The 286044-nt window shown below is 49.2% G+C and overlaps 4 protein-coding genes across 6 annotated transcripts; 2 read left to right on the plus strand and 2 right to left on the minus strand.

Moving 5' to 3' along the window:
• Positions 1 to 471: 471 nt before the first annotated feature.
• On the minus strand, positions 472 to 22239 carry EXOSC10 (exosome component 10). 3 transcript variants are annotated; one of them, XM_066375060.1, is made up of 25 exons: positions 22107 to 22239; positions 19793 to 19929; positions 18817 to 18940; positions 16497 to 16601; positions 16038 to 16203; positions 15787 to 15901; positions 14349 to 14424; positions 14033 to 14143; positions 13663 to 13806; positions 12964 to 13154; positions 11820 to 11976; positions 11530 to 11678; positions 11291 to 11341; positions 10558 to 10669; positions 9044 to 9094; positions 8814 to 8892; positions 8608 to 8720; positions 6178 to 6273; positions 5797 to 5871; positions 4583 to 4670; positions 3515 to 3588; positions 2821 to 3001; positions 2025 to 2083; positions 1406 to 1482; positions 472 to 801 (listed from the first exon to the last, which is right to left on the minus strand). In XM_066375060.1, the coding sequence occupies exons 1-25, from the start codon at positions 22215 to 22217 to the stop codon at positions 771 to 773; spliced, it is 2673 nt and encodes an 890-aa protein (XP_066231157.1). In that variant the 5' UTR covers positions 22218 to 22239; the 3' UTR covers positions 472 to 770. The 3 variants fall into 3 exon arrangements, with proteins under 3 accessions (XP_066231157.1, XP_066231158.1, XP_066231159.1); XM_066375061.1 differs by having other exon boundaries at positions 476 to 801; positions 2830 to 3001; XM_066375062.1 differs by lacking the exons at positions 472 to 801; positions 1406 to 1482; positions 2025 to 2083; ... (1 more) ...; positions 3515 to 3588; positions 4583 to 4670 and adding an exon at positions 4821 to 5407.
• A 2488-nt stretch (positions 22240 to 24727) lies between these two features.
• On the minus strand, positions 24728 to 143041 carry MTOR (mechanistic target of rapamycin kinase). Its single transcript, XM_066375064.1, has 58 exons — positions 142925 to 143041; positions 140354 to 140529; positions 139175 to 139283; positions 138248 to 138480; positions 136781 to 136981; positions 135921 to 136055; positions 132175 to 132450; positions 131991 to 132099; positions 129129 to 129315; positions 127674 to 127802; positions 126700 to 126944; positions 125100 to 125315; positions 124573 to 124778; positions 121709 to 121831; positions 120968 to 121057; positions 120752 to 120844; positions 119936 to 120070; positions 119569 to 119698; positions 117974 to 118224; positions 113487 to 113573; positions 110306 to 110473; positions 109752 to 109864; positions 109285 to 109447; positions 108283 to 108375; positions 107474 to 107620; positions 102833 to 102975; positions 99565 to 99727; positions 99283 to 99428; positions 66904 to 66979; positions 63813 to 63952; positions 58245 to 58345; positions 56322 to 56437; positions 55049 to 55126; positions 54740 to 54847; positions 51736 to 51861; positions 51509 to 51640; positions 46473 to 46588; positions 45425 to 45542; positions 42743 to 42991; positions 41975 to 42075; positions 41220 to 41316; positions 40839 to 40937; positions 40422 to 40544; positions 40059 to 40241; positions 39561 to 39695; positions 39165 to 39339; positions 37480 to 37615; positions 36698 to 36845; positions 35989 to 36111; positions 34501 to 34583; positions 33262 to 33334; positions 32669 to 32743; positions 32132 to 32267; positions 31415 to 31480; positions 29624 to 29704; positions 29242 to 29322; positions 26303 to 26408; positions 24728 to 25641 (listed from the first exon to the last, which is right to left on the minus strand). Exons 2-58 carry the CDS (start codon positions 140513 to 140515, stop codon positions 25626 to 25628), a joined length of 7650 nt encoding a protein of 2549 aa, XP_066231161.1. The 5' UTR covers positions 140516 to 140529; positions 142925 to 143041; the 3' UTR covers positions 24728 to 25625.
• ANGPTL7 (angiopoietin like 7) lies at positions 86840 to 94535 on the plus strand. Its single transcript, XM_066375063.1, has 5 exons — positions 86840 to 87479; positions 89707 to 89807; positions 90357 to 90551; positions 91164 to 91362; positions 91589 to 94535. Exons 1-5 carry the CDS (start codon positions 87110 to 87112, stop codon positions 91756 to 91758), a joined length of 1035 nt encoding a protein of 344 aa, XP_066231160.1. The 5' UTR covers positions 86840 to 87109; the 3' UTR covers positions 91759 to 94535.
• A 6663-nt stretch (positions 143042 to 149704) lies between the features above and the next one.
• On the plus strand, positions 149705 to 159647 carry UBIAD1 (UbiA prenyltransferase domain containing 1). Its single transcript, XM_066375067.1, has 2 exons — positions 149705 to 150538; positions 157202 to 159647. The coding sequence occupies exons 1-2, from the start codon at positions 150016 to 150018 to the stop codon at positions 157687 to 157689; spliced, it is 1011 nt and encodes a 336-aa protein (XP_066231164.1). The 5' UTR covers positions 149705 to 150015; the 3' UTR covers positions 157690 to 159647.
• The last annotated feature ends 126397 nt before the right edge of the window (positions 159648 to 286044 follow it).

Consider the following 286044-nt stretch of genomic DNA (forward strand, 5'->3'; position numbering starts at 1 on the left):
ATTATTTCAAAAAGTACAGAAATGAAAACCTATATATTTAATAATGGGAGTTAGCTAAAATCCATTTTAGAATGAGAATCTTTAAAGGTAAAAAACAGTAGAAAGAGAAATCCAAGTTTGTAAATTCAATACAAATACACAGTAAGAAGCCATTATACCAAAATGTTGTTAAAGGTTATCTCCATGTGGTAGGATTATAGGTGATTTAATTTTCTTTGCATTTTTCTGTTTTCCTCTTTTCCTATAATGAACACATTATTTTATAATTGGGGGGGGGGGATAAACCAAAATGAAATAAAAACAAACGAAGGCCCAGGCCCTGCAGGGGCCGAGCTGGCTCTAATGAGCCCTACGGCTGCTCCTCCGATGGCAACCTCACCATCTGGCATCCTCTGCCTTAGTCAGAGGCATGAGCAGGAAGTAAGCGGTCCTGGAAGCCCCCAGACATGGAGCCAGGTGAGCACCGTGCCTTCTGCCTGTGGATGCCGCCCGATTCCGAGTCTGAGATTCTCCTGCGCTCCTCCCTGGGGGTGGGCCTGGATTTTTCTGGAAATCACAGTAGCCTCTGAGGGCATACTTACCCAGCCAGCCGCAGGTGCTGATCTGAACAGGATGGGATCTGCCCTCTCCTGCCAGCGCTGTGGTGGCAGCAAAAGAAAAGCCAAGAACCAACTTTCTTCCAGGAAGAATTATGTTTAATGGTTTGAAAATGAGTCTGTACAAAACCAGCACCACGGTTGGGTGCTTCCAGTCTGCTGGGGGATCCAGCACTATCTGTTGGGCCAATTGTGCCTGAAGCCCCTGTGGAGACAGTACGAAAACAAGTCACTTCTTGCAGCCTGGCTGGTGTATGCTCTCAGCTGGATTATAAAACGTTGCTACCAAATGATGCAGCAGCCCGGGGAGAATAGTTTGTTTGGGGTCCTGGAGAACCGAGCAGGGCAGTAGCGCGCCCCCACCTGCCCCTGGAGAGAGAGTGTGGGCTGGAACACTGCTCTGAGGCCCACAGGGCTGGCTGAGCGGACCAAGTTCTAAAGGCAGGTTGATCCTCCATCATGCCGCACCCTACGGGCAGGCCCTCTGACCCCAGGGTCTGCTCAGAGGAGTAGGATTTCATGCTTTTAACCAAAATATTCTACAGAGATAACCCACATTTGCGCAATGATTTTTTTCTCATTCCTCACAAACAGGCTCATTGAGGGAAACCTCCATCCTACTGCTCCAAGGTGGCCCTGGGACACTGTCAGTAGGTGGAGAGAGTTAAGCACGGAATGTGGGTCCTGGGATGCAGCAGCTGAGAATGACATACATGCAGCATCCGTAGTCACCAACCCTCTGCCTAGCTCCGTTTTCCTGTCACAAAAGGGGACTGGGCCGAGTGGCTCTCTGAGCCCCCTCCACGTACCTGTCTGACTTTCCGGTTGGGAAGGACATGCTTTTGTTTCCCATTGACTGTTTAAGTTTTTTGGCTGGAAGACATTTCTGAAAAGGTAAGAGGTACAGAAGATAAGAAGAGACACACAGGAAAACACACAGAGCTCAGATGGCTGCTCCAAGATTCCAGCATGCTGGCGTGACTGGTGGTCTTGCAACTGGGCCTGTGTGGGTGTTTGCAGAGGCAAGGCCACTAGGACGAGTGGCTGAAGGAGCTGCAGGGCTCCACACGGGCTCATGGTCCACACGCCCAACATTCAGCCGCACTTGGCTCCGGCCGGCACCCACACCCACGCAGGGCGAATGCGGGCTTGTGCCGGCACCAGGAGGAGCGTTGTTGGCCCACAGCTCTAATTCCCATGGTAGCAAACAAAAAACACCCTTTAAAACCACACATCAGCCTTTTATAGTCTCTTAAAAATGTTTTTTTAATTGCAGGAATAGTTGGTGGGTGTTGTCGGTGCTTAGGAAGAAATGAGGTGAGGGAAAAGATATGCAAAGGGACTCCTAGATGAACCTGTTTCCCCAGCAATGGAAGGGGTCAAAAACTAAGCGCCATGCGCACACCAGAACTCTCGGCCGTCTCTTACCTTGCCAGGTGGGTTCTGCTTATTTGGGTCAAACTGGGAAGGTTTGGATTTGCTGTTTCCTGAAAGGTAAGAGTGATCATGCAAATGAGTTAACCCAACAGGCTTGTTACTGGGCTATGTGCATGACAGCCTGGAAGTGTGGGCTGTCAGCCTGTCACCCTTTAGGAGGGACTTACAGCTGACATGAAGTCATGTATCCTGTTAGCTAAGGGCAGCTGGATGACCAGGCTCATTTCCCACACACCTATTCTTGGGAGTCAGGTGCTTAAGCACTGGTCACTGCTCCATCAGGGAGATCAGCGGGGTCCCTGCCCAGCTTTCCCTCTCTTGAAAGGGACATGCTGGCAAGGAGGCTGACAGGGATGCCACACGCAGCCCCTCAAAGCTGACAGGCACTCACTGGCTAAGGAGCTAACCAGAGCTCTATCTCATGGGCACCAGGTTTTTTCGTGATCATGGTATCTCCCCTGTCAGGTAAGTATGGCACCAGGTTTTTTCAACAAGCAAAGATCTTTACTGTATGCGTGTGCAAGTCTGTGAGAAAATGTGTTTGGACACAAGCTATTATGAGGAAGGCTAAAGCCACTTAAGAATGGATGGCTTCTTGCTAAACCACTCTAGTAAACGGGCTCCAGCAGCAGGAGGTCGGGGCAGGTCTGTCGCCCCTGCCGTTTCCCAGGACACTCTGGGCTGGTGCGTGTCTTGGGCAGGGCTCAGTCTGTGCCCAGGCCGGGCTGTGGACTCTGCAGCCGCCCTCCACCCCACATAGAGAGTCACTCTTAACAGGGCTCCAGACCTGCCTCACCAGCAAAAGCCTTGAAATCCGACTTGCTGTAGTCATAAGGGGTAAACTCTTTCTCCGCTGGGTCTGGGTCTTTCAGCTTCTTGGAAACTCGGAGGCGTTTCTTCTCCTGCTTTTGTTCTGTGGACCTGGGGTCACTGGCTGTGTGCTCCCTCTTCTTGGCCGCATTTTCTAGCTGTAGGCCGCGCACACCCACAGGAAGGAAGAATGGAGCACATGAGAGGTGGCCCGCAGGCCCGGTGTGAGCACCCTGCTAGGGACTCAGGTGCCTACCTCGCTGTAAAGATCGATTCAGTGGCTGGGAGAGTGATGCAGGGGGAGGGGGAGTGGAGACTGACACCAGGCATGTAAGAAATGCAGGCTCAGGCCTTCCATAGTACTCTGGGGTGGGGTGGGGGAATTATTTACTTGGGTAGAGAAACCTGCCCGCCACAATGCCTGTCTATGGCTAGTCAGGCGGGATGATCTATTTACATCAATAATGGGAAAAACCATCTAAGAGGAATTACAATATAAACTTTTTTGAGGGCAAACGAGGCAGGCACTAACTGGCAAGCCAAGATGAACCGGAAAGAAAAAAGCATTTGGTTTGAGGCACAGGGTCAGCCTGTGACAGCTGAGGAAGATCCTGCCAATGGCCAGGGGCAACTCGTCTCTCATAGGAGAAAAGCAGAAAGCCAGCACGTACAGCAGCCTGCTGTCGGACGGGCATGGCCTGCTCTGCCGTGGCTCTGTACTCCTCAGTGGCCTGGTCCCGGGCAGCTGCAAGAGAGAGAACTGGCTGTGGAGCTGCTGGCCCAGCAGGGAGGGCTCCCCGCTCACCTGCCCAGCCTGGCTGCTGCGGCTGCTGGTGCAGGGCGCCCTCCCCGCTGCTCAGCCTCATGGGTCAGTCTCACCTCCCTCCTTCCCCAGGCTCTGAAGGATGGCCACTTCATTCTCAATCTGACAATGACAACGACCACTCTACACCTGCTCCTCTCCCAAGAACCCAAACCCACACACCAAGGGCCCATGTGACATCTCTCTGAGGACTTTTAATAGGAATCTCGGCCACAACATGTCAAGGATCAGAACCAAAACCTGTCTGGCATCCCACAGGCTCTGTGGTCTCATCCTCTGGATGGCGACCCCATCTTTCTAGCTGCTCAGGACAAGATGTTCTTACACCTTCAGTGTCTTCCTGTCCCTCACATGCCACGTCCGATGCGTCACCAATGCTGTCGGCTCTACTGCAGGAACACCCAGTTCTGACAACTTCTGCCACCTTCTCTGCTGCCACACTGTCCAGCTGGCAGCCCCCTCACCTCACTGACTGCCATGTCCTACCCGGGCTCCCACCCTGCCCTCTGCTCTGCTCTCCACATGGCAGCCAGAGCGGCTCTCCAGCGTGGAAGGCAGTACCTGGCACGCCTCAGCTCACAGCCCCGAGTCCGTGCGCTCACTCACAGTGACCGCTGAAGTCCTCCACGTGGGCCCCGCGGCTCTCCCTGCTTACCCCACCTCTCCCACGTCCCCTGGGCTCCGCCACCCGGCACTGCCTGCCTCTCCTGCGTGATGCCTACTGCTGCCAGAAGATACACCTCGGGTCTCCTGTCTGCTGTCCCTCAGCAGAAGGCAAGCCCCACGGGGCTGGGGCTTGCTTGTCTATCCTGCCCATGGCGGTACCTGCACTCAGTCGGAGGACTGAGAGCACAGAGTGAGGGCTACTCTAGCACACACACTTGACTGGCTGAGTTGACAAAGAAGTGAATGCTACCTGTTTGCTCAGCTGCCTTCTTCTTGGCAGTTTCTTTAGATTCTTTGTGTACCTGTACCTGGCTTGCCAGCTTCCAACGGTTGCTGATCTACAATGAAAACAAACAAAACAAAAAACTCCAAAACTCAGCCACCTAAGGAATACTTTATTATTTTTTTTAATGAGGCGATGCAGGGCATGCCAGCCTAATAACTACACAGTCTAAATCACAAATTCCAAATCTGATGACACAAAAAAGAAAATCTCATGCTGGCTTTATTGTGATAATACTTAATAAGGACGACAAAGTACAACTGTTCCGGACACTGGGCCAGGCGCTTTCACATAGTCCGTTCAATCCCTTCTATGGTCCTGGGAACCACAGGATCAGGGAAGCTAAGTAATCTGTCTGCAGGGACACGCACAGTTCTAAACGGCGGGGCCGGGCCTCAGGGCAGGACTTGTGCAAGCCTGATGTGCCTCTCTGGGACAGCACACCCCCCTGCGGCATCAGAACACATCTGGCTGGTAGGAGATGTAAGCACGTAAGGGACGTATGGTCGTTGACTGTGCCACACCCAATGGGGGCAGGGGAGAGAAGGCAAAACCTCCACCTGACTCCCCAGTTCTAAAAACAAGCTAACCACCAGCAACAGGGCTGAAGCCCATCAGGGTTTTGGCCTGATTCTCGGGCGGTGCTGGTGACAGAGGGAGCCAGGCCACCCATCTGATCAGAGCAGGCACTTCCTGCAGAGAGGAAGAAGGCTTTTAACAATTAACACGCTGGCTCCCAGGAACATCTCATGGGGATCCAGGGAAGGTGTTTTCTTATTCTTATTCATAATGCTGTTAAAAACAAACCAAACAATATAAAACAAGAGTGTTTTAAAATTTAAGCTGTCACCTTTAAGAGCCTTAAAGCAATATTCATATCTAAAAATGCATCAAGCTGTACATTTAACATCTGTGCACTTTACTGCATGGAAATTAAACCTCTATAAAGAACAAAAAAACCCACCCGCCCCCCTCAAGACCTGTTTCTTAAAAGGTTCCCAAGTGCTTCTGAGAGCCAGATTAAAGTTCTGGGTATACTTGTATATAAAGGGCTTTTTGCACTCATTTGTATGCAGGGGGTTCACAGATGGGCTTGTTTACAACAGAAACCTGGTTCCAATAATTAAGAAGACCCCCTTTTTTAGAAAGCCAGTCTTAGAAAGAATGACAAATCCACTTACTTCATAGATTTTTGACGACGAATCAAACTTTGCTGCCTGAGAAATGTGAGCGTGGCGTTCCAGCGATGGCAGGAACTGGAGAAAGGAAACAGCCCTGGTTAAGTGCTGCTGAACATGTGATCTGGGCCCAGGCTTCACAGATCTGAGCCCAGAGTGGGTTTCTGGTTGCTTTCGGCTCAGGAGGCCTCAACTTGAAGCACCCACCCAGCCACAGTTCACTGGCACTCAGATGAGACCTTCCTGTTGGTTTCGTCTGAGACCTCGACTCCCCACCGGGACACCAGGGGCAACAGACACACCCTGTGCTCTCTGTGAAGACCTGGGGCTTCCTTTCTGGGCCAGCACATTCTGCCAGTCCTGACACACACAGCTACTACTTACCATCCTAAATGGATTTTCAAAGGACTCCATTATGGTCTGAGCTTTTTTCTGGGCAACTGTTAATGGACCCTTTCCATTTTCATCAGCGCTAGGTTCCTGCAGAAACAGACAGAAAATGATCACTTACAATCATAATTGTGTTGGGATGTGTGTAAGGCACTAAAACAGCCTGTAGCACATTATAGTGCTTAATTCATATTTAGTAAACCAACGAATCTCTCTGTGCCCTGACAACTTATGAGATAGATACGTGGTATTACTCTTACCATCTTACAGATGAGAAAACCGAGGCTTATGAGTAATTAAAAAAAGTCTCCCAGAGCCTTAGAGCTAATAGGGGCAGAATAAGGATTTAAAGCCAGGTCTGTCTCCTCTAGAACTTCAAATCGTAACCTGACACTTATCTGAAATTTATAATAAACCTTTAAAAAAATGATAAATCTTCCTTAGAACTCTATGAAATTATGTAATAATGTTGGTTCCGAGCAGGTTCATAGAACTGCTCTTCTTCGGCTTCCTCTGTGGTTGCAGAGGCTGCCACACAGTGCAGCCGCCAGAGCACAGGGAGAGCACCACTGTGTGGGGAGAGCACCACTGTGTGGGGAGAGCACTACTGTGTGGGGAGAGCACAGCACGGGGAGAGCACCACCGCGCAGGGAGAGCACAGCACAGGGCGAGCACCACCGTGCGGGGAGAGCACCACCGCGCAGGGAGAGCACAGCGCGGGGAGAGCACCGCGGGGGGAGAGCAGCACCGCGCGGGGAGAGCAGCACCGCGCAGGGAGAGCACAGCGCGGGGAGAGCACAGCACGGGGAGAGCACCACTGCGCCAGGAGAGCACCGTGCGGGGAGAGCACAGAGTGGGGAGAGCACCGCGCCGGGAGAGCACAGAGCGGGGAGAGCATAGAGCGGGGAGAGCACAGAGCGGGGAGAGCACCGCGCCGGGAGAGCACAGAGCAGGGAGAGCACCGCGCGGGGAGAGCACAGAGCGGGGAGAGCACCGCGCCGGGAGAGCACAGAGCGGGGAGAGCATAGAGCGGGGAGAGCACAGAGCGGGGAGAGCACCGCGCCGGGGAGCACCGAGCAGGGAGAGCACCGCGCCGGGGAGCACCGAGCAGGGAGAGCACCGCGCCGGGGAGCACCGAGCAGGGAGAGCACCGCGCAGGGAGAGCACAGAGTGGGGAGAGCACCGCGCTGGAAGAGCACCACCGCGCGGGGAGAGCACAGCACGGGGAGAGCACCACCGCGCGGGGAGAGCACAGCACGGGGAGAGCACAGAGCGCAGTGCAGGGAGAGCACCGCCTCCGTCCGCCAGAGCTGGCACCTCCACATCCCCACAGCCTGGGTGCACGCTCACATTTGTGGCTGTCTCACCACTTTGATGGCTCATTATTCTGCGGTCAACTAACGCTTCCAGACTTCTTTCCTCATGAATTACTGAAGATCTGAGCTAAATGTATTTAACTAAGTGAAAAAGAAAGCCCCTGGGGGCACATGCTGCAGGCAGCACTTCTCTTCCTGGCTGCGGCCCCACTCCCACGGTGACAGCCTGGACGTGAGCTGCAGTCCCGGGGCCTCCCACACCATCCAGGTCTTTGTCATGGGAGCACCTGCTGGGCTTTATCCCTGACTCTATCCATACTCTCTCTTCTCTCTCTGGGAAGGAAATGATGTTTCCTTCCTACCACATCTGCTGTCTGCAGCGACCACAATGTTACCCTTCCATCCCTGGTCACTCCAGCGAGCACCCATCCTGACCGACAAACACACCTCGGTCTTCCCTTTGCAAAGAACCTGCAGCTCAAGGCACTGGCAGAAATGAGAAGCCTATTCCCATGCACCTTCCAGAAACACAGCCTAGCTCAGGTTGGGCACCTGTCTCCTGACTGAGTGGAGTCACTGCCTACCGTGACTCAGCCTCTCTACAGAGTGGGCAACGGGCTTCCTCCCACCGCATGCCTGCTCGTCACTTTGTCTAGGGAGCCACAGTGTAGAGAAAGACTTGTCAGTTTTCTCTTCTGCAGCCAACGCACACGTGGGCTGGCACTGGTCAGAGACATGTACGCAGGACATGCTCCACCGTTCACAGAGCTCACTCCGTCCGTGCTGGGGATCGGGTGACTGTGTGGGAACTGTGCTGCTGTGTGACAGTCACCCACACCCTCCTGCCTGCCAGGTGCTAGTGAGGATCAAGATGCCAACCTTTCCTTGAGGATTCCTTCACATGCAGCTCAGAGATCCTCCACCCGCTTCTCAAGGACCCCCACATCTAGACAAGCAGACCACCCTGTGATCTGTCTCCATGCCTGTTCCCACTGCTGCTGGGTCTTACTTTTGGCACGATTCTCCATGGTGCAAGCAGCCCCTCGGACATAAGAACCCAATAAATCCCTGTAGTCTGCATCACCTGACCGCCGTGTCTATTACTCACATTAAACAACGTGATGACAGCGGTGGCGATGAGGCATTTGGGATCCAGCAGGGCCTCGTCCTCTTCTCTCCCATTGGGGAAGAGGTCCGCCTGCTTCTGCACCGGTACAAGCCCTAGGGGGACAGTCAGCATGCTCAAAGCCTCCTACGGGCTGGTGCACCAGGCCACTCCCCGCCTTGCTGGGGCTCCCGGGGCCTCCGCGTTACCATTGGTTGGGATGACAGGACAGCCGTTTGAAGGGGCGTGGGAGCAGTCATGGGGTCCAAAGAGAACATTCTCCAATCTCTGCATCAAAAAGAAAGCAACAGGCCGCAATGACACACTTGTGAGCACGCAGGAGCCACCACTGTGTGGGGCGCTGGGCTGACGGGCAGCTTAGTGCGCACTGGCTGGGACTGGGACCTCTCAGAGGAAGGGAGCTGGCCCATCACCCTACCTCAGGATTGGGCAGCGGGCCACTCTTCTTCGCTCCAGCTGCTACTTCAGACTACAGAAGAAAAACAGACAATCTGAGGAAAGTTGCCTAAAGCTGATGGCACACACACTTCCCCTCAGCACAGACTGTCCCTTCGCTACACTGTGTTTTTCAAGGGCCTGGAGATTTTCCCTCACCCTTTACCCCCTCCCCCCAGTGCCTGGCACTGCGATTACCAAGTGCTCAATAATTACTAGAGAATGAAAGAATAAAACCCTTCATCGTGACCAGGCATAATATGGAAGGACCGCAAAGGGCCTGAACGTAAGCACGGTCCTCTCTACTCGGACACATTGTGGAGCCAAGAAATTCCACACGAAGACTGTGAGTGCATTTATCCTCAGTCTCTTCCTTCTCACTTTGTGGGGGCTGAGTATATGTCTTCACGAATCAATAATCTTCCAAAAAATTACTCACATAATGTAGCATATATTGAAAATGCTGCTAAGGCAACATATGAAAAACTGTCCCAACACCACACGAATCATACATGCAAATCTGCCTGAACATGAATCACCGACACAGGGGCACGCCATGTACACACGCACATGCATGCACATGCCGGTGCACTATACCTGTGCAGCACGCACGCAGCTATAGTTTTGGTTGAGTTTCCTGCTTCTATTGACATTTGTCTAAACTTCAGGATTTCCTCCACAACAGCAGCTCTTTCTGAATCCCCCATTTCTACCCAAGGCTCTCCTATCTCCCCAGCCGCTTTATATTTGGAGTGAGCTGTCTCTGACCCGCTGCTATCACCTCAAAGTCGTCTGCCACTCAGAGAACTTCTATGGTCTGCAGTGTGGCACTCAAAGATAAATGACAGCCAGTTTCAAGCTTTTCTCCTGGTGGTGCTTCTGATACCTGCCCTTTCCTTTCCATTTCTGTGACCACCACACTCATCATGGCATGACCACACCCATCTGGACCCCTGCCAGGCTTCTGAAATGAGCTCTCTGACCCAAAATCCTCACTCCATTGTATTCCATAGGTTACCTGCCTCCAAACAGGTAACCAGCCCAGTCACCAGACATTACTTGCTGTTGGATGATAAAAATGTCTTAAGAAGGGTGAGCTTCAGCTATGACTGCCATAAAAAAGAAACATCCACGGGAGTGTTCCTAAACCCTAGGATTTCTGTAGGCTTTTTAAACAATTATTTTTTAACTGACTTTACACAAAAAGGATGAAAGAGAGAAAGAAAGAGAGAGAGAGAGAGAGAGAGGAACATTGATCTGTTGTCCCACTTATTTATGCATTCAATTGTTGATTCTTGTATGTGTCCTGACCTGGGATCAAACCCATAACCTTGGTGTATCAGGACGAAGTTCTAACCACCTGAGAACCCAGCCTGGGCATCCTAGGGCTTTTTAGGATGAAGACAGATCATGTATGTAGGAGACCACAAAGTGTAGGATGCTAATAGACAGAAGAGGCCTGCTGAGTTGGAAACCTTCAGCAGCAAGGCTTCTTACCTTGAGCAGGGGCATGTCCCGAGCCTGCTGGATTAAAAGATGCATTTCGTTGATCTGCTGCCGAACGAGCGGTGGTACAGGGTTGCAGCAAGCTATGATGCCCTGCGGTTCCCTGAGGACAAGAACAGATGTAACTCATCACTTAGGAACACAGCCCTCAAAAGCTTCCAGACAAGAGCAATGGTCAGGTAGGGCTGGAGCGTTCCGGCAAAGGGCAAGGCTAAGGACACACATCCCCGTAGCAGCTGGGCCACCACGGCCACACGCTCTGCCGCGTGGGCTCTGAGCAGGCTCCTCACTGTCTGCCCCCTCCTAATGGGGGAAGGGGACAGAAGTACCACAGCTCTGCTGCTATGCAGTTCTGCAACGGGGTGGACAAAAGATTATAAATTTAGATTCTGTGCTTATACTTTAATTAACATCACAAGACATTTAAAATCGATGAGATGCCTTAGTTTGGAAGAAAGCACAAATGAGAGAATCCCTTGACAGTGGATGCCAACGCCACAGACTCAACCGAAGGCACAGCAATCGAAACATTCCAGATTAGAAGTTTCGGTTCCTAAATGGCAGCCCGAGGGCAGAAAACCTACATTCCTTGGATTTGCAAATTCCTTTCGAGTTCTATCTTCTTTGAGTCAACCCTGAGGTAATAACAATTAAATACACTTGATTGTGAAAGATGAAATTTCTCGGAGGCAGCTAGAACACAGTAATCAGCTCTCAGACTCACTTGGGCAGCTCTTCGGCGATCTTCAGCATCATGTGGTTTGGCAGCACATATCTGGAACCAAACACACAATACACGAATCACATTAGGTTCAGCCAACAAGTTCCATGGCATGCTATAACCCAGGGGAAAATGTAACCAACTTTCATGGCAAAAAAAGAGAGGAAAAGGTCATTCTTTCCCTATTTCCAGACCTGCTCGGACTAAGAGGAACAGTATCAGAATCCCCACGAATCCCCTACCCGTAACTTTCATCCTCTCTCCGAGCGGTCTTGTCCCTCCAGGCGAACAGCAGCTGAAAGGCTGCCAGCTGCTGGGTGTTGAGATGCTTCTTCTGCTTCCTGTATAGTTCAAGGTAGGACTCGTCCGTGAAGATAGGTTTGATGAACTTCTGCAAGTTTACAGGACATTCACGATCAGTGTGAATCAAAACTGTGCTCTTTTCAGAAAAGGTTAAGAGCAACAGGAAGGAACCAGGCCCTCGTTGTAAAGGCGGAGTGTGTCTGGGTCTGTGTGGCTGGTGAGGTCTTACCTTGAGGCAGATGTCCCTGCTCCGCTGCCACACCACCTGCAGCTGGACGGGCTGGCCGTTGCCTCGCTCCCACAGTTCCAGCCTCATTTTATCATAGATGTAAAGCAAATAATGAGTGTCATCACGGGCGTAGCTGAGCATTTCCTCAGGCAGAGGTCTAGAATTGCAACAGAGGAAACTTTCACTAATTTCCCTTAGGAGCAGCAATTTAATTTGTCTACTCTGTGGGTGCTAAGACTCACTCGGCTCCTTCTGCTATCAAAGTTTCTTTCATAGCCGATATGCATCTTAATGTGACAAGCTATTGTTTCACAGCTGGATAGGAAGGGCAGCAGGATAATGATGTGGTTGAAAATAAGGGCTCTGTCATCCTGAGTTTGACTTTTAGCTACAGATAGCTGACCTTGGACAAGTCACCTAAGCTTGAGCTCACTGTCCTTAACTGTAAAACTGTAGCTGTTGTGAGGGTGACACAGGACAACATCCCTAAAGCTCGTAGCTCGATATGTGGCACATGGCAAGGATTAACTAACCAGGTTGTGCCTTTTAGATTCTGTCAGTTCTCATCTTCTGTTCAGACTTGAGATTCTCTTGAGAAATTCTGGCATGCAGAATTAGAGAAAAGTTTAGTGGCTTCTTCCTATTGTAGCTCTGGAACCTTAAGGAGAAAGCCAGACACCTGGAACTGAGCAAGCCGAGCAAGAACCCCAGAAGGTATGGCGGGACGCCATTACAACCCTCTACTACCACAAACACTTACTGTCAGGCTAAATCAGCCGTGTGCCTTAGCTTTCTCTCACACCTATGGGACAGCATCTCTTTCTCTCTCTCTCTCTCTCTCTCTCTCTCTCTCTCACACACACACACACACACACACACACACACACACACACAACTATCCCTACTAGGGAGATTGGAGTTTCAAATGGGACTGGCATGGACGAAGACTGACACGGTGTGTTCTTCCAACATAGCTGTACACAATTCTATACTGGCATAATACTACAACTTCCAGTTTATCTGATGGAATGAAAACAGCTCCACTCAAATAGCGTTACATGCTGAACACAAGTCTGCATGAATGAGGTGAATGAACACCCACACTTCCTTCTGCACCCGCATTTCCTGTTGAGAGCAAACTGACCGTATTCTCCAATCAGCCAGCTGGTACTGCTTGTTTGACTCCACGTTGCAGTAGAGTTTCAGCAGATGGTCGAGCGAGTGCCTGCCCAGGTTAAGAAGGCGCGCTGCCTGGTGGGTATCAAACATGTTCACTACATACAGCCCGAAGTCTTTCTGCAGCCATTCTATGTCTGAATCCGCGCCGTGAAAGACCTGAGAACAGAACCAGAGTCATGCAGGTCTGTGTGAGAGGCCACTGCGCTCAGCAGTGCACTCTGCCTCGAGGTGATCAGAACACTGGAACTGGGGCCAGAAGGAAGACTAAGATGGGCTGAGCTCTACATGCTTCTTTTCATTTGGGCCCCAGCTTTCTACACTCCTAATTGCACACTCTTCAAGTCTGCTAACGGCCAATGATTCTAAGAAAGCAGCTCTACTTGCTTCAAGGGTAGTCATTAAGTTCAAACAATCTTGATGGCGTAGGCTTGTTGCAGGAGTCATTAAAATGATTTAATGTTTTTCTGGGTGGTAATGAGCACAGTCTTAGCTGTTCTAACAGGGGTTTAGAAACAAAAGCAGTTTAGCGTGTGGTGCCCTAATGTAGGAAATTATAATGATTTCTCTCAATTTTATTGGGTCCATATTGAAATAAGGGAATCGTAAACCGAAAGGCACTTAAATCCTGCACTCCCAGGCGAGAGCTGAAGAAGGGCTGGCTGACCTTGACAATAGCTGGGTCCGTGAGGCTCTCGTTGAGGATGTACATGTCACTTCGAAGCTCCAGGGTGTCCACGATGAAGTCTTCCGTCCGGGTGGAGACTTGCATGAGGCAGGTCAGCCCGAGGAAGCTCCTGTAGGAGTGGTGCTGGGCACGCGGGAAGAAGGAAGGACAGGGGAAACTGATCTCACTAGGCGTTCCTCTACTGATTGAAAGTCAGTTACAAAACAAAGATACAAGATTACATTTTACCAAAAAAAAAAAAAAAAGGGAATATATATATATATATGTTTAAATTATTATTTTTATATTTCTCAAGTAGGTAAACTCATAGAAAATGTAAAAATTTCACTCCAATTCATCTGCAAGTTACCTCCAAGTCTACAGCAAATTCTTGACAATTCAGGAGCTTTTCATTGAGCTCCACTAGTTGGTCCAGGGAGGAGACAAAGTGGCAGGGTGTTTCTCCTATCGGTCTGTACAACTGGATCACAGAAGTCCGGCGGGGGGGAAGGAGAGGAAGGTTAGAGGTCACTACAGCACACGATGAATGCAGAGTTCCTGACTCAAAGTCATAAACTACTATTTTAAAGATATTTAGGAAAAACCAAAACTACATCAACTAATCTAGTTACCTAGTTCTGCCTGCACTACTGAGACACCACCCATAACCTCAGCTGTGTGCTAACCTGGGGCTGTGGCTTTTCAAGGACTGAATCCGGTGGAGTGAAGTGATCTAGTTCGTACTGATACGGATGTGCAAACCTGAGTAAGTAAAACGAAAAAAATACCTTTTTAATTCCATAGCTCAAGGAAAGATTGCCTTAATCCAATTTGTAAAAACATACAAGAAAAGACCATTGTGAAAATATATTTTCTCTCTACTAGCAATGTTCTTATCATTTTTTTCTTTGTTCTGGCAGCCAGTACTTTTGTCTGTTTTAAGCAAAGCTTTTCCAGATGCTTACACCTAAGCCAGTGGAGCACGCTTCCCCGTATGGAGTGAACGCTAGCTGACTGAGTCCCAATCTAACAAGAAAGGCAGAGTGGTACCAAGGAAGAATGGTCTTTTTTTTGTTTATTTGTTTGTTTTTTTGTATTTTTCTGAAGCTAGAAACCGGGAGAGACAGTCAGACAGACTCCCGCATGCACCCGACCAGGATCCACCTGGCACGCCCACCAGGGGGCCACGCTCTGCCCATCAGGGGGCGATGCTCTGCCCCTCAGGGGTGTTGCTCTGCCGCAACCAGAGCCACTCTAGCGCCTGGGGCAGAGGCCAAGGAGCCATCCCCAGTGCCCAGGCCATCTTTGCTCCAATGGAGCCTCGGCTGCGGGAGGGGAAGAGAGAGACAGAGAGGAAGGAGAGGGGGAAGGGTGGAGAAGCAGATGGGCGCTTCTCCTGTGTGCCCTGGCCGGGAATCGAACCCGGGACCTCTGCACGCCAGGCCGACGCTCTACCACTGAGCCAACCGGCCAGGGCGGAAGAATGGTTTTAAGAACACTTGGGCCTGACCAGGTGGTGGCGCAGTGGATAGAGCATCAGACTGGGATGTGGAGGACCCAGGTTCAAGACCCCGAGCTTGCCAGCTTGAGCGCGGGCTCATCTGGTTTGAGCAAAGCTCACCAGCTTGGACCCAAGGTCGCTGGCTCGAGCAAGGGGTCGCTCGGTCTGCTGTAGCCCCACGGTCAAGGCACATATGAGAAAGCAATCAATGAACAACTAAGGTGTCGCAACGAAAAACTGATGATTGATGTTTCTCATCTCTCTCCATTCCTGTCTGTCCCTATCTATCCCTCTCTCTGACTCTCTCTCTGTTTCTGTAAAAAAAAAAAAAATGAACACTTGGGTTAAAGTCCTGGCTCTGTGAGAAGTCAGCATCTCTAGTTCTGTTTCACACCTATGCAGTGGGGAGGGGAGCAATGACTCCGTCTCTGGAAGGCCCCGAGGGTTACAGAAGACGTGCTGTGCGGGTGGTCCTGCTGCAAACACACACCGGAGACCCGGGAAAAATCACCTCGAGTCTCTGTGTTTGTTTACACATTTTACAAAAGTAAAACAGAGTGAAAATGTGGCACAAAGGTAAACCACTGAAATATCTGTGGGCATTCAGACAGGCAAACACTCACATGTCCTGCTCCACCTGCTGGGTTCTCTGCTGATGGATGAAATCCGCCAGAGCAGGGGGGACATCCAAATCCTCAGGGCGATCCTGTGGGCGCTCCCGCCTTTCTTTGGAGAGTGCTAGAGATGCAAGCAGTGACAAGATGCATCACAACAGAGGCTGACACAGTCACCCCTTGTCTAGTTGTGGAGGGTGACCCGGCTCCCTTTAAGAAGCCTTTCTGTGTTTCCGGTAGGCGGCGCCTGCACTGCTTACCCTGAGGGAGGGGTCTCTGGGCATTGGGTTTGATGAAGATTTTCGGACGAAACGGAGTGTTGGAATTGTCAATCTTCTCTCGGAATTTAAGCTGAGGTCGGATAATGTTTTTTGCATGAAGCAGCCGGAAAGTTTCAGATTTTGTTTTTTTGCTATATTCTCCTGCCTGCGATCAATGGATACAGTACATTATAACATAGCAGCTTGATGAATTAGAAAAACAGATTCAATTCATGCCTTTGAAGAAGACAAGAGCATCCCAAGAGCCATTCATTTAAGAATGCGTGAGTTGGAGGCTGGGGGGAGCAAAGCTGAGAAGAGGGTATGACGAAGGAATGTCTGTTTATGAGAATGAGCTAGGCAGTGGCCAGTTCTGTGTCCAGCAAATTGGAACAGAAATATAAATGAGACAGGGCAACGCTGCCACCAGATGCTCCAGGGTATCCGAAAAGCCCTCACCTTGCGGTTCCAGCTGGACACTATTGTTTTGGGGACCTGCAGTCCCGTGGGGAGGACAGGCTGCTGATTCTTATTCACACCTGATGCTTCATCCAGTAAAATACCCTAAAATGAAAGAGAATTAGCTCAGTAGCATCTTTTCAGGGTTAACAGAGTTAATTACGTCAAATTTTTTTTTTTTTACAGAGACAGAGAGAGAGTCAGAAAGAGGGATGGACAGGGACAGACAGACAGGAACGAAGAGAGATGAGAAGCATCAATCATCAGTTTTTCGTTGCGACATCTTAGTTGTTCATTGATTGCTTTCTCATATGTGCCTTGACCGTGGGCCTTCAGCAGACCGAGTAACCCCTTGCTCTAGCCAGTGACCTTGGGTCCAAGCTGGTGAGCTTTGCTCAAACCAGATGAGCCCGCGCTCAAGCTGGCAAGCTCGGGGTCTCGAACCTGGGTCCTCTGCATCCAAGTCCAACGCTCTATCCACTGCGCCACCACCTGGTCAGGCACGTCATATTTTTAAGAAATATATTCAAAGAACTATATATGAGAACATACTCATATAAAAGTGGATAACACCCTGGCTGGTTCAGTGGTAGAGCATTGGCCTGGCGTGTGGAAGTCCCGGGTTCGATTCCAGGTCAGGCACACAAGAGAAGCACCCATCTGCTTCTCCACCCTTCCCCCTCTTCTTCTACTCTATCTCTCTCTTCCCCTCCTGTAGCCAAGGCTCCACTGGAGCAAAGTTGGCCCAGGTGCTGAGGATGGCTCCATGGCCTCCGCCTCAGGAGCTAAGATGTCTCTGATTGCAGTGGAGCAACAGCTCCGATGGGCCGAGCATCGCACCCTGGTGGGCATGCTGTCTGCCTCCCTGCTTCTCACTTCAGGAAAAAAAACACCCAAAAACAAAAAACGGATAATTAGCATGATCAGCTCAAAGACAGGGTAGAAACCCCTTGTTCAGCTCTCTTCTGAATAGAGCCAACATTTCACATCTGATTTAATAGTGTGATGTGGCCCACAAAGTAATTAAAAAGACCCTAGACTGCACATATTGAACACAGAACATTGGCATTTACAATGAGAATGAATGGGGCCCTGGTCTCCTTTGCACTGTAGAAGCAGACAGGGAGTATCAGTTGGGGCACCACTAACACAAGTGAGCCCAGGTGACAAATGGTAGCATGGCAGGACGTGAAATCATAAAATATGAGAAGCTACTGAACTATCTGTGGCCATTCAGGCTATGGAATAGAACACTTTACGGGACAGAGGAACATAATTTAAGTTTATTTTGGACAATCTCTATGTAGTTTTGCTATAGAATTAAGCATAAATAGACAGTAAGCTAGACTGAATGATCCACGAAGCCTTCTAATCATGTGAGTCAGGGTGTTTAGCAGATTGCACATAACAGTAAAAATAGACTAGATTTTGGTTGGGCTCTGCTTCCAGAGGCCTCTCCTTTTGCAATACAAACAGGATTCACAAATCTGGAAAGCAGATTTATAATACGGCACTTTAAAAATAGGCTTCCAAAAAAAAAAAAGAAGCATCCATTAAGTGGAGATATTTTGAAATCATCTACTTGAAGACTACCATGTTATTTTGGAGAACAAAAGCCAACTATTAGATATTAGAAGAGAAGAATATTATAGGCAAGAGATGATAAACTTCTTTTATTTCCTAAGGTGTTTGAGTTTCTTTTCATATTTTGATAATACAAAAGCTCTTCATTTATTAGTTATCTTTTTTTTTTTTGTATTTTTCTGAAGTTGAAAACAGGAAGGCAGTCAGACAGACTCCCGCATGCGTCCGACCAGGATCCACCTGGCACGCCCACCAGGGGGCGATGCTCTGCCCATCTGGGGCGTTGCTCTGTTGCAACCAGAGCCATTCTAGCGCCTGAGGCAGAGGCCATAGAGTCATCCTCAGCACCCAGGCCAACTGTGCTCCAATGGAGCCTTGGCTGTGGGAGGGGAAGAGAGAGACAGAGAGGAAGGAGAGGGGAGGGGTGGAGAAGCAGATGGGCGCCTCTCCTGTGTGCCCTGGCCGGGAATCAAACCCGGGACTCCTGCACACCAAGCCGACGCTCTACCACTGAGCCAACCGGCCAGGGCCTATTAGTTATCTTTTAAAATTTTTTTTATTTATTGATTTAGCAAGAGAGGTAGGGAGAGAGACAGGAACATCGATCAGCTCCTGTATGTGCCCAGACCAGGGATCGAACCAGCAACACCTGTGCCTCGGGACGATGCTCTAACCAACCGAGCTATCCAGGTAGGGCCATTGGTTAGTTATCTTAAGAGTAAGGTAAAATACTCACCACTCTTTCTAGAATAACATCATTGGTATCAACTAGCAAATCAAACTTGTCCTCCAGCTCAGTCACTTTACTTCGATCCTTAATGTTACTTCGACACCCATGGTACTGCATTACCTTGCTCATGCTAAGGACAAGAAAACCAAGATTAGTTTGTATACTTTTATTAATTTGTTTACAATCTGGGAGAAGCTGGAAAGGCCTGGCTCAGACTATTCCCAATACTTTATGGTTGAGCTAATAAAACTTGCACTCTTTGTGTATCCTTGGGCAATTCACTAAATCTTGCTAAGACTCATCTGTTAATTGAAGGGGTGTAAGAAATTACCTCAAAGCTGCATTTAAACTCTAAAAAACATATAATACTATAGCCTGACTTGTGGTGGTGCAGTGTGGATAGAGCAATGACCTAGAATGCTGAGTTTACCAGTTCAAAACCCTGAGCTTGTCTGATCAAGGCACATTTGAGAAGCAACTACTACGAGGTGATACTTCCTACTCTTCCCCCACCCCCTCGATTTCTCTAAAAAAATCAATAAATAAAATATTAAAAAAAGATATAATACCATGTAAATAATGTACTCTGTAGTCATTGTTTTCATGACTATGAAATCTAAAACATTCTTTAAATCGGTAATGCAACAGGTTACACAAGATCAGTGTTTGTGTATTATCTGTCCTAAAACACTTGTTAGACAGCTAAAACCTGTGACTCTGTGAGTTGTGTGAGAGAATTTTGGATCCAAGTCCTAGAATTAATTCAAGAGTCATTGTCTACAAGTACAAAAGTCTGTATTATTTTAAAAGTTAAAACTCAAAGTTTACCAAGTAATATTTCCCTAATCAAAATTCATTGTTTCATTTTTACATTTCATAGCCCATTATAGCATATAAAATTAAGGTGAGGAAAAAAAAAAATCCAGGAAATTACATTCATTTCTTTCAACATGAAAAAAAAAACCCAGAATTTAGTACTCACCACTGAAGCAACCTGTCTCCCTGTGTTTCACAAAATGCCTGAAAGCCAGGAAAACTTCGGTAAAAATCATACTCATCGCCAAACTGTGGCAGGCCCCCAGAAGCCTTGGTGACTGCCACTACTGATCCAAGAGCAAACTGTCAGAAACCAGAAAAACAAGCATGTTTTAAACATGGGTATCCCCATTCACTCAGCAACTCATTTTTTTTCAGCATCTACTATATAGGACACACTGTGCTAGGTGAAGATATGCAATCCCACAAATAATCATCTGGTGCCGATTTTACTCCAGTCCCTGAGGGGATGATGGTGAACATGAAATCAAGTTCTGGAGCTTACATTTACATTCTTGAGAGAGTGGGGGGGGGGGGGGGGGAGAAAGAACAAATACATATATAACACGGCTAATACTCAAAATGGCCAGGGTTTGAATCTTGACTCTGCTACCTGTTAACTGTGAGCTTGAGTAAGTTATTTTATCTATCTGAACCTTCGTTTCCTCCTCTGATAAAACAGGTATAATAAAATTGCCTAGCCTGACCAGGTGGTGGCGCAGTGGATAGAGCGTTGGACTGGGATGCAGAGGACCCAGGTTCGAATCCCACCAGCTTGAGCCCAAGGTTGCTGGCTCCAGCAGGGGGTTACTCGGTCTGCTGAAGGCCTGCGGTCAGGGCACATGTGGGAAAGCAATCAATGAACAACTAAGGTGTTGCAACACGCAATGAAAAGCTGATGATTGATGCTTCTCATCTCTCTCCGTTCCTGTCTATCCCTCTCTCTGACTCACTCTCTGTCTCTGTAAAAAAAAATAAAAATAAATAAAAATTTAAAAAATAAAAAAATAAAAAAATAAAAAGTGCCTACCCCATCAAGTTGTTTAGAGGATTCCATACACTGATCAAATCACTTAGGAAAGGCACATGAGTACTATTATAACTATTACTACTCAAATTCAGACCCATGCATTTTCTACAGGAATTTACTTTTGTGTTTTCACTTGGGCAAGCATCTAAAAACAATATTCTAGATCCTGTGGATGACCAGTTGATAACAGCTTTGAATGACCAGTTGATGATGGCTACTGCCCACAACTGGACTGATGCTGACCGTTCAGTTAGTATAAGTAGTACTCCATTCTAATTGTGTGGTAATGAGAAATGAAACTGAAGTGGCTGTCATAGATAAAAAATGTGAAGGCCAAATGATGTCGCTGGGAGTTGTGTAATAAAGGTTTTCCAAGAGAGAAAGAAAAGAAACAGGAGGCAGGAACTTGACTTAGGGTGAGGTAGGCACACAGTAGCTTGTAAGTACAACCGCTCCCATTCAGGACCATGGCTAGTGGCCCAGGAACTATTCAAAGCCAAATAAATGAATTCACAATAGCAGCGGCTATCAATCAATCAAATGTAATGTAAGTGGAGTTTTGGGGAATCTGTAGTGCTAACTTACAAATTAGTTTCATGGTTTTGCAAGAGCTATGCATGAGGCGTTAAAACCTAGTTGTATGTTTGTTTCTATTTAAGCAGGAACAAACATTTTAATGAACCTATTACACAAATACAGTAATTTAAATGGATCTTCTCTCTGTTCCTTCAGGAGGCATTGATAAATGCCCCATGGTACCTAGAGAGTAAGATTCGGCGGCGACTCTTAACAAGTGACATTACACCCAGGTTCTGGGCCCTGGCCAGAGAACTCAGTTGGTTATAGAGCGCTGTCCCATATGCCAAGGTTGTGGTTTGATCCTGGTCAGGGCACATACAAGAACCAACCAAGGAATGCATAAATAAGTGGAGAAACAAATCGATCTCTCTCTCAAAAAAAAACACGAACAAACAACCCCACAAAAAACCAACAAAAAAAGGCTTATAAACTCATGTAGGGCTGGAGCTCAGGGTGGAGGAAGGTGCCATCCCCGCGGCAGGAGAAGAATTCAGGCAGCTATGGGAAACATAAAGCAGTGAACAGGCTAGGTGGCTCTGGCCGCGGCGGGGGCGAGCTCGCGAGGCCTCGGACATCGTGGTGACAAGGAAGCCCTTACCCCTGTGGAGCGGGGTCTCTCCACACTCGGGGCGGCATGGGCTCACCTGGGAGAACGAGGACCCTGGGAAGCGGGGCGACCCTCAGTGTCTGCATAGGGCCCTATCTCCGGAGGGTGAGAGATTGTGCCTGGCGCCGGCGGCAGCCCCACCACCCAACCCGTGGCCCCGCTGAGTTGCGCGTGCGGCCGGGAGGGCGGCCGCCAAGAGAGCCAGCGCCTGCTTCCGAGAAGCCGTGAGAAGCTTCCGGTGCTCCCGAGACCACGGGAACTCACCTTTACGAAGCTGTCTGCGTCTGGAAAGCCTGGCAGCACCATCTCCTCGTCGGACTTGGCCGCGGTTGTAGCGGATGGGTCCTTAGACTCTCGGGGACTGGGAGGCGCCATTTTTTCGGCCGACACGGCTCTTCTCGCGAGAGTGCCTCTGGCCGACGCGACGTGCGCGCACCGCGCATGTGCAAAGGCTGTTTTCGTCGGGGCCAATTTTAGGGAGGTGTAAATTGGATTATCGTCCCTGAGCTCTTCATTCAGGGAACTTTGCATTTTTCTTTAATCTCATATTTTATCATCCCAACAACCCAACGATTTAGAGTCACACCGGGAGGATCCAATTATCTTGATTTTTTTTTTTTTTTTGTATCTTTCTGAAGCTGGAAACGGGGAGACAGTCAGACAGACTCCCGCATGCGCCCTACCAGGATGCACCCGGCATGCCCACCAGGGGGTGATGCTCTGCCCATCTGGGCGTCGCTCTGTTGCGACCAGAGCCACTCTAGCACCTGAGGCAGAGGCCATGGAGCCATCCCCAGCGCCTGGGCCATCTTTGCTTCAATGGAGCCTTGGCTGCGGGAGGGGAAGAGAGAGACAGAGAGGAAGGAGAGGGGGAGGGGTGAAGAAGCAGATGGGCGCTTCTCCTGTGTGCCCTGGCCGGAAATCGAACCCGGGACTTCTGCACGCCAGGCCGACGCTCTACCACTAAGCCAACCGGCCAGGGCCTCAATTATCTTGATATTTAATGTCAGTTTCTCCCTGGCTGGATAACTTTGTTGGTTGAAGTGTTCCAAAACTCAGAGGTTGCCGGTTTGATCTCGCTTCGGGGCACATACAATAATAGCAGATCAATGTTCCTCTCTGTCTGTCGCTCTCTCTCGCTAATATATATACATGTATATGTGTGGTTCATGCCCCCTTATCCTCTTGATCTTGGCTCCTGCAATTATCTTCTCTGTACCACCTATCTTTTTCCAGGCTCCTGGTTAATTCTTGACAGCCTACTTGTCTGTTGGCAGCTCTTCTAAAAAGACAAAACAAAAAACAACACTCTGCCTCACACCTCCTTCCAGCCACCATCACATTTCTCCTGCCCCTTCACTTGTAGGCAAACCACTGGAAAAGGCTGTCTTACCCTCAGTGCCCTGCCAACTCCTCCAGTCACATGTTCCTCCCCATCTACACCTGGGAGCCACTCTTTTAGGCACATAGTGGGAACTCAAAACCTTTGCTGAAAGTTTGGAGGCACTAGTAGGCAGGTCAGCAGATGGAGCTGGGAAGCTTTGAGTATATCCTCTCTCCTAGGTTCAGAGGAGACACACCCTTAATCTAATTCATTTGGCCTAATCAGTGTTGAATAAATATTAGCTGCAATTGTTAGACTATCCTATTAGCAAGGTAATTTTTTTTCAGTTTTTTCCCATTTGTGCCACCCCCTAAATCCCCTGCAGAACAAAGGGCTAGTCTGGTTCATTTTAACAACTTACTTCAGATGGTTCAACCTAATGCCATGTGTCAAGTTGTGCTGTGGGCTCTACATGGATTATTTTAGCCTCAAAACAACCTTATGGGGTAGATCACACTATTATCCACAATTTCAGGAGGAAACTGTAAAGTATTTTTTCTCCCGAGGAAGAAGGAAGGGTGTAGCCACGAAGTGTGGAACAGTAAAAGCTTTATTTAGTACAGTGCTTCCCGGACCATGTTCCCTGGTCCCGGGGACAGAGGCCAGGGAAGTCACATGGGTGATCTGCGTGGGGGAAATTTAAAGGGTTGTCTAGGGTGGTTGAGCTAATATGATGTGGTGAAATCTCACTGGCTGACGGACAGTCGTTCTTTTCTAAAGGACTCCTGGGAAGTTTCTTTTGGTGCGTATGGGTGTGGGCGGTTCTAGACAAGTTCCCTGGTCTGGTTTCTCATGTGACCTTCCCCCATTGCCCACCACCTTACAGAAACAACTCGGATGCTATCTGTTTAAAAATCTCACATGGTTCACTGTTGTCTACAACATCAACTCCTTATTGTTAAATTACGAGGTAGGCCAGCCTGGCCCCACTCTAACCTCCCTTAAGTTCCCGTTATTCCTTTCCCTAGTCATATTTTTATTCCCCATGGACCACTGAGGCAATCATGCTGAACTATGTGGTTCGTGTGAAACTGCCATTTAATAGATCAAAGTGGCTGAATATCTGCAATCTAGTACGGTTCAAGTTAATATTTGCCATTTCTGCACCATATTGTGCTTTTACACCTCTTTTCTGCAGAGAATGTCCTACCTTGCTTTATCTGATGGCTCGTGCTCATCCTTTATGACCCTTGGCAAAGGTCCCCATTGCCAAGAGTCTTTCCTGGCTCCCCACCCAGTGGAGTCAACCAATTCAGAGCACCACTCATGGCTCACACCCTCTAGGTGGCTCCTTATCACTTGGCATAGTGGAGTTATCACTGTATTTCTGCCTGATTTCTGGCCTGTAAACACCCTGGGGAAACAGACCAGGTCATGTCAATCCAGTGCCCTTCACAGTCCCTAGTACTAAGTGCTTAATGAGTGTTGAAGAAATAACTGCTTTCTTTATGAACTACTAATTAAGAATAAAAAGCCATTCATACACATTTATAAAATTCTGATGTCATTTATTGGCACAAAAATTATTCAGATACAACATGGTGTCTAGACATGGCTACACTTTATACTTTGTGCACTTAGTTTAATGTTTCTTTTGCTTATCACTCCCAACATGTTCGACACCTTCCCTTGTATTCAGCACCTCCATGACAGCACTTGTTTCCCAAGCCCCTGCTCTCAACACCGAGCACTCAGACCTCACTGAAAGCATCCAGATCACTCACTTCACTGTACGTGATCTCTGTGCATTTGCTCAGCCGAGGCCACCCAGCATCTTGAAGAAACTCCCCTCCTAGTAGTCTGGGTCTTGGATTGAAGTGTGTACGTCGCAGCATCATGGGCGAGGCAGGAGACAGACCTTTTCCCACCCATTGTGGCCCAACTTGCAAAAGTTGTTGCTGGACCAGTGAGGTAATGGGATGGGTGAAAGTGATGAGGTCGGCTTCTCCCGCTTCCCTACAGTCCAGAATCCTAAGACATGTCCTCCATGACCTGAGGCTCCTCGACTGCGCTGAGTTTGCTGCACTCATGTCGAGAGGAATGACTAGGTCATTCTGTTGCCAGCAAACTCGAAGGATGAGTTGTGAGTTAAGTCAAAACCCGTATTTCTGAAGTGATGAATCTTCTGTTCCCCCAAAATCAATGGCTTGATTCATGTAATATTACTGTGTTGACTGTCCTGGGAACTATATCAAGCCTTGTGTTTCTGACAATATATTCTTCAACAGCAGCTAGAAAGTTGGTTCAATCCAACTTTTAATATACAGTAGTTCTTTTCATTTACAATTTGAAATATTTAACAAAGTTGAACTTTCTGACGACTGTCTCACTTTAGTGGAAGCATATACCAAAGTACAAAAGGCTCAAGAGAAATGCTCTGGGCAGGACTGGACCTCCAGTTACCAGAAAGGACACCTAGGAAGGCAGAAAGAAAAGGAATATTTTAATAATTTGGGCTTCTTCAAAGCTTCATAAGACACATCAATAATGGAAGGAGCAAGGTCTGACAGCCCCTGGGACATTCCCTGGGCTCTCCCAGCACTGACTGTGCAGGGCGCACTCATCACGTCATCAGCGCCGCACCGCTGTGGTCCCAGGAGGACACCTCCCTATCGCCCCCTCTCTCAAGTCTCTACCTTCTAGTGTGCCTCGGGCAATTAATCAAAGCAGACCCAAGAGCAGCCCTTGATGTTACAATCCCAGATCATTAATTTGCCTTTTCATCTTCTCTCTGTCATGCTCTGGCTTCCTTTCTCTTTCCTCTTCCTGTATCTTGGAATAGATAGCAAAAATCCAAAAAGATTCCTCCCATGCCCTGAAAATAAGAAGGCCTCGCTCTCCTAAACCATTTTTAAACGTAATTTTAACTTATTCTAGTGTTTGCCTTCCAAATGTGCATCCATATTTTTCAATTTTCTCCTTTTTAGAGCAATGAGCACACACAGTGACTACAAACATTTAAAGAGCTGTGATACTGTGATTACACTTCATGGCTACCCCAAATCTTTTTCTGTGACTCGACAGAGGGTGGGTCCTGATGCCTTATTGTAACTCAGGTGCTCGTGACGCCGCTCACCAGCCAATGTAGCACTGGCAGAGGTTTTCATGGGATGTTGCTTGTTTGATGAGCAGCTCAACTTGTGTTGGGACATCCAGAGTTTCATCGTGAGAGAAGTCCCGACCTAAGACAAGAGAAACAAAAACATTTAATTTGCACCTGGTTTGCAATTCCCTCCTAGGCTCTGCTTGGCTTAACTCCTACACAGCCCAAATCAGTTTCTCCTCATACATGAGTCTGGAGGCTACAGGAGAGAGGGGTTTTTAAATGCACCTCTGCACGACTTGAGCCTTTCCTCCCTCAGGGCAGCCGCTTCCATGATAAATTCATAATCTTGAACCTCAAACACTCACGTGGCACTGCCTGGCCGGCTTATGCTGCTGGTTTAGCAACATGCCCTTCCATTTCTATGAGGAATATTCCAAGTCCTCTGTTCTCTCCAAATGTCCAAACCTCTCCTCTGGCTTCTCACCCTCTGCAGATGCCGTCACCTCCTACTTTGCAAGCTAATGAATTCACTGAACACACAGCTTTTGGTTCCCGAGGTGTCAGGCAGTGTTTGAGGTAAAGGACTGGTTTGACCTGAGGCTCCTCCCCTTTGCTCCCAACACTCTGGAAAGCTGTCCCTCCTGCCATCTCAGCTCAGTCCCCCTGCGCTTAGGACCCACCGCCTCCTGCTCTCTCCATCTCAGCTCAGTCCCCCTGCGCTTAGGACCCACCGCCTCCTGCTCTCTCCATCTCAGCTCAGTCCCCCTGCGCTTAGGACCCACCGCCTCCTGCTCTCTCCATCTCAGCTCAGTCCCCCTGCGCTTAGGATCCACCGCCTCCTGCTCTCTCCATCTCAGCTCAGTCCCCCTGCGCTTAGGACCCACCGCCTCCTGCTCTCTCCATCTCAGCTCAGTCCCCCTGCGCTTAGGATCCACCGCCTCCTGCACTCCTAGGAGCCCAACAGTCTCAACTACCCTTCCTCTCACTCATGCCCTCAAATTCTCCCTCTCAACGGCCCTTTTCTTGTTATTTAAAAAAATTTATTGATTTTAGAGAGAGAAAGGGAGGCAGGGAGAGGGAAAGGGAGAAAGGGAGAGAGAAACATGGATTTGTTGTTCCACTTTTTTTTTTTTTTGCAAGAGAGAGTCAGGGGCAGACAGAAAGGGAGAAAGATGAGAAGCATCAACACATAGTTGCGGCACCTTAGCTGTTCCTTGATTGCTTTCTCATATGTGCCGTGATGGGGTGGGGGGTGGGGGAACTACAGCTGAGCCAGTGACCCATTGCTCAAGCCAGCAACTTTAGGCTTCAAGTCAGCAACCATGGGGTCATATCTATGATCCCACGCTCAAGCCAGCAACCTCGGGGTTTTGAACCGGGGTCCTCAGCGTCCCAGGCTGATGCTCTATCCACTGTGCCACTGCCTGGTCAGGCTGTTGTTTCACTATTTATGCATTCCTTGGTTTATTCTTGAATGTGCCCTGACCGGGGATCAAACCACAACCTTTGTGTAATGGGACAATGCTCTAAGTGACTGAGCTACTCGGCCAGGGTTTACAGTTTTGTAAACATGATCCTCTTCCATTAAAGAAAAAAAGCCTCCCATCCAACTACTCCTTCTCCAGCTAGACCCTCTCCCGTCCCTGCACAGCCAGACTCCTCCAGAGACTTGAAACTTGCCTCCTTTCTTTGCTTCTCTCTCTCACTTCACATTCCCTCCAATTGCTTCAGTCTGGCTGCCAGGCTCACCCCAGCTCTTAGAAGGTCACCAATGACTTGGAGTCACCCTTGTTCCCTCCCCATCACCAACCCTTTTGATTTTACCTCCTAATGATCTCTGGAACCCATCTCCACTGCCAGCACCCTATCTAATCAGCTGGCTAGCCTGGATGCTGGCAGGTGCTCTCTGCACTCTAACTCATTCTCCACACACAGCCAGGGCAGGCACGGTATTCAACCACGCAGGCCCTCCTCTTTCTCCCCACCCACTTATAAACCTTCAGTGCTTCTGCACTGCCCTCAGGACACAAGGTAAAAACGTGAGGTCCTGTAAGCTTTGGTCCTGGGCTGTTCAGAGGCAGGATATTCTGCACTGAGCTCCTCCTACCTTCCCTTCTCTGGGGCAGTCAGACCAGCCTGCTTTCAGACCTTTCTCATCCCACCACAGGGCATGTGCATATGCTTGCTGGTTTGCTTGGGGAAGCCTTTCCTGACTTCCGGGACTTAGATTAAACGCCCCTGTTAGTGGCATCAGGGCCCCAGTCTGTTTCTTCTACTTACTACAGTGTTCCCATTTAGACTCTGAGCCCCATAGACGGGGAATATGTCTGTTCTTACCAGCACCGTTCCTTCAGCATTGAGCACTTATAGGTACTCAGTAAGTAAATATACCTTGACCACAACACTTATGAGCTAGACCCTAATGCTAAGCACTTGGCAGCCATGTCTCATGCGAGCCTCGCTGTCTTCTAAAGGCATTCTTATCATCTTCAGATGGAGACAGAGGCTCAGGGGTCACACAGGAAGTGGTGAACCTGTGGTCTTTAGCTGTGGTCACCCCATCTAGTCAATGTGACATGTCTCCTTTTCAAAAAGTATGCACTTTCCCCCTTCCAGAGTCTCCACTTCATAACAGCCACCAAAGTACAGAATAGGCAATGATCAGAGTGGTCAGACCTGCTCTACTATCAAGTCATCCCAATGTAAAAATGGTTCTTGAATTTGGCTGACTTTGAACCTAACAGAACTTTAACTTACCTCTCTTAAAATGAGATTAACATTACTTAAAATACATTTATTAGAAGAATCAAAGAGGATTCTTAATTGATAGCTTCAGAGACACCCTGGTTAGCAGCATAGTCAAAGTTTAGGCACTAACACCACTAGAAAAGGGGGGTGACCACTCCTTCAAAGAGAGAAAAGTCGCTCAGATTTCATGTCCTTGTAAGTGAATATGTCAGCATACTCACCAGTGAGCTTATCTCGAACTCTGTTAATAATCTGGATGGCTTTCTTATTTAGGGCCTCAGGTTTGACCAGACCATCTCCAACTGGAACACACACAAGGAAAAATAACAGTAAGATCACAACTGGTTCAATGGGTGCCCCTGCTTTTCTCAAATATTCACTTTCGTAAGTGTTGAGCTATTCTTCCTCTGTGTCCATCCTTGTCCTCAGGACATACTGAAAGATTCAGGGAACCTCTCTGCTCAAAGGTGGTCTTGTTGCTTCATCTCATTGACCCTCTTGTGGTAAAATACAGCTGCTGTTTTCTTTTCTTTCTTTTTTTTTTAAGCTGCTATTTTCTTAATGAGCTAGTTACTGGCACAGGTCCTCAGAGGTTGGACTTACTGAAAGAATGAATAGATTCCGGCACTGTGGTCCCCGTTTTCTTATGGGCTGGTTCCCCAAGTTCCACACCATCCAAAATTTCTAGGAGGAAAAAAAAATCAATTAGCAGAAAATTCACAAAGTCATCGTTCCCAGACATTAGCTCTAATTCTTCACACACTCCATTCCCTCTGACGCTTGCCTTGCCCACCTCATGGGGGAGAGAAGAAAGGAAGAATTATGTGACCCTTTCTGTATTTAAGTGTTTAACCTACAAAGTGTGACTCTTCAAGAAAACAGCAATAATAAAATGTCCTGACACAGAGCATAGGAACATGAGCCAAAGGCTGGGGCTAAAACTTCCAGGTCCGACAAAAAGCGGTAGTAACAGAAAGAAAATTAGTTTTCAGTGGTTTACATATAACTGAAGTGTTGTTCTTTGGAGGAATTTATACATTAATTCTGGGGGGAATAAAGTCCTTGGGCTTTAGGGTCATCCTCCACTGTGGCCTTCAGGATGGAAGAGTCTAGACTCAGAATTATGAAGTTATTTATTTATTCAATTTTTTATTTATTTATTTTAGTGAGAGAGGAAGGGAAGGAGAGAGAGACAGAAACATTGATCTGTTCCTGTGTGTGCCCTGCTGGGAATTGAACCTGCAACCTCTGTGCTTCAGGACAGTGCTGTAACCAACGTGCTATCTGGCCAGGGCCAGAAACACTTTTTTTTTTCTTTTTCATTTTTTCCGAAGCTGGAAACGGGGAGGCAGTCAGACTCCTGCATGCGCCCGACCGGGATCCACCCGGCATGCCCACTAGGGGGCAATGCTTTGCCCCTCAGAACTGCCCTCAGGACACAAGGTAAAAATGTGAGGGACGTCGCTCTGTTGCGTCCAGAGCCATTCTAGTGCCTGAGGCAGAGGCCACACAGCCATCCCCAGCACCCGGGCCATCTTTGCTCCAATGGAGCCTCGCTGCAGGAGGGGAAAAGAGAGACAGAGAGGAAGAAGAGGGGGAGGGGTGGAGAAGCAAATGGGCGCCTCTCCTGTGTGCCCTGGCTGGGAATCGAACCCGGGACTCCTGCACGCCAGGCCGATGCTCTACCGCTGAGCCAACCGGCCAGGGCCCAGACACACTTTTGATTGTATTTTTACAACTACATTAAGATTGGGCCTGACCAGGCAGCGGCGCAGTGGATAGAGCCTCGGACTGGGATGCAGAGAACCCAGGTTCGAGACCCCAAGGTCGCCAGCTTGAGCGTGGGCTCATCTGGTTTGAGCAAAAGCCCACCAGCTTGAACCCAAGGTCGCTGGCTCCAGCAAGGGGTTACTTGGTCTGCTGCAGGCCCGCGGTCAAGGCACATATGAGAAAGCAATCAATGAACAACGAAGGTGTTGCAACACGCAATGAAATACTAAAGATTGATGCTTCTCATCTCTCTCTGTTTCTGTCTGTCCCTGTCTATCCCTCTCTCTGACTCACTCTCTATCTCTGTAAAAAAAAAAAAAAAAAAAAAAGATTGGATAGTTTGATCAAAATTTATGAGCTTTAGGTACTCACTCCATCCTGAGAGGCATTACATAAAAAACATGGACTAGGGGCTTAGTGCTCAGTAACTATTTCTAGAACAAGTTTTTGAAGGTAAATAAATGCATATTATGTGATACTTTAGCAGTGCTGGAATCTTCCCTCCTTCGTTTATGTCCTTCACAGTCAGCGCTGTTACTCCAGTTAAGTCACGCCTCCTAACAGCAGTAACAGAGCTGCCCCCATCTAGAAACACTGGATAGAAGGGGCAGACTCTGCACCCACCTACTGACTGGCCAGCAGAGTAGGAATCTGTCCTTGTTCGGGATCGCTTGTTGCCTTTGGTATTTGCTAGGGAAAGAAAGAAAGGGACAGTTAAAAAGTGCTTCAGACTTTGACTTGAAAGAAACCTGGTTGATGTAATAATTTCCTACAATCATGAAAATATATTTCCAAAAGCTATATCCCTTAAGAGAACCCAAGATGTATATATAGGAGCACACGGGTGGATACTCTGTTAGCACGGTGTCCAATCCCGAGGGATACTCTGTACCATCAAGTTGGAGTTAGACACGTAAAACAGATCCCCTAAGGTAAACGCATGATGTAATCGCAGTGATCAGACTCCTTTTGCTAGTAAACTCCTAAGGAGGTGCCGAGGGTAGACTGAGATATTGCTGACTCAAATCACAACTGTTTGTAATTCCTATCAAACTTCCAGCTTGCTACTCTATATGAAACCCAAACCAACAAAAATCACAAGGGTATTTAACTTATACTGAAAAATATTTTAATCAGCATCCAAATTGATGACTGCAGTTTTCTGTGTTAGTAAAAATATTTGAAATTCACTTTTGACACCAGAGCTACTTTGTGAGATGTAATGCCACAGCTCAGTCATGGACCCCAGGCTCCAAGCTTGAGGGGCCGTGGGTTAGTGAAATGTGCTGTGTCAGATGTCCTAGTGTGGGAGCCAGCTCCCACGCATGTGCTGACACTCACTGTCCATCAGCCTCCAGTTCAGCAAGGGGTCGTAGACAAAGGCTTCCAGCACGGCCATGACGCTGTCCTTGTGCTCCCGAAGCACCTCCATGACAGTGTGGCACGTGATCCGGTAGTTGCCATCCAGACCAGTCACCTGTGGAAGGGCCAGAGCTACGCACCACGGGATCAGGGATACTGGCCCCTGAAGGCCTCGCGGTCAAAGGTCAGATAGTTGAGAGGTCCATCACCCACAATGAATAAGTAGACACAGGCCATTACCGGGGTTCCAGGCTGGGACTGTCTTCGAAGCAAGGGGGCAGTCAGGTCATGACTGATTCATATAAAACACTGTGATTTGTGTGACTTCATAAAGAATGGTGATACTTTCAAAGATTGATCATTTCTAACACAATGGAAAAATACCAGAAAAAGACTACAGAAATATTCTGGGTGTTTTGGGGAACTGATGAGCCCTAACAAGCAAGTCTGTCCTCAGAGAGGGCCGTAACTGTGCTGACCCTCATCCAAAGCAGCTTGTTACCAGCATCTCCTCACCTCCATAGCGTTGGTCAGCATTCTCGTCAGTCTAAACGGAATCTTCTCCGGGAACTTCTCTCTGGTCATAGCCACCTGCAGTGCAATAAGGGAAAAGACCAAGTCCAGGTTAGATGGCTTTCTTTGGCTAACGTCAGGTGAGGACAGGTGGCTTTCCTTTGCTTCACCAGCGCTGATTCCAATCAGAGCACAGAAATGATGTAGCCTGAGTTAGTGAGGTGACTATCACAGAGATTTAAAAGACAACTAAGAAGAAAAAGAGAACGTAAGAGAAAGAGAGATTGAAAAAACAATCAAGTGTGCATCATGCTCTGGCCTTTGACCAGCAGGCTGGGGGCGATGAGGGTTCCTCCACTCAAAGAGGGTGTGCAAACACTGTAAACAGTGTGAACAGTGAGTGCCCAAGGGCTGTTTGAGTCCAGGTATTAAAGAGCAGGACTGCATTTCTTAGGGTGAATTACTATCACTGTGAGAGGAAATGGGCGGGTGAGACAATGTAGTGTGGGCTTAAGTTTGCAAAACTGGGCAGAGGAGGGTGAAATTGATCATCTGGGAAGGTGAGCTTTATGTGGTATTCTGGAACATGTGCTCACCTCAAAGCAGTCCCCAAAGTCAATGTGCAGAATCTTCCCACTCAGCCGGTCCAGCATCAGGTTGGATGGGTGTCTTTGAGAAATAGGATCGATATCAGGGTGGGGTCAAGAGAGCAACACTGATAAGTAAAATCAACAAGTAGGTGATACTCTAGGCCACAGGTTGACAAAGTACAGCTCTCAGGCCAGAACCTGCCCCCATCTGCTTTTGTAAATAAAGTTTTATTGGAACACTGTCATGCTCTTTTGTTTAAGTATTGTTCCTGGATGCTTTTGTGCCAACAACGCAGACATGAGTAGCTGTGACAGAGATCGTATAGCCAACAAAGCCAAAAATACTTATTATCTGGCTCTTCATAGAAAAGTTTGCCAACCCCTGCTGCTCTGGGCCGGAAATGAGGATTTATCTGTGTGAATCACAAGTTGCCCCACGACAAGAAGACAACTGTTTCTGGCAGTGCAGGCATCTCAGGCACCAGGCTCCGTCACCACCACTCAGTACCTATCACGAGGTCTTGCCTCCTGGGGCCCTGGAGCCAATCCAGAATGGAGCATTAGAATTTTGTCAATAGGCATTCTGCTTTTTTTTTTTTTTTTTAAACAAGTATTATTTTTGTGGGATAAAATTATTTTATTCTCAAATTGTGTGAAACGTGATCCCAGGAGAAAAATAGTGTGTATCAGAAAACCTGTTCTTAAAAATGTCTATTGAGTCCATTTCTAAACATTGCTAAACTACTTTTCCAGCCAGTACATTGGGATGAAATTTATTACGAAGAAATATCAGAAGGATCTACTTTGGTTGGTTTCCATTATAAAAATAGAATTATTTATCTTAGTATAGTGGTGACTGATAAATGTTTATTTGAAGAAATATCAGAAGGATCTACTTTGGTTGGTTTCCATTACAAAAATAGAATTATTTATCTTAGTATAGTGGTGACTGATAAATGTTTATTTAATCAATAAAATGAATCAAATTTAATATGGTTCTCAATACAGTAAACCAACCTATGCAGAAAGCATAGGTTTGAACTATGATTTTCCTTCCCTTTAGTTTGCTGTGTTGTTCTGTTGGCACAGATAATAAATAGGGGTCTGAAGTTGATGCTGGAAAAAATGCATAAGGTAAATACAAATACCAAATCGTCAAAAATCTCAGTGGAAAACAAAACGAAACCGTTCTAGAACACTACAATGGAGAAAGAAAACTACAAGAATCAAATTAAATTCACTCACCTGTCTCCCAGGCCCAAAATATACCCGACCATGGACATGACAGCTAAGGAGCGGGTATAATTGGTTCTTCGGTCAAACCACACCTGGAACACAGGAGCACAAGTGAGCCCGAGCTCTGGGAACTTGAAAACAGTTTCGACAGAATTACAGCCCAACCAGCTGTTTGCTTATATCCCATCATAAATAGTTAGAACTTACAATGGAATAAAGATCCCATGCACAATTATAGAAATAATAAACTATGCTGGCATAAAGTAGAAATGTGCAGAACTTAAATGAATAAATAAACCTGGCTTAGAAATGTAAACACTGAGTAAATGAAAATATCCATTTAAGGACATCCACTTAAGGTTGTAAAGATATACTATCCTCCCAAATTATTCCATATGTTTAGTGTAATTCCAATAAAAATGCAGTGCACTTTTTTTTGGGACCTTGACAAAATGATACCAAAATTTACCTGGGAAAAAAATAAAATAAAATAGCCAATGAGAAAAGACTCATATTGATAATATGGTGTGTGAGGAGAACCAGGCAGAGAGATCAATGCAACAGAACAGGAGCTCTAGGAAGAAGTCCCCAGGCCTGTACAGATTTGGTGTATAATAGAAACGTGACCTTTTATACAGGGACAGGATAGGTTACTTGGTAAATACTGTGGTTGTTGTGGCTAGTCATCTTTTCTTTCCTTTTTTTTTTTTTTTAATTTACTTAATGATTTTAGAGAAATGGAGAGGGAGAGGGAGAAGAAGGGGGTGGAAGAGAGGGAGAGACAGAAGGAGGGAGGAGTGGAGAGGTAAGGGTGGGTGAGACAGAGAGAGAGAAACGTATTTGTTGTTCCACTTTTTTATGCTCTTGTTGGCTGATTCTTGTATGACCAGGGATTGACCAGTGACCTTGGTGTACTGCGATGCCAATCTGACCAACTGAGCTGCCCAGCCAGGGCTGGCTAGCCATCTTAAGAAAACAAAATTTATATCCTAATGCTAGATCCTAAGTTGGATTAAGGATTTCAATGTAAAAACAAATATAATTAGTACAATATATGTAAAAAGATACATAATCTTGATGTGAAGAGGGCCTTTCTAAATACATATAAAGCCAAAGGCACAAATTTTAAATAATTTAAAAACCTGTTAACTTATAATGTTAAAATTTCTCTATATCAAAAATGAAACAAAAATTCAAAACCAAAAAACATACCATTAACAAAATTAAAACACCAAATAAACAGGAAATTTACCATATAACATGAAAAAGATTTAATCACCTTAATATATAAAGAGCTCAAATACTATTGTTAGTAATGGGAGAAATATTAAGATACTAAATCTGCATCTGCTAAACTGCATGGCTCACCTATTTAATCTTTGTTAAAAAAGACTGCACATAATCTACACGTGATCACCACAAAGAGGAACCACAGGCATGCATGACCAGATGGGAAAGCCATCCTGAGAAGGGCAGGTGTGACAGAGGGTGCCATACCTCAGAGCTGGGGCTTTTGAGCCACAGCAGCTTGGCCAGGTCATCCCCGGCTGTGTTATTGACGGCGTGCTCAAACACCTCCACCTTCTGCATCAGAGTCAGGTGATCGTAGTCCGGAGCCATCTGCATCAGGACACAACCATTCTGAGAGCAGCCCGAGACAAGCAGCTCACACCCAGGAAGAAATAGGCTCAGGTCCGGACATAGCTGGGTTCTAATTTCACCACCACAGCCAAAAGGAGAAGCAAAATAAGAAATGTTGCAAAAGGAGAAACGGAGTGGCCACAGGGACCGCCTGGGCTAAGGGTAAACCTCAGGCCTCTCCGCAGTGTGTGAATGAGAGCCCTGAAGAGTCAAGGTTTTGGATAACAAACGATTCTTTCTTAATACTTACACATTTCCTAAACATTCTTTCTCCACAGAGCCAGCATTCTGTGCAGTAGGTACCAGATAAATAATACTGTCCAGTCTCACCCAGGATGATGAAATCTTAGATTTTGGGCTTTAGGGTCCTTCTGTCTCTTAGAGATGCTTCTCTTCTTTAGGACTCACTTCCCTAAACCATCTTCAATGGCTCACACCCTCAAACCGATTTGTCAGTGACAGATCACACATAAGGGAGGAGGAGAGCAGCTTTGTGGAGCTTCCCTGACTGGTGAGCTTTGCCTCCGAGACATGCAAGGGCTGGGCCGGCAGCCTCCTCACCTACCCGCAACATGATGCGATGCTCTATGTTGAGAAGGATCTTCTTTTTCTCCCTGTAGTCCCGGATGAGGGCATGCAGAGTGTCACAGTGGGGGACCCAGCCGATGAGGCCCGAGTTGGTGGATAAAGGAATGACTGCGTATCTCTGGATGCTGGTGCCCACAGGAAATGAGGGTTATTGCACAGTAACCAGAGTACACCTCTGATCCGTTCACCCCACATACAAACTCATTTTAACAAAGTTCTGCACAGGGCTGCTGTGAGGTGTGTGATGAGGCCCTTTTGCAAAGGATAAGGCATCACAGAAAGACAGTGCACCGACGGTCTGAAAAGCACTTGATCTCTCTACCTGCCCACCAAACTCGAGGCTCTAGGTGGGGTGGGGTGGGGGTGGGGGGGCACCAATGATTAGATTATTTCTAAGCCTCAAATAACCTCCCAACTCAATATTTATGTTTTTAATAGAAAGAGGGGTAAGAAAGTACTGAGGATAGAAAAGGTTTGGCTGGGCTGGAGTTCTATCGGGATAAAACCCACCAAATTTGCAGACTCTCCAGTCTAATGGTCACAAAGTGTACCATCCTGGAATCCTAGAGGTTGTTAAAGGCATTCATATGAGAACGTGCTAAAAATATGGAGGACTTTTGTTTGCATCTGACACCCTGGCTATTGACAACTTCCTGTCAGGTACATACTTTCAGCATCTATTTCATAGAAGTACATGACTACATGGGAGAGAACCAGAAGACTTCCCAAGTCATTGTCACTTCCAAGCATCCTAAATACCTGAGATTCTTCCGCAGAGACGTCGGGTCGTTGGCCAGAAGGGTATTAACCAGGCCAAAGAGCTGCATGACGCGCTCGTCCTGCCGCAGGTCTTCGTGGCCCTTCAGGAGGAAAACGAACTCGTGCCCATTGCTCCCTGTAAGGGATGGTGGGAGCAGTTAGTGGAGCTTGGAGGGTCTCAAGCCCATCAGGAGACCACCACTGTCTTCAGAAGACCCTGCAGATTGCACGCCCCTTACCTACAAGCAGAAAAGACTCTCCTAAGATTTGATGAAAGAGCGGTTTTTGATGGTCCCCCCAATGCAATGTTGTTCAAATTAAAAATAAATTTAAAAAGCTCTATGAGGACCAGGAGTGATTCTGCATAGAAATGGTCATTCTGAATGTTCTCCTCCACAACTCACTCTGCCTGCTCTGACCTGAGACGCCTGACCTCTCCAGACTGTATCACTGGGGTTCAAAGATGGGCTTGGCAATGGGGGCACTGGCAGGAGGTTAGAAGGCAGGAAGAGAGAGGTCAGGGCATCTGCCCCTGAAGGCCAGCCTGGCCACAGAGAAGCAACCATGTCCTTCCACCTGGGCTATAGCTTCTGGTGGTACAAACCCTTGATGGGCCCCTTGCCTTTTCAGGTCTGCAGGGTAGGGGTCATAACTTCTCCTGCTGGTTCTCTAAACTCTGCTTACACCTCTGAAAACAGTTCCTTCAGTGGGCCTCTTTAATGAAATACTGCTGGGAACCTGGCAGACACACATTTTAGTATGATATTAGAAGACGCCAGCCCATGGAGACACAGGAACTGGGACTGGTGAATAATCACTGCATTGAAAAACCTTAGCATTACTACTACAGGCAAAATACCTCAAAGGGCCACCAGTGTACTTCTGAAACTATCCCAGAGGTAAGAAACCTCATGAGAACTCACTCATACTTGTTTGGATCTTATGCAATCATTTCCCGTAAAGAAGGACTATGACGGTATAAAACGGGACGGCAACCTATGGCTCATGAGCCAGATGTGGCTCTTTTGATGGCTGCATCTGGCTCGCAGTCAAATCTTTAATAAAAATAATAATGTTAAAAATATAAAACATTCTCATGTGTTACAATCCATTCATTTCCTACCGCTCATGTTCATGGTTGCGGATGGCTGGAGCCAATCACAGCTGTCCTCCGGGACAACACCAAATTTTTATTGGATAATGCGTAAGGTACATGGGTCGTTGTAGGGCTCTCACGGAATTACATTTTAAAATATGTGGCGTTCATGGCTCTCTCAGCCAAAAAGGTTCCTGACCCCTGGTATAAAAGAATGCTCCAGAGCCCAGACGCCCTTTATCAGTGTAACCCGTTATGCCCATGCCTGCATCGGGTGCCTCACTGCTGGCCGCATCAGTCCCCACTGCTGCCCACCGCCACCTGCGCTCCAAGAGGCACGCCTCCCAGCTCCCCTCCACCTGGTCTTGTGCAGGGTTGCTCCGCCTCACTTAACCAAGCACCACTCTGAGAAGGAACCAGGAGTCTCGAGGAGGATGGACTAAGGAGAAAGCCACTTGTCCCCTAGCCCCCTCACAGTAAACACAGGAGAGACGAAGCAGGTGAAATATCAGTAGTGTGAACAGTGGGCGGTGGCTTCTGCCAGGGTGGGAGGGAGACGCAGGTGGGAGCCGTGCACTGGGATCCTTACCCATAAGTGTCAGCTTCCGGGGCCTCTGCTTGGACGTGATGACCTGCAAGGACGGCGCTATGGACTGAATGCGAATGATCGGCTGGTTGGGGTCGTATGTTCCCGGCACAGCCAATTCAAGGTCCCGGCACATCAGAAGTTTGGGGGAAACGTATTGTAGCTCTAAGGATGTGAGCTGTGAATAATTACCACAGGGTTTAGTTTTCTGCTTCCAGGGAAGAAATTAAACGCAATTTTTAAGTATTTGTCAATGAATTACTAATAGGCATGCCTTGTTCCAAAGTCAGCAGGTACAAGCAAAACCAGGTGCTTTGGGATTAGCATTAGAATACTCACAGGTAGTAAAACAGAAAGGACCACAATACAGTTCACCCAGCGAGAACATGAGCGCCTTACCTGAGGCAGCTGCTTTGAGATTCGTCTGAATACATGGTAATAGAGGTCCCAGGCTTGGGTGAGGTCCTTGACATTCCCTGACTTCATGTACTTCCTGCACCATTCTTGGGCCTCCATCAGATCTCGACCATATGCCTGAGGAGGAAGGCAGGGGAGATTTGCAGTGGCCACAGGTGTTGACTAGGCGGCCAGCTGAGCTGCAAGCAGTAGCAGAACGCCTTGGAGCATGGTGGCCGGGAGGCAGCGGCATGGATGGCTTAGCAAGGGCCTGGGCTTAGCTCCCACTCTCAGGGGGGCTTGCTGGGCAAAGTCAGGGCTTGTGAAAGACTGTGTGGCTTTCCAGGTAAAATTCTGGGTGGGTTTTGTAACTTAATGACAAATTTCTGGTGTTTTTATATCTTATGATCTTTGTCACCAGTACATTTTATTCAAGTCATTGATGGAAAGAGGTCTGACAAAGGCTTTGGGCCACTTCTCTGTGGCTTTGTTATCCTGTACCTGGTTAAAGGATGTTTCCTTCAGAGTCTGGGGTCCCCGCTCCATCATCGCATGCAGGGGCTCCAGCACCTCAAACATGCCTTTCACGTTCCTCTCCCCGAAGTACAAACGAGAAGCTTCTTCCAGGCCTTCATGCCACATCTCGTGCCAGAGGATGGCCACTCGGATCAGCTCCTCACTCACCTGGGCCGCAGGGGACGGGGAGAGAAAGCCACGAATAAGCTCAACTCAGAGAGCCTTGGAGAAAAGGAAGCTGCTCCTCCCGGCAGCGGAGGGAGTGGGCAGCCCTGGCGGCTGGAGGGAGTGGGCACCCCTGCCTTCCGGCCGGGACCAGTGGCAGAGAGCTGTGCCCCCCTGACTCACCATCATGGCCTGCTGCACCAGAGTGTTGCTGTGCTCACACATGTTCTTCAGAATCTTGTTGGCAGCATTGTGCCGGGCTGTGGTCGTGGACTTGGAAGCCACAGTCAGGGGGTAGATGAGGGCCTGAAGCAAACAGAGGAACATGTGCAAACGTGTGAAGGGAGCCTGACACTAACTCCAGGAGGACAAGAGAAATGGTGTGAGTGACAATGATGCTCATCTGAGTCTACCAGGTGGGGCTGTCACTCTTCCGTAACGGCCCTGGGACTGCCAGCCAGGCAGACCCTGCCAGGGGCAGGGTGGCAGGCTCGGCCCCCACTGCCTGCACCTATGACTCCGGAGGAGTGTCAGGGAAGGCTGAACACCAAAGCAAAAGGTCGGCTGGTAGGTGAGACATTGTCCAAGGTCTCTACAAACCTGGGGGTGGTACCGACCGATGTCTGTGAGAAGCTGGTGAATGAGACGTCCCACCAAGGGCCTGGGCGTGTCAATTCTTGCAATGAGCTGAGGTATGACCTGTTATTCAAACAGACACAGTTATGCAGCCTATGAGACATGGAAACAACTCTAGTCATTCTGGATTCTGGGCAATGACAGGTGGTTGTTTCGGTAGATTTTGGTTGGGCACTGACATGGTTCATTCTCTTCAGTTCTCCAAAAGACACTGAAGAACATGTGCAGTTCTGACCCTAGGACCAGGCCCTGCTTCCTTACTACGTGCACAGTACATGCTGCCTGCTGCTCCCACACCGCAAGCCTCCAAGAGGAGACGGGAGGCGGGGCGCTGGGCCATCTCACCTGCAACCAGGTGTCAATCTGGATGGCTTTCACCCCTTCCACTAAGGCTTCATTCACATCTGGCCAGTGGCCATAATCAAACCACAAGGTAAGGACCCTGAAAAAGAAAAATGAGCAAGTCACAGGAAATTGAGTTTCTCAGCTTTTGTCTGTCTTTCACCTTGGAGTGGCCCTCCAAGGTGTTTGGTCTCAGGACCAGCTGGGAGTGGGGGGGGAGGGGGGGGGCTACAGTGCTCGGCTGAACCTCAGAAAGATCATCCCAAGTGAAAAATCACTTTATTCCAGAAAGTGCAGAGGGGCCGCCATGGCATAAGCTCAGAAATCCAACAGATAAGCCCGTGGAAGACCCACGGACAATCTGTGCACACATAGAAAGAGTTGCCTATACAACAGTGGCAATTCAGAAACCTTGCGCTTATCTGGCTGGAAATCCCCAAATAGAAGTGGCCACCTTTGTCACCTGCAGCCTCTGAACTGGCTGCTCCACACCATTTATTTAGTGTGAGAGTCGGCTCCAAAAGCTGAGGGTATTTCAGCACTATTGCAACAAACAGGTGAGTTTCTTCTCTACATAACAAACCACACAGGACACTCTCCTCAATCTTTACAGGTCTTGCCCACATGGGTGGGGCCCAGCCAGCTGTTACTCTGGGATACACTGATCAGGGTGCAGACAGGAAAAAAGACTGTATGTGTAACTTCTGTGTCCTGCCATCCCACAGCCTACCAGGGCTTCCCCTTCCCATCCCTGATACCTGAGTGTGTCCTGGAGGTTGTTGCCTCGTGACAAGGAGATAGAACGAAAGAAGCCCTGGACGGCAGGGACGGTGTACATCAAGAGGGTTTTGGACAGATCCTGTGGGAACACAGGTGTGTTAGTGACACTGTTGCCTCAGCTTTCTCATCTGTAAAACGGGCACAACAGCATTCTAACAGTACCTGCCTCTAAGAGTGGTAATGAGGATTAAATCAGGCAATAAATGAAAAGCCTTTAGATTGGTACCTGACACATAGCAAGCTCTCAATAAATGGCAGTGGAGTCATAACTATTATTATCTTGGGTTAATGGTGGCTTCCTGAACAGGGTCGCAGAGAATTGGGGCTGAATCTCTGAACACACTGACCTCTGGGCCTGCCAGCTGCCCAGGTGCACACTGAACTGACAGCCCAAGAGCAGGAGGGAGGGGGGGAGGAGGCAGAGGACAGTCCTGCCAGGCTCTGTCCTCAGAGGGGGCTGCAGATGTGCACAGCCACCCACAGGCACAGGTGCAGAGCCTTTGGAGAATGAGCTCACTTGGGGAAGCATGACAAGGCGCATTCTTCAGCCTGGGGCTATGTCAGCTCCCCAGACGGAGCAAATACACAAAAGCACTGTCTGCCACGATGCTGCAATGCTACGAGGCAAACAGGCAATGTCTTCTACCGGGCACTCGGGGAAAGCCTCAGGCTTCCACAGCCGGACAACCAGGCCCAGCCCCCAAGCGCCCAGAGCCTAGTCAGCCCCTGGAGGAGGAGGGCGGTACCTCGGTGACCTTCTTCTGCAGAGGGGAAGGCGTCGGGCTGTTCTCGCTGCTCTCGGCCTCGCTCTCGCTGTTGCTGCCCTCAGTGCTGGTGGCAGTGGTAGTGGCAGCAGCCGTGCTGGCGGCCGTGGTTGCGTTGGTGACGTTGGCCCCGCTGGCGTGACGCAGCTTCTTCTTCTCATCGCGCGCCTGGTTCTGATGTTTGTAGTGCAGCACAGCTTCGAAGTTCATCACTGCCCACGCGTGCCAGGCCTGGGAGGGGCGGGGTGAGGACAGGCAGCGGTGCTGTGACCAGCAGCAGCAGAGGGCAGCTCGGAGCCCAAGGACAGCTGAGGAGGAGCACCGTGGTTGCCCTTTCCTCAGTGGTCACTAGGGCCAAACTTCACTCCCATGGAACACGGGGCGGGGGCCTGTTACTCAGGTTGTGGCTTACCTCCCGTCTCAGGGATGGTATGGGTGCTGTGGGGCAGGGCACTGAGAGGAGCAAGCTCTGGTCCCTGGTCAGGACCTGCTGATGTAGCAGGGGCTCCCCATAAACTGGCCAGGCAGAGTGCGCCCGGGGCAATACGAGATGAACCAGACGCTGAGAATGCCGGGATGGGCCCCGGAAAGCTTCCCAGAGAGCAAGGGTGGGGCAGGTCTTGAGCAGCCTTCAATGGGCAAGGAGGGAAACGCTAGGGCACATGTAGTAAAGGGGCAGGGCCAGACCATGGAGGAACTGGCATCTCGGGCCCAGGAGGGCCCATTTCATCTGGAAGAAACAGAGCTTTACTTCGGCTATATGATATAGACGACTTAAGAGAGCAGAGGTTCAGGGCAGTGATGGTGAAGGTCTCTACCAGATCTCAGGGGGGAAAGGTTCACAGTTAGGGCACAAGGGCACTGTGGACGGAGGGTGAACCTTGCTCGCCTTCAGCCCTCACACCGGGCCCATGACCTGTCGAATGGCCAGGGATCTGTGGCCATTTGCCGGCAGAGCCTCTGGTGTGTGTCTGGATAAAAGGGAACAGGTCACACCCCCCTGTGGGTTTGGGCTGCAGTGACATGGTGGCAGCACTGAGCGGTGCAGCACGGGGCAGAGTAGATTGGGGCCCGGTGAGTCTGCAGTGACAGGAGGACACTAAATAATCCCCTCCCAGTTGGATTTTCCGGATAACCAAGAAATTATTTTGTGTTCCTTGCTAAAAACCTCTCTTTAATAAAAAATGTGCCCATTTCTCCTACTAAGCAGAGTAGGTTGATCATAACTGACCTTTATTTGATAGGAATTCTACAATGACACAAGTTTAGTTTCCCCACACTCTCATTTACTCAACAGATACTTCTTACCTATCTACTGTGTGCCAGGCACCGAGCTGGGGGACATGGGGACAAGACAGAAACAGTCCCTGCACGCACGAAGCACTATACCACTGATGGCTGAAGATGGCATAAACCCAAAAGGACTCGACTAGGTAGAAAACAACTAAAATTCCTAGAAGCAGTGTTTTTTCTTTTGATTTTTCTCCTAGAACAGTGGTAGTCAACCTGGTCTCTACCGCCCACTAGTGGGCGCTCCAGCTTTCATGGTGGGCAGTAGCGGAGCAACCAAAGTATAATAAATAAAAAGATAGATTTAACTATAGTAAGTTGTTTTATAAAGATTGATTCTGCCAAACTTAGCGAAAATCCGACATAAAGTACTTGGTAAGTAATTATTATTATATGCTTTAACTTGCTGTAACTCTGCTTTATAAATTTTATAAAGTAAAGTTACTTCCCTACTTTATAAATCACCATTACTGTGGAACCGGTGGGCGGTTAGAAAATTTTACTACTAACAGAGATACAAAAGTGAGCAGTAGGTATAAAAAGGTTGACCACCCCTGTCCTAGAAGTTGAATAAAGAAAAGTAATCTGGTCAGGAGACAGTTCTGATTCAATTACTAAGGTTCCCACTTATCAAGGGTTTACGGGATTTATTTTCCCAGCCTTGGACTAAAGCTTCCTAGAGAGAGCAATTATTGCTGCTGTCACTAAAGGGATATTTTCCAGATTGGAACGAAGCATGCTTAATAAAGGAAAGATTTTGTTGCAGATTCTTCTGTGGTCTTGAGATACAAAGTATCAGCAGGTTAAGGAGATACTCAAAAGAAATAGATGACATCTACTATCTAAGCAGCTGTTACCAAAAGGCCTCTCAATGTATCCTTCCAAGAACCACTCCTCTACCAGTCAGTCACATTTCCTCATCCTTGATCTTTCTGAAAAGTTTCCTATGACATAACAGGATGTTACCCAGAGCTTTCCAATAAAAATAGAGAAAGTTAAGTGCTTAGATGAAGAGTAGGCAGCAATGGAAATTAGAAAGAAGTTGGGAAGGAAGCAAAGACCCAAGGGAAGATAAAATTCCGGAGATGAACCATGTGTCCAGATGCTCCCAGGAAAACAAGCAGCTAAGAGTCCAGAAGATGCAGCCACGTACATAATACACATGTAATAAATCCTTCCCAAGTGACAGAATCCATCTTTCTACACCAAGTAAACTTATAGGGCCTCTGACAGACTGGCTCCTGGCACTCAAAGAAGTGAACTGACAGGGTCAGACCCGCTGCCCAGCAGGGGCGCACAGGGGTGCACAGCCTGGCTGCCAGGCGCTGGGGGCCACCTGGGCCGGAGCAGCGGGAGCGCGTCCTCGCCGGTTACCTTGTACCAGCTGCGGTCGTGCTCCGTGGCGGCGCTGTAGTACTGCAGGACTTTGGGGATGGTGCTCTCATTGATGCCCTGGAGGTTCAGCTGCCACTCCCCAAGTTTCAGGAAACACCTAGAAACAGACACAAGCCCCCATATGTTGCTCCCTCCTCAAAACAGTGCTCCCAGGAAGACAAGCTGCGGTGGGGGGAGCGCCACAGCCTGTGGTTTATACTTGCTCTCAGGATGGACCCAACAGAATGGCAAACAGCACGGAAGGAAAAAGATGGGTGTTTGGTATCAATTTTTATGGTATTATTTCCCTCTTTTTTGTGTGTGTGTGCCCTGACTGGTTCAAACTCATAACGTTGGCATATTGGGACTATGCTCTAACCAACTGAGCTACCCGGCCAGACTGTCTCTTCCTCTTGACCTATGTCTTTCAATGGTAACATAGACCAGGGACCAGGTACAGGTGGGTCTGTTCAGACCTATCCTTCCCAAACCCAATTTTTGCAGGCGACAGCGGTTGAGTGACTGACCTTACTGCTGTATGGCTTCTCCCTCACTCTCCCTTCTCCTCCATCTTTTACAGAGATGACAGTAACAGCGAGCACTCACTGACGCTACTCTGTTCCAGGTTCTGCTCTACATGCTTGACAATGAATTCTGTCTGTCAGTCCTCTACCACCCTAGGAAACAGGACTCTCACTACCCCCTTTTATACATTTGAGGAACTGGAGGCATAGAGATTGATTAGCTTATCTAAAGTCACACGCCAAATTAGCAAATCTGACATTTGAAAACAGGAGTCTAACTTGGAAGCCAGACACCGGGAGGGGAACACCACATGGGTGCTCTTGGGCTGCTGAATCCTATGGAAATAGATAGCAGAGACTTGGTTACAGCACGATGTGACGGCTGCCTGGGACGCTCCCCCCACACAGGGAAAGGTAAGAGATGTAAGTGACTGGCTGCCCAAGCAGCCTTGAACATTCGCTTGTGACAGAGGCTGCAGGCACACAGGGTTGGAGTAGGACTGGCCCGGGCCAGGGGAGCTCACCGGGCCATGAGCTTGTGCAGCTCCTGCTTGTGCTGCTGGTCCTCGGTGGCGATGGCATGCTGGGCCTGCTGCTGCACAGTCTGGACAAAGTGCTGCATGTGCTGGAACGCATCGATCTGCGGCAGGACAAAGGCAGAGGGAGCCACTCGGCATGCGGCCCCACCACCCGGGAAACAAACTACTGTTCACGCAGCTGGCATGTGAGCCAACCCGTTTCTAAACAGAGCGCCCTAGAACACGGGCAGGAAGCCTGCAGGACGGAGGACCAGCGTGTGGTGCTGGGAGACAGCGGGGTTTTTAAGATGTCTGTTTTCTCAACTCTTCTTTTAAAAAAAAAATTGTTGGCATATAGTTGTTCATAGTATTTTCTTCTTTCTTATTTAGGAATTAAGTTTAATGAGGGTAATATTGATAGATATGAGTATATAGGTTTCAGGTTCAACTTGACTCTTAGCTCTTTGTTGCCAATTGTAATTACTAGTTTACTAAGCCTTAGAAAAGCTACTTGCTGGCTATCCCAGGTAACGGTTCATATGAAGTAATTTGAAACAACGGCTTACTTCACTATCAACATATTGCCCTGGGGAAATTAGGCTTATGGGGAATTATTTCAGGCTACTATTGAGGATTTGTTTAAAACACTGTGGTAGCTTGGATACTCCAACAGAGCAAAAACTAGAGTTAAAAAAACCTGATAGAACCCTCAATACCCAAATTAAGAACACAGAGGTGGGGTGAACCCTCCACATGTCCATGGGAATGAGGAAGAAGTCACTAGCTAAGCAGACATCCAGTTGAACTGGGTGGTTGAACAGCAAACTCTTCAGAGCATCCTCTAGCAGTCAAATCTTTTTACACTACGGGATTTCATACAAAGTGAGCAGAAAGTGTGGGTTAGGAACAGAAGTTCCTGGCAAACAGGAAAACAGATCAGGAACAGATAGCCAAACTAGGGAAGAGTAGAGAGAGATCTGGGCGTCAGTGGCAAGCCACGTGGGTAAGTCTGCCACATCCAGGCACAGGAACATCTTGAGAAATGGGGTCCACACATCTGTAAAGGTCCTCAAGGATGGAGGTACATACAGCCTACTGATATCAAAAGCTCAAACGGAAAACATGGCGAAATCTAAATTTGCCAACACAGGGAGAGGACAAGGTCTGTGAGAGAATGTGGAAGAGAGGCAATGTGTTTTTTGCTGAAGAGGAGGGAAAAAACCAACAAACCAATAAGGTCAGAATGATCTCACAGTAAATCAGTGGTCCCCAACCTTTTTTGGGCCACGGACTGATTTAATGTCAGAAAATATTTTCACAGACCGGCCTTTAGGGTGGGACGGATAAATGTATCACGTGACCGAGACAAGCGTCAAGAGTGAGTCTTAGACGGATGTAACAGAGGGAATCTGGTCATTTTTTAAAAATAAAATATCGTTCAGACTTAAATATAAATAAAACGGAAATAATGTAAATTATTTATTCTTTCTCTGTGGACTGGTACCAAATGACCCATGGACCGGTACCGGTCCGTGGCCCGGGGGTTGGGGACCACTGCAGTAAATCATGAGTTTTTTGTTTCTGAAATAGAAGCATGTCAGTGATGATGGCCTTGAAATCAAACAAAACTCCCTGGTTTGGGGGCCGGGACTAACCTCAGATACTTTTTAACATAAGGAACTAATTGGCATTAAGAGTTGGGAATCTCTCCCAAAATAATAAAGACAAAACAAAACAAACAAAAACACATCCCCCAAAAAACAACCTTCCCAAAACAAAATACCAAAACCCAACCCAAACCAAACAGAAGGAGCTAGGCTTGCGAGCTGACCCACGTCTGCTCGGACACGATCTTTTTGCTTCTTTCACAGCGGCAGTGTCCTTTCCTTTTTCCACCTGAACAGAACTTGCTTGTTCTCGCTCCAGTTAGTCCTGGAGATTTTTCCTGGGCCAATCAAGAACCTGGAGGTTGCCTGACATGTGAAAGGTCCCAGGGAAGGGCCAGAGTAGTCCCGTAACAAGATGAGCCACTTAATACTCCCGTGTGCTCTGGAACAATGGAACCAATCTTAACTCCTGACTAGGAATTCTTAGACTGGACCTCGACCTATGGTTCCAGTCTGTAGGAACCAGCACCATTTATCAAGAATGTGTGACGGGCCATGTGTCTTGTCAGGCACTTGACCCAAACTTGCATAACTCCTCAAGCAAGACGATTTGAGAGCTGACTCAAGAGATTAAAAGAATAATAATAAAAGAGCTGATGCTAACCCAGAGCCAGAGTGATGTGACAAACAATTTATCAGACAGCTAATCCAGGCAGGAGAACAGGCAGGGCAGACACACAGATGTCCCAGCAGTTAACAAGACACCTGTCTCCCTCAGACAGCTGCCTTCACAGAGTTCTGTTACTCACCACTGGCTTTGAAAAATGAACTACATTAGCATCCTACACCTGGGAAGTGATAAATGTCCCTTCAGTTTTTCTTCCATGAGAACTACACTGACCAAACTTAAAACTTTATTAAAAAGAATTGGGAGGCAGTTCTAAAAAGATCACTCTCTAAAACGGTGACAGGTCACTGCACATCAAGCAAGTGAGAACTAACCTGGGTGGGGACTTTGATACCAGATGCTTTCAGAGCTCATCGGCTGTGTCATTGTCATGACAGCCCAGACATAGAATTAAAACTGTTTGGGAGATTCAACAAGGTGCTGAACAAAAAATAAACTGCCCAAATTGGGGAAGCTGGGTGTTAGTTTAGATTTAAAGCCCAATATTAAGTTTAGTGAGTTTATCTAGCATGAGAGAATCAAGTACTTCTCTACTCTGTGGCAAGGTGGTAACTTATTTTCAAGGAATTAAAAATGATCTTTTAAAAACACTTTCAGCCCTGGCCAGTAGGCTCAGCAGTAGAGCATCAGCCTGGCATGTGGATGTCCTGGGTTTGATTCTTGGTCAGGGCACACAGGCGAAGCAACCATCTGCTTCTCTACCCCTCACCTTTCTCTCTCTCTCTCTTTTTTTCTCTCTCTCTCTCTCTTCCCCTCTCACAGCCATGGCTCGATTGGTTGAAGCAAGTTGGCCCCCAGGGGCTGAGGATGGTTCCATGTCCTCGCCTCAAGTGCTAAAATATCTCGGTTTCCTGGGAATGGAGCAACGGCCCCAGATGGGCAGAGTATTGACCCATAGGGGGCTTGCTGGGTGGATCCTGGTTGGGGCGCATGTGGAAGTCTGTCTCTTTGCCTCCCTACTTCTCACTTAAGAAAAAAAACAGAACTCTTTCCTCCATTCTCAGGAAGTGAGGAGGGGAAAAACAATTCTTTCTCCTTATAGATGCAGAACTGGTCACTCAGAGGAAGGGGCTTCTCTCAGGTCCAGACTTTAAGCTGGGCATAGTACTCCTGGTTCTTGATGGACGGTGGTTTAAGGGCAAGGCGATGCTCTAAGCTTAGTGAAATTTCATGAAAGGGCCAGGGTGTCGTTAATTCTGTGAAGCATTTTGTCTAAGAAAACACTTTTGCGCACACCTATTCCCTGATGTTTTCCTGAAGAACAGAGTCTGCTCTTCCTCAAACATTCCCACCTGTCTTAGGTGAGGCAGAGAGAAGCCTTATTTACAGTGGAGGAAAGCAAAGCTCAGAGAGGTAAAGTGACTTATACAATAGCACCATTATTATTAAGAAGTCAGTTTTCTTTGGGTAGCTCCCGAACTCTTATGAAGATATGATCTCTCGTTCTGGGCTTAAAGTTCAAGCACCTAACTTTAAATAGGTTTTGAAATTTTTATCCATGTGGTTTTACAGTCTCCCACCAGAATTTGGGAGACTCTTAGGAAAAGGCCTTCATCTGTGGAGAAGTTGAGTTGTGGTCAGAAGTTGAAAGAAGCCACTCCCTGGTTGAGATATTAGCCAAAGGCTCCTTCTGCCTGCCTTCGGCAAGACATTCAAAGACTTGGAGGCTCTAACGTAGGAAGGAAACCAGACTACATTCAGATCCAGTGCCTCCTGTTTTTCTCATTTGCCTGGAGGCAGGTCAGGCTTTGAATCAGAAATGCTGTGGCTCAGGAGGCTTACAGAGACTAAAAAACACAGACCAAAACAAAAACCCAAAGAACAAAACAAGGAGAGAAAACAAAATCCCCAAACCACACATTTGGAGAAGGAAGCATGGTCCATTACTATTGAAGTAATAAACCCCAAAGACTCAGGGGCCGGTGCAGGGCCGTCCGCCCCACCCTGGGTGGCTCTCAGTCATGGACCCATCCCCCCACAAAAGTCAGTTTCTAGACCTGGGCCACGGAGCTCCCCGTGTGCCTCCAGCAGAGACCCTACGAGGTGCTCTCTCTCCCAAATAATGGCTCTGCAGCTTTCCCATTCCTTCTCCCCTCTGGCCCCACTGTGGGGCCAACCCCTCTGTTGGGGTGTGTGTGTGCAGGAGCCAGAGCAGAGGCTCATTCTGCCTCCAGGGCCTACTTTCTGTTAATCATCATCATCATTCAGGGAGATTACTTAATAAAAACTCAAGAAAAAAACCCCACCTATTTCCCAGGAACCTGTCTGTAAATAAATAAGAGAAATTCTCCACTGGCTGTAGGCTGACTCTCCCCACTGGTCTCGGCGTTACCCACTGGGCGGGGCTGCTGTCTGAATCGCACACTGATGATAGGAAAGGAGACGAGAAGTCTGAAGCACCACACTGGTCTTGTGAAAGTTCCAGTTGGTGTTTTCACAAACACGCCGCCTTTCTGGGGACTGAACAGCCCATCTTCTCTGAGGGGGCAGAAACTGCTATTTCTATGTTCCAGCACATTCTGGCTGCGACTTTAACTGTGATTGCTCTTATTGGTTTGATCAATGGTATACATGCATCTCCCTGAATATGATTCACTTTTTAAAATCAGGCCAAACAACTTCCTACCAGGAGCAAACTCCCTGCCGACAGTTGGGCGGCCGCCCTGCGGACCCTGAGGCGGCTGCGCGGGGCTGACTCAGGGAGCACGGAGAGGCTGGCCTGCTGCTGAGCGGGTGCGGATACAGACCTTGCGAGCACTCTTCCACATGTTTTTCATGTAGGCGTAGGTCACCTGAGGGTGAACTGTTGGCAGAGGATGGTCAAGTTGCCGAGACGGATCAACTCCCAGGAGCAACACTAAGGTTTTATGAGCCAGAGCCTTAAAAACAAGAGAGGTCAGGGTATAAACAGAAGTAGTCCGAAGTGCCCTTCCCTCCTTGCCTCCCCGCCCTGCAGGGCGGTGGGGTTACTCACCAGTCTGCCACTCTTGCCACACAGACTCGCATACTTGAGCCAGGTCCTCATGTCCTCATGCGGGCTGACCACAAGGGACCGCACCATAAGGATCTTCTGCCAGTCCTCCACAATGCGCTGACAGCCCTGGAATGTTCACAGGTGACGATTAGCTATGTCCTCTGCTATATCTTAACAAACCCCGCCCACAAGCAACAGTGAGGCCCACTCCAAAACAAAAAAGATTCATTTTTATAATCCCAATTTTCTCAAGTGAAGGGTACTATGATCAAAACACCTCTTTGGGACCTTTCAAAATCCGAGAAGCAGTAAATATGGGCTCTGGAACATGGATCCTGATTCTGCGACTTAACTGTCTATGTGACTTTGACAGGTTACTTAACTTCTCTGTGGCTGATTTGTCAAATGGGATAAAAACAGTACCAACTTCATAGGGATACGGTGGGGTCTAAAGGAATTCATTCAAGTTTCTTTTCTGAATTATATACATAGTGCATTTTTAACTTTATTTTTTTGCATTCGTGGCTCTGGTTGAGGATGACTACCACTGACAAATTAAATTTAAAATGTATCATTCAAAGTTCAAAAAACTAAGTGTAAAAGACAAGGTTAAATAATTAAAATTTCAAATGATATTGTTTGTGAGTTGGTAGCATTTACATTTCTGAAGTTGTTAAAGCCTAAACCGCACTGAGACTTTTGTCCTTGCTTACGCTAAGAGTCTTTCCTCTTCATTTTTGTCCCAATTCAAACACTGCACAGAGAAGGGGAAGTGCCTCACACACACATATAAATTCTTTTTAATTAAAAAAGAGTGATGTAACCATTATCAAAGGGGCTAAGCTAATTTTATATCAGAAACTTCAGAGAGCAAAGAGGCTCTCCTTCCCACTTTCGCTGATAAGATGGGTTTCTGAGATCTATCGCTTCACCGGTGGATTCTATGAAACCAAACGAGCTATCTTCCATGGGAATAAATCTGAAAGTCTCAGATCAATGACAGTGGGCTTTTCAATGTGACAGGACACCGACTAAGCCTGAATAAAGAACCCCCAGCAAGAAGACACCCAATGCCAGTCAGGTTGACCTCTCACACCATCCCACAGGAGATACTGGCCGGGGATTTCAATGTAGATGACTCGTCCACAAAATGGCAGGCGTCCAGCCTAGGCAGTTGTTGAGTGTTCTGACAGCAAGCCATCCACCAGAGCCAAGTGTCTACTACAAACTTAATGTTTTATTTCCAGGCTGTATACCATATCTTTCCATCCCATTATGTGTGACAACAGTGATTTGGAAAGTTAGAAAAACAGAAAAGAGAAAAAAAAAGTATACTGAGTGATTGTTTTGGTGACTTCTCACCATCTTCTGCTTTTTCCCAGATGCTAAAATAATTTGGCCCCGTCAGCCAAAAAATATCTTGCAGTCTCAAAGAGAAAAACCATGAAGCCTTAAGATGATGATAGTATCTTGGACATAGTCAAGTCAGACATTAGTCTCCACTCCCTAAGACTCATTCAATCCACTCCCCTTCCAAGTCTCTCATTGGATTAACTTGTTAGAATGGCAGTGGCTTCGTTAGGTCTCTGATTTAGAAACTCCCCACCCCATTACAGGTACTCAAAAAAAACAACAACCAGGGTTTATACGAGCAAGTGGGCAATGTTTGTTCTGTGGAGCTCTTTTCTGGTGCCCAACAGACAATTTTCCATCAAAACATTCACTGGGCATTTCATAATTGCTAATAAAACATGTGAAGGAACTGCATGTGCTCACTTCAGAGCACAAACGAGGGCTGCACTCACAGATGGCCCTCTGCCCGCTGCTCGGCCCTTCCAGGGGAATGTGCCCGGAGCGGCGGAGCCAGGAATGAGGCTGGAGTCGGAAGGCTTTGTCACGGCCTACTGAAAAGCCTGGCAGCACGAGCCTTGATTGGTCCGAAGACAGAATTTGGAGTTAGGTGTGGACTGGGCCAAGAGGAAATCGTTTAAAATCAAAGAGGGTGATGATGACAAGCAGGGGGACAGTGGGTTCTGAAGTGGCAAGCTTTCTCCCTTTCTCCGATGAACCTCCCCTTCTACCTACTCAAGGGCTGGGAGAGCTGTCCTTTCCAAGAACACTTAAGACCGCCGACTCCCAGGTCTGGAATCGACAGCTCCTCATGCTGAAATGATCCGAATGCACAAAGAAAATACTGATGGAGGACTTGGAAAAGTTTCTCTAGAAAGGAAAACCTCAGTGGAAAAGTGAGTAAATAGAGATCATGGGATGACCACGATCTGATGAGCTACACACGGCCAGCATCGGTCAGTGAGTGCACCAGGCAACCCCAAGGGAAGAGCTCGATGCAGGTGGCCAGTGACTGGACTGAGAGCTGTGGTGCTCAGTGCTGGCTGCACACGGACTCATCTGGGGAGGACAAAATGATGCTGATTCTAGTCTATTCCCAGGGTCTTGACTTACTCGGTTTGGGAAGTGGCCTGGGTGTCTGAAGCCTTAAAAGCTCTCCAGGTCATCCTACTGTGCAGCTAAAATTCAGAGCCACTGATACTGAAGATAAGATTCTCAGCTGGCTGGCTCTAAGTGTCACTCATAAAAGATATTTTATTCTATTCGTACAGAAGGGTAAAAGGAGGCTGGAAAACTGGTCATCCTCACAGATAAAGACTCAGCAAGAAGCACGAGTGAAATCAGGAGGGAAGGTGGGCCGGCTACCTGGCTCTCCGCCCGCTCACCTGCGGTCTCTCCACCTGGCTCTCCGCCCGCTCACCTGCAGTCTCTCTGCCCGGCTCTCCGCCCGCTCACCTGCAGTCTCTCTGCCCGGCTCTCCGCCCGCTCACCTGCAGTCTCTCCTGCCCGGCTCTCCTGCGGTCTCTCTGCCCGGCTCTCCGCCCGGGTCTCCTGCGGTCTCTCACCTGGCTCTCCGCCCGGGTCTCCTGCGGTCTCTCTGCCTGGCTCCCCTGCACCCTCCAGTCCGTCCCCCCCACCCCCGCCCCTGGCTCACCTGTAGTCTCTCCCACCAGATCTGGCGGATGATCTCGCGTCGCTCAGGGACAAGTTTGTACTGGATGACCTCCTCCAGCTCAGACAGCATGTGGCAGGAGACCATAGCCTGATGAAGGCAGATCACATTGCAACTTAATACTGCACGAAGCACCCAAGGTAGGACTTGTTTCAGTCATTCCTTGGGGCGCAGAGCATGTGCTGAGGTCACACAGGCGTGTGCTCAGCAGCCTGAGTCCTCAGTAACCCACTCTGAAAAGAGCTGGAATGAGCCTTTAAAAGGACAACGTGTAGAGTACGTGGCACTCACCCCGTATGCCCGACTGTAGCTCTCTCCTGCCATAGCGGTCAGCTCGGCATCCAGCAGGTCCCTGGCTTTGTCGATGCACTAGGAGACAAACAGGGAAGCCCTGGAACTGGGCTTTGCATTGGGAGCTGAGGGTTGTGCTGTTATCTTCAAGCTTCTCAACGAGTTGCAGAAGTTACCTATCTCATTTAAGTTCCAATGATGAGGCGAAAACTTCACCAAGGAAGAAAAGAGACCTCTTCCCAGATCTGAATGGCTGCAGAAGAGTACTATCTGATTTCTTGAAAAAGACAGAAATGTATGGCAGCCAGAATCTAAGCATCTATGGGCACACCCATAGTCTGAGGTAACAAGGGAGAAAAATGTATGCTTAGATGACTGTTCTTGCATCTCAAGAGGATGATTTGGGGGTCTATCTGCATTCAACTCTCCCTTGCCGGACACCTCTGTGAAGGCAGAGTGTGCGGACACTCAGAAGGCCCAGGGCCTCCTCCTGGCTCAGAAGCACCACGTCCTCATGAGCGAGTGCTCTGACACTGGCAGAGGAGCGCCCAGTCCTCCCCATGTAAAAGCGGAGCTTTGGGCATGGATAGCCCAGCTCTCGGTCTGCCATGTCAATCAAAGGGCTTGGCCCCAGGGATGGCCACAGGCCTGCAGCTGCAGTGTTCTTCGTTTAATCAGTTAAAAGCCCAAGGTGTGGAGCTTTCCCCTGTTTCCATGTTTAAGGTTAATTACTGTGTCCCCATCCCATAAGTGTTTGGGTCATTTACCCAAGTGCCTCACTCAGGACCACCTGTGCCCGACAGGGTGGCTGCGATTACGTCATTGTTTCAGCCTGCAAGTCAGCACTGGCCTTCCTGGAAGGTCATCAATGTGTGGCACACCTGCAGAGTCACAGAAACCTGTGACTGGCTTTTGCTGCAGAGGGGACAGCTGAGGACATGGACTGGCTTTTGCTACAGAGGGGACAGCTGAGGACATGGGCAGTTTCTCTCTACTACAGAGCATGGTAAGGCAGGTGGTAAAAAGGATGCAGCGATGACCGAGGAAGCAGTACACATGGTCACATCCAGAACACGCGCGCCCCTCCTGGAGGAAGGCGGCCCGGGCTAAGTGCTGGCAGTCTCCTTACTGGGCACCAGGTGCGAGTACTGTGCCAGTGACCTCAATGACCCCAGCTCCAGGCTGAGTACACTGTGCGCCATGTGCCTCGGAGTGAACTGACCACGCATAATTATCCTTGCTTTGACAGAGGGTCTGGGTGCACAGGGTTTACCTGCTGTGCCAGGGAGAACAGGTCCTGGTGCAGCGCCAGCACAGCTCTGTAGAACGCCCCATCATGCGTGTCCCGAGGAATCATGCAGGTGTACTCTTCCATGCTGTCCCACTGGCCTGCACATGTGAGCGCGCACACACATGCAGAGAGAGTGAGAGAGTGAGAGAGAGAGAGAGAGAAGCATTAGGGTGGTCACCTTGCTGGGCTAAAGGCAGCGTCTCAAATAGGCCTTGTCATTGTTACTTGCACTTGGCTTCAGGTTCAAACAAGACAAACTTGGGCCTGAGGTATCAAAATCCTGCAGAGACCCTCTCTGCTCTTTGGGGTTGAGGAAGCCAATCTCACAAACAAAGCCACATCTGTCCTCCAAACGCAGGACCCCGCTGCTGCCTCAGGGGTTCCATGAGTCGGGAGAAACAGCACGAGTGCAGCCCGCATACCTCGAGGGCTCGGTGCAGGACCTCGGTCACCTAGAGAGAACTCTCAGGCTGCCCTCGGTGAGATGGGCTGGCTTTTTTCCTAACCAGCAAAGCATCTAAGCATCTCACAGTTCAATGGTACACTGGAAATCCTAGTTTCCCTGGAACAACTGGAAATGGCCATTATCCAGACAGGGGACAGGATTAGACAAACAGCATTCCGTCTCAGTCTGGCAGTACCTTTGCCTCAGAAGGGAGGAGATAAAGACTTTATGAGACTTGGTTCTAACAGGCTGGGTCATGGCACAGTGGCCTCTGTGTCATGGCCGACTGGGAGAATGGCTGCAGCGGGGCTGCGGCTGGCATGGCTCCCTGGTGGGGTGAGCAGGGACCGATGCCAGCAGTTCTAAGACCATCTGCAGAAAAGATACCAGCTTCATTAATTGCAACCTGCAGGGCTGCCTACTTCACTCAGCACTTCCTGCCCTTCACTCCAGCCCAGGGCTCATCCATTCTCTGCGCCTCTGGGCAAAAGCAAAGTGGCAAACAATGACTCCTCAGGAAGTCATTTATTTCTGAAAAATGTTTTGGCTCCAGCCCAGAGCTCATGAAAGGAAAGGATATAAGCTTTGTGACTCAAGAGGGATAGAATGTAGATAGAAGGTTACGTAACCTTCCTCTGGACTCCACCGGTGAAGCTTTTCTCCTGGGACGTCAATTGGACCCTTTCCCTCTTTTTAAGAACATCCCTGGGACAGATATTGGTCATCCTCTCAGCTGGGGCCTGGTGTCAGAAATCTACAGTCTATGGGGATTAAAAGGAAAGCTCTGCTTTAAAATACTCGGGGAGAGGGAGCAAGGTGGGCGAGTGTTGGGCAGCAAGGAGGAGAATAGAGAAAACAAACCTGTCGAAATGTTTGCATTGTTAGACAGTGAAAGGGAGGTGGGGTTCATGAGACGATTCTCTTGACTTTTATATATGGTGGGAAATTTAAAATAAAGGAGAGAAACAGCTATCTTCTCCCTTCCTTGCTGCCTGGGCTAAGGACATGGCGAGTGGGCCCTGGCAACCACACTGGAGCACAGGTAGACTTGAAAGCAGAGGTCCCACACAAAGCAGAAATACAGAAACAGGCCAATGACCACAGAGTCAGAATACGAGTGGTGATCACCAACCACCTCGGGATTTCTTGTGTAAGAGATAAAATAAGCCAGTAACTTGTTTAAGACAAACAAACAAACACACCCAAACATGGCTCACTAAGTATCTTCATTTTGATGCCTGCTCACTGCTTTCCTTGCCTTCCCCAGGAAGAGCCCTTTTCACCCGTGTCTAACGAGTCAGTCGAAATCGTCGGTCAGGGACCGATGGAAGGGATGGGAATGAACATAGGCTGATTTTGCTCCTTTAATCTGACCGCAGCCACAGCACCTTCCTTTCTGGCTGTGGGCACCCAGCCTCGCTCTCCACATGCCGACCGGGTGCCCACAAGGGAAGCCTTACCTAAACCCCAGGCTGCTGCTGCAGCCATCCGGGCCATCTTGGCTTGGGTCTCGTCATTCACCAGGGTCCACTTTTCACAGCATTGCTGGTGGAGCTGCCCCCTGAATGGAAAGAATGTTCGGTTGGGTGAACTGAAATCACCTCTACAGCCTGCTCCTGCTGCCCGCCCTTTCGCCTCCTGGGCTAGCTGGGGGCCGCAGAGGAAATGGATGCTAGGAGCCTGCCTTAGACCAGGAACCTTTAAATAAAAAGCACTCTGACCGGGTCGCGTGTAGAGAAGTGGTCAGCAGTCTGTGGTTCCTATGGCCTGGTACTCATGATCTGTTTGAGGATGATTTTAGCAAAGATGGGCCCATGCCTAACTCTATGTGATGTGAAATGTCATGAACATCTGGCCCCCTTCATAAATATTAAATAACTTCTCTTGCATGCCAATAAACTCCAGCTCTTCTCTTTGGCAGCCCTACAGAGAAAGCAATCTGAGAGACACATCTGGACATTCATTCTGTGCTCAAAGCTATAGAAAGAACTGGCTCTCAAATGTATTAAACAAATGGCTGCAGGCCTAAATGAAACTCAAATGAAATCAACCTGTACAGAAGAAGGCTCTTCAGCAGTCACATCTCCCAGAAATCTAGATGCTGCTTATTCTCAGACTTTTGCACAGTGACCATGAGTGTGGCTAAGGAGTATGAAATGTTGAGATGATGCACGATGCTCAACAGACTCCAGCGCTCAGGGAGAGCAGAACCCTCTTAAGAACAGAGATGTCCTGTTGAAAGTTCACACAGCTGCCTCCCACATCCAATTCTGAGAGAATGGAAATAAAACTCTGCTCCTGAGCAAACACAAGCCTTACTTCCACGGCAACTCCGACTCAGCTAGGAGACCCCTCGGCTAGGAGACTGCTTTCTGAAAGAGATGTGGCAGGATGTTTTAACTTGGTATTTGGAATGGAGACAAGAAAAAGGTACAAGTTCCAAGTAGCCCATCTCAGAAGCCTCATGGAACATGGGTTGCAATATAGTATAAGGTGACATGGGTGGGGGTAGAGACAAACACGCTGAAGACAATCAATGCTGAAGGTGCCTACACTGAGCTCCCTGAGAAGCTGAGTGTTGACTATGTTTAGAAGAAGCATTCAGGCCCATTATCCAGAATCATGGCATGGCAGTCACTAAGTTCACATCTCTCTGGCACATGATCAAGAGAGCCAGGGACACAAGCATTCTAACTCAATACACAGCCAACCTAAAAAAAAAAAAAAAAGTAACTGGGAAGCCACCCTGTCCTGCTTAATAACATGGTTATGCAACATATGTGGCTTTCTGACACCTCTTGCTACACAGCAGGTCAAAGACCCATCCCCAGGCCTTTGACTTTTCCACCTGGTGCAGCAGCAAAGCTTAGAATGTATTTGTTCATCTGAAACACCTAAGTGGTTCGCTGACTCCCGAATAATCTGTTCTCAAGGACCCAGAGGCCGTGTACCGAGTAGTATGGGGAGGGGGTTTACCTTGGCTCACTTTAGCTGCAGTGTGGCTGTGTGCATTATGGGGTCGGGGGCTGACTCTTGTAGTCAGCTTCCTAGAGGCAGACAGTATAGGGACAGGAGCAGGGTCTTAGATTTAGATCATTCCTGATGCCACCTCTGGGGAACACCTGCCCCAGGCATGTTCAGGATATATGTATACTCAAAGCAAAAGCAATTTAGAAATTACACTCTAAATAGAACTGACTGAATAACCCATGTAAGAAACCTACATATAATCAGGAAAGGAATTCTGCTTCTTTCATCTCTTTTTAAAACCTTTTAGTCTGCCACATTCTTAAATCCCTTGGTCAGCATCACTGGCCACTTACACTTTATAGGTAATTATAAAACTGGAATGAACCCAAGAGATCAGAGGTAAATGGGACCAAGTACTGCAGCGTCAGGAGACCTGGATCACTGCGCTCCTAGGAGACCTCAGGCTGGCTGTCAATTTCTATTAGTCTCCGTTTCCCAACTGTCACATCGGCGTATTAGACAAAACTGCATCTAAAGTCTCCTTGAATACAGCCAAGCTAAATATCCCTACTTAGCACATCTAAGGAAAGTAGTTGTCTTTAATTTAGAAGGGGTGGGGAGAGGAAGGGACCAGGAAAGGTTTTAAAAAAGGAAGAGACAGTTCAGGTAAACTTTGAAGGATGGGGAGGATTTCAAACACAAGACAAAGGAGAAGAAAAGGTGGGCAATTCAGGAAACTGAATGAGCGAATGCAGGGAAAAAAGTTCAGTGGGGTTTGCAGAAAGTCTGGCCAGAGTGCAGAGAAGTGGGCTGAAATCACAACATGAGACTCTGATGATACTAAATCACTTGAGGAACTGATCAGAGTTAAATTTTAAGAATGTTTATATTGTTTTTTAATCTTCTTCTTAATAACATATGGTTATGCAATAACATAGTGGTTATGATAACCAATTTGAAAAAGAAAATTGTTTTTGAAATAATGTGGCTAATTCTTGTTAACATACTTTTCTCTAGCTTTCGATCAGTATCACCCAAAAGCAGATTCTATGGTGATGGACACGTTCTGTATCTGCCCTGTTCACTGTGATAGCCACCAGCCACACTGGCCCCAGAGCATTGAAATGTGGCTACGGTGACCAGATTATCAATTTACTTAATTTAAAGAGAGCCACATCTGGCTAGTGGCCACCATACTGGACAGTGCAGTTTAAATATCTGTTGGACATAAAATAAGCAGTTTTAGTTGCACAAACTGATAGAGCAGATTTGATAGGATATGCTTCCTCAGTTTATTGAGGTAAGTGAATATGGAATGCTAATTATTAAAATAAATAATAACACTTGAATCTCTCTAATAATGGCTAAGTCAGACAAATCAATTTCAAATAACTTCAGACTATTACATGTCTATCTGTATACGTGATCCAATGCCTAAGGCTAAATTCATTGACATTAAACTTTCAGGCACTACATTACAAGATTTTTTATTTGGGAAATATAACTTTATATTAGGAAATGAAAATAGCAATCCTTTATCAAAATAATAAATGTAATTAGGTACAGAAAGAATATGTGTAGCGAGACATTCTTTTTAGAAGTCTTACTTGCAGCACTTGTAGGCACTGCTAGGAAACAGCAGTCTAGATTTGTTAAATGAAATAAACAATGGTGTGCCGAGTGCACCATGACCATGTAGATGTCTGTGCACACGCGGTCTTCCCTTGGCATCTAGACAAGGGCCTAGTCTCGGGGCTGGGCCAGAGTGGCTGGGGGACAAGTAGAAGACTTGGTTTTCACAGTTCTGTCACTGACCTTACTACTGAATTTTGTGCTATGTGCACATTACCGTTTCAAGAAATAATGCTTTAAAAAATGAATACAAAAATGGAGACTAAAAAATAAAAAGCCTTCAGGAACAGAGGTTCCATGTGCAAATCCAAATGCAAGGGCACAGGCCCGCTGAATTCTCTCTTCCCAAGACAGTTCCTCAGAGATCAGATTCAGGGGAACCCTGGCTTTGGGTTAGGCAGGCCTCTGAGGGGCTCTGGGTGTTCCAGCCTCACCATCATCATAGAAGCTCAAACTGTCTCGTCTTTCCCCCCTCACTTCCACATCTAGTAATTCTCCAAACGCCATCAACGCCACCTCCTCCACATCTCTGCCCTTCTCTATGCCCACTGCCCTCGGCCTTCCCTCTTCACCCCCATCCTCTCTCCCGGAGGATGGCCTCTGAACTGGTCTGGCCATCTCCTCTCTGGCATTTCTTCAATCCACTCCCCCATTTACTCCTAAAGGAATCTTGTTAAAAAAATAGGCCTGTCAATCATGGCCCACCAAATACTTGGATGGTTGCCCACAGTCCTTGGGTTACTAAAGTCCAATCCCTTAACTTGGTCTGTGAGCCCCATGTGCTCTGGTCCCCGTCTATTTCTCCTGACTCACCTTTCACCTCCTTCCACATCACCTCTGACCCTCCAGCCATGCTGGACTTGCAGAATCTTGTCTCTACTGTGCCTTCTCATCCTCACTGTACTGGTCCAAGTCAGGTATCACTCCCTACTGGAAGCCTTCCATTCCAAGTCAGAATTAGGGCCCTTATTTCTTACAGCTCCCTGGGCTTCCCTTTGTAACTGTACTCAGTCTGCATTACAACAGCCTGGTAGTCTGCTCTGTAAGCTCCAGGAAGGCAGGGCCTGTCTTGTCACAGCTGTGTCCTCAGGGCCTGGGACAGACACTGGCAATAAATACGCACTTGATAACCACGGTCTGAATAAAGAGTGGGGGCCCATCCCACATCCGACAGAAAATCACATAATCTGCTCATGGGAAGATTATATAGCACTTTAACTATTTAAAACTGTAGTTGAACTATTTAATGACTGTAGTATGGAATCTTGTTTTAACTACTTAAAAAAACTGCACTTGATGCTGGAAAACAGAATGGAAACCGTTTTCTTTTCACAACCCCCCCTCCTCAAACCAAGCCGTAGGCAAGTGTTCTCCACTAAGCATCACTGTTGCTGGTTGTTTTTTTTTCTGAAGTTGGAAACGGGGAGGCAGTCAGACAGACTCCCGCATGCGCCCGACCGGGATCCACCCGGCATGCCCACCAGGGGCGATGCTCTGCCCATCTAGGGCGTTGCTCTGTTGCAACCAGAGCCATTCTAGCGCCTGAGGCAGAGGCCACAGAGCCATCCTCAGCGCCCGGGCCAACTTTGCTCCAATGGAGCCTTGGCTGCGGGAGGGGAAGAGAGAGACAGAGAGGAAGGAGAGGGGGAGGGGTGGAGAAGCAGATGGGCGCTTCTCCTGTGTGCTCTGGCAGGGAATCAAACCCGGGACTCCTGCACACCAGGCTGACACTCTACCACTGAGCCAACCGGCCAGGGCCACCACTGCTGCTTCTACCCAGAATCCCCTCTCCCTCTCCCTACACCTCCTTCACCTGCCTCCTGACCATGGTCCTTCCTCAGGGAGAAGTACAGCATCAGCCTGCACTCTCCTCTGATCTTCTGAAGTCACGTGCTCACACCATGGTCGCTGCTTGCCCAGGCTTTAGTAACGGCCTGCTAGTGCCTGTCTCACCCACCTTGCCACAGAGGCCCTGTTTTCTGTCCTTTCTGCACCTGGAGCCCAGCACAGGCCTAAGCATGTAGTAAGCATTCAATAAAGCTGAAGCACCCGACAAGGCCAGCCTGCTGGTCTCTCCTAAACTCACTGCCGAGGGCAGAAAAAAATACCAGGAGGCCTTCATCAGTCAGTCAAGGTGGAGAGGCAGATGGGAGGAGCAGGTGCAGATCCCAGAGCAGAAGCCAAGCCTGTCCGGTCCCAGGGCATGACAACGTTTAAGTTAAAAAAAAAAAAAAAGCCTTTCTGTTTAGCACCGAGGCAGAACAGACAGAGAAAAACACCAAAGTTATAAAAGATGATTCCTGGGACAATACCAAGTGAAACAAAAACGAGAGTCTAGGAGAGAACTCTGGGGGAAGCCTTTCGAGCCCAAAGGTCACAAACGCGCCCTCTCTGCAGCCGCTGGGCCGGCACCCTGCTGCGCTCACCATTCCCCCAAGGCCTCGAGGCAGCGCATGCGGCCCAGCATCAGCTCGGGGTCATCCTTGTTGGTGTCCATTTTCTTATCATAGGCCACCAGGGCATCCTCCCACTCATGCAGTTTCTCATACCAGGTCGCCTGGATCTCCTGCCAAGTGGAAAAGAAGGACTGTAGTGAGGCACAGAGAACAGGAGGGTGCAGGCTCTAATCCACACACTTTCCCAGGGCACTGAGTTGGACGGATGCCACGGCATCTATCAGTTTGTCCTGGCTCTGCTGGAAAAGAACTGCAGAATGCCTGGTCTGGAGGTAACGTTTGGTGATGAGGGAAACGCTGGTGCCTCGGCACAGGGAGGGAAGGATCCTGGGGCAATCTGAGAACAGATGTCGGGTCATGCTCCTCTCCCCATCACTGCCCAGACGGAGGGGTCACCAGAACTCCAGCATGCAGGGATGTGAGGACGGGAGAAACCATTTGGGACAGCAGGAAGCCCCGAGCAGAGCTCCTGCAAGGATGCCCAGGCCTGGGTCTGCAGGAGTGCTGATGGCGTGCCACATGGCAGGGATGGCAGCTGCTTGCCTGATTGGGCTAGAAAGACAGGCCACATCTGCATATTTGTTGGAGGAAAACAACCCACTTTTTAAATACTTTTGATTCTCTGCATATCTTTATGCATTTTTAAACTTCCAGGAAATAATAATTTAAAATACAATAGAATACCAGTTAAAATTCTTTGGAAAACCTTTCCTCTCTTCTCTTCCAGTCCCCCATCCAATGTTCCTTCCTGCTCAGCGTTTGGCAGCTTTGCCAGCGCCAGGGCCAAGGGATGGATTCCATCACTGGACAGATGGCGTGCCACGCTGAAGTTAGCGTCAGCCCTGTGAGTGAGAGTACTGCAGGCTAGATAGAGGTTGTAGACTGGCTCCCTAAATGGCCGGGGGGCTGTTTTCTGCCTCCGCCCTCCACCTGCCCTGTCCTCCACCTCAGGCTGGCTCTGGGCTTCATCAGCAGCTTAGTAAATGACTGTCTCTCCCAGACCAGTGTAGTGGTTCTCCAGAATTTCACAACAGCATGATTTGCAGTGGAATCTGTGCAATATAATGCAAGGCCCCTATTAGTTCCCCCATTACCCTCCTCTCCTTTCTAAAGAAAATGGGTATTTGAGCACCACCGACACCAGCAGCAACTCTGCTAAGCTCGCTTGAACCTCTGTGAAGAGGTCGTCTGTATTCTACGTCGTTAACCTGACTTACTCCCTGTGTTATTTTCAGCGGAGGCGATCCTCTCTCCTACTCCTGCACTAATTCTGCTGCCACAACAGTCTTTTCTCCCATGTCAGTGGATGGTGGGGTTTCCCAAACGGACATCTCTGGCTCCGTGGACAGCAAAACGACCTAAGCTTCATTTTCCAAGCCTGTTTAGAATAATGCCTCAATATGAAAGAGAAAACTTGGAGAGAAAGAGTGCAAAGATGGTGTAAAATAAAAGACTCTTAAGTTAAAAAGTACACTGGACAATTTCCCATTTTGCATTTCCATACTGGATGGAAAGGAAAAGAGGGGCCGATGACTAATGCGTGGCGCACGCAGCACACACAGGCAGGAAGTGGAGGGAGCGGCATATGGAGCGGGTCAGGTAGGGGGCAGGATATTTTGAATTGCAATAGATTGCAGAAACTATAAGGTTTAAGCAATGAATCACACAAAATTCTAATGAGATTGCTGTTACATAAATTGTGCTGAGAAAGCGCAGGCTCTGCCAACAAAAAGCAAACCATTGTCAAGTTTAATATGATTCAGCCACCTAAATATAACAGAAAATCCACCACAGGGTTAGCAATAATCCTGAAGCTAATGGCCACCTTTAGAGCCTGGAGACAGAGGGACTTTCATTTAAGGTTGGCCCTCTGAGCTGCTGGGGTAAAAACTATTCGTTGGCTGGTCACCTGAATACCAGGTGATCGTGGATTCTGGTTTCGGTCAGCACTTCTTGTGGTCTAGAGCCCTAAGGCTATCAAAGGAGAGGGCGTTTTTGTCTGGGTGAACTGCTCTAAGTGCCCTCTCTGCCGACTTTCTTCCCCCTGGCAATAAGGACTGCAGCATGAATGGCTGAGACACAGTCCCGTTTTGTCAACTGGAAAGATGCTCTCTTAGTCTAGTTACAGATCTGTGCTCAAGATGGCAAAATATTCTCCTAATCTAATGCTTTCAGTCCGTGAGTGAGAAAAAGCCTAGGAAGTAGTCACAATCTGCTCTACTCTGAAGCACTGGGCTCTTGATTAAGGCAAACCAGAGTAAGTGACCTACACGATTAATGAAAGGTTCCTTATCAAATATATGGACCCAGAACTTCTTGACCTTCCAGGAAGTCAATGCTAAGTTGATTAAGTCGATGCTTTATATATGGTTAGGAAGTTACCAAAGCACCCTCCCAGGACCGCAGAGGCTAACAGAAACATTTTAATACTGGTAGGGCAAAGATGGCGAGAGAAGAAGCTATGTAAGCAATAATGAAATGGAACAATCACTCAATAACAGGTATAAATTATAGTATACTTTTTCTGGAGAACTGGCCATGGTTTCTTCTAAAGTATGTACTGAGTGTTAACTGTGGGCCAGTGGCAATGCCAGCTGCTACAGATGACACAAAGATAATTCAGGTCAGGACCAAACACCTGGACTTGGATGCCAGATTGCATGGGGTTAAGTCCTGGTTCTTCCATTTATTCCTCCTCTCAGCTCAGGCAAGGTTGTTATCCCGTTGGGACCATAGTCCCCACATCTGTAAAATGGGCTGTTGTGAGGACTGAATTAGATGGAGTATATAAAGCACTTAGCAAAGGGCTGGCACATGCTAAGAGTTTGATAAATACCAGCTAGCACTGTTTACGAACTCTGTCTTCAGGATCTGTGTTCACTTTGAATAAGGTCCATATAGCCACTGTCTCCTTCATCCTTAAGATATAGCTAAGTCACACCAGACTCTTACCAACCAGGAAAAACACGGGAAAGGAGAGTAACTTTCTCAAGGTCATAGCCGAGTGCCTCCCTAGCCAGGTTGCTACCTCTTGCTTGTCTGAAAGGAGCGAGGCACTTACCAGCTCTCCGAAGTGTTTCATGGCGTATTCTAAGACCCCAGCAGCTGCCTCGGGCTGCTGCAGCTTGTTATTAATGCTGGGAAAACAGAAGAAAAAGATGGTTATAATCACATCGAAGTGTGGGAGGCATGGGGTCATTTGTGGGCAGGTGGCTCACCAGCATGTGGGGGACAATGTCTAGCAGATCCAGAGGGAGACTCAATGATCCAGTCCCACTCAGAAGGCTCAGCCTGAACGATTTCACCTTGGACCCGTATTCCTAATCTGAGGGCACATCTGGCAGAGAGGAAGCCCCCCTGCTCCGGGCCCTTCCTCCAACCAGCAGGCACCTTCCTCTCCGGTATTGGGTCAGGCAGCACATGTCTGTCCTTGAAAAACTAGAAACCTCGATCTAAAATTGTCCCTGTTGTACAGCAGAACCACATGAGGTACCTTTGAGTTATTAACTCTTACTTCCTTTCCTCATTTGCCTTCAGGAGTAAGAATAACCAACATAAATAAAATCACTGGGCTCTGTGGGCAACACAGAAATGGCAGGGAGGCTGGGTCCCCACCTCCGTGACAGCGAAGCCCGGCTGGCCTGCTCCCCAGAGCTCGCTGCCTTCACGCACAGGTGCCCCCTCAGTCCCCCTTCACAGACCAGTGCCCCCCCTGCAGCAGGCCATGGGGGACCACGTGCAGCGTTACCTGTCTGGTCTATGGCAGAGAGCCGCCTTTCACTAACAACTCCCTACTTGCTGATGTCATCTGCGGGCAGCACATGGCCGATTGGGACTGGAGGACTATGACTATATTGGGCAACTACCAGTGCTTCTGGAAGGCCTGGTGCCTGCAGCCAGTTCATCAGAGAGGCTGCAAACGGTCCCGAAAGCAGGACAGCACAAGACTCAGACCTCTTCCGGTAGACACCTATGGAAAAGGGTGAACAGCAACAGACACGACACTAACCCTAAGCCTGAGTCATGGAAGGAGGCCAGGAGGGAGGGCACGGGCTGGAGGAAGTCAAAGGACAACACGATCAGATCTGTTCACAGGTAGAGAGCTAGACAGGACAGGCCACCTGGGGAATCTAGACTGGTTTATCAAGCAAGAATCCGGTTTATTGCCCTAAGAACTATTTGACTAGAATTAATTTCTAAGTGGTTTTGGGAAATTCCAGGTTTTTGGTTCAATGTGGTAATATGGCAAGAGATTGCTGTTATAAGTATTATTTAAAAAAATTCAAGCACCATTGCATTTCTTCCAAGAAAACCAAGAGGGAACTGCCCAGAAATCTGATGAATTAGAGCCGTTAACATTTGTGAAAGTAATAATCTAATGCCTTGTATTTACAAAGCACATTTCAAATAATCTTTCCAACCTATCATTCCCTGACCTCACACATCCCTCTGAGAACGGGAAGGGAAAGGTATTCCCAGCCCGGTGTGACCCCTGAGAAGACTACAGCCCATGGGAGCAGTGCTTTGCCCCAAGACCCAAAGTCTGGGGCCAGTGCCACCAAAACCCGAGCCATCTCGTGCCTCTTGTTAAGGCGAGGTAGGGGGAGAAACAGCCTTGAATTTGGAATCAGAAGACGTGGATTTACATTTCTGTTAATTATAAGCTGTGTGACCACATAATCAAGTCAACAATTTTGAGTTTCAAATTTCTCATCTATAACATGGGGCTAATATGACTTCCTTTACAGGGTTCAGAAAATTAAATAACGGTTCTGAAATAAGCAGGTCCTTATAAATGCTTCTTCCTTCATCTGCTTTTGTCCAAGTATAGAAGTTACTAGAAACAGTTATATGTTTGTGTACAGAAAAAACAGACATCTAAGGTTGAGACATGAGGCCGGCACTAGCAAATCATCAAGTTCCGAACTCATCCGGAACAGGACCACTCTAACCGGCTGTCCAAGCTCTCGGCACCAGGCTCTGCAACGAGAGGTGAAGTCACCATATAGACCTGCTCTCTTATTCACAGGAGCAGGTAGGCAGCCTCCTGTGGGATGACAGGGCAGGCCCCCTGGTGCTTCCGTGCATGTCCCAAGCAAAGCAGTGCGCCGGGCGTTCTCCCACAAGTTTTCTGCAGCAGGATTCAGCAATGTTTTAACATCCAAGCTTCCTTTAGGAAGCCCAATACAGGTTTTCTAAGCTGAGAATGAAAAGCCAAGTCCAAAGGGACTAAGCCCACCGCACGTTCATTGTGAAGTAGCTTCCCTTTGCTCCTGGCCCCGAAGTCCGGTTCTCAACTTCAGTGCTCAATCACACGGGCCTGGGTAAGCTGTATTGATAACCGATATTACTGGGCATAGATTTGTGATTATCTAGTTCCTTGAACCCAAATAAACATTTTAGGAGCATTAAGAAAGCAGGAAAAGCCTGACCAGGCAGTGGCGCAGTGGATAGAGCGTCGGACTGGGATGCGGAGGACCCAGGTTCGAGACCCCAAGGTCGCCAGCTTGAGCGCAGGTTCATCTGGTTTGAGCAAGGCTCACCAGCTTGAGCCCAAGGTCACTGGCTCGAGCAAGGGTTACTCGCTCTGCTGTAGCACCCCCGGTCAAGGCACAGTTGAGAAAGCAATTAATGAACAACTAAGGAGAGCAATGAAGAACTAATGTTTCTCATCTCTCTCCCTTCCTGTCTGTCTGTCCCTATCTGTCCCTCTCTCTGACTCTCTGTCTCTGCCACACAAAAAAAAGCAGCAGGAAAAAAGCTAGTTATCTATTATAGTATAATCAAATATGTAACATCATATATAAACATATATAATTATGTAGTCTATACCTTATTTATAGCCCCAGTGTGGACTACTGGGATGGCCCTGGTAGGAATATAAACTGTTTTGATGGGGAAGATAAGGTGTTCTTTGCCTGAACTAAAAGAAGTTAACTCTGAGAATCAGACATCAAAATCTACGCGTTCTAACAACTGTCTTCCTATTTTGTGTTCTGAAACATATTTTGTTTTAAAAAGAAATTATAAACATTACCAAAGCTTGTTTCCTAGGGATCAAGCAACACAAAATGAAGCAAAAGTCTCTTTCCGCTCCACTCTCCCCTGCATTACGCATAGAAGAGTTTTACAAAAACTGATCAAAATCAGGAAGTTGTGACTAAGAGGAGAAATGAAAATTTTACCTTAAAGTTGCTATAGCTTTGATGTACCTCCAACAAAGCTTTGAAAATTAAAAAAGAAAACATCATTTGGCCCCAACTTCTAAAAGAGAAAGCCCAAATAAGTCACCTGCATAACACTTCCCACCTGAATGTGCACGGATGCAGACAGAACCCAGTGGGAGGGGTAGGGAGGGGCTGGCCCCGCTGGAGGAGCTACTGATGAGGCCTTAGCAAATGACATGAAACTGGGGGTGTACCCTGAGATTCATGACAAGCTCTTGGCTAATAAGGACAATGACCAAAAAATTACAACGCTGACTCAACAGACTAAAACACACCCATGAAAAATGAGTGGGATCAGTCTGAGAGAGTCCCTTTCAAACATTAAGTTCTTGGTCCCCCATTCGAAGACCTGGAGGAAAGAAGGAGGTTGTACACCCCCACTTCCGGTTGTCCAAAGTAGAGATGTCACATTAACCAGCGGTTACTACCCATTTCATCTTTCCTCCTCCTTATTTTTACTTATTTTCCTATCGGACTTTCTCCACAAGCTACCCCTCTCTCTATTCTGCCCTTCTGTGGAGTCTCCAGTGCATGCCGACAGGTTGCTGGAGAATGCAAATGCAGATGTGGAGTTTCTGAAAGTAAGTGGACGAAACTCTTGGTGCTCAAGAGCCTGTAATCTTGTTTGGGACCTTAACTTTTTCCCCTTCCTCCATGACTTCGGCACTCCAGCTTGGGAGACAATATACTATAACTACAAAAAGATGCCTCAATTTATTGAGAGCTCATTGTGCTAAATGCTTACATGTGCTATCTCAACCCTATAGACACTATTATTTATAGTCCCATTTTAATATGAAGAAAATGTGGCCCAGCAGGAACAGGATATTGGACGTTATCCTTTCCCTTAAAAATTGTGCCATTTGAAAGCATCTGAAGTGATAACTAAAGGTACGTGGCAAGCTCTGCGACGGGAGGGTCAGGGTCTTGGTTTTCCACTCTCAGCATCAGTAGGTACCCAGTCAACAACTGTGAAGTCAGTGAGTAAAAGCACTGGCTGGGATTTTTTTTTAAATCAAAGTCTTTCTTTAAATGTTTATTTTATTAATTTTAGAGAGAGGAAGGGGGAGAGAGAGAGAGGAACAGGAACATCCATCTGTTCCTGTACGTGCCCTGATCGAGGACTGAACCAGCAACCTCTGCACTTTGGGATGACACTCCAGCCAGCGGAGCCAGGCGGCCAGGGCTGGGTGGGGGGTTTTGATTAACTAACTCTCTAACTGGCCTTTCAGGAGAAAGGAACCCTACTGGACCTCCTCTTAACTTCCTCACTGATACTGGTGGCTAATATTCTCCTCTGACCACTAAGCTCCCATCTCTACTTTTTAAAATTTCCTTTCAGAAGCTACTAATACGCCTTCAAGTCTCCCAGCACAAGTCAGCCGTGCAGCCACAGCGGGCTTTTCCGAGGCAGCTTGTTCAAGGCTGCCGGGTGACGGACAGAGCCCAGGCTGCAGTGTGGGATAAATTAGCCTCTATGGACACTCAGTAGTTCCTAGCTTCTACGTCCCCAGTCTCCTGCCTACTTTGGGACATAAGCCTGTCCTTTGAAATATGCCCCCTTTCAACCCAGCTGTGGTTTTATGACACCGGAGGGACTGTCTGATGTTGGGCTCATAGGAAAAAAATCACCTTTGCTCAAAAGCCCCCTTAATGAGGAACTCTCACTTTATGGAGCAGCTGGGAGTTTTCCACAGCCTGTTCTGTAAACGCTCCCTTGTGTGCCCATCAGTCTTTATTAATGCTGGAGGCTTATAAAGGGCACAGTGTCCAAAGCCCCAGCCTGCGCAGAGGAGTGCAAATGACACAAACCAGACCCCACTGATGCTGGTCCAGGTAAAGAGATCTGACAACAGATAAGTTTTGAGGCAGAGGCCTGGGCAGCATGGTGCCTACAATAACAGTGTACAGATATGACAGGCCGACCCATCTCCTCTCGATGTGCACTGAGGACAGAAGGGAAAGGGGGTTGTGTTGCAAGAACTTTTGAAGCTGGTGGGTACCAATTCCCACTGCTGTCTTAACAGGGACAAAGGGGTGTAAGTCCTGCCCCATATTCCAGTGAGAACAACCAGCTGAGACCTTACATAGCTGTGATTCTACAATGTCAATGGAAAGCGCCTATCCATGTTAAAACGCAGAGCCCGCCTGACCTGTGGTGGCGCAGTGGATAAAGCGTCGACCTGGAAATGCTGAGGTTGCCAGTTTGAAACCCTGGGCTTGCTTGGTCAAGGCACATATGGGAGTTGATGCTTCCAGCTCCTCCCTCCTGTCTCTCTCTCTCCTCTCTCTCTCTCTCTCTCTCTCTCCCTCCCTCCCTCTCTCTCTCCTCTCTAAAATGAATAAATAAAATAAAAATTAAAAAAAAAAAAGAAAATTAAAAAACAAAAACGCAGAGCCCACACAGGGACTGGGCATGGGAAAGACAATGCAGAGGGACAGACAGGACACGGTGAATCGGGATTGCGAGGGGAAGAGGCCACTATGCAGACAGCGGTGCTGTCATTCAGTCCCATCTCAAGAATTCGCTTTCACTAAAGGAAGCCAGTGGAGACCTTGATACAGAAAATTCTTGGCAATTGGGGAAACCCTTTCTAGAGCTGAGCAAAATTAATGAATACAGAAAAGAAACGGTCTCAACGCCTTCTACAGCAAACCGGTCCCAACGGGCATCTTTGTCCCCTCTTTCTAAACTCTGCTTCCAGAAGCTTCCAGAAGCAGGGTGTGTGTGAGCTGAGCCAGGGGCCTAATCTGAGCTTCGCGGTGCCATGGCGGGCTCCCTCTCAGGAAAGATGGCCAAGAAGTTAGTATTGGGAGCAGGGATCATTCCTTCTCTGTGACTTCCCCCTGAGCTTTCCCTCAGTGCTTCTGGGCAGGCAGTGACCATCTGCACTGAGGATGAGACTGACAGGAGGGGTCAGTCACTGACTGCTCAGGGTCTTCATGGTGACGCCCAGCAAAGCCGAGAGAGGGTCACTGGCTCGGCATCCACCTGAAGAACTCCTGTTTCCTGAAGGGTTCTCTAAGTCACTGCTCCACAGGCGCTGAACTGTGTCAAAGCCGAAGTAATCTGGCCTGGTGATTCCTTCTTGTGTGGCTCATTGGGTTATCGCCCTCATCTCTTGGCCTTGGCGCCTTGGTGACATGCACCTATAAAGAGCGAACTGATGCAGGGTTACTCAACACAAAGCCCGAGCCTGTCGGAAAGTCAGCAGTGGGAGCATCTGTAGTCCCATCTGGGGGACTACTTAGGTTTTCCTGGTGCTCCCGTCAGGAATTTATGAGAATGTTATGCACTTGCTGCCCAAATGGCTCTAGGCCTTCTCTCTCCTATTTCTAGTGCAGGCCAGAGCCTGCATTTCATTTGGTTCCCTGTCAAGTAAGAATTCTCTGAATTCCCTTGGTGCTCTGCCGGTGACACATGCCACACAGCTGACAGGGAACCTCGGCAGGCTAGACTGAGGAGCTCCTCACCAGCCAAGATGAGGCCAAGCTGGACACCACTTCGGGCCCTCAGCACTATATCCAATAGTCTTTCCTTCCCATCTAAAGTAGTGGCTGCTTTGGACCATCCCGTCACTTCTCTCACCACCAAAACAGCTCTGTGCCCAACACATGATGCAGGACTTAGCGGCTGGGCTCCCGCACAGAGTTAGGAAGACCTGTGGATGGCCGGGCCTGGGTCCTGACCAGGCAGCTACCCCGGGACTCTGGGGACAGCAGAATGCACTGGGAACTCCAACATGCAGTTGTCTCTTTCTGAATAGGGTCATTTAAGAGCAAAAGGAGAGCAATAAAGACAGAAGGCAACATGGGAACTTCTGAAACGTGACACGGAAAAAGGTTGTGGGGACAATTTAAGGGCAGGCAGCAGGGGAAGTGAAGGGAGCCTGGCAGGCCTCAGTTACCCACTGAAGCCAGTAAGGACGGAAATAGCACCCCAGAGTCTGGTACATCCAAGCTGTCCTTTTTTGCTGCAGAAACTAAGGAAAAGTAGCATTACTCCTTTTCTACCCAGCAAGAAAGAGAAGGCTGGCCTCGCTGGAAGGTTTCAAAGGTAGGACATCTGATGTCCTTGGAGCTCTCGTGGACCTAAGGCACAAATATAAAAAATGTTTGGTGCAAGACAGGGGGCCCACCTTGGACAACCAAAACAGGTTCCTGACATCTAAGCATAGTGGCCTAAGGGCAAAGAGCTCTCGTCTTCACCCCTTCCTTCGCCCAGTCACAGCTTAAATGGTGTGTCTGTCACAATACCTAGGGGACACGCTAGATCAGGGTATGAGAAAGTGGGGGATAAGAATAAAAAGGGTAGAGTGCTAACAGCTGTGTAGATTAAGAAAAGGGGAGAGAAAAATCTTATCTTTTCAAGACTGGTGGGGGATAAGTACAGTGTGTCTGTAAAGTCATGGTGCACTTTTGACCGGTCACAGGAAAGCAACAAAAGACGATAGAAATGTGAAATCTGCACCAAATAAAAGGAAAACCCTCCCAGTTTCTGTAGGATGATGTGGCAGCATGTGCACATGCGCAGATGATGACGTAACACCGTGTATACAGCGGAGCAGCCCACGGCCATGCCAGTCGAGATGTGGACGGTACAGAGGAAAGTTCAGTGTGTTCTGTGGCTCGCTAAATTCGAATCCGTGACCAAAGTGCAACGCAAATATTGGCACGTTTATAACAAAGCGCCACCACATAGGAATAACATTACTTGGTGGGATAAGCAGTTGAAGGAAACCGGCAGTTTGGTGGAGAAACCCAGTTCTGGTAGGCCATCAGTCAGTGACGAGTCTGTAGAGGCTATATGGGATAGCTACCTAAGGAGCCCTAAAAAAATCTGTGCGTGAGCCCACATCGAACTGCACTGAACAGGTATGAAACTGGGAGAGTTTTCCTTTTATTTGGTGCAGATTTCACATTTCTATCTTCTTTTGTTGCTTTCCTGTGACTGGTCAAAAGTGCACCATGACTTTACGAACACACTATATATCTGTTTTGTTTGTTTGAATTAAAAATAATTTGGCCCTGGCCAGTTAGCTCAGTCGGTTAGAACGTCATCCCAAAACACCAAGGTTTCAGGTTAGATCCCCGGTCAGGGCACGAATGAGAAACAATCAATGAGTGTACAACTAAGTGGAATGAGTTGATGCTTCTCTCTCTTTCTCTCAAATCAATGGGGGGAATAAAAAGGAAATGCCTATTTTATACATCATGGTAACCAGAGCATTCTTATAATTTTGTATTCTGCTTTTTTAAAGAACACAGGCGTTTTATGCTTTATCCAGAGCCTTCGTAATCACATTTAACACTGCATACTAATTTCATCCTGTTTAGCAATCTCTCACGGATGCACCCTCTTGGCTGGTTGGGAGCAGCACTTGTTAGATGACCAGGCACCAGGAGAGCTGCTTATTTGTATATATGTATGTATGTGTTTATTTATTTATTTATTTTGTATTTTTCTGAAGTGAGAAGTGGGGAGGCAGAGAGATAGACTCCCACATGCACCTGACAGAGATCCACCCAGCATGCCCACCAGGGGGCGATGCTCTGCCCATCTGGGGCGTTGCTTCATTGTGGCTGGAGCTATTCTAGCACCTGAGGTGGAGGTCATGGAGCCATCCTCAGTGCCCGAGTCAACTTTGCTCCAGTGGAGCCTGGCTGTGGGAGGGGTAGAGAGAGAGAGAGAAAGAAAAGAGAGGGGGAAGGGTCGAGAAACAGATGGGCACTTCTCCTGTGTGCCCTGGCCGGGAATTGAACCCAGGACTTCCACACGCTGGGCCAATACTCTGCCACTGAGCCAGCCAGCCAGGGTGAGAGCTGCTTATTTGGAGCTGATGTTCAGCACTCTCCACGCTCGTAAGTGATGTGTCCTGTAGAAGTCTGCAAGTCGGCTCTGGGAATCAGAGTGCCCATACCCTGTGGGTGAGCACAGGGTTCCGTGCTGAGCCAGCCAGGCTGTCCCCATGTTATACAGCATCTCCAGGCCCTTCCTGGCTGGACCCGGGGCCTGGGTGCCATAGCACAACGCAGCATAAAGCAGTGAGGCCTCACAGCTCCAAAGTGTCAAAGCATACCACGTGTGCTGGCTGGGTTTCCAACCCAGGGGCCTGTCGGAGGTGTGTTGTAAAAATGATGAATGGCTGTCACATCTCCTCGCTGGGCTGATTTAGGGAGCTATTGGCAGGCACATCACTCCCAGCTTGTCAGCCAGTTAATTACTTCCAACTTTATCTTTCTTGTCAACACTTCTTGACAAATTGGCCATTATCTTTTTATTCTACAACAATGAGCACTGCTCCTTTTCTGGAGCTGCCTGGAGGGTCTCCTCCTCCTCGCTGTTCCTTCACGAAATGAAGAGCTCAGAGGGAGATCAGAATGGAGCTGCCAGGAAAGGCAGGCGGAGAAATGCAGGGGAAGGGCTGACAAACCGAGCCCAAAGCTAATTTTCAGTTACTTTGACTCAAAGTAGATTTTGGGTAAAATCCTGATTTCTTGGCTTCTCCATGTCCAAGGGCTCTGACTCAGTCTATTATGTGGATGAAGTTGGGAAACAAAAGTTAAATGAACTGGCACCTAGTGGTCTGGCAGCCTCGAACTCTCCACACTTAACTGTATAAGCAGATGTGAGCTGCCGTTTTACTCCATTAGGGAGCGAGGCCGCACTGTAGAAGTACTGAAGCACGTCCTGGGATCAGGGAAAAGGAAAAAATGTGCCTACCTCCTTGGTAAGGAAAAGCTGACAGAAGAGGACCAGGACACACTATATAACTGGATTACCAACATTCCAAGCCAATGAGATGTCCAAAAGAATCTGGAGAGACTAATGTCACCACTGGGACAGACTGTCATAGTGGGCCACGGGGCAGAACCCTGCACCGACTACATTTCATCAGTTCTAAGACACACTTTTTTCACACTTTATTGTCTCTGAAGTCACAATACAGCTCATAATTCAAGGCTTCGGAGCGCTGACACAGCTTAACTTCCAGCAGCTTGCTCCCCCACCGCCACACAGTACAGAAAAATCAGAAGCAGCTTCTCTAACTCAACATGAGCAGTCTATTGGGCTTCAAGGCGTCCCCAAGGATGAGCTAGATGCAGAGGAAGACAGAGCTTTACTACTGACCTACTACAAGCCTCTCCCTTTACAATGGCCTGGGCTGCAATGAAAGACCCCTGTCCCTCCGGCCAATGCTAGGAGAATCCCTAGGACAATTCCTTCCGCAGCTCCTCATAGATGACCCGCATTCTGCACTGAAGAGCTGCTTTCCTTGGGGTCTGTGAGATGCTCTGTAAAGGCAACCTACTGTCCAGTGAACTAGTCAGAAGTCTTCAGAGTGGCCGAAAATGAACTCATGCTCCACTGGTGACGGGTGCGAGACTGACCTCTTGGGCATGGCCAGCCATAAAGGGGATCACAGAAAAAGATGGGGCAGGAAAGAAGGCTACAATCAGTGCCTGTGCTCTGGCTGCACTGTGGCTCCCTTCTTATGCCAACTCTTTGCTGCCTGGAGCTTTTTTACAGGGGTCCAGATTCCTCGAGGCACACTGGCACTTCTGAAGTCAGCAGGAGCTCAGAGGTCTGGAATGTGTTTTGACCAAGAAGTGAGGAGCTTTGAGCAAATCCTTACCCTTCTGGACAAAGTGTATTTTCTTCCAGCAGAGGTGCGGAGGAAAAACAAGCCTGTGTACCTTTTTCGGGAAGCCAGGAAACAACTGTAAAAGCAGGACTCATACTTCCAAGCAACACAATAGACACCTTGGGAACATGTGTTTAGAATTAAGACACAGAGTGGGTTTTGTTCTTCCATCTAGCCTCTCCTGTAGTCTGGAGAGCCCAGTCACCCTTGCCATTAATTGGTTGCTCAGGCACAACTGGCTCAGATTCTTCAAATTCTTACGGAATTACAGGCCCACTTTCCCGTTAGTGCTCTAAGTCAGGGCGGCAGAGGGGTAGCCCAGAGGGCAGCTCCGCGGTCCCCAGGTGGCTGGGCAGGACTTGTCACCTTGTCCTGCGGCCTCACCCCCCACCTCTGACAGGGTTCTTTAACAGTGTTTTTTCCTACAATTACAATGTAATGGGCATTATTTGTTAGGTTCCTGGATACATTATGGGGAACACAGCCACCCAGAGACATGGCTGTTTTTATGGGGACATGGTGTTTCTTTGTCCTGTCTTCAGCATTAGCAGCTGGAGCGGCCCTTTGGGCCATGATGTAGGGTAACTGACAGGCCCGTCAGGCTGAAGGAGTCGGAGATGCCATTTACACAGGCCTCCAGCATAAGCAGAGTGTGACAAAACCCCACCCACTGCGCTGCGGTCCCCTTGCCAGATTTCTTCACAAAGAAAGGTGAGACACAAATCAACGGTTTCCAGGTATACACAGGAATTACACGATAATGATGCTCCCTCAAGTTACTGATTAAATAAAGAATGTTGAACTAAATTATCGCAACTCTTTCAGCTCTTTCTTTGATTCTCTATGACCTGTGGAAGAAACGTGGACTTCCAGTAGGAGAGAAGGTCGTGCCCTACGATGAAGGCCTGACCACGACAGAATACTGGCAATGACCATGCAAACAGATGCTTCTGCTGGGATTTTAGACTTTCATTTGACAAGTTCCAATTAAGTCTCCCTTTCGTCTTCAGCTCTGTGCTGAAGCAGACACACCAAAACCAAACTGCAGCAGGTGCTATGGAGGTCAACACCATGGAGAAAAGAGAGTGCTTAGACAGAGGACAACATGGGGGGCTTACTTTAGATAAGGGAAGGGCAGGGAAGGCTTTGCCGATGAGATGATAAGCACATACTGGCTGGACACTGACTAGGTATCAGACACTATTTATTTTAAGTGTTTAATGTGCACTATTTTTAAAGAAAGTTCCTAAAGTACAGCTTGATAAGTTATCACAAAGTGAAGACACCCTTGTAACCACCCCGACCGAGAAACAGACAACACACTGCCAGTATCCCAGAAGCACCCCCAGCCTCCCCCAGTCACGGCGCCTGTCCTCATCCTCAGAGGTAACAACTCCCAGACTTCTGACACAGTGGGTGAGTTCTGCCAGGTTTGGAACTTTATATAAACATGCTACATTATGTTTGTGAGACAGAGCCTTGTTGCTGCATGCCATGGTAATCTTTTCTATCACGGTATATTCACTATATGAACGTACCATAATTTATGTATTTTATTGTTGATGGACATTTAGGTTGTTTTCAGTATTTGGCTATTATGTGTGGCAATACTACGAACATTCTCGCATATATCCTTGGTGCACGAGCATACACATTTCTGTTGGGAATACACCTAGAAGTAGAATTGCTGGGTTACAGTGTATACTCAGCTTTAGAAGATACTGACAAGTTGCTCTCCAAAGTAGTTCCAACAATTTACATTTCTACCCCAATATCAAAATCCCAATTGCTCCACATCTTTGTCAACACTTGGTATTTTCAATGTTTTCCATTTTAGCCATTTTAATTGGCAAGTACTGGCACTTTATAGTTGGTTTTGTTTTTTTGTTTTTAGATTTTATTTATTCATTTTAGAGAGAGGAGACAGACAGACAGAGAGGGGAGGGAGGAACAGAAAGCATCAACTCCCATATGTGCCTTGATCAGAGAAGCCTGGGGTTTCGAACCAGCGCCTCAGCGTTCCAGGTCAATGCTTTTACCCACTGCACCACCGCAGGTCAGGCCTGGCATTTTACAGTTTTAATTTGCAATTCTATAATGTTGAAGGAGCTTGACAGCTTTTCATGTGTTTGCTGGCCTTTTGGATATCCTCTTTGAGACACAAGTGCCTGCTCCCATCTCTTGCCAATCTTTTAATTGGCTACCTTTAAAAAAGTTGATGGGTTCTACAATCTCCATACAACATCAGGATGGTTAACTCTTTCGTGGACCAGCCTGAAATTCCTGGCGGACTAGCGGTTAAAAACCACTGGCCTATGTTACCTTCTAGAAGCTTTAGTTTTTGCCTGGCCTGTGGTGGCACAATGGATAGAGAGTGGGCCTAAAATGCTGACGTCACTGGTCCAAAACCCTGGGCTTGCCAGGTCAAGGCACAGACAACAAGCAAGCAACAAACAACTAAAGGGAAGCAACTATGAGTTGATACTTCTTGCTGCTCCTCCCCTCTCTCTCTGTAAAATCAATTTTAAAAAATCTCAGAAGCTTTAGTTTTACCATGCATATTTAGAATTGAAATCTCCCTTGAACGTTAAAAATATAAAACATTTTATATTCTCATGTATTACAATCCACTCATTTCCTACAGCTCATGTTCAACGTTGTGGTGTGAGGTAAGGGTCAAGAGCCTCCCCATGCCTCACATTATAGCTCTCTAGATGACCTAGCAGAACTTATTGGAAAGACTGTGCTTTCTTTACTGTTCTGTGGTGCTACACTGTCTTCAATCAAGTGTCTATATATGTGTGGATCTGTCTCTAGATGTTTAATTTTGTTCCATTTATCTACGTGTCTATCCTTGTGCTAATACTGCCTTAATTACTTGCTGTAGCTTTGTGATAAATCAGATTTCTAGTAACGAATTCCTCTAAATGTTTTTTCTCCTTTAAAACTGCCTTAGTTATTGGCACTGGCAAGTTGGCTCAGTGGTAGAGCATTGGCCCATGTGTGGATGTTGGATTTGGTTCCAGGCACACAGGAGAAGAACCCATCTGCTTCTCTACCCTTCCCCCTCTCCTTCCTCTCTATCTCTCTCTTCCCCTCCTGCAGCCAAGGCTCCATGGGAGCAAAGTTGGCCCGGGCGCTGAGGATGGCTCTGTGGCCTCTGCCTCAGGCACTAGAATGGTTGCAACAGAGCAACGCCCCAGATGGGCAGAGCATCGCCCCCTGGTGGGCATGCCGGATGGATCCTGGTTGGGCGCACACGGGAGTCTGACTGCCTCCCCACTTCTAACTTCGGAAAAATACAAAAAAAAACAAACCCAAAAACAAAAACTAAAGAAAAATACTGCCTAAGTTATTATTTATTTTATCACACCTTAAAAGTTTCTGTTTCCAGTCAGAAATAGCCTTAAAACAGAAATAACATCAGCTTTAGTGCCTATTCACAATACAATACAAAACAAAAACATAAAAAAGACTCCATTTGCCAATGAATTATTTGTTCCTAAAAATATCAAAAGTGCAAAATATTCACTTTCTTTTCAGGTCTGTCTTGAAAGTATAATTATTCTCCTTGACAGAATGAACAGTCAGCAGCTGCCACCCTGCGTTTGTCTTTGAGGGACGATGGCAGGTATTTGGACGTGAACATTTCATTTGTTAAAGTATTTTGCATCAGTTGTTAAAGAATTGTCCTTAAAAAAAAGAAGTGTGAGTGTTTCTAATCTGATTTCCCAAACAAAGTAAATCATTTAAAACACATCCGGCCTGGCCTGTGGTGGCCCAGTGGATAAAGCTTCAACCTGGAATGCTGAGGTCACCAGTTTGAAACCCTGGGCTTGCCTGGTCAAGGCACATACGAGAAGCAACTACTATGATGAGTTAATGCTTTCCACTCTTCCCTCCTTTTCTCTCTCACCTCTCTCTAAAAAAGCCAATTAATAAAATCTTAAAAAAACCACATACACATTTGGATACCATTTCTCTTTATATCAGGAAAACATTTATGTACTATTAGCTATCTTTAGTCTTCTATTTAACTTAATCCTTGCAAAAATCATGAGATGAAGTATTATGATTTTTATCTCTATTTCACAGATTGGTAGACTCAGAGAAATTATGAAATTTGCCCAGGATCATATAATTATCAAGTTATATCTGGGGTTAAATATAACTACCAAATTAAGTCTGGGATTAGAACCAGGTTTGATTCTAGACCCAAGTATTTCAGTCCTTCACCCACCACTTCTTCAGTCCTCAAGTCAGATAATTCCCTCAGGGCATTTAATATGAATGCATTACAATTTTACGGAATTCCAATGTTCTAAGCCACCCATTTCCAGTTAAAAATCTTGTCTGGCAGCTACAAATGCCAGTTTCCTGGTAAGACTCAGGACAACAAAGCAACAGAGGTAGAAGTTTCTCGGGTTTCTTCCCCAGCCCTGTGTCTTCATAATGATTATCATATGCTTCACACGGACTTGTGAGGTCCCTTAGGCCTGGCTGCCCTCTACCTCTCCAGCCTTAACAGCCTCAACTCTTCTGCCTTCTGGACACTCAAGCCATGCTCAAGTACTCAGATTCCCCTTGTAAGCGCCGTCTTTCACGTGGCTGCACCTTTGCCCAGAGTGCCCTCGCCTACTCCTGGCTACATCCTCCTTTCTCTTTAAAACCTGGGTATTCCTTCCCTTGGGAGGCCTTCTAGAACCTCAGGTGGGCTGGGCACCCCTCCTCTTCTGTGACCCCCAGGCCAGCATGTCATACATCCTAAGAATTCGGCTGGCTTGGCTGACCTTGTCCTATTTGCGTGCTGGCTCGTGGAACAGATGTTTGCTACAAAGTTCCGAGAGAGAGCTGAAACATTTTTGCTAGGTGTTATAATTAAATAGTCCATTCTGGGAGGAGGCCTGAAAGGAATGGTTTCTAATCTGCCCAGGGTGGACTCTCTGAGAGAAGTGGCCCTTCTCTCAGGTTGGGGAAGAGATGGAATAGCTTCTGTGATGGACTTGGGCGCTCAGCTGAGCTAGAAATAGGCCTGAGTGATAGAAGGGTCAGGTACTAAGTGGCTACATACAGTAGGGCAAGCTTGATTCATAAAAAGACTTCAGAAGATGCAAAATATCCCACGAAGTATACAAAGTAACAACTAGGTAGGTTCTTCTAAGATGTGCTTATCCATTCATAAACCAGGAGTCTGGTTCTGAGGGCAACTGTTTCTCTCCCTCGTCAATTTTGGAAAGGATGGTTGAAGAGTAGGCAGGGGCAGGAATGCGTTAGGAAAGGAGACGTCTTTCCAACGTGGACATTTTCAAGAAAAGGAGATATCACACTCCCACTCGGAGGAGGGGCCTCCTCTAGGCCTCCCCAGCACTGTTGTCCTCCGACTGCTTGAACGTGACCAGGCCTCAGTGCAGCCCGGGGCTGAGCAGCCCAGACTGTGGCCTTTGAGAGCTTCTAGGCCAGGGGTCGGGAACCTATGGCCTGCAAGCCAGATGTGGCTCTTTTGATGGCTGCATCTGGCTCGCAGACAAATCTTTAATAAAAATAATAACGTTAAAAATATAAAACATTCTCATGTATTACAATCCATTCATTTCCTACCGCTCATGTTCATGGTTGTGGGTGGCTGGAGCCAATCACAGCTGTCCTCTGGGACAACACCAAATTTTTATTGAATAATATGTAACATACACGGGTTGTTGTATGGCTCTCACAGAATTACATTAAAAAATATGTGGCGTTCATGGCTCTCTCAGCCAAAAAGGTTCCCAATCCCTGTTCTAGGCTAAGTAACAGCTCCCTGGCTTTTCTCATCCGCAATATAAGCTTGATTTTCAAAAACATCTTTCCCAGGAGCACCAAGCTGACCCTCCCCCCTTTCACCACCAGAAAAATGGAGAAAAGGAAAAACTCTAAGATACCCAAACCATGTTCTCCATCCTTTTTGTTATTTCTCATGTTCAGAGAAGGAAACGAAAGCCTGCCAGAGCAGGGAGAACCGCTGTATCCACGGGCTTCCTGGTTTTCCCCCCGGGCTGAGCTGCACTGAAATTCAGACTCTAGGACATGGAAGGGCCATGGATGCTCTCAAGCACAGATCATCTCCTGGGATGGGGAGTACTTTGAACTAGCTATTTTATTTAAGAAAATTGGGGGAGGGGTGAATTGACATTTTGGCAGATTATGCAATATAAGAAAATCTTCAAATAAGAAAAGCTTGCCTCCAATTTATGCCTTATGTTAAAATGTATTATTCTTATTCAAAAATGCCTTAGCTATTCATTTTTATTTTTTTATTTTTTGTATTTTTCCAAAGTGAGAAGTGTGGGTTAGCAGACAGACTCCCACATGCACCCTACCGGGATCCACCCGGCATGCCCACCAGGGAGTGATGCTCGGTCCATCTGGGACACTGCTCTGCTGCAACCAGAGCCATTCTAGTGCCTGAGGCAGAGGCCACAGAGCCATCCTTAGTGCCCGGACCAACTCTGCTCCCATGGAGCCTTGCTGCGGGAGGGGAAGAGAAAGATAGGGAGAAAGGAGAGGGGGAAGGGTGGAGAAGCAAATGGGCGCTTCTCCCGTGTGCCCTGACTGAGAATCGAACCTGGGACTTCCACATGCTGGGCTGACACTACCGCTGAGCCAACCGGCCAGGAACTATTTTTTTAATTTTTATTTATCTATTTTTTTTTTTCTTTTCATTTTTCTGAAGCTGGAAACAGGGAGAGACAGTCAGACAGACTCCCGCATGCGCCCGACCGGGATCCACCTGGCACACCCACCAGGGGCGACGCTCTGCCCACCAGGGGGCGATGCTCTGCCCATTCTGGGCGTTGCCATGTTGCGACCAGAGACACTCTAGCGCCTGAGGCAGAGGCCACAGAGCCATCCCCAGCGCCCGGGCCATCTTTGCTCCAATGGAGCCTCGGCTGCGGGAGGGGAAGAGAGAGACAGAGAGGAAAGTGCGGCGGAGGGGTGGAGAAGCAAATGGGCGCTTCTCCTGTGTGCCCTGGCTGGGAATCGAACCCGGGTCCTCTGCACGCTAGGCCGACGCTCTACCGCTGAGCCAACCGGCCAGGGCTTATTTATCTATTTTAAAATCACACATTAAAATAGTTTATTTCTGTTTCCAGTAGGTAGTATTCTTAAAACAAAAATACAGAAAAGAACCATCAGACAGTAGGCACTCATGCTAATAACTAGAGCTTGTGATCCAAACTCTCCTACCTTTCTTAGAAAGGATTGCTACATGGGTTGCAAATATGAATTGATTCATTTTCTGCCAGAATATGAAAATCTATTCATAACACTTCCTGTTTAGGCAGGGGACATGGCTCCGGGAAAACAAACATAAAGGTGACTGGAACTCACAGTATTCCACTGTTCCGTGATGGCTTCTCTACCATCCTGCTACACAGGCGCTCCGAGACAGCAGGGCCAGATGCGATGTTACAGGGCTGAGTGGCACACACACTTCTGTGGCACACGGCTTGAGCCAGTGTCATTTGATGGCTACGAGACCATTTTGAAGACCCTCATGGAGTTTAGCAGACCCTGTCAGATGCTGACAGTGGGGGCCAGGTTCATGTTAGTGAAATGAACTCCATGGAGCCAAAGACTGCAGAGCCCAGCAGGGCTAGATATCTGCAAAGCAAGAGCAGGGACCGGCTGACAGAGCCAACTGTAAACAGCAGCTATTGAGCAGAATGACAAGTTGCTATAGGGTGCCAGCAACATCCTGGCCCCTTAGTAGGCAAAGACGACGATGTGAGAAAATGAACCCCGATCCATGTGATTTAGGGAAGAAAAAAGCTGGTTTGGTAACTCCAGCTGCCCAGACAGAGATGGCTTCCTAAGCAGCTAGAAGCCCTCACCAGCAAGGACGCTGCGGGTCGTGGCAGGGAAGGAGTTGTCAAGGGTCAGCCTGGCTTGTGTGTGAAGGAGCCACATGAATAGCAGCAGTACAGGAGCTGCCCTGGTGGCTCCACGTCATGGAGAGCGCAGGGTACGTTCCAAAGACAGGATCACTGTTTAAGGACAAAGAGACCTTTGTGTACATTTCTCAGTGAAAAACTCATTTTAAGGATTTAAGGTTTGCTGAAATCCCAGGTTTTTTCCATTTATTTTCAAAGGAGGAAAACTCTTCAAATATAGTACATGAAAAACTATAATATACTTATTTTCAGGGATATATATATATATATATATGTCATAAATAGAGAATAATTTCAGATTTGCAAACCATACTACATGGGAAGAGGAAGATGAGATTCTAGATATGGGTTTATTTGATGATGGGGATTCTTTTCTCTATGATTTAATATATTTTCCAAGTTTTGAACCATGCACCAACGGTTCTCTGTTCTGCCTGAAGACCGCTGGAAATGTGAGTGACCAAACCCAGAACCACATCCATCACTCCTGAGCTTTCATCCCTGCCGTCGCCTCTGACACCTCCTTACGAAAGGTCAAGCATGAGAAGCCCACTGTTTGTTGAAGGAGAAAGTATGTAAAAAGAAAGATAAGCAAGCATGTCCTGTGACTACAAACTACTAAGTCTTTTTTTGCTTCCTAAGAAGTTTTATTCCATCCTCCTCTTTCTAGAGTTTTTCTAAGTTGTAAATGTTCAAATGTGAGACAGCATTCGATTCAGGTCGTATAGGGGTTTTCTAAAACACTGAGTGATGATCAGAGAAAAAAATGAGCAGCTTTGTTAAAAGCACATTCAGCAGGATGCCAAAATGTAGCAGATCCTGCCATAAACAGCACGGGCTACATTAACAGGTCTCCCTGGGTGTGTGGAGTCTTATTCCCCACTCTCTGTGCCTACCTTCTGCTCACCCATGGTTACATAACCCTTAGAATGGAATTTGGAAAGCCCTCTGACACTGCCCCGCTTGCTGATAGAGCTGAGCCAGTGGCTGGCAGGGGCATAATCTAATAGGCAAAACTGGAAACACAAATTCACAGTCCTCTTGTCTCGCCCAGAGACTGTGCAGGCAAGGAAAGGCTCACCCCTGCCCCCCTCCTCCCCGTCTCTGGCCTAAGTTTACGCTGACTTCACCCAACAGGCACCTGACCCTCCCAGATGAGCTGGGAGGGGCCACAGCGCCATGCACATGGGGTGGAGGTGGAGGCAGCAGACAATATTTAAGATGCTGAGTTTGTCAGGCATTTGGGGTTGGGGAGGAAAGCTATAAGGATACCCAACTAAGCTGCACTTTCAGAAACGCAAGCTTTGACAAAAGCTAAGAAAGAGCAAGAAAAGAGAAAACAACAGAGTGGTAGCCATCAAGAGCGAAAGTGTGAGGTTCTAATTGCTGCAGCTTTGTGAGCCTCAACCAGGCAGACCCAGATACCTCCAGAGAAAGAGCCTTCCTTACTCAGACCGAGCAAGATGCTGAAAAAGACTCCCTCAGCCGTGACCTGGCTCTGCATTTTCATCTTGGCCTTCGTCAGCCATCCAGTATGGCCACAAAAGCCCCCTAAGCGCAAGACGCCTGCGCAGCACAAAGCAGCCGCCTGCTGTGCGGAGGTGAAGGAGCTCCAAGCCCAGGTTGCCAACCTGAGCAGCCTGCTGAGTGAGCTGAGCAGGAAGCAGGAGAAGGACTGGGTCAGCGTGGTCATGCAGGTGATGGAGCTGGAGAGCAGCAGCAAGCGCACAGAGGCGCGGCTCACGGAGGCTGAGGGCAAGTACTCGGAGATGAACAACCAGATCGACATCATGCAGCTGCAGGCAGCACAGACGGTCACGCAGACGTCAGCAGGTAAGCAGCACGAGTCCTGACTTTCTCAGCAGCTTGCATTCAGATCGCCCAGGGTCTCCTGTCTATGGCGCTGCTCCTAGATAACCTGTAACCAGGACTATTACCGGGGGTCCTTTGGGGGTATACTTTCCTGAGTAAGGCTTACAGAAGATTCCTTTTGATTTCTAATGCACTGTGGATTTACCCAGTACCTTCACAGGTCTCTCACTCACAGTGCTTCAGCACACTGAAGGTGTGATTACCATCTTAGAGCACAGAGAGATCACACGGTTTGCCCCAAGTCACACACAGCAGGTCTTAGAAAGAGGGTTCCTGATTGGTTCCCTTCCTTACCCAGATCCCACAGGCCGTATGTACCCTCTGCCCAAGGAAGCAAGCGTGGACCCCAAAACCGTAACATCTGCTGCTCTGGAAGCCAAGTTTTCCCAAACAATTCTCTCATGTCTCTAAAGTGGAATGGGCATAAATGGAAAACCGAACTCTTCTCACTGGCTCAGAACGAGGGTAGACACTGCCAGGGCTGTCTGAGGAATTCCTTTGTGTTCAGGGAAGGACAGGCTCCTCGGGGTTCCTCAATTTTGATGCTGTACAGCAGCCCACGATCTCAAATAACATTCTTTCCAATAATACAGCAAATGAGAAAATGTAATGTTGAAATCTGGATTTTTAAAAAGCCAAAAATAAGACACATTTAATGTTTTCTCTTGCAAAATAACTTTTAGTTTTTGGTCAGCTTGGCTCAGATGGTTGGCCACAGTGAATTTGCTAGAGAGAAATTTGGTTTTCTGAAAGTATCAGGAAACGATCAGTTGTAAGGAGCATATCCTATAGATATGTCATTTTATGCTGATAGAAAAACTTTTTGCTCACACTGTAAACTAAGTCAAGAACAAAGAGCAGAGTAGGTCACTGGTTACCTTCAGTTCAAATGAAAAGGCGTTAATATAAAATTAAGCTTAAAAAACTGTTATCTAAATCAATACATGCACGTCCTGACCCTCAGTGCGGGACTAGACATTTTCACAGGCCATTTTCCAGCCAAGGGAGTCCTGACTGGGTCTGTGAGATGAAACCAGGCCACACAGATGCATCTGCTCCTCCAAACGGGGTTTCCTCGCCTCCCAGCAGGGAGTTCGTTGGAGTCAAATGCAGCTCTCCTGCTGGCCTCTTACTCTTCTTGCCCAGAATAACATTCCTTATTTTCTTCTGTATTACAAGGGGCTAGGTCACCTTTGTATTCTGTAAACAGGCTGCTCCTTGGGGAGAGCAGTATTTTGAGGCTTTTCTGAGTACAGGAAGTGAAGGACTCTGCTGGCAGAGGCAGCCTCTCCCCTCCCAGCATGCTCTGCTTTGACCATTCCCACGGCAGAAATGTCACCATCTGCTGGCTGTGTGCTCTTCTCGAAGGCCCAGCGTAATGGTCACCAAGAGAAGTTCCCAAGACACAGGGGGCAGAAGCATCTCTGGTCAGTGGGAGGTCCCACTCTCTAAATCCTATCAGGAGAGGCTGTCCCTTCCACTAGGTCTCCAATATTTAGAACAAGGAGACAGAGTCTGGCATAAAGCAGCAGCCCCAGGGCAGCCGGGGGATCATTTAAATCAACCCCAGAGTGAAAACCAGCCTGTGCAATGCTCTCATTTCCTTGTTCTAATAATCAAGGGTTATTAGAGTACATCTAAGGATTCCTCAAAGTATATCTGCATTGGCCTAGCAGTGTGAGATTAAGGGGGGAAAGGTAAGATTATAAATCTATCTCCTTTAATTAGGGCTCTAAGTAGCCATTACCTCTGAAAAACAATACCAGACCCCATGAGATACTGATGATTACCTAGAAATAGAGGCTGACTGTCCCAGTAGTTGGATCTATCAAAGCCTCTGTTATGGGCCCTCGTACACTGTAATAATTCCAGAATCTGTGGCCTAGAACGATTGCAGGATAATTTATTTCCGAGTAAACCCGAAATTACCTGTTTGATTGTCTCACTTATGCTCTCAAGGTGAAGGGCTTCCCCCACCCCACAGGCCTGACCAGTGAAGCCAAAACACACCCACCCATTTTTGGTTTCCCACATCCAGACAATGCCTAATAATGAATACCCATGTGTATTTCATGGTAGAACTGAAGTCTATGCTTAAACTTTCGTTCTCTATGCAGCAGGAAGGCCCGCCTGGCAGGGAGCCTGGGCTCACACACATGCTCACTGCTGCGGTCTGTCCCTGTTGTAGATGCCATCTATGACTGCTCGTCCCTCTACCAGAAGAATTACCGCATCTCTGGCGTGTATAAGCTTCCTCCCGATGACTTCCTGGGCAGCCCTGAGCTGGAGGTGAGGCCATCACCACCCACTGCCCATGTCCTGCCATCTGTCCTCCACACCTTCACAGGGACAACAGTGTTAAATCAGAATCTAACAAAAGGGAAACTCAAGACAAACAAACAAACAAACATACCAAATACTCAATTTGCATGGGGGGGGGGATTCCAGGCATCCATTTTGTCCTTTCAAACCATCATCAACCATACCCAACCTTCTAACTAACACAGGTTAGACAATTCTAGAATCACTGCCTACCTAGCTAAAATCTCTTGCCGTGCCCTAGAGCAGCTAGCCTTTGGGGAAGAAGAGAAGAGAGACCATGGAGGGGCCTATCAGAAGTACCTGGGGTTTTCCCTTCAGACCTGATATGCACTTAACTAGCCCCCATCCTCAGTGGGCATCCCAGCCCCAGCTCGCCCAGCTGGGGAGAATCCTGCCGCCATGACTGTGGAAGCGCACGTGTCCCCGACTCGCAGGAGGAGAAGGGAGGTGGAGCCTGCCCCACACTCCTGCCCCTGCCTCTGCGGGCCCCTGACCAGAGCATCCTTCCTGCTCCAGGTGTTCTGTGACATGGAGACGGCGGGCGGTGGCTGGACCGTGGTCCAGAGACGGAAGAGCGGCCTCGTCTCCTTCTACCGGGACTGGAAGCAGTACAAGCAGGGCTTTGGCAGCATCCGTGGGGACTTCTGGCTGGGGAACGAGCACATCCACCGGCTCTCCAGACGGCCCACCCGGCTGCGCGTGGAGATGGAGGTGAGCACAGGGCCTGGGTTCTGGGGCTGGACTGGCCGCCACACATGACTGTGCACACTCTGGGGCACCATTCCTAGTCTTACTCACGTTAGGTTTGTGTATTTAAATGATTGTTTTCCTGCAGGTTGCAGTACAGTTGAGGAAGAATAGGCTCCTTCCTATTTTTCAGGAAGATGAGGCTGGAGGTGCACAGGAAGAGGCCAAACTCGGCCAGAGCAGAATAATCCAACAGTCAGTGACCTGGGGCCCAAGGTCCTCTAGGTGCAAACCTTACTGATACTGGTTGGTGACCCCATCAAAGGCCTTGAAGCATTACTAATATTCTCAAATTACTCTGTGACATCTCTAAGGGGGACCTGTATAGTGCACACTTATACCCGTGGACATAGAGTGAGGGGATACAGCAAGAGACAAATCAAGGCCGGGTGTTCACCCGGGAGAGCAGGGCGGTCTAGGACCCTGGTTTTCTGGGTCCCAGGTCTAACAGCACACAAATAAAGCTGACTAGGTCCCCAGCAGTGGGAAGAGGCAGGGCTGCGGCTGGAGAGAGAAGTGCAGGGGGAAGAAGTGACTCCTGCCTCAGGTTTGCTCAGGCTCTGCCTCCACCCACAGGACTGGGAGGGCAGCACGCGCTATGCCCAGTACAGCCACTTCGTGGTGAGCAATGAGCTGAACAGCTACCGCCTCTACCTGGGGAACTACAGCGGCACGGCGGGGAACGACGCCCTCATCTACCACAACAACACGGCCTTCAGCACCAAGGACAAGGACAACGACAACTGCTTAGACAAGTGTGCACAGCTCCGCAAAGGTGAGATTTGGGGTGAGGGGGTAGTTCAGGTATAAGCCCATAGTCCCACTTAAAGAGAAAGTGTGAATTATAACTGCATGGCTGACTTCCTGGCTTTGCTATTTCCTTTATGTATTGGCTCTGTATTATTCAAAACATGCAAACAAATCCCTGAGGTTGGGTCTATCAGCCATTTCTGAGGGAGGGCACACTTAGCTCTCAGGCACTGGTCTGTTTCCTGCCCCAGGTGGATACTGGTACAACTGCTGCACAGACTCCAACCTCAACGGAGTCTTCTACCGGCTTGGGGAGCACAACAAGCACCTGGATGGCATCACTTGGTATGGCTGGCACGGCTCCACCTACTCCCTGAAACGGGTGGAAATGAAAATCCGCCCAGAGGACTTCCAGCCCTGAGCAGAGGCCTGCGGTGGAGCAGGGCTGGAGAGATGGAGACCAGTGGAGGTGGGACGGGGCGGAGGGAGAACTGAAGGGGGCAGAGACAGAAAATGGCCTACAGTCTCCAATGAGAGTATGTTTCCGAGGCGCACAATATAATTACACGTACCCAGGATGCTACAGTAAGCGGGGTGAAGTGTGTGAACACAGCGGGTCCTGGCACGCACTTTTCAGGGGGCTGCCCTGAGTGGGCCCTCCCTGCCGGGATCCCTGACCTAGCAGCAGCTTCTCATTCCACATAATTTTTCTATGAAAAAACTACTTGTCAGATGATTTGATCCATTTTCTTTAAGGCCTGATTAAGGTTGGTTGCATGAGCGCAGAAAAGAAGTCCCTTTGCTAAAAGGAACTATATACATTTTGAATCTCAAAGAGAGGCCCTGAGTATCAGAGAAAGGAGCAAGAGGGAGGGGGCAGTGGGCGAGAGGAGTTTCTAATTTTAAATCCAAATGAAAAAACCTTTAGTCTACACATTTCTTTTTAAAAAGACAAAAACTGCTCTGCTGCAGGTAAGCTGACCCCAGTAGGACTTGACAGCCAGAAACCACAGGGCCCCGGGCGTTGCCGCTGGTCTCTGAGCACTGCCCCTGCTTGGGACACAGCACTGAAGGCGGGCATGGGCCTGCCAGTGGCCAGGGTGCCCCCGCGGGCACCTCTCATGGGTGCTTGCACAAACTGCCTGTGACTACTCACAGTCCACAGAGCTATTTTTATTGACTTTTAAGAAAAGAGCTTGAAGAGCTTTCTCTTTTATCTTGTCTATAAAAAACAAGCTAACAAATGAAGGTAGATATGCTGTTTATAAGCATTTTCCTTTGTGAAAATAAAATATAGGTTGTTTTAAACGTTCAAAGTTTCTTTTTCCTTCTATAATAAACTTTGAACACCTGTTTGTTTTCAAATTATCACCATTACCACTTTGACCATAGCAAAAAGTTGAAGTGAAAAGTCAGAGGGTGAACTGTGAGACCGAGACTCTGGGTTTCTCACAGTCTTCAGGAAAGCCAAGGGAGGAGCCGGAGTCATAAATCAAAAGGTGAGGGACTTTTACAAAGGACCACAGTCACTAGAAGAGGTCAGATCTGGCCTACTCACCTCAACCCATGGAGGTCAATGTCGTCACCTAGCTTAAAAATACTTTGCAAACTACTTTTTACTTGAGTAAACTAACACATGCAGAGAGGAAAAATATCCTCAGCCATAATAGATGTCAAATGATTTTGACCTTTAGGAAGTCATTTCTCCTTGCCAAAAGGAACCATTACCAGTCAGTGTGAGGTAAGCCATAATTCTTCCTCAGTATTTTTAAATTGTATCTACAGTCTTTTGGCCGTTGGAAACTACTTAATTTTAAAAACAAGAACCTTGGGGATTTTTCAAAGGAATAAACTGGGTAGAAAAGTATACTGGAATAGGGCTTCCCATAGGACAGGCATTCAAACAGAAACTTCCTAAGGCAGGCAAGGGAACCTGAGAATCTGAGCAGCCAGCACAATACTTCTAGAAAAGAGAGGATAAAAAGATCAGGGGGTCGGAAGGAGATAAAGAGAAGAATGAGCCTAAGATGCCTATGGCAGAAGTATGTATTGGTTCTCTCTCATTTCCTAAACACCTGACAACTAAAACAAAACTGAGGTTCTAGGCAACAAAAGCTATAATAAACAAATAGGACTCCTCAAACTAAAAAGCTCCTTCTGCATAGCAAAGGAAATAATCAATATATTGAACTGAAAACCTATAGAATGGTTGAAAATATTTGCAAACTTTAACCCCTAGTAGGGATTAATATCCAAAATATATAAAGAACTCATACAATTCAATAGCAAAAAAACCAGATAATCCAATTAAAATGGGGCAAAGGAACTAAATAGGCATTTTTCCAAAGCAGACATTCAAACAGCCAATAAGGCCACCACTAATCATCAAAACCACAATCATGTCACACAGCACACCTGGCAGGATGGCTATTACAAAACAAGTGTGGGCAAGGATGCAGATCGAGGGACACCTGGTGTGCTATGGGTGGCAACATAAATTGGTGCAGCCACTATGGAAAATGGTATGGAGGTTCCTCTAAAAGTTAAAAATGGAACTCCCATGATTCAGGAATTCCACTTCTGGGTATATATCTGAAGGAAATGAAGTCACTAGGTCGAAGAGGCACCTGCATTTCCATATTCATTGCAGCATTATCTACAATAGCCAAGAAACAAACACAACCTAAATGTCCTTCACCAAATGACTGGGGAAAGAAAAGGTGAGGAACACACACACACACACACACACACACACACACACACACACACACGAATACTGTTTAGCCATAAAAAGAAGGAAATTCTGTCATTTGTGACAACATGGATGAATCTGGAGGGCATTATGCTAAGTAACATAAGACAGAGACAAAGACAAATACTATATGGTATCACTTATGTGAAACCAAAAAAAACCCCAAACAACTAAAAGTTGATTTCACTGAAACAGAATAGAATGATTGCCAGGACATGGGGGGTAGGGAAATGGGGAGGTATAGGTCAAAGGGTACAAACTTTCCATTATAAATAAGTAAGTTCTGAGGACCCAATGTTCAGCATGGTGACTACAGTACTGTATATTGTATATTTGAAATTTACTGAGAGCTTATTTTAAGCATTCTCATCACAAAAATATAGGTATTAGCTATGTGAGGAGATAGATGTATTATCTTGATCTAGGTAATTGTTCCATAGTGATCACATCATTATACTGTATACTTTAAATGTATGTAATTATATTTATCAATTATTCCTCAATAAAGTTGGAAAAAAGAATCTATATTGTGCTAACCTACAGTTGCTGACGCTCACTCGTATCATAATATAGACAAAGTTGAGTAACTAAATATGAACTTTTTGCAACAGGATTAATGTTGAATTAAAGAAAGTTACCATAAAAAAACCCTCACTGAAAAAGACGGTCTAAGCCAGCGTCTGTGGTTTACTCCCCCTCCTGGGACACTTTTGAGAGCGGACAGAGGGAGAAGGGAGAGCAGCTGCTGAAGAACGCACAGAACACCCTGGTCACTCACCCTACAGGATGCAGGCTCTGACCGTAAACACTTCTAAAGCCTTTCTGTGCAGGCTGATGGGCACCAAGGATCCTGAGATGAGCACAGCTTGGTTTCTGATCTGAGGACAGAATCCCCAGGAACCAAAACGAGAGAGCAATGTTTCTCCTGAAGGGAAAGACCATTTTGTTCTGAGCACAACCTCTAAGAAGTGAGACAAGAAGGTATGAATGGTAAGAAAAAGCACAGGCCTGACAGGCAGTCATTAGAGCTCCCGGGTCTGCTTTTAATCCTGCATATGTGTCAATCACAACTTCACAACTTTTTCTTAAACTAGATCATATGTAAGGGGCAATGCATTGAAAACACCCAGTGTTGATCAGACCCTCTCCTGCTAAGGGCAGAGAAAGAAAAGAAGGTGCTATGGACTGACCATGTGCCTCCCCCTCCCCCAATTCTATCTTGAAGCCTAATCCCAATATGATGGCAGCTGGAGGTGGGGCCTTGGGAGATGCTCAGGCCATGAGGGTAGAGCCCTCAAAAATGGGATTAGTACCCTTATGAAAGAGACCCCACAGAGCTTTCTATAAAGTGAACAAACATCTGCAACCCAGAAGAGGGTCTCACCAGAACCCAAGTAACCTGGCACCCTGATCTTGGACTTCCCAGTTTCTGGAATTGTGAGAAATAAATGCTTGTTGTTTAAGCCACCCAGTCTATGGTAATCACAGCAGCCTAAACGGAGTAGTCAGCAGGCCACCAGACCTTACCCTAATGCCATGGGCTAACCAAGTAAAAGCTGTGTGTGCATGTGCACATGTGTGTGTGTGCATGTACTCACTTGTGTTTCCAAATAACTGAATACCCAATTATCCCATTCTCCTAAAAAGCAATTATACTTACTGACATAGGTGAGCTTTGAGGAGGTAACTATAGTTTACACGGTCTAATGTTAGCCCTGGTTCAAGGATTACACACGGATTTACTTTGTTCTGGTGCAGGTAGGGGAAATATCAATAGGTAGGAAAACCAACAGATCGATCAAGCAGCAAGAGAACAATGTTGTTACCACCTTACAGCTTTTTAAGACAAACAAAACTAAAAATCAGCTGTGTGCAAAGCTGTTTTTGTGTACACTAAACCTGACTGTTTCAAAAATAATTTAAGGCGATTGACTCAAATATATACACTTGAATGAACTTTTTAAAAGTGGACAAATGGGCCCTGGCCAGTTGGCTCAGTGGTAGAGCGTCAGCCTGGCGTGCGGGAGTCCCGGTTCGATTCCCGGCCAGGGCACACAGGAGAGGCGCCCATCTGCTTCTCCACCTCTCCCCCTCTCCTTCCTCTCTGTCTCTCTCTTCCCCTCCTGCAGCCAAGGCTCCATTGGAGCAAAGTTGGCCCAGGCGCTGAGGATGGCTCTGTGGCCTCTGCCTCAGGCGCTAGAATGGCTCTGATTGTGGCAGAGCGATGCCTCGGATGGGCAGAGCATCGCCCCCTGGTGGGCGTGCCGGGTGGATCCCGGTCGGGCGCATGCGGGAGTCTGTCTGACTGCCTCCCCGTTTCCAACCTCAGAAAAATACACAAAAATAAATAAATAAATAAAAAATAAAAGTGGACAAATGGCGCCCTGGCCAGTTGGCCCAGCAGTAGAGCGTCAGTCAGCCTGACGTGTGGAAGTCCCGGGTTCAATTCCCGGCCAGGGTACACAGAAGCGCCCATCTGCTTCTCCACCCTTCCCTCTCTCCTTCCTCTCTATGTCTCTCTTCTTTTCCTGCAGCCAAGGCTCCACTGGAGCAAAGTTGGCCCCAGTGCTGGGGATGGCTCCATGGCCTCCATCTCAGGCGCTAGAATGGCTCTGGTTGCAACGCAACAATGGCCCAGATGGGCAGAGCATTGCCCCCTGGTAGGCATGCCGAGTGGATCCCTTTAGGGCACATGTGGGAATTTTTCTCTCTGTCTCCTGGCTGCTCACTTCAGAAAAATAAAAATAAAACAAACAAACAAATTAAAAAGTAGACAAAAGGTGAAAAGAAAATAAGAGTAGGAAAAATAAAGCTGGAGGCGGGGAGGGCAGTAGACAAAACAGATTGAGACGTTTATCATTTGTCAGAGGTGGGCAGTAACCGCACTGTGAGCTCTCCAGTAGCCACTGTGGGGAAGGGAATTATATCTATTACTGCAGACATGCAAACACCACTGGCCCAACACCAGGAGGACTTTCCATGAGGCTCACTGGAGGACTGGGGGAGTGCTGAGAGCAACTTCCTTAACAGTAGCTTTTCTTATGGCTGTTTCTTTCTTTCTTTTTTTTTTTTTTTACAAAGACAGAGAGAGAGAGTCAGAAAGAGGGATAGATAGGGACAGACAGAGAAAGATGAGAAGCATCAATTATTAGTTTTTCGTTGCGCATTGCGACACCTTAGTTGTTCATTGACTGCTTTCTCATATGTGCCTTGACTGCGGGCCTTCGGCAGACCGAGTAACCCCTTGCTCGAGCCATCAACCTTGGCTCCAAGCTGGTGAGCTTTTTGCTCAAACCAGATGAGCCCACGCTCAAGCTGGCAACCTTGGGGTCTCGAACCTGGGTCCTTCGCATCCCAGTCCGATGCTCTATCCACTGCGCCACTGCCTGGTCAGGCTTATGGCTGTTTCTTAAAACTGTCTTCAGTAAAAATGGCAGAAGAACATTGCAGTGGTGTTCAGGAAAAGCAGTTTTAGAAAATCAGTAGGAAAAGCGACTCATGGAAACAAGAAAGGAGTCGGTCTTCTTGTCTGTAGACCAACGGAAGGGAGGTAAACTAGCTAATTCAGACCAGAAACAAACCACAGATCTTCTAGTACTGGCTTTACTTGGGAACAGAGATGTTTGTTTAGCCAACATTAAGAATTCTGCAGGGCATTCTGAGGACTTATTTTCAATTACCTTGGCTTAATAAGTTAAACAACTTCTTGAACACTTTTTGGGCCCCTACACTTTTTGGGCCCCTGACTATATCTTTCTACTACAAATCTGCATAAACATTAATGCTTCCATGATTTCTCAAATATGGGGGAAATCTGGGGTAGAATGGAGGTTTTAAAGAGGTATCAAATGGAACAAGGCTAGCAGGGAAGTTAATGTGCAAAACTAGCTATTTGATGTTCAAGTTTTTATATTCAGTTACTGGGTTTTCTGTTATCAAACAAAATTGCATTACCTAAGCCAGAGATGAGAGGAAGAAATGCATGTTTTTCACATTTGCTGTGCCTAATTTGAAACTGAAGCCTACCCCATAGGATGGCATATTTCTAAACTACCAACATTCTTGCCTGATTCGGGGTGGCGCAGTGGATCAAACATTGACCTGGAATGCTGAAGTTGCCGATTCAAAACCCCGGCCCTGCCCAGTCAAGGCACATACAAGAAGCAACTACTAGGAGCTGATGCTCCCACTCCTTCCTCCTCCTCCTCTCTCTCTCTCCTTTCTCTAAAATCAATAAATTAAAAAAAAAATCAACATTTTCTCCAAGTTCCATTTAGTTGGCCAAAAACATGATTCTATTTCTATTTTTTGGTCACTTTTTGAAGTGCCTACAAGAACAGTTTTTAGTATCTGCTCAAAAGCAGAGCTGGCAGAGAACACAGCGACCTGACTGCGCTCTCAAAGGGAAGGAGCCGCGCACACAGCAGCCTGCTCCAGCTGCAGTGGCGGTCCTGGCCAGCCACAGAGCTGTCCTAAACTTTCCACAGTGAAATAATCACCTGTGTTGGCATTTCCATGAAGGTAATTAGACTCGAGTTAATGCTCTCTGATGATCATTAGGGGAAGGGAACAGTTCTCCAGCAGCTGGAGCTAGCATGCCAGGCTGCTTGCAATTTCATAACCACACAAAATTTATTAAACAACCTATTTTCCCCCTACCCAGAAGACTCAAAACCAGCTTACGAAAGAACAGAACATAACCAAACCAGGGGAAAGGACCACGGAATCTCAGACTTCGCCCTGCCTTTTATAAGCACGGCACTCCAGAGGACAACGCAGGCACCAACAGATGCAGCCAACACAAGCCCAGCCTGCCTGCGGGCGGCCCTGGAGGCACATGAACCAGCACTTCCCACTATGCCCGGAGAGCACCACCTAACCCAGGTTTAAGATCTATTTTTCCTAGGCTGCTAAGGAAACAGTTATTCTCGACTGCCTTCATTGGGACAAGCAAGCACAGGTTAGAAACTAACTGGAGCCCCTGTGCTAAGGATCAGCAGAAATGACAATTGTGGCTGGAACACTAGGGAGAGCCATCTGCAGCCACACCGCATTTCAGCGCGTTGACTGGATGTGATGGTAGGTTTCACAGAGCAGAAGTCCCCAGGAGACTTCCGGGTAGAGGCAGCAAACAATGGGAGAGGAGAGGCCATTTGGGATGAAGGCATACATTTAAAATGGCCACTGGCTTACCTGATGAGGGACTCGAGAATGGCGGGGGTGGGACCCTTCTGGAACTCCAGCTCTTTGTAGTGGAGCGCTTTGGCGTAGGCGCGGCACTTGGCAGCCCTCTCACCCAGGAGAACAATGCCATTGTCATCTCTCAACGGCAGGGGGCCCTGGAGGAAAGCAGAACCCCACAGGATAGGAAAATGGCAGGCAGGCGTAAACACGAGTGGGCTGCACGGGTGCTTCTCCCCTCCTACCAGCTGGTTCCCTGTTGGGCTCTGTCTGGACACCTGGGAAAAGTCTCACCTTGTCACTGTGTTCCATGAATTCAGCCAGGTTTAAGAGGGTTTGTGTGACTTCAGCAATATCCTGCGAGGTGAGGGCCAACTCAATGCTCCTGATGAGCTCATCCTGCTGGTCTTCATTCAGTTCCGACCAGCAGGACACGAAGGCAGCATTGAAGAGATCCCTGAAGGCAAACAGGTAGGGAAAGAGGTTGGAAATGCCTCTCACGCCTCTCTGCCTGCTGCAGTCACACCGGCCAGTCTACTCCTGGCATCACTGATACTGGTTCTCCAGACCAGTGCTGTCCAGCAGAACTTGCTGGAAATGGTCTATATCATTCCTGTCCCTTACAGTAGCCATTGGTCATTGAGGACATGAACTGTGGTGTGACTGAGGAACTGAATTTTAAGTTTTATTTCATTTTAATTAACTTAAAATAACCCCGTGTGGCTAGTGACCACTGTACTTCCCAGCACAAGCGCAGACTCCATGATGCACGGGCCTTGCGGGGGGCAGGGGCAGAGAAAATTAACAGGCACATTTCTTAGCAGTGGTGGCATCGCAGCTTCTCATTTGGATGCGATGAACAGAAAGGGGATTTCTATCAGAAGCCGGCATTAACAAGTTCTGAAAATAATCTTCAAATGGTTCTTGGGATGTTTCTCAGGCAATGCCCAAACTCCTAAAATCAAAAATGACAAAGGCAGCATCTGCTACCGGTTATATTTCAAAATATAACCAGAACCCTTTTCTTGGATGGCCATAAACAAAATGACAACAGGACTTAAAAAACTAGAAGCATTAGGGAATAGAACCCAAGTCTGTATGTCTTAGAAGATCCTCTAAGCCAGTCTCTTACAGCTGGGGCCTTACTATGACCTGGAACCAGAGGCCATTTCTAACAACTAAAACTACGTCACTACCCCATCATACGGGTGGGTATACCTGCTACCCCATCATATGGGTGGGTATACCTGCTATCCTTGACATCTTCCCACTCTTTTCTGGTGAATGTGGGGTGGAGGAATTGGAAACTACAAAATATGCCTATAATGTAGTTTTAGCATTTGAGAACTCTGCATACACTTTTTTTAATATTAAAAGATTAAATCAGACTAATGTATATAATTTTGGAATCTGACGTAAAAAAAACCCAGTATTTGAAATTCAAAGGAAAACATAAAGACAGAAAGACCCATGCAAATTAAGAAATAAGTTTTCTGACTTAGGTCCAAGGCCACATTGCATCCCAAATGAAAATATGTGGCACTAAGAGAACAAATACATATGTGTATATTTATTACAAGTCGGAGCTCAAAAGTGACTTGGAGCAGAAGAGAGGTACGCCACGCCAGCTAGACATATGAAATCTGCTCACTACAGAAACATAGAAGTTCTAGGAACTATTTTTAAAGCATTATAAAAAGACTTGAAAGAAATGAGATGGACCAAATCATGCCATCAAAGCAACAGCGCCAGGGACCATCACTAAACACACCGCGACACTGCCACCACCTGCTAACTCCACTCCAACAGCAAACCAGCTGTGCGCCCAGAAACGAAATGCCTTGTTTCTTCCTTCTTGCTAATGAGAAGAACTATGTTAGTTAAATCCCCATTTTATGCCTCATTGTAAATAATAATTGTCCACTGTAGAAAAATTTGGATAATAGGGGGGAAAAATGATGAGAAAATAATCTCTCCTTAAACCAGGGGCCCCCAAACTTTTTACACAGGGGGCCAGTTCACTGTCCCTCAAATCATTGGAGGGCCGGACTATAAAAAAAAAACTATGAAAAAATCCCTACGCACACTGCACATATCTTATTTTAAAGTAAAAAAACAAAACGGGAACAAATACAATATTTAAAATAAAGAACAAGTAAATTTAAATCAACAAACTGACCAGTATTTCAATGGGAACTATGGGCCTGCTTTTGGCTAATGAGATGGTCAATGTCCAGTTCCATATTTGTCGCTGCTAGCCGTAACAATGCACTTCCGGAGCCGTGGCCGCGTCACCGGAAGTAGTACTGTACGTGAGCGACGCAGCGCTTTGTGGCACAGCCACATACAGTACTCCAGGAGCACAGGATGAGGATGCATCCTGTGCTTCTCTCACTGACCACCAATGAAAGAGGTGCCCCTTCCGGAAGTGTGGCAGGGGCCGGATAAATGGCCTCAGGGGGTCGCATGCGGCCTGCAGGCCGTAGTTTGGGGACCCCTGCCTTAAACCTTCCAACTTAGAGATAATCATTGTTGTATTTCTTTCTGATCTTTTCCCTACGCACAGATATTTTTAACAGTTGAAATCTATTTATACCATTTTGTGTTCTATTTACTTACATTATGTATAAATCTTTTAGGTACATTATAACTTTTTATAAACCAAATTTTTAATGGCTTTGAAGATTTAAAACACTATTTTTTTTTCCGGCAAATTCTATTTTCCAGAGATGGCCGCACCGCTCTTCTGTTGCATATACTCTTCTAGAATTGTGCTATTCCCCTATCAAGAGGTGGCATCCATGTCTCCTCCCCTAAAACGTGAGTGGGCCTTTGTGACCACCTTGAACAACAGAGTATGGCTAAGGTGACACAATATGACATCCGAAGCTAGCTCATACTGATACCACGCACTTCCTGGGTACACTCACTCTTGAACCCAGCCAGTCTTCTCTGAGGAAGCTCAATCACTTCCTCAAGTGATTCACGCGGAAAGGAACCAAGGCCCTCAGCCAGGGCAGACTTTCCAGTGAGTACTCAGCCTCATTTTGCCAGACAGATGAACAAGCTATCTTGAAAGTTAATCTTCCGGTCCCAAACATCCCCACTGACTCTGTGCAGAGCAGAAAAAAGCTGTCCCCACAAATCCTGCCCAAACTGCAGATTCATGAGCAAAATTAAATGGCTATTGTTGTTTTAGACCACTAAATTTTAAAGCATTTGTAATGCAGCAACAAATAATAAGAATATGTTATTATGGGAAACAAGTTATAGTTGTTTTCAGAGTTGTAAATGACTTTGTAATGTTGTAATTAAAGTTCTGGACCTAAAACTACTAAGGAGAGGTCTACTAACAAGGTTAAGATGGATGCTTTTCCTATAATGTGAGCCTTTTCAATTTGCCTTTTTCTTTACTTTTTCCTCCAGAAGTTAGCAAACTTAAAAAGTATTAGCCCTTTTACTACTGCCAATTACTATTACTCATCCTCATATATCATTTTCCACGAGCCGACCCTCCTGAGCCTGACCTGCAGCTGGGGGAAGGAGCCCTGACCCCGCACACCTGGCCATTGGGTTGTAGGCCTGGGCCAGGGCCCAACACGAGCGCAGGGAGGGCGACGAGGAGTCCTTCAGCAGCTCCAGGCTCAGCCTCCGCAGCCATTCCAGCCAGTCGTCTTTGGAGACCCTTCTGGCTGCTCCCCAGGCCTGTAACCAAACAGGTGACAGTGGAAACCCATCAACGAGGGACAATCTATTGAGTAAAGAGCCCTCATCTATTTAATGATTATTCTACTTCTTTGGTTTATAATATTAAACCCCTCATGATAAAATTCACCCAGAGCACAAATACAAGAGTAATATTTAATTAAAAGCCATAAAGCAAAAACAGCAACCTCTAGAATATAGTACAGTATAGAAAAGGCCTGTTTTATAGCTCATTTGTGCTGGATTCTATCTACAAAGCAGAGCTCTACAGGACTCCCCGGCAGTGAGTGAAGGGCCTTGGGCACTGTGTTAGGACCTGGGGCGTCTGACAGCAGAGGTGCACAGGGAGCGGGGGCGGGGGGGTGTTGCTCAGGGTCACAGCATCAGGAGTCACGTAAGTCAGGTGAGCAGTGTGCCCAAGGCCAATAGCACCATGGTGGGACAGCACCATGGTGGAACGAGACCAAAGGGGCAGAGCAAGTTTAACTTTTACTTTCTAGTACATGCTCTCTAACTTTCCTCAACACTCTGAGCCCTCCAGGTACCATGAGTTCCAACAGGGGCAGCTTAGGGAGGTGGGCAGTACAGTGCAGTGGCCAACAGCCACACTCTGGAGCTCGGTGGCTTGAGAGCAAATCTGGCTGTCTCACCTTGGGTACATTACTTAACTCCTCTCTGCCTTGGTTTCCTTCTCTGTAAAACAAGGATACTAGTTCCCACCTCGTAGGGGGTTCTGAGAATCAACTAAGTCTACATGTGTAACGGGTTTAAAAGGGCTTGGCATAGTTGGTGCTGTGCATGTGAGTGCCTGCCACCCAGGAGTCCCTTGGCAGTGTGGGACTCAGCAAACAGTCTTCCTCATCTGGGGATAATGTTATCTTAAGGGCCTAGCTGGAAAAGATGAGCAAAAAATGGCTGCAGTTATTATCAAAATGACATCTCTTAATTGGCCTGACCCTAACTACTAAATCCCAAACTTTTAAAACTTAAAATTGGGAAGGGGGTGAACACACAATACAGTGTACAGAAGATATGTTATAGAATTATGTAACTGAATCCTGTATAATTTTGTCACCCCAATAAATTTAATTAAATAAAAAATAGAATATCGATCCTTCTAAACCAGTGAAATCACGTAAGTCAGAGATGTTCTCAGGGAGGGGATCCAGGGAGTGCGAGACCCCCACGTGCTGCAGCACCACCCTGGGGAAAATTGGAGCGCGGCTGCTGCTGCTTTGGGTTACCAGGGAGTGACATCACACACACTATTGTTTTATGTCAAAGACTGAAGGAGTGAATAAGATAGAGACAAACTAAAAAAATCACATGAAGGATTCTCACAGAGCACTCAGTGAAGCATACTAGAAGGAAGAGTAAAACTAGACACCAAAGCTTTGCCTCTTAGACCCTGTTCTGCTGAACGAAAGGGGAAAATCAGTCCTTTTCTAGCTGCGGATTTCTGGCTTCCTTGCTGCACCACAGGTCTCTGGACAGCTGCACTATAGTACATGGCACTTTAAAAGCTGGAAACATGTAAGAAAGCATTACTAACGTCTTTGTCCTCTTGATGACACGAGGTTGAGCCTGGGTAAGGCAGAGGCAACTCAGCACAGTGATAAACACAGTGGGCTCTGGAGTCACACTATCTAGGTCAAATCCTGGCTCCATCACTCACCAGCTGACATTGGGCAAATTACTTAACCTTTCAGTGCCTCAATGTCCACAACTGTAAATGGGGACAGTAATAGCGCCTAATTCACAGTGTTATTGTGAAAATTAAATGACCCAATATATGTGAAGTGCCGGATACAAGGAAAGCACTCAACAATGGTGGTAGCTGTTATTGCATTGTCATCGTTACCATCTGATAAATGGTAGCAAATAGGTCTTTAAAAAATCTCAGCTTAAGGAACCACTGCACAATCTATCAATTCAGGCTAAGCTCCCGACATGCGCATTTCCTCGCTGTTCTTGAATTTAAACCATAATCAACTCTCAATTCACTAGGTTCTGTGGTAACTGTTTAAACACCAGTTTTAAGCCAGTTCCTCTGCCAGCCGCCCGCTGCTCACCGGCCGCCTACCTGGCAATGCTGGTACAGGCTAGTTAAATGTCAGCTCACTCATTTGGAAGGTAAGCCCAATAGATGATCATACGACAGTAAAAGCTGACAATCCTGGGAGGCACTCAACAAGTATATAAAAGACGTTTTTATGTTTTCTATACCACGTAAATCCTCTCTTAGCACAGCCAATAAAAAGGTGACTGAGATGGCAAATTGTTATTCTAAAATCTGGTTAAAACTGGTGAATATACTAATCCTTAATTATCACACATAAATATGCAGAAGCACAATTTATTTTTTGATGAAATAAAGCTGAGACGCAGCTCTGGAGGATTTTACTTAGAGTTTTTGAACTTGATCTCTCAAGTGACATCAACTAGAGATTTCATTCTTTTTTCTGTTTGGCAATGGTTATGCTTATTTTTCCAAGTCCTGGGTAGAAAGCAAAACTTCCTGGAAGCAAGCTAGACTACTGGGGAATTTCCTAAAATAGAGACCAAAGCTTTAGAGCAGGGTGGATAGCTGCCTGGTTGGAAGAACATTCTGAACCTAGGCAAGCTGAAAACATCTGGGTGGAAATGGCCTCCTCGGCCGGCCCTGCCCTCCAGCAAGAGGTGTCAGCAGGGCAGCCGCACAGCTGCCCAGGGAGGCTAGGTAACTAATGGCCTTTCCTTCCTCCTGCAGTCTGGGACTAAGTCACCAAACCCACAGCGGAAAAGCTCCACCACTCCTGACCCAGGGATCTCTTACCATGCCATCTGAGACCATCACACGTCTCAGCAGTAGTCACTTTAGAGCTGTCTGGGCGGGAAAGAGTGACACCACAGTCAGTAATAAACCCTGAGGGTTCTGAACTGTGAACACATGCACATGAGTCTGTGTCCACCTCTTTATGGGATTGGCTAATACAAGAAGAGAACGGGTCAGCTGGACCCACTGCGGCCCAGTTCTTCACCTCAATCTGCGGCTACACATGAAGTGTAGCTGCCTTGGGTCAGCTGTTAATAAAGGACAAGGAATACCATGTTCAATTCCAAAGTGTGAGCTGCTTATACTCCCCAGGAGCACCAAAGACTAATGCAAAATGGGGAAAATAGGCAACCTGGTATATCTATTTTTTTTTTTTTTTTTTTTGTGACAGAGATAGAGAGAGGGACAGATAGGGACAGACAGGAAGGGAGAGAGATGAGAAGCATCAATTCTTCATTGTGGTACCTTAGTTGTTCATTGATTGCTTTCTCATATGTGCCTTGACCAGGGGGCTACAGCAGACCGAGTGACCCCTTGCTCGAGCCAGCGACCTTGGGCTCAAGCTGGTGACGTTGGGGTTTCAAACCTGGGTCCTCCACGTCCCAGTCCAATGCTCTATCTACTGCACCACCACCTGGTCAGGCTGGTATATCTATTTTAAAAGTTAGCGATGTAACTATGATTATTCTGCTCAGATCCATTACAGAGGTTTTGATACTACCTATTTTTAAGTGGATGGCTGATGGCATACATGGTGAGAAGCTGGTTATATCCCAGGCTTTGGTCAGCATGGAGAATTCAGTACTTATCTGCAAAGATCAAAAACCTCGCTACTCAAAGTGTGACTCATGAACCAGTAGCATGGGCATCACCTGGGAGTTTGTTAGAAATGCCAAGCATCACGCCTGACCTGGACCCGCCTGAATCAGAATGAGTATTTTAACAAGCTCCCAGAAGCGGCATGCCCCATGAGCCTGAGAAGTTTGAGAAGCACCGCTGTAAAGAGCCCGCGTCAGTCCCGGCGCTAACTACGAGGCTTGTGTAAAGAGCCCTCACAAGTCCCCGCGCTAACCACGGGGCTCATGTAAAGACCCCGCATCAGTCCCTGCGCTAACCACGGGGCTCGTGTAAAGACCCCGCGTCAGTCCCCGCGCTAACCACAGGGCTCGTGTAAAGAGCCCTCACAAGTCCCCACGCTAACCACGGGGCTCATGTAAAGACCCCGCGTCAGTCCCCGCGCTAACTACGAGGCTTGTGTAAAGAGCCCTCACAAGTCCCCGCGCACACCCATGGGGCTCGTATAAAGACCCTGCGTCAGTCCCCACGCTAACCACGGGGCTCAGTGTAAAGGGCCCCCGTCAGTCTCCGCGCTAACCACGGGGCTCAGGGCTCGCTGGCTATGCTCCATTCATGTAAAAAATGTTTTTTGCAACAAAGTGTTCTATTATCAAAGATCCAAGGGAGCACAAAAGGACACTTTGTCCTTTATTTTCCCTCTAATAAGAAAAAAATTTATAATTCAGAGACCCTGAGAAAGACAAAATGACCTGAGTTCATGGTATCTAGACTTTCAGAAAAATTCTTGGGCTGGATTTTGGTTGTTTTAAACAAAGAGCAGCAAGGTCTGGAAGAGAAGAGAGCCCAGCTCTCCATTCCAAATTTCCCAGGAAACAGGGCACCTGCCTTTTGGAGGTTGATGGTGCTGACATGCAATTTCTTCATGGGCCCCGTTTCGACTGGTCCACTAGCCAGCGCGTCCCCTTGGCCGCTCCTCAGCATGCGGTGCTGGTAAATCAGAGGGTCCTCCTCTTCCTCGGCCAGGGTGTAGCCCTGCAAGCAGAGACTTACAGACAAACCTGCGACTCCACAAGTACTACCAGCTTAGAAACTTCCTCAAGCCTTGGGAGGTGCACACCTCCTGCAGAGCCAGGACTTAGGTAGGTCTGGTTCTGGTATGGACAAAATGAGCTGTTCCCCACTGTAGGCCAGTCTTTGTTGGCCACTCTGGGTCCCAGACAAGCACTGCAGAGGGCATGAGCATGCAGCTGACAGGGGAAGCAGCTGTGAGCCAGGAGAACGTGATGAGGAGCAGGGCAGCCCAGAGCTGCGGCCTGTGCTGTGCGTCCCAAGAGCCAAGAATGGTTTCTACATTCTTAAGTGGTTGAAAAAAAATTGAAAGAAGGTTAATATTTTGTAACACCTGAATATTAGAAAATCCTAGTTTAGTGTCCACAAATAAAGCACTGCTGGCGTGCAAAAAGGCTCATTGGTTGATGTGTGCATATGGCTGCTTTCGGGCTGCAGGGACAGAGCTGGGTGGTTGCAACAGAGACCACATGGCCTGCAGAGCTGAAAACGTTAACCGTTTTTATAGAAAAAGTTGGCCAATCCCTAGTTGAGCACTAAAAAGAGACATAATCCCATGGCTGAGGTTCAAGAACACCACTAGGAAAGATGGCGAGGGACTTAGAAACAAACGGAGTGCAGCTCACCTTGACAATCCTGCAGATGAGGATGTCGTAGCGCTGATGGTTAATGCGGTGTCGCACCAGAACCTTATTCACCATTGGAATGAAAATCTGGTACTGTCATTAACGGGAGAGGAAGGAGATCAGAAACCGTTACTTTGGAGGATGGATAGAAAAGGACATTCCTACTACATTATAGCTATTTCTTCTGGGCTTGGGAATCGCTCTGTGGTCTTCAGAAGAAGCCAAAGTACTTAGAATGGCTGCAATAGTGATGAGCAAATGGCATCAGGATCACTGGGGGACTCATGAAACCAGAGTGCTGGCTCCACAGCCAGAGTTTCTGGTTCAGTGGGTCTGGGCAGAGACCAAGAATCTGCATTTCTAACAGGTCCCTAGTTGTGGCAAGTAGGACACTGCTCATCGGGGCCACACTCGAGAATCGCTGGCCTATGATACCTGGTTTCCACACCGCAGCCCAGCCCTGCCTTATCTCTGCCCTTCCCCAGGCACCTTCCCCATTCCCTCCTGACACCACCCTGCTCTCTTGTTGCTCCTTGAACCTGTCACGCACGCTGCCATCTCCCAGCCTTGCATTTACTGTTCCTTCCGCTTGCGTCCAACCCTTTGGGACTGGGCCTTTATTTAGCTCTCTGCTCATATGGCAACTTATCGGTGGTCTCCCCTCTCAGGTACCCTCCCCTGCCTACCCTGAATAAACAGCATCTCTCCCACTCCCACTACCACGCTACAAGACAAACAGTGTTTATTAGCTTTGTTCCATTGGAACCATAAGCTCTGCGAAAACAAGGACATCATCCTGTTTACCACACTATCTCCAGGGCTGCACTCGACCCACACAAGTGGCTCAATAAATATTTGCTAAATAAATGAAGGGAAATAAAAGCACACCAACAGGTCCTAGTTTTCCAACAGAGGTCTGAGGCCTACAGACTAACAAATGGAGTTCACAAAGTCTTCCTCCCAAAGGGAGGCAGGTGGGCACGACTGTTCAGGCTGCCGTACCTTCTTCCCCAGTTGAAAGACGAGGGAAGACAATGTGTCCATGGCTGTGGGACGCAGTTCTGGGCTCTGGTCCAGTGTTCGGACGATCGGGTGGATGATCCGGGAGGCGTAGTCAGTGAAATCCAGGGACTCCGTCAGGCGGTCCACCGTCTCCAGAGCTGCCCTGCAACAGCCGCTAATTATAGTAACTGCCGACACACGGGCCCAGAGTAAAAGCCATGGCTGCGGGCTACCTTAACAACCAGCACCTAATGGGTAGGGGTGGCTTCTGAGCTCTTATGGGTGACATGGATCCAACATATATTCTAGTGAGATGGGGACAGTTAAGATTTCCATAAACTGGAATATTTCTGGACTAAAATAATGAGACTGAAAATAACAACAAAAAAGGTGGCTTGGGAACATTAAAAAGGGACATTTTCAACACATTAAAAGCTTGACGACTGTCCCAAAGGGCGGGTGCTTACTTTCGAGATGGCAGTGGGACTTCAGGGGCATCAAACAGCTTCACAATGGGGGGCAACAGCAGATGGAGATAGTCGTCCAGGTTGGCACCAAACAGCTGGATGGCAGCCAGCAACTGTGAACAGAGCAGAAGCACAGCAACGGGCGGTGGTCAGGGGCCACGTGCCCAAGCACATGCAGGGCAGTGCTGTGGACAACTCACACTTCCGTGCGCACTCCGAAAGCCTTTATTAAGTGGCCTTGAACTACATTCTTTTGGTAGCATTTTCTCCCCTCGTTTTATTCTGCTTATATATTTCTTTGCTTTCTCTGAGCTTATTTCAATTGGTAAGGAATCCTCAGCTAGATAGTAAACTGGTCTGGGATAAAACATTTGCCGAGAATACTCCATTAAAGGATACAAAACACATGGATAATGAAGGAGGACTGCAAACGGTAAGCTGTGGGCAGCAGCTCTCAGTATTCTCGGGAGGCAGTCTTGTCCCTCAGAACAGAGTGTTGTCACTTAGCTGCCCTTGACGGCTGCTGGACACCTCTGGATGCCCTGGCTACTCACCTTGATGGAGACGATGCGGCCTTGGCTGTTGTCATGCATGAAGACCCGTAGCATGTGTGGGATCAGCTGGGGCAGGTAGAGCTTAAATTCACCCCCAAGAGCCACCACAATTTGCTCAATGAGAAGAATGATCGTGCTCTGGATTGAGGTGTTCATGACCCAGAATTCCTATAAAGAGGGAAGAGACAGGAGCAAAACCAGGTTTCTCTCTGCTGAAATATGAACCAAGGAACAGAGATGGCCAAAAGGGGCAAAAACATAGTGAGCACAGTCTGTCTCAAGATGAACTCCTTCCCATCCTCCTTTGCCCAAGCCTCCCTGTATCCCATCACAGCGACAGTGACAAGTTCAGCTACCTTTCTCCGAATGCACAGGGCTACTTTGCTTCTTTGTGCTTTGCTCATGCTGCTCTTTGCCTCGACGCCCACCTCCTGCTGAGCTGAGCCCTCTCTTTCTAAACCGGGCTCAAGCCTCACTTCTGCGAGGGCTTTCCTGTTCTCCTTCCAGCATCCACGTTAGGGCCCTTGGCCCTCTTCTTTTCTAGAACCTGTAATATCTCATTTCCTTTGCAACCCTTCCTCTACTAGACTGTAGGGAGTTAAGGGCAAGAACCCCTTCGATCCATCTGTCTCCCCAGAATCTAGCAGAGCACCTGGCATATTCCAGCCACCCAAACGCACCTTTACAGAATGAGAAAATGACTAAGTCTACGTCATTTGGCACTTGCAAGTTGTTGGAGACCAAAAAGTACACAGGGTATTTTGAAGTCTGAATATCTAGGGGACAGAGGTGTTGGGCCCAAAGCCCCACCTCACCTGCCTAATTAAGTTAATAACAAAAGACTGTGCTTCTCTGCTGGTTCTGCCCACCCATGTTCCCTGGAAAGACTGGAAGCTAGATTCTTCTTAGTGTAACTGTTAGATTGACTAGTATGGTGGGGGTTATCTTTGAGTTGCCTTGGAAACTTAATTGAATTGCTAATGGCCTACTTTACTGAGGAACAAAGACAGATGTTTTCTGGGGGCAGCCATGTTCTTGCGCCTCAAACAGTAGTGACTGCTGACAGCCATGGCATCCTCCCGAACCCATCCTGTATATATACATCTTTAAGTTTCTATCTTTCATTCAATTTCGTACCATTTCCCGCTTGAGACTCTGGAATAGACTTGTGGCACTGGATGCAGCAGCAAGTCATCTGGGGGACTCTTTCCTTTGGGTATCTCTCCCAGGGAGTCCATTCTTAACAAGGTTTCCTGCCCTCTCTGAATTTAGACTTCGCCAGTTATTATCTGACAACTGTCCCGTATCATTTTCAGGCCTGGATAATGCCGCAGAAGGAGCACTTCTCTGTACTCGTACAACTACATTCTACATAACTTATGAAAATAAAAACTTGGCCACTTGGCCATAGGTCCTGCATCAGCACTGCAAGGCAACTTGCAGTGCTGGTCTCTGACTCCGGGAAAAGCTGTCATTTCAAGTCAACCAAACAAACAAACAAAAAAAGACAGTTTCTCCTGCCTTCTTTCTCCTGCCTACCTGTAGGGTAGCAGACTTGCTGAGAATAGAAACTCTAATGATGGCAACACATATCTATTAACACTCTTGGGTCCCTAAATAATTTAGAGTAGAAATCAATGAAAACAAAGGGTAACTCCTCAGGAGAAAGGCTTTATAGAAGCATAAGGTAATTTTATTTAAAAAAATTTTTTTAAACATAATAGTAGTTCAGAGAGTAAAAACCATACTAAAAGATGCTGGTAAAACGTTCTTTCTCTCTGCTTAGAGAGAGAAGTCACTCCAAAAAAGCTATTTCTCCTAGATAAGAATGCTTTGTCAAAGAAACACCACAGACATTCTGGTCTCCACAGTTTTCTGATGTTCCCTTACTTGGACTCCACTCCGCCCTCTTCAGAGAAAGCTGGCCTCCCTCCCCACTGAATTCCTCTCCACTCCTCACAGGGCTGCTCTGCCTCAGAAGCCAGGCCGCCTGCCCAGGGATGTGGGCTGGACCGCTGTTCACAAAGACTGTTCTCCTCCAGGGCTCAGGGGAGCTCATTAAAACGCCCAGGATCAACAGCCAAATGAGGAGCCCTGTTGCATGTTCTCCGTCTTGGCAGAAATGAAAGCTGTACTCTGCAGGTGTGAGGCTCCCCGCCTCCAATGCTGATGTCTTGGTCATTAGTCTTTTTGGGAATAAGTCACAGATTACTTCAGCCTCAAACCCTAAGTATAGTGCTTGTCCCTTGTCCCACCCCCTGGTATATCCTGCTGGCTCTTTAGCATTCTGCCTAGCTCCTCCTGTTCAGAGCCTCTGGCAGCAGGCCTGAACGAGCAGCTTTAATTATTCATGCATGGAGTTTTGTGGTTCTGAGACCCAGTTTCGGGGAAGTTCCACTTTTGAAGCCAGCCACTTTGATTTTAGTCCTGCTGCCTCTTCCAAGCTAACTACAAAGGTCTGGTGTAGAAGGACAGAAGTCACTGGAAAAATTGTCTTCTAAATCTTTGAGGACACAGCCATCTCAGCAAAGCAACCTTCCCAACAGAGTCATCTAAATTATACAGACCAGAAGGGAGCAGGTCTCCCTCCCCCCCCAAACAAAAACTGCTTGTCAATGAGGAGTCCTCTGCACCTGCTTAACGTGTGCTATGAAACGTGGGACACGAGCCTTTCCTCACACATCGCTGCTCTCAGACACGACATTTAGTCTTCTGACGGTGGCAACAGAAGAAGGGTGAAGTGTCACTTCTTTCTCAGTGCCTGCCAGAAGCCACTGTATTCAACAGTTCCAGGAAAGCCCAAATCCCCAGTGCTCTCCAGGCCACGGCTTTATGGGCAGTTAGAAAGAGGGTTTTCGTGGGAATAGCAAAGAACTATTGTGCTATTCAAGTGAAATTGCTTTGTTGTGCATGAGGCAAAGGGCTCAAGAACCTATCTCTGGCAGAACAACTACGTCAGGACTCCTCCTGTCCCCAGACCTGCTCTCTCATACCTGGGAGCCTCAGCAACTGCCCGCCACCCTCTTTCACGACCAGTGGGACGCCTTCCTCCACTGTGCAATAGGGTTGTAAAGAGTTCCACTGCGACCCGTGAAAAAATGTCTATGTTATCCAAACCTGCTTCTGAATAGTCCCTGACCCAAACACTGATGAACAGACCCAAGCATTTGTTTCTACTCACTCTCATGAGGGTGACTATTTCATCCATGTAGGGTCTGATGTGGCTCTTCACAAAGGACACCAACATCCCCAGCTGCTGGAACAGAAACTGAAACGAAGGAGAGGTCAGAAAGCTGGCACTAGGAAGGACGCAGAACTCCGAGGTTCACCCTAAGTCCGCGCGAATGAATAAAGACCACGGTGGAATCAGTTTCCACCTGGCAGGGGCTCTGGGGCCGGGCTATTTGGGAGCCATTCTGGTATGTTAGCTCTGTGAACTGCATTTCTCCTCCCTGCACCCGACCTCTTCAGTGGAAAAATGGAGATAACAGTATCTGTCTCATAGGCTTGTTGCAAGGGTTCAATGGGATAATACCTGGAAAGCACTAGAACAGGGACATGAACACTGCTAAGTGCTCAACCAACGTCAGCTATCATTCTGAGTCACTAAATTTAAAAATGAACATAAAACTTCAATCAACTGTAAATGTACATTTTGTTTATTCAGTTCTAATTTGCTACCGCTTACTTCCTATATCAAAGACAACAATTATGGGCACTTTAGTTCATTGAGAGTAATAACCTCAATTAATTAGGTCTTAATTAATTAGTTAACTGTCTCTAAGAAATTATGACCCCAAACAGCAAGCAGATTGGGAAAGGAGTGGGATAAGGAGTCTATTTAGGTTGCTCCTGGTACCTGCAGGAAAAGATGCCATCCACCAAACAGCTGGGAGTACGGAGGGCCTCGGGGAAAGACGCCCCAAGGACTTTCCAGGCTAAAGAGGTCTTCAGGGTGCAGTTTTTATATTGTTATGATATTCACATGTCAATAGTAAGTAGCAAATCACATTCTAAATGGCCCTCTATGCCTTTGCTGTCCTCCATTAACAAGTATAATTTAGAGATGAACATAAACATATTCACTTCTTTTTTTCCAAACTATAAGAAAAAGTTTATTTAGAAAGTCACAGAGATAGAAGTGAGCAGCAAAAGACACTAGCTCAGGAAACAAGTTACAGAGGCAAAAGAAGGGCCCTTGGAGCTCAGGGGAGAGAGAGAGGCGGGGAAAGCACGCCTGGGGGCGGGGTGGGGGCGGGGCGGGGGCAGGCGTCCTCCAGAGAGCTGCCGCTTGCTAGTATTTCCACTCTTACGCACCTGAAACCTGCTTAAAATAGTAACAAACTTACAGAACTCATTACCTGAAGTGGTGACATGGACAGCCCATACAGCACTGTGCTCAAAGCAAGTGTGGACTAATTCTCTAATGACAGGGACGCCATTGGAGTCTAAGGTGGTTAGAACCTGGTCACCGCATGACACAGGTTCGACTGGTAAAGCCATTCCTACCTATGCCCTGGACCCGTCCTCGCAGAATCCCTGCTGACAGTTTTTGTGAAACGGTCCCTATGACAGTACACTACAGGGATCAATGAGACTCTAAGTCTCAGGTTCTTCAGGTGCTTTTTTGTTATGCAAAACCTGCAAGAAGGTACATCTACCCAGGAGGATCAACAGGGCAGTGGGGATGGCGGGGAGGTCAGGGAAAGCCATGAGACAGAAAGGATCAAGTCTCCTGATCCTCCTGTAACTTCCTACGAGGTGTCAATGGGAAAGGCTCTCTGGCGGCTGATAGAAGGGGGCCACAGGCAACACGCAAGTGCCTCATTCACAGGTAAGGAGCCCAGGTAGGCGACCACCTCCTTCTTCTCCCTTAGTTTCTTTCACAAGTTTTTTTCTCTTTATCCCTCTGAACACTAGTATTCTTTTTTTTCCTGAACATTAGTGTTTTAAAAGAACATAGTTTTGTTCCTGATGGATTAGATCTCCTCCCACATCCCCCTACAATGAAGAGCCTAAAAGTAATTCATAAAAGATAAAAAACATTGTTATTGGATTGGGATGGAAACTTTTCACATAAAACTGGACCTTCAAAGGCTACTTAATAAGAGCAATGGTGAATCCCTGCCTGTAGGTGCTCCCAATTGGTCCAATGGCAAAAGGAGACAAAGGAATGTGTCAGCCTTGCTGTGAGGTCCAGGTAGAAAAATGTCTTCCCCACAAGTTTGTCAATTCAGGCCACTCTCATATGGGCTTAGGGCGTTAACTATCTCTGTGGCCTGAGAAACTCTAAGCCAAGAAATTAAAGTTCTCCTGGACCACCTGCAGAAGAAAGTGTAAAACCCAGAGCAGACTTCCTAATATTGTTCCAAGGAAAGCCCAGCCAAATATAATACATGATCCAACATTATAATACACACAGGGTGGACCAATGCACACGTGACTCAGTAGAAATAATAAACACCAGAATTAGGTCTATCAAGGATTTTCTATACATTAGAACTACTGGATAAAACATACACTTGTTTAAATGCTTAAAGAAATAAGTGAAAATAAAAGTGGTAAGAAACAGGATACCACAAACAGATTATAGGCATATTTGAAAAAACCTAGGATAACTTTAGAAATAACTATATATATATAGTTATCCCTGGCTGGCTGGCTCAGTGGATAAGAGCATCAGCCTGGCGTGCAGATATCCCAGGTTCAATCCCTAGTCAGGGCACACGTTGAGAAGCGGCCATCTGCTTCTCTTCCCCTCCCACATCTCTCTCTCTCTCTTTCCCTCCCACAGCCAGTGGCTCGACTGGTTCAAGTGTCAGCCCCAGGCACTGAGGATAGCTTGGCTGATTCAAGCATCGGCCCCTGACTGGGGTTGCCAGTTGGATTCCAGTAAGGGTACATGTGGGAGTCTGCCTCTCTATCTCCCCTCCTCACTTAAAAAAATAATAATAAAGATACCAAAAAATAAGTTAAAAATCCTATAAGTTTAACAAATCAATATATCCACTTCTTTCAATGGTGAAAGAAATAATCACAACAAAAGTTAGAAAATACTTATTTCTGAACAAGAGTAAAAATATATTTTTAGTCAGCAATGAAAAGAGAATGAACTACTGATTCATATTACAAAATGGAGAAACCTCAAAAGTATTACTCTAAGTGAAAGAAACTAGACATGCAAAAAAAACACATATGATTCTAATTCTATGAAATGCCCAAAAAAGGCAAATCTATAGAGACAGAAAGTGGGTAAAAGGTTGGGGTAGGAATGGAAATTGACTGCAGATGAGCAGGAGGTTTCTTTCTGGGGTGATGGAAATTTTCTAAAATTTGATTGTAGTGATAGCTGCACAATTCTGTGAATACACTACAAATCAATGAATTTACATATAAGAAAGGTGAATTTTATGGTGTGTAAATTTCATTTCACTAAACTTTTAAATGCAGCTAAGTAACTCTTGGGAATTAAATTTATAGCCTTTATAGACTATATTAGACCAAAAGAAAGACTGACAACTAATGAGCTAATATTCAAATGTAAAAAAATTTTTTTATAAAGCACAAAAAAATAGGAGGAAAGTAAAAATTCAAAGAGAATGTCAACAAAGGCGAAAGTTGGCTCTTTGAAATAGAAAAATACTTTAATAAATCTCTAGCAGGAAATTAAAATATAAAGGAATAGTATTAATAAATTCATGCCAATAGATTTTTATTGTTTAGATAAAATAAATGATGAAGTAAAAATAAACTGTACTTCTATAACCCAGGCACAAAGTTAGAAAATATACTCTAAAAAGATACTACCCTCCTCTAAACGTACATCAAATTAAATATATTCACAGAAGGAAAAATTCAAGTGTCTTTTAAAACACAGTGCTCTAACGATTGACCATTGTGGAATATGTTCTAACAAAGCAGGCACTAAAGCCACCTTGTGTCGGTAGTGGTATAGCTACAGTAACCACACAACCACTAGGCATGTTCTGTGGCTTAGAAAAAAGAAAAGCAAAAGAGAGAAAGAGGGAAAGAAAGGGGAAAATTCCTCTATATAGAAAAATGCCAGCTATTAAAAGTAGAAAGAATGATAGAACTAGAAAGTCCAACCAGTGTGGTAAGTGACAAAGGCAAGAATCATCAACAGATGCTAAATTCATTGGGTAACAGGTAGCTAGGGAATAGGATAGTCACATAATCTTAAAGAATCACCCCACACATTACAATGACTAAGGAAAAATGGTATTTGTACAGTGGGAAGATCTGACAGATACCAACTAATCATGTGCTCAAACTCAGGGCCAACAATAATTGGACAAACTGACATTAGATCCAGTAAGAAGCATGCAACATCATCTGTAGTATTCTTACTAAAAATGTTTGACTTAAATCTAATAACAAAGAAGCAGCCTGAAATCCACACTGTTGGACATCCCACCAGCCAACTGTTCATGCTATGTGAACTCTAGATTATTGGGAGTGACAACGCTGTCCTTCCCTGCAGGCATTTGTCCCCCTGATGAAACCTGCCCGCTCAGGTTCAAAAGGGAAGGGAGAGGCGAGGCCTCAGGCCCAGCAGCCAGCAGAGGGTAGTATGAGCAGAGGCCCAGATGGACCTCCCCACAGGAGCAGCTAACAGCAGGAAGGAGCAAGGGTGGAGGCTTTACTTACTTCCCGGATGGCTCCATCACAGACCCGAATGACATTCAGGAAGGTGGGCATGACCTGGGGCAGGAACTGCACGCACTTGAGCCCCAGAGACTTGAAGATGAAGGTTATGGCCTGCACCACCATGGTGTGATGGTGAGACAGAGACTGGTCTCGGAAGATCCGCATCAGGGCCACCATGGACACGGCGGGGTAGAACTCGTCCAATGGAAGGTTCCCCATGTTGACCAGCATTTCACTGGTGCTGTAGTCAGCTAAGACGGAACAACAGTGAGAATCCTGAGCTGTAGGTAACAGGACTCTGACTTCAGGCAGAGCACAGTTTGGTTAACAACAAATAAAAAAACCTCCAAACCACCATTAGCATGCAGGTCTTTCTCCCGCTATGTTCCAACAATGCTGGAAATACAGGCTATATTAGGAACCAATGAGCAGGCTCTCAGCATCAAGGACTAAACAGTTTTTGGCTTTCCTATTACTTAAACCACTAAGCCTGAAACAGTACATGATGGATTTTCTTTAAATTGCTATGTTTAACTCAGCTTCTTACCATTACAATTCACAACTTGGTAGCTGAAACCATCTATAAAAATAATTATTCTCCCAAACAAAAGTAAAGGGAATTAAATTAGGCCAACATCTGTTCAGCAGCTGCTTGGTCCCTGCAGGCAACTGAGACAAGTGAGTGGCAAAGCTACCTGACCTGAACATAAAGGGTCTCAAGGGCTGGGCGGGGCGGTCAACAGTGCGGAGAGCAGGGTCAGACTGGGTGACTGCACCACCGAGCAGGAGGACATTTGGAGGGGCGTGGCTCGGGCTCTGCTTGACAATCACGTGACAGGCCCTCTGCTCCTGACAATCATGTCACAGGTGCACTTTTCTATACACAGAAGAACAAGTCAGAAGCAATGTGATCCCATCCACAGAATTTAGGAACAAATTATTTTATTATGGGAAAATAACATTTTACTAAAATAGTCGGGAGAGCCACTGTTGAACTTTCACACTTTTGGAAAGAAGCCTGCCCTGACGGACAATGGGTTATGTTTAGAAAATTCTCCTGCATGCCCACATCCTACCCAGTCTCTCAGGCAATATGTCCAAAGGCAAAGGGGACCCAAGGCCAGACCAATGCTGGGTAAAGGAGCCCAGAATCTGACTGCTCCTATTGTTTACAGGCCCCTGAGCCCTGCCTCAGAGTTCTCCGTCAGTTCAACAGGAAGAGTAGATTCTACCCCTTCCTCCTTGAGTGCTGCGGGAATAGAAAACACCAGAAAAGCACTAACAAAGAATGAGCGGTGAACAGAAGTGACGGGGTAATAATTCGTATCTCTCTCATCAGTCCCAAAAAGTGAGGCCGGCCTTAGCCTGCTGAGCCTTGACAAAGAACCTGGATAGACGTGAGGACTCGGGACACACTGGAAGCAGCCTCCCTGCTACCATTCAAGAGGAAACTTCGGACTTTGCACTCAGTTGCAAAGTGAGCCGATATGCTATAATTTCCTAGTTATCCAGCCCAAGACTCTTCCTACACACGGCTGGTGAAGGCTCTGTGCGGTAGACACTTGGCAAGTCTCTCATGGGTCCCCTTAACTTACAGGAATCCTGGCTTGACTTGGACTCTGACAGACTGACGGCAGAAGCATCCCGGGACTGGTCAATCATGCCGATGTTCACTTTGTGCTTGTAGGGGTCCAAGGCCCCCAGCAACCCTAACACCCGAATGGCCTGGTGGGGAAGGGGAAGGAAAAGGAAACATTCATCACATATGAAGACAGCAGCTTTCTGGGATGTCCTCATGTTCCATAATACCCAGTTCATACCCATGACCAACTACATGAACGAAATGGAGAGTGACAGGAAGTCTAATAAATACTGTTAGGGCATGTCAGTGCCACAAACCCTGTGTCTTCTCTCGATCATCCCTGCAAAATCTTTAAAGACCCGGGGTGCCACGTTCCCCACCTCTCTCCGTGTGCCCTGGTTCTGCTCCGTCTTCAGGAAGTTCAGCAGCACCTCCAGCAAAGTGGGGTACTTTCTGTAGGGCTCCACCACATAGCCAGTGCTGGCCACCAACTGCCCCAGGGTCCACAGGGCCACCTAGAGAGACAAAATACCACATCGTGAGTTGAGCCAGTAAGAGAGAAAAGTTTGTACTCTTGGTTGTAATGAGGTGTTAGAGGTTATTACCACAAAAGAATTTCCGGTACAGACACTAAGCATGAACAGAAATCCTGAGAGTTGGGACATAAAAACAAGGCTATAAACCACTACAACAATCACTGAATCAAAAAATAAAGAACAGTCCCACCTTTCTCAAAAGAAATACAGAATCTTCCATATCCTGACCAATTAACAGGAGAAATCTAACTCAAAAGGAAATTAAAACTGCCCTTAATTTTAGCCTAGTCACCTAATGACCTTAATGAGTAATATGAAGTCAGAGCCAGGGGAGGGTGTGGGCTGTAGCTCTGCCGGCCTCTGCAGCCCAAGGCCAACGCTTTCTCTCTCCCTTTAGGGGCCGGGGCCCTGACAGATGACCTGTATTTTCTTTTGTCTAGAGGAAATGGCACTGGTCATGACACTTACTGAAAGTGACTCCTGGTCAGGATGACAGCTAATTCTGGTTCCAAGTCTTTCTTCATTTTACCCATTCAGCAAATATTCTGCAGTACCTACTATGTACAAGGCACTGGCTAAGGACATGGAGGTGACTGAGACAGACCAGGCCCCTGGCCTCCTGGAGTCTCTCCTGCTCGGGCAGGAGGCAGTGGTACTCACCTGCCTTTTGGCCAGCAGAGAGGAGTCCTGGAGCATGTCCATGATGATAATAAAAAGCTCATCAACCCATTTCCTCATTTCTAGGCCACTAACCTACAAAATAAAAAAGAGGGTGGTAGGGCAGATTAGAAATTATTGCATTAAGAAGTATTTTGCCATCCTCAGAGGTTAAATAGTATTCTTTCCATCCTATGAAAAAAGCTGTTGCCTCCTCACCTGAGCCAACTCTCCAATCGTAGCTAAGACATTATTAATCACACCTGGGTTTGGATCCGGGTCTGGGTCTTTCAGTTTCAAAATTAAGGCCTATGAAAAGAAGGTATGAGGAAACAGATGCAGGTTAGAGTCTATGAGAAACCTTTCTTCTACAAAAGCAAAATTTACCCAAGAGACCAAGTAATTTATCAGTCATCGATAAATTACTTCTAGCTTTTATGAATCCAAGAATACTCTGAAATGTGGATTCTCAAACTTTTCTCCATATTGCACACAAGTCTGACACATGACAGAGCTGGGAACTGCCATGATTTAAAAACATTTCCCATGCCTCCTCTAAATATATCGGCGTCATCATTTGCCCAGATTCGTTCATATAAGGTATAAAATACCTCACAACTCTACCACATTCAAATTTGAAGCTTATTTCAGATTTTAAAGCTCAGTTTTTCTTCATATGGGGGGAGTTGTTTTATGCTGCAAGCCATCTCTTTCCAAGCACACGTCTAATGATGTACTTGAAGCATATCTTCTCTCTTATAAGGAGAGCCCTTTGCTGCAACTGGTGAGATTCTTGGTATTCTTTAACTGAGGTGCTTGATGTGGCCTTTGTCCTTGGAACCAAAGAAACCGTTCGCTTTGCTCAGCATACCAGTGAGCACTGAAACACTACCACCGCCCCGAACCAGCTGATATAAGACGACCCCGAGCAAGTGCCAGTCTCTGCCTGCTGTGAGGTACCTTGAGAATAGGCTCCATGTAGGGGCGGATGAGCCGGGGCGCATTGGAGACCAGGTGGCCCAGCATGCGGGCGCTCTGCTCTTTGATCCTTCCGACCCCACTGTGCTCCAGCTCGGTCAGAATCTGCAGGAGGAAGGGCTCAGTATGGCAGAGGAAATTCTAGAGAGGACCTGTATGTCAAAGTGAGAGCGTGGACAGGAACCAGAAGGGGCCAGAACTCCACTGCAGATCAGGTGGCTGTCTGATGCTCTATAAGCAAAGGACTTATCTGCAGTTCATTCAGAGTCTTGCGTACAGCAGAGACTGGGAGAAAACATATTTGAAACCAGCCCCTTCTCCCTGTCACAGCTCCCCAAGGTCCTTCAGTCCTTTCTGAAGCATAGCTTTTAATAGCACCACAGTCACAGACTGAGAAAGCCAACAGGGGCAGCTGTGTGCCGCATTCTGCAGAAACCAGGAATGAAAGAAGGGCCCTCTGCCGGAAAAATCTTTGTCCCAATAGCAAATCACTAAAAGCGCCTATAAATAATGACAATGGAAGCCAAGAACAGTCAGAACAGCTGTGATGTTGAAAGAATTACTGATACTCAATGCAGGTTTCAGGTACACATAAGTAAACCCAAACAGGTGGGGGTCATATCAATAGCACCCCCTGGACCTTAATGAACAGAGATAAACATGTTTGTTCTGACATCCTACAACACTAGCAAAATTCCACATTATCCTCCTGGTGAGACAGACATTAAGAACATATTACAAACTTCTGAAGGGTTGAAGTTGCCAGAGGAAACCTCTGATCAGTGAAAAAAGTGAGAAACAAAGCTTACTTTAACTCTACTACCCAGAGGAGGAGCCTATAGTTTAATATTATATTTTGTCTTAGGCCACTGACTTAAGAACCCTGACTTTCTGGATCCCCTTAGCGGGCTGTTGTTCCCGTCACAGCAGACAGCAGTGAGAGACGAGGGAGAACAGACCCTAACAGCACGGAGAGATGGAGGGCGGGGAGGAGCTGGGTACCAGAGCGGAGGGCAGGCTCTCTGGGGCAGCACAGGGCCAAATCAGGGTACCCCAAATTCACTTCCAGAGCCAGACAGTGCCGTTACTGCACCCTAATGACAATACCCAACACCCACCTCGATGATCAAGACAGCAAGAAAAGGCCAAAGGACACTTAGGTAATGTCCTTTATCGAGGCATGAAACTGTACCATTCAGCTTGGGAAAATTCTCATCAAAGTTTAAAAACAAGAAAAATTATTTTAAGCTTTGGAGTTTCAGAGGCTCAGTTCAGTCCACAGTATGTTCATTCACTCAGTGGTGCCCCCAGTTCTCCAGTGTAAGCCAAGTGAGCCAGCCTGGTGGCTCACGGAAAGTTCAGAGGACACGGCCGCCTGGCTTGTTCCTGACTTTATGCTCCTGGCACCCGGCACGCCCAGAAAGTAGGAGGTGCTCAGAAGATCTGTTAACAGAATTAACACACTGACATTCTCTCTAGGACTAGGAGGTGTTTCTGCATCAAGCTTACTTAGCGTGATTTGAACTGGCAGGCTCAACACTGATTTCTTTTCCTTCCCCAGACATCAGGTATTTTAAAGACAAAACAATAGGCATTCCTAACACAGGCCAGCAGTTAAAGAGATAAACAAACTAGTAGGCTCAAAATAGAAGCACCGCATGATGAGGATAGAGTAGCAGTGGATAGAGTGTCGGACTGGGATGCGGAGGACCCAGGTTCGAGACCCCGAGGTCGCCAGCTTGAGCGCGGGCTCATCTGGTTTGAGCAAAGCTCACCAGCTTGGACCCAAGGTCGCTGGCTCGAGCAAGGGGTTACTCAGTCTGCTGAAGGCCCACGGTCAGGGCACATATGAGAAAGCAATCAATGAACAACTAAGGTGTCGCAACGAAAAACTGATGATTGATGCTTCTCATCTCTTTCCGTTCCTGTCTGTCCCTGTCTGTCCCTCTCTCTGACTCTCTCTCTGTTTCTGTAAAAAAAAACAAACAAAAAAAAGTCACTATAAGTACAATCTTCTAACTTGTTGAGTGATGATATAATTTATAGTTACTTTAATTATGGCAGATGGTGAATAAGTGACATTTTTCTAGGGTAAAAATTACATACATATATTAATGACTTCCTATATTTAAGTTCATATGAAAAGTGTTTAATTCCTAAGAAACCATGGGGGAGAGTCAGAAAGCAACGGGTGAGGGGACAGAGTAGGAGTGGGGGGGGGGGGGCAGGAAACAACGGCGAGCCACACCGAGACCCAGAAAAGGTGATGGAAATAACCTGAGGCAGGAAGGACTAGACCACGTGTCACTCACAAGGAGTCCAGAGGACTTACTTGGGTAGGTAAAGACAGGTTTCAGCAGGAACTGAAAATCCTAATGGCTCGACCAGCAATGTCAATCTGAACATACCCTAGTCCAAGCAGCTTAGTTACATTACTGAAGAAGAAAAACCCGGGACCACAGAGCAGGGGCAGTAACTATGAGAAACAATGCTGGAATGTGTACTTGGCTCTGTGCTCGACCTGGCATCAGCAAAAAAAGCAGGAGCCTGGAAGGTTAGAGGCACTGGGAAGACCACCCACAGTGAAAAGCAAGGAGAAGAACAAAGAGCTGCACAAGAAGTTAGAGCAGCACTGAGAGGCACCCTGGGGTCACACTGATAAGAGGCTTATGAGGTGACAAACACTAGAATCTCAATGACAAAGCTGGGTAAACATGTGGACTCTCAGAGCCAAATGGGGCCTTTACCAGGTGTCTCAATCTTTCTTCCCCTCCCTCATCTTCCACCCTTCCCCATACAGCTGTCCTCAGGAAGGTCCGCCCCAGGTGTGACTGCCGCATCCTGACCTGGATGAGCATCTTGCGCAGGAAAGGCATGACGAAGGCTGGGTTCATGCTGCTGAGTCGGCCCACGGTGCAGATGGCCAGCTCCCGGATCTCAAACACCTGGTCATTCAGGGCCACAAACAGGGCCTGCAAATTCTCGGCCTGGGCCAGGTGTGCGTCAAAGCGCTCGTCCAGGGATGCCAGGACGCAGTAGCGAATGTCCGGGTCTGCAAGAACAGTTGAGCGTTTGCACAGTGCTTCAGGGCTCTCCTGCCAGCCCTGTCCCTCCACTGCATCGGCCCAGTGAGAGGGTTCCCGACACCTTTCTCTCATTTACCGTCGGTCTGTGTTCTGCTCGCAGGAACAGATACTACAGAATCAAAGACACATTATTTTACAAACAATAGGCTGAAACAGCCGAGTCTAACACCTTGGCAGAGAGGGAGCTGAACGTCAACTTGTTGAGGCTGAAGGTATCTAGAGGCCATGCAGTGAACCTGCCCCAAACCTGACACATCCCTAGATGGCTTCCGTCTAATGAACTTTACCGGGATCGGTTATCCCAACCACGAGCAGCTTGCTGAGCACGTCCGCCACCACCTGCACCGCAGTCTGGCTAACCACGTGAGCATGGCCGCTGATGAGGTGGACAGAGGGCGTGAGCAGGCGGGAGCAGGTGCGGGCGGCTTCCATGCGGATCTCCTTGTGCTCACTGTTCAGGAAATGGTCCGCACAGTGGCGCACAAACTGGGTCAGAGAGTGTCCTGGGTACAAAGCAGAGAGAAAACAGAGCCGTCACTGCTGCTTCAGAAAGTAGGCCTGCAACTTGCTAACTGCCTTTTCCATTTTATGGCTACTAACTCCATTTTCAACAAGATACTGATCACCAAGATACTGACCCAGAACTCTTCCTAACACATGAGCTTCCAGTCATTAGAAAGGCAAGAGGAAGGCGGAAGAGCTGGGAGACAGAAAGGCACCTCGCCCGTCCCAATCCTCCCTTTATTCTCTTCAAAGAATAAACAATTTTGTTTCAGTCTGATCCAAGTCCTAGAGAATAGAACCCCCCCCCCTTTTTTTGTGACAGAGACAGAGTCAGAGAGAGGGACAGATAGGGACAGACAGACAGGAAGGGAGATGAGAAGCATCAGTTCTTCATTGCGACACCTTAGTTGTTCATTGATTGCTTTCCCATATGTGCCTTGATGGGGGGGGGGACTACAGCAGAGTGAGTGACCCCTTGCTTAAGCCGGCGACCTTGGGTCCAAGCTGGTGAGCCTTGCTCAAACCAGATGAGCCCGTGCTCAAGGTGGCGACCTCGGGGTCTCAAACCTGGGTCTCCCGTGTCCCAGTCCGATGCTCTATCTATTGCACCACCGCCTGGTCAGGCTAGAACAATTCTTGATCAAATTTATCTTGTCTATTTTAGTTCCGGATTTAAATAACTGAGAGTCTGATGTAGGCTGGGTTTAAATATAGCTACTTTCTATTTATCACAAATAAATTGTCCTGGATGTCAACCAACCTAAGTGAAGGAACTGCAACAGGGAAAACACAGACGGCCGCCTGTATCCAGACGGCGTGTTCGGGCTTTCCGTGCTTGATGGTTTCCCTCTAGACTTGACTAACACCACCTACAGGATCTTAAATTTCACAAAAGTATTGATTTTTCTCTTCTGAACTAGATCTCTCTAGGGAATTAACGGGGGTTTATTTTGCAGTTTGGAATTCCAAACTGAACTACATAGTACAGCACTCTTAGAAATCACACAGCCATGGGAATACAAACAGCCAAAAGCCCCTGCTCACACATGTTAAAGCATTAAATACCATCTCAGCCACACAGAGGTGGGAAAACTGAAGGGCTCCATCTCTGACTTTAGTTCCTTGGACTAAAGCATTAGTTCCTTTGATTAATGCATAGTTTTCCTGAACACCATCTACCCTAAAACTCAATAAGGGACAAAGAAAGAAGCAGTAGGAATTAGCAACATTCTGAAAGAATCTAGGAAGGGTGAGCTGCTGCAGAGCCAGCTACCCTGTCTCCAGGGCCCTTAGCAAGATCCGGGAACTCGAAGCACCCTCATTCCTTTCTCGAGGTTCTCAGCATCACTCACTGTCTTTGCAAGAGTCACTGCAATTTCTTACCTTCGAATTCAAAGCTGCCAAGAGTTCGGAGGGCAAGAGTAATGCTGCCCACATCACTGGCCTCAGGGAGTGTTGTGAGGCCAGGTGAGGCCAGCTGATGGGCCAGGCCCTTGGGCATGCCTGGGTGCCGGAGGGGCTTGTGCATAAGGACCAAGGACAGCATCTTCAGTAGCCCATCCTGGATGTCCTTCTTCAGCTGTGGAATCTGACGGCTCAGGTCGTAGAGCACAGCTGTGAGGGCGGGGCTGAGTGAGGGGAGGACACCAGTCATACATAGGGCTGAGTACATGACATTCAGCCTGTCCCCAAGAAGACACAATCCTCCTTATCCAGCAAGGGGATCAGGCCCGATCACTGCTTGGTCTTTAAAGTAGAAAGGATACTATAAAACAGAATAATGTCTTCCACTCTCTTGGCCTCACCAAGATTTCAAAACAATGAGCTTCCGGTTTTCACCATGGGAGAACCTGCTTAATATAACTTAGTCAATGTAGAAGACCAAGTCTCAGCAAACAACTGAGAGGCAGATTGAGACCATCATCCTTACTTTATAGATGAAGAGAACTAAAGTGTGGAGAGCTTCAGCAACTTTCCCAGTAAACATATAAACAATAGCTGCAAACATTAATAGAATACTTGTTATATGCAAGGCTAAGAGTGTTATATGCAAAAAGTGGCTATTTCATGAATTCTTTCACTTAATCCCCACAACCACCCTCGACAATAGGAATTATATTGTACCCACTTTTCAGGCAAGAACACCGAGGCTCAGAGAAGTAAAGTAACTTAGTCAAGATCACACAGCTAGCCAGTAATGAAACCAGGATTCGAAACAAGCCTATGTTTAGTGAGAGCTACCCCATCTCTCCAATTTAATATCCAAACTACCATGCCTCGCCCTTTCAACCCAGTCCCAACACTATGGCTCACGCCGCATACGACCGGGCCCGGAAGCTGAGCTTTCCGACACCCACCTCAGTCCCACTGCCAGCATAGGCTCCAGCAGCTCCTTGATATCCTGCTGGATGCCTGGTCCCATTGCTCGAGCCAGCATGCTGATGCAGGTGAACACTGTGGCATCCACCTGCATTGCCTTCTGTCTCCTGCAGAGAACCAAAGAGGGGCTAGTTTAGATATAACAACATTCTGTGATGCCCTACCTCAAAATTGCCTTGGGACAAGGAGGGCTGGTTGCCCAGGTAGGGCCACCACCTGTGCATGTGCAGGTTATCTACGACACAATTCTAGGGGGCCCATCACACCAATCACTGTAGATCTGTATATAGCAGTTAAAACAACAATCCAGCAGATGGCAGTAAAGTGTCTTGAGGAAGGGGCCCCTTTCTCCAAGTCACACAAAAGGCACTATATGAGCAGTGCTGCAATGGCCAAAGTACCTATTTAGGAAGCAAACTGAACAATGTGTACATTAGGGACCAGAGTGCAGGGCACAGCCACCATATGGAAAGAAATTCTCCCTATGACGAGAATGCTGGGCTTCAGAATGGGTAAGGCTTATTAATTCACCAGAAAAATTCTTGCTACTAAAACAGGAAAATATAAAGAAATAATTCAAGCCTGACCAGGCTGTGGCGCAGTGGATAGAGTGTCAGACTGGGATGCAGAGGACCCAGGTTCGAGACCCCAAGGTCACCAGTTTGAGCGCCGGCTCATCTGGTTTGAGCAAAAAGCCCACCAGCTTGAACTCAAGGTCGCTGGCTCCAGCAAAGGGTTACTAGGTCTGCTGAAGGCCTGCAGTCAAGGCACATATGAGAAAGCAATCAATGAACAACTAAGGTGTTACAACGCGCAATGAAAAAAAACTAATGATTGATGCTTCTCATCTCTCTCCGTTCCTGCCTATCTATCCCTCTTTCTGACTTTCTCTATCTCTGTAAAAAAAAAAAAAAAGAAATAATTCAAATGAACACTGACCCCCCAGACCTAGAGAAGACACCCTGCCTCTCCATCTTGCAGGTGCTTACGGTTGTTTTCATGCTTTATTCATTGAGAAGTTTCAAGAGGTGAAAAAATGAATCCAACTTCAGTGATAAGCAAAAAGTTGACCATTAGGTCCCCTAAGTTCCAGTCCAAGAGTCCTCTCTTTAGGTCTTACATCAAATTCAGACCTTTGAAAGCCAGAGAAGAGAATAAAAGTAGGTGCTTCCCAGTATATAATAATATTAAAAACATTGCTGGCATCTAATAGGCTCACAGGGTATTCAACCAACCCAAACTATTTACACCAATGTCATTTCATTTGGAAAAGCTTGGAGCTCAACTGAAGAAAGGCTGTCTTTTATATGATTTGCTATAATAACATGGAGGCTAATGAGGCAGAGAATGCGCTTAAGCTCCATGGACATGGATGGAGCATCCTTCCTCTCCAACCAAATGGGGCAGGAGACGACACCATAAGAGATGCTTACTTATGGGCGAAGTCCTTTGGGGGCAGGGCCGCTCGGATGATGTCCAGCACACGAGGCAAGTAGACCTTAAACTCAGATCTCACAGCCACGGAAAGCAACCCAAGAGCTTGGAAGGCTGCTGTGCGTTCCTTCTCCTTCTTGACACAGCTGAGGACATGGTTCATGGTATCCTGGAGGTACTGGGTATCTGAGCACACAAAAGACAAAGTGGATGGCTCAGGGTCAAGGCTGGTCTAGAGATCTAAGGCCAGAGTTTCTATAGAACGCTTATGATTTAAGAAGAAACTAAAAAAATCTGTTGGAAAGATGTTAAGGGGAATTTAGAGGATGTACAAATGAAAGATTTATGCTTAATAATCACTCTTAAGATACAATTTTTGGAAATACTAAAATATAAATTTGTTTTTCTAATTAGGAAAAAAGAAACTTAAGGGGTCTAATAAAACAATACCACATAACTGTCTCCATTAGTGTTATATTTTGAGGAAAAGATTACATTCTCCTGTTTAACAAATATATACTAAGTCTTGTTTAAAAACAAAGAGAGGATTACCATCCTAAACTATTTCATATTACACTGAAATTTAAAGAAATATTAAGTACTGCCTGCAATAAACAGGCCACTGCATTCAACTTAGGCCTAGAACTCACTGCTATTACCTAGAGAGGCCTGTTATCGTTATAGTTAATGGAACAAGATTCAGGCTGTAATTTGGAAAGCCACACGTGTATTTTCATTAAGTTTACATAAGCCAATGTGCATGGGTAGGCAATTCCTGGGCAATTTAAGCTAAAGTGTTATTACTCCTCCGAACTCTGGAATTTCTTGATTCTTGGCCCTTCTTATATTTCTTCTCTTCCATCTTCCTGGCCCCTAGTCTGTGCACCAGAAGCACATAACAACAGCAGAGAGGAAAAGACCACACGTCAATTAGATGTCAGGGGTGTCAAGGGCTGCCGCACCAGTGAGGAGACAGTGAGCCAGACTCCCAAGCGGCACATACACGTCACTGCACTCATTCTAACAAGAAACGTCTCCTCCATAGCTCTTGCGGTTAAGTGTTATTAAAGCATGCAGGACTTGAAAACAAGACCAAGGTGACACAAACTCTAAATCCAGAGTGCCTCAATAGGAAAACTCAGCCTTTGCAAAGGCAGCAGCATTTCAGCAGGAAAAGGGCTTAAGTCAAAAGAATTTCCTTTTCTGGATTTAGCATCCTAAGAGATTAGGGATCTTTGTTAAAAGATTCCAGACCAATCTTATAGTATTTTTGATGTTCCTAAAGCTGACATCATCAGGAAATTCAAGCAACGATTTCCAAACTGCAAGTTTTAAACAAGAGGCACTATCCCCATGAGGGACACACTGTGGAGGCTGCCCAGGCAGAATTTCAACGGCATACTTCAGTATATTATTTAATAAAACAACAAAACCCACATCAAAAGGATAAACCTAGGGGCCCTCTGAGCCTTTGTATCCTGCTGCTAGGCAGCCTTTTGAACTTGCTGGGGTAACTGCTTCCACAATGTGCCAGACTTTGATCACATTTGGCCTAGTTATTAGTTTCTTTTGAACCACAGACTTTCAACTCGAGATCATTTACAGCTTTATTGAACAGGGGCATGTTTGGTCATTAAAAAAGAAAAAAGCCTCTGGGTATCAGGTGGGAAGAATGCAAGGCTGAAAAAATAGGGGTGATTTTCATAATACCACTCCTGTCGGGGTCAGTGATTTTATGTGGCTAATTGTCTCATCCTCCCTTGACACGTTCCACCCTTGCAAACGGCACGCTGAACAGCTCAGCAGCTGTGTCCCCCCGCTGCTCATCTGGGCTGGGTGGCGGGAAAGGAGCGGGTGCTAGGCAACAGCAGCAGCTGAGGCTCGGGCTGGCCTCCCACTCACGCCCTGGCTCTTCTCTGGTCCAGAACGCGCACTAAGCGCAGCAATGCGCAGTGAGGTCCAAAACAAGTCCGGGACGGGGCCTCCACACTCAGCAAACACGGAGGGGAAACAGAACATAAACAAGCAACTGGAGTACTATTATAATCTTTACCTTTCCCTGATTTCTAATCTGGATCTGAAGTAGCTAGAGGAGGCAATAATAATAATGGTTTGCATTTCTGAGGGCTCACTCTGTGCCAGGCACTTAGAGCAGGTGTTCTTCTTGGGACACACGGATTGTTATTCTAATACTACAAGACAGGGACAGTCAAGTAACCTGTTCCAAACCTCATAGTTAGGGCCAGAGGCAGGACCCACCCTGGGTCTGCTGCCCAACCTTGGCACAGCTGGGGCTGGAATGGAAAAGAAAATTTCCAGCTGGAATAATCCAGGAAGGTCTCAGTCGGGCCACCTTCAGGAGCAGAGAATTCACTGTCTGCTGCCCACAGGGCAGGAATATGGGAGCCCACAGGCTACCATCCATGAAACCTGACTCTGGAATACCCAGACCTTCCTTCCTGTGAGCGGCGAGGCACCTCAGTGACCAGCTCAGTGGCAGAAGCAAGACAGTCAGCAAATTCCCCCTGCCCCGGGAGGCTGTTGCAGTATCTAAAACGAAACTGCCCTTCCTTTGGTCTCTTTTCAGTCCATGTGTGAACTTGTCGGCTTCCATGCACAGGAACTTGCTTGGCCCTGGAAGTGCCTCTCTGCCTACACGTTCTGATGGTCTCTATGTCCGCTTCCTCAGACGTGCAGAAAACCTGAACTGGTACCACTGCAGCTGGGCATGAGGCAAAGAAAGCAGACAAGCCCTGCTTGGCACTGCTTCAAATGAGAAGCAGGCATATCTTTTTGGAATGACTTCTTCTCTGTTTAATTACCCGTAAGTGGGTAATGATGTCTTCCACAGACATCCTCACCTGTGAAGGCAGAAGGTCGGAATGCAGCCAAGCGGGGTAACAAATTAAGGATTGTCATTTGGATCAGCGAGTTCTTGCTGTTCCTGCATTTCAGCACCCACTGGCACACCTGGGAGAGGAAGGGTACAGGGTTGGCGAGGGAAAGTGACGTGTGGAGCCTCGGGAGCGGCCTCTTGCCACCTACCTGATCAAATTTCTCCTCCATCAAGTCTCTGCAGCACCGACTCTCCACCAGCGTGGACTTGGCTGGGCTGGGGGCAGCCCCGAACCCCAGGAGGCCTTGGTGGGAGCTGTACCCCAGCAGTCCCACCAAGGCGTTCGACTGCTGGGGCTGTATGGCCTGGAGGCTGGTGAAGGGGGTGATGTGACGAGGTTTCGTCCCGAAGCCCATGAGATCTTTGCAGTACTTGTCATGTACCAGCTGCTGCTGTGTGATCTCCTCCATTTCTTCTCTCAGGCGCTATACACGAGGGGATAAAACCTTTACCTCCAAGTGCTCTATGCCCGGGCACTGAGAGTTTACAGAGCCACACGTCTGCCTGACCCTGAAAGGAAACATCGCCAACGTGGAGGGTGGCTGCTTTTCCACTTCACGATTATAGTGTCCCCAGAACCTTGCAGGAGGCCTGACTTGGTTCTAATTTAGGCAGAAGAGCACCACCTACTGAACAATAAAGAAGCAGTCGGGGCCGGCTGCCAGGGACTCTTACCACCTCCCCCCAGACTGGTTTCCGGAAAGCTGACTTGCAAACTGCTGTGTGTGCCTACAGACCCGAGATCACAGCAAGGAAGCCCCCTGCCAGGTGAGGGCAGCCCTTCGCCCACATCCTATTCAGGACAGTCTGCTGTCCTTCTTGCCAGAAACCCAGGTAGAGACAACTTAGGCAAGTCATTTTCTCCGAACCCTAGGAACTCCATAGGAGATGTGTGACAAGCTGGCTGGCACACAGCTCGCATCTATGCCCTATTCAGAGGGCTGCTTAGCAATTCACCCTCCGACAGTCCAAAACGAGAAGGCTCTAAAACAATCTTCGAAACCTCCAAACTTTTCTTGACACAGATGTTTTTTTTCTCGAAAAATCTTGTCTACTATTCTTCTCAAGGTCACCAGTAACGCTTATGCTGCTAAATCTGACGGTCAGTTCTCAGCCCTCATCTTATTTGACTTATATCCAGCATTTGATCCAACTTACTATTTCCTCCCTCCTACAACTCCTTCTTCACTTGGCTTCTCGGACCCAGAGCTCTCCCGCCCACCCCCCTTGGTCTACTTTGGTTGCTCCTCATCTTCTGACCCCAGGTTCTCCAACGCCATCTCTTCTCCAACTACTAGTTTTCTGCGGTTCTCATCCAGTCTCCTGACTTGAAATGACATCTGTCGATAACTCCCAAATCTATATCTTTCGCTCACAGCTCTTCCCAGAACTATTCACTATCTCTACTCAGATCTGAACAGGCAGCTTAACCTTCACCCGCTCAAGAGCAGAGTCCTGCCCCTCCACCTGTAGCTGGTCTAAGCCTGCTCCTGCCATCTCAATCTTCCCACCTCGGTAAGTGGCAGCTCCCTCCTTCCGGTTGCTCAGGCCAAAAACCTTGACTCCTTCTCTCCCACTGACCTCTAAATCCCACATTCAAACTCCAGCCCCCCCCCGGGACCTCTCTACCTCCCACTATGGTCCGGGCCACAAAGGTCCCCTGCGAAGACGGCTGCAGTTCCCTCTGAATTAGACTCCCGGCTTCAGTCCTTGCCCCTCCAACAACCCATTTTCAACACAGTGGCTAGAGCAATTCTTTTGAAACATGAGTCAAATGTCACTCCACTGCTTAAAACCCATTAACAGCTTTCCACTTCACATACGGAGTCTACAGAGTGATTTCTGAGACCCTGTGTGATGCCCACTCCCCGCCCCAGTGTTCCTGACTTCTCTCCCACCACCTCCTCCCTCCCACTCTGCTCAGCCACAGTGGTGAGCCTGCTGTTCCCCAAACAAAGCAGGGTGCTCCTGCCTCGGGGCCTCCGTGTCTGCAGAACCAGCTGTCCGGAATGCTCTTCCCCAGGTACTGGTGTGGCTTTTTTCTCACCTCCTTCATGACTGCTCAGAGTCAACATACTTTAAAATGTAATCTTTAATCCATGCCAGCATCCCCTATTCCTTTTCCCACCCTGCTTTTCTTCATGTCATGGTATTCACGCTGTATGATATACTATGTAGTTTTACTTATTTGTGTGTTGTCTGTCTCCCCTGCTACAATGTAGCGTTTCATTCACGCTGCATCACTCTAGCTCAGCCGTTCTCAACCTGTGGGTCCGATGGCTTTAGGCGACCCCTGTGTTTTGGTCGTTCGACCCCCGCCAGGGTCGCGACCCACAGGTTGAGAACTGCTGCTCTAGCTCTTAACATGTGATGTAGCTTGCCTATAGCATGAGAAAATTATAGTACCTTACATTTGTATAGTTATTAATAACTTACAAAGTACTGTCATCTCTGAGTTAGGTGACACCAACCTGTTTTACTGGAAGGAAACCAAGATCCCAGAGCTGCCTGGGTGACACCGGAAAGCACCACTTTATACTTCAGTGGGCAAACTTCCGAGGGCCACCACGTAAGGACTTCCCACTACACATCAGGTGTTGTGCTGGGCAGTGTACATATATCTAGACACCTCCCAGGAACTCAGTGAGGTGGATAAGATTCCTGTCAAAGGTGAGTAAAATGAGGCCGAAGCAGGTGTAGTAATTTCTCCGAGATGCCAAGTATGGAGAGGAGCTGGAATTCAAAGCCAGATCCTGTCCTATTGCTACAATAGGGCAGCACGTGCTGCCCCACATCTAGGGCACAGCCACTACTAAGTGATCACTGAATCTATTAAAGCAGGAGGCCCGGGGGTAAATTTCACATCAACCTGCTCCCACAGGAAGATTCTCAGATGGAGCTCCACCTCCCAGACATATCTGGAATCCAGCTCCTGTGTCTGCACAGCCAGTGCTCGTTGAAGCCACCATGGAGGCCTGCCCAGACGACTGTAACGCCTCCTGTAACAGCCGTGGCAATGCGACCTCCACCCATCAGGGCCCCAGCTGCTACTCTGAAATCGATCGCCAATTTGTGCCAAGGCCACACTTTCCGTGGGCTGCTCCTGGCCAGTGACCACACACAGCAGGAATGTTAAGGCAGGCCCCCCACGACAGCTCTGCGACACAGATGAGGACGCCCCCACCCCCCGTCTCCCCCTCCTTGCTCAGTCAGGGTCAACTGTGCACTGAAGTCTCACGGCTCTCCCACCTCCCTCCCCACCTCTCACAGGCTATTTCATTAATAAAATCCTTGTACTTTAAAACCCATCCGTGCAGTTGCTTTTCAAGCTACTCACCTTCTAATTGGTCTCCCTGCTTCTATTCTTGCCTCTCCACAAGTCTTTTCCCACAAGAAGCCAACCCATCATTAACAAAGTATGACATCGCACCGCCCCCGCATACACACTTCCAATGTTTGCCCCTGCAGTGAGAATAAACACTAGTGTTCACAAGAACTACGAGGTCTATTAATCTGGCCCTGTCCTCCCGCTCCCCTGCTCAGGTACACCAGTCACACTTCCCTTCTTTCTGTTCCTTGAACTTGTCCAACTCTCTGCCACCTCAAAGCCTCTGCCTGGAACATCATCTCCCTGCAAGACTGGCTCCTCATCATATGGGTCTCAGCTCAAACGTCACCACCTCAAGGACCTTCCCTGACTCACCAGTCACACACCTCCACCCACTACCCTTCATCCCGTTTCTTCATAGAACTTGTTACTATCTAAAATCATCTTGTTTATTTATTGCCTGTTTTCCCTGTAAAGTGTCAGCTCCGTTGAGGACAGGACTCTCGCCTTGCCTTGCTCACAGCATGGCGTGGGGAGCCCGGACTCCCCTCTGAAACAGCTCCTCACCTCTCCCTCCATGCTGCTGATCCGGACAAGCTCGTTGAGGATCAGCAGAGCTCCGTGGATCCGATCGTCCCGATTCATGCCTTTCTCCTTGGCCAAGGTCTCATCAAACCCCTTCTCTGCTTCTTCAAATGTGTGCTATGTAGAGATGAAGAATGCCTCAATTACCTAACATCCCAGTTAGATAGAACATTGGCAAACCCTACCCAGGGGGTTCTGAGGAGTTAGTGTGCCCGCTCAGTGCCTTGTACCAATATCAAAGACAATACTAACTTATCCAGCTCTTGCCTTTAATTCAGCTTCAACTCTCACAATACCATGAGGCGGATACCATTACTGTTTCTGTTTTTATAGATAACCAAGACTCAAAGAAATTATGTGACTTGTCCCAGGTCACAGAGCAAAGCCAGGCCAAGACTAGAACCCAGGTCTCCAATCCTGTGTTCAGGGCTCTTTTCATTCTCTTGTCAAGAGCAATCAACACTGAACTCAAGATTCCAGAGGAGAGAATAGCATGTTCTATTCTGAGACATCCATGTTTCCATACTTTAACATCTCTGAAAAGGGACATCTTATAATTGTTGACAAGAAGGCACTGAGTTATAGTTTAATTGGCATCATATTTTAGTAGGACATAAAACAGTGGTAAGGTATCGATGGATCTTTGCTGTGTTGAAAAAAAATATTTTGAATTATACTGAGCTTACAGTATAATTATACTGAGCAAACAAGTATAATGACTTGTTTGAGACCAAAGCAAACATGACACTTGCTGCGTGGCAAGGGGCCTGGAGCAACCCGAGGCCCCACAATACTCGATGTAAACATGCTTTGCGGTGGCCGGAATGGAACCCTCTCCTCACCCTATACCACTGAGGTTTCTGCATCTCCTTCGGTTCCCGCTGGGTGGTGAGAATCAGACAGGCCCGAAGGGCGGCTACAGCTCCCTCACGGATGGCCTGCTTGGGGTCCCACACGGCCACAAAAATGTTGTCAAAGAAGGGTTGCACTTGCTGGAAGAAGAAGGTGGGGACGCTGATGGCCAGCTCACGGAGAACCAGAACCTAGGAGAGACAGGCACGCTCAGAACGCTCATCCGCACCACAGTTTCGCTCTCTCAGGAATATAGGCCCTGGCTTCCCAGAACCTATACACATTAGGAAAAGAGCGGACTTGCCCACTCTGCCAGCTTGGAAATTCTGGGGCTCTAGGAGGGAAAGGAGAACTGCTCAGACATCTGTGTCCATCATCCCAGGGTGTCTACACAGAATGCGTGTAGTGTTAGAACCTAAGCTCTGGAAGGCAGACATGTTTGTTTTCTATACTGCTCTACCGATAGCCTAGAATACAACAAGTAGTCAGTAAACAATTATTGAATAAATGGAAAACCCTTTTTAATGCCTAACCTTGCTATTATTTTCATTTGACAGTGGAAGAAACTAAAGGTCAGAAGTTGTCCCAAATTACAGAGTTAGAAGTGGCAAAGCCAAGACTTGAATCAGGGTCCAAATGTGTGTTGTCGTCCCCTGCACCCCCCCCCCCGGCACACACACACACACACACACACACACACACACACACCCCATGCTCGCCTCATGGTGCTGCCTCCTAAGGAGGAAGCTGACTGGAAAGGATCTAACTGAGCCTGAGATTCCCAGCATATTTGTGCCCAAATCCTCTCTTAAAGTGAGCCTCTCCCCCATCTCCCAGCCTGGAGTCCTAGCCCATCGAAACAGCCTTTTTCAGGGACAAGGTTCGGAAAGCAGGGAAGATGTGCCCCCAGAAGAAATAGGATAAGAAGCCATCACTCCCCCAATGCAGAACAGTCAATGGGAATAGGGAGTCTGGACTAAATACTAATGAACAAATGTCCAAAAAATAAACAGGAAAGGCTGACGAACGCTCCCACAGAGGCTAGTGAAGGTACCTACTTCCCCTGTCCCTCTCTTACATATGCAGAGACCTTGGCCAAGACACTGAAGGTACCAGGCAGACAGCACAGGTGTCTGGGGCTTTGTAAACCCTTTGGCTGTGGCTTCTTCTCTTTCTACGGCTAAGGGGTGCCTTCTGCCTAGGAGGCAATTTGATTCTAGAAAATCAGAGGTCAGAATAAACACTGCACTTAGGGCTACCTCTCAAGCAACAAAAAAGGACTTTTAAGATTCCCCTTCAGGTAGAAAGCTCAGGGTGAAGACAGAAAGGAACTCAGGACAGAACCTGGAGTGTCCCCTGGCCTTCTCCACCCGCCAGGACCTAAGCACACAGCGTGAAGGACGCCGATATGGCGCCATGCTCCCCGGCCTGGCTGTGCTCCCCCCGCGGGCACTCACAGCTGCATGTCTCCGGCCCTCGTTGCGGTCAGCACCCAGCCATTCCAGGGCTCGCTTCACCTCAAACTCCACGTACTCAGCAGTAAAAGTGTCCCCAGCCATGGCGAGGCGACCAATGGCCTTGGACGCCATTTCCATGACAACTGGGTCATTGGAGGGGAGGAGGTTCCGAAGATAATTAGCGAACCGGCCAATTCGGGTGGCATTCCCACCTTCCACTCCTATGAGGCTGGCTGGAAAAGAGAAAGGCAAGCAGTGAGGCTGGCCATGTGCTGGCCAGGAAACACGCTGCCTCCAAAGGCCAGCCGGCCAGTGACCCCTTCCCCTCACTCTGAGTACAGACCGCAACTGCCAGATGGGAAGGAACGCAGGTAACTTTCATTTTAACCAACAGATCTGATATTTGTATAAGGACTATTTGCATAAAGCCAAATGCCCTCATCTTTGTACCTAAAATTTGTGTTCCCAAAAAGAAAAGGAAAAGATACCGGGACTGAATAATAAATCACAGGCTGGGTGACCGCCTCTGGGGGCTGAAGACTACCGGCCTTTTGTTCACTGTCCCTCAGCATTACGTTCCCATTCATGAGCTCCACTACGCCAAACCCCATTCCAGAGAAACCAGACGTGCAAAACGCCACGTGGGGTGGTGCCAAGAAAGCAGGTGTCTAGTCTCAGCCCGGCACACAGTCTGGCCCTAGAAAAGTTACATAAAGGTTCTGAGGCCCCATACCTGAAAACAGCTGTTTTACCTGCATCCCAGGACTGCTGCTGGAATTAATACCTGAGTAAGTACCCCGAAAGCCACGAGGCTCCTTACACGTCAGTAAACAAATATGAACTAAGCAGCTAGTAAGCAGCAACCATAAAGTGCAGTGGACACAAAGGTGAACAGTCCTTTGTTCCCAGCTGAGACTCTGTCCTTACCTATGGCCAAGATGCCACCTTTCCTCTCATTGGCATCTGAGCTGGAAACCAGTTCAAAAATGTGATGGTTCAGCTGATCATAGAAGCGAGTGGACTCTTCTTGACTCATCTGCAAAGAAAGAGGTACTCAGAATAATGTCTAATGTCTTCCTGATGGTGACGGCGGCGATGGTGGTGTTTGGTGGAGTGGTTTCCAAAGATTAGGACCTGAGAGATAGCCAGCAGGTACTGTTCAAACTGAACACAACAAAAGTACTGCCAATTTCTAAACTGTAGAGCAACTGAACTCTCAATTCATGTTTATTCAACAAATAACATGAGTATACTCCATGGCCGACCATGTCCTATCCTAGGTTCTACCTAATACCAGCAGTATAAGAATGAACAAGACGCCCTGGCCGGTTGGCTCAGTGGTAGAGCGTCGGCCTGGCGTGCAGAAGTCCCGGGTTTGATTCCCGGCCAGGGCACATAGGAGAAGCGCCCATCTGCTTCTCCACCCCTCCCCCTCTCCTTCCTCTCTGTCTCTCTCTTCCCCTCCCGCAGCGAGGCTCCATTGGAGCAAAGATGGCCTGGGCGCTGGGGATGGCTCCTCGGCCTCTGCCCCAGGTGCTAGAGTGGCTCTGGTCGCAACAGAGCGACGCCCCGGGTGGGCAGAGCGTCGCCCCCTGGTGAGCGTGCCGGGTGGATCCCGGTCGGGCGCATGTGGGAGTCTGTCTGACTGTCTCTCCCCGTTTCCAGCTTCAGAAAAATACAAAAAAAAAAAAAAAAAAAGAATGAACAAGACATCATCCCTGACCTGCAGTCTGGTCTCTGTTTTTTAAAAAAAAACCAAGCTCTTCAAACCCACCCCAATCAACGTTATCAGGCAGAAAGAATCAAAGGTTTGGAATGAATTGATGTTATCAGGCAGAAAGAATGAAAGCTCTGGAACGCGATGGGAAAAAGAAACAATAGTTTAAAAAGAGCTGACTCTCTGACTCTTTCAAGTGTCACAATACAGGAAATGCCACAGAAATGTGTTACTGCTGCAAAGGAACCTGCACGTTCTAGGGACATGAGAAACTGGGTACCTTTCTAAAACAGAATGTTACTTAGCCGTCAAAAGAAATCTAAACCAGTGATGGTGCACGTAGCCCAAGCACTCCATGATGAATGGCCCCAAATCACAGAAGCCCCAACCTCTCGCAGCTCCATGGTGACATAGTGCTGGAGCTCCTTGGCAGCTTTGGCCCTGGTCTCCTCATTGCGGCTCTTCAGGCCACTGGCAAACTGCTGCAGGACGCTCACATTGCTAGATGTCGTGGTAGCTGTGGTGGCGGCGGCAGGTCCGGTTCCAAGCATCTCGGCCTGAGGTTCTTTGGAGAGAAGTTTCCTTTAATATTCTGGATAACAAACTATGGCGGTGAATTTACTGACGGCCCCAGCTCCCCAACACAGACCTCTACCCTGTCCACATCAGGTAGGGGACCCTTACATGGCTGGGAGACCTGACTGAGGAACACATAGGGAGCCTTCGTTTATTCAATAATTACTCATGTTTAAAAGACGCAGCATAGTAAGAGGGTCACATTGTGGGCTGTGGAGCCAGACTACCCGAATTTGAATCCAGTCCCAAATTTTATACCTTGAGAAGATACTTAAAATGTCTATTTCTTCAACTGCAATACGGGAATAATAGTACCTAACTCATAGGATTGATGTGAGGATTAAATGAATTAATACAAGTTACTAAAAGTACTTAACAACCGCACTGGGCACAGTGAGTTCTTAATAATTGTTAGCTATATACATGGCACATTGCCAGCTGCTAGAAGTGGGGAGGTAAAGAGAATAAAACATGCCTACAACTGCCTCTTTCCTCGAGTTCAATTTAAAGAGGGTAAATATTCTACAGCAGCATTGTCCAACAGAAATAAAATACAAACCATAAATGTAATTTTAAATTTCCTACTAGCCATATCATAAAAGGTAAAAGAACAAGGTGAAATTAATACTTTAGTACAATATATCCAAAATATCATTTCAATGTTCTTAATTTAAAATATTGATATATTTTCTATTCTTTTTTTTTTTGTACTGAGGCTGTAAAATTGAGTGTGCATTCTACACTTAGGACAACCTCAGTCTAGACTAGTCACATTTTGAGTGCTCTAAGCCACACGTGGCTGGTACTGACTGCCTTGGACAGTGCAGTTCTGTAGAATTCCAAGGATTTGTAATTCTGTAGAATACTAGTACTTGGAATGCGAGCTAAAATAGATGGATTAGTTCCTGAGGTCATTCATTCATTCCTGAATTATGTACTGTCCCTTCCCTCAATGAGCTTACAAATAATCAGACAACCACAATAAAGTGGCCAGGCGAGGGCTCAGCCCAGACTGCTAGGTAGTCACATACAGTGTGTCCATAAAGTCATGGTGCACTTTTGACTGGTCACAAGAAAGCAACAAAAGACGATAGAAATGTGAAATCTGCACCAAATAAAAGGAAAACCCTCCCAGTTTCTGTAGGATGATGTGGCAGCATGTGCAGATGATGTAACACCGTGTATACAGCGGAGCAGCCCATGGCCATGCCAGTCAAGATGTGGACGGTACAGAGGAAAGTTCACTGTGTTCTGTGGCTCGCTAAATTCGAATCCATGACCAAAGTGCACCGTGAACATCAGCACGTTTTATAACAAAGCGCCACCACATAGGAATAACATTACTCGGTGGGATAAGCAGTTGAAGGAAACCAGCAGTTTGGTGGAGAAACCCCGTTCTGGGAGGCCATCAGTGACAAGTCTGTAGAGGCTATACGGGATAGATACCTAAGGAGCCCTAAAAAAATCTGTGCGTGAGCCCACATCGAACTGCACTGAACAGGTATGAAACTGGGAGAGTTTTCCTTTTATTTGGTGCAGATTTCACATTTCTATCATCTTTTGTTGCTTTCCTGTGACTGGTCAAAAGTGCACCATGACTTTATGGACACACTGTATATACCTATCCCAGGTATGCCCAGATTGGTTTTGAAAAACTTTTGAATACTCCAGTGCCAAGAAAATGACTGCAAAAGTTAGTGTCATCCTTCAGGGGTGAGGAGACCCAAGGATCCCGAACGAGAAAACTACTACAGAGTGCGAGACTATCGTCTGTAATGAGGGGGAGGGAGGCTCGCATGAAATTTCCATCCTCAGGAAAGAACCAGCCTATCTTTAAAAGTCTAACACAGCGCAAGGGCTCCAGGTAGAGTTCAATAAAATACTGGAAGCCAAATATCCGCAAGGTCTTGGCTATGGGCTTATGGAAGTTCAAGTTGGGAAGGTGGGGAAGCAGAGAGGATGAAACCCAAAGATGGAACCGAGCTCGGAGTCGGGGAATGGATCCTCCAGAAGTCTCCAGGTTGGAGTGCCAGGGGCTGACACTGACGCTGGTCCTCCGTGAGGACAATGTGCAGGTGGGGACGGACAGGCACAGAGACACATAGGCGCCCCGGCAGTACCGGGGTTGATGGGCGGGCCCTCGAGGCTCCAGAGACGCAGGTCAGGCTCAAGGGTCGGGGGTCTCTTGGAGGCCCAGAAGGAGGTGGGCGTTGCCTCGCAGGATGAGGGCCAAGGGCTCAGGTGGTGCCCAAGTCCGTGGGGCCACCTCTTAGGGGCCCCACGTCCCAGACGGGCGGCTTCCCCGGGCCTCCCCACGGACCAGGCTGGCTGTGGGTCTGGACGTTCCGCCGCCTTGGGAGGGGTCGGTGCCAGACTCAACTCACCGCGCGGCTTCGGCCAAGGCCTCAGCTGCCGCCACCAGCGCAGATACCGCCGCTTCAGGGCCCCAGCCCTACCACCTGCCTTCCCTGCTGTCCTCTAAGCCGGGCAGGAGGGAGGGCAGCTTCCCAGCCTTAAGGACCAATCGACAGGCGTAAGGAGACGATGGACTGAAACACCGACCAATAGTAATGAAGGAGAAGTGAGGCTCCGGGACCCGGCTTCCCCAGGGGGCGGGGACTGTTTGAATAGACAAACCACACGGCCAGTGGCAGGCAAAACGAGGTTTAGGTGCACTCGGGAGAACCAATCGGTCGTGAGTTGACTTCATTCACTTCCACGCACACATCCGGTGCATCACTACTATAATTCCCCTCTGCGTCTGGGGGTGCGGCTGTGCCCTGGGATGGGACTAAGCGATGGTAGGCGGAGATTCGCGACCCCGCCCTGCTTAATTATGAAAGAAGAGTGTGAGCCAGGAGGGTCGCTATAATTCCTGGAGTAAAAGACGTGAGATTTTCGGATTTATGGAACCGTGGTTTCTTTTTGATTAAATGTAATGTGTATTTGAAAAGTTTTTTACTTAGACTTCCCACTTTTCCAAAATTATCTAGCAAACAAGATCATTTGCGAGAAACCACGGCCAAATTTTAACTAAATGATTTAAACTCTTAAATCAATAATTTCAAAGCAACATCATTTTAAAAACATCTCTTCAAAAAAGAATAGGGCCCTGGCCGGTTGGCTCAGCGGTAGAGCGTCCTCCTAGCGTGCGGAGGACCCGGGTTCGATTCCCGGCCAGGGCACACAGGAGAAGCGCCCATTTGCTTCTCCACCCCTCTGCCGTGCCTTCCTCTCTGTCTCTCTCTTCCCCTACCGTAGCCAAGGCTCCATTGGAGCAAAGATGGCCTGGGCGCTGGGGATGGCTCTGTGGCCTCTGCCTCAGGCGCTAGAGTGGCTCTGGTCGCAACATGGCCACGCCCAGGATGGGCAGAGCATCGCCCCCTGGTGGGCAGAGCGTTGCCCCCTGGTGGGCGTGCAGGGTGGATCCCGGTCGGGCGCATGTGGGAGTCTGTCTGACTGTCTCTCCCTGTTTCCAGCTTCAGAAAAATGCAAAAAAAATAATAATAATAATAGCAAAAAAATAGAACTTGACTACATCTCAATTTTTAAAAAATCATGGTCTATTATAATAAATATTGGAAATTCCTAAATATTTCACAATAGGAGACTGATTAGAATATGATGCATTTATTGAATATTTTAAGGGAAACATGTAGATAAATATTTGCTACAAAGGAAAAGGGTTCACAATTTGTTTTGAAAGTATATAAATTATACAACAATATAAGTATAAAATAACCGTTAAAAGCAATTTATATATTTCTTATGTGTCTGTTACCATGGGGGAAATATACAACTACACTGTAATGGAATTTGGGGAAGATATACATTTTTTCTTTATATAGTATCATCAGTTGTGTAATAAAAAGATGTTGGGGCCTGAACAGGCGGTGGCGCAGTGGATAGAGCATTGGACTGGGATTCAGAGGACCCAGGTTTGAGACCCCGAGGTCGCCAGCTTGAGTGCGGGCTCATCTGGTTTGAGGAAAAGCCCACCAGCTTGAACCCAAGGTCGCTGGCTCCAGCAAGGGGTTACTCAGTCTGCTGAAGGCCCATGGTCAAGGCACATATGAGAAAGCAATCAATGAACAATTAAGGTATTGCAACGCGCAATGAAAAACTAATGATTGATGCTTCTCATCTCTCTCCGTTCCTGTCTGTCTGTCCCTGTCTATCCCTCTCTCTGACTCACTCTCTGTCTCTGTAAAAAATAAATAAGTAAATAAATATTTTAAAAGAAAGTTAAAAAAAAAAGGTGTTGGGGTTTTTTTTGTTGTTGTTTTGGTTGTTGTTCTTATTTTTTAAAGAAATGGAAGTTTCCAGAAGTGTTAAATTGCCAAATTAAAGAGGTTTGGTAATATTCTGTGGCTAATCAAATGCTTTGGCAAGTTGAAAAAAAATTATAGTTACTGTTTTAGGTTTAGAATCTCTTCGTTGCATTAATTCTTCTGTGAAATAATTGTTCCTCTGAATTTCACATTTTTACACTTGTGTTCAACATCTCTGTTTAATCGTTAAACATTTTTGAATATGTACTACATTCACTGTTCAAATCTCAAAATAAATAAAATTGTATTTATCACAGTCTTGCTCCACCTCATCCCCTCACCTGCTTTCTTAGTTCTTATGTAGCCCTAGAATTTCTTTATGTAAATACAAGCAAATATATATATTATTTTCCCATTTTGCTACACTTTATCACTCTTCTAAAAAAATTTCTACACTCTATCACTATTCTTTTAAAAAATTTAGTATAACTTAGAGATTATTTTAATATATAGAAAGCTTCCTTGTTATTTTGTTGTTGTTATAGCTTCATGGTATCCCATCACATGCATGTATCACCATTTATTTTTCTAGTCCTCTGTTGATGGACCTTTGTGTTGTTTCCAAATTCTTGGTACTACTAATGATGCTACAATGGATTCCTTTGTACATATATACCATGTTCCCTATGTATAAGACACACCCTTTTCCGGAAAATTTGGGGTCTAAAAACTGGGTGCATCATACACAGTTGTTGTGGCATTTCAAATACCATAGATGGAACTGAGGACAAGGCAATATATGAAGACAGTGATTCATCATCAGACACAGATGAGGACATGCTAATGGATGGGCTTTTGATAATGATGAAGACTTGCATGAATTTTATGATGAATAAAACTTGAGTTCAGCCTGACTAGGTGGTGGCGCAGTGCATGGAACATCGGACTGGACGCGGAGGATCCAGGTACGAAACCCCAAGGTCGCCAGCTTGAGTGCAGGCTCATCTGGTTAGAGCAAAGCTCACCAGCTTAAACCCAAGGTCGCTGGCTTGAGCAAGGGGTCACTCGGTCTGCTGTAGCCCCCCCAGTCAAGGCACATATGAGAAAGCAATCACTGAGAAACTAAGGTGCCGCAACAAAGAATTGATGCTTCTAATCTCTCTCCCTTTCAGTCTGTCTGTTCCTCTCTGTCTCTCTCTGTCTCTGTCACAAAACAAACAAACAAACTTGAGTTCAATAACTTTAATACTTTTTTTTTTCAAATTTCAGGCCCCAAAATTAAGGTCTTAAACATGGGAGTGTCTTACACAAGGGGAAATATGGTAATTTTACTCCCTGCAGCTATAGCAAAGTAAATACCCAGAAATGGCATTATAGGGTCAGAAAGTAAATGTATGTGTAGTTTGATGGATAGCGTCAAATTGAACTCTGAGGGAGGTACCAATTTTCATTTGCACCAGCAATATGAGATTTTTGCCACCCTAAAACATAATAAGGCTGTTTTTTAATTAACAATCAATCAAAGATGGTTTCACAGCAACAGTAACCAGTGCATTTGTAGGTCTCTTATAAATTTACAAAGAACTTTCTTATCCATTATATTAAAATAATAACTAACATTTATTAAGCACTTATGAAGAATCAGGCATTTTGGTGGACATTATAGAACAGTGCTTAAAAGCGGGGTGGAGTCAAACTAACTGAATCTGAAACTTAGCTCCAACACTTATTATTGACTATTGAGCACATACATAATATCAACATGCCAATTTTTTTATTTATAGAACTGGAAGGATTATAATGTACTTACTGTCAACTGATGATCAGATGGTTCTTGCCACCAATTCAACACCAACAGCAATCCCCAATTTGGGATGTGGTGAAGAAAATTTTTTTCAGAGCAAACAGCTCAATTATGATACAGCACAGCTGTGAAAACAGCTCAACAGTGTTACAGCTCAATTATGAAATATCTTCAGTGTTTCCAGAGGCAGAAACACAATCATCTGTTGAAAGTGTGCTCCCAGACTCAGAGGAGAGTTATCTTATATAGACAAAAATCACTTTTCCCTGGTCCCTGATTGGTCTGTCCTCATGCAAAATGAAGATTCCAAATCCTCACAGTTTGATTGGTCTGAAAGGTATTGTGCTGATTGGTCAGTGAAGATGTTGATGTGGGTGTAGGGGGGTAGATATAGCTGCATAGTTCTGACAGAACAGGGAAAACCTGAATCCTATTGGTTGAACTAGGCTACCAGGACCTCCTTTATACAGGTTGACTCAGGCAGAGGAGCATTTTGTAGGCAAACAGGTCAGGGCTAGAGGCAGGGAGCTCAGTGCAGGCTTCTTCCTGAAACATGGTTTACTTGAAAGGCCTTTTTAGAAATGACTGTTAGGCCCTGGCCAGTTGGTTCAGTGGTAGAGCGTCGGTCTGGTGTGCAGGAGTCCCGGGTTCGATTCCCGGCCAGGCACACAGGAGAAGCGCCCATCTGCTTCTCCACCCCTCCCCCTCTCCTTCCTCTCTGTCTCTCTCTTCCCCTCCCGCAGCCAAGGCTCCATTGGAGCAAAGTTGGCCCGGGTGCTGAGGATGGCTCTGTGGCCTCTGCCTCAGGCGCTAGAATGGCTCTGGTTGCAACAGAGCAACCCCCCAGATGGGCGGAGCATCCCCCCCTGGTGGGTGTGCTGGGTGGATCCCTGGTTGGACGCATGCAGGAGTCTGTCTGACTGCCTCCCCATTTCCAAATTCAGAAAAAATACAAAAAAAAAAAAAAAAAAAAAAAAGATTGTTAAATGCTTTTTTTTTTTTTTTTTTAATGAAAATGAGCTCAGTTAGCCACCAGTAGCCCTTCTTAGTATGTACTGTTTTTCTTAAGAGCCATACAACCATGGTAGGCACTGTTGTGGGGGTTAATATATGTAAAGTACCTAAAACACTACATGATATATGGGAACAGTTAATAAATGCTGCTACTGTTACTTCTGAACATTTCTACAAGGCAGGTTGTATTGTTCCCACTTTATAGTTGATCCAGGAGTAAACTGGCATACAGAGGGATTGGGTCATACAGTTGGTAAGTGAGAAATTAAAAATATCTGTTTCTTCCTCTTGTCCCATTTGACAGTATAGGTTATTTTGGTTTGACCAGCATTGCAAGTATGTGCTAGGTGCTAAAGTTGTACATTAATAACCAGCTAGCTGGTAAGGGAGGGGACCATGTATATGTCTATACAGGGCTGGCTTCCTGTCTTGAACTGCTTAATGATTTTTTAAATAAGGGGCCCCACATCTTTATTTTGCACTGGGTACCAAAATTATGTAGTCAATTCTATGTACTTATATGTTATATTTGTAGTATAACTTTAACTGATATAAAAGATGTGTAACATACAATTTATACACAGTAAAACACACAATACCTTTTATTGTAAATTCCACATAGCCAATTGATTCTGACAGTATGCTTCTTCTGATATTGCACATAGCTTCCGTATGGTTGCAATTGACCAATGAGTATATTTCCAACATTTTGGTTGATATCTCCTTTTATGTGAATGAATAAGAGCAAAGTGAAGCAAGAGATATCTTGACATTTCACTAGTTTGGCAATGATATGAAGCCTTCTTTGCTGAACTGGATAATAATTTTCCAAAACTGGAAGAATAGTTCCTCAATTTTTTTGCTGCTATTCATGACATAACAGCTGCAGAATTTACACAATTTTAAGTTTATTCTGCATGATAAACTTTGTTCAGTCACTTTCGTAAGTCTAGATTATCAACAATTATCATGCATTTGCTTTTTGCAGGACATAACCATTCCTACCACGGCCGATTTAAAGCTACCAGCGGATGTCGCTGAATGAGAAGCTGGGAAAAGATGAGCAGAAGCATATTGTTTTATGGTATTTCCACACTGCAGATACAAATGTGAATAACCTGTAGAGCATGAAGGGTAATAAAAATCCAGTAATCAGGAAGTAATGGGCTTTGAATCTTTGTTATTTTCATTTTTAAGATAACTTACATGATTGTACGTTTGTATAGTTTAATTTTTTTAACTTTTTAATTTTTATTTATTCTTTGTAGAGAAGAGAGAGAGAGAGAGAGCAGGAAGCATCAACTCCCACATGTGCCTTGACCAGTCAAGCCCAGGGTTTCAAACCAACGACCTCAGGGTTTCAGGTGAACCTGCCATGATAGGTCAGGTGCGTAGTTTAATTTTAATAATGGATGTGCTTAATGACTAACTCACAAAATTCCCCCCAATTTAACAACTGGCTCTCTCCAAACAGTGGGCAACGAAGGCTGGCAATGAAGACACAGAGCTGGCCACCTGGTAGGGTGGGAAGGCCAGTTACTTGTATGATACGAGTAAGTGAAACTAAATTATGGATGAATAGGCAGGAAGGGCAATTTCTGGCATTGGTAATTGCACGATAGAAAGTGGAAATTTTTGCTATTGTGATTATTAAGAGTTAATTTCTTGGACATCATTTTCCATTTCAGAGCTTCAAGTTTCCCATTTAAGGGGGGGGGGGATAATTATACCTTTCTTATCTCCCTCAATGTGCTCCCTGGTTTTTGTCCATTTTGTTAACTGCTGTGTACAATAGTGCTCAATAAATGCCTGTTGCATACTGACTGAAAAAAAAGAATGCGTCCTGTTTTCGGTGAATGAAAGCTCTCAGTCAATTGGAAAGCCACACGCATATGTAGTGGATGTTTTGACGCTAAGAGAGGTTGTAGCCTCCGAGTCGGGGAGCAAGAGGCGGCGGGCAGACCCCCAGCGAGAGCAAACCGAGACCGCGGGGTCACCGTCCAGCCCCGCCCAGCCCCGCCCGGCCCGGCCCGCGCGGTCGGCCCCTGTTTCCCGGCCGGCCTCCAGAGGCGGTCGCACAAGATGGCGTCCCCGGTAGCCCCAGGGAGGCGAGCGCCTCTTGGCCTCGAGCTCTAACGCCAGGCAGGGGTCCAGAGACACGATTCGCCCAGGGGACAGGAAGCCCGAGCGGTGCTACCGCGCCTCCTGTGGTGCTAAGCCCGCTCGCTGCTGCCCCGGGGCCCTGCTGCCTCCCCAGCTCTGTCCCCGGGCGGAACCGCAGGAAGGTCAGGGGCGGCTGCTCCGCCCGGTTCCCTCCTCGTCTCACGGCAGTCGCTGGTCTGTGCGTGGCTTACTGTGAACCCTGACTTCAGCCACGTGCATCTCCATGGCGGCCACGCAGGTCCCGGGGGAGAGGATTAACATCCAGGCGGGAGAAACGACCAAAGCCGGGGACCTGCTGGGGAACGACGGTCTGGAGTGGGACAGGCCCCTCCCGCGCTCCTGGAGGCAGAAGTGCGCCTCCTATGTGCTTGCCCTGCGGCCCTGGAGTTTCAGTGCCTCACTCACGCCGGTGGCCCTGGGCAGTGCCCTGGCCTATAGATCCCAGGGCGTCCTGGATCCCAGGCTCCTGGTGGGTTGTGCCGTGGCGGTCCTGGCTGTGCACGGCGCTGGCAATTTGGTCAACACTTACTATGATTTTTCTAAGGGCATTGACCACAAAAAGAGTGATGACAGGACCCTAGTGGACCGGATCTTGGAGCCCCACGATGTTGTCTGGTTTGGAGTCTTACTGTACACTTTGGGCTGTGTCTGTGCCGCTTGCCTCTACTACCTGTCCCCTCTGAAACTGGAGCACTTGGCTCTCATCTACTTTGGAGGCCTGTCTGGCTCCTTTCTCTACACAGGAGGTAAGAACTGGCCTGATTCCTGTGCTGGAAGTGTTAGTTGCATGTACTAGAAACTGCTGCTTTGTGTAGGAATTAGGGCTAAAGCAGTGGTGTCAAAAGTTCCTTTCTCAGGCCACTTACGTGAAATCTATAGTGTGTGGGTCATGTGGATTATTTTTAAAACAGTAGTGGGTTGAAAAGATCCTGGCTGGGCTTATGGATATCAAAATATTTTGCATTTAGTTTCTTTTTGTTGGTCATATCACAGTTTCAGATTTTAGAGGAATTAACTATGAAGAGCTCAAAATTATACAGCTAATTACTTACAGCTGTTTTGCTAGGTGACTCAGTGTAGCAGGCTGATTAAGGTAGTGATGGCCAGGTGGCTAAACCTTCTTTATTGAGCACGTAAGTGCCAACACTGTTCTCTGTAAACAATAGCAGTCACAGATCCCTGCTCTTGTCAAAGTTATTTTATATGTGCTGAGGAGAGACAGAAAGTAAAAATCGTAAATTATAGTTAGGTTGACCAATGTCTTAGTTTGCTCAGGACTGGGAGGGTTCCCAGGACATGGGACTTTTGGGTGCTGATACCAGGAAAGTTACCTGTAAGTTAGGGTGAGTTGGTATCCTGACTATAGTATATGAAAAGACAGTTAGTTGTATAGTAAGTAGAGCAAGGAAGGAGGACACAGTGGACTATTTTAAGTAGTTTGATTAGGGAAGGCCTCATCAAAAGGTGGTGTGTGAGTAAAGATTGAGGGAGATGAGAGGGGAGGGAGTTGGCCAAGCACATACTTCATGGAAGAGTGTCCCAAATCTTGGAACAGCAATTGCCAAAGGCCTTAAGGCAGGAGTGTCCCTGAAAAGTTTGAGGAACAGCGTGAAGTCCAGGGTGTGAATGAGGGAGAAAGTGAAAGCAGGTAAATTTAGTGAAACATATTTGGGGAGGTCAGGGAGGCGCAAAGATTATTTATGTAGACCTTCATGTTTTAAAAGAATCACTCTGCCTGAGCTGTGGTGGTGCAATGGTTAGAGTGTCAACCTAGAATGCTGAGGACCTAGGTTTGCAAACCCCAAGGTGTCTGGCTTGAACACAGAATCATCAACATGATGCCAAGGTTGCTGGCTGGAGCAAGAGGTCACTGGCTCAGCTTTGATCCCCTGGTCAGGCACGAATGAGAAGCAATGAATGAACAACTAAAGTGACACAACTACGAGTTGATGCTTCTCATCTCTCTCCCTTCCTCTCTGTCTCTCCCTCTCAAAAACAATAAAGAAAGAAAGAATCACTCTGGCTAAGGTCTTGATAATGAATAATGGAGAAAGGAGAAGGGGGAAAGGGTAGAAGCAGGGAGTTGGAAGAGGAGGGAGCTTTTGATTACTAGGCAAGAAATGTTTGGGGGCATGGATCAGGGTAATAGTTGTGGAGAGGGAAGAAGTCAGGTTTTAAATATATTTTAAAGGTAGGCATGGTTTGCTGATACATGGGATGTAAGGCAGGATAGGAACAATAGAATTAAGCATAACTCAGAATTTTGGCCTGAGCAACTTGAATACTGGAGTTGATGTCAAGTGAGATAGAGAAGGTTAAAGATAGGTTTTTGGGGACATGATTGACTTTGAGCATCTTAATATATGAGATGTCCAAGTAGAAATGTCAAATGGATAGTTGGATATAAGAGTCTGAGTTCGGGGGAGAGGTCTGAGCTGGAGATGTAGATATTTGGGGACCATTGTCATGTAGATAAAGGTGTATGACTGGCTGAGAACACCAGAGAAGGGAGTGTTGATGGAGATGTGAGGAGGACCAGGACAACCCTGGGGCACTCTTGACGTTAAGAGAAAAGAAGGAACAGGTAAAAGGAACTGTGATGGAGCATCTGGAGGAGAGAAGACCAAGAGACTGGTGTCCTGGCAGCTAGTTATAGAAAGTTCAATAAAGGAAATCAGTGGATGCTGTAACAGAATGTATAAGGTGGTGGGAGAGGGAAGAGGCCCTCTCTGTGAAGGTGACACTTGAACTAAGACTTAGAGGATAAGGAGCTAGCCACGGGGGAGACTTTGGGTCTGATTCAGGTGCCGAATGCTTCAAGACTGAAGGAACAGCAAATGCAAATACACTGGAGTGGGAGAGAGCTTGGCATCTTCTAGGACAGGGGTCCCCAAACTTTTTACACAGGGAGCCAGTTCACTGTCCCTCAGACCGTTAGAGGGCCAGACTATAAAAAAAAACTATGAACAAATCCCTATGCACACTGCACATATCTTATTTTAAAGTAAAAAAAAAACAAAACAGGAACAAATACAATATTTAAAATAAAGAACAAGTAAATTTAAATCAACAAACTGACCAGTATTTCAATGAGAACTATGCTCCTCTCACTGACCACCAATGAAAGAGGTGCCCCTTCCAGAAGTGCATGGGGGGCTGGATAAACGGCCTCAGGGGGCCGCATGAGGCCCGCGGGGCCGTAGTTTGGGGACCCCTGTTCTAGGACCTACGGAAAGTCCCATCAGTTTGGGAGGGAGGGAGAATGGAGATGCAGTTGGAGAGATAGGCGGGACTAGATCATGCTGGTCCTCTAGGGCCTCGGTCTCCAGTGCTCCTTCCTCCTCATTCCTCATTCCTGACCTGCAGGCTTAATCCTTGGACCTCTTTCCTCTGTCTCCATTTCCTCCTTTCGTGAGTTTAGCCAGCCTCGTGGCTTCAGATGCTATCTGTTAAGCTGGTGACTCTCACACTTATGCCTCTGGCCCAGATCTCGGCACTAAACTTATTCCGCTCTTTTTCAGTAACTTCCCTTAGAGGTCTCCAGGTACCTCCAGCTAACCATGTCTGAGATCAAATTCCTGATCTTCTCCCCAGAGAAGCCTGCTGTCCCTCAGCTTCCCCCCATCTCACTCGATGGCAGCTTCATTCTTTTAGTTCTTCAGGCTAAAAATCACAGGTGTCATCCTGACTTTTCTTCCTCACATCTTGCATCCAGTTCATCACAAATCCTCTCGACTCTACTTTCGAAATGCATTTGGGACCCGACCATTGCTCACCGCCTTCCACCACTGCCACCCTTATCTCCCTCGAGCGTTGTGGCATGTTCGTTCCTGTTCTCTGTGCACCCATCCTTGTCCCTGCCTGGGTGCTCCCGAGTCTGCAGGCAGAATAATCCTGTTCAAACAGAAGGCAAGTGTGTTCGTCCTCTGCCCAAAATTCTCCAGCGGCTCCCATCTTGTTCAAAGTAAGGGCCAAGGTCTTTGCATGGACCCCAGAGCCATTATCTGCCCATGCACCCCAGTCCCCCCAACTCTGATCTGCCCTCTTTCCTCCTCATGTGCCCCAGCACACGGCCTTCTTGCATGAGATCTGGGCCAGAGGTATGAATTTCACCAGCTTAAGAGATAGCATCTGAAGCCACGAGACTGACTAAAATCACGGAAGGAGGAAATGGAGACAGGACAGAGGTCCGAGGGTTAAGCCCTCAGGGGTGCTCTTGCCTCACAGATCCTGTGAAGAGTCCGCTCTGGGTTTGGAGTCCTCTTCCCCCTTCTGTCTGTATGATTCCCTTTCTGACCTTCGCCATCCCGTTGTCAGCTGTGTAGTGAGGCCTTGCTTTCTAGCCTATTTAAAATGACAAAACAAAGCTTTTTGCAGCAGCTGAGAAAATAAAAATTACACACAAACACACACACACACACATGCTGTGCCCCATGCCCCCCCAAACCTTCCATGTTGCTTCTCTGCTTTTTCATCCTAGCACATACTACCCGTCAACATAAGTAAGAACACACTTTGTTAGTCATCTTCCCCCTTAGACTGTAAGCTCCCCGGGATTAGGGATCTTAGTCTCTTTGTTCTCTGCTGGGTCCCCGGTGCCCAGAACTGTGCCTGGCATGCAGTCAGTACTTAATATCCATTGAATGGACAAATGGGGAGATAATAAAATGTAATGAGCAGAGTAACGGCATAATCTGATTTTATAGTTTTTTTTAATATTGTCAATTATATAGCCATAAAAGTCATACTGTGAAATGCACAGCTCCTAAGTGTACCAGTGTAGTGAATTTTGACAGACACACACAGCTGTATAACCCATAGCCCATCGATACAGGACATTTCCGTCACCCTAAAAGCTTCCCGTGCTTCCCCCCCCGTCACCCCCCACTCTCCCACCCCTGTCTGGAGGCAGCCAGTGTTCTGACTTCTTTCATGGAGATTGGTTTTGCTGCCTGGTCTAGACTGTCACATAGGTGGATCCTTCAGTGTGAATTCCTGTGCCTGGCTGCTTTTGCTCAGCATGAGGGTTTTGAGACTCGACATGTTGCGGTGCTCATGAGCGGTTCCTTTGTATTGCTGAGTAGTATCCGTCCTGTGAACACAGCGCACTGCCTTTATCCATTTTCCTGGTTGTCAGCGTTTGGCTTGCTTCCATAGTCTGGCTGTTCTGACTGAACATCCGTGCTCAAGTCTTTCTGTGGGTATTTGTTTTCACTTCTCTTGGGTCAGTGCCTAGGAATGGAATTGTTGAGTAATAGGGTCAGTGCTGTTTGAGTTTATGAGAAGCTGCCAAAGTGTTTCCCAAAATGATTGTACTGCGCTTTCCCACCAGCACTGTGTGAGAGTTCCGGTTGCTCCATATTCTGGTCAACATTCTGATTAATGTTTTAACAAATTCATTTCTGCTCCATGCAGAGAGCTGGTCCAGTATTTCGCTGTGCTGGTGCATTTGGAAAATGGTGTTAGGGAGCATGGAGGCGCCTTAAAGGAAACTGCCAGGTGTGCCACGTGTCGGGCACTCAGGACACAGGGCTGTCTCCTGAGGGCTCTAGCACTCTCTTGCGTCAGATAGCCTTTAGGAGGTGCCAGACCATTCTCATCCCTAGAGTGGGTTGCGATTGGTTTTTGTGTTGGGGGCTTAAGGTGGGGGCTTATCCTTACCTGACAGCTGGGGGTGTTAGCTTACACTGTGGTGGGAATCATCTTGCAGTATATAAGTGTATCAAGTCAACACATTGTACACCTTAAACTTACACAATGTTGTCTGTTAATTAGATTGCAATAAAGCTGGGGAAAAACAGCAAAAATCAAAGCCCATGACTAGTGTGAGGGTAAACTAGGCTGAATCTTGTTCTGAGGCTGCCATGGCTTTAGGTCCTCTATGGACCATTGTCCCTTATCATTTTAGGCTGGTCAACATGCTGTGGATTGCCAACAGCGTTCTTGTTGCTGGTGCCATGTCTTGGTAGCTTGGCACTGGTTTACTAATTTAGAACCATATACTGTACGTGTGAGTCACGTCTCACCCAGTCTGTGCTGCTTTACCCTGAGAGAGATGCGTTTTCTGACCTCAGTCCCAAATTTCAGGTGCTTGTTACTGTAGCTCTGTGTTGGGTTCGCCTTGGTGCCAAGCATGGGGAAGCAAGTTGTGAGCGAGCCAGACGCAGGCCCTGCCTTCGTCAAACTAGCATTTGTTGGGAAAGACAGAGATTAAGTAATGAGAAGTCTGATAAAGTTGAAAGTCAAAGTCAGGGTGCCAAAAAACATGTTGCAAGGGGACCGAGCGTGACGCAGGGCTGAAGGAGGCCGCTCTGAGGAATGGCCTGTCCAGTCCTGAAGGGTGAGTAGGGGGAGTTAGCCAGGCCGAGGGGAGGGTGGTCCTCACTGCCTGAGGAATGGAAGACGTGCGGGGACAGAGGGCAGGGTAGCGCCGCGGAGAGCCAGGTGGACAGTCTGGCTTTCATCCTAAGACAGCTTGTTGATAAGGGCTTTGGGGTCTAGGATGAGCAGGCAGAGGGGTATCGGGGGAGTAGATTAGTCTTTTGGAAGGATCGCTCTGGTGGCAATGCAGAGATTCGGTTAGCGAAGGGGGGTTGTTACAAGGATGGAAGCCGAGGGAACAATTCAGTGGGTGTTGGCAGCATCCCAGACACAGATGATGGCGACTGGGATTTGGGGACTGAGTGAGGTGGGCTGGGGTGAACCACTGTGTGGGAGAGAACCAGGCAGGTGTCAGGAAGTGGATTAGACAGGATGTGAGGTTGATTAGCAGCAGTACAGGAGACGGGGTTAGGGATGACTTTGTTTGAACTTGATGGGAACCAGAGAGGGGAAACAGCACCGAAACCTCATTGTCTGAGCTGTTTTACTCATTATGCGGCTGAAGGTTTATTTACACGGAGTTCGGGAACCCTGAGATTACCCCGAGATTCCCTAGGGGTCTTCTAAATCACAAGATGCCGCAGGGGATGTAGAGGAAGGAGTTGGGAGAGCAAGAGACGGAGCTGGGTATTCTGTGAGGCCTGGCCCATCTGTGCTACTCACAGAACTGTTCTGCAGGGGCTGGTGAGGTGTGAACAACGGGAAAACTGGACTGCAGGACCTTTTAGGTCCTTCGTGGGCTCTCCCGCTGAACCCTGTGTGTGTGGGAAGCTAGTGCTTTGTGTACAGGGATTTGTTGGGGGACAGGAGGAAGGAAAAATTGGGTATGCTTCTGAAACCTAACCGAGGGCTAAAAGATTAGTATTCTCTGTGCCTTTGCCATTGGAGGGGAAAGGAACTCAGAGACGGGCTGTTCTTGTCTGAGAACTCACTCTTCTCGGCTAGAAGGGGCCGATCTTTGAGTGGTGCACAGTCCCTCGATGTCCAGCCCCGATCTCACAGCAACTCTCCGGGTTTTCTGGCCCTAGGCATTGGATTCAAGTATGTGGCTCTGGGAGACCTCGTCATCCTCATCACTTTTGGTCCTCTGGCCGTGATGTTTGCCTACGCAGTCCAGGTGGGGTCGCTGGCGGTCTTCCCGCTGTTCTACGCCATCCCTCTGGCGCTGAGCACCGAGGCCATTCTCCATTCCAACAACACCAGGGACATGGAATCCGACCGGGAGGCGGGCATCGTCACCCTGGCCATCCTCATCGGCCCCGCCCTCTCCTACGTGCTCTACACGTCTCTGCTCTTCGGGCCCTACTTGCTCTTCAGCATCCTGGCCACACGCTGCAGCATCAGCCTGGCCCTGCCACTGCTCACCATTCCCATGGCCTTCTCCCTCGAGAGGCAGTTCCGAAGCCAGACTTTCAACAAGCTGCCCCAGAGGACCGCCAAACTCAACCTCCTGCTGGGGCTCTTCTACGTGTTTGGCATCATTCTGGCGCCAGCGGGTAGCCTGCCCAAACTCTGAGGGGGCCAGGTGCCCCTCCACCAACACGTCCCCCTATCTGAGAATGTGTCGGAGGCAGAGTGTCTCGGGCAGAAGTTGACTCGACAGGGAGGGGCCTAAGGATGGCTTGTGAACTCCCACCTTTTTTTAATTCTTAGGTTCTGGAAGATAATGTTCTGTTTCATGGGGAATCTTGAAACCACTTTGTTCTCAGGTGAATTGGCTGCTTGGCCCTTGTTTTATTTATACTTTCCACTAGAGGGTGATGTTAGGTCACTTTAAAGTGGACTGAGAGGCCCTGGGACTTGGTGAAGGAGCCACCTGGGCTGGCCTCCAGTCCTGAATGAGCCATAGTAACTTGACTATGCGTCCTGTTTTCTTGGTCTTGAAGGATGTGCTAGTGACAGGTGTCAGGCCCCAGTGACACCAAAAACCCCCGTCTCTCATTCCGAGCACTGGCTTCTGAAACACACGGCCTAAGAACAGCCCTCATTAGCAGCCTGCCGCGGCTCCCCTCCATCCACCTGCCTAAATCGAGACTTGGAAGCTTTTGTCCTTCCTCTCTCCTTTCACTTCTCACAGTTGAAGGAAAGTGTCAGCTCACCTGGCAGCAAGATCCAGCTGGGGACTGGGAAGGAAAAAAAAACAACCACCACCCCAGAAGCAACTGAGAAAATCACTCTGCTTCGGGATTGGTAGGGGGCTGTTTTCCCTCTGTAGAACCTGCTGGAATGATAGGAAGGACCCCCAGCCCTTTCTGTAACTATACTGCTCACAGAAATAAGGGGATATTTTATTGCTTCATATTCATTTTGAAATATCCCCTCATTTTTGCGAGCAGTATACTAGGAGCCCTGAAGTTTTAGAGGCACTGCCCTCCTGGCCAGCTGCTTAAAGCCCACAAGGCTGCCTTGTCCCCACCCCCATCGCCGTTCCCGGTGCTCCCCAACACGCACCCTCCATGCCTACCGGGTTCCCATGTGTGTGGCTCCCATCCTTGGAGCCTGACTCTTTGGGCAGCTGCTCAGCAACCGAGTCAGGAGCAGTTGCCACTTTGCGCAGAGCCCAGGATGAGCAGACCGGGCACAACAGCTCCTCCGTGGAGGAGTAAGCCAGTAGACACGCAGCCCTGACTCTGTTCCGACAAGTGATAGGCCCCGCCAGGGAAGGAGCTGCATCTTCCTCCTTGGAGACACGTGCAGTATTGACCCTGCTTCTCCCAGAGGCGTCAGTCGCCTTGTGCAGACATAGTTTGCACCCAGAATGGGGAAATTCCAATGTCGATCAAAGTTGCTTTTCATTTCATTGCATGTGAAGTATAATTTCTGGGCTAGAATTTCTCGGTGGCATTTGGTCTAAGATTGAAATATACTGAGGCCATCATTATATTTTTCTGTTGTGATGATAGCCATTCTGATAGCTATTCCAGGAGCTTAGTCTTCTGTTCTTAATCTTTAAAACCAGGCTAATGATATGAGCTGGCTCCTTGAGTTGGAGTGAGCTTATTTGGAAAAAAAATATCTGGAAATTGAAAAAGTTCCTCTGAACTTAAAGGTGGTTTGTGTGCAGAGATCCAGAATCCACAAACAGTGGGCAGGGCCCTGCTCTCCTGCCTTTCTTCCCAGCACCATCTTGGTTTTACTCCAGCCTTGTGGGATTTTGGTGCTCACAGGGGTCTTGCCTTCAGAGACAAGCTCCCTGGGCCCCTCCAGGCAGGCCGTGTTCACGTGGGGCTCACCCCTGAGGCTGTAGGGCCAGGACCTTCCTGTGTCCCCAGGCCGGACCCATTGCTGTAAGCTGTCCTGTTGGGGTGTCAGCCTCTGTATTGTGTCCTGGTGCAGATTTTGATTCATATTTTTATATTTAAATGTTTCTAAAAGGCTAAACTTGGTGCCAGGTTTTATATGCAGGTTGCCATAATTTGTATTACATCCCCTGATTCAATGAAGGTTTTCTTTAGACTTGTTAATAAAAAAATATTTATCAGTTTCCAGTCTTTTGGGGTTTTCTTTGTTTGCTTTCCTCCTACTTCTTATTATCTGATTGTGAGCTCTGATTCATAAATCTTAGGAGACCAGCACAGGGACATTGGGACATTTGGTGAGGTTGGGGTACATGATCTTTAGTGATGAATTTAGAACAAAGACAGTAGGGACAGACCACTCAGAGCCAGCGTGGATTTGCCAAGAGACGGCCAGGCCAGATTAACCATGATGCCTCCTATCTTTCCCTACTTCCATGATTCTTTTTCCTTGATAGGGTCACTGCGCTATAGACTGAGATCATGTAGTGGAGAGAGTACATTTGGTTTCAGTTAGGCATTTGACAATCTATCTTTATGAACAAAGCAGAGATATGTGGAATGGGTAACAGTCTAGTTAGATGAGTTTGTGGGAGACTGAACAAGCTGTGGGAGAGAGCTCACTGATCAGCATTCAAGGTCAGCAACAGGCAAGGAAGCCGTGAGGAGCAAGAGGGCACTTGCCCTCTGCCCTCTGCCCTCTGCCCAGCTGTTACTGACTGAAATTAGGCAGCCCAAATTGCAGGTTTTGTACATCTTGGAGGAAGAGCTTATAAAATGACAATAAAGGCTACTGGACGTGTCCAAGGAAAAATTTAGCATGAATTAATATGAAGCAATATACATGGGTCCCAAATATCAACTGTATAACTTCCAAAGGGGAAGTTCTCTGGAATGACGACAGTAGAGGGGGGTGGGGGTGATTTTATTTTTTTCTTAAAGATTTTATTGATTGATTTTACATAAAGAGAGAGGAGCAGTGGGGAATGAGAAGTAGTTACTTCAGTCTGACTGTCCATTGGTTGCTTGTTGTACATGCTTGACCGGGCAAGCCCAAGGTTTCAAACCAGCGACCCCAGTGTCCCAGGTCCGAGCTCTATCCACTGCACCACCACAGGCCAGGCAGTTTCTTTTTTCTCGATAGAGAAAATGTGGGTGGTCGATCAAGAGCATGTTGTGGGGGCCCTGGCCAGTTGGTTCAGTGGTAGAGCGTCGGCCCGGCGTGTGGAAGTTCCAGGTTTAATATCTGGCCAGGGCACACAGGAGAAGTGCCCATCTGCTTCTCCACCCTTCCCCATCTAAGGCTTCATTGGAGCAAAGTTGGCCCAGGCGCTGAGGATGGCTCCATGGCCTCCACCTCAGGCACTAGAATGGCTCTGGTTGCAATGGAGCAACAGCCCCAGATGGGCAGAGCATCACCCCCTGGTGGGCATGCCAGGTGGATCCTGGTCGGGCACATGCGGGGTTCTCTCTCTCTGCCTCCCCACTTATCACTTCAGAAACAAACAAACAAAAATAATAATAATAAGCATGTTGTGGGTACAATACACTTGGATTCCAGTAAGGCATTTGACAATATGATCCAAACTGTGGAATGAATGAAAATCCAATTAGAGAAACTTGATTTCCATGTGCACATGCATGTGTTTTCACTGGAAAAAGCTGCAGGAGAGATTTTAATGTCTCTGTATGGGCACCACGTTTTGAAGATGTTATTAACAAACTGGATCTGGTCCAGAAAGCACTAGACAGACTGGTAAAGGCGCTTAAAACCATGTCAGCGTGGAAAGGAGAGACGAGGGCTGTCTTGGGGAAAAGAGATTGGTTTTTTCTTTTTTCTTTTTTGCATGTGACTTCAAAAGTAAGACTAGAGACCAATGAGTGGAAGTGATATGACCCCGAGTTTAAGCTCTTAGGTCAGGAAAAACTTTATAGCCATTAGAGGAATCACAAGTGAGATGTTTGACACGTCCCAGTGGGCGGTGAGCTCCCTGTGACTAGAGGCATTCAAGCGAAAGGATGATTCCTTGTCAGGAACACTGAAGGGAAGAGTTGGACATCAGAGTAGGGGTGTATGAGAAGACCTCTAGGGTCTTCTGATCCTGTGATCTGTTGTTAAGGGATTGTCTCAGACCTACCCCCAGGGGCTGGGAGGGTCGAGTACAGGAGACATGTTGACATTTCCTCTTTGTGGTGTTAGACTGTTCTCCCTCTGTCTGCCTATTTTAACAGGCACAGCAGTGATTGATATTCCTTTTTTTTTTTTAAGGTTATACACACACACATGCGCGTGCGCATACACACACAGTTTATTTCACCCCCAAAAGCCTTTGAAGCGAGGTGGATGACAGCTCCTTTCCTCCGATCCCCCTGCGGACCACTCTGCTGCTAATGGACTGTCAGCTCCTTTCATTACAGGCTCCAGACTGCGCAGGCTGGTGTGACCAGTGCCACTGGCAAGAGCCTGGCACTTGGGTCTCAGCCAGTTGACATTTGTGATTTGCCCTTCTTCAGATTGGGACAGCCCTCCCACTGTGAGTGACTAAGCCAGGATGCCAAACGGCAGTGTAAAGCAAGTTGGGTCCCCTACCTGAAGAGCTGAAGAGGTGAGAGGGGCCGAGTCTGGGCTCTTCAGGAGGGCCTGCGGACAGGTACCTCGGGGGATGGCGAGGGGAGGCTATGATCAGAAGGCACAGACCCTTCCAGGGCCCCTGGCCCACCTCAAGAATGCAGGAGCTCTGGGAGGGTCTTCAGAGAGACAGTGAGGATCTTAACTTTTTTTTTTTTTTGTATTTTTCCGAAGCTGGAAACGGGGAGAGACAGTCAGACAGACTCCCGCATGCGCCCGACCGGGATCCACCCGGCACGCCCACCAGGGGCAACGCTCTGCCCACCAGGGGGCGATGCTCCGCCCCTCTGGGGCGTCGCTCTGCCGCGACCAGAGCTCTAGCGCCTGGGGCAGAGGCCAAGGAGCCATCCCCAGCGCCCGGGCCATCTTTGCTCCAATGGAGCCTTGGCTGCGGGAGGGGAAGAGAGAGACAGAGAGGAAGGAGAGGGGGGTGGAGAAGCAAATGGGCGCTTCTCCTATGTGCCCTGGCCGGGAATCGAACCCGGGTCCCCCGCACGCCAGGCCGACGCTCTACCACTGAGCCAACCGGCCAGGGCCGAGACAGTGAGGATCTTGATCACATGCTCTCCTCTGGGTTTCAGGGGTAAAGGGCAGTTGGTCTGGGGCCTACTGTGATGCTAATACATCCACAGAGGCAGCCCTCTGAGTGGGGTGACTCTCGGCACCCCAAGTCTGAGACCTGACGGTAGATGAGCAGTTGGAGGAAGAGAGGCACCATGAGCCCTGCTGGGTGCTGCCCTCAGCCTTGGCACTGGTTTGCTGCCCTCTGGCATTCAACATGAGGCCCTCTCGGCGGGCCTCTGCCCTCCTTCTCTAGCTCCCCAGGAGGCCGGCTCCGTAGGGACCAGTTTGCCTGTTTATCTAACCTGCCCTGGCTGACTGGCAGGCTGGGCTAAAGTTTCCTGTCAGAGCCTGCCCATCCCTGAATGACAGAGAGTGGCCACTTGCTCACCCACGACGACATGGGAAGGTCTATTCTCAGGTGAAATTCCTACTCCTGTTCCCCCATTTGCCTACCTCTATTTTCTGTTTCTTGTAGTCCTCACCAGGCCACTGAACCAGGAGTGTGGGTGGCTGCTTGCTGAAGATGTGCTGGCCACCTCGGGGAGACTGAAAGAGCCCCCCCACGTTTACAGTGAGCAGCACCAGGAGGTGGTAGTGACGTGTGTTTGGGACATAGAAGACTCCCTCTTTGGGTTCAGTGAGAGGAGGCTGACGCATGTCAACTGTAGAATAAATACGGACAAATATGGTGCATTGAGGTTAGAGATGGGGATGCTGGATGGAGTTAATCAGGAAGGCTTCCAGGAAGAGGTGATGATGAGCAGTGATCAAGGCTTCTAGGAAGTGATGGCCACGAGGGTCATTGTTTTTTTGTTTTCTTTGAAGCTGAGGTCCTGGTGGACAGCTGTCCCCAACTTCCCCAGCTGGAGAAAGTCCCCTGATTTCTCCCGGGGAATGTGGAAGTTTTTCTTAACGAACCTCTCACAGCCAGACCACTGCAGCATTGGGGTGGGTGTGCGAAGGCCCATCACATCACTGGCAAGGTCAGAACCCGAAGAATGAAAAACCCTGACACTGCCTTGCTGGGAAACAAACAGGAGGGATGGCCGGGCATTAAATCAGCCAAGTCTGCCAATACTTAATCAAGATGAATGGCTTCACGAGACGAGGCCCAGGGGAAGTACCATGTTAGGGGGACTGGAAGACTGCCCCGGCTCTGGGCTGCACTGCGGCCAGGGAACGCTAGGCGAAGAGGAGTCCAGGTTCAGGGGAGATGCCGAGGGGGTCAGAGGTCCTTTCTGTTGCCAGCGGTCACTAACTAGGGCCTTTCAGCTGACACTTTCCCTGGCCAAGGACCCTGGCCTACTACTGAGAGGTTGCTCCAGACCAGCTCTGTCCTAGGGCTCAAGATAAACAAGGCATGCCCCTGCCCTTTAAGGGACCACAGTGAGCTGGTGGAGAGATCATATACACATATATTATTCTGAGGTCACCCCAAGTGTCATAGTAGAGGCTCAAAGACTGTGGGAGAATGAGCATGGCAGAGATTAATTTCTCCATGCCCCACTGTTCCAGACCCTGATAAAGTCACTGCTTATAACTAGAGCCCCTGATACCTTGTTCTTCTTACCTCTGATGCTCTCTGGCACCGTCTGTGGGCAGCTGCAAGGCCTGTCCATCATTTGCAATTAATTGAGCAAGTATTATGTGACAAGCGCTCAGCAAGGTATAATGGTGAATAAGACCTGGCCCCCATCCTCGGGAATCGTACAGTCTCAGGGGCAAGGCATGAACTGGCATTCCTCATGCCACTCGTGGAGCTCGTCTGGTGGAACACTCGTGGCATCTGACAGCACTGGGTTTAACTGCAGGCTGCATCACCCGCCCGCTGGATGCGTTCAGCCACGCTATATAACCTCGACGAGCTTCCAACTCCTTCTTTGCAAAGGGGGGAGGATCGTATTTGCCTTGCAGGGTAGTTTTGAGTGTAAGTGGAATATCACGCATAGAGCACCTAGCATGGTGTCTGGTCTGTAGCAGGCACTTCCTCCAGGGAGTCCCCTTTCCCCTCTTACTGACGAGTACGTTAGACTGCAATTGTTTCTGTGTAATCTCAGACTTCCCTAGTAAAGGGCAGAGGACCACAGCTGACACGGTGGTGTTCTTCAGAAGGCCAGCACTGTTCATTCAACGTTTATTGAGGACCTAAGTGCCAGTCTTTGTGTTAAAAACTAATAGAGGACAAACAAGACCAGGTCCCTGCCCTTGTGGAGCTTATAAGGTACTAAGAGAGACAGAAAAGAAAAAGAACTCTTCATCATGAAATTGGGGGGAGGGCGTTCCTTTGGGGATTTCCTGGGGGGCTCTGCCCTGGTACCCACAGAAGGCGTCTATGAGGAAGCCGAGGGATGGCCCACTTGCAGCCATTCTCTCAGGGAGAGCCAGACCTGGTTGTGTGAGATTAGAATCCCAGCGGGGTGACTACGGGAAATGTGCCCCTTTCCCGACCATAGCCCGGTACCCCTGAGGTTCTAGTCTTGGGGACAGAGACTGCCAAGGTGGCTTCCCCTTTGAATGCCCTGTGGCCTGGCCTGAGAGCCTGACCGTTGAGCAGGTGCTAAGGGAGTATTGGATGGAGAGACAGATGTTCTTCCACATGGTTGTGAGTGGCCTGTCATTCAGAGGGGCTTCAAGTGTCTCTAGGTTAAGGGAATTTTAAGGGGATTCGATTCTCCAAATATGCCATGGGGAGAGGTCACATCACCTGGGGCTCCTGTCAAAGTCCAACAAGGGAAGGACATCCAGAGAATGGCTGAAGTCTGTTTTTACCAAGGTGGCCATATTTTTAAAAAATTTGCCATGTGCATGGGTGTGCATATGTGTGTGTTTCCTCGTGTACATGTGGGGACACCTGCCACCCTGCCCCCACCCACCCCATCACCAGCAGGGCAGTTATTCTAGGTATCAGGAAGAGCTGAAAATTAATGAAACCCGATGAAATGAGCGACACCTTGTAAAACAATCTCAATGACTAGATAACCGATCTCCATGCAATTCCAGGGAGGATTAAAGGAAACCGCAGGGACTGTGAGCAAATGATAGCCCAGGGCCGCTCGGGCAGAGGCAGGGAGATGGAGCGGTTCATTATCCTGGCAGCTCAGAGCCGGAGCTGGGCACAGGGGCGGGCTGGCTGCCCGGTGAAGAGCCATTCCTCTTCCAAGAAGGGACACAGAGGGGACGGGGAAGAGCGAAGAAAACCGAATTTGTCAAGTGGGGCCGGGTGCTGTGTAATCTGTGCCCCATGCCGTCAGGTACCGCAGCTAATCTTGCTCTGCCTGAGAGTCGGGGAAGACCTGCTTCTCTAGCAGGGTCCCTGTTCCCCGGGGAGAAGCCAGGCCCTGCCCCGGAGACCCCACTGCCTGCCTTGGGTGATCCTCGACACTCGTTTTCTAGTCCCTCTCAGTGGATCAGGTGATGTGTCCCCTGAGTGGCGGTTCTTGGAGGTGGCCGGGATGCTTTGAGGAAGGCGAGTGTCCCTCGTTCACTCACTCCCTGGGATCTGTCCTAGGAGAAGCTGCAGGAGCAATGAGGGTGACCGCGGCCCACGCACACGGCCCAACCTCAACCTCAACCTCAACGGCCGTGAGAGTCTCTGTCCTCTGGGTCTGGTGCACCTGGGACTCACCATGCCCTTCACGTGTCTCTCCGCCCGGCCTCCCCACGCCTGGAGAGCCGTGTTGTCGGGTTGTTTCACAGGCTGTGTGGTTATGTGACTTGCTCAAGGTCACGTGGCCGCGGAATGGCAGCACCTAGACACAAGTCATCTCTTCTCTGGCTCTAAATGCAGCACTCATTTGGTTAAAAATCTTTTCCATTTTTCAACACTTCACTTTTCTTTAGAGAGGGGGAAAAAGCATGATGGGTTTATATTTTTTTATAAATCTCATTTCAATTTAAATCTCTTTTAAAATGTTGAAAGACCCACAGCTGCCTCTCTTGTCCAAGTCTTCCTCTCTCATTCTTTTTCCTGCCTCTCCTCTTATTTCCCTCCCTAACCCTTCTCTCGGCTCCCCCTGAACTCCCCCTGCACAAGGGGCCCTCCCCCCCTCAGCTCCCCCTGCGCACGGGCCCTCCCCCCCTCAGCTCCCCCTGCGCAGGGCCCTCCCCCCCTCAGCTCCCCCTGCGCAGGGCCCTCCCCCCCCTCAGCTCCCCCTGCACAAGGGGCCCTCCCCCCCTCAGCTCCCCCTGCGCAGGGCCCTCCCCCCCTCAGCTCCCCCTGCGCACGGGCCCTCCCCCCCTCAGCTCCCCCTGCACAAGGGGCCCTCCCCCCCTCAGCTCCCCCTGCGCAGGGCCCTCCCCCCCTCAGCTCCCCCTGCACAAGGGGCCCTCCCCCCCTCAGCTCCCCCTGTGCAGGGCCCTCCCCCCCTCAGCTCCCCCTGCGCAGGGCCCTCCCCCCCTCAGCTCCCCCTGCACAAGGGGCCCTCCCCCCCTCAGCTCCCCCTGCGCAGGGCCCTCCCCCCCTCAGCTCCCCCTGCGCACGGGCCCTCCCCCCCTCAGCTCCCCCTGCGCACGGCCCTCCCCCCCTCAGCTCCCCCTGCACAAGGGGCCCTCTCCCCCTCAGCTCCCCTTGTGCACGGGGGCTTCTCATATTGGTTGCCCTGGGTGTTGGAGGAGAGATAGAAGAGGTAGGGCCTCAAGAAAGAGAGAGTCTCGGGTTCCCGCTGTTGAGAAGGGGGTGGACAATTCTGTTTGCTCTGGGCAGTCTGACCCAGGAGGTTGTGTCGGCCATCCCTCCAATCTAGAGCAGAAGCGTGGCTCCTATAAATTTGGTAGACATTGACTTAAGGCATGAGCACCCTCCAACAGAATCACCTGCAGAGACCACAGTCCCGGGTCACACACCCTCCTTCCCAGTTCTGCTGTCTGACCTGAACTAGGCTCGTGTGTGTGTGTGTGTGTGTGTGTGTGTGTGTGTGTGTGTGTGTTTTCACCTTTGAGACTGCAATTCCATGATGGAGTTGGGATAGTTCTCATCTTATAGGTGAGGAAACAGGCTCATGCAGCAAGATTAAACACCTTGCTCTCAATGTCTGCAACAGGTACAGCTAGCTGCCCAAGGTTGCAGAGCCAGAGCCATGCTGGGATTAGAAGCCAGGCCCCTTGCCTCCTAGCCCAGTGAGTGCTCTTTGCACCCTGCTCTGTGGTGTGGGTCAGCATCCTGACCTGGGTCCCAGCCTCGAGAAGGGAGGGCCGGGCCAGGAGGCTTTGTGGTTTCCAGGTTCCTCTGGGGACCCAGCTCACGCCAGAGATAAAAAGCCAGCAGAGAGGACGGCCTGATCCTGCGGAGAACCGCAATGGCTCTCCAGGTAAGGAGAAAGCAAACAAGCCAGGAGCCGCTGATTGGGAGATAATCTCCCTGAGAAATGATAGAGCGCCAGTTGCTTACGCAGCTGCAGGGCTGCAGCTGGGCCCAGTGCTGACGTGCGATCCGCCCCCAGATCCGCACTGTCGCTGGCTTGTTGGAAAAACAGATGTTATTGTCCTCGGTTCCCATCCCTTTGTCTCTAATAGGCACTTAAGCACAGGACGAGGATTAGAGAAACTGAGACGTGTGTCTATTTCAGGCTCTTTCTGGAAGCCTGTACTTCTTCTGTGGGACTTTGGGTTTGGGAAAGAATGGGTGCAGGGACAGACCTCTTCCACCTGGGTGTCCTGGGCCAGCCTTGGGGAGGAGCCGCCCTGTTGGCCCCTGGCCCAGGCCACTGGGTGCTGAGACTAGTTCTGGGAGGAGTACCTTTGTTCTCTCCTAGGTTCATCGCCTGGGGACCCTATGCTGATGTTAGAGGAAGGGATGACGGGGACCTTGGGCCCTCTGCCTTGACTTTCAGAATGTGGAAGTTTGGATGAGGTCAAGGGCTGATGAAATCAAGGTGTTGAATTTCCTTTTCGTTTGGGATTCATTCATTCACTCATTCACTCATTCATGCATTCATTCAACAATCTGCTGCTGAGCACATCCTTAAAGGCTTAGCCGTACACCTGTGACAGCAGCATGCTTGTTTGCAGGTGAAAACTTTTCATGGGAAGAACAGTCAATGTCGTACATCGGGGTCACGGTGGCTATGATTTAATGGGAGCTCACAGGCACTCGTGCACCTAAATAACTGTAGCAACCTGCCCAGGCGCCTCAGATTCAGCCACCATCCAGTCCTTTGAATGAAGGCAGTATATTTCCCAAAGGTTCTTGCTAATATACAGGTGCGTAATTGGGGAGGGTTCGTGAAGGGGGAAAATATCTGCCCGCCAACATGGAGAACAGAGGATGGGGCCCAAAATGAATGCTACGCAAGAAGGGGAAGTTCTGATGTCACACAGATGAGAACTCTTTAGCCAATGGGCTGCTGCCCTGGGAGGAGGGCCCGGGGGGGGGGGGCTGTATGAGAGAATTAGGTAGTTTAGGGGGAGCAGTTCTGAGAAGGACCTGGTTCCACGCATCACTGTTTGCCCTCTTCTGCTTTGAGATTGGCAGCGTAAGACTACAGAACTATCCCAACTTCTCTGCCCCTGCCTGGAGTATGTGTGTGTGTGTGTGTGTGTGTGTGTGTGTGTGTGTGTGTGTGTGTGTGTGTGTGTGTGTGTTATGTGTGTATGTGTGTGTGTGTGTGTGAACTTAGTATGCTCTGCTGACCCTCAAACCCCAGAAGCTCAGAGATGGGGCCACTTCTGGCTGCACAGGTGCCTCCTCCACATCTCAGTGGGGTAGCTGGGGCTGAGATGGGGTGGAGACAGAAGCCCCAGCAGCTCCTCCAGCTCCCATGCCCCTGCTGCCTTGCCTTCTCCACACCCTGCTTTATGCCTGTCTCCTCCCCCAGCTGGGGTGGAGGGGCTGATCGCAGGTGAGCCCAGGCCCCAGCCAGTGGCTTCACAGGCAGCTTTGATGAAAGAAGAGGGGACCTAATCATGGAGTGGGGGTGGAAGGACCCTGTTCTGTTATCCCCCCTTTACCTGATGGGCATTAGAGAGCTAATTAATTGGGGAGGTGCGCACCAGGCAGAGATGCCCTCTGTCACCTCTCCCTACTTAATATTCAGAACCAGTTTCACCTCCCTGTAGCAGAACTTCTAAAAAAAAGTCACATCGTTACTTTAGAATTCACCTGAAGTGGTTTCCATAAAGATGATTATTATCATCTAGTGATGAGCCTAGGTGAGCTCGGGCTCAACACCAGAGCTGAGGGAGGGCTTGCGCCCTGCCCTTGTGGCCCACCCACCTTCGTTCTGCTCCAGGAAGCTCTAAGGCAAGTCTGCCCAGGGTTTCCGAATGCCCGTCTGCCCTTCCCTCCTCACTGGCAGAGCTCCTGACTGCCCACCAGAACTCATACACCACCCCTCAGCTTGCCCCACACTCCCATGAGGAGGGATTGGGGGAAGAACAGCATCCACGAGAAAATGTAAGGAAGCGGGCGGGAGCCCCCAAAAGCTCGCTTGCCAGGTTCTTTCTTCCCTCCCCTCACTCTGCGGTCCCCTGGCCCCCGCTACCCCTGTGCAAATGCTCAGACCTGGTGTGGCCAAAGAGGTGCTTGCTCTCTGGAGCAAGGGCTCTGCCCGAAGGACGACACTTGAGGACTTGGGATGGAGAGGAGACCTGAGATGTTGGAAGGCTATCTCCTTGCCCCCAAACAGGGGCTCCTGATCCGATAGCCCTGAAGGCAGTGACAGTACCTTAGTCACCTCACCTCCCAGGGCTGGGACCTGGGCAGGGCAGATGCGCCCCCTGAGAGCATGTTGCCTACAAATACGTAAGGTGGGGCAAAAGTAGGTTTACAGTTGTGAGTACCTGAAACATAGAGTTTATTTATCCTTATATCATTTTTGTGTTATTTTTCATACAATCAACTGGAAACCTACTTTTGCTTCACCTTGTACAGCCTTGCAAAACTAACCTATGGTGTCAGAAGTCAGGAGATTGGTTGCCCTTTGCTAGCAGGGGTTAGATGGGGCGTTTTCATAACACAGGTTAAACGGGTGCATTCACTTTAACCAGATATACTTACAACTCTGCACCCTTCTGAGTGTGCATTACACCCCAATGAAACGTTTACCCCAAAAGCCCTTTGTCAAGTAGAGAGTGTAGTATTTCCATAGTCATATCACTGAAATGCAATTATCGTCCTAGCTGGATGTCTTGGTTGATTAGAGCATCATCCTGAAGGGCAGAGGTTGCTGGTTCAATCCCCGATCGGGGCACATACAGGAACAGATCAATGTTCCTGTCTCTCTCTGTCTGTCTGTCTGTCTCTCTCTCCCCACCCTTCTCTCTAAAATCAATAAAATTTAAAAAAATAAAACTATAAGAAATGCAATTGTCTGTTGGGGAAGGACAGCACAGGTAGTAGAAAGTAGTGGATGGTCCACATTGTTCTCAGCTTGGAATGAGGGAATTACACACAGCACACACTGTTTGCAGAAGATTCGCCACTGTAAGTGTACATGCTCTTGTTAATATTAAAATTGATTGGCAATTTCTGAATCTGTACTCAGTCTCGGGGGTGAGACGGTCTCGAAGCGTTCCACGTGGCAGGGGAGTGAGATTGAGGGCGGTTTAAGAATTTGACACAGGTCCTCTCCTCCCTCCGCCTCCTGTCCCTTCGCTCAGTGTGGGACACGGTCACTGCTCAGGTTGCTGGAATGCACAGTTCCGTCCTGCTTTGAATGGTAACAGAGTCAGGTTTTGAATGAGAGCCCCTTCTTGGTATGAATGATCGGAAAGAAACTGCCCACTGGAGGAGGGCCCAAAAGCCTGGTCCTGGGTTGGTGACTGTGGTACCTTGTTCGCAACGAACCCCCTTCTGCATGGCACACCCCTTTCCCAGAAGCCTTCACTGCACTTGTCTCACCAGGAGACAGAGCCTTTCTTGACCCCTTGAACCTGGGTCAGCCTTTGAGTTACTTTGACAAATAGCTCATGGCAGAAGCGATGCTGTGTGACTTCCCAGCCTGGGCCTCCACAGGCCTGCAGCTACAGCTCCCTCCACTTGAGCCCACCCTGAGACTGCGGCTGCAGGCGTCAGGTTCAGCCCACGAAAGTGTAGGAAGCCACAGGAAGCAGAGATGAGCCACCCTGCGGAGGTCCCCAGCCATCCACCTGACAGCCAGCCCCAACCACCAGACATGTGCGTGAGACCACTGGTCATCCCAGCCACCAGCTCTCTGTACACGAGGCCCAAGTTGTCCACCCACAGAATCGTGAGCAGATAAACAGTTGTCCTAAGCCATTAAGCTTCGGGTCTTGTCACAAAGTCATTCATAACTGACACAGTGACTAAGGCCCTTGCCCAAGCACCCATTGGCCGATGCTAGCATCCTGGCGGCCAGGACTGTGCTTTCAATTGCTCTGCCCATTCTTCCAACTTTCTGCCCAAGATTAGTTTCTTTGATCATCCCCACCAGGTTCCAGGGCTGACATAGCTGTGCCCATTGCTCTTTATTAGTTTAATATATGTTGAAGCCTCCAAATAGATGCTGGGGCCCAGGTGGAGCAGATGAAATGTGACTAAGTTCTGTGGGGGGATGATTGATAATGAGTAGGGACTGGAAAATCAATTGTGTTAATTCCTGGTCTGTCATTGGGACCAAGAATTAATGAGAAAATCTGTCTAACTTAATGGTATTTACACATTATACAGAGTGTGATAAAATTTTCTGTAGGCGCTGCCTGGCATTCCAATTATATAAGGCCTGTACAACTGAGGGCCAGGCAGGTGGCAGCTGCTCTGGACCTGGGCTGGGCATGTCAAGACTCACTGGGATCCCCCAAGTACCCCATGAACCCCCGAGTAGGTACTAGGCCCCTGCATGGATCTCGTTGGCACAGCTGATCCCTGCCGAGTGTGGGCCATCCAATTGGCAACGTCTCAGGGATTTGCTGGACGGCACATTTGTGGGCCTGCTTGGAGGCTAACCAGTTCAGAAGCTATGTGGGCCGTGGGAGAATAGCCAGGGGTGGGCTCAGTCTTGTGTGTTGGCTTGAATTGAGAGACACAGATGATCTTGCTGACCCCCAGACCCCTTCCCCCAGGGGAGGTCGGCCCCAGCCCTGCCCTATGCCACACCCACCCAACCCTTGAAAGACACCTTGACAAGCCTCATGGAAACTGATGAAAGAGTCTGCTTCGGAGTCTGAGTATTTGTTTTCCGAAACTCTGTAGGCTAGGACATTTGTCCTGCCTAGAGCTACCCATGGAGGTGGTCCCCAAGAACCCCCAACTTTTGGTAGTCACTGTTTTCTGTGGTCTTCTCCCATACTGAATAGGTGATTGCAGAAATGTGTGTATGTGACTTTTGAGGCCAGTTCATAAAAAATCACGGCAGCTTCTGCCTGCTTCTCTCTTGTATCACTTGCTCTGAGGATGCCACCCCCAGGTGGGGAGGAACTGAGGCTTCCTACCAACAACCAGCACCATGGGAGTGAACCATCTGGGAATTAGGTCCCCCAGCCCCGGTAAAGCCTTCAGATGACCCCCGTTCTGGCCGATATCTTGACTGCAACCTTATGGGACCCAGAGTCTGGAGCTGATGGAAGACACCCCTGTGTGCCTTTTGCACATAATTCAAGTGAAATCCACTTCCCAAATATACCATCCCCTTCCCACCTCAGTGCTTTGAATATGCTGCTTTCTCTGCCTGGAATGCCCTCCTGCTCCTCCCCTTCCTCTTTTTTCGCCTGTAAACTCCTACTCAGCCTTCAAGGTCCAGCTAGATGTGCCCTCTGTGAAGGCCTTCCCAGACTCTCTCGGGAAGTGTTTGTCACCTTCTATGACCTCCAATCCCCTTCCTCCGGCATGCCCTGTTTCTTAACAGATACTGGAGGTTGAGCAACAATGATTGGTTCCATCAGCTCTGTAGTTTCCAACTTGAATTTCATTAATCTACTCTGTCCTCCCTCCCTGTTCACTGGCACCCAGGGGATGCTCAGCCTAAGGGTGTTGAATGAGTAAATGAATGAATGAACCAGCATCAAAGGCAGCCTGGGGGAAGAGGACCCATACGAAGTCTGCAGAGTGGGAAGGAGGGCAGGGTTTGGCCCGGTTGAATGGAAGGGGCTGGAGCTGTTTATTGGTCCCTGTCTGTGAGTTTCAGTTCTGCTCATCCTAACCCCAGTAAAGGGGCTCTTCTCTCCTGCTGCTCCCAGAGCACCCCTGGGTCAGCGGAAGAGGTTTGTGTGTCCTTGTCACGCCCCTTTTGGGACCATGTCCTTTTTACCCACTGTTTCCTGTGGCCAACAGGCAGCCCTCCAGCAGTCAGAGAGATCTGATTTCTAAAACAGGTTTAAAGGTCTTTTCCCAGACACTCTTGAGCTCATCTCTCCTTTCTCTATCTCCAAAGTGCTGAGGCAGGAATTCGGCTCTTGAACGCCCTGAGCAGGGCTGCAGCTTTAGTGCACAGAATGGATTTGTTCTGTGGGGGTTCTTTGGCCTGAAAGGATAGCTTTATGTCCTTTTGTGGTATGGTGTCCCAGCCTGGCCGGTGCTTAGGGGCAGGAGAGCTGCCCTGCTCTTGTTTCTTGTCTTCTGAGAGGAAGGCTGAGGGGGGCTGAGGACAGGGAGGGGTCGCCTGCAGACTCTAGTCCTGATGACCACTCCTGTTTACTGAGTGCCCAGCCAAATCAAGTCCCAAACAGATTAGTCGACTGCGGGAGGTCTCATGGCAGAAAGTGGCAGGGCTGAAATCTGTCCCAGGCTTATCAGGCTTCAGAAGCCCCTGCTCTTGACCATGTGACCACCCTGCCTCAGCCTGGCCCGGCCATTCCATGGGTCATGCAGGCTTCCAGCTCCCAGCCCATCTAGGGGTCTTGTGGGATTTTGGCAGGACTGAGTCAGTGACTGAAGGCAATGACAGCCCGGGACGGAGGTTCCTGAGTCCCTGACACCCATAGACTGCTCCAGCTCCCAGAATCCAATTGGAGATGCCATGGTTTTCTGCTTGTCTGAATTCTGCTGCTGTTGAAGGCAGAGGAGGGTGGTTTTGACATCTCGAGTTGCCGGGCTTATCTTTTGAAACTGCAGTGGGCGAGGAAGCCTATGAACCAAATAAGGCCAAAGAAAGATTAAAGAGGAAAAGGATTGAAATCTACAGGGCTCCACGTGCTCTGCAGAGCCCCTCCTGCACACAGCTCTGCTATCTCTCTATTAGACATTGGGCCAGGAGCCCACTCAGTACCTGCTCCCTGATGTGGACTCCCGCCCCCGCCCCATCATTTTCTTCTCCAAACTGAAAGTCAAGAAAGCCTTGATGTTGTGTTAACAGTCCTGACCCCTGAATCTTTCTCTGAGCAGGGCCAGAGGGAATCATTGTTCCCCACCCTCTCCCTTCCACCCCGATCTGATCGGCCAATGGCTGAGACCCTGACCCCACTCCTCTCAGTGTACTGGGGCCCAGGTATCTCCCAATGCAACGGGGGAGGTTACTGGCCAAGGAGAAGGAGGGCTGCAATTTTCCTGGGATCTCACAGTTCAGTGGATGTCAGTTATTTCTTCAGCCTAGTCCTATTTCCTCTGAGAAACCACGCAGCTTCAGGTGGTCCTGGTGAGGCTGTCAATCAAGTGCCCCACCCCCAAAGGGGTGGGTATTTGGCCGGCCAGGCCAATCACAGTATACACTTCTTTCCTTGATCAACGGTGATTGGTTCAAGTGAAGCAAAGCCAATTGGATCTCTTACCAGAAGGTAAGCTGCAGGAGGGCAGAGTTTGCGGTGTTACTCAGTACCTGGACTGTGGCAGTAGTTCCATAAATATTCTCTGAGTAGATGGGTCTGATGGAGTCACCACAGGTAGGGGTAGGGGTGCTGGCATGAGGCTGGCCTCAGGCACACGGAGGAGGGTTACAGCTTACCTATACAGCATCTTACGTGTATTAGAAATAGGTGAGTCCTCCTGAAAGATGAATTAGGAAAAGGGCCCTTCTGGGCCAATGCTGCCTCGTACCAGGGCACAGAGCTTGGCAGGTGGAGCGTGGGATGTATTTCAACTTTCACTCTTGAATTGCCAATATACGTAGCCCCCACCCTCCCTATCACGAGGACAGAGAGCACTGCTGGTGAATGAGGCCGGGAGAGAGACAGAGTCCTGATAACCTCATTTGACCCCTAGATCCTCCCCTGGACTCCCCTATCATGGGAGCCAATACCCCCCCCCTTTTTTTTTTTTTTGCTTAAAGCTATTTAAATTGGGTATCCATAGCTTGCTCCTGAAATATCCAGCCAAGTCTCTTTCAGTTTCTGAGCTCCTGAGGTTCCTGGACATGATCCTTCCAAACCCAATTCCTCCCATAAGCATGAAGGGTGTCAAGCTAAGAACAACTGTGGGTTTTAGAAACCAGGCATGAACCCAAGAACTGGACCCAATTTTTAGCTCTGCCAAGTCCCTGGTACTAGCTGGCCTGGATTTGGATCCCAAGTCCATCACTCACAAAACCTTGTAACCTGGGGCAGTTCCTTAACCTCGCTGGGCCTCAGTCTCCTCATCTGCAGAATGGGAATAATAGCAGTATCTACTTCGTAGGGATGTTGGGAGAATTAAATGAGTAATACGGGTAGACCTTGCTGAGTATACTTGGCACAGTGACATCAGCTGGTTGTGTTATTACCAAATGTGGGCTCTTTGTGTGTGTGTGTGTGTGTGTGTGTGTGTGTGACAGAAACAGAAACAGATAGAGAGACAGACAGGGAGAGAGATAAGAAGCATCAATTCTTTGTTGTGGCTCTTTAGTCTCCTTAGTTGTTCATTGATTGCTTTCTCTTATGTGCCTTGACCCCTCTGCTACAGCAGAGCAAGTGATCCCCTGCTCAGGCCAGTGACCTTTGGGTGGGCTCAAGCCAGCAACCATGGGGTCATGTCTATGATCCCGTGCTCAAGCCGGCGACCTCAGAGTTTTGAACCTGGGTCCTCTGCATCCCAGTTCGGTGCTCTATCCACTGCACCACCACCTGGTCAGGCCAAATGTGGACTCTTGAAGAAACCACCTTCTCCATCTGTGGAATGGGAATAAGAATCCCCAGCTCAGAGGTTGTTGTAAAGGTTAAGTGGGATGGAGTGAGTGAAGCTACAGGCATGGGCTTCACATACACAGCTGTTCAGGAAATGCTAGTTGAATCTGAATCTTTGGCGGCTTCAATGAAGCCTTTGAGCTGAGTTCTGCCAGAGCCAAACGGAAACAAGCCCAAATTTCAGCTGGAAGCCCCAGCAATGAGGAAATAAATCCTCATGCATATTATTCCTGAGTAAAAGTTCTCCTGGGACACTTCTTGCTAGGAGCCTTCTCATTCCACAGCCAGCGTGTGGCAAAGGCGGCCGCCGCTCACCTCTCTGCTCGCTTGTTCATCGGCTCATCCTCCAGGGGCAGAAGAAGGGGAGAGGGAAGAAACCTGAAAGTCTTTGATTTGTGGGGAGCCTGCTGGCAGGTGAACATCACTGGATCCTGAGGCCCAGTCCACCAACTCAGGAGCCCGGTTCTCTGCCAGCCCTCTGCTGTTTCTGGTAATTAGTCTTCTGAGCATGAGGGCAGCCCAGGGATGTTCATGTGGGGTGGGAGGGCAGGAACCCGAGGCTGGGGCTGCAGAGCAAAGTGGAGGGAACCAGCGGCGAGGACCCCTGCCCAGGAGAAAGAGAGATCGGGGACCCACGTCCTGACCCCTAGACAGCTCATCTGTGCCGGCTAAACCGTCTGCTGGTCTTTGATGCCAAAGTAGGCACCAGGACCCGTTTCCAGCCTGCCTGGACCATTTACTAGCTAAGTGGCTGAAACCAGGGAGAGAGGGACAGAGCAGGGTTGAATTTTCTCACCCATAAAATGGGAGTAAATAACATTTGCCAAGTCTGTGCTGACACATCACGAAGACTCCATGAAATCAAAGGTGTGTCCATCATCTGGATATGAAGTTCTCCCTGCCTTTTGAGGACGTTTTTCTTCCCCAAGAGCCCTGGCTTTGTGCTTTCTTGTTGGCTCACCTCTCAGTCTATTTCTGGGGAACATAGGGGACTGAAGTTGACTCTGTTTTAGAGATGAAGAAACTGAGACTGATGGAGGGAAAGGACTTTAGTCAAAGCCAAGCCCAAGAGAGGCTGCCCTGGGATGGGAAGGTCCAAGCCTGCCCCTTTTAGCTGTGTGATCTTCAGCAAGTCTGGGCCTCAGTTTTCTTATCTGTAAAATGAGAGGGTAATGATAATCATTAAAACTACACAACATATAAGAAATGTTTAAAATAATAGCGAATACATACCAGTGACCATCTTGGTGGCAGGCATTGTTCCAAGTGCTGTGATTACTGCTTTTATTCTCATTAGCAAACAACTTCCTCATTTCTGGTGAGAGCGAGATTTTAAAGCTCCTCTGTCTGCTACTGCTGCTGCTGCTGCTTCTGTTTCTTTGCAGAAACACCTTCCAGAAAGCCGTTTTCCCAAGCCCTCTGTGGCTAACGAGATTGCCCAAGTACAACCAGGTGTGCAGCCTTCAGGCTTGGAGGTTCTCAACAAAGCAGAGAGCAAGCTATGGAAACCTGACTTAAATAGCTTAAGCAAAAAATAAAAAAAAAAGGCTTGATTGGCTCCCATGACAGTGGAGTCCAGGGGAGGATTGAGGAGTCAAAAGAAGTCACTAGGGCTCTGTCTCTCTCCTGGCCTCATTCACCAGCAGTACTCTCTGTCCTTGCGATAGGGAGGTCGGGGGCTACATATATCAGCAGTTCAAGCACTACTTAAAGGCTCCAGCTAAGGGGCTGCATGGGAACTGAAATACACCCCACGGTCTGCTTGCGAAGCCCTGTGCCCTGGTAACGCGGCAGCATTGGCCCTGAGCACCCATGGCTGGCTGATGGGTGGGGGCTTGTTGAGCAAGATAAACATCGAGCATGTGCTATATGGCCAGCAGCTTCACCTGCCAAGTAGGTGTTATCCCATGTGGTTGGTGAAGAAACTGAGGCTCAGAGAGGTTAAGTAGTAGAAGTATGCTCACTCAGGTGTGCTGACTCCAAAGGCCTGCGCTCAGCTCACAGAGCCCCGAGGCCACAGAGACATGCCCCAAGCAAAGGGCCAGCCCCAAACCACCTCTCACACTCTAGGTGCTGGACTTCACGTGGACCTGATGTCATCTGCTGATTCCTGGATTCCCCCCTCCCCCGCACCGGCCCCCCTGTACCAGACCCCAGCAAAGTCTCCTGCAGCGTCTCTTTATACCATTTCCCCTGCTCCCACTTACAGCTGGGTAGCATTGTCCAGTTTCTCGAGCATGTTCACGGGTTCTCACCATCAAAGGGTGAATGAACATCACCTGGTCTCTGAAGCCACCCAGGTGTCCCTGGGACACCTGACTGCCTAGCTAACCCTCAGGGCATGTCTGCCACTAGAGGGAGCTCCCAGCATGGCCGTGCACCTTTCTGGGTGCTGAAGGGTGGGGCTCAGGTAGAGGGACCAGCCCTAGGGATGCTTTACAAAAGTCTTCTGGAGGGATGTCCTCACAGGCTGACCCTACCTGGAGACTGGAGGCCCTGGTCTGTGTGATTGGCACCTTTGTTACTAAAGCACAGATCCTGGGGGATGCAAACTGCTGAAAGAGGAGCCCAGCATCAAGGGTGTGGGCTCAGGCTCCGCCTTCCCTCCCATGTGCACACCGGCCGCTCAGTCCTACTCAGAGTCGGAGAGGAGCATGTCAGAATCAGCAGCTGGTTTCCATTTCTTATTCATTGATTCACGAACTCATTCATTCGACAAATATTTACTGAGCATCTACTATCTACCAAGCATTGGACTAAACTTTCGAAATACCATGGTGACCCAGACAGCCCCTGCTGTCACTGATCATTTAGTCTTGTGACGGACAGAAAGATGCATATACAAGCAATTATAATGTTGTGTGGCAAGTGCTACCACAGGTGTGAGCATACGAGACTCTAGGTGCAAAAAGGATGTACATAACCTTTACCTGCAGGACAGGAAGTCTTCTCTCTCTGGGGAGTGGTGACACCTAAGCTGAGACCTGAAAGATCTGAGGAAATAGCGAGGCAAAGAAAAAGCGTGTCCAAGCAGAGCGATCTGTTTGTACAAATGCCTAGAAGCAAAAGAGCATTCATTCATTCACTCAGTTGTTCACTCATCCATTCATTCAACAAATACTTTCCCAGCACCTACTGTGTGTCAGGCACTGTTCTACAATAGGTGCTGAGGTTGGCTACAGCAGTGAACCAGCAGTGTCCCTATCGACAGCACTTCCATGCCATTCAGGTAATTCAAACAAATCTTAGGGCCAGAAAGAGACATCTGGCAGGAACAATGGCCTCTCTGCTGCTCAGAGTACCTAGGGCCCCATTCTTCACCCTTCTCCTGCCAAGCCTGGCAACCAGCCCCCAAGGTTTCCTGCACCGGTCAGCTGTGGGGAGGTTACCCAGTCCGTGGTGGGAGCCTCTGCCAATGTATTCATAGTCCAGCCGAAGGCCTGCCGAGCAGTTGTGCTAATTACAATGATTAATGGGTTTAATTTACTTAGAAAGAGTAATGTGCTATCATTCTGTTGTCAGAGCTCAGCCCCACAGTCAACTCCCTCTCCCCTCCCCCCACAGGTGCCCACCCACGTTCTTGCATTCTCCCCACCGGTGGCCCAGTGTCTCTTGAACCCAGACACCTGCCTGGTCATCACCATGCCTGCTTGGGGCATGTCTGCTGCCTCCTTGGAGCTGGGGGTGGGGGGCACGTTCTTATCCACCCCACTGTAGAGAGCTGTGAGGCCCCAGCTGGTTGGGGAGGCAGACCTTCCCCTCCCTCCAAGTCACCACTGAACAGGGCGGACAGAGGCCCCTGATCTCTAGTTGTCCCCACCTCCCCCATCTCTCTTCAGCTTATCACCACGTAGCACTCAGCCTGGCTGACATCATTTTATGTGGTTCCCTCTTTCGTGGCCATCCTCCTACCCCTGCAATGATGACAGGGACATTGTCAGGTGGTCTGTCTGTTTGTTGAATAAAGAAATGAACACACAAGAGCCTCACTCCCCCACCTCGTGTGCCTCGTCCTTGTAACAGGGTGACTGGATCTGGGGCTTTTCCAAATCTTGCGGGTGTCTCTGCTCAGCTCTCCTCCCAGGTAGTGTCTGTGGGTGATAGGTAGCTCGGTATCTTCATTCTGTCACCCGAGAAGTGCAAGATCAAGCAGCACAGAGACAGAACAGAAGTCAAGCATGGTGATCAGAAGCTGTGGTCTGCTGTGGTGAGGACGGCAGGCCCAGTGCGCCCTGCCCACGTGAATCAGAGATGCCTAGGCCTCCAATTCCAGGGGATATTCAAGCCTCCAATGAGACCTTCCATTGACTGCTGTCATTGTTCTGGTGACCCCAGGGAGGGGCTAAACCTTCCCTGTGATTGATAGTCTCCACCTGCTGTTCTAAACTGACTCCCTCCAGCTGCTATCAGCGTGGTTGGTGGGGGACTAGTGTGGGGCTGGCTCCTCAGGGGCAACGAGGAGCTTTCTTTCACTTTCTAGGCCAAGCCTGAGACCAACCTGGGTCCTCTGCTCCACTCTGGCACTGGGACCGCCTTGCTGCTCCAGCCTGCCCTAGCCTTGGGTCTTGGCATCAGCCTAGGGGTCAGGAACCTATGGCTCGTGAGCCAGATGTAGCTCTTTTGATGGCTGCATCTGGCTCGCAGACAAATCTTTAATAAAAAAAAAAATGTTGGCCCTGGCTGGTTTGCTCAGTGGTAGAGCGTTGGCCTGGCGTGCAGGAGTCCCGGGTTTGATTCCCGGCCAGGGCACACAGGAGAAGCGCCCAACTGCTTCTCCACCCCTCCCCCTCTCCTTCCTCTCTGTCTCTCTCTTCCCCTCCCGCAGCCAAGGCTCCATTGGAGCAAAGTTGGCCCGGGTGCTGAGGATGGCTCCATGGCCTCTGCCTCAGGCGCTAGAATTGCAACAGAGCAACGCCCCAGATGGGCAGAGCATCGCCCCCTGGTGGGCATGCCGGGTGGATCCCGGTCGGGCGCATGCAGGAGTCTGACTGACTGCCTCCCCGTTTCCAACTTCAGGAAAAAAAAATGTTAAAAATATAGAACATTCTCATGTATTACAATCTATTCATTTCCTACCGCTCATGTTCATGGTTGCGGGTGGCTGGAGCTAATCACAGCTGTCCTCCAGAACAACACCAAATTTTTATTGGATAATACGTAACGTACATGGGTCGTTGTATGGCTCTCACGGAATTACATTTTAAAATATGTGGCGTTCATGGCTCTCTCAGCCAAAAAGTTTCTCGACCCCTGGCCTAGTCCCTCCTGTCCATCCGTCTCCCCAGGGTGGCTGAGATGAGCTTGCTTGGTGACGAGTGAATGGTCACAGGCAGGGAGTTGGGGGGGGGGGGGGGAGAAGGGAGTAGTGTTTGTTTTGTTTGTTCATTGCCACGCTTGTCCAAGTAGACAGCTGTCTGGCAGCCTGCCCAAGGGAGCCCTTTCCTCCACCAGGCCGAGCATGGCTGGAGCTGGGAGGAGAGCAGGGCTTGGTGGGGTAAGGCTGTGTCTCCATTTATACTCCCTGTGGGGGATAAGAGACCTCATCTGTCAACCTTCAGCCCAACTGCCACAGGACAAAGGCAGCATTGCAGAGAGAGGGACTGCAGCCAGACTCAAAGGGAAGAGAAAACACATTTTCCTAGAAGGGAAGTGAGTGACAGGACTGAGATGTCACTCTAGGTGAAACAGTCCTCACCTGGCCACTGGCTGTTCATGACTGAGGCACGTCATGTCTTGCTTAGCCTCAGTTTCTCCATTTGAATGAGCTGAAATCTAAGGTCTCTTCTAGTTCTGGGATTCAACATCTAGGATTCCTGCCCCGAGACACAGCCAGGAATGAAGCAGGGTGGTGGACCTCCGACCCCTCCTGGTGTGGCCAGCATTGGCCGTGGGTGCTGACGCCTAATGGCCAGTTTCCTGCTGATGGAGAATGGCGGGGTCCCAGCAGGCAAGAGGCCAGGCTGATAATTGACTCCCACTGTGGGGGAGCTGGCCTGGCCTCATTAGTATGCAGTGGCTGTGCAGAGTGCTTAAAAAAAACTTATTAATTTCCCCTCCACAAAGACTGAGAGTTCGACAGTAATCATAGTATCAAGTCATAAAAAAGAAAAAAAAAAAAAGAAATCCCTTCATTGAAAATAGCGGTTGGGGCCCTGGAGAGTTCAACAGGAAAAGATTGTATTAAGATAAAGGAGATTATAGCAGAGCGGACATTAAGGTTGTCATTGTCTGGTAAATCACATCAGGGAGGCCCCAGAACTGCTGTATCCTAGCAAGGGATCGGGGACCCTGTTCCTGACCTGGCAGCACACCGGCCAGCCCACCTCTCGCCCGCCCCCCGCCTGCCCGCCAAGGCTGGAGCAACCTCAGGAACCTGATGTCTATCTGCTCAAAACCGGCCTGAGGACCCTCCTTAGGCGCAGAGGGTGGAACAGTCTACTGATTCTGAAAGACAGAGATCTCTGCTGTAGGCACTCTTACAGCCTCCTGCTCTGGGGGCTTTGGAACATTTGCCCAGCAGCGGAGGGGTCTAGGGGGAAGAAGGGGTATTTCTGGGTCACCTGTCCTGTTGGCATCTTCTTGGTAAGAACAGAAATACCAGGGCCTGAACCCCCTGGATACTGCTCTGACTTGCCTCCTAGGCATAGGCTGACTCAGAGAGGGTGTCTGAATTCGCCAATGAAGGGTCCCCATCCCTGTGGGAAATCCCAAAGAATTCGAGTGAGGAGTAAGCAGGATGAAGCCACACAGGCTCAGGTGCAGATGACCATCGCCCCTTAGGGCTGCCACCGAGCAGTGGTTGGCTGGGTGGGGTGCAGGGCAGAGCCAGGGGGCGGGGTCCCTTCTCTTGCCATCCTCACTTGGGCCAAATGAGAAGTTGTATTGACTCTAAAGATGCAGTCTGAGCCCCAAGTTACATTGGACTCAAGACAAGAAGTTTCCAGGTGTTAACGGTTGGGAGGCCACCTGGAAGAGTGGCATATTGATGGGCTTCCCCTGTCATTATTGAGGGGGCTTAAGAGCAGAGACTCCTTGGCTTTGAGTCCTTGGCTCTGCTATGTATTAGTTGTTTGTCCTTGGACAAGTTACTAAACCTCTCTGTGCACCAACTTCCTCATCTGTAGAATGGTAGTATTTGCCTCATAGCTTGTGGTGAGGATTAGACGATTATTATACATTAAGAGCTACAGACACAAATCGGCTCTTAACCCTAAACTGTCCTGGCTGAAGGTCACACAGTCAATAGGTGGTCAAGCCACACCATGGGACCACCAGCTGCCCATCATCTTCTTTCTTCAAGCCACCTCTTGGGGACTGCAGGGTGGCTGCCGAGGGCTTGGGCTGTGCAGCCCAGAACACCCAGGGCTGACATCTCAGCTTCAGCTTGGGTGACTTTATTTCCTACTCCCAGCTTCCTCTCCCATTAAAGGAGGACATCACCTGCCCAGGGGAAGCTCTGGTCCTCTGAGAAACTAACTCAGAAAAGGGCTGCCAAGGCAGGCAGCCTCCCCTGGGGTCTCTGCCTGTGGACGGCAAGCCCAGCAGAGCAGGGCTCCATCCCCTGACCCTCCCGGTGGCACCTGGCCCTCTGCTGCTGTAAACCTTGGGCCCTGGAGGACGGTTCTGGAGTTGCCCCGGGTTTATGAGGCTGAGCAGAGAGGACCAGGCGTGCTCGGTGTTGTGGGGTTGTGTGGAGATTAATGCGAGGCTGGGTGAGGTAGCTAAGGCAAGTCATTTTCCCAGTTAATATGCACATTTGAGGAATGATTGGAGAGTGTAAAAACATATTTGAAAGGAATGCTAATTTCAGCGGCAGAGAGAAATTCTGGGAAGGAGAACTTACAGGGAAGGATGAGCCGTGTGGGGCTGGGGTGGAGGTGCCAGGCAGCCCCGCTCAGAAGGCAGCCCCATGGGGAGGCGCTCTGGGGGCCCTTGTGGGGGTCCCTGTCTGCAGTATGGAGAGTAGCGAGTGCAGGAGGATGCAGCTCAAGACGGGCAAAGTCGGGGTGAGGGCTGAAAAGGCTTCATGGAGGAGGTGTTGCTTGAAAGATGAATTAAAGTCGGTGTGGGACCTTATGGACTTTTCATCCAGGAGATCCACGTGGGATGTGGCAGCCCACACACAACGTGAGACTCAGGCTTCCTCGTGCCTCTGTCTAGGCTCCGGAAGGGTCCTAGCCTCATTCCACAGGGGATCGATCCCTCTCCTGGAGCCTCCGGATGGGAAATGTGAATTCTCTGCTCCCACGTGCTGCAAATGTCACACACCCCTCAGCCTCCATCGTAAAGTTGGAGGTGGACTTGGTATTCATCTCCCTCCCCCATATGCCTGCCCTCTACCACAGACCTGGCCCCTCATTCCACGGTCTCATTTGCAGCCCTAGAAAGCGTGTCACCCAGAATCTCCCAGGGACCCCTAAGCTTCAAGACCCCAGCCCATCCCATCACATGTCCAGCTTAAAAGTAGGGCGAGCCCACGCCCAGCTTGCCCGTTCCTCGTTTCCACCGCAGACCTGCGCGCTGAGGAGTCAGTGCCTGCAGAGCCAGCAGGGACGAAAAGCTTTCACAAGTGCCCAGTGTGGTTATTAATAACGTCTCCAGGCTCTGAATGCCTCTTTAATTCCTTTGCTTAAACCACTCTGGAATCCATAACACTTGCCCCTTAGCCTGTGGTTATTCCACTCCCTTAATGGCCTTTTACGGAGGGACCTTATTGAAAGCTTCTCCCCAGCCTGAGTAAATCATGTCCTCTGGGTCATCCTTGCCTGCAATTTTATTAACTTCTTACGAGAAGTCAGAGGGACGAGAGGGAGGCCAGTGTTTCCTCCCTGTTCTGTCCCACCCAGTCCCTGCACTGTCTCTTACCTGGCTGGGGTCCTCAGAGGAGGAGGTGGCTGGCTGGGGACTCTGGAGATCAAGAATGGCCGGGTGTCCCAGCCCAATGCTCCTCCCTCCTACGTCCTCATCCAATGCTTCTCGGTGGGCAGGGCCCCGGGACTTCCTCCCCACCCAGCGGCGCACGCACGCGGATAAACCATTTTTATGACTGCAGCAAAGGGCTGCGGCAGGAGCCCGCGCTGCCTTCCTCTTAGGGAGGGGGCCCGTGTCTTCCTCCAACTCTCCCAGGAAGCCTCTCAGAGGGTTTGCAAATTCCATCTGGAGCCTAGAAAGATGGATACCCCAATGGGCAGCTGTGCGAGGTGACCCAGTAGGTGGGACACTGGAGGAGGGGTCTGGGAGTCCTACTCAGGAGTGGAGAGAGCACCAGACCCAGAGTCAGGAGTCAGGCTCTTCCCGACCCCCCATGAGAGGGTCCAGGCCTGAGTTCTGACCCGTGCCCGGGACAAAAGCACGCTTCCCCTTTGGCCAGCTCTGGGCTTGGAGCTGAAGACCAGTTCTGACACCCTCATCCTTTCCCCCTGAGTCCCTAGCAATTGTGTCTCTTGGACACTGGCATTTACCATGAGCCAGGCTGGGCATCGGGAGCTTTCCATATGTGCTTGTTTCGTCCTTACAGCCTCCTAATTCTTATCTTCCATTGCACCCCCTCCCCCGCTTCCCAGCCCTGATCACAAGTCGTGGTATTCATTGTTGACCCGCTGCCAGTCTTCCCTCTGAGACGGTAAATTTCTCTTGTCGCTGCAGCATCCCCAGCATCCAGTATAAGGGCTGGCACATAGTAGGCGCTCACTAAATCTTTGTTGAATAAATGAAGGACTTAATCAAGGCTCAGAGCAGTCAGGCATTTTCTCAGGATCACAGAGCCTGTATCTGGTGGGGCTGAATTCACCCCCAGATTGCGCATGGCTGAATCTGAGCTCTACCCGCTCTTCCCCGCTGCTTCGTGTGTGCTGCTGAGGGAAGCTCGGGTTCCAGGCCCTGCACAGAAGCCAGGAACAACCTGCACCCCGGTGCCTTCCCACTCCCCTCTGCAGAACGGGTTGAACTTCTCCGTGGTGCTGAGAGCAGAGCCCGACTCTTCCCTGAGCTAGGGCCTGGCCGCCGGGCACCCTTTCTGGTCGGAGGTCTCTCTCTTGCTGCCTCCAGGTGATTAATGGAAGACGTGGCTTTAAGACCCAGCTGGGGTTGAGGAAGACACAGCCCCTAAGATGGGTGGTTTCGGAAACAGAAGCCACATGTCTCATTCCTGCTAGAGGAAGCGGAAGAGGCCAAGTGCACCTGCCAGTGCTGTCAGCAGGGCCTGCAAAATGTACCCTGAGCTGACGACAGCCCCATCACCCCGCAGCCGTTCCGCGCCCCTCCCCCTCGCACCCACACAGCTCACGCGGGTTCCTCCTCCCGATGGGCCCTCTGGGCTACCCTCCACCCAGCAGCCAGAGTGACTCTAAAACCAACCTGCTTAAAACTTCCAACAGCCTCGATTCTACTTACAAAAAAAAATCCTAAATGCCCTTCTCCAAGTCCTGCGCCTGACCTAGCCCTCCTTGCCCCCTCCCATCCTCCTCCGCAGGCCGCCACACGGGCACTCGCTGTCTTTGTACCGCCAGAGCTTGGGGGTACTGCCCCTGCCCTTCTCTCTGCCTGGCACACTCTTCCCTCAGATCTCGAGGCCGACTGCTTTTCATCATTCAGGTCTCCGCGCAGATGCCGTCTCCTGGGAGAGCTCTCTCCTGACCCTAGGAGAGAAGCCCCAGGCATTTTCTATACCTGCTTTTCCCCGGTTTAGTGGCTGCATTACACTTAACATGGTGAGTCTAACATTTAAGATTACCTCATTGATTTGTAGCTTCTTTATTTCAATCCTGTCTCCCCCACCAGAGTGTCAATTGCATGAGGGCAGGGACCTTGACTGTTCACAATTCTGACCCTGGGGCCTAGACCAGTGAGCGCCTCATGGTAGGTGCTCAACAGTTTGTTGAATGAATAAATGAACCTCTCCCCTGTGGAGGTAGGCTCTTGGGGCATCCCTGCCGGGTAGCTCAGCTCTCTTCTTCCCTAAGGCCTTGATATGCCAATATGGGGGGTGGAGAGAAGCCTGGGGTGGGGTGGGACTGAAGTTCTCAGCCTGAGTGCGGTCCCCAGGTCCCCAGCGAGTGAGATGGATGCACCTGCAGCAGTGGCTGCCCCGGGAAGCAGCTTCCCATTAATTACGGCAGTAGCACCTGCCAGGAGGTGGTGGGAGGGAGGCGGCGAAACAGAGATGGAATAATGTCCCTCCCCACCAAGCTGCGCTGGATGTGAAGGGGGAAATGGCACCATATTTTCTGGAAGACAGAAATGTCACTTTTTATTAGAGCTGGCTTGTAAATGGGTCTGTGGCTGATCCCAGGCCCTCCCTGTGGACAAGCCCTCTGTGAAGAGTTCTGCTCTGGCTGGGTAGACCCTGTAAGCCAGGGAGAGGCAGAAGGATGTCTCCTTCCCTTTCTGGCCTTGGCTGGCCGGGCCACTACAGAAGCCACAGCTGAGAGGGCAACAGTAGGGCCCTGGGACTGGGAAGGGTGAACTTCGCCCAAACTCCCCTTGACTTCTGCCCCCAGAGTTGGGAATAGAGAGTCAGGAATAAAGCTGAGTATGGGAGGGAGAGAATGGGGAAGGGAGGAAAAGGAGAGGGAGAGACAAGGAGAGTGCAGGCTGCTTGGTGGGGTTGGGGCTGGAAGGATGGATTCAGACCCCACCCAACACCTGGCTTAGCCCCAGCCCTGGAGTGGGTGGTGTGGGGCTCTGAGGGGCCAGCAGAGCTGCCGACAGCAGCAAAGTTCAGCTGTGGTCTCTCCTGACAAGAAAAGAGTGCTCACTGTTATTTTTAGGGGAAGCGCAGCACCCTGTCACTTCCTGAGATAGCTTCTGTCCCCAGCAGATAGGAGCTCGGAGCAGCTGCCAAGCGGGGTGCCTCAGACAGCTCCATCCCCACCTGGCAGCTCTGCCTCTCACCCTGACCCAGATGCTTCTGCATGGCCCCTACATGGCCCTACTCCTTGGCAGTCCTGGCTCCTCGCTCCGTGGTCTGCCTGGAGCCCTTGTCTATGCCTCCATCCCCACAAAGCCCCCTCCTCCCTGAGCCATGACCCCAGCTGCACACTGAGCCTTTGCCTCTGACTGGGCCCACTGCCACCCAGGCCTGTCCCCTCTCTGAGCCCTGACCCCCCCATCCTGAGACCTGTGGCCCTGCACAGGTACACTTCCATGACTTAGTCTCTGAAAATCTTCGGGCGCCCTCCAAAAGCCCTAGCCCCTCTTATGCGCAGCCTGTGAGTGGATCCACTCTGACATTACCCGCGGCCCTGTCCCTATAACCCAGACAGACCCCTAAGCACCATGGCCTCCCACTCTCGCTCAGCCTGGACTTGGCAGGGAGGCCCTGGGCTTGCTCGCGGTCCTGAGCTGACAGAGAACGTCATTAGCAGGTTCCTAATGAGGCCACATGTCCCCAGCTGCTGGGGAAGCTCTGCTGTGGCAGAGAGACATCACACTTGTTACATCTTGGCTCCTCTGTGTCACCCCCCCTCAGCTGGGTTGGGGGTGTATGTGTCCAGGGGTGTTCTGGCGGGGCCTTAAGCATCATTTTCAGCTCCCAGGCCCCTTTCCTCAGTTGAGATTTCTTCTTATTCCCATACCTCTCCCCATCATGGAATAATCCTTGTGACCTCACAAGGTGGGAACTATTTTTATCCCCACTATCAGCCCAGGAAATGGAAATTCAGAATGCGAAGCCACTTGCCTAAGGTCACAGAGCTAAACACTGGCAGAGCTGTGATTGGGATGAAGGTATAGGTGGCTCTTGCCTGGGTCTCTGGGGCTCAAGTTGCCCCATATCTGATTGGGGGACCCTGTGTGAACATTGCTTCTCCCTTGTGACCTAATCAACTCCCAAAAGTCCCACCTCCTAATACCATCACATTAGGGAGTAGGTTCAACATATGAATTTGGGGGGAGGGGGATACATTCAGTCTATCTCACAAAGTATACATGTAGTGTACACATAGTGCATTTAGTATATGATTAGTGTATGCATAGAGCTCAATGGAGATGCTCCTCTGGCCTGGTTTCCAGGGGCAGGCGCTGCCATCTCCACACTGGTCCATAGGGGGCGCACCACCCTCCCTGCCAGAACCGTCAGGGGAGCAGCCACTCCCTCGCCCGACCCCACAAAAGCCAGGTGGAAACTTTGCGTTTTGTTTAGACTAATTTGTTACTGAAACCATTTCAATCAGCTTCAAGGTAAGTTAAATGAGAAGAGATCGCCTCCCCTAGTCTCATAAATCAAGGGGATACGAACAAAGCGGAGAAACAAAGAGATCACCTGGAAACAGATGGGCTTGCGCGCCGAGCTCCGGCGGGAGGGGGGCGGTAAGGCTTTCGGGCTGGCGCGGTGTCCCGGGAACGAATCTTTTTCCTTCCTCAAACTGAAGATTCTACAGTGGTAGGGGAGAGGCTGCGTCTCCATGGTAGTAGGATTTAAATCTGGGGCCCTTGTCCTTCTACTCTCTGGGACAGTAGACTCGCCTTCCCACCGCAGGGTTCCTGGTGCACTGCGTGGGGGGCGGGGAATCTCTGTGGCGGTCCAAGGGGGGTTGGAGGAGGGGGTCTCTGGTTCTCGGACCTGGTGGAGAGATGTGAATTTGGGAGTCTGGTTGCGAGGCTGTCTGAGGCTGCTCAGCGCGTGTCTGTTGTGCTCTGTGGCCCACGTGTGCGTGTGCGTGTGCGTGTGTGTGTGTGTGTGTGTGCGCCAGCGCCTGAGTTTGCAGGGGGGCCTGGCCTGGAATATCAAATTCTCTCCAGATAAAAGGGAGCCACTGGCTGTCTGTTCTGCTGCCCTATCTGTGTGCCAAGCTGTGCCAGCTAACAGAGATGTGGGGGCTTCCTCTCCCCACAGCACCTCCTGGCCGGGAGACCCCACTGTCCCTCATGGTGGGGCCACCTGGACCCACTGCTTGGACTGGATCGGGTGCACCTGTGATTAGTGGACATTAGCGACTGAGTGACCAAGGACAGAGTGAGGTTGAGGTGCAGGGGGACACAGCAGGAGGGAGGCAAGTGGGGAGAGACATTATGAAGGGGTAGAAAGTGACGGGGACAGCGAGACAGATGGGACAGAGGGACAGAAAGGCTGACCCAGAGTAGCTCCCAGAGCATAGGACACAAGAGAGGAAGGAAGAAGCCATAAAGTATAGAGAAAGAAAAATCAAGGCAAGGGAAGCCAGAAACATGGGAGTGGGCAGACATTAAGCTCCGGGGACGGAGTCATATACCAGGGTGAGAGGGACAGAGGGAGGACAGAGTGGTTGGAGCAGGACACTGAGATCCCTGCCAGGGCTTCTGACACATGGGAGCTGGTGGGGAGATTTACAAATCTGTGGTTTCCGCCAGGTCTGCAGAAAAACAAATTCCACTAAAAGCCTCTCACTGTCAGTCATTTTCATTTTGCTTTTGTCTCCAGAATAAAGAGAATCAGAAATTCCTGGGGTGGATTTCTGCACAGCTGGTCTCTCCCTCCTGCCCTCTTTCTTTACTCTCCTCTGTCTTTGTCCCCTGGCCACTGGGCCAGGCCCGGGGCGGTGGCCTCTCTGACCCACATGCTGGGGTCTCTGTCCTGATTTGTGTCCTACTATCATCGGGAGGGTCTGGGTTTCTCTCCTCTGACCCCTCCCCAGCACCACCTTCATGCTTCTGATGAACCCCACCCCTTCTCTGGTCCTCCTCTCCCCCCTCCCACCCCTGGCTTGGCCTGACTGATGGCTGCTTCTGATCCCCGCTTCCTCCAGCTGTCTCCACAGCTCAGCCTGCAGATTGACAGGGCCCATAAATCACCCTGGCAAGGCCAGCCGGGAACAGAGCGAGGGGCAGACTGCTGACGCAGCACCAGCCTTGGCAGCTGGGGTTTTCAGGTTTGGGTGAACTGCCGGGGTACAGAGCCCGTGGCTTCTCTCCCTTCCCAGTTCAGCGAAGCATCTTGGTTATGGTGCCTATGTCAGATTCTCCTGAGCCAGCCTTGCCTAGCTCCATGGGAGGTGGCACCAGGAGAAGTGGGTCTACTAGAAAGGCGAGGGGTTTAGGTTAGCCTGTAAGAAAACTTAACTGTGGTGAGGCTTATCCTTGGAAAAGGAAGACTTGGGAAATGGTGAGGTCCTTTGGCAAGGAGTTTGTAAAATTTGGATAGATTCTGTCTGGTGAGTTAATTAATTTATTTATTGGTTTTTGTTTTTGTTTTTAGCAAGAGAGAGGCAGGGAGGCAGAGAGACAGATTCCTGCATGCACGCTGACCAGGATCCACCCGGCAACCTTCATCTGAGCCTGATGCTCTGCCCATCTGGAGCCGCTGCTCCGTTGCTTGGCAACCGAGCTATTTTTTTGCAACTGAGGTGAGGCCATGGAGCCATCCTCAGCACCTGGGCCAACTTGCTCATTTGAGCCATGGCTGTGGAATGGGAAGAGAGAGATAGAAAGAGAGAGAGAGAGAGAGAAAGAGAGAGAGAGAGAGAGAGAAGGGGGAGGGATGGAAAAGCAGATGGTCACTTTTCCTGTATGCCCTGACCGGGAATCAAACCCAGGACTTCCACATGCTGAGCAGATGCTCTACTGCTGAGCCAACTGGCCAGGGACCAGTCTGGTGATTTAGACATAGTGCTCCACATAGAGTTAGGGGATGGACTAAAATGATCCACTCAACACAGAAACTTTTGCTTTGTTTGAGGGGACACTGGGGTCAGAAGACCCTAATTCCAGACCCTGGTAAGCCATGGAGCCAAGAAACTACCAGTGGGGACTTAGGCAACACGCAGCCTGGCATCAGACCCTAGCTTCCTTTCTGACCCACTATGTGCTCTTGAACAAGTCACTCAACCTGGCTGGCCTTGATCTGTGTAATGGGGTAGTCCTACTTCCCAGAGTTGCTGTGAGGTTTGAAGGGCTCTGCACAGTGTGTGACACAGAGTACTTGCCAGAGAGCACAGCTGTTATCATCGGGCAAGTCACTCAACATTTCTAAGCTTCAGTTTCCTCATCCATAAAATTGAATGCCCAGCCCTCATTCACCCATCCTCAACATACATCCATTGAACCCCAACCACATGCCAGGCTCTGTTCTAGGCACTGGAGAAAAAGCAATTCACACAACAGACAGCATTCCTAACCTCATGGAGCTAACATTCTAATTGAGGAAGAAGGTTGATAGACAAGAGACAAACATATGTACTGTACTATGAGAAAATGATATAAGATAAGGGGGGCTATTTTATATAAGGTGGTGGGTCAGGACAGACCACTCTGCTAAGGTAACATTTGAAACAGAGACCTGCAGGAAGTGGGAGAGTGAGCCACAAAGATTTCTGGGGGAGGGGCATGCAGGCAGCGGGAACAGCAAGTGCTAAGGTCTTGGGGCAGGAGTGTGCTTAGTGAGTTTGAGGAACAGCAGGAGGTGAGTGTGGTAAGAGTGGAGCAGAGGAGGGGAGAGTAGTGGAAGAGCCATCGAGGAAGCAGCATAGCCAGTTGTAAGGATGTTACCTGTTTCTCTGAGGAAGTGTGAAGCTCTTGCAGAATTTTGACAGTGCGGTTCACCTGTGCTGGGAGGCCCTTTGATTCTAAGGTCCTGGAGGAACTGAACTTCCTGCTGCTCCTATCTGTGCAGGACCTGGAGACCAGCATGTCTGAGGCTCTGTGCCCTGCTTATCACTATCTATTTCTGGTCTGTAGAATGTATGGCTTTTTAATAATAATTTTTAAAAAATCACCCAAATCCTTTATTGCCATAAGTGGAATGAAAAGTTTAATGCATTTAACCTTGTCCTGACTGACAGCTTCATCTTCATTTTGTGAATGTGGCAGGAAGGCTGTGGAAGGTCCTGTGCTTGCTGGAGGTCATAGAGGCCATATGGTGTGGAAGGAAGGGATTTCATTGACCATTGATTTATGAGCAGCTTTGTAAACGTGTATTTTTCAAAATTACACATGTGCGCACACAAGGAGAACCCTCAAGCCTTGAGTGACACAATGACAGGGTCCTTCCCCTCAAGGCCATCCATCGCCACAAGAATCATAAAATCTGAGAAAGTGAACACATGGCCCGAGCACCACCGTCTCCCTAGCTGCAGCCATGGCAGACATCCCTAATCAATCACCGGGCGCCTTTGTGCTGAGCTCAGAGGCAGCCTCGGAACTCTGGAAAGCCCGCCTGGCGTCGGTTCATAAAAGGACTCGTTTGCAGTTTCTACGGCAGAGGCAGGCTGCCTGTCCTGGAGGTTGGTCTCTGGACTTGGACCCCAGTTCCTTGAACTGGTGGCAGCTATCTCTGCCTGATTCGTAAAGTGACCACAACTCTAGTACCTGAGACAGAATCAGGGACGGCCTCAGAGGTTGCTGCTCTGAGATATGACTTCAGCCACTGGGTCGCCTGCCCTCCCTGCAGGTGTTCAGAGTGACTGGGGCTGTCTGAGCTTCGCACGGGATTTGTTCCAGCTGCCTGACATGGATCAGGCTTGTGACTGGTGAACCCAGACAAGGGGACCTGCTGTTTAATGAGCTGGAGAGGGAAGTGGCTCTGGAAAGCAAGTCCTTGCCTTGGCTCAGGTGTGTGGGTCAGATATAGAACCAGGATAGCTGCTTCAACAAGGACAGTACCAGAGGGACGTGAGCAGTGGTGATCTGACAGAGGAGAATAAGGATGGGGAGCAGAGGGGCTTGGGTGGGGGGTAGCAGGAGAGGAGGGAAATTGTGACCAGCCTTCGGCCAGACCCCAGGGCTCTGCTGCAGGCTCCGCAACCCCTCGGTCTTTTCATATGGGATTCATTTTATCATGGGCTCCTGGAGGTCCTGAGCCCTTATTTCTGGGGTCTCTCAAGAGCGACAGACAAGGTGGAATAATGGAGTGGAGACACAAGATCTGGTTCAAATCCTTGTCCTCCACTTGCTTGCCTCAGTCTCATCTGCAAAACAGGCTTCATAACTTTATGAGAAGGATTTAATACTTCCAGCTTTTCCTACCCTGTCACATTCTGCAATGGAGCTTTTGGCAAGTGCTAAACCTAGCATTGACCTTTAACTGTGGGGTTCCAGTGTGTGTGTGTGTGTGTGTCTCTCTCTCAACTGGATCTGCATTCAGGTGGGGAGGTGACAGTGTTCACCATATGAACTTGGTGTGAGAATGGAAAAAGTGGTGGTGTCCTCTACAGAGACCTATATCTATGTCACCTATCTGACCTATTCCTTTTTTTCTTCTTCTTTTCCAAGTGAGAAGAGAGGAGATAGAGAGACAGACACCCACATGCACCCCAACTGGGATCCACGCAGCAACACCTGTCTGGGGCCGATGCTCTGCCCATCTGGGGCCATGCTTGCAACTGAGCTAATTTTAGTGCCTGAGGCAGAAGCTCCATGGAGCCATCCTCAGCACTGAGGGCCAATGCGCTAAAATCAATCAAGCCATGGCTGCAAGAGGAGGAGGAGAAAGAGAGAGAAGGGGAGAGGGAGGGGTAGAGACACAGATGGTTGCTTCTTCTGTATGCCCTGACCAGAAATCAAACCCCAGGACATTTACATGCTGGGCCAACACTCTACCGCTGAACCAACCTGCCAGGGCCTGACCTGTTTCTATATATCTATCTCCATCTCTCTCTCTATCCTTTATTGCTGTCTTTTTCTCTAGCATCTACGTACCTTGGGACCCAGCACAGATCAGCGCTCAGTCTCATTTCATTTGATAGGTTCCTTCCCTTCCAGGCTCTTCCTCTGGTACCATTTTGGAGAGGGGCCATAGAGGGCCTGAGAGCATCCTCTATCTTCCTGGAAGGATGGAGCCACTTAGTAGAGCAGAGACAGGGGCAGTGGCTGCCCGGGTGGCTTCCTGCTCTTCAGCTGTGATTTGAAAGAATAAGTCACTCTCTCTGCAGCCAGGCCAGAAAACAGGTTTTAATTTAACCCTGCTTCTGCCACCAACAGCAACGGGTGACCTTGGGGACATCAGCAAGCTGCGCCTGGGGCTCGGGGCTCTGAGGGGTGGGTTGGGAGGAGACCGTCTCTCAGAAAGTCGGGGAAGCAGGGCTAGGTCCAGTCACTATCCCAACCATCACCTGTCACCCGGTGTTCTGGAGGCTCTGCACCAGGCAGGGTGCTGGCTTCAGGCCTTCCTGTTACTGTACTGTCAATAGTAAAAGTCATCAGAACGCAGTTGCTTCCGCTCCTACTAGAGACCTTTGGGGCTACACGCATTTCTGATTCTGAAATTTTCCAGACTTTAGAAATGTAATTTTTATATTTTATGGACTATGCCAACATATTTCTATTTCTGTAGCAAAATACGTATGAATAGTTCCAGCAAATAGGATAAATAAAGACCATATGTAGCTCCAAGGTCTTTTCAGTTCAGGTTTTGCTGCCAAATAAGTTTTAAAAAGCTTTCTGGTTTTCATAGCTTTGGGGATGTTGGAATTGTGGGGAAGGGATGAGGGACTGTCCCCTTACTGAGCTCCGTGCAGGCACTGGGCCAAGCACTTTTACTGGGTTAATCTATTAAATCCTCAAACAGCCCTATGAGGTTGGTTCTATTTTTATTATTCCAACTTGGACAAGAAGAAATCCAGGCACAGAGAGGTTGAGTAACTTCGCTGAGGACATACAGCTAGTAAGTGACAGGGCTTGGACTCAAACTGAGGTATGTTGGGTGCAGAAGCCTACTCTTGTCACATAGTTTACAAGCTAGTGTTAACATTAACAGACAGATCACTACCAATATGAGATAAGTTCCAGAACAGGGTAGTCCAGGTGCCAAGGCCCAGAGGAGGGGCCTAACCCAGCTTAGGGGTTTGGAGAAGAGGACCCAGAGGAGGCGGCATCTATCACAGACCCAAGGAGTAAGTAGGCACTCACCAGGCATTGGTGGGAAGGGAGAAGAATTGAAGCAAAGGGAACAGCATAAAGAGCATGTGCAAAGGCCTGAAGGAGAGAGAGAAGGAGAGCATTGAATGTCAGAGAAAGAGCCGCAGCCTCGAAAGCCAGTTAGAGTAGGGCTGAGAGGTAAGGAGGGTGGCCTCCCAGGGCTGGCCAGGGGGATGATGCCCTTTCCATCCGGGGCATCTCCCTCGGCCCCCTGTGGAATCCCGTGATGGGAGGAGGTCAGATCTTCCCCCTCTCTGGACCAGGCAGAGAGGAAACTCAGGAACAGGACTATTCCTTCCATCCACAGGAATCCTAGTTGGTAGCCCTAGCCCCTTGGAGAGCCAGCTGGGCAGTGGTCTCAGCAGGCACGCCCGGGCCCAGGCGAGGTAGAGGTGAGAAGTGGATCAGACCTCGGCATGTCAGGACTCCCTCATTGCCAAGGCCACCTCCTCCCTCCCCAGTGAGCCGGGTGCTTGGCTCCAGCCATTACCAGGTGGGCAAACCCTCTGAGTGCTGAGAATGCACAGCCTGCCTCTCTCCGGGAGAAGAGGCCCCGGCCTGACAGATGAAATCTTTATTGTGATGATTTGTATTTGGGGGCGTGCATGTGCGTGCACATCTGGGGCTGAGGCAGCAGCTGAAATCCCTACCAATGTGGCTCATGCATATTCTGTGGTGGTGCCCGCCACACTTTGCAGTCATCGATTATTTACAAGTGAAATAACGAAAGCATCATAAATAATGAAAGGGCCTGGGTCCCAGCTGCGTCTTCCGCTTCTTCCCGCATGACCCAGGTGAGGAGGTGAGTTCTGCAAGGCCTTGGCATTCTCACACCTGAATCCAAGTCCTTCCTAGGAGGGAGGCGTATGTGCCACAGGAGTGTGTGTGTGTGTGTGTGTGTGTGTGTGTGTGTGTACTCACTTGCATACCCAAAGAGGGGTCTGCACACAGGCTGGGCAGCTGGGGTTGTCTACAGTGCGCTGCAGACTACAGGAAGGCTCCAACTGGCAGAAAGGAAAGCCTCATATTATATTAAACATGAGCTGGGAAAACCTCAGACATATCCTAGTTAAATTCAGTTACAGCCTCATCTCTGGGGCTGCTGGCTTGGAGTGAGGGAGGGTCTGATTCAGGAGGGGAAGCTGCTTTATGAGTTCTTCCCTGCATCAGCCCGTTAGGTCCACAGCAGATTGTACAGAGACATACATAGCAAGCCTGCAGCCAACCTTGGCATCTCGACCCAGACTCTGCAGACCAACTCCAAGTCTTTAGAGGACACGTTTGGGGTTCAGGGAGGGGGAGGCCTGGCAGGTGCATAGGTGTGCCCAGGTGGAGGGAGGCCCAGGGCTGACGTGAAGACCTGTCCACCCAATTCCTCATCACGCATTGAACATTGGACATCGGCTTCTACTATAGAGAAATTTCAATTTTCCAGGCTTCTCACCTTTGTATCTCCACCCTCCAGCCACCTTGGAAAGCAGGCATCATTCATGTGCCCCTGGGTGGGCTTGACTATTGGCCCAAAATTGCAGAGCTGGGGAGTGGGAGAGCCTGGGCCTAACCAGAGATCCCCTCTGCCCTGCTTGGTGATCAAGAAATTGTCTGTGTCTGACAGGCACTGGGCCAGGCTCAGACATCTATATCCTGACGGGGTGTACGTTTTCTCCTTGACCATTGAAAGGAGGATGAGTGTAGACTGTATTGATGGGGACATTGAATTTTTTTTTAAATGTAAAGCTCAATGTGGTAGGCGTTCTCGTTCCTCGTTGAACAGAATCACTGGGGAAGCTTAAAAATATATTTTAATTAAAAAAAATTTTTTTTTTTGTATTTTTCTGAAGCTGGAAACGGGGAGAGACAGTCAGACAGACTCCCGCATGTGCCCGACCGGGATCCACCCAGCACGCCCACCAGGGGGCGACGCTCTGCCCACCAGGGGGCGATGTTCTGCCCCTCCCGAGCGTCGCTCTGCCGCGACTAGAGCCACTCTAGCGCCTGGGGCAGAGGCCAAGGAGCCATCCCCAGCGCCCGGGCTATCTTTGCTCCAATGGAGCCTTGGCTGCGGGAGGGGAAGAGAGAAACAGAGAGGAAGGAGGGGGCCCGGGTGGAGAAGCAAATGGGCGCTTCTCCTATGTGCCCTGGCCGGGAATCGAACCTGGGTCCCCTGCATGCCAGGCTGACGCTCTACCGCTGAGCCAACCGGCCAGGGCTGAAAACACTAATCTTTTCTTTGTTTCTATAACTGTCATTTGGAGAATGCTATATCCATGGAATCATATAGTGTGTAACCTCTGTGGGCTGGCTTTTTCATTTAGCATAAGTCCCGGACTATTCATCCTCGTTACCATGAGCTTGTTCCTTTCCATTGCTGGGCATTGTTCCGTGGTGTGGGTGTTACACAGTTTGTTTAACTGTTCACCCTGTGAAGGCTAGATATCTGGGTGGCTTCCAGTTCAGGAATATTACCAAAAAAGCTGCTGTTAGGGGAGATTGTGTGTGTGTGTGTGTGTGTGTGTGTGTGTGTGTGTGTGTGTGAGTGAGTGACAGAGACAGAGAGAGGGACAGATAGGGGCAGACAGACAGGAAGGGAGAGAGATGAGAAGCATCAATTCTTCATTGTGGCACCTTAGTTGTCCATTGATTGCTTTCTCATATGTGCCTTGACTGGGGGGCTACAGCAGACTGAGTGACCCCTTGCTCAAACCAGCGACCTTGGGCTCAAGCTGGTGAGCTTTGCTCAAACCGGATGAGCCCGCGCTCAAGCCGGTAACCTCGGGGTTTTGAGCCTGTGTCCTCTGCGTCCCAGTCCGACATTCTACCCACTGCACCACTGCCTGGTCAGGCAGTTAGGGGAGCTTTTTAAAAACTCGGCTGAACTGACCCCTCCCTTGATGGTTCTGACTCAAGCCAGGGTGGGTTTAGAGTAGGATTGGGTAAAAACGTTTGTGTGGTCACTGACCAGGGTGGGGTGTGACTGTATCATTATGGGAACATTTGGTTTCTATAGGACCCTCACCACGCCTCTGAAGTGTAAAACAAAAATATTTTTGTCAAAATAAAGATACGCACACTGTGCGTACAGGTTCAGGTGTCTCTGGGATAACTTTTGTCTTCTTCGTACGTGAATAGAACAGGCCATAGGGGCTTGAAGAGAAGGTTCTGGTCTGGATCTTGGAAAACGTACATCCCACCACTCTCTCTCTTTGTAGCGTCCCTTTTATCTCATTATCGACTCTCTCTGGGCCTCAATTTCTCCATCTGCCAGCTGGGAAGCATGCTTCATTCCTGTAGCTCTCTAAGATAGAAAAGAACATTTGTGGCCAAGAAATTCTCTGGGTTCCTCCAGCACAGAGGCCAGAGTTTATCTGAAAGAAGGTGATGAGCTGCTAGGTTTTAGCCACATCCAGGTTGGAAAGGCTGGGAGCGTCCCGAGAGCTGCTGGTCCCTGCTGCCTGTGTCCCTCTGCAGCCCATGGGGCTGAAACTGCTCAGATGGGAGCTTATCACTTGCAGCTGAGGCCCCAGACTCTGCCCCTGTGTCTTAGAGAAAAGTCAATGCCGGGGGTGCACTAATGAGACCAGATTGTAAACCACCTCCTCCTGCTAGGCCTCCCCTCCTCCCACTCCACATCATGGTCCCTTGCCCACCTCTCTCACTCTCCCTGCCTCTCCCTTGGAAAGGGAAGTCAGACCCTCTCTCTGCTTCCAGACCAAGGCTGGAATTATTTAATGCCAAATCAGTAAAAGTGTCAGCAGCTTGCAGCTTAACTGCTAAGGGGAATGATTCATAACACCCCGTGCCAGGCACCGAGTAGTTCCTCCCCATCCCCATGGCCCACCCCTCAAGGGAAAGGAGATAAATTACTGTCATTGCTTTTTATGGTACATGTAATCAGGTGGCAACATGGAGACTCGACTCATCTCAAAGTCATTTACAATGAATTATTCATCTGGCTGAAGAAGTCTTCCGTTGGAGGGGGAAGTAGCCTTTCGATGCTCTGGATTTGAGATGCAGTCTCCATAGCTAGGGAGGGAATCCAGGGCCCAGAAGATCCAGGTTCCCCTTGGCAACCTCTGGACCTCAGAATCCTGGAGGATGGGTGGGGTTGGGGGCAGAGTGTCTGAGCTGCTGGTACCCACTTACCTAATGCGCTTTGGAGCAGTGGTCCCCAACCCCCCGGCCGCGGACCGGTACCAGTCCGTGGGCCATTTGGTACCGGTCCGCAGAGAAAGAATAAATAACTTACATTATTTCTGTTTTATTTATATTTAAGTCTGAACAATGTTTTATTTTTTAAAAATGACCAGATTCCCTCTGTTACATCCATCTAAGACTCACTCTTGATGCTTGTCTCGGTACGTGATACATTTATCCGTCCCACCCTAAAGGCCAGTCCGTGAAAATATTTTCTGACATTAAACCGGTCCGTGGCCCAAAAAAGGTTGGGGATCACTGCTTTGGAGGATACGACTGGGGGCTGGGACTTCCTGTTTGTTCGGTTCACATCCCTCCCACCTTTCTCCCTCCCTCATTCCCTTTTTAATTTCCTTTTGTAAACATTTATTAAGTCTCTGCTCACATGGGCCGTATCAGTTAGGATTTGGTAGGTTATGGTACAGTAACAAGCATCCCCCCCGATTTCAGTAGCATAAGATCACAAAGCCTATTTCTCACTCAAGTTACCTATCATTGCAGGTCATCCTGTGGCTCTACTCTGTGTCACCCTCACTTTGGGAAGCAGGCTGGTAGAGCCGCTGCCATCGTAAATGTGGCTGTCAGGCATACTTCCTTTTAAAACTTCCAATCAGAAAGGACACATGTCACTTTTACTCCCACTTCACGGGCCAAAGCAAGTCACATGACCGTCTAACCTCAAGTAAGAAAGGGTCACTTCACCATGTGCCCTGAAGGGGAGAGAAAAAGAATACTTGTGAACACCCCTGATGACTGTCTCATGGGCACAGGCCAAAGCCAGAGCATTGAGAAGCCCGGGAGACGAGGGTTAAAGGGACATAGTCTTTTCTCTTGATGAATTCATGGTCAAGTGTAAGACAGAAGCACAGTCAATGGTGATCCTGGGGGCTCAGCACTTACAAAAAGGTCTCCCCAGACCTCTCCGGGGCCAGGGTGATGTGGAGTCTGGAATCAAGGAGTCTGAACCCCTGGGACTCTCTGATTGTGGGAGAGGGAACTCATTTCTCTGAGCCCCAGTTTCTGCGTTCTTTCTTTGGGGGTGATGGTGGTGACAGTCACACCCCACAGACAAGGTGGGTGTGAGAATACATGAGGTAGTGTCTGCAGAAGCGTTTGGAAGGTGAGACATCAGTACTGTTTGCTGTGAATTCATTTGCACCTTTTTTTTTTTTTAGAATAACAACTCAGAGTTGTTTCCCGTGGGTACATTCAGTTCCTAAGTATGGTGCCCACCCTCTGTGCCTCTGAATGTGGGCTTGGCTTGCTGGGAGCTCTCCTAGGGGCTGCCCCAACCCTGTGAAGACAGAACCGTTACCCAAGGAAACTCTAGAGTGGGCTCGGGGTAGGGGCTGCCTCCTGGCAGGAGGGCTTTGGGCTGGAAAGCAGCCTGAGAAGGGGGAGCATGGAGCTCTAATAGTGGGCTCATGTGCTGGGAAGGCCCGAGGCCCAGCTGCAGCTCCCTCTGAGCCCCAGAGCCTGGGGCTTACGCTCATTTATTTAACACATATTTACTGAGCGCCTGCACGAGCAAGTGTCGTGCTGGGGTCGCGGAAACAAACGAAACAGATCTGCTCTCCATTCTCATGGTGCACGCATTCTAGCAGGGGAACAGGTCTCTTTTGGGGTGGATACTGCTGGTTGACCAGATGCCCCTGGGAGCCCTGTTACCACTTCTGTATGTGTATCCCTCAGCTTCTACGTGCTTTGCTTCCAACAGGCAGCCCACCCCAGGGCTCTCTTCAGAGGTCTGCCCCTGGGCACCTGCGCTGGTGTGTCCGCGGTGCAAAGAACCGGAAGCTCACTGGAGTGTACATTTCCCCAGAAGCGGCCATTGGCCAATGACTGCTGAGTGCTGGAGAATGAAAGCCCGCCCCCTCGCCTTGAGTTTGGACAACCCCTGAGATGCGCTTTCTGCTCCAGAGCTCTCCCACAGATCTTCTCTGTCCTGCTGTCTGGGTCCCCTACCAGTTCCTTCTGGGAACACTTCCCTGAATCACCAGCACACAAGTCTTCATCTCAAGACTTGTTTCTAAGGGGCCTCGTTTAAGACGACACCTGCCTGAAACGCATCCCCTCTCTCCCTCAGTGGGCGGAGCCTCTTATTCTGGGGTTCTTGCCTCCTCCCACCTGACTCAGCAGGAATACGGGTCAGTCTGACTAGCCACACTCACCTCATTCTCCTTGCTCTGGATTGGTTTTCAGGGAGCCGGTGATCCAGGCATGGCCCAGGACACACAATAGGATACCCACTGGGGGTTTCTGGGAATGGCTTTCCTAAAATGAGACACAAAGGGGCCCTGGCAGGTTGGCTCAGTGGATAGTGTTGACCCGGTGTGTGGAAGTCCCGGGTTCAATCCCCGGGCAGGGCACGCATAAGAAGCAATCATCTACTTCTCTTCCCCTCCCGCTCCCCCTTCTCTCTCTATCTCTCTCTTCTCCTCTCACAGCCAGTGGCTTGATTGGTTCAAGTGTCAGCCCCAGGTGCTGAGGGTAGTAGCTCAGTTGAGTTGAGCATCAGCCCCAGAGGGGGTTGCCGGGTGGATCCAGGTCGGGGTGCATACGGGAGTCTGTTTCTCTATCTGTTCTCTCGGGTCTGCCATTGCTTGCAACCCAAATCATTCCAATGAATATGATTTAGATGGAGGTAGGTTGCCGTGAAGGTGGATCCCTTCCAGATGTCTGTTTATTCTGCAGGTGAGTGCCATCTGGGTTCCATCATGCACCAGGTTTGGGGAAGATTACACAGAATCACACGGCGTGGGTTAAGAAATGGGCTTTCTCAGAAAAAGAGAGGAAACTAACGAGATAGGGCCAACAAGCGGAGAAAGTGAAGGAAGGATGGGGTCAGACACGAGAGGGGAGGTGTTGAGCTGGGAATGTAGCCTCCTATTATTCTCGCTCTATCCAATACTTCTCCTGAACCATTACTGCTATTGTTGTTGCTGCTGCTCTTTCGGACTCTGTGAATCTCGTTTCCATTTTTGCTAAGGCTGGCAGGCAGCTTGGAGTTGGATGTGTGGCACTTCTCACTTATTGTTAGAATTTTAGAATGTGCATATTTGTGCCCCCTCGATCTGGCATTATCTATGTACCCTTTCTTCCTCGTCCATTTCTGTTTGTCTGTTGGGCCTCTGTATCTTCCTGTCACCCCTCCCCCATTAGTTATTCTTTAGAGTGAAACAAGCCAGCTTCCAGCTCCATTCATCCCCTGAAGCTGCACTTAGACCTCCCTGCAGGTGGGGGCGGGCTGCTAAGTGACTCTGGGGAGCCTCTCTAGGTATCTGGCAGACTGAAGAAGAACCCAGAAAGGCTTCTTCTCTGCAGCTTCAAGGAAGTGTTTTTTGGCCACCTGCCAGCCATGTTTCAGCTCCCAACCCCCACATTCGTTGACCTTGCTCTCCTTTTCTGTGTCTAGGGGAGACTGATGACTGATGATTTTACCCCAGCCTCCCCAAAGCCAGGGCTGGCCAAGGGAGTGGAAAATCCTTTGAAATTCCCAATAAATAAATAAAAATAACTTTGAGGGCTTGTCACCATGGAGACTGGAGGCTTGGTTGGTCGTCATGGCGACCCTTGGTTAGGCTCTCTGCCTGAAATAATCAGCATCACTGAGAAAGAAGGGCCAAGAGAAGGAAAGACAGGACCACATGCCACAGGGTGAAAGCTGGGTACCGGCAGATTTCTAGAGGCAGGTCAAGTACAGGGACCGTGTGTGTGTGTGTGTGTGTGTGTGTGTGTGTCTGTGTGTGTGTGTGTGTGTGTGTGTTGGGGGACAGGTAGGGAGAAGCAAAGAGAAGAGCACACCGTTTTCTGGAACTTTCTTCTCTGGCAAGCTGCCACTCTGACATCCACATTATTCCAAGAGGCTCCTGATCTCTTTGCCCCCTATGCCCTGTGCCCCCAGTCTGGGAGGGGAACCAGGTCTTCTGCCTCTGCACTGCTGATGGAAGTCTCCATGACAACACCAGCCCCAACCTGTGGGAGCAGAGCCCTTGACTAGGACCTCTGGGGAGTTGCCTGGGTAACCAGGTTTCCTTGCCCCACTTCCCCACCAATTAGTGATGGAGGCTGAGTGGACAGGGTCACCATGGAGATCCGCTTTTCTCTCTCTGCTCCCTTTCCAGATCACCTGTCTCCAGATGACTGTTGGGAGGGGACCTCTGTGTGAGAACCTTGTCCCGCTGGAGATGAGGGTCTACCATGTGAGGAGAGAAATCACTGAGACTCTTCTGGCGAAGGAAGAAGGTAGCCCTGCTGTGGCTACTTGCATCTTGGTTCTTTTAAGAGTGTCACTTGAGACTGTTAGGGGGTCTGAGCAAGGGGCTGGCCTGGCCCCTGACCCTTGACACCTGGCCCTGGCCCTACCCTCTCCTACCCCACCCAGGCAGGTGCTGAATGACTGCCCCCATCAGCTGCCCCCTGCTGGCAGTCCCAGGAGCACAACTGCCTGGGGTATGAGGTCACTTTACACCCACCCCCCTCCCATAACCCGCAATCCGCAGAGCCCTGGCCCAGGAGACCTGTGTCTCATTCAGCAACCTAACATTCGGGTGGTTAATGAGAATTTATTTCCCAGCTGAGGAGACAGGTACATGATTAGTTGTTATTTTATCTTGCTAATGAAAATACATAAAAAACAAAATGGCCAATTAGCAAGGCCGTTCATTCTTCAAGTCCTTGCTATTTCTTTTTGGAAAGGGACATTCTCTGGGCACTGGGCTGGTCCCTCAGTAGGCTGCTGCTGGCCTCCGAGGCCCTATCTCCCCTCCCCCGCCATGTCTCCTACCAGACTTGCTTGATTCCTGCTCTGTCTTGTCAGTGTCGCTCTTCCTCAGCCAGCCGGACACACCTCCTCTCTTCTCCTGACCACCTCCCCTCTCACCTCCACTCATTTTCTCCACTCCTCCCCCCACCAGGCTTCCTCACTGTCCTCACCCTCGTTTTAATGTTAGTTTGAACCCTTCCTCTCCCAAGAAGCGCACCCTAATGGAAATGGGTGAGGCCAGCTAAGAACTACCACTTGCTCTGGGTTCGAGAACGCTTCCCAGAAGCCCCCTTCTCGACCCTTGTTATTCCGAAGGGCTGGAAGCGTCTGCCTATTGCTCCACAGTGGTTGGAAATGTGGAATTTGGGCTTTAGTGCAGGTGGCTCTGAGGTCTGCCTTGAGCCTGAATCTCTTCCAGATCCTTCTAGCACCTAGGCCACAGTGAGGGTTCAGGCAGGTGGGTGGGGCATCAGGCCTTTTCCGTGGCGGGTAAGAAGGTCTCCTGCTGCTTATAGTCACATGAGATTGATATAGTCTGTAGAATGGCCTGCTGGATTAAAGGGAGCCAGGCAGAGGAAAGGGAAGAGGCAGTTGAGGAGGGGCTACTAATAGGGACCCGGACTTGTCCTTGGCAAGCTTGGTGACCAGAGAGCAGGACTCAACATTGTAGTTGGCCCAGTTCCCTGCAAACACAGGGAAGCTTCATCCCAGTGAGGTGGGAGGGGGGCCCCCACAGCGAAAAAAACCCAACTGAACATATGCTAGAGAACCCAGAAAGACACAGTTTCTGGGAACCTGGAAGTGACTGTGACTCCAGCTTGACCCTTACATGTATGAACTACACGGTGGGTGCCATCATTCCCATTTTATGGGTGGATAGGCCAAGGCTCAGAGAAAAGTCAGTATACAAGTGTGAGAGGCTAAGAGTACGAATCCATAGTCATTCACTCTGCTTAGCTTTGACTTTCTACCTTGATACTTTTTGGCTATGACATCAACCTCAGTCTTCTTGTCTTTTCACCATAAATGGGATTATGATTCCTTAATCCATAGGGTTGCTGTAGGAATTAAATGAGGAAAACGCATGTCAAAAGGACTTAGCATGACACTTTGCACACAGTGGCTCCTGGACAGATCTCATTCCGTCCGTCCATCCATCCCTTCCTCCATTAATCTATCAAATGTTGATTGCCAAGCACCTGGCACACAAGTAATTAGGAAACAGTTCCTGCAACAAGGGAGGGTGTAAGTTAGTGAGGGTGGCAGACACACAGACACATAATCAAATGTGTGAGGACTGTGAGAGAGGTTCAAACAGAGCCTGCAAGGAATGGAGGTGTCCCTGAGGAGGGGACGGCCAATTCTACTTACAGAGGAGGCTCAGAGGCTGGAGAGTGACCTAGGAAGGTGAGGGCTGAGCAGGGAAGCCTTCTCATCTGGAAGGGTGGGGCCAAGCCTACCTCATCTTCTCGGCCTTCCTATTCCACTTGTTCCAAAAAGCCCCTGGGATGACGGAGGTGGCTCGTTAATTATGTAAGCGGCTTATTTCCCCTTCCGCGGTCTGCAGTGCAGTGTGGCCTCGCCGTGGCATCAGTGGGCGTGCTGCAAGCACAGATGCCTCCTGATGTCTTCTCAGTTTAAGACTGATGAGGAGGTGCAGGAGTCCCCCAAAGAATGCCCTCTTCTCTCCACCTCCTACATTATCTCTTAGCTTTCAAAACACTTTGAATGCTTTGGTCCATTGCCATGAGCAAGCTCGATTACCTGCAAGTGCAGGGGCTAGAGTTTATAAACCCCAAACCAGAAACATGGTCTCGCTCATGATTGGCAATAGGGTAGAATATCAGGATTGGCATAAAAATTGTAAACTTGTAGGTGGTCGGTTGGATTTGTGTGGTGTGTTTGAAGGGACTGAATGACATGGGTCTCTAGCAACAACAAGAACAACAACAACAACAACACACACACACTCATTCCCTACTTAGCTCCTGGTGCCTGGAATTTCACCATTAGAGACTTATTCCTTTGTCTATCGTTTATTCATAACTTCAAGTCTCCATGCATACTCAAATGTCTTCAACAAATGGCTATGAGCTCCTCCCAAATTCCAGGCTCTGGGCTAGGTACAGAGGACCTCAAATGAACAAAATTCAGTCCCTGTTCATCAAAAAACACTCACCCTTGTTCAAAGGAGGAAGACTCACAAATAGGCAAACAATTGCAGCAAGACCCGAGTGAAGCATCACACATAGCATGCTGGAATGTTGTGGAGGACCACCAAACATTGGTGAGGATGAGCCAAGAGGAGAGGGGAGGGCAGTGCAGGCTCCCTAGAGGAGGTAACTCTTAGCTGGGTATTGAAGTTTGAGTAGGAGCCTGCCTAGCAAAGGGGATTGTTTCAGTTGAAGGTGAGGCTTGGGTAAAGGTGGGTATGATGTCCAACATGGTTTTCTCGGCTGCCGGCTCTGGGAGTATCTCTCTGGAGAGCAGGTGGCAGTGGGGCTGGGAAGGAGTGGTGGTAACTGGGAGAGCTCTGAGCCCTAAAGTAGCACAGAGGGGGTGGGGCCAATTTCCTGGGCTTCAGCCAGGAGGGAACCAGGCTGGGAAGAAGGGAACAGAGGAAATACTACCAGGAGCCAGAGTTGACCCTTTATGCCTGTTAGGGCAAAATGTGGCTATTTTATCCCTGTCCCTTATTTGTGGGTATTTATCGTCAGTTGCTCTCAGTTGATTGGTTATATTCCTGAGTACTTAATAAATGACAACTTTTGTTGTGATACGAGGTTCTGGTTGGGTTTCCAGGAAGTCTGCCTTTGCTATTCACACTTCTCAAAAATATCCTCGGGACACCCGAGGAGGCAGGTGTTCTCGTGGGAATCTGGGACTCCTGGGACCTAGTCATAGGAGGTTCAGTTAGTGAGATGGGGGTGGAGTGTCTGGTGACTTCTGAGGCTCTTTGAATTGGGACCCGTGGTGGCAGCCCTCCTCCATGCCCTCATGATGTCAGCTTATCTGCAATGCCCTATCCTGTTTTTGCTCCTTCTCCACCAATGATATCCTGGAAGGAGAATGTGTGAGTAAGTAAACAAGTGTATTAGTCAGCGCAGTACAAGTTATGCTGCATAAAAAAATCAGCCCCAAACCTAAGGCTTAACACAACAATGGTCTGTGTCTCATAGGATACGTCCAGCATGGCTTAGAGGAGATGGGGGATGCTCTGCCCACCACAGCCACTCAAGGACCCAGGCTGATGGGGGCTCCATCATCTTGGAGCCGCCACACTGGAACTGAGGTCCTCATGATTGCCACAGCAGCGGATGAGAGAAGTAAAGGCTGCATGCCTTAACGTTTCTTAAATGTTTCAGCCTTGAAAGGAGTCATGTTACTTACTTTCATTTATGGTCTCTTGGCCAGAACAAGTGACATGGCCCTTTCTGAAAGCAAGGCACCCGAACAGGTACAGGGGCAGGTGGATTTCCGTGGGCCGTACAAACACCCCTGCCACAGTGCCTGAGAGATTGAAGGGGGGGGGGGGGAAGTGAGGGAGGTGCGGAGTGAAGGAACCCAGAGAGTGAAGAGTCCGAGTGCCTATTCCCCGGAGAGCCCTCTCAGGCCAGGCCAGAGTCCTAAGGCCCTTGACCTAGAGCACACCTCCCCTGGGGGCCGTGCCAGCGGCTGTTTATATGTCACCTCTGGGATTACATTTCACAAACTTGTTTGAGAGAGACAAGCTGGGCCCAGGGGGGCTGTATGTCTGTGTCCTTGTCCTTGGGAGGCTGAGAAGGAGAAGGGGAGGAGGAGGAGGGGCAGCGGGAGGGACAGGCCAGGCTGTGGAAAGCAATTAGTGGAGAATGGGAAATTACTTTCTCTGTGTGCATGGCTTTGGCAGCTGAGCCGCCTCCGGTCCCCAGGGCTTCAATGCGGCTGTGCTGCGGGCCGGGGCAGGTGGAGCCCAGGCCAGGGAATCACTCTGGGGTGGGGGCCAGGGTAGGAGGATGGAGACCTGGGGTGGATGGGGGAGGGCTGCCCTGTGCCAGAGGGCTTTTCGGCAGGTTGTTACATTTGTTTGTGTCAAGAGCAGGAACCATGTGCCATTGCATCCCTGCATCTCCGTGGTGCCAGCGAGCCCCTGGATGTCTTAGATGGGGACCGCTTCCACCTGCAGCAGGGCCTGAAACAAGGACTTGAGTGTAGGTAGTTTAATTGGGAAATGGGCGTGAGGGGGGCGAGGAGACAGAGCCAGAAGGACAGGCCACGTAAGAGTGCCATATGGAATGTGCTGTTGTGGGGCACACGTGCTGGTTTCCCCATGACTTCCTGAGACAAACAGGACACCTGCCGAATGCTGGCCCCAGGGGTGGGCGGGTGGGAAGCCTGAGCATTTACCCACTGGCTACTTTCTTCAGAGAAGGGTTGCTCTGGTGGTGTCAAGTTCCCTAACTTCTGGGTGGCATTTGCTTAAATAGGTCTCAAAAAAAAAAAAAAAAAAGTCTCTGATCTGCAATGCATCCAGGCTCTTTGAATTGGGACCCGTGGCGCCAGCCCTCCTCCGTGCCCTCATGATGTCAGCTTATCTGCAATGCCCTATCCTGCTTTTGCTCCTTGTCCACCAATGATATCCTGGAAGGAGAATGTGTGAGTAAGTGAACTAGTGTATTAGTCAGCACAGTACAAGTTATGCTGCATAAGAAATCAGCCCCAAACCTAAGGCTTAACACAACAATGGTCTGTGTCTCATAGGTACGTCCAGCATGGCTTAGAGGAGATGGGGGATGCTCTGCCCACCACAGCCACTCAAGGACCCAGGCTGATGGGGGCTCCATCATCTTGGAGCCGCCACACTGGAACTGAGGTCCTCATGGTTGCCACAGCAGTGGATGAGAGAAGTGAAGGCTGCATGCCTTAACGTTTCTTAAATGTTTCAGCCTTGAAAGGAGTCATGTTACTTACTTTCATTTATGGTTTCTTGGCCAGAACAAGTGACATGGCCCTTTCTGAAAGCAAGGCACCTGAACAGGTACAGGGTCAGGTGGATTTCCTGCCAGTCTGGGTCCTCTGAGTCCTCACGGAACTGTCCTTTGCAACCACAGCTGCCATCAGAGGTGGGCTCTGGGATGTGGCCCTGGGCACAGGAGGCATGTGCCATATGGGATGCCATGTGTGCCCCACTATCGGGTGGTGCTGGGCCAAGGCCATCTTGGAGGACTGGGTCTAGCTCTGCCTGCATTGATGCCAGGCCCACTGACACCCTTTCACTCCCCACTCTACGCCCGTGGTCCATGAGCTCCTACGAACAGGGAACATGCCTTCTACACTTCTGAGGTCCCAGTGTCCTGCCCGGAGCCCAACATGGGGTTCATGGAGAAAACCAAATCCTGGGGTGTGTATAGCTTCTTGACCCTACAACAGTCTCTCTCCTGCTTGCCTGTGCGGGGCAAGTACAGGGACTCTTGCCCAGAAAGCCCCCTGGGGTGTAGCTCCTGTATTGTTTCGCTGGCTCTGGCTCTCTCAAAGGGTTAATGCTGCTTATCTTGAAGAGAAAGGAAATGCAACCAGAGCTGTTGTTGAGGTTATAAGGGCCTGGCAGCCCCCTGGGGAGTTTGGAGGGGTTGTCTGCAATTTCTGTTTTCTGTCCTACATCTCCTCTTGTTTGATAATCCCCTCCCCCCTTTAGAGATTTGCGCTTTCCTCTCTCCTTCCTCACTCCATGTGCTTCTGGAGAAGCTGCCAATCACAGTATCTTACGGCCATGTGACCCAGCCACAATCACAGTGATTGGCCCTGAAATGGATACATGATTCAAACTGAGCCAATCGGAATCCTTCCCTGAGACTGTGCACATGAATATTTGGAGAAAGAAAAGACTTCTCCTTCCTTGTGGCCTTTGGACTAGGAGGTTGATTCCCAGTTGAGATGACCACCCAGAAGGTGAAAAAGAGAACAAGGTCCTGGTGGGCAGCCCCAGGTGTCTGGTAGCCTGCTGCACCTGGACAGACTCAGGCTGGGCCCTGTCCTCCTGCCCAGGCTGTCAGTGGCTGCCTTTGGCACTTCTGACCTTTTCAATATGCCATTGTGATTGGGTACCTGTTTCAATTTAGACAGCCTGACCGTCATAAACAAATTCTGAATGCTTTGCAGGTAGAAAGGTTAGATTTGCATGAAGTGGCCTGTGTAAATCCCATTGCTTTCCTGGTACCATTGCTCGCCTCTGACTTCACAAGTTGAAGGCTGGTTGAAACATGGAGCCCCCTGTCCCTCTGGGCCTGCACCGGACTCCCACCCTGCTCTCCAGACTCCTCTGGCCTTTCTAGCCCCTCCTCCCTCTAGACCAGCGCTTTCCAGTAGCAATGTAATGTCAGCCACATAGGCAATTAAAAACTCCCTAGCAGCCAGGCATGGCCATTTGGACCAGCCACAATTCAAGTGCTCAGCTGCCACATGTAACTGGTGGCCACCGTCTGGACAGTGCAACTTGAAGTCACCACCTGGTGCGGGAAGCAGCCTGCTGCCTGCAAAAGCTTGAGTGATTTTGGCCTTTTCATATCCGCTCAGCCTCTCCTTTGCACTAAAATGCTGTTACGGGTTTGCTAGTTTGGCTCTGTGATCAGATCCTGGCGGTTAGCCCTCAGACCAGAAGAAATGCAGGCGAGGATCCTGAGCCAGAAATTCCTCACCCCTGAGCTCGGCAGAAGGGAGCCACAGGGGGTGTGTGTTTGTTTTTAACTTTTTTGGGGGGGAAATAATTTTAGATTTACAGAAAAATTACAAGGATGGTACAGAGAGTTCCCATATACCGTTCACCTAGTTTCCTCTAATGGTAACATGTTTTATAATTATAGTACATTCATCAAAACTAAGACATTAACATTGGTACAATCTGTTCACTGAACTTCAGACTTTGTTCAGACTTTATCAGTTTTTCTACTAATGTTCTTTTTCTGTTCCAGGATGCCATATTGCATTTATGAGCCTTGACTTAAAATAAATAAACATATCTATCTATCTATCTATCATTGGCTATCTATAATATAGCTTTATTGAGGTATAATTGACATTCAATGAATTGCATGTGTATAAAATAAACATTTTGATAAGCCTGACATATATATATAAGTAGTGAAACCATCACATGATAGGTATTTTAGCTGAACTATAGAGTAACAAATGGCCAAAGTTATTTAGTTTATTAGATGCCAAACCCTGTCTTAAACACTGCCTGTGAGTGAATACATTTAGCGTTTATATATAGCAACCTATGGCCGATTCAATTACTGCTGTCCTTTCTTCACAACCTGGTATGGAATTGGGCCCTTACACCTCTGCCATGTGACTTGGCAGGAATGCTCTTTAGAGTCAGGGAGCATGTTTTCCTACCTGAAAGGGACTAAACTGGGCCCTCCTCCACCCCACAAATCCATATGTTGAAGCTCCTAAAGGCCCTATTTGGTGATAAGGCCTTTAAGGAGGCGACAAAGGTTAAATGAGGTCATAGGGTAGGGTTCGAATCTGAGAAGGCTGTTGTCTTTATCAGAAGAGGAGGAGACAGCAGGAGTGCGTGTGCGCAGGTGTGCATGGAGGAAATGCCAGGAGTGGACCTAGGGACCTAGTGGAAGGTGGCTGATTGAAATCAACCAGAAAGCAACCCTGCTGGCACCTCGATCTTGGACTCCCAGTCTCCACAGCTGTGAGAAAATAAGTTTCTGTTGATTAAGCGGTCCAGTCTGTGGTATGCTGCTATGGCAGCCAGAGCAGACTAATGTGCCACCCTATTGATATGGGGCTTGGCCAGCTGTATGTTAGCGAGGTGCCGCGTTAGTGTGGTTGTGCATGGGGCGTGCCCTCCTTCGCTCCTGTGATTCTCTGTGAGGGAATACACAGCACTGATCTGAACCCAACCCATGGGCTGATTCCAACTAAGCCCTGCAGCACCTCAGCTGACCTGCAAAGAAAATGAATGTAGAGGTTGTAAGCCCCTGAGACACTATGATTGTTTGTTATGCAGCCCAAACTAACCAATCATCTGTGAGTTGAAATACTATTGTTACCCCACATTTTATCAGTGAGGGAAATGAGGCACAGAGAGGTCAAGTAACTTGCCCCAGGTCACACAGCTAGTTTGTGACATATCCAGGGCATGAACCCAGCCAGCCTGGCTCCAGTGTCCATTCTCATGGCCACTATAATAGTTTTTAAAATATATATTGGAGTGACATTGGTTAATAAAGTTGTATAGGTTTCAGATGTACAATTCTATAATATATCATCTGTATATTGTACTGTGTGTTCACCGCCCCAAGTCAAATCTCCTTCCATCACCGTTTATCTCCCTTCTACCCTCTTCTACCTCCCCCACCCTTTCCCTCTGGTAATTACCATACTGTTGTCTGTGTCTATGATAATAGTCTTTATAAGATCAGAATTCTCCACCAACCTTTGATTCATTCTTTGACTTGTTAATTCATCAAACACACAAGTAGGTTCCTCCATTAGTTTCTCTCATAACATCCATGTCTACTTCTTAGAAGTGGTCAATATTTGTCACCGATATATGTCTATTTCTGTGCTGGTTGGTCTGACCCTCTTGTTAGACTTCAAGCTCTATGAGGGCAGGAACGGTATCCCTTTTGTTCCTACTGTATACCAATCAATGACATTCAGAAAATGAGTTGACTTTGGGTGATGGGCACACAACACAATCAACAGTTCAAATGCTATAGAGATGTTTACCTGAAACTTATGTGTTCTTACGGACCAATGTCACCCCATTAGATTTCATTTCTAAAGAAGATAAATAAATAAACAATGGAAAAATTGACATTCAGCGACTGCTTGTTAACTAAAACCGAGTTAAGTATCAGCCCTGGCTAAATTTGGGAACAAAACCAAGGTATGTTACCTGCCCTCTGAGAGCTCTTAGCCAAGTAGGGGAGACAGACACCAAGGCTGCACACGGGCAGCTAGGGGACGAGGGAGGGACAGACGGCAGCGGCACAGAGGCAGCCAGGGGTGTGTCACAGAAGTTTCCACAGAGCAGGTGATCAGTGAGGCTGGAAGGATGAGTGGGGAAGTCCTCTGACACACCAGGAAAGGCAATCCCCAGTGGAGAGAACCTCCAAGGAAAGGCACAGAGGTTTAAATGCACAGTGTGTGCTGGAACCTCAGATCCCCCAGGTTGACTGGAACAGAAGGTGCACAGGGGAACTGCCTAGAGGCCCACGAGGGATGGGCTGGGGTCTGCCGCTCTGACGCCAGATGCCAGGCCAAGGAGTATGGACTCCACTCGGTGGGGGTCTGTCAGTTGCCTGGTCCTGGAGGTGTTTGAACTGACACTACTGGCACTTAATTAGATCGTACAAAGAGTGTGCATCAGAGGAGGGTAAACGCTGAGCTTCTGTCCAACTCTGACAGCTGTTGACTGATTTGTCCAGGGTCTCCTGAGCGGGCAGTGGACGGGGTGGAGAAGCACTTGGGTGGCTATAGCAGAAATTAAGTGAGCGGGGTGGGGGCTGGCTCTCACCAGCGGAAAGGGCCCGTGGGGCAGGTATTTAAAAGAAAGGTGATGCAAACCTATGGGAAAAGCAGAAGGGTGCATGGAGGACTAGCTCAGTCAGGGGCCGGTCCAAGTTCAAGCGCCCTTGCTTGATTGAGCATCACCTCTTTGCGCTCAGTCTTGGAGGCGCTCAGTAAGCAGCTGTTATTGTTGGGTTATCGATGATGCATGGTGGGGGGGGGGCAAGAAGGAGGGATAACATAGCTGCTCAGTTCTGGACATGGGGGTTCCAGAATCAATAGTGAGTGACTGACAGTTCTTTTTTTTCTTTTCTACTCTTAACTTTTAAAATGTTTTTCTTTTTTCTTTTCTTTCTTTCTTTCTTTTCTTTTCTTTTTTTTTTTTTTTTTTTTTTTTTTACAGAGACAGAGAGAGAGTCAGAGAGATGGATAGATAGGGACAGACAGACAGGAACGGAGAGAGATGAGAAGCATCAATCATTAGTTTTTTCATTGTGACACCTTAGTTGTTCATTGATTGCTTTCTCATATGTGCCTTGACTGTGGGGCTACAGTTAAATTTTTTCAGTTACAATTTACAATCAATATTATTTTGTATTAGTTTCAGGTGGAATCTAAAAAACAGTATAAACAAACAAACAGAACAGAAAGAGACTCAGAGATCAGACTGCTGGTTGCCAGAGGGGAGGGAGAGGAGGCACTGACAGATCTTATACACTTCAGAGCTCTGGACTGGGTAGCAGGCGACCTTTGATCTAATTAATAACAGGCCAGTAACTGCATTCAGGTCATTTATTTTTTTTTAATTATGGTAAAATATACATAGCATAAAGTTGAGCATTTGAACAATTCCTAAGTGTGCAATCAATAGCATTAAGTGCACTCACATTGAGATGCGGCCATCACCTCCATCCATTTCCAGAACTTTGCATCACCCCCAACAGTAGCTCTCCACCCATTAAGCAGTACAGTAGCTGCCCATTCCCTCCTTCCTTGGGTCCCTGGAAGCAGCTGTTCTACTTTGTCTCTATGGACTTGCCTAGTCTAGACATTTCAAATAAATGGGTTCATACAATATTTGTCCTCCTGTATCTAGGTGTCTGGCTTATTTCATTCAGCATAATGTTTCAAGGTGTGTTCATGTTGTAGCATGTAGCAGAACTTCATTCCTTTTCATGGCTGAGTAATATTCCACTGCACAGAGATACTAGTTTGTTGGCTCATTCATCTGTCGATGGAGACTTGGCTGCTTTTTCCTTCTGACTATTGTGGGTGATGCTTCTATGAACATCCATGTACCAGAATCCGAAGCACTGTTTTTAATTCTCCTGGTGTACACCTTGAAGTGGAATTGCTAGGTAATGATGTTTCGCCACCAATTTTTTTTTTTCTTTTTTTGTGTGTCTGTGTGACAGAGATAGAGAGAGGGACAGATAGGAACAAACAGGCAGGAAGGGAAAGAGATGAGAAGCATCAATTCTTCGTTGTAGCTCCTTAGTTGTTCATTGGTTGCTTTCTCATATGTGACTTGACCAGGGGGCTACAGCAGAGTGACCCCTTGCTCAAGCCAGTGACCTTGGGCTTAAGCCAGCAACCTTGGGCTTCAAGCCAGTGACCTTTGGGCTCAAGCCAGTGACCATGGGGTCATGTCTGTGATCCTACGCTTGAGCTAGTGACCCCACGCTCAAGCCAGATGAGCCTTTCCTCAAGCTGGCGAACTCGGGGTTTTGAGCCTGGGTCCTCTGCGTCCCAGGCCGACGCTGTATCCACTGCGCCACCACCTGGTCAGGCTCGCCACCAATTTTCTGTGTGACTTTGGTTAAATCACTTTTGCTCTTTGGACATATTTATTTTCTCACATCTTTAAAATGTAGGTGTGTTTTTTTCATTGTTGTTGTTTTTTAAAATTTGCTAGGCTTACAAAACCAGGTGAACAGGTGACCTGTTGAAAGATAAAAAAAGGAGAGCTTTTTTGGAGAGCTGAGGGGGAACCTTGGTGGGAAGCCTTCAGTTATGGGGGGGCTGCAGACAGAGAGGAGCTAGCAAAGCAAATAGGCGAGGAGTGTTGGTGGAGGGAGGAAGAATGTCTTCCCTGGGGTCAGGAGCAAGGCCAGGAATAAGGGAGCGGAGAGAAAAATAATAGCCTGACCCAAAGGAGTGCTCAGAACGAGGTGCTAATTTGATTTGATGAGAGAAGGTTAGGGCTCAGCATAAAATCCTGGGCGAGAGCCAGAGGTCTCATCCTTTGGTGTACAGGAATTGTGTGACAGGAATGCAGGTCGCTGGCTGCCGGGAGGGCGGGTAGAGGCTTGGGGAGGAGGCTGAAACAACTGTTGGGTGTACCAGGGTCAGGTTGGAGAAATAACATGTCTGCTAGGTCAGTCATTCATTATTGAACTCATAGTGAAGTAATTGTATTTTCACAAGGAAATCGACATTCATGATAGATGTGCACATAACTCTATTCATACTACCCTACCTAGTTCCATATACAATGTAAGAAGGACAGATTTGGGTATCAGATAGTGAATGCTTTTTTTTTTTTTTTTTTTTGGTTATGGGAAAGAGCATAAGTAGGTAGGGGTGGGATTAGCCTCTTTTATTGATGTTTCATCATAACAGTTATTCATTGAGTGGCAACTTGAGCCAGTATAAGCTCAATTAATCTTCACACCAACTTTAAAGGTTTTGGTCACCTTTTTGAGATAACCATTCACAGACTGCCCATTTTACAGACGGGGATATAGGCTCAGAAAGAGAAGGAGCATCACACCAGAAGGGGAGCAGTGGAGGCTTTGAGCTTGGCCTGCCTGGTTCTGAAGTACATGCTCTGAACCTCTGCACTTTGGAATCCGGGTCTTTATGTCCCCTTCTCTCACTTGAAGATTTCAAATAGTGTAGGAGGCAAAGCTACCTGAAGGCTGGGGGTGGACACAATGGCCCCCAGGCTCTGACCCAGGACCTGATTTCTCCTCTGCTAGAGCATCTCGCAGGCCTGTGCAGGAAGGAGTACTGGATGGGGAGTCAGCAGAGCTGGGCGACCCTGAGCAAGCTGCTTGCCCTCGCTGAGCCTCCCCAGCCTCGCTGTGTCCTGGAGACAGGGATACGTTCCTCGCGGCACTTCGGTGAGGACCAGGCCAGTTGGGAACTGTGACAGGTTTTCTGAACAGCCAAGCTTGGGGTGGATGAGGGAATGTTGATCACACTGCCTGGTAGGGGGCAGTCTCACCACCATCCTGTCCCCTCTCTGTAGTGGTTTCAAAGGGAGCAGAGCCCCTCAGTTTTGAGCCAGATCTGGGTTTTCAAAGACCTATGAGAGAGGACCAATTAGGAAAGGTTATGGGAAGATTCTGGATAAGAAGGAGGTAAGGGGGGGGTGAACCCTTGGCCAATTGGCGCCTCCCCTCTGTGTGTGTGCATCTGTGTGTGTGTGTGTCTGAGTGCATAGGGTGTGTGGTATGTGTGTGTACGCACGAGTGTGTTTGTGTGTGGGTGGGAGTGTGTGTATGGGTATATGAGTATGTGAGGTGTGTGTTTGGGGTTAGTGCCTGCGTTCCCCCTGGCCACTCCCACCTTCCCAATATCCAGCCCAGGCCGCTCTAGGCGGTGCCTTGACCATCACAGGGTGTGCCAACAGCAGCCCCGATGGTCTCCCCATCCCGTGCCCTCTGCCTCCTCTGCTTCCCCAGCTTGTCCCCAGATGAGGGGCCCCTGAATTCCTTCTAACTGGGTCTGTCCACTAGGGTGCTCTCAGGGCCCAGTGTGGTCACCTTGCTGTTCAGCTCCTGGGGCTGCTCTTACCCAGGAAGGCCTTTCATCCCTGGCAAGGATGGTTACTGGGGTCACGGTGACCCTGCCTGTTTCAGCACCTGCCTAGGTGCTTTAGTCCTGGACAGAAGCTTGGACTTCAGAACTGCCCAGAGTGAGGGGTGCAAGTCCCCCTCTGTGAGGGGTTGGGGAGACCTACCCCATGGGTCACTGGACTTAACTTCAGGGTTTACAAGTCTCATTGTCCCCTAGGATCAGGACAGTGGTGATATTCAAAAAACTTCACAAGCAATTGGGCCAGGCACTGACCACTCCTAATGGAATCGTGCTTGATAGTCAACTCCCTCCTCCCTCTACCCCGGCCCATCAGTAATCAAGTCTCCAGAAGAACAAGGAGGGGGCAGTCTTGAGCCTCAGGAAACTCTGGCATCGGAGCAGCTGGACCGTCCCTGGTCTCTGCTTCTCTCACAAGTAACAATGACTCCCATTTATTGAGTGTCACTATGCTCTGGGCCAGGCTCTGTGCCATTAAGTTTATATGAACTATTTCACTGAATTCCCACAAAACCCTTTGGAGTAGGTACTATTATTATTGTTCCCATTTTACAGTTGGGAAGGGTGAGCCCAGAGAGGTTAAGTCCTTTGCTGAAGGTCATACAGCCCTTGAGAACCAGAGCTCAGCTTTAATTACAGGTGGCTTGGGCTCTTCCAGTCCCTTCGTGCTCTCCCTCCCCTGTCGGGAAGGCCAGTTGGGTGTGGCGGGGACTGCCCGGGGAGGTGACTGCTGCAGCCCTGCAGGTTTCCTGCTGTAGAAGTTCCTGTCCTTTGAGTATAAATCATATTTCCAACCAAGCCTCCCTGAAGGTCACCGGTAATCAAACTGTCAGCAGATCATCTTTAACGGTGTCCATAATCAGGGCCCCGAGCCAGAAGTGCCCACGGAAATCAAGCTCCCTGCCCGCACCACTGGGGGGCGGGGCGAGAGGTCAGCAGTGAGAACAGGTTAACAGGGCTTGGGGCTGGGGACCAAGTGACAGCTGTGCTTCTGGCTTTTGGATAATAAGGAAGGAAAGAAGCTCCAGCTTCAACCCTGAGCTCTGCGCCGTTCCGCTGTTGGCTACCATGGCTGAGTTGAACCTCCTGATCCAGGAAAGGGGGTGTCTTGGGATGTTCTGATGATGTCACATGGGTGTGAGTTGGGCTCTCCTTGCGGACATAGAGTCTTGAGAGGAGATAGTGGAGTTACATTTTCTAAACCCCTGGCTAAGTGGCAGACACTGTTACTCACACATCATCCTGTGTGATCGCTAAGCTGGCCCCACGTGCTAGGAAGCTTCTCTAACTGTCTCCATTTCCTGGAGGCTCAGGTTGGCGTGCCATAGCCCGCACAGAGGCATCCACATGGGCGTGGACACTGACATCTACTTTTTTTTTTTTTCTTTTAACTATGGCAGTATTTTTCAATTTTATAACAAGGCTGGGAAATGCTGGTTAAACGAAGAGAAAACAGTTTCTTATCTGCAGGACTGTTCAGAGCTCTTAACAAACTGGATTATGTCTCTGCCTGGGCAGAGGTATGGGAAGCCGCCAGGGTCCTGGGGCAGGGCTAGAAGGACTGGAACACGCATACACCTCCCAGCACCCCTCCTCCCCCTGATCCATGTCTCCTTTGTCCCTGGCACACAGCTAGACGACACTGCTCGGCCTCCCTGCATCTGGGCCATGTGACGGAACAGGGCAAGGGCATGTGGGTGGGAGTGAGGGCTGCTATGCCCAAACCTGGCCCAGGACACCTCCCATGTCATCCCTTTCTCACTTTCTTCTTTTCTGCTGTCATGATGCAGAAGCTCCCACAGGGGAGTCCAAGGCCCCAGGAGATGGTAGAGAGCAAGCTGGCCCTGGCCGGTTGGCTCAGCGGTAGAGCGTCGGCCTGGCGTGTGGGGGACCCGGGTTCGATTCCCGGCCAAGGCACATAGGAGAAGCGCCCATTTGCTTCTCCACCCTGCCCCCCTCCTTCCTCTCTGTCTCTCTCTTCCCCTCCCGCAGCCAAGGCTCCATTGGAGCAAAGATGGCCCAGGCGCTGGGGATGGCTCCTTGGCCTCTGCCCCAGGCGCTAGAGTGGCTCTGGTCGCGGCAGAGCAACGCCCCGGAGGGGCAGAGCGTCGCCCCCTGGTGGGCGTGCCGGGTGGATCCGGTTGGGCGCATGCGGGAGTCTGTCTGTCTCTTCCCATTTCCAGCTTCAGGAAAAAAAAAAAAAGAGAGAGCAAGCTGGAAGGAGCCCTCCTTAGAGTCAGAAAGATCTGGGTGGAAATCCCAACTCAGCCACTTAACGCTGTGCGATCTTTGGCAAGGCGCTTACAACCCTGAGCTAAGTTTCTTCTTCTACAAACAGCGGGTGATGACAGCGCCCTTCTCATACATAGGGTTGTAGGAGACGCTTTGATATGAGACAACTCCGAAACGCACTCTGAGTTGCAGAGCTCCTGCAGGGTGGTGGGGGCGTCTTAGTAACCTCCTCACAGTTGAAGTCCTCCTGAGGCCTGGTTCTGTTCTTCTTTAAAGAAATCCCTTCACCTGGGTTCTAAATGGAAAAGGCATCAGAAGATGTCGGAGGAAGCCATCTCTAGAGCGGGGTTTACAAGTGGCATTACTTGCTGGTCAGCTGGTAATGGGAACCCCATCGTGGGTGGTAAGAGGGGGCACTGAAAGGGCCTGTTGGACCATGGCAGTGCAATTGCTAAAACTGTCGCTGTGGGGTGGAGAATCCATGGAAGGGAATGCATTGGCAGGTGCAATATCTGGGGCATTTGAGAGCTTTGGAGGAAGTAGTAATGGTGAGGACTATGGAGTCAGAGAGCTATGGCTGGGGGGCTACCTATGCATTGGACAAAGACTCTGAAAGACTGAGGGAGATTGATCGCAAATTTTCACAAAGCGTGAAATCCAGAGAGCCTCCTTGGCCACATCTATCAAGGGAGTCTCATATCCTGCGGCTCAAGGACAGCAAAAGCTGAGAATCGGACCCAGAACTTAATTATAAGCGGAGCTACCGACAAGGTTGAATTCTCAATTCTGGCAAGTCTGTTACCTCAAGGTTAGGGCCCTGATTGGAAAGAGTGGGATGCTGATATATGACATACAGATGGGGACATCTGGGTTGATGCATTTGAAAATCTCAAATCCCTAAATTCTTCTACACCCTCTAGGCCTGTAGAAGTGCTCCACTCCTCCCTGTCCAAGGCAGGTTCTTCCCGTTGCTTGACGCCTCTGGCTCTCAAGGCAATATATTCCTCCACCTCCCATTCTGGCCACGCAACCTTAGTAATTAGAGTCAAGTTACAATATAACGCCGTTATGCCAGGGGTAGGAAGGAGCTGCGTGCCAGGGAGGCGGCGGGATCTAGCCAACACACATCGGCAGAAACCAGGAGAGTGTCGGCGGGGTTAGACCACGAGGATGCTGGGATGAAGGCAGTGGAACACGGAGCTGGATCGCGAGACTTCATCAGTGTGGGAACACCCTCCAAGGACACAGGATTGAACAGCCTGGCAGGAACCCCAGAATGACAATGTTAGGATGGCTCTTGGAAGCTTGGAGAAAACAAGGGCTCACACTAAATGAACTAGAAATGCCAAGAGCGACTATGGCAGATGCTGAAGGAAGATATCAAAAGGCTCAGAGAAGTGGACACGCTGGAGTGGTTACGCTACGCAAAGCTGGGAAAGGCACCTGCTAACTGTGTTTCCGTGAGAAGGCCCAGAGAGCGGTGAGAGGAGACCCGGCACGGTTGGAAAGCTCCAGGATGACTGCTCTCCATAAACCAAGGCTGATGGAGGAGATACTGGGACAGGACTGAGCCCTCGGAGAGCAAGAGGGATGATGAGGTCCAGGAATAATGGAGGCCCAGCGGTGGAACCTTAACCTCCTAAGTAAGGTAGGCAAAATCGGTGCAATGAGCAAGTGGGTTCGAATGGCAAGTAGGAAATCTAGCCTGCAGAGAGCTATCAAAACGGTTAGTAATAGAACGTGGTGTCCCAGGGGCAAGATAGGTGGGCAGCCAAAAAGGTGTTACATAATTTTCCCAGCCAAAAGAATTCAAGGGCAGATGACCAGAGGACTGAAGCAGCTGCCCCAATAAAAGGCCACATGATCCCTTACTCTGTTCCTAGGCCTGAACTGGTCAGACCCAGAACCCGTTCAGTGAAGGAGAGGCTGGATCCCCAAGCAGGACCCTGCAAGGGCACGTGTACATGGTAGCAGTGACCCCAGTCCTTCTGCAGTGACCTGTGACCATTTATTTGGGTAACTGTATCCTGGCGGAAGGGCATAACCCGACATTTTTAAGACTATTGAATATAGAGTCCAAGATGACATTGATGTGGAGGGACCTAGTGTCATCATGACCTGTTAGAATAGGGGCAGATGGGAACCAGAAAATAAATAGAATCCTGGCCCAGGCTTTGGCCATGAAGCCACCTGGTTCCCTGGTCCCTGAATGTATAATTCAAATGGACACACATATCGACAGAACTCCCATATGTTCCTTGGCCTGAGATCTAAATATTATTGTAGTGGGAAAGGCCACTACAATACACCCCATCCTGGCCAAATGAAAAATAAACAAATGAGCAAAAAACCCACAATCACGTCCCAGAGGGCACGGCAGAGATGGGTGCCATCTTTAAAGGCCTACGGTGCCTGGGCGGTGATCTCTGCCACATTCTTATGAATTTCATTAGTTTGGCCCCTACAAAACACCAGCTGAATTCTAGAAGCCTAGAGCAGGCGTCCATGAGTGCGGCAGGGAAGCAGCCCCGGCGGCAGCTGCTGTGCTCCACGTCTTCCCCGAGCTCGGGCCGGGCAGCCTCGGGCACGTGTGCGGCACTGACCTGGCTAAGGCATTCTTTCTCCGTTCTGTCAGGAAGGGTGATCAGAATCAGAATTCCTGTGGGGTGGATAACAGTACACATAGACAGTTCTTTTTTTTCTTATGTAACATATCTATATCCACACATCTATACTGATATACCTATGTATATTTATATAGAGATTTGTTGTTGTTTTCTTTTTTTCCAAGTGAGAGGAGGGGAGATAGAGAGACAAACTCCCGCATGTACCCCGACTGGGATCCACTTGACAACCCCTGTCTGGGGCTGCTGCTCTGATCATCTGGGGCCATGCTTGCAATCAAGCTATTTTTAGCTCCTGAGACGAAGGCTCCAAGGAGCCATCTCAGCTTTGGGGCTAATGCGCTAGAACAAAACAGACCATGGCTGTGGGAGAGGAAGAGAGAGAGAGAAAAAAAAGGAGGGAGAGGGGCAAGGATGGAGAAGCAGATGGTCAATTCTCCTATGTGCCCTGACTGGGAATCAAACCCAGGCCATCCACATGCTGGGCTGACGCTCTACCACTGAGCCAATTGGCCAGGGCTCATATATATACATATATACACATATGTATATATACATATATATATGTGTGTGTGTGTGTGTGTGTGTGTGTATATATATAGATATATTTTGTGTGTGTGTGTGTGACAGAGACAGAGAGAGAGGGACAGGCAGACAGGAAGAGAGAGATGAGAAGCATCAATTCTTTATTGCAGCACCATAGTTGTTCATTGATTGCTTTCTCATATGTGCCTTGACCAGGGGGCTACAGCAGACCGAGTGACCACTCACTCAAGCCAGCGACCTTGGGTTCAAGCTGGTGAATCTTGCTCAAACCAGATGAGCCTGTGCTCAAGCCGGCGACATTGGGGTCTCGAACCTGGGTCCTCGGCATCCCAGTCCGATGCTCTATCCACTGTGCCACCGCCTGGTCAGGCTATATATATATTTTAAACATGGACAGTTCTGACTTCTTATACTCACTTTGCCACCCTCTGTCCTAGTGTAAAATGGTGGGTCTCCAATTGAGACATTTGGCAATGCCTGAATTTATTTCTGGTTGTCATACTGGGGGCGGGATAGTGACTAAAGATGCGACCACACATCCATAGGACAGACCCTGGGACAAAGAATTACTTGGTCTAAAATGTGGATAGTGCTGTGGTTGAGAGGGCCAGGACGAAAGGGAACTGGACCACCCCATCGTTCCACTGAACACCACGCGGTCCAGCCTGTCCATGACATCCTGCTAACCAGTGCAGACAAGAGAGAAGTGGCAGGGAGTTTGGAGGCCTTGATGAGATGGGTGCTCTCCAGCAGAGGGGGGAGGCTATACAGGGAAGGTTTGAGGAGTGCAGTGGTTGGGACATGCTAGGACGGCCCCTCCTTGGGAAGGGACAGATTACTGCATCTTGTATCTCCCACACATCAGGAGACACAACGTCTGATGGGCCTTTCTCAGTTCTTTAAGCAGCATATTCCAGACGTGACAAATACTGCTTCAACCCATTTCACCAAGAGACCTGGAAGGCTGCCTGCTTTGGGAGGGGCCTAGTGGGAACGGGTCAGCGGCTGCTCTGGGCATACTTGTGTCCTGTGACCCAGAGGCTTCGAGAACAGCCTTCTCTGTGGTGGGAAAAGACACTAGCGGGAGTTTATGTCAAGCCCCAATAGGAGAGTAACAACATAGATCCCCAGAGCTCTGGAACAAGGCCATGCCATCTGCAGTGAAAATTATACACTGCTCAGAAAAATAGCGTTAGTGTGCTTCTGGGCCTTGATGGAGCCGGGGTACCTCATCCACCAGACAGAGACACCTTAGAGATGACACCCTGTGAGGATGAAGAGCCATCCTCCAGAATGCGGTACACATTCCCAATGAATGACCATTACAGGATGCCGTGTTCCCAGTAAGGAGAATGCACGAGTCTGGAATCCAAGAGTGCAAGGGGGCGTAGTCAGGCTCACCGTCACTCACAGTGACTCAGTTAGGAACTCACGTTTCCTGTCCCTGCAGTGTTAAGCTCTGTGTGTCCAAACCTATGATCTGGTTCCCGAGTGGGGAACAATTCCAGCAAGGCACAGAGTGAGAGTGTCAATGAACTTCAGCCTATGTCCACCATTGGTCATTTCAGATGCTGTATAACAAAGGACCAGCGGCCGAAGAAAGGAGCCATCAAATTGGCAGCGGTGCTAACCTTGGTCCGCTGGCAGGAGAAGGTGGGATTGTTGTTACACGAGGCGGGCAGGGAGAAGGTCCATTCTGGTACCCAAGCGATCCATTAGGTGGCCTTTTGGCACTCCCTTGTCCATTTTTACAGTAGATGGACAGGTGCGGCAGTCGTGAACTGCGAAGGGCATGGTGACCGGGGGCCCAGACCAGGTAGAGATGTGTCTGGGTCAACCCACTAGGTGAACTATCGAGACCAGCAGAGGCATTAGCTGGATTGTGGAGACTCTAAAATGGGCAATAGAGCAGGGGTCCCCAAACTATGGCCCGCGGGCCGCATGCGGCCCCCTGAGGCCATTTATCCGGACCCCACCGCACTTCCAGAAGAGGCACCTCTTTCATTGGTGGTCAGTGAGAGGAGCATAGTTCCCATTGAAATACTGGTCAGTTTGTTGATTTAAATTTACTTGTTCTTTATTTTAAATATTGTATTTGTTCCCATTTTGTTTTTTTACTTTAAAATAAGATATGTGCAGTGTGCATAGGGATTTGTTCATAGTTTTTTTTATAGTCTGGCCCTCCAATGGTCTGAGGGACAGTGAACTGGCCCCCTGTGTAAAAAGTTTGGGGACCCCTGCAATAGAGGATCCACTCTCTTAGGTTTTTATGGGGAAAAAGACCAACCAGAGTCTTGGGAGACTTGCTATATGGATCAAGTGGGTTCCAGGGGAAGAAGGACTGGAGCCACACTGTGCTGACCCCCAGAGATCTCCCATTGCGGACCAAGGCCCTCACCCCCCCAGCTGCTGGCCATGTTGGCTGCCGATGGCCCCTCCCCTCAGAATTTTCCTCTGCCAAAGGGAGCTGTCTCACCCAAGATTATGCCCCCTCTCCAGGACAGCCCAGATTCAATGACTGGTCACTGCAGGGACGTATACTTTAGACCCCCTTGCTTTGATGTGGGACAGCTGCAAAAGGCCCCCCAGCTTGAGATCTTGCTTTGGGACCAGCCGAGGCCTGTGTTGCAGCCACATCCCGCTTCACTGCCCGATTACACCCTCCTCACCCCCTCAAAATTGCTGCTAATGAGGGTTCTCCCCAGCGAACCTCCTGCATGCAAATCTCTGCAACAGAATTTCTTTCCTGGGGAAGCTGACCTAAGACATTGTTGATAGTGAGAGACCAGGGGTTTGTTTTTGCTCCAAGCCCAGTGGCTTGGCTTAAGGAAAGCCACCAGGGCGGAGCTAAGTCACAGTGCTCCTCCCCTTCCCATACCAGCCTGGAGAGATCCACAGGCGGCTCCGGAGCCTCTCGCCTCCTGAGTCCCCTCCGTGGATTTAGAAATGAGCACAGAATTCTGGAGGGATAGGGGGAGAAGGCAAAGAGCAGCACAAATGGGCAGGTGGGAAATGTGGGGATGACTATTTACTAGCACATCAACTTACACTTCAGATATGAGCATCCAGGCTCATAAAGCAGATCCATCAGGGAAGCTCATTTTGTTTATAGAAGGAATCACTCCAGGGCTCATTTATAGAAGATCCTTCTAGCTCATTTACTATATCTTTGAATATGTAATAAAATAATAGGAAAAGGTGTATAGATGGTATGGGTAACAGGCACCATTCTCTGAGAGGAGGCTCATGGGAACTCTATGAGGATAGAACTGTTGTTATCTCCATCTTATACAAGGGGAAACTGAGGCTCAGAGAGGTTAGGTGACTGAGCACAATCACACACCGAACAGCAGACTTGGGGGTCAAATCCAAGTCTGCTGTGACCAACAGAAGGTACACGGTTATGGGGGAGCCCTGCTGTTTTGAAACCCCACACAGGGGGCGTGGTCTTTCTGAGCTCCCCGGACTGATACCTCCACCTTACGTCATCTTTTGGGTCCATGCTAGTCCTGCCCAAAGTCCTGTCTGTGGAGCTGGTGACAGGGCCATGAGGTAGATGAGGTCCTTGTCCCCTGCCTCCTTCTGCCTCCCTATTCCTGCCACCCTGACTCTGGGTCTACCTTCCTGCCATCCCCTGAGCTCAGACCAGGCTGTTGGACTCAGGATGTGGCCTCAGGAAGTCCCCTGTCTCCTACTTCACTGACTTTTTTTTTTTTTTTTGTATTTTTCCGAAGCTGGAAACGGGGAGAGACAGTCAGACAGACTCCTGCATGCGCCGACCGGGATCCACCCGGCATACCCACCAGGGGGCGACGCTCTGCCCACCAGGGGGCAATGCTCTGCCCCTCTGGGGCGTCGCTCTGTTGCGACCAGAGCCACTCTAGCGCCTGGGGCAGAGGCCAAGGAGCCATCCCCAGCGCCCGGGCCATCTTTGCTCCAATGGAGCCTCGGCTGCGGGAGGGGAAGAGAGAGACAGAGAGGAAGGAGAGGGGGAGGGGTGGAGAAGCAGATGGGCGCCTCTCCTGTGTGCCCTGGCCAGGAATCGAACCCGGGACCTCTGCACACCAGGCCGACGCTCTACCACTGAGCCAACCTGCCAGGGGAATTGACTTTGACTCAATACCAAGGGCTTGAAGGGATCCCATTCTAATGATAAGTTCAAAGTGAATGCGCAGGTCATCCTAGCCTGGGTAGGGGGGTTGGAGCCAGCGGCTTTTTCACTGTGTGCCTTTGGCAGAAAACCTCTTTGAGCTCAGCTTTCTTACCTGCAAAATGGGCACAACAACATCTTCCTCTGGAGATTACTGTAACACATAAACGACTGTTAAAAAAAATGTTGGTTCTTTACCTGTCTGTCTGTCTTTCTATATTCTTAGTCCCCACATTCTCCTTGCGCATTCTTCAGATGTCCCCAGACTGAAGTGATCTTCACTTACATTTCAGAAGAAATGCTGGACTGCAGGTCTAAATTTAATATCTTTGCGGTTTCCCAGGAGGGCGGCCTCGGGTCCTTCTGCGCACAGCCTGCTCCCTCTCAGTGGCTGTGGGGCTAAGCTGGCCTCTCCCTGGCCTCTCCCCGCTCCCTCCCCATCACTCTGCCCTCTCCTGCTCTGCCTTGTCTCCCAGCCCTCCGCCCTCCACAATCCCCCCGCGACCTAGTGGCCTCCTGGTGTCCAGTGCACAGTTCATTGTTGCTACTTTTGATTAAATTCCCCATTTCTTTTCAGGTTTATTTCCCCTGGCTTCCCAGCCGGCCGGAAGGGAGCAGAGGTGGCGGAATCTCTGGGGGTGGCTGGGGAGTCGGGAGATGATGGGGGCATGGGGGAGAGTAGCCATTCCTACCCGGGGAAGGCACCGCGGTACCTTCCTGAGACCCAGTATCCCAGGGCCCTGAGCTGACGCATTGTTGTGGACCTTCCTTCTCCAATCTCTGCCCACCCCCCAGCATTCCAGTCCCTTTAGTTCCCCTCGCAGCGTCATCAGCCTGTTCTACCCGAGTCCTGGTACGTAAAACCGCCTCTTGCAGCATAAAGTTAGTCTGGCCCAAGCCCGCCTGGCCTCTCCCTCACCTCATCCTGAGGTCACTGGAGCGAACGGCCGGCCATCAGTCAGCCTCTACTCCTGGCTCCCCGACATTGGGCCTGCTTCAGCCTCTCTTCCATGTGAACATCTCTCCAGCGATCCCGTGCAAGAGTGAGCCGCCCTCCTCCTGCAGGACGGACGGTGCCTAGTGTGGGCCAGTAGGTCAGAACCTAGGCCTGAGTCTCAGTCCCCAGTCTGTTTATCTAAGTGGTTATATACCCTTTGGCAAGTCATGCAGCCTCTGCTTAGAAAACACTCTTTGACCTAATTGGAAAGTATATGAAAAAGGCCCAAATTGGACAGCTTCTCCACTTGGTAGCTGGTCATCAACCATCTTGAACCTCTCATTTCTTAGTGCCCCCCTTATGGGGCTGTTAGAAGTGTTAAAGACGATATATATTCAAAGTGCCTGCTCAGACCATGGGAACAGCATGGAGAGCCCTCAGAAGAGTTAAGAATAGAACTGCCATACCATTCCTAGCATTCTGTTTCTGAGTATTTATCCAAAGAAGACAAAAACACTCATTTGAAAAAGGTATATGCACCCCTATATTCCTTTACAATAGCCAGGATATAGAAGTAGCCCAAGTGTCCATCACCTGGTGAAAGGATAAAGAAGTGGTATACGTATATACACACAAGGGAAACCTACTCAGCCATAAAAAATGAAATCCTGCTGTTTGCGACACCATGGATGGAACTTGACAGCATTATGCTAAGAAGCCAGATGAGTAAAGACAAATAGCATATGATCCCCATATGGGGGTTATTAAAAAAAAACCAAACAAACGAGGAACAAATGAACAAACAAAACAGAACAAAAACAAACCTATCGAGGCAGACAACAGATCAGTGGTTACCAGAGGGGAGGGAGTAGAGCGAGGGTGAAACAGGTGAAGCCGCTCGATGGTACAGTGGCTGACGGAAACCAGGCGTAGGTGGGGAACACAAGGTCGTACACAGAGACGTCGATTTATAATGTTGCACCCCTGAAACTACATAATGTTATAAGCCGATGGTACCCCAATTTTAAAAAGTGCCCGTTCAACATCCTGCATACAGTCTGTGCTCAAAGAGTGAGAGATGTGAGTATTACTAGGATTGGGGTGGGGACCTTGGGTTTTCTGAAAGAGTTTTGAGTTTAGAGTGTAAACGACTAAACTTAGCTTCACCAAGGGGGATTTGGGTGTCAGAGCTGTGAAGGAGCCATCTGTTTGTTCTGGTCCTGGGAACACAGGCCAGGAGGAGACTTCAAAGAGATCCTGAAACTGTAGGACAGAAGAAAGGGATGGGGAAAGGAAAGAGAGGGGAGGGAAGGAGGAGGAGGGGAGGGAGGTCAAGCTGTGTGGTAATTGGCTACAGGTGAATGAGTGATGGGATCTGGGTGTGGGTTTGTTAAGAGTTTGTTTATTGATTTTAGAGAGAAGAGAGAGAGAAAGGGGGGTAGGAGCAGGAAGCATCAACTTGTAGCGGTTGCTTCTCGTATGTGTCTTGACCAGGCAAGCCTGGGGTCTCGAATGGCGACCTCAGTGTTTTAGGTTGACTCTATCCACTACACCACCACCAGTCAGGAAGGACCTGCATAGATTTTTAAGAAGAGGATGCCAAATACTCAATTTCCTGCCATGTCTACCTCCTCTGCCCCCTAGACTGTTAATAAAGTTGCCGCTACAAAGCACTGTGGGGTGTTTCACTTTCCCCTAAAGAAATCCAGGAGAGGGACCTAGCGCAAAGCAATCCAGCCATGTGGAAGGCAAGCTGCTCCCGCAACTGAGCTGATTTGGGTGAAAACGGAGCCTGGAGGCCACGGTGGCTAGGACAAAATGGAAGATGCCCCCACCCCCAGCACAGACGTACCCAGAAAAACTGGTAAGGCTATGGAATCATTTGACTCTTCAGAGTCTTTTCCTTGTGTTTATTTTTAAATTTTGAAAAATTTCAAACCTGCCGAAAAGTTGAAAGAGCAGTCCGTCACACGCCTGCACGTCCTTCGCGGGGATGCCCCAGTTCTTAACATTGGCTGCTTCCTCCTTCTCTATTTTCCTCTGACTGTTGGAAAGTGAATCTCAGCCTTCACAACTCTGCGTCCTTAAACACTTCGGCACATGTCTTCTATGGACAAGGACCGCCTGCTACAGGGCTGTAATGACACAGTTGTCACACCCACGGACTCTAACACGGGTCCAATCGCGTTATCTGATGGGCTGTTCAGATTCAGATTCTCCAACTTGTTCTACAAGATGTCTGGTATAGCTGATTTTCCCTCATTCGGGATCCACTAAGAATCGTGCATCACATTTAATGGTCGTGTCCCCTCAGTCTCCTTTAATCTAGTCTTTTGGTCTCTCTCGTAATCCACATTTTTTGAAGAGCCCCTATCAGATGTCTTGTGGAGTGTCTCACAACCTGCATACACCTGGTTGTTTCCTCCCAATTTGATTCAGTTCAAACATCTTTGGTGAGAAACCCTACATAGGAGAGGGCATGGACTCCTTGTGGCAGCTTCCCAAAAGGCACGTGATACTAGTTTGTCCCGTTTTTGGTGACCCTACGTTTGATCACTTGGTTAAGTCATGTCTGCCACATTTCTCCATGGGAAAAGTATCTTTCCCCTTTAGTGTTGTGTAAGTAATCTGGCAGACAGTAGGAGACTGTGTGAATGTACTTCTGTGCCCATTGCTGATCTTGCCTGGATCAATTATGACACAGCTGTGAAGCTCATTTGCCTCTGGAAGGCCCAGGGCTTCTGCGGGCACGTGGCTTATATGCATGGCCATGTGAGCTCCCTTCATGCCCCTTTTCATTAGCCTTGCCTTTTGTTGTCCTTGACTACAGGGACTGGCTTCTCTGGCCAGAGAACTGATCTTCCACCAGCTGGAGAGCTGGAGGAGAAATGCTGTCCCTTGGGACAACCCAGTTGAATGGCTACTGGTCAACTGCGTCAGCCAGTTGGTTGCTGGGTGTGTGTGTGTATGTGTGTGTGTGTGCGCGCTCGCTGGGTGGGAGGAGTATTTGAGGACTCAGAATCCAGAAGTAGCTCATGCTCTATATGCCTGGGAGCTGCAGGGTGCTGGGCTCCGGCCTTGGTTTCCATGGCAATGGGCAACCTCCTTTCTGCATTCTGCTTCTCTCTGGACCAGCTCACAGTCATGGGGCCAGGAGTTTTGGGCCAGAGACAAAGGATAAGAGGGGACTTCATTAGACTCTCTGTTAATACCTTGGAGAAAAAGCATCAGCCCCTCCACGGGTATCTTGGAGATGAAAACTCTGGGCAACTGCTCCCCTCACTGTGCTATGGAATGGACTTTTCCAGGGGTCCCTGGTACCATCTCCTCACTTGCTGCAGAATGGACTCTTCCTTCAGTAAGGCCTGTGACAACTTCTGTGTGGCAGCAGGGTCCAGGTGGCAGCACCTGTCTTGTGAAATCAACTCAAGCATTAAAGGGATTCAGATCCTTGCTTTCTTGATTTGCTATAAACATAATCTTGATCTATTTATATATGTTATCGGCATTGCTCTACAAGCCAGCCACTTATGGTGTTGTTATTCTTATTCCTATTTTATAGGTATAGGAATCAAGGCTCAGAGGACTTGGTTAGGGTCACATGGCTAGTTAGTTGGGGGGGGGGGAGTGAGGCTGGAACCAAAACTCAAGGAAATAGTGTGATATAGTAACTAAGAGCATGATCTGCAAAGAGGCAGTGCTGGATTCAAATCTTGATGATTTCACTTATTAGCTGGGTGATTTTGGCAAAGATGGGGGCTGACTGATGGTTGAGGCTGGGACTCTGGGGACTAGGATCTGCAGGCAGACTTAACGTTCAGATATCCCATATCCTCAGTTCACCCACGGCACTCAGGGGAACTTACATCAACCAGAGTCCCCAGAGATGGATGCTGTCCATGTGACTACGTTCTGGTGGATGAAAAATAAGCGGAAGTGATATATTGAACTTCTAAGAAGTCTCTTTAAAAGAAAAGGGTTGCCCCTGTTGTCTCTTTTCTCCTGTCCCCCTTCCTGCTGCCAAAATGTAGTTGTGATGGATGGAGAACCAGTAGCTCTCTTGGACTAGGAGGTGACTTAGAAGGAACAGAAAGATCTTGGGTTCCTGATGACAGCCCTGTACTGTCTACCCCTGAACTTCTGTGCATGAGAGTATAAACCCGGTATGTTTGAGCCACTAGTCTAATTCATTGCGATCTGATACCTGCAGCTGAATGTTATTCCTACCTGATATACCAGGTGATCTATTTACAGCGAGAAAAGGCCTTTCCAATCACCCTGACTTCTACTCACCCTCCATGTAGGACACCTGGGCTGAGTATTCCCCCGGAGGCTGTGGCTGCATGTGGAAGATGCAGGGACACACCTGGGGAAGTGTCTGATTCTGGGCAGGGACGAGCCTGAAGGACCCTTGCTGCCCATGCAGGGCCCCCTCTCTCCGCAGCCACCAGGACGCTCATACCATCTGACTCATGTTCTTCCTTCTCTCCAAGACAGCACAGGAGGAGCACTCTTTGTGTATAACAGGCAGATGACAGCATGGCTGGTTCCATTCTACTCTCCAACCCCACGGAGAAACGCTCAGATGTACCTGAGAGCTGCTCCGCCCTCTGCCTGGATGCTGGAGACACCTGGCCCCCTTTCTTTCCTGCACCATTGACCCACCACCTTTGAAGATGGTGCACCTGCGTGTTCTCAGTTGTTAGATGTTAACTCTGCTGACGTTGGAGGGTGACATGTCCTGGCCTTAGGTCCACGGTCTGTGGTTGGTGGAGAGCAGTGGTGGCTGCTCCCCTCTGGAACTTCCAACCCATTTGGCCCCGTCAGGATGGCCTGGTTGTTTCCGGCTGCATCGCATGGCCCCCTTTTCTACCTTGACTGTTCCTCCCTGTAGCTCAAGGCATTGAGTTCTGACTTGCAAATTCCCAGCTCCAAAGTGCGGGTTCTTCTCTCTGCCTTTTAGACTCGAGCTTTCTCTGGCGCATCTGAGGAAGAGGAATTCAGTGTTATATTTCGGTAATGTCATGGTGGGGATTTCACCACTTCTGCAAAGGATGCCATCAGCATAATTGAAAGCGTATTTTCCGCGTTGCAGAAATTCAGGATTCTTTCATCCACCCATCCAACCGTCCACCCAAAAGCCCACCCATTTGCTGAGCCAACGTTTATTTAGGCCTTCGTGTTCCAGGAACTCTGCCAGGCGCTGGAGATAAAGAAATAGGAGGCAGTTCCTTTTCTCAGGGAGCCCACAGGTACAGAGGCAGTTACCGCATGAGGGAGCGCGAAGTGCGAGAGGGGAGGAGGCAAGGAGTCCGTGGGAGCTCAGGAGGGGCAGCTACCCCCGCTGAGGGCCAGGAGGGTCGTGGGAAGCTTCCTACTTGAAATGATTTTTCAGCTGAGAGCTGAAGGATGAGTGGGAGCTGGCGGAGGGAGTGCGAGGAGGGGAGGGCTACCCAGCAGGGGGAGAAACAGCGAGGGCCTGAAGCCAGAGCCTGGAGTGTTCCCTGTGCCGCAGGCAGCTGGGCCTGGCTGCCCCGAGGAAGGCGTGGGAAGTCAGGAGGGCAGGTAGGCAGAGCCTGTGGGCCTGATCTATCCGAGATGCTAATGGCATCTTCCCTCTACAGCAGTGGTCCCCAACTTTTTTGGGGCCACGGACCGGTTTAATGTCAGGAAATATTTTCACGGCCCGGCCTTTAGGGTGGGACGGATAAATGCACAAAATAAAATTATGCGACCGGCGTAAAAACTGTGGTATTTTTAAATGTAATTGTCGAACTTACAAGACAAGCGTCAAGAGTGAGTCTTAGATGAATGTAACAGAGGGAATCTGGTCATTTAAAAAAAATAAAACATCATTCAGACTTAAATATAAATAAAACGGAAATAATGTAAGTTATTTATTCTTTCTCTGCCCACTGGTACCAAATGGCCCACGGACCGGTAACAGTCCGCGGCCCGGGGGTTGAGGACCACTGCTCTACAGTTTCCCATGCTTTGGGTTTATCCAGGGAGGGGAGAACTCTACCCTACGGTGTGAGCCTGGTGGCCCGGAGAGGGTGAGGGGCTTGAGCTCACAGCCACGCCCCAGCAGGTCTCTGACCTCCAGGGCAACTGTGGCTGCAGGCCCAGCTCACCCCCAGACTACCCGACTGCCAGAGAGCTCCCCGCCCCTTGCCTGCCCACTGGAGGAAGCAGCAGGGCCACGTGCTTGCCCCTCTTGCCGCTGCCCTGGCCCCGGCCTTTAGGAGGCCGGCAGGATAGGCTGCTCAGCTCATTAAGGCCAGCACAACCAGACCCTCCAGGGTCATTATCCCCCGGGCAGAGTCGGTGAGATGTTTCTTTGGGGTTCTGGGGTGTACTCCAGTTTCGGAGGGCTGAGAGTGGTCTGACCCTGGTCAGGAGGACTAGGAAGGCTAAGAGGGTGGGAGGAAAGGAAGGTGCAGGGGTAGCTCTGCCAGGGCAGGCTGTAGGCAGAGAGAATTCCTCAGCTCCCTTCTCTCCTTTCCCTGCCCCTTTCCTGGGGTAGAGCAGTGTCTGTGGGAAGCCTGGGTCCCCTGGGTAGGCCCCAGGGAGTTGGGCATGAGAGCCATTCTGGCCAACAAGGGGCTCCTGTGGAAAGGGTGGGTAGCTCAGAACTTACCCAAATGCTGGCTCTCACCCTGACTCTGAACAGAGGAGCCCTACAGGCTGGTTTTCCTGCAACCTAATTAAAGCGCAGAACATACACGCACTACACGACTCACAAACCACCCAACGCATACAGTACACAAACGACACCATGGGCAACATACAATATGCACACACCCACCAAACCCAGGCACACCACACCCAAGCCACATGCACTATAGAAATAGACACAATGTGCACGCGCACACACCGTATACAGTGTACACACCACAAGAGGCACCCATTGGAATGCACATAGGACTTTATAATATGAATCGTGATAATAGCTGACATTAATCGGACACACAGTACCAGGCACTGTTCTAAGAACTTCACACAAATGAACTAGTTTGATCCTTAAAACAACTAGTGCATACTAGGAAGTATGGACTATTATCTCCATTTTTCATTCCAGGGAAGGGCCACGTGCGTTCTGTGTGTGTATTCCTTGACAGAGCACATTCTCTGCTACAGATGACTAACCTGTCAGCACCCCCAGGCCTCTTGCTCAGGACAATGGTCCCTCATCCAGGAAGATGGTCCCTCTGTCCCACAGGAAGAATGCTGTCGCCACAACAATGATTCCCATTATTCCAGCTCCCCAAGGATGCAGCCCATCCGCCAGGACCCTGCTGACTCCTGAGCCTCTGTCTCCCTGTACACCGCTCACAGGAAGTCCTCCAGCTGCAGCTCAGCATGTGTAGATGGTAGATGACACATCAGAAGAGACAGCAGCCTAGGCAGCTGCTCTGGGCTCTGAGGTCCCAACCTGCTGTCTCTTCCAGTCCTCCTGGGCACGCCCCCGGTTTCTCCCCAGGCCGAGACACCTGCCCACAGGTGTGCTGCATGCACTAAGGGGCCTGACTCATTGAAGTCGCCCTCAGCCCCTCTCCCTCTGCTGCCTGCTTTCTGTCTGGGGAAGTGCTGGGAGAGGTGTGGGGGTCCTGCCAGGGGAGACCCCTGGCAGCAGCCACAGCAAAGCAGATCTTTGCCTTTGGTAGAGTGAGGCCTCAGGGAGGCTGGGGGCTTCTGGGCTTCTTTAAGTGGACCTGCCCAGGTGAGTTAAGGATGGTTACAAGGCCTGATCAGGCAGTGGCGCAGTGGATAGAGCATTGGACTGGGATGTGGAAGATCCAGGTTCGAGACCCCGAGGTCACCAGCTTGAGTGCGGGCTCATCTGGTTTGAGCAAAAGCTCACCAGCTTGGACCCAAGATCACTGGCTTGAACAAGGGGTTGCTCTGTCTGCTGAAGGCCCGTGGTCAAGGCACATATGAGAAAGCAATCAATGAACAACTAAGGTGCTACAACGAAGAATTGATGCTTCTCATCTCTTTTCGTTCCTGTCTGTCTATTCCTCTCTCTGACTCTCTCTCTCTGTCTCTGTAAAAAAAATAAATAAATAATAATAATAAAGAAAAGGATGGTCACAAGGTGAGATTCAGCCAGTGGCCACAAGGTTTCCTGACGAGTGGGAATCCTGCTAGCCCTCCAGAGAAGTGGAAGGAAACCGGGGTGCTTTCCTCCTGGCCTGTTCACGCCCCTTGGGAGGGGGCCTGACCTGGGAAGGGCAGCCTAGAGTGGCCAGGCATCAGCCCCTGCCCTCCCTCTGGGGGAGTGGGCACTGCTCATGAAACCACTGACCGGAGCTTGACGCTGCAGCCAGAGAAAACCTGGAGATTGTCGCCCCTGCCCCCTTGGATACGAAATGTAGAATTTAGGATTTCTGAGGCTGTCCCTAAGGTGCTAAGGCATGGGGCTGTGTGGAATAGTGAGGCAGAGGACACTCAGGGGAGGGTGCCGCTGCCAAGGTCCCCCCTTACCAGTGCACTCATGTGGTCGTTACCATGTCCTGATTTGGGGTGTGGGTGGACCTGGGGAAGTTGCTAGAATTTGTCAGCAGGCAAAGCCCTTGGGAAGCCTCTTTCTGAGTCAGGAGGGGCCAACCCTGCTCAGCTTTAGACACCATCTCGTCTAACTAAGTGACAAAGACCGCCCACCTGGATCTGGCCACAGGGTCTGTGATGTAACGCTTGTTTCTCTAACGGGCTGTGCTATAAGGGTGGCGGTTTTTTACCTCTCTCACCTCATGGCACACATAAATTAATTACTAAAATTCCATGGCACTCCAAAAATATATCTATTTTTTGCCGAACTGACAAAAAAATAAAGTAGTTGTAATTTTGATTCATTTGCATCCGATGGCTATTGTTGTGTTGACTGTTGCCATTGTTTTATTTGACAATCTAAGGCAGGGGTCCCCAAACTACGGCCCCACGGGCCGCATGCGGCCCCCTGAGGCCATTTATCCGGCCCCCGCCGCACTTCTGGAAGGGGCACCTCTTTCATTCGTGGTCAGTGAAAGGAGCATAGTTCCCATTGAAATACTGGTCAGTTTGTTGATTTAAATTTACTTGTTCTTTATTTTAAATATTGTATTTGTTCCTGTTTTATTTTTTTACTTTAGAATAAGATATGTGCAGTGTGCATAGGGATTTGTTCATAGTTTTTTTTATAGTCCGGCCCTCCAATGGTCTGAGGGACAGTGAACTGGCCCCCTGTGTAAAAAGTTTGGGGACCCCTGATCTAAGGGAAAAGAGGTCAGTGCCCTCAACTAAATAGTCAGGTATTGCATATTTCAAAAATTCTTGCAGTACACTGATTGAAAATCGCTGCTAAAGGGGGACAGGCTATGGGGGGAGCTATGTGTCTCCTCTCCCTCCCCCCATATTTCTTAGCTCTCTGAGAAGCCTCTCTGATCCTGTGGTCCCCCCTGATCCTGCATTCCCCGCTGCCCCTTTCCCAGGTCAGGGGTGTTTCAGACGGCAGGCTCGTCTTCACTCTCCTTTCTCTCTCCCTGTCTCTCCATTGTTTAGACCTGGCCTCTCAGGAGGGAAAAGACGAAGGGGTAAGGAAAACAAGAGGAAACTACAGGGAGAGAAGAACAGAGGAAGGAGAGGGAACAGGCTGCAGGGGAAGATGGAGGAGGAGAAAAAAATGGGGCCCCACCAGGAAACGGCGGGGAAAAGAGGGAAGAAGGAAGTGAGGTTCAGGGGCATCCCTGGGGACAGGGGTCACCTCCCTCACCTCCTTCAAATCTTTGATCACATGTCACCTTCTCCAAGAGGCCTCCTCTGTCCTCACGATTGAAAATGACATCCGCTCATCGCCTTCAGCCGAGGAGGCTGTCCCAGTAGTGACCCCGGGACTCCTGCTGCTATCTGCCCCAACATCTCCCTGGCTTCCCAGGGCAGCTCCTGTGGAGCTGAGGGGAAGCCACCATCAAGAGCATGGACTGGGTTTTCCCCAAAGAACCCAGGTTCAAATCCCAGCTTGCTCCTTACCAGCAGCAGGCCTCCCCTTCATGGACCTTAGGCCCCCTGTCTGTAAAATGGGATAATACCCATGTCTACAGCGTAGGGCTGCCGCTGAAAACTAAGTGCGACAAAGCATGTGGCTGTCACACGGCACTGGACAAGCCGTCCAAGTCCTCCCTCGGGACAAAAGGTGAAGGTTGGAGGAGTAGCAAGTTCAGATGATCGGGCCTTTCTTCTTACCATTTGGCTCTTCCTTGGGGTCTGGAGCCACGGCCCCTTCCCCGTTCCGCGTCGAGCCCCGAGGCTGCCAGGTAGTGCTGGGGACGGGACACCATGTCGGGTGGCAAAGCCGGTACAAGTCCTTATTTATCCCCCCTGCCTGAAACACATAGTGGTCTCCTTGCTGGACGATCCATCTCCGTGGGAACCTTTGTGGAGATTTATTGTTCTGTTCCTGCTGGCTGCAGGCTGTGGGAAGGTAAAAATGTCCTTTTTGAGGCAATAAAATATAAAATGGAACTCAATTTTTCTCCAGGGCAAGAATCATTATGTTTGACAATGGCTGTAAAGTGTGTAGCGGTGGGGAGGGGGGGCTACGTGCACCTGGGTTGGGGAGGGGGAAGCCAGTCACCCCCACAAGATGGAGCAATTGTGCGGTTCTGGAGCGGGCCTGGGAGGAGCCCAGGGAGCAGGAATGCCAGCCCACAGTCCAGCGATGCCCAGGTATGCTGGAGGGCCCCATGTGAAACCCAGACACGTTTAGCCAGCACCCACGCTGGGCAGAGGTAGGAGGGCCACCCTGCTTGCTGTATCCAGTACTTTGGAGAAGAATGAACATGTGCTCAGTCATGTAAAATTGAATCCAGTGTTAGGAACTTGGGTGTTATCCAGGTGGCACCAAGAAACCAGGCTTTAAGAGTTTGCACGTGTTTAGGTGCCTATCTTAGGACTTCCGGTCGTGATGGCGGCATAGGAAACGCAGTACTTGCCTCTTCCCACAACCACATCAAGATTACAACTAGGCCCTGGCCGGTTGGCTCAGCGGTAGAGCGTCGGCCTGGCGTGCGGGGGACCCAGGTTCGATTCCTGGCCAGGGCACATAGGAGAAGCGCCCATTTGCTTCTCCACCCCCACCCCCTCCTTCCTCTCTGTCTCTCTCTTCCCCTCCCGCAGCCAAGGCTCCATTGGAGCAAAGATGGCCTGGGCGCTGGGGATGGCTCCTTGGCCTCTGCCCCAGGCGCTAGAGTGGCTCTGGTCACGGCAGAGCGACGCCCCAGAGGGGCAGAGCATTGCCCTCTGGTGGGCAGAGCGTTGCCCCTGGTGGGCGTGCGGGGTGGATCCCGGTCGGGCGCATGCGGGAGTCTGTCTGACTGTCTCTCCCCGTTTCCAGCTTCAGGAAAAAAAAAAAAAGATTACAACTAAACTACAGCATGATCATCATTCGGAACCACCTGAAATCTGGCTGAATGGAAGTCCTGCAACAAAGGAATTAAGGAAGAAGTGACATCGGGACTGGTAGGAGAGGCAGAGACGCAGGAAGGGCTGATCTCACACCCACCTGTGGCAGATAAAAATTGGAAGGGAGGTCTCAGCTGCAGGGGTCCCCCCTGAGGAGCGAGGGGTCCCAGCCCTCATAGGCCTCCTAGCCCAGGGTTCCAGTGCCAGGAAAAGAAGTCCCCATAACTTTTGGCTGTAAACACCTGCAGGGATTGTGGCTGAGGGAGAGTAAGGGCTGCTGGAGGCCAGGCAGTTTCTCTTGAAGGGCCCGCATACAGACTTTTTCAGATTCGGGCTGAGCTCCAGCGCTGGGGCAGCAGCTTGAAAGGCACCAGAGACACATTGGGTGGAACTGAATTGTATGGCATGGGGGGACGGGGGCCAGCTGTCTCCCAGATAGAAGTGCTGGCAGAGGCTACTGCTCCTTTGCTGAGCCCTCCCCGCCACAGACCCTGTAAGCAGGTGCCATGTCTGAGTCTCCATCAACCTGGCTCACACTGTTTGCCCCCTCCTCCTTCAAATCCTGGCAATTCCCTGAGACCCACCTTACCCCATGTTCAGGCCCACCCAAACTGTGTCCAGTGGCCTTTCCATATGAACAGCCTTGCCTTGGCTCATGTTTCGGATTTTCCTAAAATCTCTCAGACAAGCAGCATCTGGCCTCCGAGGGTCCCGTACCCCTCGCTACGTGGTCCCAGGCCTGACACGACCAGCAGCTGGCCTCAGTTCCCAGCTTGGCCTCACCTGGGCACCTCTGAGCCCAGCACAAGTAGCAGCCCTCTGCAGATTGCTTGGTAGCCCATGCTGGGTGGACCCAGGCAGAACACGGTAGCAACTGACCTTGGCCTGCACCTTCTGGGAGGCGCCAGAGCCAGTGCACCCAGTGGACAGCTCTGGACCATGTCAGAGCATCACTACCCAACCACCTCCACAAGCAACACCCTCAAAGGGCAGACTCGGGGGGCACCAGAGCCCCACTGAAGTAAGTCCTGCTCTGTGGGGGTGGACCATATACAGCTGATCCTCCACAGTGGTTGGTGGGCTTAGTCAGCTGATCAGCCTGGAGGTAAATCCCCCACATTGATGTGCCAACAGCAATCAAGGCTCAACTACAAGAGGAGGGTGTACACAGCTCATGGGGGGGAGGGAGAGGCACACATTGAGTGCCCAGTTTAGGTGACCAGGGAGGCTTATTACTGGACCTTACAGAATACCTACTACATAAACCACTCTACCATGGGAAATGTATCAGTTCTACCTAATACACAGAAACAAACACAGGGAGGCAGCCAAGATGAGGAGACAAAGAAACACGTCCCAAATGAAAGAACAGAACAGAACTCCAGGAAAAGAACTAAACAAAACGGAGACAAGCCATCTACTAGATAAAAGAGTTTAAAACACTGGTTATAAGGAGGCTCAATGAACTTAGTGAAAACCTCAACAGCATAAGAAAAGGACCAGTCAGAAATGAAGGATACAGTAACTGAAATGAAGACTAATTTACAGGGAACCAGCAGTAGAGTAGATCAGTGGTCCCCAACCCCCGGGCCACGGACCGGTACTGGTCTGCAGAGAAAGAATAAATAACTTACATTATTTCCATTTTATTTATATTTAAGTCTGAGCAATGTTTTACTTTTTAAAAATGACCAGATTCCCTCTGTTCCATCCATCTAAGACTCACTCTTGATGCTTGTCTCGGTCACGTGATACATTTATCCGTCCCACCCTAAAGGCTGGTCCGTGAAAATATTTTCTGACATTAAACCGGTCCGTGGCCCAAAAAAGGTTGGGGACCACTGGAGTAGATGAAGCCTAAAGAATCAAATCAGTGGTTTGGAATATAAGGAAGTAGATGGGAGTGGCGTTAAGGGAATGCGTGAAAAAGGTGAAAGGGATTAAGAAGTACAAATGGGTTGTTACAGAACAGTCATGGGATGTATAGTACAGCCTAGGGAATGCAGTTGATAATGTTGTAATAACTATATATGGTGACAGATGGGTGCGAGATTTATTGTGATGATCACTTAAGTTATATAATGTCTAAACACTAGGTTGTACACCTGAAACTAATATAATAATGTATGTCAACTGTAATTGAAAAACAAAAATGATTTAAAAATAAAAAAATAAAAATTTGTGTGTGTTCAGATTTTCTGCTATATAAAGTTCTCAAGTCTTCAGTGTATCATTTAATACACTTTTTCACATGTACTGATCTGTGTAACTACCACCCAGATCAAGATATAAGGCATTTATAGCACTCCAGGAAGTTATCCCCCTTCCTGATAAATGCTCCCCAAAGCCACTATCGTAGAGGTGTTCTCTGTCTTCCTGAAGATGATGTGATGGGAGACATTCAGCATGCACACAAAAGTTTTTGCTTCTTTTGCTTGTTCAGTGGGACTCACCCATGCTGTAGTGTATAGCAGTTCATGCTTTTCCATTGCTGTTTATTATTCCACTTTAGTATATGTGCTGCCGAAGCGAGCACAATTCCACTTTAGGAATTGATCACAATGTATTTACCCATGCTGCTGATAGACCTCATGGCTGTTTCAAGTGTGGGGCTTTGACTAGCAATTATATACTTTACAATAAGTGGCCCCCTGATATTTCAAGTACCCACCGGCCATCATATTTTTTTTTCTTAAGTGAGAAGCGATGAGGCTGGGAGACAGACTCCCACATGTGCCCTGACCAGCATCCACCTGGAAAGCCCCCTGCCAGTCAATGCTCTGCCCATCTGAGTTTGTTGCTCTGTTGCTTGGCAACTGAGCTATTTTAGCACCTAAGGTGAGGCCATGGAGCCATCCTCAGCACCCGGGGCCAACTTGCTCCAACCAAGCCATGGTTGCAGGAAGGGAAGAAAGAGACAGAGAAGGGAGAGGGGGAGGGATGGAGAAGCAGATGGTTGCTTCTCCTGTGTGTTCTGACTAGAAATTGAACCCAGGGCTTACATAAGCTGAGCTGATGCTCTACCATAGAGCCAACCAGCCAGGGCCTGGACATCGTAGTTATTACAATATTATTGACAATATTTCCTGTGCTGTACTTGACATTCCCATGATGATTTTGTAACTCTGTTTGTACTTATAATCCCTTCATCTTTGTCACCCAGCCCCCTAATCCCCCTTTTCTCTGGCAACCATCAGTCTTACAGTGAACATTCTTGAATGTGCCTTTCAGTTGAGTAGAGGAGTGGCATGACTGCATTGCCCGTGTTTTCTCTTTGTCCTTGTGATAGTTGATGTTATATGTCAACTTGACTAGGCCATGGGGTGCCCAGATATTTGGTCAAACATTATTCTGGATGTGTCTGTGAGGGTGTTTCTACGATAAACATTTGAGTCGCTAAACTGAGTAAAGCAGATTGCCCTCCTGCAAGTGGTGGGCCTCACCCAATCAGGGGAAGGCCTGAATAGAACTGAAAGCACTGGCCCTACTAGAAGGAAGAGGGAACTCCTCAGGCCTGACTGCCTTGAGTTGGGACATCACTTCTTTCTTGCCTTTGGATTTGAATGGAGACACTGGTTCTTTCTGGGTCTTGAGCCTGCTAGCCTGTGGACTGAAACTACACCATGACTCGCCAGGGTCTCCAGCTTCCAACTGGCAGCTCTTGAAATGTCTCAGCCTCTATAATAATGTGCTCCATGCCTGACCAGGCAGTGGTGCAGTGGATAGAGCATCGGACTGGGATGCGGAGGACCCAGGTTCAAGACCCCAAGGTCGCCAGCTTGAGCACAGGCTCATCTGGTTTGAGCAAGGCTCACCAGCTTGGACCCAAGGTTGCTGGCTTGAGCAAGGGGTTACTCAGTCTGCTGAAGGCCCGCGGTCAAGGCACATATGAGAGAGCAATCAATGAACAACTAAGGTGTCACAACGAAAAACTGATGATTGATGTTTCTCATCTCTCTCCGTTCCTGTCTGTCTGTCCCTCTCTCTGACTCTCTCTCTGTCTCTGTAAAAAAAAAAAAAAAAAAAAAAAAAAAAAAAAATATATATATATATATATATATATATATATATGTGCTCCAATTCCTTATAATAAATCTCTTTCTATACATATGTATCTTATTGGATATGTTTCTCTGGAGAACCCTAACACATCCTCCTACTTCTTATTTTGAAAGCTTTCAGATTTCTTGAAAAGTGGAGATAGTAATACAATTGTGGTAAATTGACTGCATTAGCAATGCCCTCTGTGTCACCCTCCTTGGAAGCGGCTAGGCTTGGCCATGTGACTTGCTTGGACCAATGGACAGCACTATTGCTGATGTGAGCAGCAGCTTGAGAGAGTGTGTCCTTCTCTTCTCTCTTGGACTCCTGCCCCTGTCATGAGGCCACTAGCAGGCCAGGATGCCCTTATGGCGGAGAGCTGCATTGTTCAGGCTGTGAGCACCCCTAGATGGTCTGGGTGCAGCCCACCTACCAGCTGATGACAGACTCATGAATATACCCAGTCAAAGACCTATCAGTTTGCAAGAAATCATAAATAGCTATTGTTTTAAGTTTGGAGATGGTTTGTTAACAGAAACAACTGATACAACAACAAACACTTATCCATCCTTTACCTAGATTCACCTATCATTAACATTTTGCCATATTGGCTTTATTGCTCTTTTGACACTTTCCCTGAAACATTTGAAAGCGGCCAACATCCTGATATGCTTCCCTACATACTTTAGCATCTGCTTCCTGAGACCTGCCTGAGCAGGATCATACCAAGACACTGAATATTGTTACAATAATATCATCCAATATCAAGTTCATATTCAAATTTCCCCAGCCACCCCCAAGTGCCCCTTATAGCAGTCCTGTTTATTATTACTTTTTTTTCTTATTTAGTGAGAGGAGAGGAGGCAGAGACAGACTCCCATATGTGCCCCACCAGGATCCATCCGGCATGCCCACTAGGGGGCGATGCTCTGCCCATCTGGGGCCCTTGCTCTGTTGCAACTGGAGCCATTTTTTAGCACCTGAGGTAGAGGCCATGGAGCCATCCTCAGCACCCGGGGCCAACTCACTTCAATCGAGCCTGGCTGCAGAAGAAGAGGAGAAGCGGGGAGGGAGAAGCGAGAGCAGGAGAAGTGGAGAAGCAGATGGGCGCTTCTCCTGTGTGCCCTGACCAGGAATCGAACCTGGAACATCCACATACTGGGCCGATGCTTTACCCCTGAGCCAACTGGCCAGGACCCTGTTTATTATTTTAGACCCAGGATCTCATTAGGAACATTTTCTTACACGGCGCACTTGCAAAATCCTGTCCTATTACACGGATGTTTGTAGACCCAGCCCAGTGTCCACTGTGAGGACCCAGGCAGGGCAGCCACATTGTCTGTGTTGTCAATTCCCAGATGGTTGACCTTAGAACATTATATCTCATTCCTGGGCTTTGGGCGGTGCATCTGCAGAGTGAGCATGCTACGATCCTTTACCTCATAGGGCTATTGTGAGGATTCAATGAATTACACACGGCTGGGGTGGAGGCTATATGGTAATCACTGTGCTTACATTAGTGCTTTGTGTCCAAGAGACAATCATTGTTACTCTTTGTGTCTGTTGATTAAAGCATTTCTCGTCACACACTTTTGCAGATGTTCTTCCCAGCTGGAGCAGGAACAGTGGGGTCCTATTGCAGCTGGGAAAGCTGGGTTTGGGGTCCTGCTCTGATCATCTACATCTAAACAGAGGGAGGCTGCATCGTTTTTTGAAGAAAGAGCACCTTAGTCCTCGCTTTAACCTCTAACTTGCTGCATGACCTTGAACAGGTCCCTTGCTCTGTGGTCCCAATTTTCTGGCTCCCACTCTCCCTTCTTCCTCCTACCTTCCTTCCTTCTTTCAATTTTATTGGTTGAGGGGTTTCCCCCATCATTCCACCCCCCCTCCATTAATTTGGAAGCTATAACCCGTGCTACTTCTATTCTCTTGTAATTAGCCTAGAAAATTTAACAGGCATATTGAGGTTATAATTGCATTTATGATTACTGTCTTCACCCTCCTCCCACACAATTCCAGGACCTTACATTGCTTTCATTCTGTTTGCCTGCTTTTATTTTTTAATTTTCTCTTGTTTGTTTGTTTTAACCCCACAAATCAAACATGTTAAATAGTCAAAGTGTGTTTAAATCTACCCAGGCGTTTCCCCCCACCTCACCCCACTATTTTTTTCCAGCGTCTCGGACCTTCCTGCTGGGCTCCTTTTCCTGTCTTCTTGAAGTTTATTCTTCAGAACTTCCTTCCTCAAGGGCCCTTGGTATAAACTCTGCCAATTTTTGTTTACCTGAAAACGTCTTTATTTTGTTCTCATTCTGGAAAACAGGTTTCAGGGGTTATGGAATTCTCAGGTGACAGCCTCGCTCTCTCATTGGCTCTGGCTTTTTGAAGGTGTTATTCCACGGGCTTCTGGCTTCCACGGTTTCTCTGAGAACCTGTGTTCTGCCTGATTGATGATCCTTTTAGGTAATCTCTCTTTTATACCCGGCTGCTCTTAAGAGTTTCTCTTGGTCTGTCTATATTCTGTAGATTTCCTATGGCTTTGTTTAGGTGGAGATCTCTTAGTATTTCTTCTGCGTGGGATTTGCTGAGCTTTGTGAATCTGAAGATTGGAGTTTCATAGTTCTGGGAAACTCCTAGCTACTTTCTCTTGGAATTGGACTCTCCACATTATGCTCTCTTGTACCTCCTCCTGGAATTCTGACTGGATGCATGTTAGAGCTTCTCATTCTATCCCCCATGTTTCTCAGTCTCTTGTCGTTTCCATTTCCCCGTCTCTCTCTCCACTGCATTCTGGGAAAGGCCTTCTGATCTTTTTCCTCCATGGTCCCGATGCTCTTCTGCGCCGTCTCTCCTCGTCTGTTTTCCCCATTACTTAAGTTCCAGAGTTTCAGTGATTACTCTTCTCGTTTCTAGATCATTTTACTTGATCCTTGTTCAAATCAGCCTCATAATTTTTTATCATCTCATTTCCCTTGGTACCCACCCCCCTTCACTTGAAACATACGCTAGCTTCCCTATCTGGTAAGTCCAACATTGGTGATCTTTGCAGGTCCAACGGGTAGTTGTTTCTGCTCACTCTTGCTCATGGTGGCTTGTTTCCTTCTGTGTTTTGACTTTTTCTTTTTTTTAACTGGGCCCCGACATTTCTTAGAACTTGTTTTCTATAGGGGTGCTTTGAGGCCTGGGTTATAGGGGTGCTTCCTCTTCAGAGAAGATGTATGTCTACTTCGGTCAGGTGCCAGTACCAACGGTGGGCCAAACTTATGCTTGTGTTTCTTTTAGGCCACATGAGTAGAATAAATTCAGGCCCCAGACTCAAGAGAGGGTGAGCTTGTAGTTAGGAATTCTCACGGAAGGGGACTCCCACCAACCCTGTTTGTGCCAGACCCGAGGCACAATTTTCTTAGGCCATGTTGGGAGGACCACACTTTACGCAGGGGTGGCAAATTTGATCTCCAACCTTGCTCAGCCTCAGGCTTTGTTTCCTGTCACCCCCTCCCCCAACACAGTATATCAAAGTCCAGGCTTTGGGTTGACCAGATGCCCCCTGGAAATGCTGGCTTCAGTGTCAGCTCACTTGTGTCCCTAGAGTTGCTTTTCTCAACCCTTCCAACTTTGGAAGGTTTTCTCTCCTCTCCCACAAGCCATGCATTAAAAAATGTTTTAAAGACCCTGACCAGGCGGTGGCGCAGTGGATAGACTGGGACGTGGAGCAAGGGGTCACTCACTCTGCTGGAGCCCCCTGGTCAAGGCACATATGAGAAAGCAATCAATGAACAACTAAGGTGCAGCAACGAAGAATTGATGCTTCTCATCTTTCTCCCTTCCTGTCTGTCTGTCCCTCTCTCTGACCCTCTCTCTGTCTCTGTAAAAAAGGAAAAAAATCTTAAAGAGTTATCCAGCCCTTTACAGTGCCCTGCATGGGGAAGATAACTTGAGGTTAGAAGTCAGCTGTATGGCCCAGTGTTATTTATTCTTCACTCCTCCGCTTAGGCAACAAGCATTTCCTTGAGCACCTGCTAGGGGCCAACCGTGGGGCTAGACAGAGGGGACACAGATTAGGAAAACGCAGTTCCTGCTCTTGGGGGCTCACTGTGGAGGAAAGGCCCTTACAAAGTGACTGGATGCAGCGGTGGGATTCAAAAAATTTAACAGCCGGTTCTCTGCCCTAATGACCGGTTTAAGTATAAAAAAAGGACATACCGAAAGGTAGTTTATTATTTCATGCATTGAATACTTAAATAAGAACAATAAAAAGGTATACAAAACTAGATTTTGTTATAAGAAAGAGTTTTGAAATATTAGTGAAAAAATATCAAATAATACCTGACAATTAACAATAAAACAGTTATGTATTTCTATATTGCTTCTTGATCGGCGTCCTCATTTGCAAATTTTTTCACCTATGGATGGAATGAACATTACTACGGGCACTTAGAGCAGTGGTTTTCAACCTTTTTATACCTGGGGACCGGTGAATATAGGAGAATTATTTCAGGGACTGCTAAGGCAGAAATCTACCCTGAGCATAAGCAAATTTGACCAAGATTGTTGGGTCTCTAATCTTCATACAACGTCAGGGTGGTTAACTTTTTTGCAGACTGGCACAGAATTCTGGTGGACCAGTCCGTGGACCAGCGGTTGAAAAACACTGACTTAGAGTATGCTGTTGCGCAGATGAATGTTAAAAAAGAGTAAGGAATGTAAATTTGTGATTTCCACATGGGGCGGCTGCCCAGGCACCCACCTTAGAGAGAACCCTGATGACAAGTACCATTTTAACAACCGGTTCGCCGAACTCAGCAAAAAATTAGGTATCGGCTCTGCTGAACCGGAGTGAACCAGCTAAATCCCACCACTGATTGGATGGTGTTTAGAGGAATAATTCAAATTCTACAAATAACAACTGCTGTTGTTTATTGAGCCTCCCTCCACGGTACAAGGCAGTGTGCCAGGCCCCCCACATGGGACACTTCATCAGCTTCTCTTGACAACCCAATACGTGAGGCAGTATTATTAACTCACTGATGGGGAAACCGAGGCTTAGAGAGGTTGAGTAACTTGCCCGAGGTCACGCAGTTGCAAGAGAATAGGGCCATACAATTGGTAACTAGGCTGTCTGGCTTAGGAGCTGGGATCTTAACCTCTGTGCTGAGGGATAGGCCCCCACCTTTCTATTCTCCTGCCTTGAAGACACCCCTTCCCCCAATCCTCACCTCCTCCCTCAACCACCTGGCCCATCAGTGACTTCCTAGCCAGATGCAGGCAGGTGCATGCCTTCCTCCCAGCCTGTCCTTAGAAAGACCTTCTCCCTGCCAAGAAGCAGATCTAGAGATAGGATATGGTAAAGGCAGACTCTTTCCTATTCTTTCCTTCTGTCACTTTGGCAGGGACAGTAAGATCCTGGGGAAGGAAGGAGGGTATTGCACCTGGCAAGAGGAGGGGTCTTGTGGCATCATTCACAAGGGTGGGTTTGGCCTAGCAGAAGGGTCAGGCTGGGTGGAGGGATGCAAGGGGTCCTCAGGAAGGGGTCCCCAAAGGATTGGGAGGAGTGGCCTGGAGTAGTTGGGAGGGTTGGGGGACTGGATGGCCACCCACAGGAGGTCAGTACTAGGGCCACCTCCCAGCTGGGGTTGACTACTCTGGGTCTGTAGCGGTGGGGGATGCTGATTACAATCAACCAGCGTGTGCGTGTGGGTGCTCCTTACAGAAGGACTGGGAGGTCTAAGTCATCTCTACTTCCAGCACACTCAGCTGAGAGCCTGGCTCTCAACCGTAAATATCTATTGAACAGATTCTGGCTATGTGTATTAAATTAAAATAATAATAATTACATGTGCTCTATCTGAATGTGTGCTTATTGTACAATTCAAGCCCTAAAGAAGCATATTATGAAGAAAAAGATAAATCCCCTCTTTTATCCCACTCCCTTCCCACCCCCTCACAAAGGTAACCACTGGTAGTAATTTGATGTCTCCTGCCAGATGGTCTTCCACAATGCGTGAATTCACACGCACACGCACACATCAGAGTCCTCTCCATGCACCTCTGTTTTGGCCCCCACAAGTCTGGAAGAACCCCCACACTCCCCTCCTGCTGTTGCTAGGTCATGCTGCCCCCCAGACACCTCTGAGGTCCAGGGCTCAGCAGGGACTCTGAGCAGGATGGCAGAGGCGGCCCGTTCCCAGCACTTCTCCTGCAACTGGAGGAAGGGGTGAGGGAGAGGAGGCTAGGGATCCCCAGGAGCAGGGGCCCCCAAAGGGCAGGGAGAGAAATCAAAAGACCTGAGACTGTCTGCCTTTTCAAGGGAAACTGCTTCTCCGAGGTCTCCTCCTCCCCCTTTCTCCTCCTCCTCAGCCTCCCGCTCCCCCACCCCACCTGGGTGCCTTGCCCTGATCTGGAACCCTGCGCGGAGGTCTGGGCTTGCTCGGAAGGCTTGTCATGTCTGCGTTTAATGAAGTTTAATTATCTTCTGAGATTCGAAGAATAATTATAAATCTTTTCAAGATGCAATCACACGGGTTCATGCTTCATTAACGGTGGAAAATCAATTGTAATTCGAGTAATTCCTCTCTTCTGGAGATCAGCCTGTTTGTACACGCACTCCTCTGCTCACCCAGCTTTGACTCCCCCTAGAAGTGCCCCCGGATGCCTGGCTTTTCCTTCCAAACTGATGGGGGGGGGTGAGGGGGGTGAGGCGCAGGTGGAGAGGGGAGGGGAGGGGAGAGAGGGAAAGATGGTCTCAGTGGGGCGCAGACCTGGGTAGATATTTATAAGAGACAAGGAGGGCTGAGAGAGAAGAGTGGAGGGGAAGGGAGCAAAGGGGAGAGGAGAAGAGAAGAGATAGGAGTTCTCTTCAAGGCTGCAAGAAAGCGGAGTGTTTCTTAACTTTTTTAGGGGTGGGGTAATCACAGATCCCTTTGAAAAATCTGAAGAAAGCTTTTGACACCCCCTGGAAAATGCACTCAGATCACCTTGCTGAGAGTTGGGAGGTGTCAGGTTTCAAGACTCCTCCCCCAGCTGCTCTGGCCTTCATGGAGTCCCAGACTGCTCGGAAGAGACAAGACAAGGCTGCGTCTTAGTAACTTGGGACTTTCCCTGAGGAATCCAGATGGGTGCTCTGCGAGCTGCTGCCATCTGAAGCTCGTCTCTGAGCGAAGCTACAACCTGGCTGTTCCCAACCACAGGGAGCCTGGGTCCAGGGCTGTATTCCTAGAGTCTCAGATGTGGCTTGGGACATCCTCTGACCAGCACAGCCTCTCAGCAGTAAGGTGCGCCTTGCTTTTGCAGGTGGCAAGGTGCCTGCATTTACACAGCAGTGAGGAGCAGGGCTCTCCCAGGGCTTTGGGGGGCCACATGGGCACAGGGAAGTCCTCATCCAATCATCTAGAGCCAGGGGTAGTCAACCTTTTTATACCTACCGCCCACTTCTGTATCTCTGTTAGTAGTAAAAGTTTCTAACCGCCCACCAGTTCCACAGTAATGGTGATTTATAAAGTAGGGAAGTAACTTTACTTTATAAAATTTATAAAGCAGAGTTACAGCAAGTTAAAGCATATAATAATAATTACTTACCAAGTACTTTATGTCAGATTTTTGCTAAGTTTGGCAGAATAAATCTTTATAAAACAACTTACTATAGTTAAATCTATCTTTTTATTTAGACTTTGGTTGCTCTGCTACCGCCCACCATGAAAGCTGGAACGCCCACTAGTGGGCCGTAGGGTCCAGGTTGACTACCACTGATCCAGACCAATGGAGGGAGCAATGGAAAGCCTTTGAGCAGAGGCCTGGGCTGTTCAAAGTCAAAGAGGATGAGGCCCCCACGACCCCTGCTCCTGGACTCCTCCAGGATGGAGGAACAGTCCATGTTCCTTCCCTTAGCCTTTGTTTGAAGCCTCTGAGCAGCGCAGTCCAACAGAACTTTCTGCCATGATGGAAATGTCTCCCACTGTCCAAAGCAGTAACCACCAGCCCTGGGTGGTTATTTGAATTGAAATGAATTGAAATCAAAGACAAGGAACAATTCCGGTCCTTAGGCACCTTAGCCACATTTCAGTGGCCCGGCCACCTCACATGGCTGGCTTATTGAACAAAGCAGATACAGACATTCCATCATTGCAGAAACTTCTGCAGGATAACACAGGGCTAGGGTCCTCAGGTATGCTAGCTCCTCACCCAGTAACAGATGCTGCCCTTAGACTTGGGGACAAACCTCTCTGCTTTGGCCCTGTGTGAGTTTCCTGTGGTTGCTGTAACAGATGACCACAAATTCAGTGGCTTCCAATCACACACTGTTTCTTATCTTATAGTTCTTGGGGTCAGAAGTTTGACATTGATTTCCCTGGGAGAAAACCAAGGTGTCTGCACAATAGTGGGCCTTCCTGGAGGCTCCAGCAGGGGGAGCTATTTACTTGTCTTTTCCAGCTTTCCAGAGCCACCTGTGTTCCTTGGCTCATGGCCCCTTCCTCTGTCTTTAAAACCAGCAACACATCTCTCTGAGCACACCTAGGTAAAAGTCTTCCCTTTTAAGGGTTTGCGTCATTGGACTGGGCACACCCGAATAACCCAGGATACTTTCCCATCGTCAAGGTTGTAACTTAATCACATCTGCAAATACCTTTTTTTTTTCCCATGTAAAATAACATTATTCACAGGATCCAGGAATTAGGACATGGACATCTTTGAGGGACAATCATTGTGCCTATCTCAAGTCTCAAACTTCTATTTTTCAGAGAAGAGAGGGGATTTCTGCAAGGAGACAGAGGATGTCATGGGAACTGCAGTATCCACCTAGGTGCCCTCTTCCGGAGCACGTACCCGCCCCCAGATGACAGGATTATGAGCTGCTGACAGCTCACAGCTGTGCCCCTCACAGGGCCTTGTCCTTGGCTACAGGGGGTTGCACCCTCCCCCTCTCCTCTTCCCTGCCACTGACTTTCTGATGTGGAAAAGGCTGTCATTTTGCCTCTGTCTGGGACCACTCCAGGTCCTGAACTCCCCACAGGGTCAGCCCAGGTCTCGGCTACAACTTCATTACAGGTGAGCCTCTCCCTCTGTCCGGTGTCACCGTCCTCACTGCCTTGCAGATGCATCTCCTCAGTCCATGGCACAAAGCTCCAGCTCTTCACCTTGGTTCATAATGCCCTTTATGATCTGACCTCGCCGTTTCAGCCACTCACATGCCCCCCCCCATTCTTAAGCCCAGATGAGTCACTTTCAATTTCCTAAATGTCTCAGGCCTTTTAATTTTTTTTTCTACCTCAAAGCTTTTGCTCATGCTGGTCCCGCTACTTGGAACACCCTTCATCTCCTGGCCATCTCTTCCTTACTCTTTGGAACTCAATTCCAATGTCACCTCTTCCTGGAAGCCTTCTCAGATCTCCTTGCCCCATTCAGTACCAGGAGGAGCCCCTCCTCCGAGTTCTCCTGTCTCCCCCCGGCCCACTGCTCCTGTCACTCTCACCCAGGTCTGCAGAGGGCCCTGGGAGTGGGGCCGAGTTATTCTTCTTCATATCTTCAGACACAGGGTCTTGCCCAGAGTGGGTACTCACTGAGTGCTTGTTGACTGACTGTTTGTGACCTCAGCTGGCTCTGTGGGGTGTATTCTATTACCCCCATTTACAGAGGATGAAAGTGAGGTTGAGAAGGGAGAGTGACCTGGGACACAGTCCTTCCTGGAGGCTCATTTTCCCAAGAAAAGACATCCTGGCAGCTCCCCAAACTCCAGCGGGCCAGGAACTGCCAACAGCTGCTTAGATATCTGAGTTAGATGAGCAGGAGCTGCGGCCCCTGCTAACGAAGACTCCTCTTCTACACATATGTTTCTGGTAATCAATTGGCACGTCATTAGTCCACGGCAGTAGTTGTCTCAACTCCAAATGAAACGCAAATGTAATTGGTTTCCTTAGGCCTGGTGGGCAGGGCCTTGCCAAGCTCAGGCTCCCCTCCCAGAAGGGGGTCAGTCCCCCTCTCCCAGACTGCAGGAGACTCAAGACAGCACGCCTGCCAGTGCCCTGGAGTGCGGCTGGCCCGGGGCTGGGAAAAGAGTAATAACCCATCCACGCTCACCCAGTGGTTGGGGCAGGGTCCTGACTCCAAGTTGGCAACTGGTAGGGCTGAGAGACCATGAGATCAGAGACCCCTATTTGCTGCTGGCTTGGGCAGAGGTGAAGCCATAGGAGCTCAGATGCCCAAGGAGCCGTCCCGTCTACACAGGCTTCCTGAGACCCTGTGTGCCTCACGGAGAGGCAACACGGCACCATGGAGTCTGGGCTCACCCCCTATGCCCATACCACTTACCACTAGCCAGCTGAGCCTGCAGAGTCCCACTTGGTACAATGGAAGTGACACCACCTACCTTGCAGGGAGGTTAGAAGGATGATATGTGATGTGCCCAGATGTCCTGTTCAGACTTGGAGCTGAACAAATAGGCCTTCGTGATGTAATATCTCACATATAAGTGCTTTCATGTACTGGGCCTTATTCCATTTTGCATCCATTATTCATTCCATCCATATAATGATACTGTAAAGTAGGTGCTAGTATCCCATTCTACAAATGAGAAGATGAAGGCTCAGAGAGATTAAGTAATTTACCCAAGGTCACACAGCTAAGGGGGGTGGTGGAGCCCAGATTAAGGCCCAGGTTGTCTGTCTATACAGTCTGTGGTTGTGATCTTCACTAGGGCCACACTGTCTCTGACCATGCACTCTCCCTCTGGTCCTCCCTAAATATCCCTGCTTTCTACATGACTGTACTCCTTGAGACCTGGCAGGCTGAAACTCTTCTTAGGTCTGTTATCTGGCCCCTGTGAAAAGGCGTGATACTCCTAACTTCTGGAGTTTGGTGGGCCAGCCCCATGAGGGTAGCTTATGGGTGATGGTGGGTCACATGGTCTGAATATCAGTTATTTGATTAGTAGAACCTAATTTATACCCAGAACCCTAGCTGCAAGAGAGTCTGAGAAATATAGTTTGGTTTTGTGACTTCTACAGTTCAAGAGCCCACACTAGAAGGGGGTAGAACCTGGAAAGGGATTGCCGTGAATGTAGATGGCCCCGAGGCAGCCAATTATAATGATATTAATGAAGCGGCTCCAACCTGGCTACCTAGAAGCTACTGTGGACTGGTTTAGAAGGTACAAGGTTCCTGATGGAAAACCAGAAAACCAGTTTTCTTTTTTGTTGTTGTTGTTTTTGTTTGTTTTTTTTTGTTTTTGTTTTTTTTGCAGAGACAGAGAGAGTCAGAGAGAGGGATAGATAGGGACAGACAGACAGGAACGAAGAGAGATGAGAAGCATCAATCATCAGTTTTTCGTTGCGACACCTTAGTTGTTCATTGATTGCTGTCTCATATGTGCCTTGACCACAAGCCTTCAGCAGACCGAGTAACCCCTTGCTGGAGCCAGCGACCTTGCATCCACGCTGGTGAGCTTTGCTCAAACCAGATGAGCCTGCGCTCAAACTGGTGACCTCGGGGTCTCGAACCTGGGTCCTTCCATATCCCACTCTGACACTCTATTCACTGCGCCACTGCCTGGCCAGGCAAAACCAGTTTTCTTTCAGTGCAGAATTTAAAAATAAGGACTTCGTGCCTGACCAGATGGTGGCGCAGTGGATAGAGCATCAGACTGGGATGCGGAAGACCCAGGTTCGAGACCCCGAGGTCACCAGCTTGAGCGCGGGCTCATCTGGTTTGAGCAAAAGCTCACCAGCTTGGACCCAAGGTCACTGGCTCGAGCAAGGGGTTACTCGGTCTGCTGAAGGCCCACGGTCAAGGCACATATGAGAAAGCAATCAATGAACAACTAAGGTGTTACAATGTGCAACGAAAAACTAATGATTGATGCTTCTCATCTCTCCGTTCCTGTCTGTCTGTCCCTGTCTATCCCTCTCTTTGACTCTCTCTCTGTCTCTGTAAAATAAAACAAACAAACAAAAAAATAAATAAATAAGGACTTTACAATTGATATTATTGCGTTTTTTGGTTCACCTTATGCAAAAGAACAAAAGATCTCTGCTCCCTCCAGTCTCCTTGGCTATCACTGCCCTTACCCCCTCCCACACACACACACACAGTTTTTGGACTTTAATATTAAGTATGATACAGCCAGAGTTCAACCCTGGCTGGCTCTGTCTCTCTTTTGCTGTGTGACATTGGACAAGTCCCCTAACCTCTCTGACCTCATTAGTCTCATCAGTGACATGACAGTAACAGTACCTTCCTAGACATTGTTGTTGTGAAGGTTAAATAAGACTTAATGCGAAGTGCCCCCAAAAGTGCCAGCCCAGGGCCTGCACACATGCAGGACTGACTAAATGTAGCTGCTATTTCCACAGCTCCCACTGCTACCTCTTGTAGGCCCTTTCCTCCTCCAAACGGAGGAGAGAGAGTTAACTGAAGAAAGCTTTGAGCTGTTGCTAGAGCTGAATTATTAAATGCTTCCAAAATGATAGCTGTGGACTGAGTGGATTCTCTCTCTATCCCAGGCCCCTTCCTTTGTGCAAGGATCAGTTACAGAGTCTGGGGACGTTTTTTGGGGACTGTGAAGGTTAGAACTCCCTGAAACCCCTGGCAGCGTGGGTCCCTGACATGGGCTAGGTCCCTGGGATGAAGGAACATGGCTCTGGCTGGTTCAGTAAGTGACCAACAGAAGAAAACCAGTCAAATCTATTTGCTCAGTTGTTTGTTAAGACACACCGTCACATAATCCTTCCTCTTTACCTAGCCAAACCATTCTGTCTTCAAAGCTCACCTGAGGGGTTGCCTCCTATAGAAAGCCCTCCTTGACTATCCAAACTCATCTGAGGTGTTGGATTTGTTTATCTTGTTTTCCCTATCTAGCACCACAGTCGGCTTGTCATTCTGGCATGCAGTTCAATTTCAAGTACACTCAAGTGATGTGTCACTAATAATCATTAAAGTACCAATCCCTGTGAGTAATTTGCTTTAAAAAGAAAAGATCAAATAGAGTAAAATTTAATGTTATCTCTCTAATAAGGTCGCTGTCAATCATCTTGTGTGCTTTCTTGCGGGCACGGTGGAGAAGGCATTACTGTATCTGGGAACAGCATGACCCCCAGGGCTGTCTCATCACCGTGGCAGCCTGAGGGTCATAAACAGTGAGGGCAATTGTGAGTGATCATGGGGCGTGTGCACTGCAATTTTATAGCTACATCCATTTCCTTCCACATGCTGAATTTTATTAAACTCTGGATGAGCTCAGATGGGGGAATTATCGAACTGCTTATAATGAGGATGGTTAACCCCTCTGGAGCACTTTCCCATGTCCCAGATACTATGTTCAGCACTCTGCGTCTACTATTATCTTATTAATCCTCCCACAAGCCTGTGCAGTAGGCTCTATTAGTCTCCTCATTTTAGAAGGAAAACTGAAGCTTGGAGAAGTCGGGAAATGTGCTCAAGGTCACTCAGCTGGCGGAGTGAGGCGTTGGGCCTGGGTGGACCTAAGTCCAGAGCTTGCTTTTCAAAATTCTTGCAACATGTACATTGAGCCCCCTTGTAGCCGCCCATTTGCCCACCTGCTGGGAGCTAGACCTCGGGCTGGCTGCTCAGGAACCTAAGAAGACAGACCGGGAGGGCCGAGCCCAGCAGCCCTGGGGACCCTGCATTGCCCAGGGAAATGTCTCTGTCCGCATACCTCCTCCCTGGCTCAAGGACAGCACTCTGGCCAGTCTCTCCTCTCCCCTCTCCTGAACCATCTGTTTTTCTGCTCTGTTGGGTCATTCCCAACATCGTAAAGCGTGCTATTATTTTTCCTATCTTAAGAATCTTCTCTACACCACGCTTTTCTCTTTCCTGCCTCCCTAGTTTTCTATCTCTCTCCCCCCCCTCTCTTTTATAGCAAAACTCCTCAAATGAGTTACCTTGCTGTCTCCAATTCCTTTCCTCAAGTGCCTCGTGAATCTACGCATTAGCTCCGGTCCCCACCACTCCATCAAAACTATATTCTTGTCAAGGTCACCATGACCTCCTCATTGCTAAATTCCGTGGCCAATTCTTGGTTCTCTTGGAACCTGTCCTATCTGCTGCCTTTGACCCCAGCCACCCCTCCTTCTGGAACCTGTTCCCTGGGCTCCCCGGAGCCCTGGTCTCCTGGCTTTCCTTCTCTATGTCCCTGATGCTCCTCTCTGCGTCTTTTGCTGGTCCCTATCTGCCCAGCACTCAGTTCTCAGACTTCTCTCTACACTCACTCCCTAGATGTTCTTGTCCAGGCTCACAGCTTCAAACGCCATGTCAATGCTGAAGATCCTCAAATGGCTATTTTCAGCCCTGATATATCTCCGGAACTCCAGGCTCATATGTCCAGCTGCCTGCACAACATCTGCTTGGTGGACTAAAAGACATCTCCAATGTAACCTGCAGAACCCTGAGCTGCTGATCTTTCCCGTCGACCTACTCCTCCCCCTTCTTCTCTGTCCCAGGTGATGTTCACTGTATCCTCCCAGGTGCCCAGGTCAAAAGCTTTGGAGTCATCCAAATCCTCTGTATCCAATCCATCAGCATATCCTCTCTGCTCTACTTTTAAAATAGATCCAGGATCCATCACTTCTTACTGTCTCCACGGTTACAACCCCCTGAATACCCCTCATTTTTCTCTCAGTTTATTGCGATAGCTTTTTTTTTTTGCCATAGCTTTTTAATTGGTGTCTGTGCTTCCCCTTAGCCCCCTTCACTATATTCTTGGCCCGAGAGCCAGAGGGGTCCTGTTAGAAATGTGAATCAAATCATGTGACTTCTCCTAAAACCCCTCACATGGCTTCTGATCTTACTCAGACTAAAAGCCAAAGTGATACTATGACCTGTGAGGCTTCTTGTGATCTGGCCTCCCCTTTCCTCTTTGGCCACGTCTCCTCTCATTTGACCCTTGTTTCATCCACACCTGCTTCCTTACTCTTCCTCAAATACTTTAGGCATGCTCCTACCCCAGGGCCTTTGTACTTGCTGCTCCTGTTGCCTGCTATTCTCTTTCCCAGTAATCCACAGGGCTTACTCCCTCCCTCCCTTCAGTGAAGCCTTTCCTGGCCTCCTTCTAAAACGTCTGTCCCCACCATCACTGCCATCTTTCTTCCATGTTCTGTTTTGTCTCCTTAGCTCTCATCATAACAAAATACACATTTTGTTTATTTGTGCATTGATTATCTGCATCTCTCAGTGGAATGTCAGCTCCATGAGAGGGGGAACTTTTTTTTCTTCTTTAAAAACCACTGGACCCCAAGTCTCTGGCCCACATATTCAATAATAATATGTTTAATGAATGAGTCCCTTCACCTGTCCAGCACAAATAGATCCAATTATCCATAGCACCCATGACACACAATTATTTCACTCACGCCCCTCTCCCGGGATGCTTCTGGGGTCCAGGGTGTTGCCAGAAGCCCCGTTTCCAGGTGTCTACAGAGCCCAGGCTTTGCTTCCATCTGGGACATCTGAGGTTTGGCACCTTTGAGTTCCTGTGTGCTGTCACTGGAAATTTCAGACCACGCTACAGGTGCCTGTTCACTTCAGAATAGGAAAGGTCTTTGTTTTTTCCATGCACCCACCGAGTGTGTGTTACACTCTGCACAGCATGGCCAGTGGCCTGTAAACCAAGTGACTGGCTGTCCTGGCTTGCCTGAGATGTCCAGTTCTGGGGAAAGCAGCCCAAATTGGTTGCCCTGCCCATAAAGGTCTTGTTCACGGCAATATCCTACAGGTCTGAGGTCACACACCCAGGAAGAATGAATACATTTGGGCTAACTTCCCTTCCTGCTTTTTATAAGCTGACCCACCAGGAGACTCCGTAAGGGCCTGAGCTTGCTCTGATTGAGGCTAATGTGTTTCTCCTAAATAGTATTATGTAGTCCAAAAAAAGTGAGAAAGGACTCCAAAAAGAGCCTTTGTTAGGGCTCTACTATGACCCTGTAGCCCAGCCTTCTGTTGTGGGGCTTCAGTAATAAGAATTCTCCCACCCCCCACTACCCTCACTCACTGCCGCCCATCTAGTGGGTTCTGGAGTAAGTCATTCATTGGCTTGGACTCCCCACCTCAGGGGCAAGAATAACTGCTGCTTTGTGCCAGGCTACAGACAAGATCTCTAGTCCTCATAATGCATTATCCCCATTTTACAGATGGGACAACTGAGACTCCGAGAGAGAAAGGAGTGACTTGCCCAAGGCCTTGCACCTAGTACCCAATATTTATGGGGCATCTTTTAAAAAAATAATTTACTGATTTTATAGAGAGGGAGAGAGAAGAGAGGGAGAGAGAGAAAAAAACATTGATTTGTTCCACTTATTTATGTATCCATTGGTTGATTCTTGTATGTGTCCTGACCGGGGATCAAACCCATAACTTTGGTGTATCAGAATGATGCTCTAACCAAATGAGCTACTCGTCCAGGGCTATGGGGCATCTTTTTATGTGTCCAGAACTGTCCTAAGTACTTAATACAGATGAGCTCATCGATCCTGTCAATAGCTCTTCAAGAAAGGTATTAATATTAATGTTGTCCCCACCCCACTTTACAAACGTGGTGCCTGAAGCCTGGAGAAGCTACAGAATGGGCCTTAAGATCCTTCATGGTCAGTACCTGATGGAGGCAACATTGCAACCCAGGTGATCACCCCCAACTCCATGCTCGTCACCGCTGCATCATATCACTGATTCCGTGTTCATGGGGGGGCCTTCGCAGACTTCGGGGGGCTGCAGCACCACCCCGGAACTGCCAGTGTGTGCATTTTGCAGAGGAGAGGATCAAAGGCATTTACCAGATTCTCAAAAGGGTCTAACACTCCCCCTTCAATTAATGTCCTATGTAGCATTAATTGGATGGGGGTAGAGGAGAGCTTAGTGAAGTATGGAGGTATGCGTGTGTGCATGTGCGTGTGCGTGTTCGAGACAGAGAGGGAGAGAGAGAACAGAGAGAGAATGCTAGGATGGAGGGAGGTGGGGCAGGCTCCTGCTCTGCATCTTCCTGTCCTGTCTCCTGCCAGTCCCTCCATGGCAGAAGACCACGGCCATCACAGGGCCCGGCGGGCACACACATGTGCTCCCACATTCAGCAGGCTGGCCTCGCCGCCCATTTCCGTGCTGTGTTCCATTTCTCTTCTGCCTGCCAGCCGGGCCTCCCCGGGGCCTGATCCCCACGGCTGTTTTATGCAAGGTGTCAGCTCCCCGCGCCACTCTCTGGCCTGATGTAGTTATTAGGAACCGCTTCAAGAAGAGACAAAGACCCAGGAGAGAAGGCGGGGGCTGGGGCCCCCCGAGGCAGCTGCTGTTACGGTGTAATCCCTCATTCCTCGTGTCACCGAAACAAACTCTAGCTCCTGCCATCGCTTTCTGTTTAGAACTGCATAATAATTAGGATGCATATTTGGAAACAGTTAAAAATAAACTGCTAGCATGTGGCTAATTTTGCTCAGGCAGTGATGATAATATTAATCTGGAAGAAATGGAGAAGATGGCCAGGTGGAGCCCATGGAAGTTACCGAGACTCAGGTGGCTCCCTGCTTGGCTGCCGGTCCTTATCTGAGGGCCCCCAGTTTCTCAATGGCCCTGGATCTCGGGCCTGGTGGAGGTAGGGATGGCTTGGGCCAACAGCCACGGACCCTGATGGCCAGTTGGCAGGGAGGCTGGACTGGAAGACTCACCTTTTCCACTGGGTCCACACGGTCAATACTCTCTTGCTACCCAAGAGTGAGTCCTATGTGCTCGCAGAAAACACCTTCCAGCCACTCGTGGCCAGCTCCCCTGCTTCTGAAGTCCCTGGTTCCTCCTACTCTGGAGGGTCTCTATTGTTACAGGACACCACACACAGGTGGATCGTGCTTTGTGAACCACAGAGGCCCTGGGTTCGAGTCCTGTCTCTCTTCTCCCCCTCACTCGCTCACTGGTCACGCTGGCCTGCTTGTTGGCCCTTACACTTGCCCGCCTAGGGGCGCCCTCTGCCTTCGGACAGCCCCACAGCTCACACTCCATTTCTTTTGAGTCTTTGCTCCGATGTGACCCCTTCTTCAAGAACTTTTCTGGCTACCCTATTTAAGCCCTATCGAGACGCCTCCTCTCTCTCCTGCTTTATTTTTCTCTACAGCACTTACTGCCTTTAACATGCTGGGTTGGGAATCCAAAGGGGTAAAATGAGCCCTTGGGTTCATCTGGGACAGACAGGGTGGTGTAAAGCCAGTAGGCATGGCCACCATCACAGCCGCCTGGCCCATGCACGTTCGCATTAGATTAGGACAGACGGTAATGAAACACAATATGACCGATCAAGAGGAGGGTTGAGTACTGGCCAAGAATGGAAGTCTTTGGTCTATAGCACTGGTGTGCCCAGGTGGAGGGACCCTGGGTCCATGGCAAGGCCTCTGCCCAGGTACAGGATGGAGAATCAGATGTGTACAGGGAGTTAGTTGATGTGTCTCAACGGAGCCAAGAACTGGTGAGCCGTTAGCTTTAATCCTAGCTTGTACCCGGCGGGCAAGTAAAAACACACACTGGGCTCTAAAACCCACTGTTGGGCAGATAAAATATATTATGCTCACTTTGTTAAAGATGGCACTGCCCACATGGAAGCCCATCGCCCAGGTGATATTAATGTGTGTTGGGGGCGGGCTGTGGGCAGGCAGGATCCTTGTAGCCTGGGGCTCGGTTTTAGGACTAAGCCTTTCCCACCCTTTTTGATGTAGTGTGGTGCACTCTCATGAGGAATCCCATTATGCCTCAGGTAAGTGACTTTGTATCAGAGACTTCCTTATTTGTATATTGGATTAAAGGTTTTGATTTCTATACTATAAAATGGGGGCAGACCGGAAGCTTGCTCTCTCAGTTCCTGAGATTAGCATTAGAGGGGAGAGCAGAGAAAGGCCACGTGAAGGAGGCCAGGAGAAGCAGCCAAGATGGCAGAGTGCTGAAGGAAAAGCCAGTTTGTGCAGAAAGAAGGAAGGAGATGGGGAACAGAGGTGAATAAGTCTGGTGAGCTAGAAACCTTTGATTCTAGGAAACTCGGATAAGTTAGTAGCTTTGTGAGCACTGAATGAGTGGGTTTTGGAGCCCAGTGTGTGTTTTACTTGCCCGCCGGGTGCAAGTTAGGATTAAAGATGATGGCCCATCAGTTTTTTTGCTCCGTTGTTTCTTTACTGACTGTCCGAATCCAATGCGAACCTGCATGGGCCAGGTGGCTGTGATGGTGGCCGTGCCTACTGGCTTTACACCCACTCATTCAGTGCTCACAAAGCCGCTCACAAAACCACTCACTTATCCGAGTTTCCTAGAATCAAAGGTTCCTAGCTCACCAGACTTATTCACCTCTGTTCCCCATCTCCTCCCTGTACAAACTCTGCACAAACTGGCTTCTCACTCAGCACTCCACCATCTTGGCTGCTTCTCCTGACCTCCTCCATGTGGCCTTTCTCTGTTTTCCTCTCTAATGCTAATCTCAGGAACTGAGGGAGAGCAAGCCTCCAGTCTGCCCCACTTTATAATGTAGATTCAAAACCTTTAATCCAATATACAAAATAGAGAAGTCTCTGATACAAAGTCACTTATCTGAGACATGATGGAATTCCTTATGAGAGTGCACTACCCTACATCATGTAACAGTCAAGGGTGTGGGCAAAAACTTAGTTTTAAAACTAAGCCTTAGGCTATAATAACTTTGCCAGCTTACAGCCTGTCTCCCACACACAATGCAAACTATAAGTGAGCAAACATATACAGCATATTTACAAACTTATTTGACCAACAGGCGGCCTCTCCACATCTGCTTCACTCTTCTCTCCCTCGGAGAGGACAGTGCTCTGGCCGAGAACGCGGAGTTTGGTCTCATGTTGTTTAGCAAGAGAGTTGCAAGGTCTCTCGATTGACAAGCCCCAAAGCTGGAGCAGGGTCCTCAGAAGTAAATGAGACGTGACCCAGGAGGGCTGGCTGTCCTGTCTGCCATGCTTATCACTGTGTCCCTAGTGCCCGGCACTTCATGGAAACCCAGCAGCATTTTGTTGAATATATGAATGAATGTCTCATTTCAGCCCTGAACCTGAGACAACACAATATGACCAATCAAGAGGAGGGTTGAGTACTGGCCAAGAATGGAAGTCTTTGGTCTATAGCACCGGTGTGCCCAGGTGGGGGACCCTGGGTCCATGGCAAGGCCTCTGCCCAGGTATAGGATGGAGAATCAGATGTGTACAGGGAGTTAGTTGATGTGTCTCAGCGGCCAACGAGAATCTGCTGATGTCCCACTGGGGCAGGGCTGGCTACTGACTGGCCCAGAACTTCAGGCTTCGCTGACCCCTGGGCCAGCTGCCCAGGCCACGGTGGGGCAGCCCTCCACGTTGCACTGGCTGGTGGGCTGTGCACCCGCCCTTGCCGGGAGGCCTGCATAGCCTTGGAACTTGCTCATGCAGGGAAAGGTGCTCTGCTAACGACTGCCAGGCTACTGAGCCAGGAGCAGCAGACTGAAGGGCATGTCATCCATTAAGGGCCCAACCTCTCATCCAGGAGCACACAGATCATCACGTCATCTGTCATACCCTTCACCACCTGCAGTTCCAACCTGGCCCTGCTGCCGGCTGCAGCTGCTCCCCAGGGTCCCCCTGCAGCAGCTCACGGAGGCAGGTGCTGGGAGCCCCTAGGGAGAGAGAGCAGATGGCTGGGCCACAGCACGCTCCCTGCAGCTGCCTGTGGAGGACTTTCTCTGTCCCCCCACCACCTGTCCCCGGGCCCACAACCGACATCGCTGCTCACAGAGACTGAGGCAGCCCATTCACCCAGAGGCCCAGAGCCAGACCAGCTTCCACTCTGGAAGCACCTGGGCAGGGGGTCCCCGGCAACACCTTCCTCCCAGACCCCCTCGGGCTCAGAGTCTGCCTCACAAATAAAGTCCTGGTCCCTGTCTGCTCAGCAGCAGTGGCCTTCCTGTTGGCAGCATGCCGGGGCCTGGGCAGGGCACGCAGCTTCCCGGCCACCATTGCCGTCAGCTGTCCTGCCCTCGAAGGGGGCCTGGCTCTGTTTCCCGCAGGCAGGATGTGAAGGACAAGCTGCCCGCACACCCGCGGCAGCCTGGCAGGCTCGTCAAAGGCAGTAATTGTCGGGAGGAATGTGCCAGCGGAGTGAAATAAGAGCCTTGAAGGTATAAAGGGTTGGAGCCGCCGATAAGAAGCTGTTTTATATAGACTTTCATTCTCACGGATCAGAATGAGAGCACAAGGTTGGCTTTTATTTATTTATTTTTTTAAATTCATCTGACACAAAGCCTTTTGTCCCAAGAAGGCCAATGTGGGTGCAAGAGAGATTGATGATGGGGCAGACAGGGGCTGCCCAAGACCCCCCACGGTGGCTGGAAGGTTTCCTGTGGCCTTGGGCTGCCCTCTGAGAGTGACCCTCTGGCTCAGTGCCTCCTGTCCCTCAGCTGCCCAGGCTGCGTCCATGCCCTCCTGCCCAGCTCCAGAACCCGGGGCCCAAGCCAGGCTGGCCCAGGGCCCCCGTTTCTGCGGCCACCCAGCAGGACACCAGGGAATGAGGGGGACTAGCTACCAGTGCCCTGTGGTCCTCACTCTTTTCCGCCTCGAGGGTCCTCTCCTTTGACATAATTCGGTTTATGTGACACATACTCCTGGTAGGACATGGAGAATACTATTCTGAATAGAGATGAGCGCAGAGAGAGAAATTAAAGCAGCCTGTCAACCCTTTCACTATTCATCGCGTGCTGCGGTGTTCACCCTTTCTCCTGGTGTGTCTGCGAACGCCGGCTCCTCACTGCTTCTTTGTGAGCCGCCATCCCCCACTGCCTAATAGGATGTTACAAACAATTCAGTGAAGCCTCTTAATTCAACATCCACCTGGTCCGTGAGGTCCCACTGACATTAGCTCTGCTTTCCCACTCACTGAGAACATTCAATGTGACAACAAGTGACCATGAATCCAGCCAACATGCATACAAATCACAATAGTGTCTTCATACCCTTGGGAACGGTCTCTGCAGGCAATCTGGGAATGTGTGCGGCCCCTTAGGCAATGTTGGCCCCTTAGGATCTGTGGCTGGCTGGTTTGGGAGGAGGCAATGAGACTGCCCCGTGGTGTATGCTGGGGATCAGGGGGCTTGGGTTTGGACCTACAGAGTATCCCCCATGTAGATTGAGTCACTTGAGATGTATTGGGTGATTTGTTGTGTTTGCTTCCCATTCCCCTTTCCTCCTAGCTAGTCACTTTTTTTAGGTTGGGTCTCGGGACCTCCTCCCCTAACCTTCAACCCTCCCCACCCTATGAATGACCTAGAGCAATTACCCATTAACCCCTTGAAATCCACCCACTTAGACATTAGCATAGATAAGCCACTTGATTAGTTGGCTGGATAGGGAGGGGACGGAACATAGAAGATTTTGATAAGTGGAGAGTTAGAAAGGATGAGGGCACAGAGGACCTAGGGGGTTGGCAGGGATGGGGAGCTGCTGTAGGGCTGCGGGAGGACCTTTGAAGTGAAGGAAGGAGGCTCCCCAAGTGGGAACTTCCAGAAACAGCTGTGAAAAAACACAGAGACTCAGCCTTCTTCAATATTTGACCAGAACCTGCAAGAATACAAAATTATAATGCTGGCTCCCCAGTAGCAACATGTTCCTAGGAAACAAATCTCGATCACAGCCTCAGCAGGGAGCTGTCCAGCTGCTACTGAAAGATCTTTCTAAAACATAAATCACGCACTCTCACTCCCCGGCAATAGCTTCAACAATTCTTAGCCTCCTGCCAATGGTCCATGAGAATCCATGAGATCTGCTTTACTTGCCTCTTCTACTCATTCTATACCTGTCTCCTCCCCAGACCCTAGTCTCAGGGTCTTCCTTACCATTCCTCCAACATACCAATCTCTGTCCTGCCTTAGGGCCTTTGCACTGGTTATTTTTTCTGTTGGGTATATTCATTCCCCAGATCTCTGCATGACCACCTCCTTTCCATTACTGGAATTTCTTTTTTTCATGAACCTCCTCGGAGAAGCCTGCCCTGTCCAGCCAAGGTAAAATAGCCAGTTAGCCTCTTTCCCTAGTATCACTCTACTTTAATCATCTGCCTCACTTTTCACCATCTGAGATAATCTTACTTTTTAATGTGCTTTAGTTTTTATTGCCCAACTCACTTTCTACTCTAAGAGCCACTGGAACTGCTGTCTCCCTAGAACAGTGCCTGGCATATAGTAGGTGCTCAATAAATAGCTGTTGACTAAATGAGCAAACAGGGATGGGATTCTTACTCCTGGGTGAGGCAGCCCATTGCATTTCGGGAAACTTCTGTTGGTTAGAACTGACTAAAGATGGCAGGGAGAGGTTTCATTTCATGTACGAAGACCAACTGCTTGATAGTGGCTGCCTGGATTGAGAAAGAATTTGAAGTCACATTTGTAACTGTAGTAGAGAAGGCTGTGATTGATTAGTAATATCTGCCAAGGGCATAAAGAAGGGAACAGTAGTACGTGTGCCACATATCTGCCAAACCTGGATTAGACTGGAAGCTCCCTTGGAAGATGTAGGGCCTTCTTATTCTCCTCTGTCACATGCTAGGTAGGTGCTTGGTCACAACTGATGTTGGCTGTCTGCCCAACCGGGAATTGTTCGGCTTTGAGGCTCAGGCTCCTGAAGAGAAAGGAAAAAACATCTAAGCCAGTGGTTTTCAATCTCTTTTAAACCGGCACTGTTCCTTCTTCAAAGAACATCTTATATAATTCTGGTCTATATTAGCAGACTAAAGCAAAGCCGCTCTGACTGAAGCTGGGTTTGGGACTCAGAGCCCCACCCGCCTGCACCCCCACCTCCAGAGCCAGTCCTCAGACACCTTCAGGGAACCTGATGGCTCCCCAGAACCCAATCTGAGACCATGGGTGAGGAAACCAAGGTCCACAGAGGGGAAGTGACTTACCCAAGGTCACACAGCCACTTAGAACTAAAGCTGGAGGTACCATCCCAGGGACTCTGACTTTAGTGCTCTTTCTGCTACACCTCAAGCCTCTCCCATGGGTCAGGTGGCCTCAGCTCAGGGCTGGAGCTTGAGGCCAGGAAAGGACATTCCTCACCTCCTTGGGGCTGGGTGGACACCTGAGCCATCTCCTCCCAGGCTCTGAGAGAGGAGCATTGAACCGCTCCTCCTAGATGGGCACCGGCTCTGCTCTACCTTGCTCCCCCAGCCCCTGGGTGCGGCATTAGAAAATAGCTCCTTCTCCCTGACTGTGCTTTATTAATTAAAGCATTTCCCCCTCTTTGGTAGCAGCTGCTTTGAAAGAGCTCAGTGAATGTTTAATTCATCGGTTCAGAGCTGCCCCCCTCCTCCCTCCAATATCCCCTTCCTTCAAAGTGCTTCCCGGGGAAACCCTCCCAGCACGAGGGCTGTGTCCCTGCTTCTCCGGGAGATACCGCTAAGCCGCCTCATCCGCCATGTGCTCTCCCTCCGCTAGCTGAGGGTGATTTGTTATTCAGCCGGAGAAATCTATTAGGAATGAGCAAGGCTGGGTGCAAGCCCAGGTTCTCCAACCTGAGATGGTTTAAAAGGCCACCATTTGTCGAATTGCTACATGAGTATTTAATGATCATCTTCCTCAGCCGTTTAGAGGCAAAAACCGAGGGCATTGATTACCCAGTGATGCCAATCAGAGGCCATGCTTCCCCAAGGTGGAGGTGGGCTGCCGCTGGCAGGAGGCTGTCTCTAGGAGGGAACCTGGGGAAGCCACATCTGGGGACCCCCTGTGCTCTTCACAGCTCGGTCAGTGGAATAGAAGGGCCATGTCACCTATGGCGTGACTGCAGGCTCGTCTCCAACAAGGTTGCATAGGACCAATGAACAGGTGACTGTCTTAGGTGGGCACTTCCAGCCCACCTGCTCTCCCCACTCCCCAAAGGTGGGCCTGTCGGCTCACCTGCACATGCACGGGCCTCTTGGCTCTGATTCCCTTGGAAGATTCAGCTTGAACCTGGTGATTTGAATATACACAAACCCTCTCAAGATTGGGAGCAGCGAGCCCCTTTTTCCTCCTGCCTGTTGGCCTTGGAGAGGGGAGAGGTGTGTATGGCCTAGTTCAGCCCTTCTCTGTCCGCTTCTTGAGCCCCCTGGGTCATGGTGGCTCCCAAGCACTACCCCTTCCATGGGTGTGTCCCAGGGTCACATCCAATTCCTCTTTCTCTTTCACCCGGGGAAGCCCAACAGAATGTGGTGACATCATGCCAACCAAATTTTATCAGAAGAAGCACATGCTGTGCTAAGTTGGGAAGTTTAAGGTGTCAGGAGCAGAGTACTGGGCAAGCCTCATCAATGACGGGGACACAACAGGGACTTCAACCATGGGGTTGGGACCCACAGAATCAGCCAGCTGGCCATGGCCTGCCACGAATCTGTACATTAATCCGCCCCCTCGCTGAATAATCCCAACCGGCAGGTGGCCCAGCAGGGCGGTGCTGCCACCCTGGAAACAGTGGGGGAAATGTTAATTAGCCATCTCAGAAATGGCAATAAGAGGAACATTTTGGCACTGCGTGAGGTAGCTGGAAGCATTAGCTCACTGAATTCTCACCCCGTGCTCCAAGTGGGTGCCATTTCAGTGGTGAGTAAACTGAGGCGCATTGAGAGTATTCAACTGCTCAGAGGTGCTCAGTATCTGGTGGCAAGTCTGGATGTGCACCAGGTCTGTCTGTCCCCAGGCCCACTCCACTGGTGGGGATGGCTACATTAGACCCAGCAGGACAAACAGGGCGAGACCCACGTCTGCCGTTCTTGGACAGCGTTGGGCTGTTTGAGAGCACAGCTCCGGGGTCAGGAAGACAGGGCTCAGATCCTGGGCCTGCCACCTAATGCCTGTGTGGTCCTGGGCAAGACACTGACCCCCTTCTGCCTCAGTTTCCTGGTCTGTACAAACAATGGCAGTACTTACCTCCTGAGGTTACGGTGAAGATTCTTTTATTCTGACAATAAACTTTCTTTTTTTTTTTACAGAGACAGAGTCAGAGAGAGAAATAGACAGGGACAGACAGACAGGAACGGAGAAAGATGAGAAGCATCAATCATTAGTTTTTCATTGTACGTTGCAACACCTTAATTGTTCATTGATTGCTTTCTCATATGTGCCTTGACTGCGGGCCTTCAGCAGACTGAGTAACCCCTTGCTCGAGCCAGTGACCTTGGGTCCAAGCTGGTGAGCTTTTGCTCAAACCACATGAGCCCGCGCTCAAGCTGGCAACCTCGGGGTCTCGAACCTGGGTCCTCTGCATCCCAGTCCGATGCTCTATCCACTGTGCCACCACCTGGTCAGACCCGACAATAAACTTTCATCAAGCACCTAATTTGATCCTTGCCTTGGGCTAGAGACAGACAATACACATAGTAGGTGAGGTAATGGCGCAGTGCCTGATCCAGGCGGTACCTGCTAAAAATTATTGTTATTCCTTTAAATGTATTTTTAAATTTATATTTATTGGCTTTAGAGAGAGAGAGAAACATCAATTTGTTGTTCCATTTATTCATGCATTCATTGGTTGATCCTTGTATTTGCCCTGACTGGGAACCGAACCCACAACCTTGACATATTGGGATAAGCTTCTAACCAACTGAGCTAGCCAGCCAGGGCTGTTATTCCTTTAAAATGACTTTTTCTTTTTTTTGTAATGGGGCCAAGGGGGTTCTTGGTGCTGCTGCCTTGGAGAGAAGCTCCCCTCTTGCTCTGGAAACTTATATCCCAGTTGGATGCTGGCCCCACAGCCAGGCTCTTTGTTTCCTGTCCTAGCAATGGAAGACCTGCTCCTTGTTCCTGCTTCCTCCTGAGAACAGTGGATTTGGTGAAGTGAGGGCTCCCAACCCTGGGTGGCCCCGGGGCAGGATGGGGTGGAAAGGAGGAAGGAGAAAAAGAGAAGGGGAGGGAGAGGAGGAGGAGTGGGAGGAGCACAAGGAAGGGGATGAGGGAAGAGGTGGGAGGAGGGGAGTGGAGCTCTGTGGGGGTCAGAGTGTCATTCAGCCCCCTCAGCGGGGGGGGGGGGTACCTGTGTGGCTCTCTCCCAATGGGGTCCTGCCAGGAGTCTCAAAGAGGAGGTTATTCTGGGTGGCAGTGTGATTGGAAGCTTGGAAAGCAGGAAATTGAGTGGCGATTAAGGTTGTAATAAGTTGACAACATCAAATATCATTACCCCTAGAACATGCAAATGATCCTCCTCTTTACCCAGGATTTCCATGCAAATACCAATTAGCAGAGAAAGAATTTGCCCAGATAGGGGGAAGGCTGGTTCTCCTGCCAACGCCCCCCTCACTGCCACTGTAAAAGGGTAAACAAATGGGAGGGATGAGGGGCACAGTGACAGCATGGGGGGGGGGGCTGTGCTTGAATGTCACCAGTAGAGGAGAGACTCCACAGGGGTGACCGCTGATCTTAGGAAAGGCTATCAGAAACTCTGGCCTCCTACACCTCCCCTGCCACAGGCTCTGCCCTGTGCACGGGCCCGAGGCTGCTAGAAGATTCTTGGGACCAGCCTCAGGAGCAGCTGGTCTCTGTCCGGGGTATGCTCTGGCTATGGGTTGACCCGTGAAGTCTTTGCAGCCTGGCATCAGAAACTCATTGTCTGTGACTAGGAGCTGCATGGCTGATGCCGTCACGCAGAGAGGGATCTGCAACGAGGCACGGGCCCCAGGTGCTGACTGCTGTGTCATGGGAATTGACCTCTGAAGAGTCCAGGTCTCAGAGTCACTGGATTGGAGACCCCCGTGTTTCCTGCTCTTGGCCAGATATTTACACAGTGTCTGATGCACAGGGACACCGTCATTCATAGTTGATGAACAGAGCACAGGACCTGCCCTCAAAGAGCTGCCAGTCTCATTCGTCAGGTAGAAGTGACCACGCCAGAGACAGCACATCACGCGATGTCGTGTGCATGGCACCCACAGGGGCATCTTTGGCTGTCTGCAGAGATGAACTTGCTCTTTGCTGTGATGGCGTGACAAGGTGGCACAGAGTTTGAGCTGAGCCTTGAAGATGGAGTAAGAGAAGGAGAAAGGGGAAGGAGGGGGTTCTTAACAAGAAGGATGGCAAAGTCAAGATCTAGAGGTTGGGAAATGCATGCTGTGCTCCAGAGTCAGTAAGTCTGCCGTCCATCCTATCCAACTGTGCAGCTGTCCAGCCCTAATTCACCCATCCAATCCGCCAAACCAACACGCCAACCTCCTTTCCACACATCACTCAACCCCCCAAGCCAACCCACCCATCCAAGCTAGCAACCTATTAAACCCCAAAGCCATCAACTCATCACCCCGCCCCCAACCCATCATTCAATCCATCAACCCACCTCACTAACAGGAACCAACGCACCCACCCACCACCCAACCCGTCAGCCCAGGTGAAGATCATAAACTCTGGAGTAGATGGCCAGGCTTCTTTAAACGAGGGTGATGATCACATGGGGGCTGTTGTGAGGAGTTGTTGGCACCTTGGGCCAGTGCACATCAAAGTCTTGGCCCGTGCCTGAGACACAATAAGCACTCGCTATACAATGGCACTTGCTGTTTAGGTTGATATGATTTATTCCAAAGCCAATAGGAAGGAGAGCGCTGGGGTTGACCTGAGCTGGAGAAAGATGAACCTGCAGGGAGAGGTAGGTGGGAATAGAGTGACAGACCTGGAGCTGGGCATTCAGGAGGCCATTTGTTCAAAACCAAATTCAGTGGGGAGGAGCTTGATGCTTGGGGTGGGCAGAACCCCCCCCTCCCCCACCCTCCTACCCATCCATCCAGCCTCAGGACGCCCCACTTGGGAATCTGGGCACCCCAGAGTTTGTTAGCAGGGAACTTGTTCTTATTATCAATCCTTGAATCTGAACATCTTGCTGACGGGAGCAGCAAGCTGCCCTGAGCAGGACACTGCGGAACAGGTGGGATGTCTGGGGATCCTCTCGCTCTCCCAGAGTCCCCTTGGTCCAGCCCCTCTCCCACCCTCCAGCCTCACCAGGCTCCCACGGAGGGAAGAGAAGGCTTCTCGCTGCCCACATCCAGCCGGAAGCTTCCGGCCACTTTCAGGTGGCCGCCTCCAGAAATGCTTTTGATCATCTAAATCCTGGTTGTACTAGTTCACCAAATCCTTTTAACCTGCAGGGGTTTTCTCTGATGTCTAATGGAGGCCCCTTCCCTGGCTCCTTGAAGTGTCCTGTGGGCCACTCAGGACATGGGAGGCAGGCGAACTTGAGAGAAGCTTCCCAGGCAGGGAGCCAGAGCTTTGGTTCCCTCACTGGGCCACTCCTAAGCTCACAGCCGCTGGGCGGGGTGGGGGGTTGGGTGCCCTCCCCACTGTGCCTGGGCGGGCCGGGCTGACCCCGTGGGTTACCAGGCCCTGGCCACGGCTGGCAGAGTCATTGCAAGGCACAGTGCAATTTCATGCCCTGTTTCCTTTCTTGGTTGGCAGTTTCTGCTCTATTTGTCCAAAATGAACAGAGATGAAGTGAAATGAATTAATGTTTCTCCCCTCCCTTGGCCCCCTCCCTCTTTTCCTCTCCCTACCTCCTTGGTATTCCCCAGGAGGTTCTGGCCTCCCCACCCTGCCTGGGTGTCTGGTTTTCTCTTCCGCTTACTCACCATCTCAGGTTCTGCCTCCTGCTCCGTGCTCCCTCTCTCCTCGCTCTACCCAGCTTTTACCCACTCAGTCGCGCATCTGTTCAGCAAATGTTCACTGAGGACCGGCCGCATACCAGAGAGTGTGCTCTGTGCCCTGTGCCCTGTGCCCTGTGCCTGGCTCTCACCCTCCCCTCCTCTCTGCCCTCCTACCTGGGCAGGGAGGTGCCTGGGCCCGAGTCAGGTGATGAAGGTGCTGGATGTGTCCAGGAGGCCCCTTCCTCCGCCGGAAGTAACCTGGGGGTGTACACTTTCTATCTCTGAGTGCTGCATCCTTATTTCAGGTGGTTATGGCTGGATGACTGACCCTATGGAACCCCTTTCATAGGGGTCCCTGCCAGCCAAATGTTAGGGTGCTCACAGCGCTAACCTTCCACTGGGGACTAACCGTGCTCACCCTCCCCACCACACCCTCACAAGGCTAAGAGTCGATGTGTCTCAGGGTTGGTCCAGCCCAGCCCCTCTTTTCTGAGCAATGCAACTGTCGTCTCAGAGCTACTAAGCCCTGTGTTGTGTTCCTCCCAGCCAACTCGGTGGGCCAGACCCGGCCATGCGCACCAGTCCCATCCAGCTCATGAACAGCCCCCTTGCAGAGGTTTGGAGTCAGGTCCTAGGGGATTCTGCCGTCTCCCATAGTCAGGTACTTGAATTGCATGTGGTGGGAAGCTGGGACTTCAGCAGCCACATTTGACCTTCTGCATGAGACAAAGGGGCAGCTGGTGTGTGGAGAGGGTCAAGAGGACCCGCAGGAAGGTACAGAAGGGCTTGTCCTGCAAGAGGAAGGCAGGGCAGGGCAGAGAGAGAGAGAGAGATGGACAGGCCGAGACACACCCGAAGAGAAACCCAACAGAGAGAAAGAGAGACAGAGACAGAGCGACATTGGGCAGGAGGGGAGAGGCAAGGAAAGCAGAGAGACACACAGACAAAAAGACAGAGAGGAGCAGAGACAGAGTGAAAAACAAGAAGACAGCAGTGAAGGACAGAGAAAGGGACAAAGAGACAGGTTGACCCACACAGAGAAGGCACAGGAGCAGCCTCTTGAATGCGACCTTTTTGCTGTTCAGCCCCCAGCCCCGTTCTTCCTGCCCTTGGGGGCCACGAGAGGACCTCTCAGACTGAATAAAATAATCCCTGTTTTCCACAGCTTGGCACAAGTAGCTGTCCCCACGTGAACTTGATTCCTTTGGGTCTGCACAGGGCACACAGCATAGCCCCCACTCCCAGGGCTCCTCTGGCTCTGTCCTGTCCTGCTGACCCCTCTAGAGTCCTTCCTCTTCCCTCTCCCACCCTCCACCCCCCACTTCTCATGACAGCCTCCCCCACTCCTCCCCCACACCACGGGCTCTCCCGTTTGTACAACACCTTAATTCCTCTAAATTAATTTCAACAGATCCTGTCCGGCATTGACTGAGGACCTGGCTCATGCAGAGTGCTGAGTCCAGGGCTTAATTTATTCCTTCCTCACCCCTGTGAGGCTGGCCACGTGTCTCCCATTTACAGAATAGGAAAACCTGTTCAGAAAGGCGAAGTCACTTGCCTGAGCTCACGCGGTTGGTAAGAGGGGAAGCGAGACTTGCTTCGTTCTCTCGCTGCATTGCCAGAGCTTTGCTATTGTACTCAAATTAAGTGCCTGCAGTAGACATGCGCCGCGTGGGACAGCACAGAGTCCCTATCCTAGGAGAGCGTTGGGGCACCCCCATCCCCATCTAAGTGATCTTCCAGCAGCTGCTTCAGCCCTGGGCAAAGTGGGGAGGCACAGAGTCAAGTGGGTGCATCTGTGCAGATGGGCACAAGTTCAGGACACAGGAGCTGTCTGTCCAAAGTCACCCAGCAGTTGCCCCATCCAGGGGCCACAGCTCCTGGCTCTCACTCCAGGCTGGAGGTGAGGAATGATGAAATTAGGAACCAAATTACCCATAAAAATGCCCAGCAAGACTCCAAATCCTGCCCTGCCCCTCTCATGGAGGCCTCTGAGGGGGAGGCTGAATTTCTAGAACCAGCATGCTTGTAGCATCACCTAATCTATGGAGGGTTGGGTCTTCTGCACGGCGGGCAGGACAGGAGGAGGTAGGGATTACCCCTTACCCAAACACACCCCTCCTTCTAGAGCAAGAGCTAGTCCTTGTCTGTGCTTCTGGCCCCTAGTTCTTTTTTTTTTTTTTAATTTATTCATTTTAGATAGGAGAGAGAGTGAGAGAGAGAGAGACAGAGAGAGAGAAGGGGGGAGGAGCAGGAAGCATCAACTCCCATATGTGCCTTGACCAGACAAGTGCAGGGTTTCAAACCAGCGTCCTCAGCGTTCCAGGTCGACGCTTTATCCACTGCGCCACCACCGGTCAGGCAGCTCCTAGTTCTTAACTGTACAGTTCTGACCCTCTTTATTTCTAAACTCTCCAAATTCTAAACCAGAAACTCTAAACTCAGATGGCCAAAGGGCTCAGGTGAAGCAAATGGGCAAAATGGTATGATAGGGAGTAGTGGGGACTGTGGTAAACTGGAGGTGAATGGAACTGCCGCCACTCAGTCTAGCCCATGGCTCCCCTGTGGGATTGCGGTCCAGCCCAGACACATTTCTCCATTGCTCAGAAGCAGTTCACATCTGGGTTATTTATTTTTTTTGTTTAATCATGGTTCACAGGTCAACATTTTTAAACCGGTGTGCAGGTCAGACTGGGCTCACAAGCTGTTCTAAGTGCCCCAGAACCTTCCAGAATGCTGCACTCTCCCTGACACACATTGCCATCCACGATGGACAACTCCCATTTGCTGGGCTGAAACTGTGTCCAAACCCCCGCCTTTGACAAGAGTGGGAGTAATTACACTCTGACATTAATATTTAAACCACAAACAGAGTCAGCGGGCTAATACTGTCCCCAAAGGCTTCGGACTTGTTTAAGTTTTATTCTTATGAGACCTAATTATTGTCAGCAATGAATCCTGTAAGGCTACAGGATTAGGGCCAGGGAAGAGGAATGAGGCAAGTCCCTAGGGCCTGCGGCGTCCAGGCTGAGGCAGAAGGTGGCCTGAGGGCTGGACTCGGTGCCCACTGGTCGTGCAGGTCGTCTAGGAGGTCTGTGAGGAGCGAATGGTTCTGTGTGTCCTTGTGAGCACCCCCATGATTCAGGGGCTTGCTCCTAATACCTCCCCCATGAGGACTGGGGCATCTATGCCTTATCCTCTGGGAAGTTCACATGTCTCTGACCTTTAACCCTTTCTCCCACCCTCTTGGGAGATGTCCTCCTCCAACTCATGTGGGGGAGTTCTTAAGGGGCAATTGGCATTTTCTGCTTTCTGTGCTTGTCAAAAGAAAAGAAAATGGGTTTGTGTGGCGGTGGTGAGGTGTGGGAACAAAGGGCTGCAGCAGGTGTGTGCTGTGCAGAGGAGCCTGGTGTCCAGAAGTTTCCATCACTGGATTGGTGGGTCACATTGGACAGGTGAGGTGTCCGCATTGTCACTACAACGGCGGCCAGCCCCACCTTGGCACAATGGCTATAATGAGCCAGGAGACCTGTGCAGAATCAGTCCACAGGCTTCAGCATCCCTGTCTGCAGCCAGGCTGGCCCTGGGAAGGGGGTCTAGGTGGGGACGAGGGAGAACTGGTAGCCTCACAAGCAGAACCCAGGTTTCTGCTCAAAAGGCCAGCGTTCCCTCCCCTCAGAGGGTAGGGGGCCGGGAGCCGAGCTGTAGAGCCAGGGAGGCCTGTGTGGCCACGGTGAGTCCTCTCGCCTTGCTAGACTTAGTCTCCCCTCTGTAACAGGGGATCGTTTCTGAGGTGCAGGATTCGGCAGAGTTAATTAAGGAAGATCATATACATAGAAATGTAGAGGTTTGAGCAGTAGCTGCTGAGGCTGCTTTACTGAGAGCAGAGCAGATGGATTGGGACCCGTCCCCTACTGGCCCCTGTGCCCCGTCACAACACGCAAGTCCACACCCACGCCTGACCGCAGGGCTGCCTCCCCACCACGCCCCGGTGGGCTCTCCATGCCTGCTGCTCCCAGCCTGCCCCAGAGACCAGCAGCCTGTGAGTGTTCTCAGTTTATATCGGGAAAGGAAAGGCCCAAGATAAATTCTCCCGGACGAATGCGCTAGAGGAACCAATGGGGCTATAACTCAACCCAGTCTTCCCGGCAGGTGGAGGATGCCTGGGCTGCAGGCCTTGGGGCGGCGGGGAGGTGGGGGGAGGCTGCAAAGGGACTGCAGAAGGGGCTGAGCCTCCCCTGGCCGGGTGTTCTGGCGTGGGGACAACAGTCAGACAGTTCCTAGGGATATTCATGTCAGGAAGGAGAATGGTGAACTGGGAGTCACCCCCTGCTCCCTTCAAAGCCGGGAAGAGGCTACAGGAGACCCAGGAGAAGCTGAATCAGGCTCCACCCCTCAGCCCCTTCCCCCCTCCATGAAAGGTGGCATCTACTGTCCTCCAAGCGGTGTCCACCATGGGCAAAGCCACCTCTCTGGAAGGTTATTAGAGGCATGTCTCAGGATTAAAAATGCACACACCCTCTGACCCAGCAGTTCCACTCTAAGAAATCCACCCTCCAGAGAGATTTACCACGTGTATAAAGAACTGTGTACCAAAGGAACTGGAAACCACACAACGCCCCCCAACAGGGGGCTGGTTAGACACGTAGCATCTCAGCTGTGCAGCATTAAAATGAGGTTCAAGAAAGAGCAAGACCGCTCTAACATGCCGCTGGGGACTCATCACCAAGATCTGCTGAGGGTCTAAAGGTACCCAGGGGGGCTGGGAAGAGTGGGTGCCCTAAGGAGCAAGACAGAGCCACTGTAGGACAAGTCCCGGGTGATCCCGCTTTCGTGATGTCTCTAGAGGAGTCAAGCTCACAGAGACAGAAGGCAGCATGGCGGGTGTCTGGACCTCGGGACGGGAACGGGGATTAATGTTTAACGGGGACAGAGTTTTCGTTTCGAAAGATGGAAAGAGTTCTGGAGACAGATGTTGGTGATGGTTGCACAACAAGGTGAATGTACTTAATGCCACTGAACTGTATACTCAAAAATAGATAACATGTCAATTTTATGTTACATATAGTTTTCTGTGATAAAAAAAGGGGTGAAGGGAAGTAGAGGTAGGTTGAAGGGACACTTACTCCTCGCTGTCTATATTTTTTCACATTGCTTGAAAACTTTTTTTTTTTTTTTTGGTATTTTTCTGAAGTGAGAAGCAGGGAGGCAGTCAGACAGATTCCCACATGCACCTGACAGGGATCCACCTGGCATGCCCACCAGAGGGCAATGCTCTGCCCATCTGGGGCATTGCTCTGCTGCAACCAGAGCCATTCTAGTGCCTGAGGCAGAGGCCATGGAGCCATCCTCAGCGCCTGGGCCAATTTTGCTCCAATGGAGCCTCGGCTGCAGGAGGGGAAGAGAGAGACAGAGAGGAAGGGGGGGGGGGAGGGTGGAGAAGCAGATGGGTGCTTCTCCTGTGTGCCCTGGCCAGGAATCACACCTGAGACTTCCATACACCAGGCCGATGCTCTACCACTGAGCCAACTGGCCAGGGCCCCCACAACATGCTCTTGATCGACCACCCACGTTTGCTCTATCGAGAAAAAAGAAACTGCCTGGCCTGTGGTGGCGCAGTAGATAGAGCTCGGACTGGGATGCTGGGGTCGCTGATTTGAAACCTTGGGCTTGCCCAGTCAAGCATGTACGACAAGCAACCAATGAACAGTCAGACTGAAGCAACTACTTCTCGCTTCCCACTGCTCCTCTCTCTTTACATAAAATCAATAAATAAAATTTTTAAGGAAAAAATAAAATCACACCCACCCCCATCTACTGTCATCATTCTGGGGAACTTCCCCTTTGGAAGTTATACAGTTGATATTTGGGACACTCTACCGCTGAGCCAACTGGCCAGGGCCCTGCTTGAATTTTTTAAAAATCATGCAAATGTATTACAAAATGTGTTGCCAAAAATATATAGTTATGCTATCGAGATCCCTCTTGTGCCCACACCGACCACACCCAGCACACCCCGCCCAGGGGCATGCTGGTAGCGTCGGCGTTCCAGGGGTAGGCTTGGCATGGGGCTAATGTTCCGGCTCCTGCAACGCTTGAGCTGGGGGACACTCGGGGAGTCTCTTGGCCTGTCTGGGCATCAGTTAATGTCCCTGTCTGTGCAAAGAGGAGGTTGGATCTAGTTTTACCCTCACCGGCTCTGACGTCTTACTTCCTGACCCTGGGTTAGCAGCCTCTTGGGTGTGGCTGGGCAGGACTAGGGCAGACAAACTGCAGCTGGGCCAGCCAGAGCCTCCCGGGCAGGGCTGGAGAGCTGCCCTTAGTGGCTACACGAACCTGGGGTTCTGCTTTTATTGAGATGGAGGGTGGGGCGCTGGGGTTCCGCAGGCCCACTCTTTTTTCTTTTTTTTTTCTTTTTTGTATTTTTCTGAAGCTGGAAACGGGGAGAGACAGTCAGACAGACTCCCGCATGTGCCCAACCGGGATCCACCCGGCACGCCCACCAGGGGGCGACGCTCTGCCCACCAGGGGGCGATGTTCTGCCCCTCTGGGGCGTCGCTCTGCCGCAACCAGAGCCACTCTAGCGCCTGGGTCAGAGGTCAGAGGCCAAGGAGCCATCCCCAGTGCCCGGGCCATCTTTGCTCCAATGGAGCCTTGGCTGCGGGAGGGGAAGAGAGAGACAGAGAGGAAGGAGGTGGGGGTGGAGAAGCAAATGGGCGCTTCTCCTATGTGCCCTGGCCGGGAATCGAACCCGGGTCCCCTGCATGCCAGGCTGACGCTCTACCGCTGAGCCAACCGGCCAGGGCCCCGCAGGCCCACTCTTTATTGGTGAATTAAAAACACACCCGCGGAGATGTCAGGCATGGGGTGAGAAAGCAAACAAGGAGCCCCAAAGACCAGTTTATTGAAATCAACTGAGATCTCTAAAACAAAGGCGTCTCTCTGGGTCAGGGGAGGTGGGCTGGCTCTTCAGGGCCCGGCTGGCAATGTGTTTATCAGAGATAAGTCTTAGAAGTGCACTCTTCACAATCGCCGCTTAAGCCGGGCACTTGCACTCCAAAACGAAAAAGGAAATATGTCAGGGTTCACACTCCAATGCTCCACTTTGCCCGTGCCCCAGGATCCATTCATTCTCAGGGCACCTGCTTACCATTCCCTGAGAGGAGGAGAGTCTAAATTGGAACAAGAATTGAGAGAGGGAGGAAGAGAGAGACTCCCTCCCTCTCTCAACCCTGGGCAGCGGTGAGGAGCTGGACCGGAGCTGGCAGACAGGCTGACTGCTGAGTGTGGACATTTTCTTGGGACGTCCCGAGGGTGTGGCTGCCTTTCACCCCTGCACGGTCCACCTCAATTGCAAGAGAGAGGAAACTGAGGCTTTGAGAGACCACGGGACTGGCTCAGGTGGAGTGACAGGGTCAGGCCAGCCTGATCCCCCAAGCACAGCAGCTGCAGCATGGAGTAAAGGGAGGGAAAGCGCGCTCTGGGTGGATTGCCCAAACCCTTAACCGGGAGCACCTTCCTGTCATTTCTCTGAAGCTCTGAGGTCACAGTGGTGGGGGAGGGTGTGTTTTGGGGGGGGGCACTGACCAAATTCCTCATGACAAAGGGAAGGGTTGAGCTGTGAACTCTTGGCTTCGCTCACCCCAAACAGGTCACTTCTCATGGGGTTGGTATTCTCATCATCCCCATTTTACAAACAGGGAAACTGAGGCTCTGAGAATCGGATCGCTTGTCCAGAGTCCCACAGTCGGTGCGGAAACTGGGACGTAAACCCTGGTTCATCTGACTCCAGAGCCTGTTCCATTCGCCAACACGCTGCCAGGTCAGTGGGGGCTCAGAAAAGCTGGTGACATCTTTGGCAGAGCACTAAAGGACGGTGGGGTTCCCTGTGTCCCATTCCTCAGAGTTGTGCTCCTGAGTCCAGAGCCAAATTCCTTGTCATACCCCCAGACTGGCTTGCCCACTGTCACCTCTGCCCACCCTGGCCCCTGGCCGGTTCCTCTGATGTGGGACAAGCTCTGACAGAAGAGACAGCCAGCCTCCCGGGCTCCAGTGCCCTCAGTTAACCTGCTTCCTTTTATTGGGGGGGGGGGGGGGGCTCAGTTTTCTCATCTGTGAAGTAGAGATCTGCCCTTGTCCCACCTGGGTGGATAAAACTAAGTGCTGGAAATGACCAAAAGTTACCTCTGTTCATCTTAAAGGGCCAAGAGACTCAAAGTGGAGGCTGTGGCTGGTGGGAGGGGAGGAGAGGGCCTCTCTTAAGCTCTGTGGCCTTCAGGTAGCTCTTACTCCAGGCCTAGGGAAAGCGGCTGGCACACGGACACACCCCAGACCGCCTCAGGATGGATCCCACTGTCACTGTGAACACCTGAGTTACCCTGAACCTCTAGGCTCAGGAGGCCATTTGGATGAGCCCGCCTTTCCTGAGAGGTCCTGGGGGAAATTGAGAAAGGAAAAGGCTGGGGAGATCGGTGCATGCAGACATGGCACGCTGGGGGCGGGGGTCTCAGCAAACCGGGAGAGCGGAATAGGGGCTCAGCTGCAGTTTATGTATAACCCGCACCCGCACCACGGCTGTCTAGCTCCCTGCTCCGGCTCTTGGGGGGATTCCAGCCTATCTTTGTTTCTTCTCTTTTTCCTCTCCTCCCCCACTTCCCATCCAATCTGACGTTTCCCATCTGACCCCGGGCCCATCCACACACCTGTGCGGTCAGCACAGAGCACGAGGCGTCTGCGCTTTGCAGGACCCCATCCTTGGCCCGCTACTCAGAACCACCAGGTGGTGAGAGCCCCAGGGTGGGGTGGGCTGTGCAGCTGGACGGAGACAGTGGGAGGACCAGACGACCTTACCCAGAGCAGCCTGGGCCGTGGAGCTTTAATTTATTTAATCAATTCTGGCCCCCAGGCTGGGGAAAGAAAACGGCAGGATATTAAATCTGTCGCTCTTGCCAATCTGTCATAGGGATGTCAGCGCACATTGATCCTCTTCCTCTCACCCTTATTAACTATCTCCTCTGGGGTCCCAGCCTGGCCCTTGCCCTGGAGCAGGCAGCAGATTGTAGGTGGGAAGGAGGGGCGAGGGGCAGGGGCACAAGGACCTTTCAGGGGACAATTAATGGTTAGAATTGGGAGGCAGGAACGTGAGGACCATTTGTAATCCATATCCTTCAGTTTATGGAAAGGGACGCTGACTCCAGAGAGTGTGGGGAGCTGCCACCCGTAGCACAGCCAGTCGGGGCAGGACTGTAGCAGGAACCCAAGACTCCCAATACCCAAGCCGGGGGTCTTTTTATTCATTTAATCAACATATCTTCCTTAGATGACTACTAAGTGGTGACGGTATTGATTGCTCCACTGGGCACAGTATTGAGTTCCTATTACTGCTGTGACAAATTCCCATAAGCTTAGTGGCTTAAAACAACACAAATGTATTTCCTGATAGTTCTGGAGGCTGGATGTCCAAAATGGGTGCCCCTGGGCTAAAATCAAGGTGTCAGCCGGGGTGCATTCCATCCCGGAGGCTTGAGGTGGGGAATCCGTCTTGGTCCTTTTTGCAGCTTCTAGAGGTTGCCTGCTTGTGTTCTTTGGCTTGTCATCTCCTTCCATGTTCAAAGCCAGCAATGGCCGGTCAAGACTTTCTCATATCACATCACTTTGACATTGACTCTCCTGCCTCCCTCTTCTACTTCTAAAGACCCCTGTGATGACCTTGGGCCACCATGGATAATCCAAGTTAATCTCCCCACCTCAAGGTCAACTAATCAGCAACTTTAATTTTATCTGTAACCTTGACCCCTTCCCCCCCCCCCCACCCCACCCCGCCCTTGCCATGTAAAGTACCATATTCACAGTTCTGGGGATGAGAACAGGGACATCCTTGACCAATCAGCAGGTCAGGCTGAGCATTTTACACTCAGCATCTCACTTTATACTTAAAACGACTTGATGCGATCACCACTAGTTTACCCCAATTGTACAGATGAGAAAATGGAGCCTCGAGCAGATCGAGACTTGCTAAGTAAGCCGTATGACTGGTCTGGTTGTTGGCAGAGCTGGGATTCAGACTTGGGTCCAGTTGAGCCCAGAGGCCAAACTCTCCCCTGCTCTGCTGCACTGCAGGGAGGGGTCTCAATGTACAGTTGTCCAGGGATGAGAGGTAGCCTGGAGTCCCCTGCTGTGAATCCAGGCAAGATGGGCAAGACCCTGTTAGAAACCTGCCCTTGCCTTGGCCCACACAGCCAGATAAAGAAGCCACATTTTAGAAAGGGGAGGAGGATGTGAACAGCCTCCCCCCCCCCCCACCAGACTTTGGGAGGTACTTAAATAATTGAACATCCTGTTCTGCCTCTCTCTTCCCCCACCCCGCCTCCCGCCCCCTCTCCCTCATACGATTTATTTGCTCATAAAATTGAAGGCCCTCTCCTCTGGCACCATTTTCTACTCAGCTTAGACAAATATTTAGCAGCCAGACCTGACCTTAATTTCCTTAAATATCAGGGGCCCTGGAAGATAGAGAGCCTGCCCAGTGGGTGAGGACACGGTGAATCTGGAGAGGAGAGACTGGCTGGGATGCTGCCGCCCCTTCCCCTGGTGAGGACCACATCTCCCTGTGACCGCCCAGGTACGTTTCCCCAAACTTTCTGGTCTCCCCCCACCCCCCCACCCCCACTGAGGCAGCAAGAACAGCAACTCCCTGTCTGACTTCTGTGATGCTCCATCTATGATCTGATTCTTTGCAATATGTTCCTAGGTCTGGATCTGAATTGGAGACCTGTCGCATTTTAGCTATACGTCTCTGAGCCTCCGTTTTCTCATCAATAATAGTAATAATTGCCTGACCAGGCGGTGGCGCAGTGGATAGAGCGCCGGACTGGGATGTGGAGGACCCAGGTTCGAGACCCCGAGGTCACCAGCTTGAGTGTGGGCTCATATGATTTGAGCAAAGCTCACCAGCTTGGACCCAAGGTTGCTGGCTCGAGCAAGGGGTTACTCGGTCTGCTGAAGGCCCACGGTCAAGGCACATATGAGAAAGCAATCAATGAACAACTAAGGTGTTGCAACGCGCAATGAAAAACTAGTGATTGATGCTTCTCATCTCTCCGTTCCTGTCTGCCTGTCCCTGTCTATCCCTCTCTCTGATTCTCTCTCCCTCTGTCTCTGAAAAAAGAAGAAGAAAAAATAATAATAATAATAGTAATAATTGTTTTTTAAGTGGGAATAGTAATGGTGCCTACCTCATATTTCTGTTGGGAAGATTCAATCAGAGAGCTCATGAATAGCTCCTAACAGAGTGCTGGACATCAAATAAGCTATCAATAAGTGTTGACTGTTTGTTGTGGGCTGAATTGTTTCCGCTAAAAGATGTGTTGAAGTTCTCAACCCCCAGGTCCCTGTGAATGGGACCTGATTTGGAAGTAAGATCTTTGCATATATAATCAAGTTAAAATGAAGTCAGACTGGATTAGGGTGGGCCTGGCCCAGTGATTGGTGTCTTTATAAGAAGAGGGAAACTTGGACGGACACACACACACACACACACACACACGGAGGGCACCATGTGACGATGGAGGTAGAGACTCCGGTACAGCATCTACAAGTCTGGGAATGCCATGGGTGCCGCCGTTCCCAGAAGCCAGGTGGGAGGCATGGTCCCGACTCTCCTGCAGAGCCTCCAGAAGGAACCCGTGGGGCAGACACCTTGATTTTTTTTTTCTTTTGTA

The sequence above is a fragment of the Saccopteryx leptura genome, chromosome 3, assembly GCF_036850995.1.
Source record: "Saccopteryx leptura isolate mSacLep1 chromosome 3, mSacLep1_pri_phased_curated, whole genome shotgun sequence".
NCBI classification, from domain to species: Eukaryota; Metazoa; Chordata; class Mammalia; order Chiroptera; family Emballonuridae; genus Saccopteryx; species Saccopteryx leptura.

Bases quoted from the DNA above. Each gene is read 5' to 3' on its own strand.
- EXOSC10 (XM_066375060.1), bottom strand. From the start codon at position 22,217: ATGGCGCCTCCCAGTCCCCGAGAGTCTAAGGACCCATCCGCTACAACC. The intron at 18,941-19,792 runs GTGAGTACTAAA...TCTTGTCCTTAG, and splicing joins GGAGACAGGTTGCTTCAGTG to CATGAGCAAGGTAATGCAGT. The intron at 11,679-11,819 runs GTAAGACCTCAC...GTAAACTTGCAG, and splicing joins GCAGGGACATCTGCCTCAAG to AAGTTCATCAAACCTATCTT.
- ANGPTL7 (XM_066375063.1), top strand. From the start codon at position 87,110: ATGCTGAAAAAGACTCCCTCAGCCGTGACCTGGCTCTGCATTTTCATC. The intron at 87,480-89,706 runs GTAAGCAGCACG...TCCCTGTTGTAG, and splicing joins GGTCACGCAGACGTCAGCAG to ATGCCATCTATGACTGCTCG. The intron at 89,808-90,356 runs GTGAGGCCATCA...TTCCTGCTCCAG, and splicing joins TGGGCAGCCCTGAGCTGGAG to GTGTTCTGTGACATGGAGAC.
- MTOR (XM_066375064.1), bottom strand. From the start codon at position 140,515: ATGCTTGGAACCGGACCTGCCGCCGCCACCACAGCTACCACGACATCT. The intron at 132,100-132,174 runs GTAGGTGGCAAG...TTCCTCTCCCAG, and splicing joins TGGAGGAGAAATTTGATCAG to GTGTGCCAGTGGGTGCTGAA. The intron at 125,316-126,699 runs GTAAGAAATTGC...CTTTGTACCCAG, and splicing joins TGGCAGCTTTGAATTCGAAG to GACACTCTCTGACCCAGTTT.
- UBIAD1 (XM_066375067.1), top strand. From the start codon at position 150,016: ATGGCGGCCACGCAGGTCCCGGGGGAGAGGATTAACATCCAGGCGGGA. The intron at 150,539-157,201 runs GTAAGAACTGGC...TTCTGGCCCTAG, and splicing joins CTCCTTTCTCTACACAGGAG to GCATTGGATTCAAGTATGTG.